Genomic DNA, 288,358 nt, shown 5'->3' with positions numbered 1-288,358 from the left:
CTGGTGCCCCCGGTGGTGACTGTTATATATACACATCTGGTGCCCCCCGGTGGTGACTGTTATATATATATACACATCTGGTGCCCCCCGGTGGTGACTGTTATATATATACACATCTGGTGCCCCCCGGTGGTGACTGTTATATATACACATCTGGTGCCCCCCGGTGGTGACTGTTATATATACACATCTGGTGCCCCCCGGTGGTGACTGTTATATATATATACACATCTGGTGCCCCCCGGTGGTGACTGTTATATATACACATCTGGTGCCCCCCGGTGGTGACTGTTATATATACACATCTGGTGCCCCCCGGTGGTGACTGTTATATATATACACATCTGGTGCCCCCCGGTGGTGACTGTTATATATAGACACATCTGGTGCCCCCCGGTGGTGACTGTTATATATACACATCTGGTGCCCCCGGTGGTGACTGTTATATATACACATCTGGTGCCCCCGGTGGTGACTGTTATATATACACATCTGGTGCCCCCCGGTGGTGACTGTTATATATATACACATCTGGTGCCCCCCGGTGGTGACTGTTATATATACACATCTGGTGCCCCCCGGTGGTGACTGTTATATATACACATCTGGTGCCCCCCGGTGGTGACTGTTATATATACACATCTGGTGCCCCCCGGTGGTGACTGTTATATATACATATCTGGTGCCCCCCGGTGGTGACTGTTATATATACACATCTGGTGCCCCCCGGTGGTGACTGTTATATATATACATCTGGTGCCCCCCGGTGGTGACTGTTATATATACACATCTGGTGCCCCCCGGTGGTGACTGTTATATAGACACATCTGGTGCCCCCCGGTGGTGACTGTTATATATACACATCTGGTGCCCCCCGGTGGTGACTGTTATATATATACACATCTGGTGCCCCCGGTGGTGACTGTTATATATAGACACATCTGGTGCCCCCCGGTGGTGACTGTTATATATACACATCTGGTGCCCCCGGTGGTGACTGTTATATATACACATCTGGTGCCCCCCGGTGGTGACTGTTATATATACACATCTGGTGCCCCCCGGTGGTGACTGTTATATATACACATCTGGTGCCCCCCGGTGGTGACTGTTATATAGACACATCTGGTGCCCCCGGTGGTGACTGTTATATATACACATCTGGTGCCCCCCGGTGGTGACTGTTATATATACACATCTGGTGCCCCCCGGTGGTGACTGTTATATAGACACATCTGGTGCCCCCCGGTGGTAACTGTTATATATAGACACATCTGGTGCCCCCCGGTGGTGACTGTTATATATACACATCTGGTGCCCCCCGGTGGTGACTGTTATATATAGACACATCTGGTGCCCCCCGGTGGTGACTGTTATATATACACATCTGGTGCCCCCCGGTGGTGACTGTTATATATATACACATCTGGTGCCCCCCGGTGGTAACTGTTATATATAGACACATCTGGTGCCCCCCGGTGGTGACTGTTATATATACACATCTGGTGCCCCCCGGTGGTGACTGTTATATATATACACATCTGGTGCCCCCCGGTGGTGACTGTTATATATACACATCTGGTGCCCCCCGGTGGTGACTGTTATATATATACACATCTGGTGCCCCGCGGTGGTGACTGTTATATATACACATCTGGTGCCCCCCGGTGGTGACTGTTATATATACACATCTGGTGCCCCCCGGTGGTGACTGTTATATATATACACATCTGGTGCCCCCCGGTGGTGACTGTTATATATACACATCTGGTGCCCCCCCGGTGGTGACTGTTATATATACACATCTGGTGCCCCCCGGTGGTGACTGTTATATATACACATCTGGTGCCCCCCGGTGGTGACTGTTATATATACACATCTGGTGCCCCCCGGTGGTGACTGTTATATATACACATCTGGTGCCCCCCGGTGGTGACTGTTATATATATACACATCTGGTGCCCCCCGGTGGTGACTGTTATATATACACATCTGGTGCCCCCCGGTGGTGACTGTTATATATATACATCTGGTGCCCCCGGTGGTGACTGTTATATATACACATCTGGTGCCCCCGGTGGTGACTGTTATATAGACACATCTGGTGCCCCCCGGTGGTGACTGTTATATATACACATCTGGTGCCCCCCGGTGGTGACTGTTATATATATACATCTGGTGCCCCCCGGTGGTGACTGTTATATATACACATCTGGTGCCCCCCGGTGGTGACTGTTATATAGACACATCTGGTGCCCCCCGGTGGTGACTGTTATATATACACATCTGGTGCCCCCCGGTGGTGACTGTTATATAGACACATCTGGTGCCCCCCGGTGGTGACTGTTATATATACACATCTGGTGCCCCCCGGTGGTGACTGTTATATATACACATCTGGTGCCCCCGGTGGTGACTGTTATATATACACATCTGGTGCCCCCCGGTGGTGACTGTTATATATACACATCTGGTGCCCCCCGGTGGTGACTGTTATATATACACATCTGGTGCCCCCGGTGGTGACTGTTATATATACACATCTGGTGCCCCCCGGTGGTGACTGTTATATATACACATCTGGTGCCCCCCGGTGGTGACTGTTATATATACACATCTGGTGCCCCCCGGTGGTGACTGTTATATATATACATCTGGTGCCCCCCGGTGGTGACTGTTATATAGACACATCTGGTGCCCCCGGTGGTGACTGTTATATATACACATCTGGTGCCCCCCGGTGGTGACTGTTATATATACACATCTGGTGCCCCCCGGTGGTGACTGTTATATAGACACATCTGGTGCCCCCCGGTGGTAACTGTTATATATAGACACATCTGGTGCCCCCCGGTGGTGACTGTTATATATACACATCTGGTGCCCCCCGGTGGTGACTGTTATATATAGACACATCTGGTGCCCCCCGGTGGTGACTGTTATATATACACATCTGGTGCCCCCCGGTGGTGACTGTTATATATATACACATCTGGTGCCCCCCGGTGGTAACTGTTATATATAGACACATCTGGTGCCCCCCGGTGGTGACTGTTATATATACACATCTGGTGCCCCCCGGTGGTGACTGTTATATATATACACATCTGGTGCCCCCCGGTGGTGACTGTTATATATACACATCTGGTGCCCCCCGGTGGTGACTGTTATATATATACACATCTGGTGCCCCGCGGTGGTGACTGTTATATATATACACATCTGGTGCCCCCCGGTGGTGACTGTTATATATACACATCTGGTGCCCCCTGGTGGTGACTGTTATATATACACATCTGGTGCCCCCCGGTGGTGACTGTTATATATACACATCTGGTGCCCCCCGGTGGTGACTGTTATATATATACACATCTGGTGCCCCCCGGTGGTGACTGTTATATATACACATCTGGTGCCCCCCGGTGGTGACTGTTATATATATACATCTGGTGCCCCCGGTGGTGACTGTTATATATACACATCTGGTGCCCCCGGTGGTGACTGTTATATAGACACATCTGGTGCCCCCCGGTGGTGACTGTTATATATACACATCTGGTGCCCCCCGGTGGTGACTGTTATATATATACATCTGGTGCCCCCCGGTGGTGACTGTTATATATACACATCTGGTGCCCCCCGGTGGTGACTGTTATATAGACACATCTGGTGCCCCCCGGTGGTGACTGTTATATATACACATCTGGTGCCCCCCGGTGGTGACTGTTATATATACACATCTGGTGCCCCCCGGTGGTGACTGTTATATATACACATCTAGTGCGCCCCGGTGGTGACTGTTATATATACACATCTGGTGCCCCCCGGTGGTGACTGTTATATATACACATCTGGTGCCCCCCGGTGGTGACTGTTATATATACACATCTGGTGCCCCCCGGTGGTGACTGTTATATATAGACACATCTGGTGCCCCCCGGTGGTGACTGTTATATATACACATCTGGTGCCCCCCGGTGGTGACTGTTATATATACACATCTGGTGCCCCCCGGTGGTGACTGTTATATATAGACACATCTGGTGCCCCCCGGTGGTGACTGTTATATAGACACATCTGGTGCCCCCCGGTGGTGACTGTTATATATACACATCTGGTGCCCCCCGGTGGTGACTGTTATATATACACATCTGGTGCCCCCCGGTGGTGACTGTTATATATACACATCTGGTGCCCCCCGGTGGTGACTGTTATATATACACATCTGGTGCCCCCCGGTGGTGACTGTTATATATACACATCTGGTGCCCCCCGGTGGTGACTGTTATATATACACATCTGGTGCCCCCCGGTGGTGACTGTTATATATACACATCTGGTGCCCCCCGGTGGTGACTGTTATATATACACATCTGGTGCCCCCCGGTGGTGACTGTTATATATACACATCTGGTGCCCCCCGGTGGCGACTGTTATATATATACATCTGGTGCCCCCCGGTGGTGACTGTTATATATACACATCTGGTGCCCCCCGGTGGTGACTGTTATATATACACATCTGGTGCCCCCCGGTGGTGACTGTTATATATACACATCTGGTGCCCCCCGGTGGTGACTGTTATATATACACATCTGGTGCCCCCCGGTGGTGACTGTTATATATACACATCTGGTGCCCCCCGGTGGTGACTGTTATATATACACATCTGGTGCCCCCCGGTGGTGACTGTTATATATACACATCTGGTGCCCCCCGGTGGTGACTGTTATATATACACATCTGGTGCCCCCCGGTGGCGACTGTTATATATATACATCTGGTGCCCCCCGGTGGTGACTGTTATATAGACACATCTGGTGCCCCCCGGTGGCGACTGTTATATATATACATCTGGTGCCCCCCGGTGGTGACTGTTATATATACACATCTGGTGCCCCCGGTGGTGACTGTTATATATACACATCTGGTGCCCCCCGGTGGTAACTGTTATATATACACATCTGGTGCCCCCCGGTGGTAACTGTTATATATAGACACATCTGGTGCCCCCCGGTGGTGACTGTTATATATACACATCTGGTGCCCCCGGTGGTGACTGTTATATATATACATCTGGTGCCCCCCGGTGGTGACTGTTATATAGACACATCTGGTGCCCCCCGGTGGTGACTGTTATATATATATACACATCTGGTGCCCCCCGGTGGTGACTGTTATATATATACACATCTGGTGCCCCCCGGTGGTGACTGTTATATAGACACATCTGGTGCCCCCCGGTGGTGACTGTTATATATATATATACATCTGGTGCCCCCCGGTGGTGACTGTTATATATACACATCTGGTGCCCCCCGGTGGTGACTGTTATATATACACATCTGGTGCCCCCCGGTGATGACTGTTATATATACACATCTGGTGCCCCCGGTGGTGACTGTTATATATATAGACACATCTGGTGCCCCCCGGTGGTGACTGTTATATATACACATCTGGTGCCCCCCGGTGGTGAGTGTTATATATACACATCTGGTGCCCCCCGGTGGTGACTGTTATATATACACATCTGGTGCCCCCCGGTGGTGACTGTTATATATACACATCTGGTGCCCCCCGGTGGTGACTGTTATATATACACATCTGGTGCCCCCCGGTGGTGACTGTTATATATATACACATCTGGTGCCCCCCGGTGGTGACTGTTATATATATACATCTGGTGCCCCCCGGTGGTGACTGTTATATATATACATCTGGTGCCCCCGGTGGTGACTGTTATATATACACATCTGGTGCCCCCCGGTGGTGACTGTTATATAGACACATCTGGTGCCCCCCGGTGGTGACTGTTATATATACACATCTGGTGCCCCCCGGTGGTGACTGTTATATATATACACATCTGGTGCCCCCCGGTGGTGACTGTTATATATACACATCTGGTGCCCCCCGGTGGTGAGTGTTATATATACACATCTGGTGCCCCCCGGTGGTGACTGTTATATATACACATCTGGTGCCCCCCGGTGGTGACTGTTATATATACACATCTGGTGCCCCCCGGTGGTGACTGTTATATATACACATCTGGTGCCCCCCGGTGGTGACTGTTATATATATACACATCTGGTGCCCCCCGGTGGTGACTGTTATATATATACATCTGGTGCCCCCCGGTGGTGACTGTTATATATATACATCTGGTGCCCCCGGTGGTGACTGTTATATATACACATCTGGTGCCCCCCGGTGGTGACTGTTATATAGACACATCTGGTGCCCCCCGGTGGTGACTGTTATATATACACATCTGGTGCCCCCCGGTGGTGACTGTTATATATATACACATCTGGTGCCCCCGGTGGTGACTGTTATATATACACATCTGGTGCCCCCCGGTGGTGACTGTTATATATATACATCTGGTGCCCCCGGTGGTGACTGTTATATATACACATCTGGTGCCCCCCGGTGGTGACTGTTATATAGACACATCTGGTGCCCCCCGGTGGTGACTGTTATATATACACATCTGGTGCCCCCCGGTGGTGACTGTTATATATATACACATCTGGTGCCCCCCGGTGGTGACTGTTATATATACACATCTGGTGCCCCGCGGTGGTGACTGTTATATAGACACATCTGGTGCCCCCCGGTGGTGACTGTTATATAGACACATCTGGTGCCCCCCGGTGGTGACTGTTATATATACACATCTGGTGCCCCCCGGTGGTGACTGTTATATATACACATCTGGTGCCCCCCGGTGGTGACTGTTATATAGACACATCTGGTGCCCCCCGGTGGTGACTGTTATATATACACATCTGGTGCCCCCCGGTGGTGACTGTTATATAGACACATCTGGTGCCCCCCGGTGGTGACTGTTATATATACACATCTGGTGCCCCCCGGTGGTGACTGTTATATATACACATCTGGTGCCCCCCGGTGGTGACTGTTATATATACACATCTGGTGCCCCCCGGTGGTGACTGTTATATATACACATCTGGTGCCCCCCGGTGGTGACTGTTATATATATACATCTGGTGCCCCCCGGTGGTGACTGTTATATAGACACATCTGGTGCCCCCCGGTGGTGACTGTTATATATACACATCTGGTGCCCCCCGGTGGTGACTGTTATATATACACATCTGGTGCCCCCCGGTGGTGACTGTTATATATATACATCTGGTGCCCCCCGGTGGTGACTGTTATATATACACATCTGGTGCCCCCCGGTGGTGACTGTTATATATACACATCTGGTGCCCCCCGGTGGTGACTGTTATATATACACATCTGGTGCCCCCCGGTGGTGACTGTTATATATATACATCTGGTGCCCCCCGGTGGTGACTGTTATATATACACATCTGGTGCCCCCCGGTGGTGACTGTTATATATACACATCTGGTGCCCCCCGGTGGTGACTGTTATATATACATCTGGTGCCCCCGGTGGTGACTGTTATATATACACATCTGGTGCCCCCCGGTGGTGACTGTTATATAGACACATCTGGTGCCCCCCGGTGGTGACTGTTATATATACACATCTGGTGCCCCCCGGTGGTGACTGTTATATATATACACATCTGGTGCCCCCCGGTGGTGACTGTTATATATACACATCTGGTGCCCCGCGGTGGTGACTGTTATATAGACACATCTGGTGCCCCCCGGTGGTGACTGTTATATATACACATCTGGTGCCCCCCGGTGGTGACTGTTATATATATACACATCTGGTGCCCCCCGGTGGTGACTGTTATATAGACACATCTGGTGCCCCCCGGTGGTGACTGTTATATATACACATCTGGTGCCCCCCGGTGGTGACTGTTATATATACACATCTGGTGCCCCCCGGTGGTGACTGTTATATAGACACATCTGGTGCCCCCCGGTGGTGACTGTTATATATACACATCTGGTGCCCCCCGGTGGTGACTGTTATATAGACACATCTGGTGCCCCCCGGTGGTGACTGTTATATATACACATCTGGTGCCCCCCGGTGGTGACTGTTATATATACACATCTGGTGCCCCCCGGTGGTGACTGTTATATATACACATCTGGTGCCCCCCGGTGGTGACTGTTATATATACACATCTGGTACCCCCCGGTGGTGACTGTTATATAGACACATCTGGTGCCCCCCGGTGGTGACTGTTATATATACACATCTGGTGCCCCCCGGTGGTGACTGTTATATATACACATCTGGTGCCCCCCCCGGTGGTGACTGTTACATATACACATCTGGTGCCCCCCGGTGGTGACTGTTATATAGACACATCTGGTGCCCCCCGGTGGTGACTGTTATATATACACATCTGGTGCCCCCCGGTGGTGACTGTTATATATACACATCTGGTGCCCCCGGTGGTGACTGTTATATATATATACACATCTGGTGCCCCCCGGTGGTGACTGTTATATATATACACATCTGGTGCCCCGCGGTGGTGACTGTTATATAGACACATCTGGTGCCCCCCGGTGGTGACTGTTATATAGACACATCTGGTGCCCCCCGGTGGTGACTGTTATATATACACATCTGGTGCCCCCCGGTGGTGACTGTTATATAGACACATCTGGTGCCCCCCGGTGGTGACTGTTATATATACACATCTGGTGCCCCCCGGTGGTGACTGTTATATATACACATCTGGTGCCCCCCGGTGGTGACTGTTATATAGACACATCTGGTGCCCCCCGGTGGCGACTGTTATATATATACATCTGGTGCCCCCCGGTGGTGACTGTTATATATACACATCTGGTGCCCCCCGGTGGTGACTGTTATATATACACATCTGGTGCCCCCCGGTGGTGACTGTTATATATACACATCTGGTGCCCCCCGGTGGTGACTGTTATATATACACATCTGGTGCCCCCCGGTGGCGACTGTTATATATATACATCTGGTGCCCCCCGGTGGTGACTGTTATATATACACATCTGGTGCCCCCCGGTGGTGACTGTTATATATACACATCTGGTGCCCCCCGGTGGTGACTGTTATATATACACATCTGGTGCCCCCCGGTGGTGACTGTTATATATACACATCTGGTGCCCCCCGGTGGTGACTGTTATATATACACATCTGGTGCCCCCGGTGGTGACTGTTATATATACACATCTGGTGCCCCCGGTGGTGACTGTTATATATACACATCTGGTGCCCCCCGGTGGTGACTGTTATATATACACATCTGGTGCCCCCCGGTGGTGACTGTTATATATAGACACATCTGGTGCCCCCCGGTGGTGACTGTTATATAGACACATCTGGTGCCCCCCGGTGGTGACTGTTATATATACACATCTGGTGCCCCCCGGTGGTGACTGTTATATATAGACACATCTGGTGCCCCCCGGTGGTGACTGTTATATATACACATCTGGTGCCCCCCGGTGGTGACTGTTATATATATACACATCTGGTGCCCCCCGGTGGTGACAGTTATATATATATATACATCTGGTGCCCCCCGGTGGTGACTGTTATATATATACACATCTGGTGCCCCCCGGTGGTGACTGTTATATATATACACATCTGGTGCCCCCCGGTGGTGACTGTTATATATATATATACATCTGGTGCCCCCCGGTGGTGACAGTTATATATACACATCTGGTGCCCCCCGGTGGTGACTGTTATATATATATACATCTGGTGCCCCCCGGTGGTGACTGTTATATATATACACATCTGGTGCCCCCCGGTGGTGACTGTTATATATACACATCTGGTGCCCCCCGGTGGTGACTGTTATATATACACATCTGGTGCCCCCCGGTGGTGACTGTTATATATACACATCTGGTGCCCCCCGGTGGTGACTGTTATATATACACATCTGGTGCCCCCCGGTGGTGACTGTTATATATACACATCTGGTGCCCCCCGGTGGTGACTGTTATATATACACATCTGGTGCCCCCCGGTGGTGACTGTTATATACACATCTGGTGCCCCCCGGTGGTGACTGTTATATATACACATCTGGTGCCCCCCGGTGGTGACTGTTATATATACACATCTGGTGCCCCCCGGTGGTGACTGTTATATATATACATCTGGTGCCCCCCGGTGGTGACTGTTATATATACACATCTGGTGCCCCCCGGTGGTGACTGTTATATATATATACACATCTGGTGCCCCCCGGTGGTGACTGTTATATATATACACATCTGGTGCCCCCCGGTGGTGACTGTTATATATACACATCTGGTGCCCCCCGGTGGTGACTGTTATATATAGACATCTGGTGCCCCCCGGTGGTGACTGTTATATATACACATCTGGTGCCCCCCGGTGGTGACTGTTATATATACACATCTGGTGCCCCCCGGTGGTGACTGTTATATAGACACATCTGGTGCCCCCCGGTGGTGACTGTTATATAGACACATCTGGTGCCCCCCGGTGGTGACTGTTATATATACACATCTGGTGCCCCCCGGTGGTGACTGTTATATAGACACATCTGGTGCCCCCCGGTGGTGACTGTTATATATATACATCTGGTGCCCCCCGGTGGTGACTGTTATATAGACACATCTGGTGCCCCCCGGTGGTGACTGTTATATAGACACATCTGGTGCCCCCCGGTGGTGACTGTTATATATACACATCTGGTGCCCCCCGGTGGTGACTGTTATATAAACACATCTGGTGCCCCCCGGTGGTGACTGTTATATATATACATCTGGTGCCCCCCGGTGGTGACTGTTATATATATACACATCTGGTGCCCCCCGGTGGTGACTGTTATATATATACACATCTGGTGCCCCCCAGTGGTGACTGTTATATAGACACATCTGGTGCCCCCCGGTGGTGACTGTTATATATACACATCTGGTGCCCCCCGGTGGTGACTGTTATATAGACACATCTGGTGCCCCCCGGTGGTGACTGTTATATATACACATCTGGTGCCCCCCGGTGGTGACTGTTATATATACACATCTGGTGCCCCCCGGTGGTGACTGTTATATATACACATCTGGTGCCCCCCGGTGGTGACTGTTATATATACACATCTGGTGCCCCCCGGTGGTGACTGTTATATATATACACATCTGGTGCCCCCCGGTGGTGACTGTTATATATACACATCTGGTGCCCCCCCCGGTGGTGACTGTTATATATATATACACATCTGGTGCCCCCGGTGGTGACTGTTATATATATACACATCTGGTGCCCCCCGGTGGTGACTGGTATATATATACATCTGGTGCCCCCCGGTGGTGACTGTTATATATATACATCTGGTGCCCCCCGGTGGTGACTGTTATATATACACATCTGGTGCCCCCCGGTGGTGACTGTTATATATATACACATCTGGTGCCCCCCGGTGGTGACTGTTATATATATATATACATCTGGTGCCCCCCGGTGGTGACTGTTATATATACACATCTGGTGCCCCCCGGTGGTGACTGTTATATATACACATCTGGTGCCCCCCGGTGGTGACTGTTATATATACACATCTGGTGCCCCCGGTGGTGACTGTTATATATATAGACACATCTGGTGCCCCCCGGTGGTAACTGTTATATATACACATCTGGTGCCCCCCGGTGGTGACTGTTATATATATACACATCTGGTGCCCCCCGGTGGTGACTGTTATATATATACACATCTGGTGCCCCCCGGTGGTGACTGTTATATATATACACATCTGGTGCCCCCCGGTGGTGACTGTTATATATACACATCTGGTGCCCCCCGGTGGTGACTGTTATATATACACATCTGGTGCCCCCCGGTGGTGACTGTTATATATACACATCTGGTGCCCCCCGGTGGTGACTGTTATATATATACACATCTGGTGCCCCCCGGTGGTGACTGTTATATATATATATACATCTGGTGCCCCCCGGTGGTGACTGTTATATATACACATCTGGTGCCCCCCGGTGGTGACTGTTATATATACACATCTGGTGCCCCCCGGTGGTGACTGTTATATATACACATCTGGTGCCCCCGGTGGTGACTGTTATATATATAGACACATCTGGTGCCCCCCGGTGGTGACTGTTATATATACACATCTGGTGCCCCCCGGTGGTGAGTGTTATATATACACATCTGGTGCCCCCCGGTGGTGACTGTTATATATACACATCTGGTGCCCCCCGGTGGTGACTGTTATATATACACATCTGGTGCCCCCCGGTGGTGACTGTTATATATACACATCTGGTGCCCCCCGGTGGTGACTGTTATATATATACACATCTGGTGCCCCCGGTGGTGACTGTTATATATACACATCTGGTGCCCCCCGGTGGTGACTGTTATATATATACATCTGGTGCCCCCGGTGGTGACTGTTATATATACACATCTGGTGCCCCCCGGTGGTGACTGTTATATAGACACATCTGGTGCCCCCCGGTGGTGACTGTTATATATACACATCTGGTGCCCCCCGGTGGTGACTGTTATATATATACACATCTGGTGCCCCCCGGTGGTGACTGTTATATATACACATCTGGTGCCCCGCGGTGGTGACTGTTATATAGACACATCTGGTGCCCCCCGGTGGTGACTGTTATATAGACACATCTGGTGCCCCCCGGTGGTGACTGTTATATATACACATCTGGTGCCCCCCGGTGGTGACTGTTATATATACACATCTGGTGCCCCCCGGTGGTGACTGTTATATATAGACACATCTGGTGCCCCCCGGTGGTGACTGTTATATAGACACATCTGGTGCCCCCCGGTGGTGACTGTTATATATACACATCTGGTGCCCCCCCCGGTGGTGACTGTTATATATACACATCTGGTGCCCCCCGGTGGTGACTGTTATATATACACATCTGGTGCCCCCCGGTGGTGACTGTTATATATACACATCTGGTGCCCCCCGGTGGTGACTGTTATATATATATATACACATCTGGTGCCCCCCGGTGGTGACTGTTATATAGACACATCTGGTGCCCCCCGGTGGTGACTGTTATATATATACACATCTGGTGCCCCCCGGTGGTGACTGTTATATAGACACATCTGGTGCCCCCCGGTGGTGACTGTTATATATACACATCTGGTGCCCCCCGGTGGTGACTGTTATATAGACACATCTGGTGCCCCCCGGTGGTGACTGTTATATATACACATCTGGTGCCCCCCGGTGGTGACTGTTATATATAGACACATCTGGTGCCCCCCGGTGGTGACTGTTATATATACACATCTGGTGCCCCCCCCGGTGGTGACTGTTATATAGACACATCTGGTGCCCCCCGGTGGTGACTGTTATATAGACACATCTGGTGCCCCCCGGTGGTGACTGTTATATATACACATCTGGTGCCCCCCGGTGGTGACTGTTATATATACACATCTGGTGCCCCCGGTGGTGACTGTTATATATATATATACACATCTGGTGCCCCCCGGTGGTGACTGTTATATATATACACATCTGGTGGCCCGCGGTGGTGACTGTTATATAGACACATCTGGTGCCCCCCGGTGGTGACTGTTATATAGACACATCTGGTGCCCCCCGGTGGTGACTGTTATATAGACACATCTGGTGCCCCCCGGTGGTGACTGTTATATATACACATCTGGTGCCCCCCGGTGGTGACTGTTATATATATACACATCTGGTGCCCCCGGTGGTGACTGTTATATATATACACATCTGGTGCCCCCCGGTGGTGACTGTTATATATACACATCTGGTGCCCCCCGGTGGTGACTGTTATATATAGACACATCTGGTGCCCCGCGGTGGTGACTGTTATATAGACACATCTGGTGCCCCCCGGTGGTGACTGTTATATAGACACATCTGGTGCCCCCCGGTGGTGACTGTTATATATACACATCTGGTGCCCCCCGGTGGTGACTGTTATATATACACATCTGGTGCCCCCCGGTGGTGACTGTTATATATACACATCTGGTGCCCCCCCGGTGGTGACTGTTATATATATACACATCTGGTGCCCCCCGGTGGTGACAGTTATATATACACATCTGGTGCCCCCCGGTGGTGACTGTTATATATATACATCTGGTGCCCCCCGGTGGTGACTGTTATATATATATATACATCTGGTGCCCCCCGGTGGTGACTGTTATATAGACACATCTGGTGCCCCCCGGTGGTGACTGTTATATATACACATCTGGTGCCCCCCGGTGGTGACTGTTATATATATACACATCTGGTGCCCCCCGGTGGTGACTGTTATATAGACACATCTGGTGCCCCCCGGTGGTGACTGTTATATATACACATCTGGTGCCCCCCGGTGGTGACTGTTATATATATACACATCTGGTGCCCCCGGTGGTGACTGTTATATATACACATCTGGTGCCCCCCGGTGGTGACTGTTATATATACACATCTGGTGCCCCCCGGTGGTGACTGTTATATAGACACATCTGGTGCCCCCCGGTGGTGACTGTTATATAGACACATCTGGTGCCCCCCGGTGGTGACTGTTATATATACACATCTGGTGCCCCCCGGTGGTGACTGTTATATAGACACATCTGGTGCCCCCCGGTGGTGACTGTTATATATACACATCTGGTGCCCCCCGGTGGTGACTGTTATATATAGACACATCTGGTGCCCCCCGGTGGTGACTGTTATATATACACATCTGGTGCCCCCCCCGGTGGTGACTGTTATATAGACACATCTGGTGCCTCCCGGTGGTGACTGTTATATATACACATCTGGTGCCCCCCGGTGGTGACTGTTATATATATACACATCTGGTGGCCCGCGGTGGTGACTGTTATATAGACACATCTGGTGCCCCCCGGTGGTGACTGTTATATAGACACATCTGGTGCCCCCCGGTGGTGACTGTTATATAGACACATCTGGTGCCCCCCGGTGGTGACTGTTATATATACACATCTGGTGCCCCCCGGTGGTGACTGTTATATATATACACATCTGGTGCCCCCGGTGGTGACTGTTATATATATACACATCTGGTGCCCCCCGGTGGTGACTGTTATATATACACATCTGGTGCCTCCCGGTGGTGACTGTTATATATACACATCTGGTGCCCCCGGTGGTGACTGTTATATATATACACATCTGGTGGCCCGCGGTGGTGACTGTTATATAGACACATCTGGTGCCCCCCGGTGGTGACTGTTATATAGACACATCTGGTGCCCCCCGGTGGTGACTGTTATATAGACACATCTGGTGCCCCCCGGTGGTGACTGTTATATATACACATCTGGTGCCCCCCGGTGGTGACTGTTATATATATACACATCTGGTGCCCCCGGTGGTGACTGTTATATATATACACATCTGGTGCCCCCCGGTGGTGACTGTTATATATACACATCTGGTGCCCCCCGGTGGTGACTGTTATATATAGACACATCTGGTGCCCCGCGGTGGTGACTGTTATATAGACACATCTGGTGCCCCCCGGTGGTGACTGTTATATAGACACATCTGGTGCCCCCCGGTGGTGACTGTTATATATACACATCTGGTGCCCCCCGGTGGTGACTGTTATATATACACATCTGGTGCCCCCCGGTGGTGACTGTTATATATACACATCTGGTGCCCCCCGGTGGTGACTGTTATATATACACATCTGGTGCCCCCCGGTGGTGACTGTTATATATACACATCTGGTGCCCCCCGGTGGTGACTGTTATATATACACATCTGGTGCCCCCGGTGGTGACTGTTATATATACACATCTGGTGCCCCCCGGTGGTGACTGTTATATATACACATCTGGTGCCCCCCGGTGGTGACTGTTATATATACACATCTGGTGCCCCCCCGGTGGTGACTGTTATATATATACACATCTGGTGCCCCCCGGTGGTGACAGTTATATATACACATCTGGTGCCCCCCGGTGGTGACTGTTATATATATATATACATCTGGTGCCCCCCGGTGGTGACAGTTATATATATACACATCTGGTGCCCCCCGGTGGTGACTGTTATATATACACATCTGGTGCCCCCCGGTGGTGACTGTTATATATACACATCTGGTGCCCCCCGGTGGTGACTGTTATATATACACATCTGGTGCCCCCCGGTGGTGACTGTTATATACACATCTGGTGCCCCCCGGTGGTGACTGTTATATATACACATCTGGTGCCCCCCGGTGGTGACTGTTATATATACACATCTGGTGCCCCCCGGTGGTGACTGTTATATATATACATCTGGTGCCCCCCGGTGGTGACTGTTATATATACACATCTGGTGCCCCCCGGTGGTGACTGTTATATATATATACACATCTGGTGCCCCCCGGTGGTGACTGTTATATATATACACATCTGGTGCCCCCCGGTGGTGACTGTTATATATACACATCTGGTGCCCCCCGGTGGTGACTGTTATATATAGACATCTGGTGCCCCCCGGTGGTGACTGTTATATATACACATCTGGTGCCCCCCGGTGGTGACTGTTATATATACACATCTGGTGCCCCCCGGTGGTGACTGTTATATATATACACATCTGGTGCCCCCCGGTGGTGACTGTTATATATACACATCTGGTGCCCCCCGGTGGTAACTGTTATATATACACATCTGGTGCCCCCCGGTGGTGACTGTTATATAGACACATCTGGTGCCCCCCAGGGGTGACTGTTATATAGACACATCTGGTGCCCCCCGGTGGTGACTGTTATATATACACATCTGGTGCCCCCCGGTGGTGACTGTTATATATACACATCTGGTGCCCCCCGGTGGTGACTGTTATATATACACATCTGGTGCCCCCCGGTGGTGACTGTTATATATACACATCTGGTGCCCCCCGGTGGTGACTGTTATATAGACACATCTGGTGCCCCCCGGTGGTGACTGTTATATAGACACATCTGGTGCCCCCCGGTGGTGACTGTTATATAGACACATCTGGTGCCCCCCGGTGGTGACTGTTATATAGACACATCTGGTGCCCCCCGGTGGTGACTGTTATATATACACATCTGGTGCCCCCCGGTGGTGACTGTTATATATACACATCTGGTGCCCCCCGGTGGTGACTGTTATATATATACATCTGGTGCCCCCCGGTGGTGACTGTTATATATATACATCTGGTGCCCCCCGGTGGTGACTGTTATATATACACATCTGGTGCCCCCGGTGGTGACTGTTATATATACACATCTGGTGCCCCCCGGTGGTGACTGTTATATATATACATCTGGTGCCCCCCGGTGGTGACTGTTATATATACACATCTGGTGCCCCCGGTGGTGACTGTTATATAGACACATCTGGTGCCCCCCGGTGGTGACTGTTATATATACACATCTGGTGCCCCCCGGTGGTGACTGTTATATATACACATCTGGTGCCCCCCGGTGGTGACTGTTATATATACACATCTGGTGCCCCCCGGTGGTGACTGTTATATATACACATCTGGTGCCCCCCGGTGGTGACTGTTATATAGACACATCTGGTGCCCCCGGTGGTGACTGTTATATAGACACATCTGGTGCCCCCCGGTGGTGACTGTTATATATACACATCTGGTGCCCCCCGGTGGTGACTGTTATATATACACATCTGGTGCCCCCCGGTGGTGACTGTTATATATACACATCTGGTGCCCCCGGTGGTGACTGTTATATAGACACATCTGGTGCCCCCCGGTGGTGACTGTTATATATACACATCTGGTGCCCCCCGGTGGTGACTGTTATATATACACATCTGGTGCCCCCCGGTGGTGACTGTTATATATACACATCTGGTGCCCCCCGGTGGTGACTGTTATATAGACACATCTGGTGCCCCCCGGTGGTGACTGTTATATAGACACATCTGGTGCCCCCCGGTGGTGACTGTTATATATACAAATCTGGTGCCCCCCGGTGGTGACTGTTATATATACACATCTGGTGCCCCCCGGTGGTGACTGTTATATATACACATCTGGTGCCCCCCGGTGGTGACTGTTATATATATACACATCTGGTGCCCCCCGGTGGTGACTGTTATATAGACACATCTGGTGCCCCCCCGGTGGTGACTGTTATATATATATACACATCTGGTGCCCCCCGGTGGTGACTGTTATATATATACACATCTGGTGGCCCGCGGTGGTGACTGTTATATATACACATCTGGTGCCCCCCGGTGGTGACTGTTATATAGACACATCTGGTGCCCCCCGGTGGTGACTGTTATATAGACACATCTGGTGCCCCCCGGTGGTGACTGTTATATAGACACATCTGGTGCCCCCCGGTGGTGACTGTTATATATACACATCTGGTGCCCCCCGGTGGTGACTGTTATATATACACATCTGGTGCCCCCCGGTGGTGACTGTTATATATACACATCTGGTGCCCCCGGTGGTGACTGTTATATATACACATCTGGTGCCCCCGGTGGTGACTGTTATATATATACACATCTGGTGCCCCCCGGTGGTGACTGTTATATATACACATCTGGTGCCCCCGGTGGTGACTGTTATATAGACACATCTGGTGCCCCCCGGTGGTGACTGTTATATATACACATCTGGTGCCCCCCGGTGGTGACTGTTATATATACACATCTGGTGCCCCCGGTGGTGACTGTTATATAGACACATCTGGTGCCCCCCGGTGGTGACTGTTATATATACACATCTGGTGCCCCCCGGTGGTGACTGTTATATATACACATCTGGTGCCCCCCGGTGGTGACTGTTATATATACACATCTGGTGCCCCCCGGTGGTGACTGTTATATATACACATCTGGTGCCCCCCGGTGGTGACTGTTATATATACACATCTGGTGCCCCCCGGTGGTGACTGTTATATATACACATCTGGTGCCCCCCGGTGGTGACTGTTATATATATAGACACATCTGGTGCCCCCCGGTGGTGACTGTTATATATATACACATCTGGTGCCCCCCGGTGGTGACTGTTATATATACACATCTGGTGCCCCCCGGTGGTGACTGTTATATATACACATCTGGTGCCCCCCGGTGGTGACTGTTATATATACACATCTGGTGCCCCCCGGTGGTGACTGTTATATATACACATCTGGTGCCCCAGTGTTGCAGCCATAAGTCCAGGTTCCTCCTTCCGTCCATTGTCGTCTTTGTGTTTTCTTCTTTTCTTTCTTACAGTGACCGGACCTTTTCCTATTTTTCCGTCCCCATTCCGTATCATTCCGGACGAGGAGCAGTTGTGCCGGACGCCGCTCTCTTTACCACATAATATATAAAAAACTCAATTATTTCTCGTTTAGACCAAATGGTGAAAAAGATCCCAATCCCCCCGACGTTCCGCTCCGGTATTTTGGGTGTTGTTTCTACAGTAATAATGAGCCTGGATTCCCCCGATCCGAGCAATCACGGAAAATCCAAATTTCTACTTATTTATTATTATTATTATTATTATTATTTTGTAATTTGTAAAAAAAAATATATATTTTGTGTCGCTATTTTCCGAGACCCAGAACTTTTTCTGTCGGTGAATCTGTGAGTTCTTGTGTTTGGTGCGTGGAGATGTAGGGCTTTTTGTATAACATTTTGATCACTTTTTATTGCACTTTTTAGTTAATTTTTCCATTTTTTTTTTTCAAGGAGGTTTACAAAATACATTTTCTACAACTTAAATGTGGTTAACATCTGAACAGGCCCCTACAGCTAACAGACCTTAAGGCCATTATTATGTCTTACATTGCCATGGTAACCATCAGGCCCAATCACAATCTCAGGGTGCCAATGGGGTTAAAGAGTGATCCCACACCATTGACCCAAATCAGGACAAGCTATCTTCTCTTTCAGGACCTCCATACCCCCACATCAAGAGAATTCATCATCTTCTCCAGGACCTCCAAATATCAGAACTATTTAACTCCTCTTCCTGGACGTCTGCAACCCCATATTAGGACAATTTAGCTCCTCCCAAAGGACCTACACTCCCCTACGTCACAATTATTTAACTCCTCCTCTAGGACCTTCACACTCTCACATCCAGACATTTTAGCTCCCCCTTTAAGACATTGCCACCCTCACATCTGGGAAATCCAGGTCCTTCTCCAGGAACTTTACACTCCATTTCCAGGAGCTCCACATCCACACATCATGACAATTTAGCTCCTCCTCCATGACCTCTGCCCCATTACCTTCACTCCCCATAGCAGGACAATCTAGCTCCTCCTCCAGGACCTCTACACATTGTGACAATCTCGACCGCTGTTCCCCCATATGAGGACAACTTAGCTCCTCTTCCAGGATGTCTGCACCACCACATCAGGGCAATTTAGATCCTCTTCCTTGACCTCTGCACTCTTATTTTGTGACAATCTAGTTCTTCTGCCAGGACCTCTGCTCCGCTAGATCAGACATATATGAGGCTGTCGAGTTTAGGTTGGGAGACCCATGGACAGTCTTGGCATTGCAATCCATGCTCAGACTAGGCTTCACAGACATCTGCATCATGAGCCTGGAGATGTAGACTAACAAACATTGTCAGTCGACACCTTTGTCTACTGCTGACAATCTCTGTCCTCATGCTTCATCTATGGTGGTCCAACCATCTCAGGGATGGAGAGCCGCTTCGTATACAAACTTATCTTCAATAATACAGAATGATTAGCCACCAATTCTTCTACAGAACCTCTTCTCTTGCCCCATCTACCAGGATGAGTGGCATTTGTTTGGACTCAATAGCTTTGTTTGTAGATAGTAGTCATTTACCACAGTCCAAAGGTCACAACGTGTCCCTCAGATTACTCCCAAGATGGCTGATGGGTCTTCCTTGAAATTTCTGTAACTTTGTGAAGCTGCGGAAGTCTGCTCCCTGCCGCAGCCTATCTACTTGGGTAATACGGGAGCTTTTGCAATCTCTAGGCCACTACTCTTCAGGACTGACCTGCCATCTACAACTATGTATGAACAAATGTCTCCACAGCTCCGAATATGGGTCCTGACTAGTGATGAGCGAGTGTACTCGTTCCTCGGGTTTTCCCGAGCACGCTCGGATGATCTCCGAGTATTTGTTAGTGCTCGGAGATTTAGTTTTTGTTGACTCAGCTGCCTGATTTACGGCTGCTAGCCAGCCTGAGTACATGAGGGGGTTGCCTGGTTGCTAGGGAATCCCCACATGTACTCAGGCTGGCTAACAGTCGTACATCATGCAGCTGCTGTGACTAAAACTAAATCTCCGAGCACTAACAAATACTCGGAGACCACCCGAGCGTGCTGGGGAAAACCCGAGCAACGAGTACACTCGCTCATGACTAGTCCTGCCTACAGATGAGTGAATATTGCAATATTAGGTTCGGATTACGATCGCCGTATTTGCAATATTCGCTGAACACAGCCGAACGACATTGGAGTCAATGGGAGTGGACATGAGCGAATATGTTTGGAACCGATCGTCAAACATAAATTTGGCACGAATATGCTACGAATATGGCAAATTCAAAAACGGTGATAGTTTTCAGAACATATTCGCTCTTCTCTGGAACACCAGGTGGTCAGGACTAAACTGTTTACGTCCATGACTTTTTTATAATGGGTCTTTATGGTGGACGGATGCCTAGACATCCATTTTGATGGTGACCATTGTTGGATGCATATGTGTGAGCGTATACTCCCAACAGCGGGCACAAACACTGTGTACCCAGCCAAAATCATAATCTAGAGCATCAGCAGTGTTGGCACTTTCCTTAATATTACTAGTGATGCAGCTCCGGGCTACCACCTCTCTTCAGAATCACAAGCCCGCCCTTGGACTTGTTCCTGTGACCTCACCATGCACTCACATTGTCTACCTGGATCCACAAGATCCTCTGCTACCATTCACCAGCTTCCTTACAACAGCCATTACAGACTCTTGTTTTCAGTCTTTGTCTAGAGATGACAGAAGAGTCTGGACAAAAAATACGAGTCTGGAAGAGACAGAATGATGACGAATCTGGAGGGTACAGAGGATTCTGGAGGGGACCAAAAGGTTTGGAGTGAGAAGGAAAGTCTGGAGGAATCATGTCACGGTTCACACTGTGCTGACAACAATAAGTCACGGGTCCCAACAATATGTCAGGGATCCCGGGAAGGCTATCTTTATCGTCCCCACTACTCACACCAATTTGTCACGGGTTGTTTGATGGCCCCTGGTTCCTTCTGAAGGGGATTTATCTATATTCCACTTCCCAGTTCCAGTTTGGAATTTGCAGCTCTCTGGCACCCCCTTGCCCTCATGTCAGGTTAGGTACTGCACCTAGGGTAATTAGTCGCCAGAAAGGCAGCCTGCTATGTACTAGCTATTAGGTATGCTACAGCGAGGGCGGTATAACTACTCCCATTCAGACGGGAACAATAAATATCAATGCCACCGGTCGCTGCAAAGAAGCCCAGTCGCACAGGACAAAGTCGCTGCCATCAGTTCCGATTTTCACAGGGATTAACGGGTCCGGAGCCAACCCAAATCAGTAGCGTGATTCACTTCAGAGGAAGCAACAGTTCATTTATAGAGCAGGAAGAGACAGCTAGTAAATTATATATTTTACTCCATAAAAAGTTAGGCAGTGTTTACAAGGTATAAAAGATATAAAGGAGGCAATTCGTATGTACATTACAGATTACAAAATAAAATAGGATTAACATTGAATAGAGGACACTTACGGGTCGTTCAGGTAATTTCATATCAGTATGGCGGCCGTGTGCTCAGGAGATACATACATGTGCATTTAGCACAGCTTTGCCGACCTGGTGTTAGCTCGCTTCCTGGACCAAGACTAATTCACAACTCAGCAGGCGTAAAGATATGCCCTCTCGTCGTGACATCACTAAGTGGGCTGAGTAATGATATGCACCCTTTCCTCAGAATTTACGTTTTTGAGTCCATCAAACAAAGGCATTCCTGAGTGAGAAGGGAGTGGGAATGAGTGGCTAGAGGGGATTGGTCATCTGCATTTTAAAAGCCACAACCTGCTCACACATTAGTATCAAGTTGCACAGTGTATCTGCCATAGGACTTTGTTTGTGGTATGTGCGAGTGCAGAGGGGGAGAGAGAAGGGGGGTCAAAGCTGCAGTGTGTGTCTGACATGGTACTTTCTAGAACTAATCTCACAATATGACATTTTACATTATCAGGACAAAACATATGAGCCTAGAGAAGACAGGAGAGTCTGGAGGGGACAAAGGAGTCTGAAGAAAAGGGTTTGAAGGAGACAGGAGAGTTTGAAAGGGATAAAGGAGTCTGCAGAAGGACAAGGGAGTGTGGAGAAGGACTGAGGAGTTTGAAGGGAACAGAAGGAAGAGTTTGAAGGGGCAAAGAAGTCTGGAAGGGATAGAGGAGTCTGGAGGTGACTAAAGTCTACAGAAGGACAAAGGAATCTGAAGGGGACAGAAGAAGTCTTTAGAGGACAATAAAAGTATGGAGGGAACAGAGCAACTGGAGGGATTCGAAGAAGTCTGGAGAGAACATGGGCTTCTGGGGAGAAAAGAGGTGTCTTGATAGTACAGAGAAGTCTGCAGAAGGACAGAGAAGTCTGGGGAGGACAAAATAAACTAGAGGCTTCTGTAGAGGACAGAAAAGACTAGACAGGATAGATACATCTGGATAGGACAGAAGTGCTTGGAGGGGATAGAGGAGTCTGGGGGAGACAGAATAGTCTAGAGGTGACAAGGGAGTCTGAAGGGGAGAGAGGAGTCTGCAGGACAAAAGAGTCTGGTGGAGGGCAGAGAAGTTTGGAGGTGACAGAAAAAGTCTTGAGGGGACAGAGCAGTATGTACAGGACAAAAGAGTTTGGAGGGGAAAGCATAGCCTAGAAGGGACAGAGAGGTTTGGACAGGAGAAAGGAGTCTGGGCAGGACAGAGCAGCCTGGAGCTGACAGAAGAGTCTGCAGGAGTACAAAGGAGTCTGGAGGGGACAGACAGGCATGGAGCATGTATAGCCAGTTCTGTAAGCATTCCTGCACCATTGCTGAAGCCTCCCAACCCAAGGTTTCTAGGTCCTGGGCCTTTGCTGTCCTGGCAGGGGACACATCCTGGTTACACAATCATCAGACATCCTCCATGAGCAGGAAATAATCATAGAGTGAAAAATCTCCTCAGGGAGGGGTAAGAGCAACATGTAATGCAGCATTAGCTCCGAGCTCTACAACTTCTCAACCGTAAACAGGTCCGTGAGCAGCATCTTCATATGGATCCACATTCAGCAGGTAAGTAGCTATATCCCTTCACATACCGGGTCACTTGCTACTTACCCAATGAGGATCATTTCCAGCAACGGTCCAGCTAAAATTAGCAGCATGACAACGATGGCTGGAGAATCTGGAAAGAATATGTACCACGCCTTGTTACTAATGATATTAACCCCGTTTACTCCATCACACGGGATCTGCCTTGTATCCCTTAGGGAGTAGACATGATTTTAACTTTGTAATATAATTTATCAGAAAAATCTTCTTTCTCTCCCTGGACTGATCATTTCCTCTCTATGTAAAATGTGCCGTCATTGCAGACAGATTTTCACCATTAGGGCTCGCTCCCACTTGCGATTAAATCGGACGAACACAATCCTATTAAAAATTGCATTCGGACCAATATTATTCTATCATTGTGCGTTCGAATCGAATCATGATTAGACTGGAAAAAGATCATAGCGTGCTGCGATTGTATGCGAAAATCGTATCGAAATCAGCAATAGAAGTCAATGGGGGTGAGAAAAAAATCCTCACAACAACGGATCATGTGAGTGCCATCTGATTTTTACACGTCGCTGTCCTTGAAAAACTGACATTTCATCTGCGGTGTACAGTAAAATCACAGCGATCCACCGACAGGATAGATGTATACACATACAATAGATATGAAGATGTCAGTGACACATATAATTAGTGCAATGCATGAGCAGCTTACTGTACATGGATTTAATTAATAAATTTGTGAAAAAAATGGCGTGGGATCCCCCAACATTTTATTAAGCAGCAGCGGGAAAGCCGACAGCTGGGGGCAGATGTGTATAGCCTGGGAAGGTGGTAATAGTAATGGGGGTGTCTTATAGACTTAATGTCAGCTGACAATACAAAGGTGACATCAACACCCCGACCATCACCCCTCTTGCCACCGCCACAGGGCAAGTGGGAAGAGTGAGGCTAAGTGACAGATTTTGTGCATCTTATGGATGCGCCATTTCTGGGGCGGCTGAGAGCTGATGTTTTCAGTCTGGAAGGCGGCCAATATCAATGGCCCCTTCATAGCTGATTAACATAAGCCCGCTGCTGCCTGCCTAACCTTTGCTGGTTATTAATTATAGGGGGACCCTACGTCATTTTTCACCAGGAAAGGCTAAGTATACATCTGTGAGCTGACACTAATAACCTGAGAAGCTCCGGGGTATTACCCCCTTCCCAGACATCTGCCCCAAGCTGTCCGCTTTCCCTCTGCTGGTTAAGAAAATTTCTGGGGATACCAAGCCATTTTTTTTTCAGAAAATAATTTATTTAGTAATAAAAAACAAGTACAGACACAACGCACTGTATATATTTCACTCACATATTTATATCTATCTAATCTATATATATATTGAAGAATATTTCCTTCATAAACTATGTATATATTACTGAGAATAACTATGTAAAAGATGATGTTAAAATCGCATTGCAATCGGATTGCATGTAAATCGGTGTCAGTCGGGTGCTAGGTGTTAAAAACCGGATTGTACTCGCATGAAAAACACATGACTCTCATCCCACTTTTCTGGAACAAAATTGGACTGATTTTAAAAACGTTAGTGTGTCTCCTGCCTTATTGAGATAGGACAGTTGGTGCTTTTAAAATTCTATGGAGGGGAAGCTAAAGGCACAGATATTCCACTGTGAGTTCTCATGAAACAGCAGTCACACTTCTCCATAGAACTTTATGAGCACCAACTGCCATCTCCTCAGATTTCTCAGGAATGGGGAAATCTGTATTCACTGAAGATATGTTTTACCTGAAGAATTTGAGAATGAATGATCAAAGAGGAGGACAGATTTCTCTAATAAAATATATTACATTTTTTTTTTTTATTCCAGTGCACTATTAATTAAAGAAAACCAAAATAGAACGACGGGTACTCTTTAAAGAGAGTTCTGCTAAAAAAAAACACAAAAAAATATGAATAGTGAAGTTATAAGTGTTTTTCAAATACTTCAAATGTCGTTAGTAAATCTGATGATTTCCCTCAGTCTTACAAGGATGTACATTTTATTGCCACTTTACCAAACGGAGCCCAAAATCTTGTGAGATGTTCTTCTCTGGCAAATGTCAAGAAACGTGAGTGACTTGGGACTTCTAGTTCTTAGAGCTAAACATGTGCCAGCCTTCTTCTGTTCTGTTAGTTATCTTCGTCTCTTCTCACCCCCCTCGCCCGTTTCTCCATAGTGCCTAGGAATTCATCTTAGATTACATCTAATGTTACATCTATATAATGTTATCCAGGGTAAGTTAAGACCGCAGCTCAGATCTCCTGTGTTTACATGGTTTTACCCCTGTGCACAGCTCTGATCAGTGACTACTTATCTACAAACAGCAACTTCAGCTAAGATAGAACTGTTGCCAACAGAGGAGGCATCTCCATCTATTACTTCAATTGTTCAGTACTTGAACATTGTCCTTAATAGAATAATTTGTCCGGGATGTGGACATTCTCCTTTACGGAATATGTTGTGTGGGAGGTGGACATTGCCCTTAATAGATTAATTCTTCCTGGATGTGGACATTCCCCTTAACAGAATGATTTGTCCTGGATGTGGACATTGTCTTCAGTGGATTGTCTTATCAGATACATCGATGACGCATTTATGGGCTATACCTTTAGTGTCTGATCTGTAGGGCTGGGGGTTTATCCTCATGTCTCCTCTCTTGGGTGGAGGGCATATTTTCGAGGACTATTGTCATATTTTATGGATATGGGCTTTCTTGCCGATGACTTGTATTATTACACCACAATAGCAAATCTGTATAAAAGACGGACAAAACCCAAGATAAAATCATAATAAGCAAATACCTTGGAGTAAATAAATAAACTGTAGTAGTGCATGAAAATAATATGGAGTGCTTAGATAACATGATTTTGATTTAAAAAATGTAAAAGTCGTCCCACAACGTCAAGGTGACCAAATTTGAGATGGTCCTAACCTCTAGTATTAAAATCTTACCATTTGTCAGGTGACGTACATGTGGATAAGGTCTGAGAAGGACTAATGGACGCCCATTCCAGTTCATTTCTTTAGTTTTTTTTTTATTTCAGTTTATTTGCAGTCTATGCAAATAAAGGTGTGACCTGCCTTTTCTTTGAACTGGACATTACATTCGTGTAGTTCCCCATGCCTGGTTGTCCATTAGCCGGGTTCAGTCCTTCTCAGCCCTTATCCACATGTACATCACCTGACAAATAGTAAGGTTTTAATACTAGAGGTTAGGACCATCCTGAGTTTGGTCACCTTGACGTGGTGGCATGGCTTTTACATTTTTTAAATCAAAATTATGTAAACTAAATACCCTATGTTATTTTCATGCTCTATTGCTTTTTATTTATTTACTGCATGGTATCTGCTTATGTTTTTATTTTGGGTTTAGTGGCCAGTGTGAACGTGCGCCTACACATTGCATGCACGCCAACTCATAATACAGGTCATCTCTTTAAGTTTTCTGTATAAAGGACAGCCGAACAGTTTCCTTATTACCAAATTACTGCTCACATGTGACTCTTGTGCCATTTTCCATTCTCACACATGTGACATTTCACACAATACAAATGGAGGTTTATAGTTACCTGGCATACCACAGCATTTCCGGAGTTAAGCATAGACAAGTGTTGTAATCGTTAAGGTTGTAGAATTTGGTAATAATCATATAATACAGTTGCTTCTCTGTTGCTTGAGAATCTGACTATAGGACAATGCATTGTTCTCTGCTGTCAGCCAGTTAAGGTCTGGAGGAGCTCACTGTAGGTTTGGAGAATACAGTCTTTTGCTCCTTGGCATCAGCAGTTTTAGGCTGGACAGATGAGGGCTTACTTAAGGACAAATACATCCTGTCTATTGTTATCTGTTATCAGCCAGTGTAGGCTGGGGAGAGGCTGATTACAATTTTACTGCTTCTTGGTATCTGCCATTTTAAAACTTGTGAAGCTGACAATTGGACAGGTAAATACAATGCATTGTCTTTTGTTGTCGGCCCGACCCAGCCCCAACCGACACATTCCCCAATTACCAACAACCACCTCTTCCAAAAGGACTTTAATTAAGTGTGGTGATCGGGGCTGGCACTAGGAATTTCAGGGCCCCATACACCAGTAAGGGTAATAATGCCCTGATGGTGACCCTGGTGGTGATGCCAACAGTCTCTCTGCTACAACACATGGCCGGGGGTCGAGTCATCATGCCTTGGCTCTTCCTCCAACTCTATCATCTCCAGCATTAATTTTTTTGCTCTCGGGCCTCTCTAGATTGTGTAAAGTCCAGAGCTCCACATCTTGCGTTTATGACCTGATGTACCTTTATGTATGTGATTCTTCATGCAGGACAACCCCGGAAGAATCATTCTACTCCTGTCCAGACGCAACCTCAATGGCAGAACGCACATTCCCTCCAGCTGTATAACCCTCGGGCGGTGGTGCCCCTAGGACTCAAGTGTCTTGTAGAGGTAGGAATCATTGAAGGCTGTAGGGTAATGGCCTCATATACAATATAATGGTGGAATATGCCCAAGAATATATCGTCATGTGATCAGTCATGGCGTGGTTTGGATTACTTTTCTCCATTAATGGTGTGGTCAATAATTCATCTGTTCCTTTACCTCTAGGTAGAAGAGGTCACCCTGCATAAAAAAGGTGAGAGGTGCAATCAAAAGGCCATTATCACTGCCCCTTGAAGGGGTTATCCACGTATTTGTTTTTATTTATTTTTTGCTATTGGCCATAGAACTTACTGGAAGGTAGTTGGTAACTTCATGCCCGTCCTGCCCGGTGCCGATCTTTTCCAGCTCAGGCGGTAATTCTTCCGCTTCTGGTGACGTCATGTTGACAGAGCAGCTCCTTCTTTTCTGGTCTGTTCTATCAATGGGGCATCACTGCCTAACTGTGGGGAGCTAGCTGTCAAATAGCATGACATTGGCAGTGATGTCCTATCAACAGAACGTAAGAGAACAGCATGAGGTCAAAGGAAGCTGGAGAAATCGCCGCCTGAGCCAGAAAAGGTCATCGCAGGACAGAACAGGCAGGAACCTTCAGGTAAGTTCTGAGACCCATAGAAAAAAATCCCCAAAGTCCCAGAAAAGCTCCTTAAAGAGAATAATTACAAATCCTCTGCCTAGACTCAGAGTTAACCCCTTAACGATCAGAAGTATTTTAGTTTTTGTTTTTTGCTCCCCTTCTTCCCAGATCCATAACTTTTTAAATTTTTTGGTCAATATGGCCATGTGAGGGCTTGTTTCTTGTCGGACGAGTTGTACATTTGAGCGACATCATTGGTTTTAACATATCGTGTACTGGAAAATGGGAAAAAAATTCCAAGTGTGGTGAAATTACAAAAAAAGTGCAATTCCACAGTTGTTTTATTTTTTTTTTTACCATGCTCACTAAATGCTAAAACTGACCTGCCATTACGATTCTCCAGGCCATTACGAGTTCTCAGACTCCAAACATGTTCTTTAGTTCTAGGTTCTTTTTTTTATTTAAGAGGTGAAAAAAAAATCAAAAATTTGATTTAAAAAAAAAAAAAAAGCGCCATTTTCCGAGACCTGTAGTGTCTCACTTTTTTGTGCTCTGAGGCTGGCTGAGGGTTTAGTTTTTGAGTGCTGAACTGACGTTTTTATTGATTCCATTTTGGTGTAGAAACGATCTTTTGATCGCCCGTTGTTGCATTTTATTGCAATGTAGCAGCAACCAAAAAAACTTAATTTTGGCACTTAGACTTTTTTCTTGTTACACCGTTTAGCAATTGGGTTAATTATTATTATTACTTATTATTGTAGCGCCATTTATTCCATGGCGCTTTACATGTGAGGAGGGGTATACATAATAAAAAACAAGTGCAATAATCTTAAACAACATAGTTCATGACTGGTACAGGAGGAGAGAGAACCCTGCCCGCGAGGGCTCACAATCTACAAGGGATGGGTGAGGATACAGTAGGTGCGGATAGAGCTGGTCATGCAGCGGTTTGGTCGATCGGTGGTTACTGCAGGTTATAGGCTTGTCGGAAGAGGTGGGTCTTCAGGTTCTTTTTGAAGGTTTCGATGGTAGGTGAGAGTCTGATGTGTTGGGGTAGAGAGTTCCAGAGTAGGGGTGATACGCGAGAGAAATCTTGTATGCGATTGTGGGAAGAGGAGATAAGATGGGAGTAGAGAAGGAGATCTTGTGAGGATTGAAGGTTGCATGGAGGTAAGTACCGGGTGACGAGGTCACAGATGTATGGAGGGCACAGGTTGTGGATGGCTTTCTATGTCATGGTTAGAGTTTTGAACTGGAGTCTTCGAGTAATGGGGAGCCAGTGAAGGAATTTACAGAGGGGGAAGGTTGGGGAGTAGCAGGGTGAATTAGGCTGGCAGCAGAGTATAGAATAGATTGGAGGGGTGCAAGAGTGTTAGAGGGGAGGCCACAGAGTTGGAGGTTGCAGTAGTCAAGAGGGGAGATGATGAGGGCATAGATTAGGGTTTTCGCAGATTCTTGGTTGAGGAATGTAGAGATCCGATAAATATTTTTGAGTTGAAGTTTGTGGAAAAGTCTTGGATATATGGTATGAAGGAGAGATCAGTGTCAAGGATTACCCCGAGGCAGCGAGCTTGTGGGACTGGGGAGAGTGATCAACCATTTACTTTAATGGATATGGCTATTGGGGGGGAGGGGGGTCGAGTGAGATAGGGGAAAGATGATGAATTCTGTTTTGCCCATATTAAGTTTTAGAAATCTAGCAGAGAAGAAGGATGAAATAGCAGACAGACATTGTGGAATTGTGGTTAGTAGGGTGGTGATATCTGGTCCAAAGATGTAGATCTGTGTGTCATCGGCATAGACATGATACTGAAAGCCATGAGATTCATACGAGCTGTCCCAGGCCAAAGGTGTAAATGGAGAAGAGCAGGGGCCCTAGGACTGAACCTTGCAGGACTCTGACAGATAGGGGGCGAGGTGAGGAGGTGGTGTGTGAGTGGGAGATGCGGAATGTCCGTTCTGTTAGGTATGATGATATCCAAGATAGGGCCAAATCTGTGATACCAAGAGATGAGAGGGTCTGTAGTAATAGGGAATGGTCCACTGTGTCAAAGGCAGCCAACAGGTCGAGGAGGAGGAGGACACAGTAGTGTCACTTGGCTTTGGCAGTTAATAGGTCATTGATGACCTTAGGACAGTTTCAGCGGAGTGATGTGTCCGGAAGTCAGATTGTAAGCGGTAAAGAGGGACCAGGAGGAGAGGTGGGAGGGCAGTTCAAGATGGACGTGTTGTTCCAGTAGTTTTGAGGCATAGGGGAGAAGTGATATGGGGAGATAGCTAGACACAGAGGATGAGTCAAGAGAGGGCTTTTTGAGGATGGGTGTGATTGAGGCATGTTTGAAGCATGAGGGGAAAACACCAGTTGTTAGTGATAGGTTGAAGAGATGGGTTAGAGTTGAGATGAAGACTGTGGTAAGGTTTGGGATGAAGTGGGATGGAATCGGGTCAAGTGCACAGATGGTGAGATGTGATCTTGAGAGTAGAGTGGAGAGTCGATCTTCTGTGATGGTGGAGAAGTTGGTTTTGGAGGAGGAGGGCTGAGCAGTTAGGAAGAGAGGTTGTGGGGGTTGTAGGCCAAAGCTTTCTCTGATGTTATCAATAGTGTTGAGCATTCCGATACTGCAAGTATCGGGTATCGGCCGATACTTGCTGTATCGGAATTTCCGATACCGAGATCCGATACTTTTGTGGTATCGGGTATCGGGTATCGCAACAACATTAATGTAATAATGTGTAAAAAAGAGAATTAAAATAAAAAATATCGCTATACTCACCTGTCCGACGCAGCCGGGACCTCAGCGAGGGAACCGGCAGCGTTGTTTGTTTAAATTTCGCGCTTTTACTTGGTTACGTGAAGTCCCGGCTTGTGATTGGTCAGGGCGGCCATGTTGCCGGGACGCGGACCAATCACAGCAAGCCGTGATGAAATTACGTCACGGCTTGCTGTGATTGGTCCGCGTCCCGGCAACATGGCCGCCATTAACCAATCACAAGCCGTGACGTCACGGGAGGCTGGACATGCGCGTATTTTGAAAAGCGCGCGTGTCCAGCCTCCAGTGACGTCCCGGCAACATGGCCGCCATTAACCAATCACAAGCCGGGACGTCACGGGAGGCTGGACATGCGCGTATTTTGAAAAGCGCGCGTGTCCAGCCTCCCGTGACGTCACGGCTTGTGATTGGTTAATGGCGGCCATGTTGCCGGGACGCGGACCAATCACAGCAAGCCGTGACGTAATTTCGTCACGGCTTGCTGTGATTGGTCCGCGTCCCGGCAACATGGCGCCGTGACCAATCATAAGCCGGGACGTCACTGGAGGCTGGACACGCGCGCTTTTCAAAATACGCGCATGTCCAGCCTCCCGTGACGTCACGGCTTGTGATTGGTTAATGGCGGCCATGTTGCCGGGACGCGGACCAATCACAGCAAGCCGTGACGTAATTTCGTCACGGCTTGCTGTGATTGGTCCGCGTCCCGGCAACATGGCCGCCCTGACCAATCACAAGCCGGGACCTCACGTAACCAAGTAAAAGCGCGAATTTTAAACAAACAACGCTGCCGGTTCCCTCGCTGAGGTCCCGGCTGCGTCGGACAAGGTGAGTATAGCAATATTTTTTATTTTAATTCTTTCTTTTACACATTAATATGGTTCCCAGGGCCTGAAGGAGAGTTTCCTCTCCTTCAGACCCTGGGAACCATCAGGAATACCGTCCGATACCTGAGTCCCATTGACTTGTATTGGTATCGGGTATCGGTATCGGATTGGATCCGATACTTTGCCGGTATCGGCCGATACTTTCCGATACCGATACTTTCAAGTATCGGACGGTATCGCTCAACACTAGTTATCAATCTTCTGCTTGAAGAATGAGGCAAAGTCTTCAGCTGAGATGAGTGGAGAGGGAAGACGTGCTGGGGGACAGAGGAGAGAATTGAAAGTGTTGAATAACTGTTTAGGGTTGTGAGACAGGGTGATTATGAGAGATGAGAAGTAGGTTTGTTTTGCTGCAGCAAGTGTTGCCTTGAAAGTAGTGAGGGACTGTTTGAATGTGATGAAGTGCTCATTGGAGTGTGATCTTTTCCATCTCCGCTCAGCAACAATGGAAGCCTGTCTTACTTTTGTCAGACTGGTGTGCCAGGGCTGTCTGTTGATTTTGCGAGCTCTGGTATGTGTAAGAGGGGCAACAGATTCCAGAGCTGCAGCTATTGTGGTTTTATATAAAGCAGCAACAGTGTCTGCATTGTGCAAGTTACTTATGTATGTGAGAGGGAGGAGGGATTCAGAGAGTGAGTGTAAATCAAGGTGTTTAAGATTTCTGCAAGAGTGTGCGAGTTTGTGAAGTGTGGATTGTGGACCTGGAGAGGAAAGGGAAGAGAATGTGAGTAGGTTGTGGTCAGAAACAGGGAGAGGTGAGTTGGAGATGTTAGATAGGGAGCAGAGGCGGGTGAAGATGAGGTCCAGTGTGTGGCCATCTTTGTGAGTGGCTGCAGAAGACCATTGAGCGAGGCTGAAGGAGGAAGTGAGAGATAGAACTTTAGTGACAGCTGAGAGGGAAGTGTCAATGGGGATGTTGAAGTTACCCATGATGATAGTGGGGATATCAGTGGAGGGGAAATGAATTAGCCAGGTGGTGAAGTGGTCAAAGAAGGTGGTGGCTGGCCCTCGGGGGCGGTAAATGACACCCAGTTGGAGGGGGAGTAGATACGCACAGAGTCCACCTCAAAGGAATGGAGGGTAACGGAGGGTGGCAGTGGGATTTGGGTGAAGGAGCAGTTATCTGACAGGAGAAAACCAACTCCTCCACCAGGCTTGCTGCTGGGGTGGGTTGTGTGGGAAAAGTGGAATACACCATACGAAAGTGCAGCTGGAGAGGCTGTGTCAGAAGAGGCGAGCCAGGTTTCGGTGATAGCGATGAAGGTAAGTTTGTTAGTAATGAAGATATCATGGATGTATGAAAGTCTGTTGTGGACAGAGAGAGCGTTCCACAGAGCTCCTGTTAGTGGGACTGGGGAAGCGGGGGCTGGGCGAATGGTTATAAGGTTAGAGAGGTTACGGAAAGTTGTGACAGAGCGTGGATGGGAGGTAGAAAAGTCTGTGGGGATGTGGTGAGGAGGACCAGGATTTGGAGAGATATCACCAGCAGTGAGGAGGAGCAAAGAAAGTGTTAGCAGGTGGGAGCAGGAGATGGCATGAGGTGGCTGTCTGTGTTTGGAGACAGGATTGTATGTTAAAGAAAAGTTCTGAGGAGGAGGTGAGATGGATGGGGAGGATGGAGGGAGAGATAATCAGTTTTTTAGTAGGTTTAGGGATTGGGGGAGGTAGCAGAAAGTGAAAGATTATAGGGGTGAGAGTGAAAACAAACAGAAACATTGTTTACAGTGACTGGCCAGTTACCTTCAGTTCCCTTCTGGTTCAATTCTGAATTAATTCATATCTCACACTTGTATGATGCATTTATGTGATGCACGCTGCAGACTGACATCTTGCAGACTTATGGTTTGCAATATCTTTGCAGATTCTTTTGCAAATTCTTTTTTTTATATTGATAGAGCGGCCGATTCTGAACACGGCGATACCAAATCTGGGTATACTTGATTTTTTATTTTTTTTTTTATTTTGGATAAAGCGAAAGGAGGGCGATTTGAACTTTTTTTTAATGTTTTTAATTTTTTTTTAAAGCTTTTTTAACATTTTTTGCATGCTTCAATAGTCTCCATGGGAGATTAGAAGCTGCAGTTGTCTGATCGCCTCTGGTACACACAGGCGATGATCAGATTGCCTGTATGCAGCAGAAATGCTCACTTGCTATGAGCGCCGACCATGGGGTGTCGCTTATAACAATCAGACAATGACAACCATAGAGGTCTGCTGTAGACCTCTGGTTGTCATGCCAACCCATCGCTGACCCACGATCATGTGACGGAGTCACCGATGGGCGGGATTTACAATGCGCTTCCAGTAAGCGCGACTTAAATGCTGATGTCAGAGATTGACAGCAGCATTTAACTAGTTACCAGCCACTGGTAGATCGCCACTCCACCCACGGCTGTTGCCGGCACATGTCAGCTGTATAGATCAGCTGTCATGTGCCCAGAAAGTTGCGGGCTCAGTGCCGGAGCCCGCACCAAGCAGGGAGTCCAACATGGCTGTACTATTATGCTCAATGTCGGAAAGGGGGTAACGTATACCTTTCATTTCAGGTGATTTTTTAATATAAATTGTCATGTGTGTACATGAGGAATAAAGCTGGTTCGTACTGATCAGTGAGTTGAGATAAAACACTAGAAAGCAGCGATCCTGTATCTTGTTGGCTCTCTCTCTGACTCTGCTGTTCTCACTCTCAATAGACTTCAATAGGCAGCTGTAATCTGATTCCTTAGGGAGGTGGCAGTACAGATTTAGCACTTTTTTTTTTTAAAGTTAATTCAGGGCACAGGGAAAGAGAAAAATTGGCTCATAAGTGGCTCTGATAATATATATTGCAAAGTTTTTTTATATTTACTTGGATTACAGATTCATGCAAAGTTTGATAAAATGAACCTGACCATTAAAAAAGTATAAGTGCATTTTTTTAAAGACATTTTGCATTGAAAATAAAGTTGTTATCCCATTTCAGAAAACTTTCTTCACTAGGCTATGATTCAACTTTGATCTGTCATCTTAGAGTGATCTAATTCTCTTGGATGGAAGAATCTTAGAACAGGTGAGGAGAAGACGGAGAATGGATTTCATCCAAGTGCAGTCCGATGACTTCCACGCACCTATTGACTTGAATGGGTGTGTGTCATTGGATTGGCGTGGCAAAACAATCGAGTGTTAGCATTGCCCCATTGAATAACTTTGGTGTCACGACTCCGTTTCTCAGGTGTTTCAGGACCAGGGACTCCTCCCCTGTCCCTGTATTAGTATTAGTAGTACCTTAGTACACCAACCAGACTAACAAGGTAACACGAACAGGGGTAACGAAGAATACCAAACATACAAATACATACACTGTTATGATCCGGTGACCTTGGAGCCGCATGAAACTTTCTCTGGAGTGGGTGGAAACTGTACTGACCGCAGATCCTGAACTAACACCGCAACTAGAAGTAGCCGTGGGGTGTGCCTAACAAACCCTAGACACCTCGACACAGCCGGAGGACTAAATACCCCTATAGATGGAAATAGGAATACTGCCTTGCTCAGAGCAGACCCCCAAAGGATAGGCAGCCCCCCACGAATATTGACTGTGAGTAGGAGAAGAAAAGACATACGCAGGCAGAAAACAAGATTTAGCAAAAGAGGCCACTCTAGCTATATAGGAAAGGATAGGACAGAATACTAGGTGGTCAGTATAAAACCCTTCACAAAAAATCCACAGCAGATAATACAAAAACTTCCACAATCTAACTAAAGACGTGGAGTGAATATCTGCAACCCCAGAGAATCCAACACAGACTGAGAAAATACTGACACAATCTAAGCTGGACAAGAAAACACAAAAGAATAGCACTGAATTATGAAGCACACAGCATGTGTGCCACAGAAACAAAACCAGACACTTATCTTTGCTGATTTGGCAGAAAGGCAGGAGGAACCAGGCAGAGGTCCAACTCCTCCCAAAAACAATTGACAACTGGCAAGGACTAATGAATCCTGCACGCCTAAATACCCCAGTCAGAACTGCAATCAGGAGATACACCTGACCAGGACAGCAACTCAGGGACAACTGCATTACCACCTACAACCACCGGAGGGAGCCCAAAAGCAGAATTCACAACAATACACAATAACAGAGGAATGCACCAGGGAGTGGAGGATGGGGTTAAACCAAAGTAGGAGAAGGAGAGGAACTAGCACACACCCAAAACCTAGCAACTGTCACAGATAAATCCACCAAACACCATCTCCAATAATAACCACCAACAAACTCCAGCCATGCAGCATGAAGCTAGCTCTGACAATGAGTCCTAGCCAGGGCCCAGATTATATAGGGAATGGGAGTGGCTAACAGTGAACAGCTGAGAGCCTTAATGCAGGAAAGCTTTGAGCAGATTAACCCCTGCACTGCTCAAAGAAACCTTCACCATTTAATATGAAGAGGAAGTGCTTCTAATCAGTGCAGGAGTAGGAGAAATTGAACACTGCAGTCTTCTGGCTCCTGTCTGTTGTGTTAAACCTGTGACATTTAGTCCGAGTGCTATTTGATATTTTATGAATATGCTTGTGTGAGCGAGCCAATGAGCTGAGTATTGTGTAACTCTGGCGTTTATGTCAAATCAACAGAGCTGCAGCTAATCTCTGAGCTCAACAGCTCTAAACGAGTGATTTGCTGCGGTGTTGTTGACATGACATCACTGCTATAGGCAGTCACACTTTGCCAGAGTCAAGAAGCTGGCAGCAATGAGCGAATTTGATAAGATTCGATTTTGTAGAGCAGCTCCAATTTGTGAAGAAAATCTGATGCACTTTAAATTTATTCACTGCAAATAAAATAAATCTCATTAATCTCAGGGGTCTCACCAGATCCCAGAGCATAGAAAAAGTAAGAAGAAAATAAATTATACTTCCCTGACCCTCACCTGTACAGCTGCTCAGCACACACTCCTCTCCAGTCTTTGCTCCCAGTACGTCCCGACATCTCCAGCTTCTCTACACAAACGTGGTGACGTCACGATGACGCACCTCATGACACTGCTGGGGGATGACATGACTTTTTGATGCCTTGTACAGGCAGATGATGCCGGGATGTGGTGATAAAAGATGCCTGATGACCGGAGCTTATAGAAGAAACGTGGCAGGATGGGAAAAGTGATTACAATTTTGTAAAGAAAATTAGTCCATATTTGGAATTGCCGTAATACGCAAAGTTTGGGAAATTCTTTTGATTTGTTTAGCATCAATTTGCTCATCTTTCTGGTGGGGACACATTTAAACCGAAAATTATCTCTATCCCAGAATGAAAAACAAAAACGATAAAGCAGTTGGCCTAGAATTCATTAGCCATGGCAGATGCCTGTTTCAGGGAGTTTACCCTTCATCAGAGTAAAGTAGAGTTTAGTCTCATAAATCCGATGTCCAGAACTCAACTTTCTGGGGATTGTTGTCTGAGTGTCAGGGAACAGCCAAGGGATCACGCACATATCCCACCACTGCCACCAATTTGTCACGAACAAGCACTCCCCTGTCCCCAATCATTATGACAATCACACAATTGACTGGTGATTGATGGATCAGGTCACGGCTGCTTACTCTACCAGGCCGGTTATTGATGACTTCCTAGTCGATGTATAGAACATGCACATCTGATTCCAAAGCATGGAATATATATGTTGTACATACTTCGGTACGGTTACGTCAAGCTCTGCAATAACCCAAGAAAAATTATCTGCCACCACCCATCATTTTTACGACCAATTGGACACCCATTTCTGGTAACATACAGCCTGACGAGGCTTCAGGGGTGCGGTTTATAGAGCAAGAGGAACAAAGCTATTACATTTTATATATTTAATCTGAAAAATAGGCAGTGTTTATGAAAATATACAAAAGTGACAAAACATTACAGTATATACAATCGCATAAAATAAAAAGGATAACAAAAGAAATGTACTAGACCTGATTTCACGGAAATGGCGCCAGACTTTAACAATGACAATAATTCAAAATCTGTTTTAACCAGATAAGAGTCACATCCATATATCTCCCCTTTGTTACCTTAGATGGGGCTGGTCAATGGGATAAGCTCAGGAAACACAAAATTATGGGATCTCCAATCTCAAGGATATCTGCCCCCTCAGAGATTCCAGGCTGGAAATATTAATGCCATATTTCACATCATGATTATAGCTTTCTATAGGTAGGAGACATGACATATACAACTTTGTCCACCTGCCCGGTATTGATTCGGGGATGATGCACAGACCGCACAGTAATGTAAGTAAATGCTTTATGTTCATCGTTTTGTCACAACGTTGAAAATACATCTCCCATTACTATAGCATTTAGGCCTGTCACAAAAACACTCAATATTCATAACTGGAATCGAGCTCCAATGAGTCTGCTTGTAGTTCTTTTGAACATAGGGAGCCTTTTCTATCCAGGATAAAATAGTCTCACCTCCCACCCTTTGGTACAGACTTTGTGCCTACTCTCCATCGGATAACCCACTTCAATGACCTGTTCACAGCAGGGGGTTGTGTCTGAACAGTGGTCAAGTACATTGTTCAGAGCGCTAGCTCTTTTTCCCTTTACAATTACAATGAAGCCATACTTCACACCTCAATATGAAGGTGACACGTCCCCTCTGAAGAGATCGCTTTATAGATTGGTCCCATTTTACCAATAAATCTATGGCATGGAGCCTTATTGGCAATGCGTCACTGGAAAAAGTACTCAAATTATCTCTTCCCTTGAATAAAATATAAGTATTAGTGATGAGCGACTATACTCGTTGCTCGGGTGATCTCTGAGTATTTGTGACTGCTTGGAGATTTAGTTTTTGTTGACACAGCTGCATGATTTACGGCTGCTACCCAGCATGAGTACATGTGGGGGTTACCTGGTTGCTAGGGAATCCCCACATGTAATCAAGCTGTCTATCAGCTTTAAATCATGCAGCTGAGGAGAAGAAAACTAAATCTCCGAGCTGTCACAAATACTCGGAGACCACCTGAGTGTGCTCGGGAAAATCCGAGCAACGAATATACTCGCTCATCACTAATAAGTATCTCACTAGTGTCACTTATTGGAGGTAACTACACAATAAGTCAATCTCTGACTCTTAATAAGTCTTGCAACATGTCTTGGATTATTAGCTAAACCAGCCACAATCTACATCCATTTGTTAGGGGCGCGGACCCTCATCATTGTAGAGTTCACTTTCACTAATTGAATCAAACTTTGCAATATATCTTATCAGTAATGGTGGTTACTCTTTAACCCATTACTTGTCAAATAACATTTTTTACAAGTACGGATTTTTCAGAAAAGGGCGTCCCAATATTCAATTAAAAATGACAATGACATGATTTCCTATTTTGAAAACATTCATTTTACAAACACAACACAAAAAATTGGACCTAATTATAAAAATTATAAAATCTTAGTTGCTAGAAGCTAAAGATTAGGCGTCCCCAAAAAAGGACATTGGTAGATAATGGGTTAACCTGTAAATCTGAGACAATATGAAGCAGTAGAAGAAGATATTGGTAAAAGGTATTTTAAAAGTTGGTTGAGAAACAAGAGGTGGGCTTTAGTTTTTGACAGAGGTGGGAGATACTTGAGAAAACTTGTTCTCTTGTTCTTCTCCCATACAACCGAACCCATCAAATGTCCATCCAGTATTGTGCCAAGCACGTGAGAAATTGCTCTTCACATTCCAAGACTTACTAAGAATACCGTTCAGCTTTCTTCACCAGATCGAAGCAAACTCTCTTCACGATACGTCGAGAGTCGGAGTGTTGTGGACCACCCTTCCATCTGATCTTGCAAGATCCTAAAAAGAGAGATGTGGTTTCATTATGTACTAACTCCGGGGAAGGATGCTGCGGAGGAGACACTCACGTAAGCTCTAAGTACACCAACCCTGATCATATTAAGTCTGGCAGATAGTCGCAACTCTGTTCCTGGAGGTGATCTGCGTAGTACTGTATACAGATACTTTATCTTGAGAAAGGTGTCTAATTTCTGAAAAAAAACATTCTCAAATCTAGTGAATAGTTGCCATGTAAAGCTTGATTTCTCAGGACGTTCTAGGAGCCAGGACCTCAGATTTCAGCTGATCACAAGGGCAAATTTGTAAAAAATATCTGTAAACAAAATCTGTCACAAGATGCAAATGTTTGAACAGAATTTCTTCTCATTCTTTAGCTGAATATCATGGTTCTCCCTTCGCACATGATTGGTTTTGTCCAAATATTAAGTTATTCTCGGAAAATGAGTGTCTCAATCCAGATACAGTTAGGAGAGCCGGCGTTCACTGCCGAGTTGTCCTTTTCCGGCTTAGAAAACACCATTGAGGTGAGACATTAAACCTGAAGGACACATGTAGCATAGAATTGTTTTCTTCAGTAAGTAGTCCTGATTCTCTCGCTTTTCTTGGTTGCATCATCCATCATGCTGTATAATTCATGTTGAGGTCCATCAAGGCCGAGACATGGGATATTGTATGGGTATTTGGTTATCTTCTCCTGAATATCCTGGTTCAGCAATTGAGTCCATATCATTTTCCCCAGATACTCAGTGTAAATGGGTCTTGCCCTGTGGCTAAAATAATCAAGGAAGGAAAAAGGAAATCCTCCGAAGTTATCTTCCAGTTCCCAATGGACATGGAGGCTACACTGAAAACTATCATTTTGTCTGCATTCCTCTACATGGTGAGTCCTAGATAAACATTTACATCCAGGTTATGTCAGACTCCCTGCCTAACGGGAAAAAAATGTACGAGACACAATATGTGATAGACTGTGCGAGAGACACAATGTGCGAGAGACAACAGAAAATGTTCATCTGACGATTGGGAGTATTGTTCTGTTTAAACTGGGAGATGCTCTTCGATATTGACTATCACTGCGTCTACCAACAACAGCAGTATATGATATCGTCAGGATGTCACTTGGGGTACAGGATAATGACGCTGACACATGGGGTACAGGATAATGACACTGACACTGGGGATACAGGATAATGACACTGACACTGGGGGTACAGGATAATGACACTGACACTGGGGATACAGGATAATGACACTGACTCTGGGGGTACAGGATAATGACACTGACACTCGGGGTACAGGATAATGACACTGACACTGGGGGTACAGGATAATGACACTGACACTGGGGGTACAGGATAATGACACTGACACTGGGGGTACAGGATAATGACACTGACACTGGGGGTACAGGATAATGACACTGACACTGGGGGTACAGGATAATGACACTGACACTGGGGATACAGGATAATGACACTGACACTGGGGGTACAGGATAATGACACTGACACTGGGGGTACAGGATAATGACACTGACACTCGGGGTACAGGATAATGACACTGACACTGGGGGTACAGGATAATGACACTGACACTGGGGGTACAGGATAATGACACTGACACTGGGGTACAGGTTAATGACACTGACACTGGGGATACAGGATAATGACACTGACACTGGGGGTACAGGATAATGACACTGACACTGGGGATACAGGATAATGACACTGACACTCGGGGTACAGGATAATGACACTGACACTGGGGGTACAGGATAATGACACTGACACTGGGGGTACAGGATAATGACACTGACACTGGGGGTACAGGATAATGACACTGACACTGGGGATACAGGATAATGACACTGACACTGGGGGTACAGGATAATGACACTGACACTGGGGGTACAGGATAATGACACTGACACTCGGGGTACAGGATAATGACACTGACACTGGGGGTACAGGATAATGACACTGACACTGGGGGTACAGGATAATGACACTGACACTGGGGTACAGGTTAATGACACTGACACTGGGGATACAGGATAATGACACTGACACTGGGGGTACAGGTTAATGACACTGACACTGGGGGTACAGGATAATGACACTGACACTCGGGGTACAGGATAATGACACTGACACTCGGGGTACAGGATAATGACACTGACACTCGGGGTACAGGATAATGACACTGACACTCGGGGTACAGGATAATGACACTGACATTTGGGGTACAGGATAATGACACTGACACTGGGGGTACAGGATAATGACACTGACACTGGGGTACAGGTTAATGACACTGACACTCGGGGTACAGGATAATGACACTGACACTGGGGTACAGGATAATGACCCTGACACTGGGGTACAGGATAATGACACTGACACTGGGGTACAGGATAATGACCCTGACACTGGGGTACAGGATAATGACACTGACACTGGGGTACAGGATAATGACACTGACACTCGGGGTACAGGATAATGACACTGACACTGAGGATACAGGATAATGACACTGACACTGGGATACAGGATAATGACGCTGACACTGGGGGTACAGGATAATGACGCTGACACTGGGATACAGGATAATGACGCTGACACTGGGGGTACAGGATAATGACACTGACACTGGGGTACAGGATAATGACACTGACACTGGGGGTACAGGATAATGACACTGACACTCGGGGTACAGGATAATGACACTGACACTCGGGGTACAGGATAATGACACTGACACTGGGGTACAGGATAATGACACTGACACTGGGGTACAGGATAATGACGCTGACACTGGGGGTACAGGATAATGACACTGACACTCGGGGTACAGGATAATGACACTGACACTGAGGATACAGGATAATGACACTGACACTGGGGGTACAGGATAATGACACTGACACTCGGGGTACAGGATAATGACGCTGACACTGGGGGTACAGGATAATGACGCTGACACTGGGATACAGGATAATGACACTGACACTGAGGATACAGGATAATGACACTGACACTCGGGGTACAGGATAATGACACTGACACTGAGGATACAGGATAATGACACTGACACTGGGGGTACAGGATAATGACACTGACACTCGGGATACAGGATAATGACACTGACACTGGGGGTACAGGATAATGACACTGACACTGGGGGTACAGGATAATGACACTGACACTCGGGATACAGGATAATGACACTGACACTCGGGGTACAGGATAATGACACTGACACTGGGGGTACAGGATAATGACACTGACACTCGGGGTACAGGATAATGACGCTGACACTGGGGGTACAGGATAATGACGCTGACACTGGGATACAGGATAATGACACTGACACTGGGGTACAGGATAATGACACTGACACTGGGGGTACAGGATAATGACACTGACACTCGGGGTACAGGATAATGACACTGACACTCGGGGTACAGGATAATGACACTGACACTGGGGTACAGGATAATGACACTGACACTGGGGTACAGGATAATGACACTGACACTCGGGGTACAGGATGATGACACTGACACTGGGGGTACAGGATAATGACACTGACACTCGGGGTGCAGGATAATGACACTGACACTGGGGTACAGGATAATGACACTGACACTGGGGGTACAGGATAATGACACTGACACTCGGGGTACAGGATAATGACACTGACACTCGGGGTACAGGATAATGACACTGACACTCGGGGTACAGGATGATGACACTGACACTGGGGGTACAGGATAATGACACTGACACTGGGGGTACAGGATAATGACACTGACACTGGGGGTACAGGATAATGACACTGACACTCGGGGTACAGGATAATGACACTGACACTCGGGGTACAGGATAATGACACTGACACTCGGGGTACAGGATAATGACACTGACACTGGGGGTACAGGATAATGACACTGACACTGGGGGTACAGGATAATGACACTGACACTGGGGGTACAGGATAATGACACTGACACTGGGGGTACAGGATAATGACACTGACACTGGGGGTACAGGATAATGACTCTGACACTGGGGGTACAGGATAATAACACTGACACTGGGGGTACAGGATAATGACACTGACACTGGGGGTACAGGATAATGACACTGACACTGGGGGTACAGGATAATGACACTGACACTGGGGGTACAGGATGATGACACTGACACTGGGGGTACAGGATAATGACACTGACACTCGGGGTACAGGATAATGACACTGACACTCGGGGTACAGGATAATGACACTGACACTCGGGGTACAGGATAATGACACTGACACTCGGGGTACAGGATAATGACACTGACACTCGGGGTACAGGATAATGACACTGACACTCGGGGTACAGGATAATGACACTGACACTGGGGTACAGGATAATGACGCTGACACTCGGGGTACAGGATAATGGCACTGACACTGGGGTACAGGATAATGACACTGACACTGGGGTACAGGATAATGACACTGACACTGGGGGTACAGGATAATGACACTGACACTGGGGGTACAGGATAATGACACTGACACTGGGGGTACAGGATAATGACTCTGACACTGGGGGTACAGGATAATAACACTGACACTGGGGGTACAGGATAATGACACTGACACTGGGGGTACAGGATAATGACACTGACACTGGGGGTACAGGATAATGACACTGACACTGGGGGTACAGGATGATGACACTGACACTCGGGGTACAGGATAATGACACTGACACTCGGGGTACAGGATAATGACACTGACACTCGGGGTACAGGATAATGACACTGACACTCGGGGTACAGGATAATGACACTGACACTGGGGGTACAGGATAATGGCACTGACACTGGGGTACAGGATAATGACGCTGACACTGGGGGTACAGGATAATGACACTGACACTGGGGGTACAGGATAATGACACTGACACTGGGGTACAGGATAATGACACTGACACTGGGGGTACAGGATAATGACACTGACACTCGGGGTACAGGATAATGACACTGACACTGGGGGTACAGGATAATGACACTGACACTCGGGGTACAGGATAATGACACTGACACTGGGGTACAGGATAATGACGCTGACACTGGGGGTACAGGATAATGACACTGACACTGGGGGTACAGGATAATGACACTGACACTGGGGGTACAGGATAATGACACTGACACTCGGGGTACAGGATAATGACACTGACACTGGGGGTACAGGATAATGACACTGACACTGGGGGTACAGGATAATGACCCTGACACTCGGGGTACAGGATAATGACACTGACACTGGGGGTACAGGATAATGACACTGACACTGGGGTACAGGATAATGACATTGACACCGGTTACTTTATGTTCTTGTTTTAATCACATCTTTTTATGTTGTATTTTTCCTAAACAGAGATACCAACTGAATAATGCGTCTGACAGCAGCTCCTCGGATTATGACAGTGGGTGGAGCGATGCAGGTGGAGTTCTCTTCTTTAGCGATGACCATGTTGGATCTTCAGATCATGGAGGCTTCGATGGAGATTGTGGCGGAGGAGGAGACTGGGGAGGTGGCGGAGGAGATTGTGGAGGTGGAGGAGGAGGAGATTGCGGTGGAGGAGGAGGAGATTGTGGTGGAGGAGGAGGGGATTGTGGTGGAGGTTGTGACTAGTTGTAGCTCTTTTTTGATCTTCATGATCACAGTCTCTTGAAGCTGTTTTTCTCATTATGATTCTCGTCCAGTCCTAATTTCACATCACCGAAGTGCGCTTCTTACACCAAGGCATTCAGAACATTTTCAGTAACTCTTGAATATGATAATATAATGTTCTTAAATTTCAGTATTAGGAGATATGTTCTTAACTAAATCAAGTCTGGCCTAAAAAAAGCTTTGTCCAGCTCAAAGGATGAAGAGAGAAAACTTTTTTGAGTTTCGTGACTTTTTTTACTTTATGGCTTTTTAGTTGGTTTATTCCATGGTTTAGCTGCAGGGAACTAGAGATGTCTATGTTTTTAGAGCTTGTGTAAATGAACGGCTCTGTTTCCTGCAATTTAACTTTGAAATAAAGTTTTTAAAAAATTCAATAAAGTTATATTGCATCAAATCCTACAAGTTGTAAAACGAACAAAATGAAAGTCACGCTGTGAGCACAAGACTCAGAGCACATAGACTCTATTGCTCTATTGCCATATTGCTCCTGCCATACCGCTCTAGTCATACTACTGTCATACTGCTCCTGTCATACTGCTGCAGCCATACTACTGTCATACAGCTCCTGCCAGGCATTTGGAGACAAGGATCTCAGCCATCATTGGTCTTATACCTATTGCTATGGGACTCTGCATTGGAACTCATTCAAAGGTCAAGGAAAAAGGTGTAGATATGGACACAAATATATACGGCCATTCCTTGTTGGCATTCTCACTTCTATAGCTGTCTCTGCCTCTATATATTCCTTTTATACTACAGCTTTGATAACCAGTGCTGCTTCTTGTTGCCTTAGTCATGTTTTTCCATGGCAAATTCTTAATGTGTCCAAGTGGCCTTCCACCATGTTACCCAAAATTTGTGAAAATACGGCAGTAGTGGATGAAACTGAAATCAGTGGAAGGCATGTGGCAATGTGGACCCCATCTGGGAGGAGTATGTCTGTGTAACGGGGCCTGGGGTGGTAGCCATGGGTGAGTGTCACGAGTCTGACACCCCCCACACGTTCCAGAATAAACGAGATTTCTGGATGTGTGTGTATGCTGGCAGTGTTGCTTTGGGTACCTTCACCTTCAGGCTTGTTCCACTCCTCACCAGGTCTATTAGACTTCAAGACAAGGACACCAGGTGCGTTCATAAAAACACGGCATTTTTACTTGGCAACACACTTAGGTACACTGGGCAGCAGGCAGTACACTTTACAACTTATTCTGTCTCATACAGAGGTGCGTTCTTTTGGGTTTTGGGTGACAGCACTTAACCTGTGGAAGGTAAACAAGAAGAACAAATCAGATAAACCTCCATATTCCTGGTACAGGGACACATGGGTCGATATGTTACGCTTTGAACCCTGCACTCAAACACCAGTCTGTGATCCGTTAATGAGGGCCTCTCCTAGAGCGGCTTGCCTCTACCGCGTCCTCAGCTGGGCAAGATCTGTCTCTACAGGGCCTCCAATGTCTGGCCAACACTGGACTCACTTCTTCCTTTAATTCTCAAAAAAGCAGATTTCGCCCAATTGCCTGCTGAACTGGATCTCAGTCACCTCTAAAGTTCCAATTTGGTCTTTTCTGCCTTGTGCCTCTCAGCTAACACTACACTAGTTCTCTTCCTATCTAGATCTCTGCAAACTTTCCTCTCCCACATCAGCCCCTCCGAACAGGAACACAGTCACCTTTTCCTGCAGGGTACCTTCTCCACTATGGGCTAGTCCCAACATTAACTCTGTCTGCCCCAGCAGTCTGTTGCTGGATAGGCTTAACCTTTCACTTACATTGTAACACACAACTTGCATTACTTTCCTACATTAACATTACATCTTATATTTTATATATCACAATAGCAATGATGTCTTGGGACCATGGCAGCTAGTCTAATGCCTCATATTTGGGCAGCATAGTGGCTCAGTGGTTAGCACTGCATCTGCAAGGAGTTTGTATGTTCTCTACATGTTTCCTCCAGGTACTCCAGATTGCTCCACCACTCCAAAGACATACTAATGGGGAATGTAGACGGTCAGTCCCAATGGAGACAAATACAGTATTGGAATTGAAAAAAAGGAATGCAAGAGACTCCCTCATGACAAAGTCAGTGCTTGTTTGTGGAGCTCCCACTAGGACGATGGGATACTCTGCACCGGGTCGGTACAGTTCTTAAAGGGGAAGTCACGGCATCAGTGACCTGGGCCTTGGGCATCAATTAAAGGGGAACTAAGTGTAGTGGCAAATAAAGTCTAATGTAGTAATGTTCGTGATGCCACGTGTGGTACTCGGCCAGGGATAGCTGACGCTGCTTAAAGGGATCCGCTGGGGCCGATGGTAATGCACCTTTGATAGTTTTGTTCCCCACAGGTGGAGCTGAGGCCCCAGGGCTACCAGGACAGTTTATGAGGTTACAGATGTTTGGGTGCAGGAAATAATTGGAAGACACAGGATTTGCAGTCTCTTTATCTTTTACTGGTGAAATTGCAGTCCAGGACACAGGTTACAGGTGATCTTGAAATCTGGGCAGCCTGGAAGCGGTTCAGAATCCCTCTAGTCAGGTGGGTTTGGAAGCCTTCCTTTCTGCGCTGAATTCTAGGTTCTTGGTGCATTAGCTTTCCTCAAGTCCCTCTGTCAATCTGTCCTTTTGGTGGAACAATACAATGGCAGGCAGCTCGAGCCTTTATACAGGTGTCCCTTTCTCGTGGTGACTCTGGGCTCTAATTTGCTGCTGTGCCTTCAGGAGTCAGTTGTGGCTAGGAGACCTGCAGTCTCCTGCCCTCCGGTTTCTGCTGTGGGGCATACAGTTCCCACATAACCTCGGACCCCGGTGTCCGGTTTCTTATGCTCAAATCTGGAGTAAGCTCAATCGCAGCTCCACTCCAGTTTCTCTCTCCTCTGCTTCCTCTCCCTTCACTGTCTCACACAGACTGAACTCTAACTCCTCCTCCATACCAGAACTTATAGGGAAGCTACCCTTAAAACAGGTCCAGAGCTCCCCGTTCTGGCCTGGAGTCAGTCACGTGTTGTATGTAAGTGTTACCTGCTAAGGGGACTCCTTCTCGCTTCCAGGCATGGCATCACCCTCCACGGGAGGCAGGCAATACCCTGTGACAACCGGATTCCTGAGGTGTCACAGTTGGTCTTAGGAGGTAGTCGACATCTGCATAACAATAGGACTTAGTGAAGGTTAAGTCTGAAAACAGGATAAAAGACTAAAAAATCCAAACTGCAAAACATGAAGTGCAAATTTCATGTTACTATTACCAAACTTGCAGTTTCTTTTCTTGAACTCTGGATTTTTAATGCATTTTTTTATAAATCAGTTTTATTCCGATGTCTGACTCAAACCATCACTATGTTACAGTGATGATGTTGTCTGTAAAGCGCTGTGGAAGTTAATGGCACTATAGAAGTGAGTAAAATAAATACTAAATAAAATAGCATGGCATAAGTGTAAGTTTAAGGTCAAATCTTCAGCAACCTCAACTTAATATTTTCACACCATAAAAACATAAACAATTGTAATTTACACGTGTATGTACTGGAAACAGTTCAGTTTACTCTTAAGGTACCTTCACACGAAACGACTTTGTAACGATATCGCTAGCGATCCGTGACGTTGCAGCGTCCTCGCTAGCGATATCATTTAGTTTGACACGCAGCAGCGATCAGGATCCTGCTGTGATGTCGCTGGTCGCTGAATAAAGTCCAGAACTTTATTTGGTCGTCCGATCGCCGTGTATCGTTGTGTTTGAAAGCAAAAGCAACGATACCAGCGATATTTTACACTGGTAACCAGGGTAAACATCGGGTTACCAAGCGCAGGGCCGCGCTTAGTAACCCGATGTTTACCCTGGTTACCAGCGTAAAAGTAAAAAAAACAAACAGTACATACTCACCTGCGTGTCCCCCAGCGTCTGCTTCCTGACACTGACTGAGCGCCGGCCCTAAAGTGAAAGTGAAAGCACAGCGGTGACGTCACCGCTGTGCTGTTAGTGCCGGAGCTCAGTCATTGTCAGGAAGCAGACGCTGGGGGACGCGCAGGTGAGTATGTAGTGTTTGTTTTTTTTACTTTTACGCTGGTAACCAGGGTAAACATCGGGTTACTAAGCGCGGCCCTGCGCTTAGCAACCCGATGTTTACCCTGGTTACCCAGGGACCTCGTCATCGTTGGTCGCTGGAGAGCGGTCTGTGTGACAGCTCTCCAGCGACCAAACAGCGACGCTGCAGCAATCGGCATCGTTGTCGCTATCGCTGCAGCGTCGCTCCATGTGAAGGTACCTTTACACTTAAAGGGTTTATCTGGAACTACTTTTTTTAGTACTGGTACTGGCCTGAGTTCTCTCCTGAAACAGAGCAGTCACAGACCACTCCTATGATTCAGCAGCTTCAACTGATGTTACATAGATAGAGGAGCAGCTTCTTTGTTTCTTTTTTTCCAGTCCACACTTGGCGAGCTTCAGATAGACAGACAAGTATACCAAACGTCTTTCCACCTCCACTCACAGACAACTGAGGCAGCTCAGCTAACTTTTTAAATGGACTGCACAGCTTAGAATGGAAATATGGGTGCAGCCAGTCCCACTCAGATCTTCTAGCTGCTCCTAAAACCTGGACCCAGATTCCGTGCCCATACAAAAAATCCTCTCAGCACTAACGGTGCTCTTCTGGGCCTCAAATCACCCAAACTAACGACCTAGGTGACACATATTCCTCATCCAGGACCTGTCCAGTTGCATCCTCACAAAGAATATATATATATATGTATATATATATATATATATATATATTGTGGTGTGACTGGTGGTCGCGTGGTTAATTGGAGGTATGTGTCACAGGGATGGATGCTCCCTGCGATGCAACCCGGAGTATTTTGTCTTTAGTGCACATAAGCACTGAAGATGTCGTTTAGTGCACCTAGGTCCGGGTTGCGGGTAGCTATGAGAGATGGGAGGGTCTGGCTACCCATATACCTCACCTCTGAGTGGGGGTGCTTAGTGTAACCCTTTTCCCTGCAGGAGTTTGAGGACCTGCAGTGATGTCATGATCACGTGACAGTTCATGTGATGTTACCTCAGCTGTAGGTGTGGTTTCAGGCTACCTAATGGAGGTGTGTTTGACACATGTGAGTGAGTGTTTTGGAGTCTGGCAGTGTGGATAGACTTCCATGTGTCCTGGCTGGACATTACAGAGTGGTCTGTGTTTTGAGAGGGAGAAGCCTTTCTGTGTCTGTGGCTCCAGATAGAGCCTGAGTGCTGGACATTGCACAGCCTGTGTACCTACAGGCCTGAGAGAGCAGAGCATCTGCTATAGACATTAATACTGTGTCGGCCTGATGTAAAGCCTGTTTACCTTTTTGTTGCTGAGTCGATGGTTTATAAAGCAAATAAACCCACATGGACGTTGAAGAGAATGTGTCTCCTGTTTCCTCCTAAGCGTTGTGAGTGAGTACAATCCCTACTATATATATATATATATATATATATAGTTGTGCTCAAAAGTTTATGATTTAAAAAGAGAAAGCACAGTAGTTTGACAATATATGGCTTCATCCAACCACTAACCATGAGTGGAGAAAAAGTTTTGGTGTTATCATTCATATTCTCTGAAAAAAGGCCAAGAAAGCAAAAATTCTGCCAGGGTATGTAAAACTTTTAAGCACAACTGTATATTGTGGTCGATTGGCTCACTAGGCTGCACACAGAGGCAGACACAGGTACATTGCGGCTTTAAGAACTTCCTATGGTTTATTGTAGGCAGCATAAACTAAGATGTGGAAAATAAAATACAGCCCTCTGGGCAAAACAGGAAAACAAAACAAAATGGTGGCAGAACAAATACAAATTCTGTGAGCGGGGTTCCTCCCGCAAATGGCTGGCAGAACACACACTCTTCAGCTTCACAAGTCCATGCAACACTTTCCTGGAGTCCTCCTTCTCCAGGCGCACACACTGATCACTTAAAGCTCTGGCCTTCAGCCATTTAAGCACAGACCACGTGACTCCTCAACCACGTGACTAATCACATGACTGTGACATCACCAAGGTCCTGTCAACACACAGTGGTGCTGGCTCTTAGGTTGAAATATGGAGGGACACTCTCCCACCCGCTCTATGACTGTCCCCCTAAAAACCAGCCCATAACATATGTTAACTTAACCCTCACAACACTTACTGTGCTGGAGGAAATAAAACTCTGGATTTTATAACACTGATGCCATTAGGTGTAGTGAAACATATCTCCCCTCTATTACACTGCCAGCGACTCGGTACTATGTATGTATATATAGCCCCCAATGCATTATATGAATTTTTCTTTAAGTTAATTTCCTTTTCAGTCTTGTGCTATTCTTATGCATTTTTTGCGCCAAATTCTGTGCAAAATAAAAAATTCTCTTTTTTTTCTGTCTTGAACTGGATTTTTTTGCAATAAAAAGTTGTAGATTTTGCAAAATGCTGCAAATATTGGGGCAAAATACTGGCAAAGCTGGAGTTGAGCTGCATCTTTAGTTAATCTTCAGTGTAAGTGCATAAGATTGCAATATATAGTTTCTAGCACACAGCTTCTAAAGTAATTCTGGTACGTTGTAGCAGCTCCACTGCCTCATGGCAACCTTCTGAGTCAGCAGCATTAGGATGGGGGCCAGGATACCACACTGACTGATGTCATTTCTTGAGATTTTAATCAATATTTCACTGAACACAAGAACAATTTCCATTCTTTTGACAATTCTGAGTTTCATAGAACATTTTTAACCCATAACTTGAAGGCAAGTTTAATAATATATCTTTCATTTCAAAATCTTCAGTGTAAAGTTTTTGTTTTGTGTTCAATGGAATAATTTTCCAGGAAAGTTTTATTTTGATATTTTATTAAACCTGTTATTGTTCTAGAAAAAAAAAATCATCAGTTTTACTCAAATTAGTTGCTGCCAAAATGAGCACACGCCACATCAAAAACTGTTAGGTTTAGTATCTATCTATATAATCGTCTAAGGCTTCTTTCACACTAGCGTCGGGCTCGACCCGTCGCCGTGCGTCGGGCCGAGGTCCCCGACGCTAGCGTTGTCCCCGCCGCACAACGGGGGCAGCGGATGCATTTTTCCTGCGCATCCGCTGCCCCATTGTGAGGTGCGGGGAAGTGCGTGGAGGTGGGGGCGGAGTTCCGGCCGCGCATGCGCGGTCGGAAAAAGCGGACCGTCGGGAGCAAAAAACGTTACATGTAATGTTTTTTGCTCCCGACGGTCCGCAACAGCACGGCGCTACCGTCGCAGGACGGTTGCGACGTGTGTCATTGCGTCGCAAATGCGTCGCTAATGTTAGTCAATGCAGAAAAAACGCATCCTGCAAGCACTTTTGCAGGATGCGTTTTTTCGGCAAAACGACGCATTTGTGACGTAATGCAGTTAACGCTAGTGTGAAAGTAGCCTAAGGGGTACTTCTGTCTGTCTGTCTGTTTGTCTGTGCATGTAGAAAAGCCGCGGAGACGCCATAACGTGTTTCTCAACGCAAGCAATGAATAGCCAGGTCTTTCACCGGGAAGGAACAACCACGGGAAGGGCAGCATCCAATAAAGGAAAACCACCTATGCCAAAGCATGATATCCATCCACAGACAGCTGTTTCGGGGTATTTGCCCCTCATCGCAGAAACACGTGATGGTGTCTCCACGGCTTCTCTACATGCATTTGCATATTTGCCTTTAGGGATGGGGGCAGTGTTCAGGATCACTGCGTTGAGAAACACGTGATGGTGTCTCCGCGATGTTGGATGTTTTGATCTCCCCGAGGTCATTCATCCTTATGTTTATAGTCCTTTCACTAGGCACTGCTCCTAATAGCCAGTTTCCTACTCCACACTGATGAGGGGCAAATACCCCGAAACAGCTGTCTGTGGATGGATACCATGTTTTGGTATAGGTGGTTTTCCTTCATTGGATGCTGCCCTTCCCGTGGTTATTCCTTCCAGGTGAAAGACCTGGCTATTCATTGCTTGCATTGAGAAACACGGTCATTCATCCTTATGTTTATTGTCTGTTTGTCTGTAACGGAAATCCTGCGTCGCTGATTGGTCGTGGCTGGCTGGCCGCGACCAATCAGCAACAGGCTTAGTCCGGCTGCTAATTGGCCCCTCCCTACTCTCCTCCAGTCAGCGTCAGTGTGTCGCCCCATCCGTGACCAACTTTTTACTATTGATGCTGCCTATGCAGCATCAATAATAAAAAGATATAATGTTAAAAATAATAAAAAAATAAAAAATCATGCTATTCTCCCCTTCTGTCGCCTCCACAGGTTTCCCGCTCCTCCCGATGCTCTTGGCATCTTCCGTTCGCAGCGATGCATTGCGAAATTACTGGCTGCTATATACTACGTGGGTAGTGGTATATACTACGTGGCCTGTGTTATATACTGCGTGGGCTGTGCTATATATTACGTGGGCTGTGCTATATTCTACGTGGCTGCTATATACTACGTGGCTGCTATATACTACGTGGCTGTGCTATATACTACGTGGCCTGTGCTATATACTACGTGGCTGCTATATACTACGTGGCTGTGCTATATACTACGTGGCTGTCTGTGTTATGTGGGCTGTGTTATATACTATGTGGCTGCTACAGTATATACTATGTGGCTGCTATGTACTATGTGGCTGTGCTATATACTATATGGCTGTGCTATATACTACGTGGCTGTGCTATATACTACGTGACTGTGCTATATGTGTTGGCCCCCTTAAAAATAGTCTGGGTGAAATGGTGGATGAGGATGAGGAAAAAGCCAATATGCTAAAAGACTTTTTTTCATCAGTATTTACACAAGAAAATCCCATGGCGACAATATGATCAGTGATAACAAAAATTCCCCATTAAGTGTCACCTGCTTTATCCAGCAGGAAGTACGGCGGTGTCTAAAAATCACTAAAATTGACAAATCTCCGGGCCCGGATGGGATCCACCCCCCGAGTACTGCAGGAATTAAGTACAGTCATTGATAGACCATTATTTTTAATCTTTAAAGACTCCATAATAACAGGGTCTGTACCACAGGACTGGCGTATAGCAAATGTGGTGCCAATATTCAAAAAAGGGACAAAAACTGAACTCGGAAATTATAGGCCAGTAAGCTTAACCTCTACTGTGGGTAAAATCCTGGAGGGCATTCTAAGGGATGCTATACTGGAGTATCTGAAGAGGAATAACCTCATGACCCAGTATCAGCACGGGTTTACTAGGGACCAATCATGTCAGACTAATCTGATCAATTTTTATGAAGCGGTAAGTTCCGGACTGAACCAAGGGAACCCAGTGGACGTAGTGTATATGGACTTTTCAAAAGCTTTTGATACGGTGCCACACAAAAGGTTGTTACATAAAATGAGAATAATGGGGATAGGGGAAAATATGTGTAAGTGGGTTGAGAGCTGGCTCAGGGATAGGAAACAAAGGGTGGTTATTAATGGAGCACACTCGGACTTGGTCGCGGTTAGCAGTGGGGTACCACAGGGGTCAGTATTGGGCCCTCTTCTTTTTAACATATTTATTAATGACCTTGTAGGGGGCATTCAGAGTAGAATTTCAATATTTGCAGATGACACTAAACTCTGCAGGGTAATCAATACAGGGGAGGACAATTTTATATTACAGGCTGATTTATGTAAACTAGAAGCTTGGGCTGATAAATGGCAAATGAGCTTTAATGGGGATAAATGTAAGGTCATGCACTTGGGTAGAAGTAATAAGATGTATAAATATGTGCTTAATTCTAAAACTCTGGGCAAAACCGTCAATGAAAAAGACCTTGGAGTATGGGTGGATGACAAACTCATATTCAGTGGCCAGTGTCAGGCAGCTGCTACAAAGGCAAATAAAATAATGGGATGTATTAAAAGAGGCATAGATGCTCATGAGAACATAATTTTACCTCTATACAAGTCACTAGTGCGACCACACTTAGAATACTGTGCACAGTTCTGGTCTCCGGTGTATAAGAAAGACATAGCTGAACTGGAGCGGGTGCAGAGAAGAGCGACCAAGGTTATTAGAGGACTGGGGGGTCTGCAATACCAAGATAGGTTATTACACTTGGGGCTATTTAGTTTGGAAAAACGAAGACTAAGGGGTGATCTTATGTTAATGTATAAATATATGAGGGGACAGTACAAAGACCTTTCTGATGATCTTTTTAATCATAGACCTGAGACAGGGACAATGGGGCATCCTCTACGTCTGGAGGAAAGAAGGTTTAAGCATAATAACAGACGCGGATTCTTTACTGTAAGAGCAGTGAGACTATGGAACTCTCTGCCGTATGATGTTGTAATGAGTGACTCATTAATTAAATTTAAGAGGGGACTGGATACCTTTCTGGAAAAGTATAATGTTACAGGGTATATACACTAGATTCCTTGTTAGGGTGTTGATCCAGGGAACTAGTCTGATTTTGTATGTGGAGTCAGGAAGGAATTTTTTCCCCAAGGTGGAGCTTACTCTTTGCTACATGTTTTTTTTTTTGCCTTTCTCTGGATTAACATGTTAGGGCATGTTAGGTTAGGCTATGGGTTGAACTAGATGGACTTAAGTCTTCCTTCAACCTTAATAACTATGTTACTATGTTACATACATATTCTAGAATACCCGATGCGTTAGAATCGGGCCACCATCTAGCTTTATATAACCTCCATCATTTTTAAGGACAACATAAGTCTTCTAGTCCTGGAATGAACATTTAGGTGACATTTGTCTTGTGGTATTACGCCAGCCACACACACGCCTTCTAAGCGTTGCCCTACTCACTGTGTGTTTCGTTGTGCTCCACCCAGTACCTGACCATCGCCCTGAATTGTTTTGTGCTGGTTGTGTGTCGTAGGGGAACATGGCCAAACTATGCATTAATTTGTGTCCACCCTGTCCTGCAGAGATTTGCTTCCCCAGCCTATAACCTGCAAGCAGGTGATATATCAGGCGACTCCACTCTCCATTCCTTACCAGACCGTTGGTTCCTAGCCTGCTAGCACCCATTTATGCATTTGGCTTGTTTACCCGTCATGTCTAACTTCACTGCTCCTGACCTCAGCTACGTGTGTTGGACCTGTGCTTCCTGCCCTGAGTCTGGATACTGGACGAAGAGCGATGACAACTTGTCTCTTCAGAACTCCCCATAGGTGTTTGGCTAGGCTCTGGTCAGGGGAAACTTTCACCCTGTCTGTCCTTGTTCAGAAGTGCAACAAATGTGTTTTGGATCATTGTCTTGTTGGAATAGTGCAAGTCTACCAAGTGAACAGAGTGATGGCGGCATTTTCTCTCTAACTTTAGAGCAGTGCATCTGTGAATTTATGATACCATTAATTGTGACGCTACTCACTAATACTCACACACTTATTGTGAGGCAGGATAACTAAGAGCTCCGGGGTCAGTACCAAGAGGGCTTGTAATAGACAAAGAGGAAAGTCAAAAGCATAGTCAGGTAACAGTCCAAGGTATCAGGAAGGTAGCGGATCAAGACAAAGGGGTAAGTCAAATGGATGGTCAAACAATAATTCTAAGGTTGTCAATGGGGATCAGGATATAACTCAGAACACAACAGACACAAGCCACTTACTAAATAGTCCTGTAATCACGCAGAATAGATGACACCTGGAGGAGATCCCACAGATCCAGCCAGATAAGTCGGCTGAGCTGTCAATCATGATAGTCACACCTCTGCCTTAGATTGGGAGGTTGAGATGTCACTCACAATCCTGACAGCTCAGCCATCCCTACATCCCATAGGGCACTATGAGTGGTAGAATGGTGACATTAATGACATGTAACCCCCATCACTCTCATGCACCCCACATAAGGACACTGCCACCACCATGTTTCACTGTTGGCATCATGCATTTAAAAAAAAATAATTTAGAAAAATGCATGGCGACTCCATGGAAACATGTTGGAGGCAATATCATTATGTGGGGCTTCATGAGTGCTGCTGGTCGGGGAGCTATATTTCACTGATGGTATCATGTCTATTTCAAGACCTGCTTGCACATAATGAAGACAGAAAATAGCGTAAGGAACCATTCTGATTATACAACACTTTGTTGCAGAGGATTTTTTGAGTAACTCAAAAAATACCATCTTTTTACTATGACTTTATTTAATCCACACTAGTCAAAATTAAAGGGAATGCCACACACCGGTGTACAGAATATAAAGGACTAAAAGCTCCATCACAAGACATCTATCAGGACATAATATTGTGCTGGGCAAGAAACTTGACTGCTGGGGAGGAAACCTGACTGCTGACCTGTTGTGTGATCAGTCCACTGCATCCTAAATTGGAGCAATCCAAAAGTCTCCATTGTTACTCACCTCTCCTGGATCCAATGCCGGGGTCTCCATGTTCATTCTTCCTCAGCTCTTCTACATGTTGTATTATCAAGGTGACACATCACACTCTTGTGACATAACAGGATCTTTCCTTATAGGTTGGCTCAGGTGGCAGGGCGCTGCCTGAGTGTTCAAGTCGTTGGAGTTCACTGCTAGTGAGGGCTTTACTCCTATTTTAGTTTAATTTGCCTAAACCGCTTTTGCTTCCATTGTGTCTTCTGATCTGCCTTGCTGCACCAGCTCCCCATGTCTATGTTGCATAAGAGCTGCTCTTCCAGACATAGAGCTTCATGGATCCATGGCTGCAATGAGATGCAACAGTCAGTTCAGAGTTTAAACCTGTACATGGTATTTATTCCACCTTATAAATCTTGCTCTGCCGTTACTCCTTCCACGATCAACAACCTCTTTTGTTTTTGGACAAAGGAACCAAAAATGTCACAGATGGCACCTAATTTTTACAGACATAAATGCCTCCATATTACACTGTGCATGCAACAAACCAATGTCACTTTCTCAAAACACCAATTATGTCATGAAAGAGCCCAAAAGGGTAAACTAGAAATGAAAAAAAAACTGCTGCAGAACCTCTTGTAATACCCACATACTGCAGCAGAACTTCTTATAATTCCCATAGAGAGAGCAGAAACATCTTCTGTTGGTGAATTAAGGAGCTTTTCGCTTTTGTCCAATTGGATGTTCTGCCTCATCTCTGTTTTGAATATCTATGGGGAGAGTCCTGAGACAGGGAGTCTTGGAGGAATTAACATCTGCCGCAGAGGCTGTGCTGCTGTATTCCTGTATTATACAATATATACACAGTGTATATATACACTGCTCAAAAAAATAAAGGGAACACTAAAATACCACATCCTAGATATCTCTGATTGAAATGTTCCAGTTGCAAATGTTTATTCATTGCATAGCGGAATGTGTTCAGAACAATAAAACATAACAATTATCAATGTAAATCAAAATGAATATCCCACGGATATCTGGATTTGGAATGATACTCAAAATCAAAGTGGAAAATCAAATTACAGGCTGATCCAACTTTAGTGGAAATGCCTCAAGACAAGGAAATGATGCTCAGTAGTGTGTGTGGCCTCCACGTGCCTGTATGACCTCCCTACAATGCCTGGGCATGCTTCTGATGAGGCGACGGTTGGTCTCCTGAGGGATCTCCTCCCAGACCTGGACTAAAGCATCCGCCAGCTCCTGGACAGTCTGTGGTGCAATGTGACATTGGTGGATGGAGCGAGACATGATGTGCCAGATGTATTCAATCAGATTCAGGTCTGGAGAACGGGCGGGCCAGTCCATAGCTTCAATGCCTTCATCTTGCAGGAACTGCTGACACACTCCAGCCACATGAGGTCCGGCATTGTCCTGCATTAGAAGGAACCCAGGGCCAACCGCACCAGCATATGGTCTCACAAGGGGTCTGAGGATCTAATCTCGGTACCTAATGGCAGTCAGGCTACCTCTAGCGAGCACATGTAGGGCTGTGCGGCCCTCCAAAGAAATGCCACCCCACACCATTACTGACCCACTGCCAAACCGGTCATGATGAAGGATGTTGCAGGCAGCAGATCGCTCTCCAAGGCATCTCCAGACTCTGTCACGTCTGTCACATGTGCTCAGTGTGAACCTGCTTTCATCTGTGAAGAGCACAGGGCGCCAGTGATGAATTTGGCAACCCTGGTGTTCTGTGGCCAAGCGTCCTGCTCTGTGTTGGGCTGTGAGCACAACCTCCCTCTGTGGACGTTGGGCCATCAGACCATCCTCATGGAGTTGGTTTCTAGCCGTTTGTGCAGACACATGCACATTTGTGGCCTGCTGGAGGTCATTTTGCAGGGCTCTGGCAGTGCTCCTCCTGTTCCTCCTTGCACAAAGGCGGAGGTAGCGGTCCTGCTGCTGGGTTGTTGCCCTCCTACGGCCCCCTCCACGTCTCCTGGTGTATTGGCCTGTCTCCTGGTAGCACCTCCAGCCTCTGGACACTACACTGACAGACACAGCAAACCTTGCCACAGCTTGCATTGATGTGCCATCATGGATGAGCTGCACTACCTGAGCCACTTGTGTGGGAGGTAGAGTTCTTCTCATGATACCACGAGTGTGAAAGCACAACCAACATTCAAAAGTGACCAAAACATCAGCCAGAAAGCATTGGTACTGAGATGTGGTCTGTGGTCCCCACCTGCAGAACCACTCCTTTATTGAGGGTGTCTTGATAATTAAAAGATACAATATGGTGGCGCAAAGTGTCAATGATGCTCTATTTCTATGCAGCGAAACCAACAATTTTCCACAAAAGAATTGTCCAAAAAATACACATAAATAAATGGTATATACCTCTGTATATACAGGTTCGCGCTAAATAGTAGCCAATGAGAATATCCTATGAAATAACCACAGTAAAAACCCTACTTGAGTCCTACTTAGAATAAATACTAGAACGCCAGTGGTTCTGAAAGATTCCTGAGTTTATATAACTTATAAGAAAAGGGGGAGTTAATAAAAGGGTTAATAGAGATAACTGACACTCTTCTTACCCCCGCTGTTTGAAGTTCTTGACAACGATAGTCCTGTCCTTGTGATGGGATGAATCCAAAAAGAAGCCTTATCTAAGCAGGTGGCTGCCACGGCCGGCAGCAGCCGCCGCAATCTAACCTCCGGGTGAGAGCGGGATCCTGCAGAGCCGGCGCCGCGTGCAGTGTTAGCGGTGATTCCGGCTGGTGCGCAGGACCTTCCATGATGCGGTGGATCACGTGCCCGCTACTATACCCAAAGCAGTGTACGGAACGTAGTAAGGACCAAACAACCAACGCGTTTCAGAGACTCCTGTCTCCTTCCTCTGGTTTTTACTGTGGTTATTTCATAGGATATTCTCATTGGATACTATTTAGCGTGAACCTGTATATACAGAGGTATATACCATTTATTTATGTGTCTTGATAATTGCCAATAATTTCCATCTGTTGTCTATTTCATTTGCACAACAGCGTGTGATATTGATTGTCAGTCAGTTTTGCTTCCTAAAGTGGACAGTTTGATTTCACAGAAGTTTGATTTACTTGGAGTTAGATTTTGTTGTTTAAGTGTTCCCTTTATTTTTTTGAGCAGTGTATATCAGTGTATTTATATATCTGTATGCAGAAAAACAAGAAGATGGCAGCATGACCATGCATGCAACCCGTGTGAAGAAGTGATAATTTCATCTATTTCGGATCCAGCAATAAACCATTTTTAAGTCATCTTGTGCAACATCATAAAAGTTACTTTGGTTTGCTGAAATGTAGAGATGAATGAATATTATTATTATTATTATTATTATTATTTATTGTTATAGCGCCATTTATTCCATGGCGCTTTACAAGTGAGGAGGGGTATACATAATAACAAGTACAATAATCTTGAACAATACAAGTCATAACTGGTATAGGAGGAGAGAGGACCCTGCCCGCGAAGGCTCACAATCTACAAGGGATGGGTGAGGATACAGTAGGTGAGGGTAGAGCTGGTCATGCAGCGGTTTGGTCGATCGGTGGTTACTGCAGGTTGTAGGCTTGTCGGAAGAGGTGGGTCTTCAGATTCTTTTTGAAGGTTTCGATGGTGGGCGAGAGTCTGATGTGTTGTGGTAGAGGGTTCCAGAGTAGGGGTGATACGCGAGAGAAATCTTGTATACGATTGTGGGAAGAGGAGATAAGAGGGGAGTAGAGAAGGAGATCTTATATGAAATTATATGAAATTAATTCTACTCGAATTTTACAAAAATATGCAGTTTTCCAACTGGCTACCATTTTTCTGACCCATAATGGCCATCAAAACTTAAAAAATCCTTCTATTCACCTCTCTAGCCCCTCCACTTCTCAGTGCTACCTGTCCGGTCTTCTGTCTCTCATACTGTTCCGGACTTACCGGTGCCAAGGCGCCCAAGAGTGTTCCATGCATGCGAGCATGGAGGTCACAGTGCAGGTCATGACATCATGACACTGTTGACCTCCCATTCACTTGTCCAGAAGTCTTTCAAAAGCCATGACATCCAAAAGTTTGGTACAGTGTGAGAGGCCTGAAAAAAGCCCAATGTGAACAGCGGGGAAACAAAAGATATGGCGAGGAGCAAACGGGTGGAGGGGCAGGAGAGGTGAACAGAAGGGGAGTATAAATTTTTTATATTTTTCTATATAATAAATGTATTATGTAAAAAAATATAAATTTTTTTTATAAGTGCAGCGCCCCAGAGACCTGGTCGTTGCAGTAACGTCGCTCTGCCGCTAAGGGGAGTGATGTTATGTCTGATTGCACTAAAGGAGTTCACCTGACCAGGTATCATAGTCACACATTACACTACACACTCCGGTCACCAGGGGGAGCAAAGGGTTCAATGTATTAGGCCACTCCTCACGCTTCGGTAAAACTGGAGGTTGGATAGGAGGTTAGAGAGAAGCTGACTGGGTTTTGCCCAGGCAACACCTAGTGAGAGAAGAGGTTGCTTGGGAAGATCCAGGGGGTCCCTGTCAGGGGTGGGATCCTGACAGAGGCCTAGCGAACAGGACAGATCGTTACGGAGCAGCGCCTGCATTTCATTGCGGCGGCATCTTAAGAAAGGACATGAAGCGAAGTATATTGTGGAGAAGTGAGAAACAAGATCACAGCACTAGGAGATAAACCAGGAGGAGTCATGCCTCAAGATCGGCAACATCCTACTGAGGCGCGTAGTCGGTGGCCGGAACGCCGAGAAAGTAACAGACTATACGCATTACTTTAAACCAATGGCAGGACAGTTAACTTTAGGTTGGCTGTCTCACCTTTTACACCTAATGAAGACAACGGAGGCAATTGTGGGAGAGGGGTGTCGCTAGGGTCCCTATAAAATAGCTCCAGGCCTACCCCGTCATATGGGTGCGTCCTATCCAAACCATCTGTGGGACGGAGAGAAAGAACAGAAACATACACGACAGTTGTGAGGACTATCCCGTGGTGCTCAGCAGGGAGGTACTACAACACACAGGCGCTAGTAGGTAGGCAACTGATTTCCACCTGCAAAGGGAACTCTGGAGGTGCCTTCGGACCGGCCGGTCTCAGCCAGCCCTGTTAGCAGTGCTCTGGATTGTGGATGCTGAAGCCTTCAGTAAAGAGGTAAAGAGACTGCAACCCTGTGTCCTCGTCATTTACTGCGATCTACACCACCACCTACACCTTTTATTGGGCGCCCCTTAGCAGGACCACGGACCGGGTCAGGCCACCGTGACATCCTCAGAACCGAGAGACCCGGTACCAAGTACCCCACTGTCCTGCGTCTGGGGGCCGCTCCATATACATTTATTAAGTTCTGGATTCCAGGGACATTTCACTTAAGTCAGTTATGCTGGTCTTGCAATCATATATCTTCCTGCTTCCTTTCCCCATCGACATCTCAAGTGATGACGTCTCTCTACTTCTGTAACCTCACTACTAGATATACAAGGGCAATGTGAGCATTGGCCTTGTCATACCTACAGGAAGTCAACTATGGAAGTTGTCTCTTCAGAGAGGAAGAAGACTAGAACTTGAGCACCACTTATTGAAAGCAGCCCTAAAGTTCTTGTCCCCTTCCTCTCTGAAGAGACAACTTGCATATACAATTTCCCAGAGGAGCATTGCATGGTTGATAAGTCTCCTCATTGTGGCATGTAAAGCTTGATATGTCAATTTCCACAAGAATAAATGTTACCTCTTAAACCACAGGAAGTCAGAAATTCTTTCTGCTGTGACTAATAACTAAAGATGAGTAGATCAGGCAGTCCTTGGATCTCCTTATTGCCACTCTGAGTATTGAAAAGATGCTCCGTTGAGGCCCAGGAGTGCACCGTGCAAGCGCAAAAGGTCACAACATCATGGCTCCAGTACGTGTGCCGTGACCTTATGCGTGCATGCACAAAACTGTCCCAGGCCTCATCAAAGTCGGAAGTGCCGGACTAGTGTCAGAGGCCTGGGAATTTCAGCGATCATGATCAGAGACTGTGACAAGCACAGGGCAAGGGACAGTGAAGAGTGGTGAGGCCAGGTGGTAAGTGGCAAGACGAGTATAAGTATTTTTTAAAAAAAATTCAATTGCCCTTTACAGTTAAGAAAAATTGCTAGATCCACGTGAAAGCAAATCAAAACAAAACAACATTTTGGTGACGAATGATTTTTATACGTTTTTAATAGAATTTCATTCCTCTCGAATATATTAGCTCATCTGTACAGATAACTCCACGCATGGTCTACCCTAAACCCAAGGAGCAAGTCTATAACTAATTCCCTCCATTGGCCATGCTACAAGCTTCTACGAGAACATACAGTATAATTCAGTAAACCAAGCTGTTTCTCCATAATTACAACCGATCCAATTACAGCTTCTAGAGATGTTTCAGAGGTTTTCTGTTCAAGATAAAATGTTGCTCTATCGACTAAAGAATATCAGTTTGTCATCAGAAGGTGCTGGTCTGAGAGATGTAGGAAGGAAATAAAAACCCAAATCCGTCGTCTGGTTACTATCACGTGCATCCTCCTCTTATAAATCAGATGTTTCAGGCATAATAGTGGCTGAGCTGGAGTGGCGCAGTGGTAGCAGGACAAGTATACACTTTTTCCGTCGGCCGGCAGACTCTTGCTGTATGGTTAATTTTGACAACGCTGAATGCGGAGAACAACACAAAATGATCATTTTATTTCCTGGAAAAGCTTCACTTCCTTTTACTTTTTGGTTACCTATGTCAATATTCTATTTTAGGGGAAAGGAGAGAACATGAACCGACCAAAAAAGTCCTGGTACAATATTATTATATATAATCATACGTAACTTTATTAAGGGTAACAGCAACAGGGGTATCAGAACAAAGATAAAAAGATGACACTAAAAACACAATTAAAAAGCAAGGACGCACACACAAGGTGTAACAGTATAGGAAGGAGAAAGTCAACACTACATATACATGATCAAATCGAAAAATCTTTACTTAAATAACACAAAAATAAATCTCATTATAGAAAAAAGGTAAAGTGCCAGTGCAATCCTCAATGTGCTGAGCGATTATATAGCGGATCCTAATTTATAACACTATGTGTATGAAACGGTAAACATAACATCGTGGACCCATATATAGTAAGTCACCTCATGGTATGGATCATATTGGAAGCAATCTAGTGAAGTTGTGGACTTACCCGCGTTTTCTTTTTCTCTTTTTATTGACTTGAAACTATCATTGATTATTTACCTTCACTGTCTGCACCATATCAATATTTTATTAATTTTTCATTTATTATTTTTATGTATTTCCCATTATATTTATCATTCTCTGTATATTCACACACTCATCTTTTTATCTTTGTTCTGATACATACCCCTGTTGCTTTTACCCTTAGTAAAGCTACTTATGATTATATATTTTAATATTGTACGGGGACTTTTTTGGTCGGTTCATGTTCTCTCCTTTCCCCCATTCAATGGTTTATTCCCGAGTCCCGACTGTCCCCTTTACCTCATATAAGTCAGATCTGTTGGGTCACAACTTTGTTATTATTGGCTATAATATATGATAGACCTATATAGACCCACCTATAGATCCCATATATCTCCTTGTGATTCTGTTTAATATTCTATTTTGGCAGTGGAACACTACAGAACTGTACTGTACCGATATTTTGAATTATCTTTATTGTTTGCTCTGTGAACCTATCCTGTCTACTCCATTTGTAAGTCTTGGCTAAGTTTGTCAGCAAAGTTTAGAAACAAATTAAACATTATCTTTGTGTCCAAGATGTATGCTTAACCCAACATGGCATCGGCAAATGACATGGTAAAGAGATAAAAAAAGCCTAATATCACAGATAAGAATTTGGTTGCCACTAGAAGCAGCAACAACAATGGCTCTTCTGGCAGCAAATGCCCCAGCAGTAGTTGTTAGGCCACCGCCGACTCCCCTGTATGTGTCCTCACCTTCCTTTCTCGAGGGATGCAAGCGTGTGAGCTTACCTATCTACCCTCCCTTGGCGTCTGTCTGCTCCCAGGGACTTTGCACATGCCCAGGTCTGCTGGGAGTGGGCTTAGGGGGCGCGCGTGTTACGAAACTGCAGCACAGAACTAGTAGAGCAGGGGGAAAGCTGACCCTGCACTAAGACTAGGCTGAAACCCTACGATGGAGTGGGCGACCCTTTCCTTGCGAATATACCCTCTGACGATCCTAGTTTAAACTCAGCGAAGACCTATAGAGAAGGGGAAGGAGGTCCCTAAAGGATCTAAGGACAGGGTATAAAAAACAGGTCACCTCCTAAATATCAAACACGGAAAGCTGTCAAAGCACCTAGCCAGAACTCTAGTGGATTAACACTGTTGTCCAGCAAGGAACGGGGGGCAGGTGCTGGGTAATAAAGGGTGATACAATAACCTGACCAAGTCAACCCAGCACCAGGGGAAAAAGACCAGCAGCCAGAAAACCACAACAAGATGGCGGATGGTCAAAACAAAACATTCTAACAGCGCGCTCTTAAAGGACCAGCACACCCTGCTAAAGATGTTCACAGCCAATGGCAGGGAGACGTCTTGTATATAAGACATTCTCCCTTATTGGGAGGTGCCTTAGCAACTTAGTCAGTCTGGTGGTTCTTACTAGTCAGTTATAAGGTCCTTGTGCCCCTTATCCAATCTGTCCAGTCTGTTCCTGTCTCGGTTCACCCTGCTATTCAAGTACCTGAGCAGCTGCCACTGCTCTGTGGGTTTGTCCTGGAGTAGCACCTCTCATACACCTGGATCCAAGTCTAACCCCACCATAAGGGGCTCTAATGAAGAGTCAGGTGCGTGCTTAGTTGCGCCCCCACAGCTCTCCCCGGACCGTGGCACAGTGGTTTCACAATTACATGCGTAACAGTAGTATTGCAAAATGCAAGTCACATTTGAGCTACTTTGCCTCCGGAAAACACATTTACAGGAAAGAAACAGAGGCCTCACTGAATTATAGGTCCCATCATTCATCTCAATCAGAGCAGCCTCTGACAGCAACACCATCAGCTAGACTCACCATTGGTCCACTTCCTCCGGCACCATTATGTTGAACATAGCAGTATTTCCATTCCGTCATTGTAACTTGTTTCTCTTCTGTCCAGTAGTCCTCTAACCCACAGCAGGAGCTAAAAAACATACTACAACATACTACAGCAAAACATCTTTCATTTGATTTAAGATAGGTTCACTTAGCGTTTCTGTGCGCAGCGTATCATCTGCATGTACAAACGCATGCAAAAGCATGCTTACGCCTGCGACAAAAACGCTGCGTGTGCATGAGTTTAAATGTGTTTTGGCGTGCGTTTGCATTTTTTATTTGCATGGTGGAGGTGGTGATATCATTTTCTGGACATGAGCAATTTAAAGTACGCATGCGTATTGAACGCATGCGTACGCATGTGATTGCGTACCAATGCATTCCCATAGACAGTAATGCATTTTCTTAATGTACTCATCCGAAATCATATGCATGTGTATGATTGCGCGATATTTGACGCCTCAAAAAATGCAACATGTTGCGTTTGCCGGACACCACTGCACATCGCGAAACAATGCATCCACATGCGAATGCATGCCAAAGCATGTCTCTGCGTACACCATGTTAAAGATATGATAGGAGGTGGAAAACACTATTTCTAGGCCAAACTGCCTTGTCTGCTCTGCGAGCTGTGGTAGTGGGAGCAATAATTAAGGACGTTGTGTCAGAAACGCATTTGCTATTCCACATTGGATTTTTATTGGATGTAGAAATGGATTTCTACATTTTTCTACATATAATACAACATAGTATACTTCTTAATATTATTGTGAAGAAGTAAGGTTGTAGGTTGTAATAATCACCTAGGCAGGTTAACAATGCAACTATGTTTTATTCCTTACATCCATGGTTTTACTACAACTCATTGTAGATGACCAATCCATAAGACCCCCTTCCAAAGACTGGTAGTCCCACTGCCCCCGTACCAGGCAATACTCACTGTCTCCTAACTTTTGGTAAGCCCTTCAAGTTTCGTATCTCTCGCCAGTAGAGTCTGTACTCACAGTCCACGCTCCTCTAGATGACAAATAACACAACTAAAGCCCATGTATCCAGAAGCAACAATCCTTAAGACAGTTCCTGAAATCTAGGCAACAGATCCCTCAACAGTAGCTCGTTTGTCCAGCCCAGCTGGCAACCGATCTCCAAACTTCGTAGTCATCCATCCATCCATGTGCACCAGGACCTCATCCTAGATCCTCTATCCTCTATGTCACTCTCCCCAATTCCCTGACTAACCGTGTGGCTTCTTTTCCTCCCTCCCCCTTAATCATTTTCTTTCCACTCAAAGAATGAAGACAATTCTGGAAGCCCATTACCTGGGACTGCATGTGAGACCCCCTGTAGTGTCGGCTCCCCTGGGTCTACTATCCCTATCCACACAATGGAACTAGAGGCTGGGAAAACAATGGAAAGATTGGGTTCCTTGATTACTAATCTTGGGTTTGGCCTTAGGGTACCGTCACACAGTGCCATTTTCATCGCTACGAAGGCACGATTCGTGACGTTGCAGCATCGTATGATTATCGCTCCAGCGTCGTAGACTGCGGTCACACGTTGCAATACACGGCGCTGGAGCGATAATTTCATGACGTATTTGCGATGTAGAAGCCGTTGGTTACTGTGCGCACATCGTATACAACCTGTGTCACACGATGCAATCATGCCGCCACAGCGGGACACTAGACGACGAAAGAAAGTTTCAAACGATCTGCTACGACATACGATTCTCAGCGGGGATCCAGATCGCAGTAGCGTGTCAGACACAACGATATCGTAACGATATCGCTAGAACGTCACGAATCGTGCCGTCATAGCGATGAAAATGGCACTGTGTGACGGTACTCTAATGTATACATAAGATCCAGCCTACATGTGCCGCAGTCGCGCGGGCCGGGGGGGGGGGGGGTACTCGGTAGCCAGGCAGTCTATCAGGGATGTCACAGTGGCGATCGCCCAGCACTGTGGCCCTGACCAAGCAAATGAAAGGGGAATATTTTCAGGGTATAATAGTTTATGGTTTTATCGTGACGACAGCTGAGGTGTCTGACCAGGGATGGCCAGCGCTGCAAGTGGGGTCCCCAGGGGATAGATGGTAATGCAGCAAGATGGATCACTCCCCTCAGCAGGAGCATGTCCCTGGAGTAATGATGAGAGTTGTAGTGAGCAGGGCAGCAGAAATAAGCAAGGAGGTGAAGGAATTCAGTCTTTACCTTTACTGATGATGGATGCAGGTTGAATCCAGGGGTACTGGTAACTAAGTTCAGGCTCCAGCCGGTCTGAAAGCAGCTGATGTCCACTCCACCAAGTGGGTATAGTAAGCCTTCCTTTCTGTGCCCGTATGTTTGGAGATTCAGCAGCTTATGAGCTGATCTGTACTGCCTGCTTGTCTATTATTATTATTATTATTATTATTATTTATTGTTATAGCGCCATTTATTCCATGGCGCTTTACAAGTGAGGAGGGGTATACATAATAACAAGTACAATAATCTTGAACAATACAAGTCATAACTGGTACAGTAGGAGAGAGGACCCTGCCCGCGAAGGCTCACAATCTACAAGGGATGGGTGAGAATACAGTAGGTGAGGGTAGGTATTCTGCAGCTGCTCCAGCCAGCATACTTTGCAAACCCTTTGGAAGCTGTACTGTTGGTTGCAGCTCTGACCTCTCTATAATGTGTTGCTCCTAGTGCTGCAGAGGTGGCCAGAGGACCTGCAGTCCATCTAGTCTCCAGATTCTGCTCCCAGGATTTGCAATCCCTGGTAGCCTAGGGCCCTGGTGCCCTGTTCTCATTGTAATCCTAGGGTGAGCTTTCCATACCTCCAACCCCTGAAAGCTCAATGTGCTCCTTCTTCCCTACCTCACACTACACTCTACTACTCTGCTCTTACTCTTCCCCCAACCAGAAAAGGCAGTCACCCTACAAACTAGGGGCTTGTGCTCCCCTTCTGGTCAGGTATCAGACTTGTGTGTGGATGTGTGGTTTACTTAGTGTAGGGAGCTCCATTTACTTCCAGACATGATACCATCACTGGGTAGGGAGGCGATACCATTGTGGTAGGCGGACAGCAGGGGCGCACACATGTCTTCCTCTGCATATGGTTACTGAATGGAAACATTGATTCCTGAGGCTGAACTGACAAGCAAGCAAATCTCTAATAAAACTTAACAATAATATCGACACAACCGGTGCTCCGTGCTGGAAAAGTCTACATCCATTAGAATCGTGGACTCTGCTCTACGTCCATCCATCCAATAGTCTTTAGTAAGTGGCCAGCTCCTCACAATTATATAAAGAGCTGGTGCCCATATTTTGGTGCAAACTCAATGACAAATGTCCCCTGATGTGTATTAACCACTACATCAATGTTTTTTAGCACCAGCTGAATTTGAAATGAACAATGTGCCAATTTATTCTGCAGATATTCACCACCCATTTCATCCTCTGCAATACAAAGGATCAAGTCAGTGGTAAAGCTGCGACATTGCGTAGTAAATGCAACAATATCTGCATGGATATTTCAACAGTTTATTTGTTGCGAGATTTACATTGTATAGAAATAATATACACTGGCGCTGCACTTAACAAAACAAAAGGGAAATTGATGTAGAGCAGGCAGCGAGGGAAAGAGAGCGAAGAGTAGTAAGCAGCTGGTGAGATGACGGGGTCTGTGCTGCACCGCGTCTGAAATGGATACTAGGGTAAAAAGAGAAAAGTCACCTGCGCTTGTGGAGTAGTAATACTAGAAGGTGTCCTGCGTAATGACTTCCACCATAGGGAAGTCCAGAAAGTTGGTAAACACAGTAATTAAATAATGAGCCTGGATCCTCAAAGAATTATGCACATATGGATACGGACAAACCCTCCCAGGATAATCCACCCGATAGTAGCCAGTAATGCAAGCGTACGTATTGGTGTGAACACATGTACTCACTGGGTGTAGAAGCAGGAGCGGTCACAGCGTGAAGAGTGCCAATCGTCCTGACTGCTTGGTAAGTGCGGGCTGCACCGTAGGGTTACGGGATAGTGCCGTGGCCGGCTAGGCTGGAGGAATCTCTGCTCACTTAGCGATGGGTGTGAGCGAGAACCGCGAACTCCTAGCGTGCCCTGGCCGGAAGCAACGCCAGAGCTGTGGCGGTGTTTGTTGGGGGCGTGGTACCTGATGTGACGTCACAGGGTAGGAGGACGGGAGCTGGACAGGGCAACCAATCTGACGCGTTTCGAAGGATACACTCCTTCTTCGTCAGGGATGGAGTTCCCTGTCTGGCCCGGCCTTATATGGTCTATTCCTTCTTTGCTCATAGCCTGCCTGAATAGCCCGCACATTGATTCACCCACGTGTTGAAACTTGTGGGCGTTTGCCTTTGCCGCACTAAATTATATTATGAACTATAGTATGGCATATATACTCTGCACTTATACCAAACTTAAATGGTGATAGATGGGACCACTTGGTTCCTCCTTAAGTGGAACTCTGGAGGCCTGTACCAGAATTTGCTGCTTAGAAGTACACAGTAGCCCCATATCACTATAGATATGTGGAAATATAGTCAAAGGAGGGTAAGGAAAGGGGGGGGGAGGGAAAGATTGAATGGAAAGGGAATTAGGAATCATATTGTTATGACAATTAAAAACTCGAAGTTTATTTATAATGAAACTAAAAATCATACATATTAAAAACCCATATATGGGTATATCTAGTATACTCATAAAATTACTCATTATAAAAGAATTGATAAAAACATAAAATTGTTAAGCATATGTATAGAATGCTATATCTCATTATTGGTCCTAGGCTGTAGGGTCACCAGAGGAGATCCCCACATAAGCATATGGCTACCTAATATTAAATTATTGGTAAAAGAGTCGTGTTGGACTAGTTGGGTAACAAACACACTTAAAGTTACCCTTAGTGTTTAAAACGCATACAGCTCTATTTCTTGATTTAGCCCTTTGGGGCCAGGGTGTCCAGTGTAAAAATCCACTTGGATTCAATCCTGGACATTATTTTGATAAAATCGCCTCCCCTAGGGTTTTGCTGAACTGTTTGAATCCCACAAAACGTGATATTAGTACATGATCGGTTGTGCTTCTCCACAAAATGGCGGGTTAAAGGGCGCCCTGTAAAACCCTTTTGAATGTTGTCCAGATGCTCTTTTATTCTCACTTTTAGTGGTCTTTTTGTGCGGCCCACATAAATTTTATTGCACGGACATGTGAGTGTATAAATGACCCCTGCTGTTTCGCAGGAAATTTTGCTCTCAATAAAGAAACTTTTTGTACCGCTTGAATCCTTAAATGTAGTCTGAATATACCTCTTACGGGATGTCCGTTTACATTACAGCATGAACACCAACCACATGACATAAATCCCAGATAACGGGGATATACTGTTTTGCTAGATAAATCTTTACTTAACATAATCGGTTTTGTGGTTGGTGCCAAAAGAAGACCCAGATTTTGCGCCTTTGTATAAACGAATCTGGGGTTCTTGGCTAAAAGGTCCCCAATACACTTATCACTTTGCAAAATCGGCCAATGCTTCCTAACTATACTTGTAAGGTTTGTGCATCGTACCCCTTGGCTTCAAATTGTTTAGTGATATGTGCCGATTCTTCAATGTAATCTTTCAAATATGTGCAATTCCTCCTAATCCGGGTAAATTGGCCTTCAGGGATGTTTGTCAGCCAGACTGGGAGGTGACAGCTTGTGATCTGTATAAAGCTATTAGAATCAACCTCCTTGTGAAAACATTTGGTCTTTAGTGTATCGTTTTCTACATAGATGGTTAGATCTAGAAAGTTAACTCTGGTGTTACTAATGGTGGGTGTAAACTCCAGACCAGACTGGTTATTATTGAGGTTGGCAATAAAGAGATTGAGTTCAGTTGTTGTGCCCTCCCAAATAAACAAAATATCGTCTATGAAACGACGCCAGAGTTTCAAACCTGTTTGGAGTGAGCCTTCCTTAAAGATGTATTGTTGCTCCCAGTTACCCACATACAGATTCGCATAACTGGGTGCAAAACATGTGCCCATCATGGTGCCCCACGTTTGCAGATAGTATTGTTCCTCATATTTGAAATAGTTGTGTTTGAGTATAAACTGTATACTTTCTAGAATAAATTGTATTTGGGATTCCTTGTATATACCTAAGGAATGTAAGAATAGGTGTGCTGACTCACAACCTTTCTCATGGTTAATTACAGTGTACAAGGATTTAATATCTAGTGTACCTAGAATGTAATGACTTTGCCAAGTGATGGATTCCAAAATTTGTATGGTATGTGTAGTGTCCTTTAGGTAAGCCGGAATCAGAGGCATGCACTTTTGTAAGTGCAGATCCACGTATTTGGAAAGATTGGCTGTCAGACAATTTATGCCCGATATAATGCGGCAGCCTGGTGGGTTTATGATATCTGTGAATTTTTGGTATGTGGTAGAAAATGGCTACTGTTGGGGTTCGGTTACTAATGAAATGGAACTCTTTTTTGTTCAGGATCCCCAGCGATTTGCCCTTTAGGGCCAGATTATTTAGCTTTTTAGTATAATTGACCATAGGATTGGATTTCAGTTTTTTATATGTTATAGTATCATTAAGGAGTCTTAATGACTCGTTATGGTATGCAGCACAATCCAACACCACAATGCCCCCGCCCTTGTCTGCTGGGCGGATGACAATATTGTGGTTGGTTTGGAGGTCAATGATTGCCTTCTTTTCACTTGTGCTAAGGTTATGTGGCACATATTTGGAACTGTTAATCCTGATCTTTTTAATATCTGTAGTTACCAGGGTCTCGAAGGACCGGAAAGTAGTAGTAAATGCAACAATATCTGCACAGTATCTGCATGGAAATTTCAACAGTTTATTTGTTGCAAGATTTACATTGTAGAAATTTTGCAGAAAATACATTCTGTGAATGTATCCACTAATTAGGGTGGTGGCCCAAGATCAGTTATGTAGAACATTGGAGTGATATCAAAAGAGCACTTTCCCTCACATCCCTCAAGCACTTTGTCATTGAAATCTCTGTGCCACCTATAATGCCATGGTTAATAGTGGAGAGATGTAAAGCGCAATAGGGTCTTGTCACAGGTATAAAAGGGTTAGTAGGTTGTGATGACAGCGCATTTATTTTTAATTATGCCAGATGTATTATTGGATAGGCTCAGGGACATGAGCTATTATTCATATCAATCTGAACCATGACTCTTATTGTAGGTTGAAATGATATTTGTTGATTTGTTGAATAGCTGCTGACTACCTACTGTATCAGTCCTTACAGCTTATTGTTCTGCTATCCTTGAGGGACAAAGGCGCAGGTTACTTGAACAATTAATGTTTGTAACATGTTGATTACCCATTGTATCAGTCCATGCAGTTTGTTGTTCTGCAAACATTACAGGACATTATATGTAGGTTAATTGAACACTCGAACAATGAGAAATGGCCTCCTCCCACCTTTCCACATTCCTGTGGAAAAATGTGTGAATAAGAGCTGTGAACTATAAAAGAGGGATAATCTTGGAGTAAAAAATGGATTAGCCAATTAAACTGCGCTGCTGATATTCCAATAAGTGATCCACAAAGCAGAAGATAATTCAATTTTTTTTTGTCAACGCGTTTCATCTGACTTCTTCCTCATGACAACTGCATATGTAGAAAGGTAGCGGTACCCATACACTTAAATACACAGAACTTTCAAATATAGGTGCCAAGGAAAAACAAAGGGGGTGGGGATCACTTGGTGTGTGGATCTGAGAACTGTTGATGTAGAGTGAGTACGGAAAGTATTCATACACCTTTAAATTTTTTTTTTTTTTTTTTTTGAGTTTTTAATTAAGGAAAACATTTCCTGTTTTTCCTCGGGGGTTATTTATTATATTAAATGCCCGTGTGGGAAGTTATATGTGGGTCGTACCAAACGCCGCCTGATGGAACGTATTAGGGAACATTTTAAAAATATACAAAAGGGCTTTTTGGGGCACCCCCTTTCTCGCCATTTTAAAGAAAGACATAATCAATCTTTGAGAAATGTCACTTTTTGCGGCATACAGATTGTCCCCCATAGCCAAAGGGGTGGTGACTATCTAATGAAAATGTCTAGGGTTGAATCCTTATGGATTTTTAATTTAAACAGTTTGGCCCCTATGGGCCTTAATTATGAATTAGAATTATATGCGTTTTAATCTGTTCTAACTGTTCTATTTTTATATAGGTTTTTCTATTTTTATATAGGTTTTTAATATGAATAAAATTAACAATATCAGTTTTTAGAAAGAGGAGTCAGGACGTGCTGTTACTATCTAGTATGTATAGATTAATCATAGGTTTATATATATATATATATATATTTATTTATTTATTTATATTTTGTATTTATTGCTTATATGTGGAATTTATATATCCTATCATTGGTAGTATATGTATGTGGTTACCTTCTAATTTTAACTATAATATAATATAAATAAAATTGTTTTTTATGTTACTGTATTTAGGTAATGCCGGTATTTCCGCACATTATATATATCCTGTATATTATATTGATTATTGCTAACCATTGTATATTACCATTGTACATCCTTATATATATATTTTTTTTTTCCAAAGGGGTTAACTTGCTGGTTTATTAATTACCAACCTATATATAGCGATCGGCAGTGAGGGGGCGGTAACCCTGACGAAGAGGGACGGAGTCCCTCGAAACGCGTTGGTTAGCCCTTTTTGTCCTGTGCTACACGCCGTAGGCTCTTGTGACGTCACACGCTGCTGGCTAGCAGCGGCGGCCATTCTTCCACACGCGCATCCAGGATCGCTACCGGCCGGAGCGCTCCTGGCTCTGCGCGTTCGTAGAGCACAGGCTATCTTGCTACTACTCCTGCCGCTAAGTGTCTAGCAATCCCAGCTACTGACACTCACCACCAGCATCGCTTCACCAGCACAGCACAGGCCTTTTTTGGTACTTCTGCCGCAAAGCGTCTAGCAGCTTCAACTATTGATACCTATCATCAGCATCGCTGCACCAGCTGCAATCTGCCTTAATCTGCCCTAAGCTACCCTTTGGGTAAGGAGCATAGCTCACCTTCCTTACATCAATTATTTATTTATATTGTTCCTGTGACTTTAAATGGTGGTAGCTCATTATACTTTATAGTATCATTGTTTTATTATTTTAGTATTAATTTATGGTATATTAGTGCATGTCTCTGTCATATTTAATAGGTTGGTTCACCCATATAGTGCTATAGCGCGATATCTTATTTTTATGACCTTTACATTTTTCACTCTTTGCCTCATTGAAGCCATTTGGTAAATTCAAAAAAGTTCATTTTTTCCCACTAATGTACACTCTGCACCCCATGTTGACTGAGAAAAATCAGAAATGTAGTAATTTTTGCAAATTTAATAAAAAATAAAAACTGAAATATCCACCAGTTGGGCCTTTATGGCAGAGTGGCCCGATGGAAGCCTCTCGTCAGTGCAAGACATATGAAAGCTCACATAGAGTTTGCTAAAAAACACATGAAGGACTCCCAGACTATGAGAAATAAGAATCTTTGGTCTGATGAGCCGAACATAGAACTTTTTGGTGATCATTCTAAGCTGTATGTGTGAAGAAAACCAGGCACTGCTCATCACCTGCCCAATACAATCCCAACAGTGAAACATGGTGGTGGCAGCATCATGCTATGGGGGGTGTTTTTCAGCTGCAGGAACAGGATGACTGGATGTCATTGAAGGAAACATGAATGCGGCTACGTACAGAGATATCCTGGATGAAAATCTCTTCCAGAGTGCTCTGGACCTCAGATTTGGCCGAAGATTCACCTTCCAACAAGACAATGACCCTAAACACACAGCTAAAATAGCAAAGGAGCGGCTTCAGAACAACTCTGTGACCATTCTTGACTGGCCCAGCCAGAGCCCTGACCTGAACCTAATTGAGCATCTCTGGAGAGACCTAAGAATGGCGTCCACCAACGTTCACCATCCAACCTGACGGAACTGGAGAGGATCTGCAAGGAAGAATGGCCGAGGACCCCCAAATCCAGGTGTGAAAAACTTGTATCATTCCCAAGAAGACTCATGGCTGTACTAACTCAAAAGGGGCTTCTACTCAATACTGAGCAAAGGGTCTGAAGACTTATGACCATGTGATATTTCAGTTTTTCTTTTTTAATAAATTTGCAAAAATTACCACATTTCTGTTTTCTGTTTTTTTTTCTTAGCTGTTTGGGAAGCTTTTTGTCACCCCTTAAGGTGTTGTGTATAATTTTGCTTTGGCCTCCCATTGAATTTTATGGTGTTTGGGTACATTCGTTGAAATGTTCGGCGAATAAGTTTGGTGAACATCTAAACGTTTCGTGAATCAAACTGAACCTTGAAAAGTTCGCTCATCTCTAGTCAGGAGTGGGTCATGAGTTATAATTGGTGCCTGATTTTTGGAAAATAATACCTGAGTTATGTAAAGTGCAATCCTGTAATAGTAGCCATTACTAATCGGAGAGAATTGTAGGGGAACTTAAAACATTTCATTTTTTTGCTTGATCAATTTGGATTTCCATTTTCTCATTTTTGAATGGTTTCCCAATGAACTCATGTTGGAAGAAGGGAATGATATCTACCACATTCACGTGCTAACTAGAGATAGAGGCTGCTCCGCGCTCAGGTAACATATGTTTACTCGATGTTTGTGTTTTGAGACGTAATTTTATCTCTATATCTTTACTCTTGCGTTTCCATGTAGTAAGTTTGTGTACATTCTTCTTTGTGGAGTTAAATTATGTATCACTGGTCGAAACATTTTTTCCTCCCTATTTAATGAATAAATAGGTCCTCATTCCAGTATGACAAACTGGTTTTTCAAGATTTCTGTGTATTTTTGGATACTGACATGTCTACATGCATGATTGGTGTTTTAATATTGATATTAAATAAAAATGACATTTTAACTGTTTAGATTCCATTCCATTTTCACTAGTGAGTTCTGCTTCTATTTTTCTGACTATAAGGCCGGGGTCACAAGTGTAGATTCTCTGAATAAGGTTCCTCCATCTTCTCCATTGTGTGAGTCAGCAGAAATCGGACTGGACTCGGATGACGTCCAAGTGCACAAGTGCAGTCTGATGTTTTCCACGTACCCATAGACTTGCATGGGTACACGTGATGCCAAATCGTCATGAAAAAAAACTCTGATCAGCACTGCCTCACAGTATAACACTGGGCCAAGTGTTTCTGATAAAACATCACATAGCACTGGTCCGATGTAAACGCTAGTGTGAGTGAGCCCTAAAACACACTTTTTCACTCTTTAGTAAGATAACCTCTTGATAAAAGTTATGTGCGTCGTATATTCTGCAGTCAGGTCCCTGGCTGCCTCCTTAAATCAGAGGGTAGAGCATGCATAAGCGCTGTGCTCCTTTAGCTATGTTCATATGTTCAGTATGTGATTTGGGCCTACCGGCCGACATCTATATCTGCACCCTAAACATCTTTTATAGGGGTCCATTTGTGTGAGTGTGCTTGTGTTGCTGCTACAGACACCTTTAGGTTCAGTTCGGCCACAATTTGTCGCACTGGACCCTTTAAACTCGCTGTGAAGAAACGAGACAAGTTTGCAAAAATAAAGTCCTTACTGTTTTCTGCTGCATAATAAAGAGGCACATTCTTATAGAACATGGACGGTGGCACAATAGTTGTGAGAATCGTTATAAATGAACAACAGGTCAAATTTGGCAACTCCATCTTCCTGGTACAGGGCCATATGAGTCAATGTGTTTCACGGTGACCACTGCACCCTAACTGAACTCTTGTGAATGGTGTGAGGGAGCTCCCGTTAGCCACCACCTTCCTGATGTGCCCCAGCCTGGCTTACCCCATATTACTTCATGACTGATCTCCAGGTCTGGCTAGCACAATCGCTTCCTTTAGCTTTTCCAGTCCTCAATTGCCCCAACTTGCCTATGAGGAACTGGGATTTGCTTTCTTTCCCTCTCTTGCCTGACCCACACACCCAGTGATGGTAACCTTCCTCTGAGGGTGTCCTTCCTTGTCTTCTCCTCTCTAACAACTTACTTTCAAACCAGGAACTGACACACTGGTCCCTAATACTCCTCCCCAGCTATGGGTCGGCTCTACAGTTATCCCTGTCACTTCTGACTAACATGAACTTCAGCCTCCAAGAAGATAAAACTGCAATATAATACATTTTGCACACATTAACCCCTTAGTGAAGGAGCCAATTTGCAGCCTAATGACCGAGCCAATTTTTACAATTCTGACCACTGTCACTTTATGTGGTTATAACTCTGGAACGCTTCAACAGATCCCACTGATTCTGAGAAAGTTTTTTTCGTGACATATTGTACTTCATGTTAGTGGTAAAGTTTCTTTGATATGACTTGCATTTATTTATGAAAAAAACCTTGAAATTTGGCAATAATTTTGAAAATGTTAATTTTCAAAATTTTAATCTTTGTGCCTTTTAATCAGAGAGTCATATAGCACAAAATAGTTAATAAATAACATTTCCCACATGTTTACTTTACATCAGCACAATTTTGGAAACACAATTTTTTTTTGTTGGGACGTTATAAGGGTTAAAAGTTGACCAGCGATTTCTCATTTTTCCAACAAAATTTACAAAACCATTTTTTTAGGGACCAACTCACATTTGAAGTGAGTTTGGGGGGTCAGTATGACAGAAAATACCCAAAAGTGACACCATTCTAAAAACGGCACCCCTCTAGGTGCACAAAACCACATTCAAGAAGTTTATTAACCCTTCAGGTGCTTCACGAGAACTAAAGCAATGTCGAAGTAAAAAATGAACATTTTACTTTTTTCACAAAAAAAATTACTTTGGAACCAAATTTTTTTATTTTGACAAGGGTATCAGCAGAAAATGGACCACAAAATTTGTTGTGCAATTTCTTCCGAGTACGCCAATACCCAGTATGTGTGGGAAAGTCACTGTTTGGGTGCATGGCAGGGTTCATAAGGGAGGGAGCACCGTTTGACTTTTTCAATACAAAATTGGCTGGAATCAATGGCAGGCGCCATGTCGCATTTGGAGACCCCCTGATATACCTAAACAGTGGAAACTCCTCAATTATAACTCCAACCCTAACACAGCCCTAACCCCAACCTTTACACAAACATACCCCTAACCCTAATCCCAACCCTAACAATAACCCTAACCACAACACACAACCCTAACCCCAACACAACCCTAACTCCAAACCTAACCCTAGCCCCAACCATAAACCAACTCTAACCCTTGCTCTAACTTCAACTCTAACCCTAGCCCCAATGCTAACCTCAACCCTAACCCTAGCTCCAACCCTAACCCTAGCCCAACCCTAACCCAACCCTAACTCTAGCCCCAACCCTAACCCTAGCCAAACCCTAAACCTAGCTCAACCCTAACTCTAACCCCAACCCTAACCCTAGCCCCAAACCTAAACGTAACCCCAACCCTAACCCTTGCCCAACCCTAGCTCTAATCCTAGCCCTAACCCTAGCCTAACTCTAACCTCAACCCTAACCCCAACCCTAACTCTAGCTTTAACCCAAACTTTAGCCCCAAACCTAACCATAACCCTAATGGAAAAATGGAAATAAAGACTTTTTTATTTTATTATTTTTAACTAAGGGGGTTATAAAGTGGGATTTGATTTACTATTTTTTTTTATTTTGATCACTGTTATAGGGTATATCACAGTGATCAAAATAACCAATAGGAGAAATCTATTGTTGCCAGGTGTCGGCTGGTAGTCCTCGACGGGCACACTGCGCATGCGCCCACCATTTTCTTCTGGAAGTATAAACCAAGGGCCGGGGGACAGAGTCAGAGGGATCGCGGGACATCGCAGGTATTGGGAGGCTCAGGGGATCCCATTTCTCTCTCCTCTGATGTGATCACATCAGAAGAGAGAGAAATAAATAGGAAATTCAAACTTAAAAGTGGGAACACCTCACTCTGGGTCCATTTACTGCTATGTTTTGGATAATTTGCCTGCTGGGTTTTTATTGTGGTTTCTATGGCTGCTATTCACAATCCTGTTATTGATTGATGTCGGAAGGATATTGTTAAGTGGAACCCCAACTGTCATAATAAATGTCTTAGTTCTGTTAGAATTTGCTCTGCAAGTCTGAAGGGTCTATTGGGGTACCTGATAGACTTCGGAGATGTGTTTTCGGAAAAAGAGGCAGATATATTACCTCCCCATCATTCTTATTATTGCTCTATTAATGTTATCCCTAATTCCAAATTGCCTAAAGCTCGCCTATATTATTTATTGGGTCCTGAATGGACCTCCATGAAACAATATGTAAACAAAAGTTTAAGAAAGGGTCATATCCATCCTTTCTCCTCATCTGTAGCTGCTGGGTTTTTCTTTGTTAAAAATAAAGATGGGGCCTATAATTTGATATGCATCTGTAAGGGCGATGAGTGGAAAATGGCATTTTTAACATCTGAGGGTTTATTTGAAAATCTTGTCATGCATTTTGGGTCAACCAATGTGCCAGCATTGATCTCAATTCGCACTATGATCATGTATGTTTTTTTTTTTTACAAAAGTTTAGGGAAAATTCTTGTTTGCTAAAATTGGACAACTGCACTTTTTCTGTTCAAGAAATGTCATTCCTGGGGTTCTTTGTATCAGCTGAAGGGTTTCAAATTAGTCCTGGGAAGGTGCATGTCATAATTTATTTTGTTCAACCTTGTGACCTTAAAGAATCGCAACTTTTTCTAGGTTTCACCAAGTACTACAGAAAGTTTATTAGGGATTACCGCAGACTGTTAAACCTCTTACTGATCTCACACGTAAGGAGGGGGAATGTTAAGATTTGGTAGTCGGATATTATTGGGGCCTTCAAAAAATTTAAAGAGTGTTTCATGTCCACTCCTGTTTTAAATCCAACCAGATCTCCAGAAAAAGTTTATTGTGGAGGTGGATGCTTCAGAGGTCGGGTAGAGGCTGTAATATCTTAAGGTTCCAAAACTGTGACCAAATCGCAGAAATGTGCATTTTTCTTTCATTTTTTGCCCAAATTTATGTGTGGTCATGAAAGACACAGAACATCAGTGAAGCACAGGACTTCTTTATATAATATCTGCAATAGGCATCCTTTCGAGAGTGGAAATTAGATATAGTACACAGGTAAGACACCAGACACATAGATGATTCCACAATAAATGGACTTGTGCGCAGTGTGACAACCAAAGTAAACTGTATTGAGGGGACCTTGTTATGTCATTGATGGGGACAGTATATAATGCCCTTTATTTTTTTGGTACAGCCCTCCTAAAATAAACTTCTGGCACTTTGGAACAAATCAGTACTTCCCTCTTCTACTCTTGAGCACCAAGAAACGAGCACAACTGTAGACTACCAACATTACCTCCTCCACATCTTTTCATCGCCAGAATAGTTTTAATATTATTTTCTTCCTTTTTTTGTTCTCCAAACCTGGGGGCATCTTTTAGTCTAAAAAATCTGTTAATTCTGCGATACCTTACAGATAACTTCTCCCTGGGCAGATACAACTGCAAAATAAATTCAGGGTTGTTAGGATCCCACTATGTTCTGCTTTTATTAAATGCACAATTGGACATGCAGGAGAAGAACACAGTCAAGATACAAGTGTTGAGAAAGCTGCTACATTACCAAAAACAGGCCACATAAAAATGATCCCCTGTAATCTGTGGGTGCCAGCTCCGTTGCAGACCTGCAAACAATAAACTATTGGAGAAAAAGGAATTGAAGACAAAACCACAGAAAATACAAAAGACTTGCTTCTTCTTTATTAGAAATCCTTTACAAAGGTATAAAAAACGTAATCACCATTGGTTACAGACTTTAATGTCAGGATCCAGCTATGTCCTGCTCTTATTAAATGCAGCATTGAACATTCGAGAGCAAAGCCAAGATGGAGGCAGTCACCACCCTACATGTACAATACATGTACAGTACAGACCAAAAGTTTGGACACACCTTCTCATTTAAAGATTTTCTGTATTTTCATGACTATGAATATTGTACATTCACACTGAAGGCATCAAAACTATGAATTAACACATGTGGAATTATATACTTAACAAAAAAGTGTAAAACAACTGAAAATATGTCTTATATTCTAGGTTCTTCAAAGTAGCCACATTTTGCTTTGATGACTGCTTTGCACACTCTTGGCATTCTCTTGATGAGCTTCCAGAGGTAGTCACAGGGAATGGTTTTCACTTCACAGGTGTGCCCTGTCAGGTTTAATAAGTGGGATTTCTTGCCTTATAAATGGGGTTGGGACCATCAGTTGTGTTGATCAGAAGTCTGGTGGATACACAGCTGATAGTCCTACTGAATAGACTGTTAGAATTTGTATCATGGCAAGAAAAAAGCAGCTAAGTAAAGAAAAACGAGTGGCCATCATTACTTTAAGAAATGAAGGTCAGTCAGTCCGAAAAATTGGGCAAACTTTGAAAGTGTCTCCAAGTGCAGTTGCAAAAACCATCAAGCGCTACACAGAAACTGGCTCACATGAGGACCGCCCCAGGAAAAGAAAACCAAGAGTCACCTCTGCTTCTGAGGATGTTTATCCGAGTCACCAGCCTCTGAAATCGCAGGGTAACAGCAGCTCAGATTAGAGACCAGGTCAATGCCACACAGAGTTCTAGCAGCAGACACATCTCTACAACAACTGTTAAGAGGAGACTTTGTGCAGCAGGCCTTCATGGTAAAATAGCTGCTAGGAAACCACTGCTAAGGACAGGCAACAAGCAGAAGAGACTTGTTTGGGCTAAAGAACACAAGGAATGGACATTAGACCAGTGGAAATCTGTGCTTTGGTCTGATGAGTCCAAATTTGAGATCTTTGGTTCCAACCACCGTGTCTTTGTCCGATGCAAAAAAAGATGAACCGATGGACTCTACATGCCTGGTTCCCACCGTGAAGCATGGAGGAGGAGGTGTGATGGTGTGGGGGTGCTTTGCTGGTGACACTTTTGGGGATTTATTCAAAATTGAAGGCATACTGAACCAGCATGGCTACCACAGCGTCTTGCAGCGGCATGCTATTCCATCCGGTTTGCATTTAGTTGGACCATCATTTATTTTTCAACAGGACAATGACCCCAAACACACCTCCAGGCTGTGTAAGGGCTATTTGACGAAGAAGGAGAGTGATGGGGTGCTACGCCAGATGACCTGGCCTCCACAGTCACCAGACCTGAACCCAATCGAGATGGTTTGGGGTGAGCTGGACCGCAGAGTGAAGGCAAAAGGGCCAACAAGTGCTAAGCATCTCTGGGAACACCTTCAAGATTGTTGGAAGACCATTCCCAGTGACTACCTCTTGAAGCTCATCAAGAGAATGCCAAGAGTGTGCAAAGCAGTCAAAGGATAAGGTGGCTACTTTGAAGAACCTAGAATATAAGACATATTTTCAGTAGTGTTGAGCGATACCGTCCGATACTTGAAAGTATCGGTATCGGAAAGTATCGGCCGATACCGGCAAAGTATCGGATCCAATCCGATACCGATACCCGATACCAATACAAGTCAATGGGACTCAAGTATCGGACGGTATTCCTGATGGTTCCCAGGGTCTGAAGGAGAGGAAACTCTCCTTCAGGCCCTGGGATCCATATAAATGTGTAAAAGAAAGAATTAAAATAAAAAATATCGCTATACTCACCTCTCCGACGCAGCCTGGACCTCAGCGAGGGAACCGGCAGCGTTGTTTGTTTAAAATTCGCGCTTTTACTTGGTTACGTGAAGTCCCGGCTTGTGATTGGTCAGGGCGGCCATGTTGCCGGGACGCGGACCAATCACAGCAAGCCGTGACGAAATTACGTCACGGCTTGCTGTGATTGGTCCGCGTCCCGGCAACATGGCCGCCATTAACCAATCACAAGCCGTGACGTCACGGGAGGCTGGACACGCGCGCTTTTTAAAATGGGCGCGTGTCCAGCCTCCCGTGACGTCCCGGCTTGTGATTGGTTGCGCCGCAATCAACCAATCACAAGCCGGGAGGCTGGACACGCGCGCATTTTAAAATTTTAAAATGGGCGCGTGTCCAGCCTCCCGTGACGTCCCGGCTTGTGATTGGTTGCGCCGCGGTCAACCAATCACAAGCCGGGAGGCTGGACACGCGCGCATTTTAAAATTTTAAAATGCGCGCGTGTCCAGCCTCCTGGCTTGTGATTGGTTGATCGCGGCGCAACCAATCACAAGCCGGGACGTCACGGGAGGCTGGACACGCGCCCATTTTAAAATGCGCGCGTGTCCAGCCTCCCGTGACGTCACGGCTTGTGATTGGTTGCGTCTCCCATGTGACTGCGACGCAACCAATCACAAAGCCGGGACGTAATTTTAAAATCCTTAAGGACCTGAAATTACGTCACGGCTTGCTGTGATTGGTTGCGTCGCCCATGTGACTGCGACGCAACCAATCACAACGCCGGAACGTAATTTTAAAATCCTGAAGGACCTGAAATTACGTCACGGCTTGCTGTGATTGGTTGCGTCCCGGTCACATGGGCGGCACGCAACCAATCACAAGCCGGGACTCACGTAAAGGAAAGAAAAGCGCGAATTTTAAACAAAGAACGCTGCCGCTTCCCTCGGTAAGGTGCAGGCTGCGTCGGAGAGGTGAGTATAGCAATATTTTTTATTTTAATTCTCTCTTTTACACATTTTTACATTAATGTTGTTTCGATACCGATACCCGACATCACAAAAATATCGGATCTCGGTATCGGAATTCCGATACAGCAAGTATCGGCCGATACCCGATACTTGCAGTATCGGAATGCTCAACACTAATTTTCAGTTGTTTCACACTTTTTTGTTAAGTATATAATTCCACATGTGTTAATTCATAGTTTTGATGCCTTCAGTGTGAATTTACAATTTTCACCTTTGTTTGGACAGGATCATGGCCCCCGGTGGCGCAATTATATTATTAAATTTGATTATAGGCCATAACAGCAGAGCCAGAACTCTTAATGGTTGGTAGGGGATCAAATACTAATTTTTCACAGCAAAATGCCAATAAATTTATATCATTTATACAATGATTTTCTGGATTTTGTTTTTGATATTCTATCTCTCAATGTTAAAATTAACCTACCCTTAAAATTAGAGACTGTTCATGTCTTTGTCAGTGGGCAAACTTACAAAATCAGCAAGGGATCAAATACTTATTTCCCCCACTCTATACTGTATACATAAATATGGATTTATGGTTCATGTTTCCAAACCCTAAAGAAATAGAAACCAATCTGGTCCAGTTTGAGCTCCGCATGGGCTATTCTGTTGTTGCCATGCCTGGTCTTTATTATTATGTAACAAGCTGGCCCTCCCATGAGGATCTGGTCTGGAAGAACTGGTCCAATGCTGACAGTCTATCAGTAATATGTTATTCTTTTTATTTTTGATAAATTTTCATTGGACCTTTCATGTAACGATATCAGTCAATGTATGTGATTCGTTCTAGTCTTCCAGGTCTTTATTTTTCAGCTTCTTGATTACCGGGTAGTGATGAGTTTTTAGACTCTGGTAGACTTTGTCTTTGTCCTCATTGCTGAAGCTTCTTATATAGTCATAAACTTTCCTCATCTGTTCTTCGGAGGTTTTTTGGCTGAGCACAGTGTTATATTGTTCATTATTCAATAGTTGTAGATCAAGTAGGTCATCTAGAAATCGGTTTGTCTCAGGGATGAGGCTGATCAGATCTGCTCGGTATTCAATCAAAAAATGGACACTTTGTGCTGGGCGAGGTATGAAGTGTCCTGTAATGAGAAATGATCTATTGTTACAATTGGCCCATGTTAACAACTGTGTTGTAACCACCTACACAGCTAAAATACTGATCAATATATTTGCACCCTCAACCGCTGACAATCTATCTCCCCATCCACCAGTCACAACTTCATACTAGCAATATCACAGAGAGAAAAAACAGCCATACTAGCAATATCACCGAGGACTCGCAAAATAATGAGGACCGGTGACGTGGGTTACGAGTTTGTGTATTTTGTCCAAATTAGTGACATATACCTCACTTATTATTTACATCTTTTTTGCATTTTTTTTGCAGGGTGCAGGCCGGGTCTTTCCAGTGGTGGTTGGGTAATGGGTGGTGTCTAGCCTGTGGGTGCACATATGTTATTGGCCGCCCGCCTCATGTAATAGGAGGGGCGCCAGTAATAGGCTGCTATACGGATAGACATAATGCTGTGAACGACACCCTATGCAGACATGTGTGCTATTGGAATACTAGGCAGCAGCCCCACGGATGTTTGGTGGGTTAGTAAGAGGCTCGCTTTCAGTATTTTTCACCTGTGCTGCCCCTGCTTTTATCTTGGGAGATTCGCTGTATCATGTTTGTGCGTTTGTGTCTGGACATGATATTGCAAGTATGGCTGGTTATTCTTTCTCAGTGATATTGTTAATTTTCTTTTCCTCTTTCAGTGAATTTTATTTTTACAACTTCATACTAGATAGTAAAAAATAACATGGTGAAACATCGGAAACCAGTTAATATATTCTAATTTTGTACGGATTACACGTTTATTACAAAAACTGTTACAAAAGCTGAGAAAGAAAACAATAATAATACAGCATTGACTAGTATCAACCAAGTACTCCAACCAAAAACGTATTCAGAATATCTAATCAGATCACTTCTTCAAGCAGAGGGAAAGTCCCTATAAATAACCATACACACTAGGCAGAAGTTGTTGGCTGATCAAAAGTTTATATATAGTGATGAGCGAACGTGTTCACCACTACTCGTTACTCGCCCGAGTATCACTGTGCTCGGGGTACTCGGCGAGCAGCGAGCATTTCCGGTATTATTCGGCGATAACTGGTGTCTCCACCCAGCAGTTTTGGCGGACTTTAGAGACCCAATCACGGTGCAGGGATTGTCTACCAGGCCATGAAACGCTGCACCCATCTTTGTTGTGGTCGTGCAGTGATTGGCTGGGCCGCACAGCATCATCCCAAGTATAAGAGACCTGGCGCCGCCCTGCTCACCGCATTCTGTTCCGGATTCAGCAAGAGTAGGGAGAGCTGCTGCTGAGATAGGGTCAGAATCGTGGTTTTAGAGTTAGTGTGGGTCTGCAACTCTTACATCCACAACTCCTGAGAATCCAACAGTCCTTTTTAGGGCTAATTCGTGGGTCCCAATATTGCAGCACTAGGTAGGCAGGGCACAGCATATCCACATCAGTGCAAGGCCTGCAGGCACTGTATGTGCATTCATTGCTGCCACTGCATCCCTCCCAAAGCTCCATAAATGCCTGCTGCTGCAGCTTATTTACTGTCTATATACCTATTTATTTATTTATTTTTCCAAAAATTCCCCCCAACCAAAAATAATATACAGTCTGTTGTGCCAGACTGAGGCCTGTTGAAAAGTAATAGTTTGTCAGGCATAATAGTTGTGTTTGCTACCCTTGTGCCCCTTTTTTTGTTTTTTTTTGGTGTTTTAAATTCACCGAAAAAGGCCTAATATATCTGCGTGCTCCAAGTTTGGTCATTGGAGGCCGGTGTACTTATTTTTTGGTTGTGTGATACTCAAATTCTATACAGCGCTATTTCGCATAAAAAAAAATTGAATGGCCATAGATTTGCCAGTGTGGTATTTCCGTTACAGCCGTCATATATCTCTATGCTCCCAGTTTGGGAATTGGAGGCCGATGTACTTATTTTTTGGATGTATGATACTCAAATTCTATACAGCACTATTTAGCATCCAAAAAACTTCCAAGGCCACAGATTTGCCAGTGTGGTATTTCCATTACAGCCTTCATATATCTCTGTGCTCCAAGTTTGGGCATTGGAGGCCGGTGTACTTATTTTTTGGCTATGTGATACTCAAATTCTATAAAGCACTATTTCACATAAATTAACTTAAAAAATATTTTTTTTTAATACAGTCTGTTAGGTCAGGCTGAGGCCTGCCTGGTGTTTGAGTTTGAAAAATCATAGATTTGCAGGCATACTGATCATATATTATTTCACTACTAATAAAGACATTTGTGTGGAGCATTTGAAATAGTGCAGTAGTCCATTTAAAATGTTCAATTCAAGGGGCAAGGGATGGGGAAGTGGACGTGATGCTGATGGTGCATCCAGAGGATGAGGCCATGGGCAAGGTGAAAGTGGGCAACAACAAAGACCCACATCTTCACGCTCAACCTTCCTGTCCCAGTTTCTAGGGGACCACAGCACACCACTATTGAAGCCAGAGCAGTGTGAAATGGTTGTTGGTTGGATAGCGGATAATGCTTTCAGTCAGTTAGCCACCACCACCACGTTGTCTTCCACACAGTCAAGTCTGAGTAGCCGTGAGTGTGGCCAGGATATTCCTCACTCTGATCCTCCTTCCTCCAACCATGCCGAGTGCCCTGAGACAACTGATCCCACACTTGGACACTCTGAAGAGCTGTTCAGTTTTCCATTTCAAGATTCAGAAATCTCTGCCGGTCAACTTGAAGTGGGGAAAGATGAGATCGCATGTAGAGATTCCCAAAACTTTGACCAGCCCCGGTCACACGAAGGCAATGGTGGGAAAGTGTCACAAGAGGTGGACGATGATGAGACACAATTGCCAGAAAATCAGGAGGAGGAGCAGGGTGCGGATGTGGAAGACGAGGTGGTGGATGACATAGTGACTGACCCAAACCTGGCAGGAGGACATGAATAGCGAGGACAGCAGCGCAAATGGGGAAGGAGGCATATCCCCCCAACAGGCAGGAAGAAGCAGTGTGGTGGCCACAGACAAAAGGCGTGCATCCGTTCCCCGTAACACCAACATGAGTGAAGCTGCCATTCCACCTGTGAGATCTTCCCGAGTCTGGCTATTTTTTAAAAACTCTGCTGATAACTCCAAACAGGCCATATGCAGCACCTGACATGCCTGCATCAGCAGGGGTAGGAAAACAACCAGCCTGACCACCACCAGCATGATCAGGCACATGCAAGCAAAGCACCCGACTTTATGGGCCGAACCCCAGGCTCCAGGACCACTGCCTGCTGGTCACACCACTGCCTCTTCCACTGTTTTGCGTAGAAGCCAATCCCCAGTACACCATGCATGTGAAGATGCCTCTAGCCCTGCACCTGTTGTGGCCCACAGTCAAGCAGCACCATCAGCATGCCCATCCACGGCCTTGTCCCAGCACAGCGTTCATTTGTCTATAACCCAGTCTTTGGAATGCAAGCGGAAATACCTGTTATGGTCTGGTGATTAAGGAGCGACATGCGACTAGCTCTGAGCAGGTGGTAACTATACCGACCGCAGTTCCTAATCTTAACACAGACACTAGCAGTAGCCGTGGGATGTTCCTGTCACTCCCTAGACATCTCGTCACAGCCGGAGATCTAGCTACCCCTAAAGGTAGAAACAGGAAAGCTATCTTGCCTCAGAGAAAATCCCCAAAGGATAGGACAGCCCCCCACAAATAATGACTGTGAGAGGAGAAGGAAATGACATACGTAGTATGAAACAAGATTTAGCAAAGGAGGCCACTACTAGCTAGACAGAATTAGTACAGAACAGAAAACTGTGCGGTCAGTAATAAAAACTAGAAAAAGTCCACCGCAGAGAAATGCAAAAATCTCCACACCTGACTAAAGGTGTGGAGGGCAAACTCTGCTGCCCAGAGCTACCAGCTTAGCTAAATAGATCCATACTGATAAGCTGGACAAATGAGCAAAACATAGAAAATGCCAAACAACAAAGTCCACAACAAGTGAACTGCAAAAAGACAAGCAAGGACTTAGCTTTGCTGAAATGGTCAGAGTGGCAGGGAAATCCTCAGAGAGCCATGACTCCAAGCTCAACAATTGGCATTGAATTAGGGATAAGGCCAGACTAATATAGCCGAGCCAGAAAGACGATCAGTGTTGTGAATTCCGTTCTCGGACTCCCTCCTGTGGTCATGAATGGTACTTTGGTTAGTTCTGCTCTTGGACTCCCTCTGGTGGCTTTGAGTGGAACTGCTGGTCACTGAGGTTGGCTTTCTCAGCTGCTCTCGTTTATTGCTATGCTGGCTTCCCTATTTAACTCCACTCAGATCGTTACTTCATGCCAGCTGTCAATGTCTCAGTATTGGTTCAGATCTCTCTTGGACTTCTCTGAGGACCTGTCTACTCCAGCAGAAGCTAAGTCCTTGCTAGTTCATTTGTTGTTACTGCTTCCTGAATATATTTCTTAGTACTGCTAAATTCAGTCCAGCTTGCTATCATGATATTTCCTTGCTAGCTGGAACCTCTGGGGGTGCGGAGTGGCACCTCCACACCGTGAGTCGGTGTGGAGGTCTTTTGCATACTCTGCGTGGTTTTTGTAGTTTTTTGTGCTGACCGCATAGTTCCCTTTTCTATCCTCTGACTATTTAGTGTAGTCTGGCCTCCTTTGCTAAAACCTGTTTCATTCCTGTGTTTGTGACTTTCCTCTTAACTCACAGTTAATATATGTGGGGGGCTGCCTATACCTTTGGGGAATTTCTCTGAGGCAAGGTAAGGCTTCTGTTTCTATCTGCTTCTGTTTCTATCTTTAGGGGTAGTTAGCTCTTAGGCTGTGAAGAGGCGTCTAGGTAGAGTTAGGTACGCTCCACGGCTATTTCTAGTGTGTGCGATAGGAGTAGGGTTTGCGGTCAGCAGAGTTCCCACTTCCCCAGAGCTAGTCCCGATTTCTAGTTTACTCATCAGGTCATTCCGGGTGCTCCTAACCACCAGGTCCATAACAGATCAGTGAGAACAGCTGCTGATGCTAAATCCAAGAAGCAGCCATACCACTCAAAACCACAGGAGGGAGCCCAAGAGCAGAATTCACAAAAATGCTACTTATAACCACCGGAGGGAGCCCAAGAGCGGAATTCACAACAAATACCCAGCCATGCCCCACAGGCCACAATCCTCAATTCTAATATTTCTCTTCTGCTTGAGCTGGAAATGCTGCCTTTTAGGCTTGTTGAGATGGAAGCTTTCCGCAACCTGATGGCGGCAGCCATCCCAAGGTACTCGGTCCCCAGTCGCCACTATTTCTCCCGGTGTGCCGTACCATCATTACACGAGAATGTGTCCCACAACATTACCTGTGCCCTCAACAATGCTGTTACCGGGAAAGTCCACCTAACCACGGAGACGTGGACAAGTGCTTGTGGGCAGGGATGGTACATCTCAATGACGGCACACTGCATTAACATAGTGGAAGCCAAGACCCAGTCGGTCCTTGGGATGGAACACATCCTTCCCATGCCGAGGATTGCTGGCCCTATATCAATCAAGGTTGCCACCACAGTGTACAGCTCCTGCACCTCCTCCTCTTCATTCTCCATCTCTGAAATCAACACATCAGTCAGAAGCTGGAAGCACTGCAGCACTGCCTCAGCTAAGCGGCAACAGGCTGTGATGAAGCTAATCTGCATAGGTCACAAACCGCACTATGCAGAAGAGTTGTGGATAGCGCTGAAAGAGCAGTCAGATGTTTGGATGACACCGCTGAACCTACAGTCAGGCATGGTCGTGTGTGACAATGGCCATAACCTGGTGGTGGCTCTGAGGCAAGGTGAGCTCACACACGTACCTTGCTTGGCCCATGTGATTAACCTCGTGGTTCAACGTTTTCTGAAAAGCTACCCGGAGCTGCCAGATCTGCTATTGAAAGTACGCCGTTTGTCTGCCCATTTTAGAAAGTCAGCTACAGCTTCAGCCGCCCTTGCCGTGCTTCAGCAGCGTTTTCAGCTTCCAGCTCACCGACTGTTGTGGGATGTCTACACTGCTTATGTTAGAAAGGATTTGTGAGCAGAAGAGGGCCATTGTTGACTACCAACATCAACAAGGCCTTCGAATTTCGGGTCAGACTCCACAAATAAGACCTCAGGAGTGGACATGTATGTCAGACATATGTAGCATCCTCCAAAACATTGAGGACTGCACCAAGATGGTGAGCGGCGATGACGCCATAATTAGCATCACCACCCCGCTTCTCAGCATTCTGAAAAACTCTCTGGTCACAATCAAAGAGAATGCATTTCAGGCGGAGCACGAGGACATGAAGCAAGGAAACAAACGGGGATTACACTCAGCCCAGCCTCATGTCTTCTCAATGTGGATTGGTAGGCAATGAGGAGGAGGAAGAACAGGAGCTACTTTTGTGCGCTATAGACGGTACTACAAACACATCTGCATTAGCTTCTGCTCAGCGGGGATGGCCTGAGGACAGGGAGGAGGAGGATGAGGAGGAGTAGGACATCATCGTCAGTCTTCTTGTTGGTGAGGACACGGAAGTCTTGCCTGTTAGCAGTCTGGCACGCATGGCTGACTCTATGTTGAGCTGCATTTCACGTGACCCTCGGATTATCAAAATTTTGGGTGACACTCATAACTGGTTGGTGACACTTCTAGACCCACGCTACAAGGAGAACTTTCAATATCTTCTGCCTGAGGCAGAGAGGTGTACTAAAATGTTGCAGTACCACAGGTCCCTTGTAGCGGAACTACTTCGAAAATTCCCATGTGAGAACGCTGGCAGCAGACATCAGTTTGTTGTACAACCAAGGACTCCAAGCGAGAGAGACAGAAGTACAATCCACCTCAGGCAGGGGAACAATGGCCAAGTTCTGGGACAGCTTTCTCAGAACCTGCAATCGTGGCAGCACAGAGGCAAGGGGTGCTGTCACAAGAAGTGCAATGTTTGGGAAGATGGTGAGGGAATACCTTGCAGATCGTACAAACGTCCTCCGTGACTCCTCTGTGCCTTTTAATTATGGGGTATCCAAACTGGACATGTGGAATGAATTGGCTCTCTATGCCTTGGAGGTCCTGGCCTGCTCTGCTGCTAGCGTTCTGTCAGAGAGTGCTTTTAGTGCCGCTGGTGGAATTATAACAGATAAGTGCATCCGCCTGTCAACTGAAAATGCTGACAGGCTGACACTTATAAAAATGAACAAGGCCTGGATTGGAAAAGACTTCTGTACACCACCAAGTGAAAACAGCGAAACATAACCTCAAATACATTCTCTCTTTTGGGGAGGTGCATTCTCATGCACCTGTTCACAACCACACATGGGTATACGCTTCCAGATTTGGTCTGTTTGTTCTTATCCTACTCCTTATCCTCATCATCCAGAACCACTATATCACCAGGGTGAACGTGGTCTGTATGGTGCATTTTGGCCAGGGGTGCTGTGATGGCACTCTTATTTTTTAAAAAAAGGATTTTACATTGCAATTGGGCATGACATTCCATTGGGCCCACTTCTTAACTCGGTCTCCTGCAATCTAAAATGTTCCTGCCACTAGATCACCAGGGTGAACGTGCTCAGTACCGTTATAGGCCGTTGAAGTTTGGGCTAGGGGCATGCGATGGCACTAGTGTATTTTTTTTAAAAAAGGTTCCCCCATTGAGGAATTGTTTGGCAGATCATGCACTGCATTACAAGTCTCAGAGACCCACACAACTACATTGGCCCTAATTCTTAATTCTGTCTCCTGCAATGTCCCTTCCTTATCTCCGACGACATGACCTGGGTGAACATGCTTTGTACTGTTATAGGCCCGTGAAGTTTGGGCAAGGGGGGCTGTGATGGCAATAGTATATTTTTAAAAAAGGTACCCCCCATTGGTGAAACCACATCCTTGATGGCAAACACTTCACATTTGTGTACCTTAAAGAGCTCACTTGAAAAGCTCCTTTTTGTGTTGCCAGGTTGCTCAAATTGGACACAATACACTTCATATAAATTTGGTAAAGCAATTCTGTTAGTGTGGCTCAGTAGTTAATTAAAAATATAGCTTTGTCCACTATATTAGTTTCTCTCCTTGAGAGCCATAACTTTGGCTGCCTCAAATGTACAAATGGTGAATATACAAATGGCGATTTGTAAACAAGATTGAAATACTGTACACCGAATGCATTCAGACAATCACATAGCTGCATGTCTTGTAAAACATTTACAGATGAGACAGACAATGCTCATAGTGACACAATCTTGATAAATGTTTGTTTACTCACTTCACAAACAGTTTGTAGCCTCTATATGTTTGCTGGTTGTCATTGTAAAACATTAAGGTTTACTGAAACTCTGTCTGTGGTGGTTTGATCTAAATCCTTGTGGCTTTTATTTTCTAGGGGTTTATGGCCCCTCCTCTGATGAGTCCATGATATCTCAGTTTCATCCAACCTTGAAAAGTGGCCACTTGAAGGTCTGGGTGAAACTAGAGTTACTACATAGTGTAGTAGTGTAATAACTATATAAGACCAGAGAAACATGACTAAGACAGATGCCAAAACTGGGGTACCTGAACATGTACAGTGTGCTGATACCTGCATAATATGGTCAGTGGGGCCCTCTCTCTCTCCTGTAGAGTGTAAGCTCTTATGGTCAGTGGGGTCCTCCTTACACTCTATAGGAGACAGAGAACCCCGATGACCATAAGAGCTTACACTCTCCAGGAAAGAGAGGACCCCGATGACCATAAGAGCTTACACTCTACAGGAGAGAGAGGACCTCACTGACCATAAGATCTTACGCTCTACAGGAGAGAGAGGACCCCACTGACCATAAGAGCTTACACTCTACAGGAGAGAGATGACCCCACTGACTATAAGAGCTTACACTCTACAGGAGAGAGAGGACCCAACTGGCCATAAGAGCTTACACTCTACAGGAGAGAGAGGATCCCACTGATTATAAGAACTTACACTCTACAGGAAAGAGAGGACCCCGCTGACCATAAGAACTTACACTCTACAGGAGAGAGAGGACCCCACTGACCATAAGAGCTTACACTCTACAGGAGAGAGAGGACCCCACTGACCATAAGAGCTTACACTCTACAGGAGAGAGAAAGTACCCTGCTGACCATAAGAGCTTACACTCTACAGGAGAGAGAGGACCCCACTGACCATAAGAGCTTACACTCTACAGGAGAGAGGACCCCACTGACCATAAGAGCTTACACTCTACAGGAGAGAGAGGACCCCACTGACCATAAGAGCTTATACTCTACCGGAGGGAGAGAGGACCACACTGACCATAAGAGCTTACACTCTACAGGAGAGAGAGGACCTCACTGACCATAAGAACTTACACTCTACAGGAGAGCGAGGATCCCACTGACCATAAGAGCTTACACTCTACAGGAGAGAGAGGATCCCACTGACCATAAGAACTTACACTCTACAGGAGAGAGAGGACCCCGCTGACCATAAGAGCTTACACTCTACAGGAAAGAGAGGACCCCACTGACCATAAGAGCTTACACTCTACAGGAGAGAGAAGACCCCACTGACCATAAGAGCTTACACTCTACAGGAGAGAGAGGACCCCACTGACCATAAGAGCTTACACTCTACAGGAGAGAGAGGATCCCACTGACCATAAGAGCTTACACTCTACAGGAGAGAGAGGATCCCACTGACCATAAGAACTTACACTCTACAGGAGAGAGAGGACCCCACTGACCATAAGAGCTTACACTCTACAGGAGAGAGAGGACCTCACTGACCATAAGAGCTTACACTCTACAGGAGAGAAAGGACCTCACTGACCATAAGAGCTTACACTCTACAGGAGAGAGAGGACCCCACTGACCATAAGAGCTTACACTCTACAGGAGAGAGAGGACCCCACTGACCATAAGAGCTTACACTCTACAGGAGAGAGAGGACCTCACTGACCATAAGAGCTTACACTCTACAGGAGAGAGAGGACCTCACTGACCATAAGAGCTTACACTCTACAGGAGAGAGAGGACCCCACTGACCATAAGAGCTTACCCTCTACAGGAGAGAGAGGATCCCACTGACCATAAGAGCTTACACTCTACAGGAGAGATAGAAGACCCCGCTGACCATAAGAGCTTACACTCTACAGGAGAGAGAGAGGACTCTGCTGACCATAAGAGCTTGCAATATGAATTAGGAAAATGAACCATACCAGAATCCCAATTTGCAGACCTGGTGTTGCCTTATAGGATTGCTACTTCCAATAGGTGGCACTAGAATTTTAGTCTTCTTATCTGAAGAGACGATTTGCATATGTACGTATATATGTATATTGCGTCCTGTAAGTTCACAACCTGTGGGCAGCTTTTTCCCTTTACCACTAGAGATGCAAAGTCCATCTATGCTTGTAGTCAAATTGTATATGGAATTAAAAATCTAAAGTACACGGCATATAAATCAGTACATACCTGACATTGCAGATGGTAAATTTAGCATTTCCCCTGGAAAAAAAACATGTGTGTCAATCTAGGCTGAAAAAGCAGTAAAATGAACAAGCATATTATAAAATATTAATATTACTGAACACTATGGAGTGACAGATTAGGATGTGATTTCTACTGCAGCTTTAAAGTTGTATCTATCATTTAAAAAAATTACAGCATTTACTAAGAATCTCACATTTTTATCTGCTCCTTAATACAGCACAAAAGTTATTTTTTCTTTATGCAATAGAAGAAATCAGATTGAACCGCACTCAGATTTAATCTTTTTTGTCCATTTTAGGAGGGTATTTTTTCCTTAAACAAAATGATGATGTTAATAGTCAAAGAGGTTGTCCACTGCTTTGACATTGAGGGTCTATTTACAATAGTCCGGCACCCCCACCGACCAGCTGTTCTCGGTGTCAGGAGTAGCTGGAACTGACCAGTTAAGGAAAACCACAGCACAGCTTCATCACTGCATGGTGGCCGTGGCCGGGTACTGCACATCTGCAACATATGCCCCGTCCACACCGAAAACAGCTGATCAGCTGGGACCAATCAGACATTGATGACCAATCCAAAGAATAGGCCATTGTGAAGACACAGCATTGTATCTTAATTAACCAGACAACTATTTTTAGCTAGCCACGAAGAATAGACTGTTATCTATATATTGATTTTTTAATTTAAGTGTTGAATTCTTGTTGGTCAAGACTTTTGTCTGTGTAAGCCTGTAATCTTGACTTGTTAGCTGACATTTGATATAACATATTGTGTGCTCTTATCCTTGATGACTAGTGATGGTTTACTAATATGATAATTATGCATTGTGTAGACCAGATAGTTTATTGACTTTGAAAACAGAGGAGGAAAACTATGCAAATAGATTAAATAATCAAGTAATGCTACTTGATCTCATCTTCATTCTTACCCTTTATGTAAATACTGAATGAAGAACACTTGGTAAGTATAAAAATAGTTTACATACCTCTGTATAGAGAGACAGAAAGAGTCAGAAAGAGGTTCTGCCAAGACATCCATACATCCAAAGGACCAGACACAGGACTGCAGCCAATACATCATAGCTTCATCACGAGAGAGACAGATTTATTATTCTACAGGTTGCCAACTTAGGGAACCTCGGTCCCGGTTGGAAGAATACAGATCTGCTCCATGGACCTTCGCTGAACTATGGATGCATTTGTAAAACCCAGGTTGGTACCATCTTGTCACCTAGAATCTATGAATACGTTTAGAGAAAGCCAGGATTGGGATCCACCGGTTGTCTGCTCCATGAAGATGTTTGGAGAAGCCAGGTTTTGACCTTGCGGTTAACTGGTCCTTGTACCTCAATGGACTGTCATCTTCCTAAGCTTGTCATTACCTCCTCTCTGTGTGATGCCACAGGTGGGGTAGTTGACCGTGGAAGATGAAGCCACGTTATGCTCCAGTAAACTGGCCTTGTGCCTGAATGGACTGTCATCTTCCTACGCTTGTTGTTACCTCCTCTCTCAGTGCGTGCCACAGGTGGAGTAATCAACTCTGGAAGATCTGAAGTATCAGCTGCTATTATCACAGCAAGTCAGCGGAAGGGTGAAGCTCTGTCATGTGCACCATCTTGGGGTATTTTGCTGGAACTGTTATACTTTTTATCTGCCTGTCTTGTGGTTCATTAAAGAATTGCCACACTGTTTTACCCTCACCTTATGTTGTCTGAGTAGCATTATGCCCACATTAAAAGGAGAGCAGGCATTCGGCGGGACGATCCCTGGTCCATGCGGTCCTGACTAGCTAACCTGGGCGCCTGCCGACCCCCCTTGTCTCCACAGCTATCAATTATAAAATAGGGTGCAACCTATTTAAAGGGATTTTACCATCAGGTTTAGATTAAATCTAATTTAGTAGCATAATGTTGAAACAGAGACCTTATTCTATCGTTGTATCACTTACTGGGCTGCTTGTTTTGATAAAATCACTGTTTCATCTGCAGAGGACTCAAGGACTTGTACATCTGATGCCAGGTAGTCCTCTAAATTAATTAATTTTGTGCAACCCAAACCCCACCACTGATTGAAAGCTTTTTGCCTATGCACAGTGTACACAGTGGGTGGGGTTATATACAAATCAGCATGCAGAGACCTGTCAACAGTAAGCAGCCTAATAAGTGACACATCTCTGGAATCAGTGTATCAAGGCAAACTATCAGGAGAAAACGCCAGGTGGCACTTCCTAGCGGTTCATGCTGCCTTGACAGTGAGAACATGGAGCCTCAGACAGCCTGTGACAGCTGTAAACACAGTGCCCGAGAGCTGGGCAATAAAACACCAAAACTGCAGAACTGGAGTGAGCAGAACGCCAGGTGGTGAGTGTTCTGACAGGACCTGCGATCATGTGACCACAGGGGGCGGGGCTTAGTGTCCTGTACCTGGAGTATGCAGAACACTACAGGGACACAGGGCAGAGGAGAACGGAAAGGAAGTAACCGGGACACCAGGGAAAGGATGGGGCAACAGAGGGAGACGCAATCCAAGACAAGGCAAGGTCAGTAAACGAGAGAGGTAACATGGTACACAAGGAGCAGGGTAATCAAGAATAGTCAGGGACGTGGCAGGAGTCAGAAAACCGGAGAAGCAGATACACAGTACAGAATCAAAAAGGCAAAATCACACCGGGAAACAGAACCGAGTCAGAACCATACAAACAAGCTAGAATACAGGCACAAGGCACAAGCACACAGGGGTCAACACTCTGAGCCAATAGCAAAAGTATAACTGACAGAAATTGGAGCTTCCCAGGGCTATAAGAAGCTCCCCCGAACCAAAGAGAGGCCAATAATAAGCCCCAGGTGTGCAGGTCAGAGCCTGCACTGTGATCAAAACATTAACCCCTGGCATCATGACACAGTGTCTCTGCCCCTACATCATGCTGATCTCATAGGAGGTAGAACAAGCCTTGTGACAGATTCCATTTAAGCTAAATATGTGCCCTAAGCACCATTTAAATGTACAAATAGCAGAAATATAGATAAATGTTCATCTCACAATTCATTTCTAGTTTTCAGAATTACATCACATCATTATTATATCACTGTCTTACTTCTGGGTTCGACCCCTTTAACCTGTGAGCCTGTGCTTTGTGGTCGGCTTCTGTGTTGATCAAGCTACAGCAATTTCACCTTTTCTCGGGCGTTTAGTTTCTGTTATCCTAGCTTCAGTCTTTTCACGGTAACAGGTGTTTTCATTTACTCATTTGTCTGCCCTATCATCTTTCGGGTGCGGCTTTATATTCTTATCGCTGCTGGTATTTCCTGCTGGTGATAGTCTCATTTGTATGTACAGCATACTGCTGTAGTTTGTCAGTCAGTGAAAGTCTAGCTCGCGTTTATCTCTTTGCTGTTTATGTTCTTTACCCTGCATGTATCTTCCATTTTTTTAGGGTGTAGTTGGCATATTCTCTAACAGTACGTAATTACGGTAATTATTATCCTCAAGATTATACTGCTGCTACCATGTACCGACCTCTGGCTATTTCCAGACTACACAACCAGCTTATCCTCCCAACGAAACTCCTGCTCTATGATCTGACTTTTGGCTATTTCCAGGCTACGCAACCAGCTTATCCTCCCAGCTACACTACTGCTCTGTGTATTGACTTTTGGCTGTGTTCTGACTATGCAACCTGCTTATCCTCCCAACTATACTGCTGCTCCTGTGTACCAACATCTGGCTATTCCTGACTACTCTACCTGCCGGTGCTGCCCCTACTGGTTGCAATATCACTACTCCAGCTCATGTCAGTCCATAACAGTTACCTATTTTCCTGAGTGAGTTGCTACACTATCATAATGAGCACATTATAATAACTAGAGATGAGTGAATAAAGTCAGGTGGAATGCAACTCTACTCAAATTTTACAAAAATTTGCATTCACCATAATGATAGGACCATTCCGATTGAGTACACATTGCCACGGTGAGATGGTCTTTACTATTTTTTGATCAAAATTGTGTTAACTAAGTGCTCTATGTTATTTACATGCACCATCACTATTTAGTTAGTTACTATAAGATTCACCAAAATGTATTATTTTTGTTATTCACTTTTGATCAGATTTAGCAAAAGGGAGACCACTGGCCACCATTTTTCTGATCAAATGAAGGCCATCAAAATGTAAAATAGAAATCTTTATACATACTTTAGTGCTCAACTGTCTGGCACCTCCATGTCACTCATTTGGTCCTAGTTGCATCTTCAGTTTGCCTCCCTCACACTGGGCTGGGACTTCCAGCTTTGACAAAGTTCAGGAGGGTTCAACGCAAGCGAGTGAATGGTCACGGCATCATAACATCGCTGTGACCTTGTGTGCGCATGTTCACAATCTACTGGCCACATCAAAGTTGGAATTTCCAGTCCAGTATGAGAGGCCCAGGTGTGTCGAATAATGGACTGGTGGCATTGAACAGATGAGTAACCAGTGAGGTGTTTGGTGAGGCGAGTATAAGGATTTTATTTTTAGTTTCAACATATTAGGTTTATTGTGCACTGCGGTCTGGAGTGGCCCAGCAGCTTAATAAGGGAAAATAATTGCAGAGAATCAAATTTCCTGGGAAAATCCACTCAACCGTCAAATTCCGATTTTGCTTGATCCACTCATCTCGGATATTAACACATTATTGTTACATACCATTTCAGTAGCACATTTGCTCTACATTACCTGCAGACACGAGAGATTTCCATATTGGATTATCTTTATCTTCCGAAAGTATAGACAAATTAATTTTAGTAGTTTCTTCACCCTCAGCAGTGATTTCGGTGAACGAGTAGACCTCTGGGGGGCAGCTCTCAAAAAGCAGAGTCTGCAACATATAGAAAAAACTTCATTTATACTCTTTGAACAGAAATTTGTGACCACAAATTTAAGAAATGTCTCAGTTTCAGGTTTGATACAGAATGAAAAATAACCTATGAAGCAAAAAATATACTAAGATGTCACTCGGGTCTAATATATTTGGCGTACATCAGAAAGCAATCCACAGTCATGAGAAAAACTAAGCACAATCTCTTAAAATCCTATGGTTTTACATATTGAACATAATAAAAAAAATGTGTTCCTCAGAACGTCTTTAAATTAGGTAAATGCAACACAATCTTTTCACCATTTCACTATACTGGTAAAATGAAAGGTGTTATTCCAAACTACAACTCTTTTTGCAAAAAAAGTAGTCTTCAAACGACGATAATAATGGCAAATTTAAAAATGTATGACTCCTGGAAGACGGGTGGGATAAAAAATGGGCAAAAAAGAAAACTTGACCTGCTAGAAAAGTGTTAAAACACTCTAAAATGATTAAGAAACTATGTATGTCAGGACACAACTTACCTCTGGGCATATGTTTGCATTCTGAGGGCCATTAATTCTGTAATTCCTCATGGAATACACAGTTTCTGTCTGAGGAGGTTTGTAAATTCTCTGGAATAAAGTATTCTTCTTATCACGCTCGACCTCCTATATGAGACAAGTTTAACACAGTCAGTAAATCCATACTAAATCCATACTAAATGATTTCTTTCATAATGTTTGTTTAGAGGAGCTCATTTTTTTCTGATAGAGGTTCACATACCATGAGTTCGTTTATGGAAAAATTCACACCACTGACATGGTGTAAACTTCATGAATTAGAGAGGTCTTTGTTGTGCCCCTCATGGTCCATGATCATCTTATTATGGCAAAGCCGGCAAGAATTAGTGTGAAAACGCCAAAAGTCAAAAAAGTTTAGCACAGCTTCCGAGTTGCACCAATAATTTGCAACATTTAAAGGTGTTTTACGCAAGAAAACCTTCATGATACAGAGTTTACTTTATGGCTATAATTAATTTCAGGTATGACTAAAACAAGCACAATTTTGTTGGCAGCTTTTCTAAAAGATAAGGAATAAAATATTGTCCAAAGACTTTTTCCATATTCAGTGTTATCCAGGTACTGGCTGTTGGTTCCTTTCACTAGGGCCATTTTCCTTTGCGCATGTCTGAGTGTCACGCTTGGACATGGGTAATTCTGGCGGACGAAACAGCATACAAATATGACAGGATGGAAAAGGGAGAGGAAGGCCCTAACGGTCGGGAGTGAGGGATGAGACACCTCCTGACAATAACCTGTGCCTGTCCCTAAGCTCCCCTAATGCCCTATGCAGGTCCTTCCCTCCATCGCCGTCACATAAAGGCATATTTATGCCAAAACGTTACTGAACTATATCTGTATCCACAAGGATCGTTTTACAGATTTTGTTTTTTGCCTCTAATTCTTATATGAATAATACAGTACATTTTCTGTTTGAGTGCCGAAGTTCTCTGCTATTTTCTTTATAGATGGTGCTATATCATTTTATAGCCCGATGAACATTAACAACTTTACTTCTGAGGTCTTCAGAAATCTTCTTTTATTGTGCAATTTTACACTTCCACAAACATTTGTTGTGAATATCAGTTTCTGATGGATCCCTTTTCCTTGAATAAAATAGGTCTCCCACTCGCACCTGATTGTCTTCCCATTGATTTTCATAGATCATGTATTTTGATTGAATTATACCATTATGATAATGCCACCTTGATAGATTTATAGAATTTCAATTTGGAGACATTACACATGGGTTGTGTGTTTTTTGTTGCTGTGAAATTCTGCATATCTGGTGGTAACATACAGCACCGGTCGAGGTTTTGTTTGTTTGTCATTGTTTTTATACGTCTCTACATGTTGGTCTTTGCTTAGACTTTTTAATGACTTATAGTTAAAGTTAAGTCTTAGATCCTTTTTTGCCGATTTTCTCTTTGTTAAAAATGTTTTAGGTAAAATTTATGAAAAAATGTTGAAAATTCGGAAGAGTTCAAACACTTTCAAGCACCACAGTAAATTGCGCGTCACTGTAATTTTGATCTGGAACTCAGAATAAAGTAAGAATGACGCTTATACTGCACGATGGACGCCATAAAAGATGAAATTAAAAAACAATTTCAGATTTATCGTTTTTTGTTCATGTCGCCTACCAAAAAATGAATTACAAAGTGATATTAAATTAATTTGTACTAAAAAAATGATACCAGTAAAAACTAAAGCTTGTTCTGCAAAAACGTTTGTACTGTAAAATAAAAAAAAAAAATGAAGAAAATAGTGACAAGATTGCTTCTATGTTGGTGCTGCTCACACTACAACTCTGCTGCAACAGTAGGTAATCTTTGCTTCACGCTAATCTCCAGTTTGTTCATCACGCCTGCCTGTGTTTATCTATTTGCTTTCTGCAAGTCCTGTACTGACTATACATCTACAGTTCACTGTATATCCGCTCTCCTTGTGCTGTGTTTTCTGGCTTGCATCCTACGTATCCTGCTGTACTGGTTCTCATTGATCCATATGCCATCCAAAAAGTCCTGCCAGCTGTGCAAATGACTTTAATCTGTGGTGTTAACCTTGACCTTTGGTTTAGAGTGTCCACCACATCAGGTTAGCCCAAATCAAAAGAGTACCTGGTCACCCATTTTATTTTAGGGTAAAGAAATTGAAGCAGATAGTCCCATATCACAGGATGAGATCACTATATCCATCAGGTGAAATACATAAATCTATTCCAAAAAAGGTGCTATTGACATGAAATTGGATCACTTCGGCTGATCAGCTGTCCGGCGCCACAGCTACATGTAGATTGGATGGGTTGTTACCAACGTGGCTCCATTAACTGGACGAAAAAGATGGAGATCGTCGTGGGGTCTCCATATGCACTGCGGCGGACTCCGCAAGCACCATAATTGGTGCATCTAATGGAAGTGCCATTTAAGGGGGGGCTGAGGGCTAATGTAAATAGTCTGGGAAGGGGCCAATATCCATGGCCCTATCCAGCCTATTAATATCAGCCACAGCTCTCTGCTTAGCCTTTACTTGTGTTAGCACCATGCTCACCGGTCCCAGAGCAGTTGCTGCCGGCGCCGCGCTAGCCGATTCCTCCTCCTCCTTCATTGCTCCCGTGCTGCTGCGGGCTTCTCTTAGGTCTGGCTCCCAGCACATGCCTGCTCGGGCGCGTCGGCATGCTTCCTCCCTGCTGCCAGCCTGTCGCTCTGTCTCTTCCCATATGCATCTTAGCGATCGAGCATGCGCACATTCCTCCCCCTTATCCAGCACTGTGACCTGACCCGGCAGTATTGCTGGGCCAATAGGGGGCTGGCTTTAGGTATTTCAGGCCACCATCCTCTTGTGGAGGTGCCTGATTTTTGAGTTTCTCTCCCATTACCAGGCCTGTCCCTCTGCTCCTTGCTTATGTCCATACTGATACTGATCTCTGTGTCTTAACCCCTTGCCTCCCTGTTTCTTCTTGCCCAGTATCTCTGTGTCTTAACCCCTTGCCTCTCAGTTACCTTTTCAGTGTCCGGCTCTGCCCTGTGTCCTCCCGGAATCTGTTACCATCTTCTCCTCAGTCTCCTCATTAGTCTGCTGACCTTCTTCTCTTTGGTCTCCCTTGCCCTGTTTCCTCTTTTTGTGGTTACTTATCCTATTCCTTATCTGCGCAGCTCTATCTCTCTTCCTGCACCCCAGTCCCATCTCTGTTGGTTCACTATCCTCGAGCCAACTCCTGGTCCTGGAATCCGTAGTACTCGAGGCCTCTGAGCTTGCTCCCAAACTATCCCTGTATAGGGGTTGGTCCAATCTGGTGTGCTCACTCGGGGGGAGGTTCGGTATCATGGTCCAGTGGGTCCACTCTTGGTATCTGCCACCTCCGGCATAGCAGTCTGCCGCCTCCGGCATAACAACTTGTTATGAAAAATAGGGGGGACCCCACATTGTTTTTTTTTGGGTCCCCCCATTTTTAATAACCAGCTCTGTGCTGATATTAAGAAGCTGGGAAGGTGCATGGATATTATCCCATTCCAAGAATAATAAGACCAGCTCACAGCTGTCTACTTTCCTTTGGCTGGTTATAAACATAGGGGGACCCCAAGTTGGTTTTTATTATTATTTATTTGTTTCACAACATCAGGCTGGGTCACATGCTGCGCCAGTCAATCACATCCATGCCTGATAGACAGAGACACAAACAGACATATAGATACAAAAACAGACAGGGACACACACACTTAGATACAAAGACAAACAGGTATACACAGACACATACAGTTGTGTGAAAAAACAATTGCTCCTTTCCTGATTTCCTGTTCTTTTGCATGTTTGTCACACTTAAATGTTTCAGATCACCAAACAAATTAAAATATTAACACACAGATAACACAAGTAAACACAAAAATCTGTTTTTAAATGAAGGTTTTTATTATTAAAGGAAAAAGAAATCCAAACCTACAAAGCCCTGTGTGAAAAAGTGATTGCCCCCTAAAGCTAATAACTGGATGGGCCAACCTTAGCAGCAACAACTGCAATCAAGTGTTTGCGATAACTGGCAATGAGTCTTTTACAACTCTCTGGAAGAATTTTGGCCCACTGATCTTTACAGGATTGTTGTTATTCAGCCACATTGGAGGGTTTCTAAGCATGAACCCCCTTTTTAAGGTCATGCCACAGCATCTCAATCAGATTAAAGTCAGGACTTTGACTAGGCCACTCCAAAGTCTTAATTTTGTTTTTCTTAAGCTATTCATAGGTGGATTTGCTGGTGTGTTGTGGATCATTGTTCTGCGGCATAACCCAAGTGCGCTTCAGCTTGAGGGCACAAACAGATAGCCGGACATTCTTCTTCAGGATTTTTTGTAGACAGAATTTATGATTCTATTTAATACAGCATGTCTTCTAGGTCCTGAAGCAGCAAAACCGCCCCAGACCATCATATTACAACTACCATATTTTACTGTTTGTATGATGATCATTATCTGAAATGCTGTGCTACTTTTACACCAGATGTAATGAGACATACACATTCTAAAAGTTCAACTTTTGTCTCGTCAGTCCACAGAGTTTTTTCTCAAAAGTTTTGGGGATCATGAAGAAGTTTTCTGGCAAAACTGAGATGAGCCATTATGTTTTTATTGCTCACCAGTGGTTTTCGTCTTGGTACTCTGCTATGCAAGTCATCTTTGCCCAGTCTCTATCATATGGTGGAGTCATGAACACTGACCTTAACTGAGGCAAATGAGGCCTGCAATTCTTTGGATTTTGCTGTGGAGGTCTTTTGTGACCTTTTAGATGAGTTGTCGCTGCATTCTTGGGGTAGTTTTGTCATGAATAGGTTCGCCACTGTTCTGTGTTTTCGCCATTTGTGAATAATGGCTCTCACTATGGTTCACTGAAGTCCCAAAGATTGAGAAATGGCTTCATAACCTTTTCCCGACTGATGGATCTCAATTACTTTGTTTCTCATTTGCTCCAGAATTTCTTTGGATCGCGATTAGTGTTGAGCATTCCGATGCTGCAAGTATCGGGTATCGGCCGATACTTGCTGTATCGGAATTCCGATACCGGGATTCCGATACTCTTGTGGTATCGGGTATCGGGTATCGGAACAACATTTTATTTTAATTCTCTCTTTTACACATTTTAACATTGTTAAAATGTGTAAAAGAGAGAATTAAAATAAAAAATATCGCTATACTCACCTGTCCGACGCAGCCGGGACCTCAGCGCAGGAACCGGCAGCGTTGTTTGTTTAAAATTCCCGCTTTTACATGGTTACGCGAACTCCCGGCTTGTGATTGGTCAGGGCGCCCATGTTGCCGGGCCGCGGACCAATCACAGCAAGCCGTGACGAAAATACGTCACGGCTTGCTGTGATTGGTCCGCGTCCCGGCAACATGGCCGCCATTAACCAATCACAAGCCGTGACGTCACGGGAGGCTGGACTTGCGCGCTTTTGAAAAAGCGCGCGTGTCCAGCCTCCAGTGACGTCCCGGCTTATGATTGGTTGCGCCGCGATCAACCAATCACAAGCCGGGAGGCTGGACACGCGCGCAATTTTAAAATGCGCGCTTGTCCTGCCTCCCGTGACGTCACGGCTTGTGATTGGTTAATGGCGGCCATGTTGCCGGGCCGCGGACCAATCACAGCAAGCCGTGACGTATTTTCGTCACGGCTTGCTGTGATTGGTCCGCGTCCCGGCAACATGGCGCCGTGACCAATCATAAGCCGGGACGTCACTGGAGGCTGGACACGCGCGCTTTTTCAAAAGCGCGCAAGTCCAGCCTCCCGTGACGTCACGGCTTGTGATTGGTTAATGGCGGCCATGTTGCCGGGACGCGGACCAATCACAGCAAGCCGTGACGTATTTTCGTCACGGCTTGCTGTGATTGGTCCGCGGCCCGGCAACATGGGCGCCCTGACCAATCACAAGCCGGGAGTTCGCGTAACCATGTAAAAGCGGGAATTTTAAACAAACAACGCTGCCGGTTCCTGCGCTGAGGTCCCGGCTGCGTCGGAGAGGTAAAGTATAGCGATATTTTTTATTTTAATTCTTTCTTTTACACATTTATATGGATCCCAGGGCCTGAAGGAGAGTTTCCTCTCCTTCAGACCCTGGGAACCATCAGGAATACCGTCCGATACTTGAGTCCCATTGACTTGTATTGGTATCGGGTATCGGTATCGGATTGGATCCGATACTTTGCCGGTATCGGCCGATACTTTCCGATACCGATACTTTCAAGTATCGGACGGTATCGCTCAACACTAATCGCGATATAATGTCTAGGTTTTGAGAATCTTTTGGTCTACTTCACTTTGTCAGGCATGTCCTATTTAAGTAATTTCTTGATTGAGAACAGGTGCGACAGTAATCAGGCCTGCATGTGGCTAGGGAATCTGAACTCAAAGATGTGATAAATCACAGTTAATTTATGTTTTAAAGGAGGAAATCACTTTTTCACACAGGGGCCCTGTAGGTTTGTATTTATTTTTCCCTTAATAATAAAGACCTTCTTTTAAAAAATGCATTTTGTGATTACTTGTGTTATCTTTGTCTAATATTTACATTGGTGATCTGAAACATTTGAGTGTGACAAACATGCAAAAGAATAGGAAATCAAGAAGGGGGCAAACACATTTTCACACAACTGTAGATACAAAGACAGACAAAGACACACAGACACATAGATACAAGACCATACAGAGACACACCAATGTCACATCATCATGGTCACATGACCGGTCACATGATTATAATGTCACCAAAGGTCCCGAAGTCCCGCAGGTCTTGATTATAATGTCACCAAAGGTCCCGAAGTCCCACAGGGTACAAGACCTGGGGTGACATCAAGGTCACAGGACTTGTCACATGATCGTGATGTCATCAAAAGTCGTGAAGCAGTTTGCACATTGGAAGGTGCAATGACAAAGCTATTATCAGTATAGCTCCTGCTGTAGATGCTGAGGCCCCCAGCTGTGGGCAATTGCCCAGTCTTTGCCCCCTTCTCGCCCAGAGCCAGCCTGTTCATAATTGAAGTCATACTTACATACATAGTATGATGAATAGAAATAAATAATTGTGAGATACCTTTTCCACTGTTCGGATCCTTGGCAGTAGATACAGATGAAGTCTATACATGTGATTTAGATCATCCTTGATAATAGTGTTGTAAAACAATAGAACCATTCCATGACATGGGATACGTTTTATTATTCCCTCTTTGAAAAGTCTCAAGGGATATAAAATAATCCCGATACAGGAGAAGGTGGGATTTTCCATCACTGCGTACATTGCTTCTATTCTAGAAGGTGTTTCGAAAGCCATGTTATCATCCTTGTAGTGGAAACATTTAACCAAAGACTTTTCTCCTTTAAAACCTACAAAAAAATTTAGAAAAATAAACAATTAAGACAAAAATAACAAAAGAAGCACTCCCATTATTGTATGTGGTAACCCTGTGTAAATACAGGGCGGGCCATTTATATGGATACACCTAAATAAAATGGGAATGGTTGGTGATATCAACATCCTGTTTGTGGCACATTAGTATATGGGAGGAGGAAAACTTTTCAAGATGGGTAGTGACCATGGCAGCCATTTTGAAGTGGGTTATTTTGGATCCAACTTTATAAATGGCCCACCCAAGTGTATCCATATAAATGGCCCACCCTGTATGTGAGTTGTGTGCTGTAAGTGCAATCAATGTACAGGTGCTTCTCCCAAAATTAGAATATCATCAAAAAGTTAATTTATTTCAGTTCTTCAATGCAAAAAGTGAAACTCATATTATATAGAGTCATTATATAGAGTCCATAATCTTACACAGGTACACACGACTCTCGATCCTAGAAAATCAGTCCAGTTATGCTAATCAGATTCTGATCAGAGTGTGATTCATTTTTCTCGGATGTAGAGAATTAAAAAGAATTCTCCATCTTCTCCATTCAGTTTGTCCATCAAAATCGGACCATACTCGGATGTCATCCAAGTGTGGTCTTACGTTTTTCAAGGACCCATAGACATGAATAGGCAAGTGCTATCTGATTTTTAAGAAAATTGGGCTTGTGCACTGCCTCATTAAATAAGATTGGTTGGAGTGCGATCCGATATTTTGATGGATCGCACTTAGACCTAAACTACGGTCGTTGTCTCTGGCCCTTAAAGTGACTTTCAGCTCACACATAAATCCATGTGTGATCCAGCCGGTCGTAATTATACTGACTCGAATGAGAAGAGGTCCAGAGCGGCTCTAGAAGCCGGTAAATATGGTGATCGGTGAGAATTTGATGGCATTTACATTACACAGCACACATACTTACACAGGTTTAGGAAAGAATACAAATACCAGGAGAGCTTCTATAGGCAAAAAGTAAGTTGATACATTATGATTAGGTACTTTTATATGCTAAATATACTGTATAGTTTGCTTATTGCTTTCATTATACATCTGCATTATGAGCGAGGTCACATTGTGCAGTTCGGTAAGTTGAAAAAAAGACATAAGTCCAGCAAGTTCCACCTTTCTCCACCAGTTCCATATTTCCTATCATGATCATTTATAACTCACAATGCCATTTATTGTGAGAAAATCATCCAGCCCGTGTATAAAAGCAGTTATAGTGTCAGTCATTACTACCTCTTGGGGTCAACAGTCTGACTGTTCTAACTGTAAGGAACCCTTTCCTAGTTAGCTGATGGAATCGCCTTTCTTACACCCATAATGAGAGCCCATGGTCCTTAGTATGGTCATTGGAAAGAATAAGTCATGTGCCGTCCTCTGTACTGACCACACATATATTTAGACGTGTAAATGAGATCTCCTCTGAAGTGAGTGTTTGCCCCTTCCTGATTTCCTATTCTTTTGCATGTCTGTCACACCCAAATGTTTCAGATTACCCTACAAATTTACATATTAGTCAAAGATAACACAAGTAAACACAAGCGTGGCCGACCACAATTACCCCAATAGTGCAGCGACGACTCATCCAGGAGGTCACAAAACACCCCACAACAACATCCAAAGAACTGCAGGCCTAACTTGCCTCAGTTAAGGTCAGTGTTCATGATTCCACCATAAGAAAGAGACTGGGCAAAAATGGCCTGCATGGCAGAGTTCCAAGACAAAAAACACTTCTGAGCAATAAGAACATAAAAACTCCCCTCAGTTTTGCCAGAAAATATATTGATAATCCCCAAGACTTTTGTGAAAATACTCTGTGGTCTGACAAAACAAAGGTTGAACGTTTAGGAACATGTATGTTCCATTACATCTGGTGTAAAAGTTATACAGACTTTCAGAAAATGAACATCATACCAACAGTAAAATATAGTGGTGGTGGTGTGAAGGTCTGAGGCTGTTTTGCTGCTTCTTGACTCAGAAGACTTACTGTGGTAAATGGAACCATGAATTCTGCTGTTACCAGGAGACTGTCCAGCCATCTGTTTGTGACCTCAAGCTGAAGCGCACTTGGGTTATGCAGCAGGACAATGACCCAAAACACACCAGCAAGTCCACCTCTGAGTGGCTTAATAAAAATAAAATTAAGACTTTGGAGTGGCCTAGTCAAAGTCCTAACCATAATCCAATTGAATTGCTGTGGCATGACTTTAAAAAGGCGGTTCATGCTTGGAAACCCTCCAATGTGGCTGAATTACAACAATCCTGTAAAGATAAGTGGCTAAAATTCCAAACGCTTGATTGCAGTTGTTGATGCTAAGAGAAACCCAACCAGTTATCAGGATTATGGGGCATTCACTTTTTCACACAGGGCTCTGTTGGTTTGGATTTCTTTTTCCCTTAATAATAAAGACCTTAATTTAAAAACTGCATTTTGTGTTTCCTTGTGTTATCTTTGTCTAATATTTAAATATGTTTGGTGATCTCTAAAATACTTAAGTGTGACAAAAATGCAAAAGAATAGGACTGGGGCAAACACTTTTTCACGCAACTATATAAAGGGGTAACAATAAGTTGGGATCGTGGGATTTTCTCTCTTTTTATACACCCTAAAATCTTGTTTGCTTTGCGGCTGCTGGCTGACATTGAGTAATACTGCTCAGCTTATTTGTAACCAGAATCCCCCGTCCTTCTCCTGTTCTGCAGTCCTGAGTATTCTCCCATCTAATGTGTATGCAGCAATAGGATTACTCCATCCTCGGTGCGGTAATCTACATTTATTAACATTAAACCTCATCTTCCAAGTGTTTGCCCATCAGATGGATTATCCAGATCTTATCTATCACATTAGATCATATTATACATTATTAATATGTTTATGTTTCTTGTAATCGTATTTGACTTTGTTAATTACCTCCCAGACATAGACAATGAGGGAGGTAGACTGCGGACACCACATTCGGTCCTACGTTGGATTTTATGTTGAATAGAGGACCTATAATCTCATATCTCCCAGGCAGATTCTGCAGGATCTCTGTGTAGTTACTCCAGGAATCCACCTCATATTCCAGAGTCACCGGTTGTGTCACACGGAACTGAATTCCAGACTCCGAGCAGCAGAACAGTCCTGAAGATCTTATTGATAGACTGAAAAACAGAAGGATAAGATGTCAGCTATGTGTAACTGGAAACCGCTGCCTTTTTCTTGTGGATCATACATTTCTCAGCCAGCATCTGACATTTGTCTACTTCTGCACAATCGATAGATGTCTCTTATGAATTCTTCCATCAAGGTCACATTTCCTACTGCCCGTTGAATATTTTATAGCTGTGTAACGCTATACTGTTGGCTGATTTATATATCGCCTCTTTTTTTAAAATATATGCTTTCTTTTTCACATCTACCTTTTAGCTGCAGATTTAAGGCTTAGTGGGTGTTCCCTGTGAAGCCGACCTTCTCTGTTCCTTGTAGTATTCAGAGATAATCGTCCATAGAATAGAGAGGTAATGCAGCTGCTTGTAGTGATGTGGATGGATGTGATAGATTACAAGATTGCTTGGAAGCTAATGGGCTGAGGCTTGGAGTTATTAGATACAGCACTATTGGCACTGGGATATAAGTAGTTACACCCAGTAACAGTGGAGAATGAAGGTGTATAATGCCAAATCGCCGAAAATGACAAATTGTCCAATCAAAATATAAAAGCAATTTGTATAAAGTGACGGCTCCTACGAAGAAGTGGGTAGAATTAGGCTATGTTTCCACTGTCAGGAAACGTTCAGGATTTGCTGCGGATTGGACGCTGCGTACAGCCGCAACATCCAATCCACAGCATCCAGATGTTACAGCATAGTGGAGGGGATTTTATGAAATACCACCTCCACTATGACTGCAGGGCCACATCCGGCAACCCTGCATAATCGCACATGTGGGGCGTCTTTCCAGACCGCAGCATGTCTATTTATATTGCGGAGACGCTCCATCTCCACAAGATTAATAACCCAGTCTCTGAATACGATGCGGTGATTCCGGATGTGTTCAATGGACACATCCGGAATCACTGCGAGTACAAAAGAGGGCGGCGCTTTGGGCGCATAAAAAGGTGTGATCAACAGCTTTAACACAGCAAAATCCATTGAATATGTCAAGTTTGGTGCTGAGGTATTTGCTGCATCATAACAGGTGTATTAGGTAAAAAAATTCTACATCTGAACATCAATAGGCTGATATTTCTCATTTTTTGTAACTCACTTTTTAGCTTTGCTGTGTAGACTGGGGCACATTAATCAGAGCATCAGGACATTTTGCTGGGTCGCTGTTCAATAGGATACAATGCAAGGATTGAATTATCTATTTTTCTAAAAAAAAATAGCCAAAGTACAAGCCTGGTAAATAGTGATGAGCGAATATACTCGTTACTAGAGAATTCTCGAGCACGCTCGGGGCTCCTCCAAGTATTTTTTTGTGCTCGGAGATTTCGTTTTTCTTGCCGCAGCTGAATGATTTACATCTGTTAGCCAGCATAAGTACATGTGGGGATTCCTTAGCAACCAGGCAACCCCCACATGTACTTATGCTGGCTAACAGATGTAAATCATTCAGCTGTGGCAGAAAAACTAAATCTCCGAGCACTAAAAAATACTCGGCGGACCCCCGAGCGTGCTCGAGAAATCTCGAGTAACGAGTATATTCGCTCATCACTACTGGTAATTAATCCAATAATGCATCAAGGAATGCAGCAACAAAGATGACACCTGTGTAAAGACACAGTAGTGCCCAAACAGTGGTATTTCCCGGCTCAGAGGCAGGAAGGCTCACATAACTGTGAAAGTAGCCAGACAGTGGAGCTTCCAAATTTAGTCGTATTCTGTCTCTCTCTGTTACATGGTCAGAGCTATTATTTCCACATTGTGATTAATTGTTTTAACTTTAATAATTACATTTATTTGAGAAAGGTTTCGCATTTTGGTCTCCTTAAACGTTTTTAAGAGATAACAGGTATTTAATATGTTTTTTTTTTTTAAAGTAAGAAGTTACACATCTGCAAAAACAGAAGTAGAAACCTTGTATATAACAGTCACCTACCGGAACGTGCTGCCAATCATAGTGGGGGCAATAACTTCTACTGACTCCTGGGACTGGTAAAATACAGAAAAAAATTATAGAACATTTTGAGCACCTGTAACAATAATAAGTAAAATTTGTCCTTCTCTATATAAAATAAAAAAGTCATTGAAGAGTTTTCCAGGAATTTTTTTATTTACGTTTCATTCAATAATGAGGAAAGGGCCATGTCACAAGATGTAATAAATACCATCTCCCTGCTCCACAGAAATGAGCGTTGCTATATATAAACATTGCAAAAATGTTTAGTACTTATATGATATTTCTTCAAATCTCTACAAGTAGTCAACATCGACCCCCAATACTTATAACCGTATTGTCATGGGTTTATCGTGACAGAGAGGAGGCAGAAGACCCTAGCATCTGAGTTCACGTACTGCTGCACTGAGCAGAAGCACTTCTCCATCTTACTGAATGGTGCTAGTTTCTTTCAGTAGTGCAGGAGTTAAATTGCTGAGCTTCGAGTCTCTGAAGCAAGACCTCAGCTTTGCAGCTTCAACCACCCCCACTTCTATATAGTCTTTGCTTTGGCTATCTAAATTGCCAGTTTTAACTCTTATACTGACTGGTGAAGGAGTGGAGGATTCAGTGTTAGGTTTAGACATTTAAGGAGAGTTGTTCTGTGACTGTTTCTTGGATTTTTGGTGGTGTGCATAGTCCCATCCTCTTCTATTTTTGTGTACCTTCCTAATTATATCACTGTATTCCTCTATTGTCTGTGAGTGCATATTTTGTGTATTTGGCATTTTCATTTGTCCCTGTACGTCCTACCTTGTTTGTCTGTTTAGTGTATTTACGAACACTATTCCTTCCCACTTAACTGGCTGGGGGAGGTGACAGATGAGGGTTGATTCCAGAGATCAGCAAGGTGTGTGGCCCCAGCATCTTTACAATCTGAAGTGATCTTGAAAACAGGGATAGATCGGGTGTCCCTAATCTTAGTGACAGGGTAGGAGCCTCTGGTCTCATGTTGTCAGACGACAGAACGTGACAATTATTATCATCTTCAGGACGCAGATACTGCCAGCAACTGAAGTGGAGCAGAGAGCCAGTGCCATCAGCTCCCTGCTCTGCTATTTGTAAATAGAGGAGACAAACTGTGGCATGCAAGAGGCCGATGCAATGCAGGAGGTATTATGTGCCATGATGATATCACTGCATTTCGCTGCTGACCTGGGGACTGCAGTGAGGAGGAACTCCTCACTGCTCAGCGTAAGAGCAGTGTGAGGTGTGTATAAACTCCTTTTTATACTGTGATAGTCACAAAGGGGAATTATAGTAATCATTGAGAGGCAAAATGGGGGGTATTATAAGAAAGAAGCATAAAGGAAGCGGCTTTATAATAAGAAGGCAAAATGGGGGCATATTATAAAAAGGGGCCCATAATGTCTTATAAAAATGCCCCCCCCCAAAACGTGTCTGCGCATAATATTCCACTGATGTACTTATAATAGAGTCAGGCTGTCATGCTGCATGTACTTGGACATGCAAATCATCAAGATCTGCTGCTGCCATCCCCCTTTACAATTGGTGACTAATGACTTCCCAGATGTGCAGACTTATAGAGTACACATGGAACGTGATTGATCAGCAATTGTAAATGGAAATGCCAGCACCAGATCATGACGATTTATCTGAATTCATTCAATGCGGCAGAATATTCCTCGGACGACCGTTAACCCCTTCTCCCACAGGCTATTTTACGAGTCACAATGCTTTAATTTTTAAAAACCTAATTCTAGAGTTTCGAGCTTTTTCTCATAAAGCCGTTTACCTATCGGATTCATTTATTTTATGTTTTGAAGATTTTACGAATGCAGCAATGCCAAATATGTGTATTTTTAATTGTTTTATTTTTAATGGGGCAAAAGGAGGGTGATTCGAACTTTTTTAAATTTTGTTATGAGTTTGTTATGATTGAGGTAGTAATTTCTTCACTGCTGTGCTGTCAATCTGTGCAATTTATTCAGTGTTTTATGGCTTTATCTCCATCTCTTTGGTTAAGCTGTGAGCTATGAAATCAATTCACTATTGTGATTCACCACAAAATGGCTATTGCATGCCTATTACTCTATATAGTATAGTATATAATAGTGCCTATTGCTCATCTGTTGCAGGTAGCGTATGGCTTCATGGGTGCGGTATACAAAGCAAGAGGAGCAGAGCTATTATGTTTTATATATTTAATCCAGAAAAATAGGCAGTGTTTATAACAAATATACAAGTATACAAGATGATAAAAAATGGGAACAAAACAATACAATATATACAATTACAGTCCTACTCATCGTTATTGGCACCTAAGAAGTTTAAGTACATAATGTGGAATATCTCCTGAAAAAAATAAATCAGGTGAAACAGTTTTTTGTATTGAGCACTTGTGTTAAATACAAAAGAGCAGATGGTAAAAAATAATTTAAAACAAAAAACAATGTAAGGGAAAAATAGAAAAACCTAAATCTTTCTGTTACACTGGTATGGCACCCTTTACATTAAATTAGTTTGGAAACATATTTTGACTCTCCTGTGGTAAATCACAAATGAGAATCATCTGTGATTAATCGTCGGTGCCTATGTGGCAAGAATTAACCAATGAATGATGACTTCAGTGTTTTAAAAAGCTACATGGTAGGCCCTGTTCCTTTGTCACAGTAGAGGAGACAAAGAATCTGTCTGAGAACCTTATAAATGCTATTATTAGCAAACACAACACTTCCAAAGGGTATATAATCATCTCCAAAGACCTTGGTATCCGAATTTCAACAGTGCGTAATATTACAAAGAAGTTTCACAAGCATGGAACTGTCAAGAACATTCCTGGAATTGGGGGAAAGAGGAAAATTGACAAGATATGTCTACAAAGGTTGGCGTGAATGGTGGCAAAAAGACCATGTCAAACATCCAAAGACCTGAAGGTCAACGTGGAACAGTCTGAAGTCATGGTTTCAACAATTACCATAGACCGCACACTAAACCAAGCAGAGGTTTATGGGTGAAGGCCAAGGAAGAAACCACTGCTGAAGAAGTGCAGTGGGGAAAAAAAGTATTTAGTCAGCCACCAATTGTGCAAGTTCTCCCACTTAAAAAGATGAGAGGCCTGTTGACATCATAGGTAGACCACAACTATGAGAGTCAAAATTGAGAAAACAATTCCAGAAAATCACTTTGTCTGATTTGGCAAGATTTATTTTGCAAATTATTATGGAAAATAAGTATTTGGTCATTAACAAAAGTTAATCTCAACATCTTGTTATACAGCTCTGGCATAAAGTAGGAGACCACTACATCAAAACCCTGTCATGAGCAGCCCAATCTCCAGACCTGAACCCCATTGGAAACCTCTGGAACATAATCAAGAGGATCAAGGATAGTCACAACCCATCAAACAAAGAAGAACTGCTTAAATGTTTATGCCAGCGGTGTGAAAGACTGGTGGAAAGCATGCCAAGATGCATGAAAGCTGTGATTAAAAATCATGGTTATTCCACAAAATATTGATTTCTGAACTCTTCCTGAGTTGAAACATTAGCATTCTTGTTTCTAAATGATTATGAACTTGTTTTCTTTGCATTATTTGAGGTCTGAAAGCACTGTTTTTTTTTTTAATTTTGACCATTTTTCTTTGTCAGAAAAGAAATACAAAATTTTTTGCTTGAAATTTCAGAGACATGTTGTCAGAAGTTTATAGACTAAAAGAAGAATTTACATTTACTCAAAAACCTATAAAGAGAAAGATCAGACAAACTGAACATTTTGCAGTGGTCTCTTAATTTTTGCCAGAGCTGTATATCCTTTCTTGGCAATGAAAGTGGTTCATCACACCAAGCTGCTTGCCTATTGCATTGTTTCTGGTGTCCTTCGACAGCTCTTTGGTCTTCACCATAGTGGAGTTTGGAGTGTGACTGTTTGAGGTTGTGGATAGATGTCTTTCATACTGATAACAAGTTCATACAGGAGCCATTACTACAGGTAATGAGTGGAGGACAGAGGAGCCTCTTAAAGAAGTTACAGGTCTGTGAGAGCTAGAAATCTTGCATGTTTTTAGATGACCAAATACTTATTTTCCACCATATTTTGCAAAATAAATCTTACCAAATCAGACAAGGTGATTTTCTGGATTTGTTTTCTCATTTTGACTCTCATAGTTGTTGTCTATCTATGATGTCAATTACAGGCATCTCTCATCTTTTTAAGTGGGAGAACTTGCACAATTGATGGCTGACTAAATACTTTTTTCTCCACTGTATAAAGAACATATAAAGGAACAACTAATCTTTGCCAGAGAGTACCTTGACAAACCACAATCCTTCTGGGAAAATGTTCTCTGGACAGATGAAACACAAATAGAGTTTTGGGGTAATGGAAAACAACAGTTTGTTTACAGAAAGCGCAATGAAGTTTATAAGGAGAAGAACACCCTACCAATAGTTAAGCATGGTGGAGGATTCATAATGCTCTGGGGTTGCTTTGCTGCATATGGTACTGGAGGCCTTGACCATATCACAGGAATCATGCAATCAGAGAATTATCAAGATATTTTGGATAAAAAATGTCTTACCAGTGTAAGAAAACTTGATTTGAGTTGAAGATCATGGGTTCCCCAGCAAAAACAATAGCCTAAAGCTCACATCCAAAAGTACACAGAAATGGTTGAAAAGTTAAAAAATGGATTGTTTAAAATGGACAGCAATGAGGCCTGACCTCAATCCCAATAAAAATCTTTGGGGTGAGCAGAAATCTGCCATTGGGAATAAGAACTCTGCAAACATTCAAGAGTTTATACAAACTGCACAGAAAGAGTGGGAGAAAATACCAACTGAGAAGTGCAAGAAGCTAATAGATGGCTATAACAAATGTTTGGAGGCTGTCATCAATGCCAAAGGGTGGGCAACCCAGTATTAATTAGGGGTGCCTTTACTGCTGGACATGCTGCTTACTCTGTTTCTTCTTTGACTTTGCAACATGTAAGTTGGAAAACCATGGTTTATTGTTGTATTACTGTGCACTAGTGTTGAGCATTCCGATACCGCAAGTATCGGGTATCGGCCGATACTTGCGGTATCGGAATTCCGATACCGAGTTCCGATACTTTTGTGATATCGGAAATCGGAATCGGATCCATATTCATGTAAAAAATAAAGAATTAAAATAAAAAATATGGATATACTCACCTCTCCGGCGGCCCCTGGACCTTACCGCTGTAACCGGCAGCCTCCGTTCCTAAGAATGAGCGCGTGAAGGGCCTTCGATGATGTCGCGGCTTCTGATTGGTCGCGTGCCGCTCATGTGACCGCTCACGCGACCAATCACAGGCCGCGACGTCATCACAGGTCCTAAACTACTCATTGAGGAGTTTAGGGCCTGCGATGACGTCGCGGCCTGTGATTGGTCGCGTGAGCGGTCACATGAGCGGCACGCGACCAATCACAAGCCACGACGTCATCGAAGGTCTTAAACTGCTCATTCTTAGGAATGGAGGCTGCCGGTTACAATCGGTAAGGTCCAGGGGCCCCCGGATGGGTGAGTATATCCATATTTTTTATTTTAATTCTTTATTTTTTACATGAATATGGATCCCAGGGCCTGAAGGAGAGTTTCCTCTCCTTCAGACCCTGGGAACCATCCAGGATACCTTCCGATACTTGAGTCCCATTGACTTGTATTGGTATCGGGTATCGGTATCGGCGATATCCGATATTTTTCGGGTATCGGCCGATACTATCCGATACCAATACTTTCAAGTATCGGAAGGTATCGCTCAACACTACTGTGGACCACTAACTAAAAAATCCTGAGGATATAATTTTGGTACATTTCTATTTATTTCTGAAGATATTGTACAGTCTGTGAAAAAATGAAGGGGTGTCAATAATGGTAAGCAGCACTGCACATAAAATAGAAAGGAATAACGAAAAAGATTTACTAAAGCTGATGTCACGGAAATGGCTCAGAGCTTAGCAGAGGGAAGCACTCCGATTGGGAAAGTGGAACATGCTCACAGCGAACTTATGACTTCCAGATTGAACAATGACCTAAAGCCAAATACTGCCTTTTATTAGCTCAAGGTTACGCCCACATACCTCCCCTAGATGAGCTCATGTGGGGTTGATTGTGGGATGTGATAGATCCATCAGAGTTTTATGAGATACTCAACTTACAGGATATCTTTTCAGATGGCAGATATTGTCGTCATCTTTCCTATTGTAATTTTACCATTTACATAGAAATCAAACATTACCTGGATAGCATCATCTATTAAACCGTTATTACTCGTAAGTTGGTGGCGTTCGAATGGTCTTACAGTGATGTGAGTGAATGTGTTATGTTTGTCCCTTCACTACGTCGTCAAAAATATATCTCCCAGAATTATTGGATCAATGCAAACCACAATATTAATATTAATAATCCAGTGAAAAAAAGGTTAAGAAGATTCTATTATGAGAGTAAGCTCCATCCTTAGAACAAAGGAAGTGTTAGGACTGGCAGAACGCACCGAGTATATATGAGAATTTATTGGTGCGTTCGCAGCCCGGGGCCACCGTGCAGGAGAGAACCTGCTACTAGTAAGTGATGGAACTATATCGCGGTATAAGCGAACTCTGTTACTTCACAGAGCCACCAAGAGGAAAGCGATGTGCCCTGACAACCACACAGGAGTTCACAGCTAACTGCTGAACTGAAGGCAGTCAGTGGTCACGCAGTTAGAGAGGCACACAAACAACTCCTCACCGGAGGTGCTGGTATTCCAGTGGCTTATTTCAGCTTTGTCCTGAATACACACAAATGTGACCACAATGGCGTAGCACAAACATAAACTGATACTACCGCATGGCCGTGTGGCCATGCAAACCTTTTATAGCTGGAGCAACTTCAGGACCTTCCTAGAGGACCAATGGGAGTTGCTACAGGACCTGAGCGTGTGATCCCTGACCTCCAATGAGAGGACTTCCTTTGGGCATGCTCAGAAGGGAGAAAGCAGGACTTAGTCCCAGAGATGTCTGCTCGCCGCTGACCAGAACTGGCCACAATGGCTGAGCCTGGAAGAGCAGCAGTAACCAAGCGTAGGGAATCAGCCTGAGTCAGACGCTGGGACCGACGTCTCTGCTGAGCAGGCTCCACTGTGGCTGGAGAAAAATGGGAGACTGCAGCGGAGACGATTCGAGGTTCCCCCTGTGCTGGGGTGGGAACTCGACACCTAACAGAAAGACCCTGCACTTCTCCACCTGATCACTCCAGGGAGGAGCTATTTCAATGGAGATGATGTGTCAGATCTGCTCCATCATTTCCCTTGTTATAATTAGTTTCTTTCTCCCTAGTTATAATTAGAACTGCATTTATGCAGGAAGAGATTGTTTACAAGTCAGGAGATCCTTCAACATTTGTCGATAAAATTGTTACCTTGTCACATAGTTTACAGCTGATGTCATTTTCTTTTATCATTTCATTCATCTGTGACATCTCAGGATTACTCATCTGTGACATCTCAGGATTACTCATCTGTGACATCTCAGGATTACTCATCCGTGACATCTCAGGATTACTCATCTGTGACATCTCAGGATTACTCATCTGTGACATCTCAGGATTACTCATCTGTGACATCTCAGGATTACTCATCCGTGACATCTCAGGATCACTCATCCGTGACATCGCAGGATCACTCATCTGTGACATCTCAGGATCACTCATCTGTGACATCTCAGGATCACTCATCTGGGACTTCTCAGGATTACTCATCTGGGACATCTCAGGATTACTCATCCGTGACATCTCAGGATTACTCATCTGGGACTTCTCAGGATTACTCATCTGGGACATCTCAGTATTATTCCCCTGTGAGGTGTGATATTCTTGACTTGATTCTGTAAATAGCAATAACGTTTTGTATCACAACAATATGTAGTAATGCTAGAGGAGGGTTCAGTGAAATTACTGTACACCTTCCAGGGTACATTCACATTTTGTTATTGACCTCTATTTGACCTATACAAAATCTTTTGACAAGGTAACAGGAGCATGTGATGTGTCCTGAGAGTAGATTTGGCCATCTATAGATTAACACAGGATCGGTTTAACATATACAGTGGGGGAAATAAGTATTTGATCCCTTGCTGATTTTGTAAGTTTGCCAACTGGCAAAGACATGAACAGTCTATAATTTTAAGGTTAGTTTAAAACATTGCAAGATAGAATATCAAAAGTTAAATCCAGAAAATCACATTGTATAAATTCTATAAATTTATTTGCATTTTGCAGTCAGAAATAAGTATTTGATCCACTACCAACCATTAAGAGTTCTGGATCCTACAGACCAGTTAGACGCTCCTAATCAACTCGTTACCTGCATTAAAGACAGCCGTCTTACATAGTCACCTTTATAAAAGACTCCTGTCCACAGGCTCAATTAATCAGTCAGACTCTAACCTCTACAACATGGGCAAGACCAAAGAGCTTTATAAGGATGTCAGGGACAAGATCATAGACTTAGAAAACCATAAGTAAGACGCTGGGTGAAAAGGAGACAACTGTTGGTGCAATAGTAAGAAAATAGAAGAAATACAAAATGACTGTCAATCAGCATCGATCTGGGGCACCGTGCAAAATCTCACCTCGTGGGGTATCCTTGATCATGAGGAAGGTGAGAGATCAGTCTAAAACTACATGGGGGAACTTGTTAATGGTCTCAAGGCAGCTGGGACCACAGTCACCAAGAAAACCATTGGTAACACATTACGCCGTAAAGGTTTAAAATCCTGCAGTGCTCGCAATGTCCCCGGCTCAAGAAGCCACATGTGCAGCCCGGCTGGAGTTTGCCAATGAACATCTGGATGATTCTGTGAGTGATTGGGAGAAGGTGCTGTGGTCAGATGATCAAAAATTGATCTCTTTGGTATTAACTCAACTCGCCGTGTTTGGAGGAAGAAAAATGCTGCCTATGACCCAAAGAACACCGTCCCCATTATCAAGCATGGAGGTGGAAACATGATGTTTTGAGGGTTTTTCTCTGCTAAGGGCACAGAACTACTTCACCGCATCAATGGGAGAATGGATGGAGCCATGTACCATAAAATCCTGAGTGACAACCTCCTTCCCTCCGCCAGGACATTAAAAATGGGTCGTGGCTGGGTCTTCCAGAAAGACAATGACCCAAAACATAGAGCAAAGGCAACAAAGGAGTGGCTCAAAAAGAAGCACATTAAGGTCATGGAGTGGCCTAGCCAGTGTCCAGACCTTCATCCCATAGAAAACTTATGGAAGGAGTTGAAACTCCGAGTTGCCAAGCGACAGCCTCAAATTCTTAATGATTTAGAGATGATCTGCAAAGAGGAGTGGACCAAAATTCTTCCTGACATGTGCGCAAACCTCATCATCAACTACAAAAAACTTCTGACTGCTGTGCTTGCCAACAAGAGTTTTGCCACCAAGTATTAAGTCTTGTTTGCCAGAGGGATCAAATACTTATTTCTCACTGCAAAATGCAAATAAATTTATATAATTGATATGTGATTTTCTGGATTTAATTTTTTATATTCCATCTCTTGATATTAAAAATTAACCTACCCTTAAAATTATAGACTGTTCATGACTTTATCATTGGGCAAACTTACAAAATCAGCAAGGGATCAAATATTTATTTCCCCCACTGTACGTTCCATAACATGTCAGTTAATCATTGGTATCATAATTTATTGGTGACCAATGTCTCTGTTACTAACAGACTATAATGGCATGGATGTAGTCATACAGTGGGCTCCATAAATGTTATATTTAATAGACCCAATGAGAAGGAGTAGCTTAAATTACTACAATGTTCCACTCCTTTTTTTCTGTATATTGATCTATAGTGGATTGTAAAAATTGAAGCCAAAAAGAACACTTTTTTATCTTAAGTTTGACAACCGAACTGGATAGGCATACTGTTTACATGGACACATTTTTTCTCCTTTTTAAAATTCTTAATGTTATTACATGTACAGATGCTTCTCACAAAATTAGAATATCATCAAAAAGTTATTTCAGTTCTTCAATACAAAAAGTGAAACTCATATATTATATAGAGTCATTACAAACAGAGTGATCTATTTCACGTGTTTATTTCTGTTAATGTTGATGATTATGGCTTACAGCCAATGAAAACCCAAAGTCATCATCTCAGTAAAGTAGAATACTTCATAACAAGAACTTGAAATATGATTTTAAAATCTTAAATGTTGTCCTACTGAAATGTATGTTCAGTAAATGCACTCAATATTTGGTCGGGGCTCCTTTTGCATCAATTACTGCATCAATGCGACATGGCATGGAGGTCTGGTGTCTCATCTTCCTTTTGACAATATCCCATAAATTCTCTATGGGTTTAAGGTCAGGCGAGTTTGCTGCCAATCAAGCACAGTGATACTGTTGTTTGTAAACCAGGTATTGGTACTTTTGGCAGTGTGGACAGGAGCCAAGTCTTGCTGGAGAATGAAAATTTCCATCTCCAAAAAGCTCGTCGGGAAGCATGAAGTGCTCTAAAATGTCCTGGTAGATGGCTGTGCTGACTTTGATCTTGATAAAACACAGTGGACCTACACCAGCAGATGACATGGCTCCCAAACCATCACTGATTGTGGAGACTTCACACTAGACCTCCAGCAGCTTGGATTGTGGCCTCTTCACTCTTCCACCAGACTCTGGGACCTTGATTTCCAAATGAAATGCAAAATTTACATTCATCTGGAAACAGCACCTTGGACCACAGACAACATTCCAGTTTGTCTTCTCCTTGGCCCAGGTAAGAGGCTTCTGGTGCTGTCTATTGGTCATGAGTGGCTTGACACAAGGCATGCGACACTTGTAGCCCATGTCCTGGACATGTCTGTGTGTGGTGGCTCTTGAAGCAATGACTCCAGCAGAAGTCCACTCCTTGTGAATCTCCCCCAAATCTTTGAATGGAATTTTCTTAATCCTTTCAAGGCTGCGGTTATCCCGGTTGCTTGTGCACCTTTTTCTACCACACTTTTTTCCTTCCACTCAACTTTCCATTAATATGCTTGGATACAGCACTCTGTGAACAGCCGGCTTCTTTAGCAATTACCATTTGTGGCTTCCCCTCCTTGTGGAGAGTATCAGTGACTGCCTTCTGGACATCTGTCAGTCAGTAGTCTTCCCCATGATTGTGGAGCTACTGAAACAGACTAAGGGACCTTTATAAATGCTTAGGAAGCCTTTGCAGGTGTTTTTGTTAATTATTCGAATTTACTGAGATAATGACTTTTGGGTTTTCATTGGCTGTAAGCCATAATCATCAACATTAACAGAAATAAACATGTGAAATAGATCACTCTGTCTGTAATGACTCTATATAATATATGAGTTTCACTTTTTGTATTGAAGAACTGAAATAAATTAACTTTTTGATGATATTCTAATTTTGTGAGAAGCACCTGTAGATGTACGGTATTTACCTCCTGCATTACACTCCTATTTCCCATTAAAGAGGACCTTTCACCAATTTTTTGTACGTTGAACTGGACACATGATGTGATAGTGGCTGGTGAATGAAATAAAAAGGTTTTTTTTATTTCACTTCTCTGTTGTGGAGATGTTAGCAATCAAAGTATTTGACGCCTAATGAGAATTTTTTAAAAGTTTGAGTTGATGATATCGGATAGTTTTCACTGGAAGAATGTACTTCTTATCGTGAAATACTGACAAATAAGCAGGAAGTAGCACTAACAGGAAAGAAGTACATGCCCACACAGCTTTCAGCAAATATCTCAGCGTGTGAGATGTAATGATACAGACATGAACTCCTGTTCTAACCATATGCATGAGTCAGTGTGGGTGAGGGGCAGTACAGCAGAGTTTAGCTCTGTCACATTGCAAACAATTCTAACAGTTCTTCTGATTGCAGTAATCACACTCATGTCTTCTGTACTTAAGCAAATTGTACTTGTTCTGCAGTGAGCTCAGGCCGGTCACTACATCTCGCCAGCCTGTACTGAACTACTCCAGTGTAAGATGTAATGAGACTCTGCTCTCATCTCACTGCAGAGTGATTACAAATTGAGTACAAAAGATTCAAGTGTGATCACTGACATCTCCGAACTGGCCGTGTGTTGTAGAGGCAGTACAGCAAAAGCTGACAGTGGTATGAGAGGAGGAGACCTGATAGAAAAATGTGTAAAGTGACACAGCTAAACTCTGCTGCGCTGCTCCTCTTCTCCTCTTTTCTCAGGGACCAGGGGATCTGGGCTGTACACAATGACAAATGTACTCTATGCCTCCAGTAAAAACTGCCTGATAACACCGACTTTAACTTAAAAAAATTAACTCATTATTGAATAATACTTTGATTGCGATTGCTAATTATGCTGCAAAGGAGAGGCGTAATTTTTTCAAAAAAGCACAAAAACAAAAACATTGTATCCTACTACAGCATGTGTCCAGTTCACCGTGAAAAATTTGGTTAAAGGTCATTTTTAAGTCTATTCTTTAGGACATTTCTTATGGAATCACTGTGAATTGTACGTATATTGCAGGATTATTTATCAAATATAGTAATAATATTGTTGTAAGAAGGACGAAGAGATAAAATCCTTACCATCATCTGAAGTTTTATGACTTTGTCTGCAAAAAAAAAAAGTTATTTCATTTACTGCTGTTTTTCTTAAACACGTTCAGTTTATTCCTATGAGCCTAACTGCCTATATAAAGCAAAGAACGGTCACTCAACAACTAGCTTGGTCCGTTCAGTAATATGCACACCAGTGATTACAATTCTTATCTCTTTTACCTCCAAGGATGAATCCCACACTAGATAATAGACAGATCTGTGATCTAGGTCTTGTTTTAAAGCAAAGACTATAAGTTATGGAGGACAATCTGTGATGTGATCCCTCTCCTTTCATTGTAGAAGGCCTCGTTCTCTCATGCTGTATACTGTGGGGCAGCGAAGGGAGTAGTGCTGGACGGAGGATATATTTCTCCCAGCAGGATAAAATTTGGCCGGGACTTTCCCTAAGGTTGAGGACCTGCAGTGATCAGGTCACGATCACGTGATCAGCCCATGTGATAGGTACCTCACCTGTGAGTGTGGTTATGTGCTGTGTAATGGAGATTGTTGTTTGGCACATGGTCTGTGTGCAAGATGTGAGGAGCTAGGCTGGAGTGAACCTGAATTTGTTTTGTCGGTTTACATATGCTGCAAAGGTTGGCGACAAGACTGATAGCAATCATGGCAATGGCACCCGATGGACGCCACTGACCAGGCCGCCGCATAGTTAAGCCCGTCCCATGCAAGGGTGAGCCTGAGACCAGTGGTTCACCAAGCTGAAGTACGTTTGCGTTTTTTTAATTACTTTCTGCCACCTACTGTTTAAAGTGTTAATAAACCACTGAAGTTTGGACTCTAAACCTGTGTGTTGCCTCATCACTGTGGCCCTGCCACTGAAAACCAGAGCAAATCCCCACTTATTGGTGGCTTGAATGCGGGCAGATGCAGTGAGGCCGTGGTGTTTTTGCTTATTTTTGCTCTGGACTCCAGCTTATGTCCTGGGTGAAAGGAGTAACACAGACCCAGTCGGGGAACTCTGCAGAAATGGAGGCCATCATAAAAGTGCTTATGGAGGTCATGCGACAGCAGCAGCAGGCTATGCAGCAGCAGCAAGAGATATGCAGCAGCAGATATTTAATCAACAGCAGCAGGAAACCAACCAGCTGTTGAATCAGCACATCACGGCATCGCAGACAAGAGGAACTTAATGGGGAAGCCATGTTGTCAGAAAGCGGTGCATACTGCGATCCCCAAAATGGAAAAATCTGATGATGTCGAGACATACCTGGAGATGTTCGAGGGGGTGGCTGAGAAGGAGAGACTACTCAGGGACCATTGGGCAGAAGTCGTCCCTCCATTTCTGGCCCCAGGACCTATGAAAGCCTGAGATACTGGCACGTCTTGGGGTAAATGTGTTAGTCCGGGCCCAGCAGGTACACCAATGGGAGTTTAACCCCTCTAAGCCAGCTCAGTCACAGTATTATGACCTGTTGCACTTATTACAAAAGTGGTTGCAGCCTGAGATACTGTCTCCCATGGTGACTGATAAATTTTGGAGGGCTATGCCCCACTCCCTCCAATCATGGGTCGGGCAGGCATCCCCTACTCCAGATGATAGACCTGATAGAACGATATGGGGCTAACAAAGAGCTCCAGGAAGGGACTCCCCAGAAGGTGACAGGAAGGTCCCCTAAGTCTCTACCCTTCGCTCAGCGAGCAGAGCCCAGGAAGGTCACTCAAGACTGGTCTGGGGAAGAAAGGGGCCCCATAGTCTGCTGGCGGTGCCAGGAGCCAGGCCATATGAGAGCTGATTGCCCCCACCTGGCTGAGCCCATGGACACAATCTTTGGGTACCGTCAATCCCATTATGCTGAACTGATTTGAGCAACGGTCACATCGTAGGGTTCCAAAATGGGACATTTGTGTAAAGTTGATGTGGAGGGCACCCCGGCTGTGGCCCAACTGGACTCAGGGAGCCTCATGACCCTGGTATGAGCCAGCCTGGAACAAACCAGTGAGTATACTGGTCAGAAAATTGGGGTGTTGTGTATACATGGGGACTTAAAAGACTATCCTACTGCACTAGTGGTGATAAATATGCCAGCGGGGAGGCGGTGCCACAAGATGGGGGTTGTGATTAATTGACATTATGAATTGATACTTGGAAGTGACTTTCCTTTATTTTCTGCACTGTGGCCAACGGTTGTCCCACCCAGTGAACAACTGCCGGCACTGGTGGCAACCAGGTTACATTCTCCAGAAGTGGGGCATGAACCTGGTGGCCCAGAGGAAGAAGTGCTGGCGGTAGGGGTAACCTCCCCTTCGGTGGAGGAGGGTGAAAATTCTCCCATAGAAGTGTTGGCCGGGGATGTGGAAGACTTGCTGCCGGGTCCTGAATTGTCAGACTTAAATTTAAATGGCGATAATTCCAAGACCCTACTTTGTCTTGAGCCAGGGGAAATGTACTGTTTATTAATGGGGGACCCCAACAACCTGGGGCAGCCACAGTGTTGTCATGCTTTAAGCTGAACCGAGACCTGTTGTATCGAGTTGAGAAAATACGTGTGAAAATGATAGAGCAGTTACTGGTACCTTAGGCAAATCGTAGGCTCGTAATGGTCCTAGCACATGCACTCGGTGGGCATTTGGGCCAAAAGAAAACTAGACTGAATTTTGCAGCGGTTTTACTGGCTATGTGTCCATGAAGAAGTTAAATGGTATTGTAATTCCTGTCCAGTGTGCCAGGTAACCAGTCCCCATCCACACTTTCAGAGTCCTTTGGTGCCTCTACCAATTATAGAGGTACCTTTCGAAAGAGTGGCAATGGATCTGGTTGGTCCTGTCAATAAGCCAGCAAGGGGGCACCAACACATCCTAGTAGTTGTAGATTATGTCACCTGGTATGCTGAAGTCGTTCCGCTGCGCCACACATCAGTTAAGCTCATAGCAAAAGAACTCATGGGTATGTGTTCTCAGGTGGGGATTCCGAAAGAGATTTCAACAGACCAGGGAACCCCCTTTATGTAAAAAATTATGAAAGAACTCTGCTGCTTGTTAAATGTTAAAACAGTTGCGCACATCAATCTATCATCCCTAAACAGATGGTTTGGTAGAAAGGCTCAATAAGATGCTAAAGAGCATGCTAAAAAAAGCAGTCTCCAAAGAAGAGAAGGATTGGGATCTCTTACTGCCATATTTATTGTTTGCACTGCGGGAGGTGCCCCAGGCATCTACGGGATTCTCGCCCTTTGAACTATTGTATGGCAGACATCCCCAGGGCTTACTCAATATAGCCAATGAGGCTTTGGAGAACCAACCAACCTCCCACAAGAGTGTGATAGAACATGTTGCAAAAATGCAGGAAAGAATGAAGACAGTCCTATCATTAGTCTGGGAACATATGGAGGCAGCACAACGGTTTCAAAGTCGGGTCTATAATTGGGAGGCTCGGGGATCGGATGTTGGTACTTGTGCCTACAGTAGATAGCAAATTTCTGGCAAAGTGGCAGGGGCCCTACGAGATTATGGAGAAGGTGGTAGACTACAAGGTACATCAACCCGGATGGAGGAATCCAGAGCAGGTTTACCATATTAATTTGCTTAAACCATGGAAAGATAGAGACCATCTTGGTGGGGATAGTCAGCTGCCTGCAATTGCTTTTAGGAAAGCTCTATTACCTCTGGGTGTGTCAGGAAAAACCTTCTCCGTAGTTAAAATAGCAGATACTTTGTCTCCTAAACAGGTTCAGAAGGTATGGGAGTTTGTTAGCCAAAATACAGATGTTTTCTCAGAGCTCCCTTGACGTACCTCCCTAATACAACATGACATTGTCATGGAGCAAGAGGCCAAAATTCGACTAAAGCCGTATCGGGTGCTTGAGGCCCGGCGACAAGCCATCTTGGAGGAGGTGAAAACTATGCTACAGTTAGGGGTGACTGAAGAGTCCCAAAGTGAGTGGGCCAGCCCAATAGTCATAATACCTAAACCTGATGGTATGCTAAGGTTTTGTAATGACTTCAGAAAACTTAATGAAGTTCTGAAATTTGATGCTCACTCCATGTTCCGGATGGATGAATTGATAGAGCGGTTTGGGCAGGCACAGTATTTTTCAACCCTTGACATCACAAAAGGATACTGTCAGGTGCCCCTAACAGAGACAGCTAAGGAAAAAAATGCCTTTGTAACGCGTGAAGGGCTGTTCCAGTATAAAGTATTACCCTTTGGTTTGGATGGTGCGCCAGCGACATTCCAGCAGTAAAAGGATATTGTTCTCCGTCCCCATCGCCGTTATGTCTCAGCCTATCTGGATGATATTGTTGTGTACAGTGCAGACTGGAAAAGTCACATACCAAAAGGTACAGGGGTTGATAGATTCTCTGCGACAAGCAGGGTTAACCCAAATAAGTGTTCCATAGGGTTGGAGGAAGCTCGGTACTAGGGTTATGTCATTTAGGAGAGGAGCCATCAAACCCCAAGAAAACAAAGTGGAGGCAATTCAGAACTGTCCCTGTCCCATCATAATAAAGCAGGTAAAAGCTTTTTTAGGCATAGTGGGATATTACAGGTGATTTATTCCCAACTTTGCAACCCTGACTGCACCTTTAACAGGCTGCTTGAAAGGGAGGAAGTCTGTGATGGTCCACTGGAATGATCAGTTAGAGAAGGCCTTTTGTAAAGTTAAAATCTGTACTGTGTGGTACACCAGTTCTGGTTAAACCTGATTTCAAAAGAGAGTTCATTGTACAGACCGATGCCTCTGAGATAGGTCTTGGTGCCGTTCTGTCTCAAGAGGTTAACGGGGAAGAGCATCTCGTTAGTTTCCTGAGGCCGGAAGCTTACCCCAGCCGAAACCAGGTACAGTATTGTGGAGAGAGTGCCTGGCCATTAAGTGGGCACTTGAGTCTCTTTGCTATTATTTGCTGGGGAGAACGTTTCGTTTGGAGACAGATCATGCCCCTCTCACGTGGATGAGTCAAGCTAAGGAGAGGAATGCAAGCAGACTACAGGGAAACACAGATGCCTTGTCCAGAGTTCACTGAATGTCATGTGTCCACCCCCCTAGGGTTGAAGAAAAGGGGAGGTATGTGGTGCAGCAAAGGATGTAGTGTCAATTGTTTATTAGTTTAAATAAGGGCTCGACAAGCGTAAAATTATATTTCAGTTATTTGTTAAAATTGTTTCTAATTTCCTGAAATTTTAAAAGCTCCAAATCTTTTAATTTGAAATTATTTGAATCCTTAGTGACAGAGCCAAATTTGACCTTCAGGACCAGGGCAATTTTTTTCAATCTGAACAGTGTCCCTTCATGAGGTAATAACTCTAGATCCCACTGATTTTGAGACTATTTTTTCATGACGTATTGTACTTCATGATAGCTGTAAATTTTTTTCGATATGACTTGCCTTTATTTGTAAAAATATTGGAAATTTGGAGAAAATTTTCAAAATTTTGCAATTTTCAAGCTTTTAATTCGTACGCCCTTAAATCAGAGAGTCATGTCACACAAAATACTTAATAAATAATATTTCCCACATATCTAATTTACATCTGCATCATTTTTGAAACGTATTGTAAAATTGTAGCGGCCCCATACATTGTGTCCCCATACAGTGTAGAGCCCCTATATATTGTAGTGCCCTCATACATTGCACCCAGCTTGTGCTTCTGCCGATACACACCCATAAAAGTACTCTCCACTACAATAATGCCAAACATGTGGCCGCTTACTGTGGTTTAGGCACAGTGGGGCTCAGGAGGGGGGCATTTAGATTGCATAGCACAGAATCACACTGGATTTTAGGGGGCAGGAGCCATGTCGCTTTTCCAGAGACTTTGTTCTACCAGTAACGTGGGAACCTCCTATAGTTCCAGTGACCTGAGTGGGGGTTAGTTTTGAGTGGGAAAAATTAGAGATTTGGTAACATTTTGAGGTACATTATATTTTTTGATTGCTTCCAGAATAAGGCTAGAATCAGAATCTTGTGTTCTATGCTGAGCACTTACATCGGGGTTTCTGTGTAAAACCCACAAAAAATGCGATTCAGACGAAACCCCTGAGGGAGCCACCCACTATGAAGCAGATGTAGACTCTTTGTAGTCCGTTTAGTGTCTGCTCCTGTGGCACCCATCATTTTAGGCATGAACAGATCTGTAGTCGCCCACACTGGTGCGCTAAAATGATGCCAAAAATGATGGGATACTACCGGAACACAGATCAGTCCAAAGTGGCTCCATCTGCCTTATAAGTGAATGGTTCCATCCTGGGTTTTATCTGAATTTTGGGGAATTTACACTGAAACCCCGACATAAGCGCTCAACGTAGAGCGCAGGATAAATGTGAGATGAGCCTTATTCTGATTTTTGGGAGGTAGAATGAACATATAAACAGCAGTACAAGAATAGTTCTTATTTTTATTTTTGTGCTTTTCACCATGTGGTATAAGTGATAAGACAGATTTATTCTTCTTCTGAGTGAGATTACAGCGATACCAGATTTATATAGTTTTTTTTAGGTTTTACTGCTATTACACTGTAAAAATGTATTTTTTTTAATAAAAAGTACACTGTAAAAATGTATTTTTTAATAAAAAGTAGCTTTTCGTCATCATATTCTGAGAGCTGTAACTTTTTTATTTTTTGTCGAATAGAGCAGTATGAGGACTTATTTTTTGGGGGACGAGTTGCAGATTTTTTTGGTACCATTTTGTGGTGCATAATATTTTTTAATCGCTTTTTATTCATATTTTTCAGACACAGAATAAACATAAACCAGATATTCAGTTATTGTTTTTATTTTTATATTCGTGATTGACAGTGGTATTAAAGGGGTTAATAGGCCCCGATCGGTCGCAAATCTGTCCGATACTGATAATGCAGGGTGTCGGCTATTTCAGGCGGCGCTATTCCCTTATTCCCCATCACAGTTTTACAGTTTAATGGCAATGAGGGAATAAGGCCCCTTAACGAGCGCCGTTTAAATGCGTTTTGGCGGTCAATAAGGGGTTAAATAATTTGAGAAGGAATTGGTATTTGATCTATATAAATATCTTCAAGACTTTTGATTCCTTTTTTTTCCAAGAGTTTAAACTCTTGTGAACCAGGCAAGAGACATATCTTTCCACTGACATCCTGTGAGTCTCGCTTTTTATGGAACAAGTTGTACTTTTGAATAACATTATCCATTTTATCATGTGATATAGTAGAAAGCAGGCAAAAAAGTGAGGGCAAATAGCAAAAAAAAGTGCAATTCCACAATATTTTTCATCTTTTTTATTTACAGTTTACGCTTTACTTAAGTGGTGACATTTTTTTCCAAAATTTGTAAAAAAAAAAAAAATTGCTTGTGAGTGGCGACATTTTCATCTATCAGGATATGGAGCTGGGTGAGGGCTTGTTTTTTGTGCCCAGAACCGTTGTTTTTATTGATGCCATTTTTGACGTAGATGTTTTTGTTGCCTCTTAATTCTGACAGTTTGATTTTTTTTCTCATTAAGCCGTTTTCCGATGAGAATAATTTATTTTATATTTTGACAAATTGGGCTTTTTTTTTTTACTAACACAGTGATATAAAATATGTATTTTTCTATTATTTCTTAATATTTCACAGGGAACATGTTGGGGGGATTTGAACTTTTATATTGATTTTATTTTTTTTTTTTTTCATATTTTTAAAAACATTTTTTTTTAACTTTTTGCTATATTTGTTAGTCCCCTAAAGGGACTTGAACCTGCGATTATCTAATCACTTATATTATACACAGCAATACCCTAGTATTGCAATGTATAGCAAAGATCATGGTTTCTTATGCATGTATGCACGGGCTAGCTTTCATGGGAGTGCCATCATGGAAGGCACAGTGGTCTTCAGCAGATACCTTGTCATCATGGCAACCCATTGGCACCCTGCAATCACATCATGGGTATGCAGATGAATGCAAAGAAAAGTGCTACCCCCTGCCGACGCACTATACATGCCGCTGTCACAGATCGAAAGTGGCATTTGACAGGTTAACAACCGCGGTTAGAGCTCCGCTCCACCTGCAACTGTTCCTGAATGTTACAGCCATCATCTGTCAGAAAAGATGTGGACTCGCAAGCCTAGCCCACATCAAAGTCAGAGAGATGACATATGGCGTACCCTGTACATCATATCTCATTAAGGGTTTAATAATAAAAAAGGAAAAGTTAATTAAAAAATTCGAGACGAGGATATTTTTTATTTTACCGACATCTTTAATGTTTTTTTATATTTAAGGCATGCATTTTTTTAAAATTTTATTTTAGTAGCCTCCATAGTTAGAGATGTAGATAGTTTTAGTGAGGGATCCAATAAATGAGTTACTAGCAATGATTTAATCGGAAGGTTGTTACTCAGATATAATTCCAGATTCACCAGCTTGTGCGATTTTCACCTGACCAATCTTGACTTTGCTTTAAAACGTTGACTTGGTAAAATCCCGAAATATTGGGTAAACCAATTCCACCTTAATGTTTATGGTTTTGTAATGTTGATTTGTTAATTCTGTTTCCTTTTTCTTATTTAACGTAGTGTATAAAATTTCTTCCTGCAGTTGATTGATCCATTTTGTTGGCAGAAGGATTGGAATTGTTCGAGAAATAAATAATTAAGGGCAGAAAATGGACAACTGTCCTGGTTCCGTTGGAGACCCCAAATTGTTCAGGAAACTATGGGTGACATTAAATGTGGAAGAAGTTCTGAAATCATTCTTCTTGGTATGATTTTAACAGGGCTGTGTAGACTCTTTTATATACACTGTATGCGCCTCTGTGTACCACAAATGTGCAACCTAAATTTTTGTGCCACCATCCTTTCAGACTGAAGTAAAGCAAGGTCTGGTTCTACAACTACTGCTCTTCTCCTTACTTTCTATCTTGGGTTGCACTACTACCCATCCAGTCTTGAGTAGAACAGTAATGCCCGGCGTCACCCATGCACATGTATAACTGAGTGCCCTCAACCACTTCATCATCATTGGACATGGCCACCATCAATGACAAACTGGATCTCCGCCATGTCCGATGTGCTGGTTTCCTATGTACTGCTCATTTACATTTGAAGACCGTTAAAGATCAAGTGACAGGCGATGCCAACCTGAAGGAGTCATGAGGAATCGTATGGCCAAAATGTGTATTGTTGGAGAAGTAGTATGGTATGATGTGTAGTTAGTGACCAGAAGGCCTAAGAATTTTTTCAGATTATGGTGTGAAATTACTGGGGAATCTCTGAATGAAAATCAGCTGGAAGCTTGTTGAGGCCGGTGTGAACAAAGCCCCTCTGCGTTAGAGAGAACTTATTGGCTTCATAATACCATTCATCCTAAAAGTTGATGACCTTGGGAAGTTATTCACCCATTCGTCATGGAGACGTGAAAGATAGGTCCAAACAAGATATAGGTGAGGCGGAGGTGATTCCAATATTCGGGGAACATAAAAAAGAATGCAATTAATTCTAAACTGTCCCACCACATGTCTTAGTGTTGTGCACATTTTTTCTACTTACCCTTTTGTGCCGGAGTATCTTATGGGCATAGGTATCTTAAAATCAGTTATTTTAGAACCAAACCGGCGGTTACCAGTCAGATCAAGTTTCTTCATGAAAGGACTGTTCTTTAATACAGATGTCAACTCATTGCAGGAAGTATTTGGTAAATTATTGTTACCTAAACTGCAACAATAAGACGAGATGTGAGTGATGGATCCACGGAGCATTAGTATCATTATATATTCTCCTGGCAACCCATTCAAACAAGTCTTTTTTCAATTGTACTCTCATGAACTTGAACATTTAACACATTAACTGAGGTCTTTAGACTCTGAGCAGTTACTCTTCAGTTTTTTGCAATTACTCTGACTATTGAACAGTCTAACCTTGGGGTGACATTGGGATGTCTGCAATATTTTCCACTTGTGAATAATCTTTCTCATTGTGTGTAGAGCTGTGTACTCCAAATTGTTGAGAAATGGCTTAAAAACCCTTCACAGAGTGATAGACAGCCACATTTGCATCTCTAAGATCATTGCTGATGTTTTTCCTTATTGGCATTGTGGTAACACACGCCTGAATGCTCCAGACAACCAAACTGGCGAAACTTCTGCTTTTTTATAGGTGGTCACATTTGTTGAGGCACAATTAATCTAGGACATTTGTGGCTGCTACTTACTCTTTTCTTTTAGGGTGTAGCGTGTGCAGTGATTTTTCACAATTGGTGGTTACATGTCACTCTGCTCTATGTGTTGGCCCCAAACATGAAGGATATAATGCAAATGGAGAAACTATTCATCGAGAATTAGAAAAGTCAACACAAATTTGCTTAGACTTTCGTCTCTTGGCTGAAATTTTTAATTTGGAATTTTGGATTTGGATTTTGAATTTCCAGATAAAACAGAGATGGGTTTATCTTGCCACGGGATGTTTAATATCATTGTATTGGGATTCCTTTCTTCTTCAGGTCAGCCCTAATAAGTCTGAGACCCATTTTTGGGTTTATTCTCACGCTTGTTTTTTGAAATTTAATTTATTTTTAAAATGTTTTCTATGATTTATTGCATTCTATATGGTTCAATTGTTTCAGCGGCTTGCTCACGTTATTATGCTTGTATCATTCTTTGTAAGAGAAGGTTGATTATGTGACAAAGAGAAGTGCTGTCTGGAGAAGGGAAGTCCATCATTATTAGAGATATCACATATCAAGGTGCAGTAAACAAATTATCTCAAGGACATAGGCTATGTGCACACGTTCAGGAATTCTTGCAGAAAATTCCTGAGGAAAACCTGAAATTTTCTGCAAGAAATCTGCTAGAAAACCGCATGCGTTTTTTGCGCGTTTTTACCGCGTTTTTGACGCGTTTTTGACACGTTTTTTTCCGGACATTTCCCAATGCATTTTAAATGGGAAATCCGCAAAAAAACGCAAAATTAATGAACATGCTGCGTTTTTTACCGCGGTGCGTTTTTACCGCGGAAAAAAACGCATCATGTGTACAAAAAGTGCAGAATTCATTAAAAATGATAGGATGCATAATATAAGCAGATTATTTGCAGTTTTATAGCGTTTTTATAGGGAAAAAAGGCGAAAAAAACGCGAATAATCTGCAACGTGTGAACACAGCCATAATAAAAGTGCTGGGCATAACATAGAAAATAAATTTATAACTTATGCCTCCATACGGTATGTCTCACTCCTGTACATATTTCCTATACTCACAGTAATTCTTCTATCCTGCAGTCTGGACTGGACAAAACCTCCATCAAGTCACTGAAGTGAGGACCATACAAACAGTTACCAGACAGGTCAAGTTTCTTCAGGGACTGGTTATTCCTTATTACAGATGCCAATGAGATGCAGGAAGTGTCTGGTAGATAATTCCTTGCCAATCTGTAAGAATAAAGAGATGAGTCATGTGTGACGTGACCAAAGACCATGTAAAATCTGTCGTTGGTAAATGTGGAAACAAAATAACAATCGACTCCTAGCAAAATCATTAAACTCACTATCAGTCACCTCTTGTGTGTGTTGGATGTCAGGATTGCCAGCAGCTATATGATATCATGGAATCCTAGAATGTTAAAGTTGGAAAGGACCTCCGGGGTCATTGTGTCCAACCCTTGCTCAATGCAGGATTCACTAAACAGTCTGAGAGAGATGTTTAAGTCTGTTTAAAGACTTCCATTGAAGGAGAACTGTTATGATCTGGTGGCCTAAGAGCAGCATGAGACATACTCTGGAGAAGGTGGTACCTGTACTGACTGCAGACCCTGAACTTAACACCGCAACTAGAAGTAGCCGTGGAATGTACCTAGCGCTCCCTAGACATCTCGACACAGCCGGAGGACTAATTACCCCTAGAGATAGAAAAGGGAAAACTATCTTGCCTTAGAGAAAATTCCCAAAGGATAGACAGCCCCCCACAAATATTGACTGTGAGAGGAGAGGGAAAAAACATACACAGACTGAAATGAGAATTTAGCAAAGGAGGCCACTTCTAGCTAAATAGAAAGGATAGGTGTTGTGAATTTGGATTCTGGGCTCCCCCGGTGGCCGCTTGTGGAATTGGACTTGTCATCCTCTTTCCTGTTTCACCTGGTTCCATCAGTAGTGGGTGTCGCTATTTAAGCTCATTTCTCTGGTGGTTTCTTGCCGGTCAACAATGTTATCTGATGCCTCTCAGTGCTTGTTCCTGCTTCTAGACTACTACTAGATAAGTTGGACTTTTGTCCTTGTTTTGTTTTGCCTATTTGTTCCAGTTCACAGCTGAAGTTTTGTTACTGTGTCTGGAAAGCTCTCGTTGATCAGGGATTGCTACTCTGGCGTTATGAGTTAATGCCAGAGTTTAAGGTAATCTCTGGATGGTGTTTTGTTAGTGTTTTTCTGCTGACCATGAAAGTATACTATCTGTCTTCTGCTATCTAGTAAGCGGACCTCAAATTTGCTAAGACTATTTTCCTGCTGCGTTTGTTGTTTCATCTGAACTCACCGTCATTATATGTGGGGGGCTACTGTCTTCTTTGGAAATATTTCTCTAGAGGTGAGCCAGGTCTTATATTTCCCTCTGCTAGCTATTTAGGTCTTAGGCCAGAGCTGGGCATCTAGCGATAAATAGGAAATGCTACCTGGCTATTTCTAGTTGCGCGGCAGGCTTAGTTCATGGTCAGTATAGTTCCATCTTCCGAGAGCTTGTCCCTCTATAGGCTTGCTATGATCTCTGCCTGCAGAGATCATGACAGTTTGACCGGCCAATAAAGTGTTAAAGACCCAGGTTTAGAAAGGAGAGTTATAAGAAGTCTGCTGGAATTTTTTTTTTTTTTTTTTTCCTCCAGTCTGCCTTGCTGCAGTCTTTTTTCTCTCTCTCCTCCTAATCTCTGTATGCTCTGTGTGCACCTGACAATAATGGATCTCCAGAGTGTAACTGCGGGTTTGAATAATCTCATCACGAAAGTACAAAATTTACAAGATTTTGTGGTACATGCTCCGGTATCTGAGCCGAGAATTCCTTTGCCGGAGTTCTTCACAGGGAATAGAGCTAGCTTCCAGAATTTCCGAAATAATTGTAAGCTTTATTTGTCCCTGAAGTCTCGTTCAGCTGGAGACCCTGCTCAGCAGGTTAGGATTGTGATTTCCTTGCTCAGGGGAGACCCTCAAGATTGGGCCTTCTCATTGCCAGCAGGGGATCCTGCGTTACGCGATGTGGATGCGTTTTTTCTGGCCTTGGGCTTGCTTTATGAGGAACCTCATTTGGAACTTCAGGCAGAAAAAACTTTGATGGCACTATCTCAGGGGCAAGACGAAGCTGAAGTTTTCTGCCAAAAATTCCGTAAATGGTCTGTGCTTACTCAGTGGAATGAGTGCGCCTTGGCGGCAACTTTCAGAGAAGGTCTCTCTGATGCCATTAAGGATGTTATGGTGGGGTTCCCTTTGCCTGCAGGTCTGAATGAGTCCATGACAATGGCTATTCAGATTGATAGGCGTCTGCGGGAGCGCAAACCGGTGCACCATCTGGCGGTGTCTATGGAAAAGACGCCAGAAAGTATGCAGTGTGATAGAATTCTGTCCAGGAGCGAGCGACAGAATTTTAGACGGAAGAATGGATTGTGTTTCTATTGTGGGGATTCTACTCATGTTATATCGGCATGCTCTAGGCGTACAAAGAAGCTTGATAAGTCTGTTTCCATTGGCACCATTCAGTCTAAGTTTATTTTGTCTGTAACCCTGATTTGCTCTTTGTCATCCATTGCCACGGACGCCTATGTTGACTCTGGCGCCGCTCTGAGTCTTATGGATTGGTCCTTTGCCAATCGTTGTGGTTTTGATTTAGAGCCTTTGGAGACTCTTATTCCTCTGAAGGGGATTGACTCCACCCCATTGGCTAATAATAAACCACAATACTGGACACAAGTAACCATGCGTATCAATCCGGATCACCAGGAGATTATTCGTTTCCTGGTGCTGTATAATTTACATGACGATTTGGTACTGGGATTGCCATGGTTGCAGTCTCACAACCCAGTCTTGGACTGGAGAGCAATGTCTGTGTTGAGCTGGGGATGTAAGGGTATTCATGGGGACGTACCTTTGGTTTCTATTTCGTCGTCCATTCCCTCTGAAGTCCCTGAGTTCCTCTCTGATTATCAAGACGTCTTTGACGAACCCAAGCTTGGGTCGTTACCTCCGCACCGTGAGTGCGATTGTGCCATAGATTTGATACCGGGTTGTAAATATCCAAAGGGTCGTTTGTTTAATTTGTCTGTGCCGGAACATGCTGCTATGCGGGAATATATAAAGGAGTCTTTGGAAAAGGGACATATTCGTCCATCTTCTTCTCCCTTGGGAGCTGGGTTTTTCTTTGTCTCAAAAAAAGACGGCTCTTTGAGACCATGTATTGATTATCGGCTTCTGAATAAGATCACTGTTAAGTATCAATACCCATTGCCATTGCTTACTGATTTGTTTGCTCGTATAGAGGGTGCTAAGTGGTTCTCTAAAATTGATCTTCGTGGGGCGTATAATTTGGTGCGGATCAGGCAGGGGGATGAGTGGAAGACCGCATTTAATACGCCCGAGGGCCACTTTGAGTATTTGGTCATGCCTTTTGGTCTTTCTAATGCCCCTTCAGTTTTCCAGTCTTTTATGCATGATATTTTCCGCGATTTTCTGGATAAATTTATGATAATATATCTGGATGATATTCTGATTTTTTCTGATGACTGGGACTCTCATGTCCAGCAGGTCAGGAGAGTTTTTCAGGTTCTGCGGTCTAATTCTTTATGTGTGAAGGGGTCTAAGTGCGTTTTTGGGGTCCAGAAAATTTCCTTTTTGGGGTATATTTTTTCTCCCTCTTCCATTGAGATGGATCCCGTCAAGGTGCAAGCTATTTGTGACTGGACTCAGCCCTCCTCTCTTAAGGGTCTTCAGAGATTTTTGGGCTTTGCCAACTTTTACCGCCGATTTATTGCTGGTTTTTCGGATGTCGTTAAACCACTGACTGATTTGACCAGACAAGGCGCTGATGTTGCTAATTGGTCCCCTCATGCTGTAGAGGCCTTTCAGGAGCTTAAGCGCCGTTTTGCCTCTGCCCCTGTGTTGCGTCAGCCTGATGTGAATCTGCCTTTTCAGGTTGAGGTTGACGCTTCGGAGATCGGAGCTGGGGCAGTGTTGTCGCAGAAAGGTTCCGACTGCTCCGTCATTAGGCCTTGTGCCTTCTTTTCTCGCAAATTTTCGCCCGCAGAGCGGAATTATGATGTTGGGAATCGGGAGCTTTTGGCCATGAAGTGGGCGTTTGAGGAGTGGCGCCATTGGCTCGAGGGGGCTAGGCATCAGGTGGTGGTATTGACTGACCACAAAAATTTGATTTATCTTGAGACTGCCAGACGCCTGAATCCTAGACAGGCGCGCTGGTCTTTATTTTTTTCTCGCTTTAATTTTGTGGTGTCATACCTACCGGGTTCTAAGAATGTTAAGGCAGATGCCCTTTCTAGGAGTTTTGACCCGGACTCTCCTGGTAATTCTGAACCCACAGGTATCCTTAGGGAGGGAGTAATTTTGTCGGCCGTTTCTCCTGATCTGCGGCGGTCCTTGCAAGAGTTTCAGGCGGATAGACCGGATCGTTGTCCGCCTGATAGACTGTTTGTTCCGGATGATTGGACCAGCAGAGTCATCTCTGAGGTACATTCTTCTGCATTGGCAGGTCATCCCGGAATTTTTGGTACCAGGGATTTGGTGGCAAGATCCTTCTGGTGGCCTTCCCTGTCACGAGATGTGCGAGTCTTTGTGCAGTCATGTGACGTTTGTGCTCGGGCCAAGTCTTGTAGTTCTCGGGCTAGCGGACTGCTGTTGCCCTTGCCTATTCCTAAGAGGCCTTGGACACACATCTCGATGGATTTTATTTCAGATCTGCCTGTTTCCCAGAAGATGTCTGTCATCTGGGTGGTCTGTGACCGTTTCTCTAAAATGGTCCATTTGGTTCCTCTGCCCAAGTTGCCTTCTTCTTCTGAGTTGGTTCCTCTGTTTTTTCAGAATGTTGTCCGATTGCACGGTATTCCTGAGAATATTGTTTCTGACAGAGGTACCCAATTTGTGTCTAGATTTTGGCGGGCATTCTGTGCTAGGATGGGCATAGATTTGTCTTTTTCATCTGCTTTTCACCCTCAGACTAATGGCCAGACCGAGCGGACTAATCAGACCCTTGAGACATATCTGAGGTGTTTTGTCTCTGCTGACCAGGATGATTGGGTTGCTTTTTTGCCATTGGCAGAGTTCGCCCTCAATAATCGGGCCAGTTCTTCCACCTTGGTGTCCCCGTTTTTCTGTAATTCGGGGTTTCACCCTCGATTTTCCTCCGGTCAGGTGGAATCCTCGGATTGTCCTGGAGTGGATGCGGTGGTGGAGAGATTGCATCACATCTGGGGGCAGGTTATGGACAATTTGAAGTTGTCCCAGGAGAAGACTCAGCGTTTTGCCAACCGTCATCGTCGTGTTGGTTCTCGGCTTTGTGTTGGAGATTTAGTGTGGTTGTCTTCTCGTTTTGTCCCTATGAGGGTCTCTTCTCCTAAGTTTAAACCTCGGTTCATCGGCCCTTATAGAATATTGGAGATTCTTAATCCTGTTTCTTTCCGTTTGGACCTCCCTGCGTCCTTTTCCATTCATAACGTTTTTCATCGGTCGTTATTGCGCAGGTATGAGGTACCTGTTGTACCTTCAGTTGAGCCTCCTGCTCCGGTGTTGGTTGAGGGTGAGTTGGAGTACGTTGTGGAGAAAATTTTGGACTCTCGTGTTTCCAGACGGAAACTCCAGTATCTGGTTAACTGGAAGGGTTACGGCCAGGAGGATAATTCTTGGGTCAATGCATCTGATGTTCATGCTTCTGATCTTGTTCGTGCCTTCCATAGGGCTCATCCTGGTCGCCCTGGTGGATCTGGTGAGGGTTCGGTGCCCCCTCCTTGAGGGGGGGGTACTGTTGTGAATTTGGATTCTGGGCTCCCCCGGTGGCCGCTTGTGGAATTGGACTTGTCATCCTCTTTCCTGTTTCACCTGGTTCCATCAGTAGTGGGTGTCGCTATTTAAGCTCATTTCTCTGGTGGTTTCTTGCCGGTCAACAATGTTATCTGATGCCTCTCAGTGCTTGTTCCTGCTTCTAGACTACTACTAGATAAGTTGGACTTTTGTCCTTGTTTTGTTTTGCCTATTTGTTCCAGTTCACAGCTGAAGTTTTGTTACTGTGTCTGGAAAGCTCTCGTTGATCAGGGATTGCTACTCTGGCGTTATGAGTTAATGCCAGAGTTTAAGGTAATCTCTGGATGGTGTTTTGTTAGTGTTTTTCTGCTGACCATGAAAGTATACTATCTGTCTTCTGCTATCTAGTAAGCGGACCTCAAATTTGCTAAGACTATTTTCCTGCTGCGTTTGTTGTTTCATCTGAACTCACCGTCATTATATGTGGGGGGCTACTGTCTTCTTTGGAAATATTTCTCTAGAGGTGAGCCAGGTCTTATATTTCCCTCTGCTAGCTATTTAGGTCTTAGGCCAGAGCTGGGCATCTAGCGATAAATAGGAAATGCTACCTGGCTATTTCTAGTTGCGCGGCAGGCTTAGTTCATGGTCAGTATAGTTCCATCTTCCGAGAGCTTGTCCCTCTATAGGCTTGCTATGATCTCTGCCTGCAGAGATCATGACAGATAGGACAGAGTACTATGCGGTCAGTATTAAAACACTAGAAAATATCCACCACAGAAAATACAAAATCTCCACAGCTAACTAAAGATATGGAGGGTATATCTGCATCTCCAGAGATACCAGCTTGGCTAAACAAATCCTTACACAGACCAAGCTGGACAAGACAAAAACACGGAAAAGAACCGAACAATAAGGCCACAGCATGTGGACAGCAAAAATCAAGGCCAGAACCTATCTTTGTTGAAATGAACTGCAAAGCAGAAGAGACAAAGCAGGGATGTGAATCCTCCAGGAACAATGGACAACTGGCACTGACTAAAGGGTGAAGCAAGACTAAATAGCCCAGTCAAAATTGCAAAAAGTGAACACACCTGATAAATGCTGCGATTCAGAGACAGCAGCGCTACCACTTACAACCACCGGAGGGAGCCCAAGAGCAGAATTCACAACAGTACCCCCCCCTTGAGGAGGGGTCACCGAACCCTCACCAGAGCCCCCAGGCCGATCCGGATGAGCCAAATGAAAGGCACGAACCAAATCATCAGCATGAACATCAGAGGCAACAACCCAAGAATTATCCTCCTGGCCATAACCCTTCCATTTGACAAGATACTGAAGCTTCCGCCTCGAAAAACGAGAATCCAAAATCTTCTCAACCACATACTCCAACTCCCCATCAATCAACACCGGGGCAGGAGGATCAACAGAGGGAACAACGGGCACCACATATTTCCGCAACAAAGATCTATGAAAAACATTATGGATGGAAAAAGAGGCTGGAAGGCCAAACGAAAAGACACTGGATTGATAATCTCAGAAATCCTATAAGGGCCAATAAACCGAGGCTTAAACTTAGGGGAAGAAACCTTCATAGGGACATTACGGGAAGACAACCAGACCAAAACCCCAACCCGAAGCCGGGAACCAACACACCGACGACGGTTAGCAAAACGCTGAGCCCCCTCCTGAGACAACACCAAATTGTCAACAACATGAGCCCAAATTTGCTGCAACCTGTCAACCACAGAGTCCACCCCAGGACAATCAGAAGGCTCAACCTGCCCCAAAGAAAAACGAGGATGAAAACCAGAGTTACAAAAGAAGAGTGAAACCAAGGTAGCAGAACTAGCCCGATTATTAAGGGCAAACTCGGCCAATGGCAAGAAAGCCACCCAATCATCCTGATCAGCAGACACAAAGCATCTCAAATAAGTTTCCAAAGTCTGATTAGTTCGCTCGGTTTGGCCATTTGTCTGAGGATAAAATGCGGAAGAAAAAGACAAATCAATGCCCAGCCTAGCACAAAAGGCCTGCCAAAACCTACAAACAAACTGGGAACCTCTATCGGACACAATATTCTCCGGAATGCCATGCAAACGAACCACATGCTGAAAAAACAACGGAACCAAATCAGAAGAGGAAGGCAACTTAGGCAAAGGTACCAAATGAACCATCTTAGAAAACCGGTCACAAACCACCCAGATAACTGACATCCTCTGGGAAACCGGAAGATCCGAAATAAAATCCATAGAAATATGCGTCCAAGGCCTCTCAGGGACCGGCAAAGGCAAAAGCAACCCACTAGCGCGGGAACAGCAAGGCTTGGACCGCGCACAAGTCCCACAGGACTGCACAAAAGAACGCACATCCTGTGACAAAGAAGGCCACCAAAAGGGCCTACCAACCAAATCTCTGGTACCAAAAATCCCAGGATGACCAGCTAACACAGAACAATGAACCTCCGAAATCACTTTACTAGTCCATCTGTCAGGAACAAACAATTTCTCCACTGGACAGCGGTCTGGTTTATCAGCCTGAAATTCCTGAAGAACCCGTCGTAAATCAGGGGAGATGGCAGAAAGAATCACCCCTTCCTTCAGAATACCGACCGGCTCAAGGACCCCAGGAGAATCAGGCAAAAAGCTCCTAGAGAGGGCATCAGCCTTAACATTCTTAGAACCCGGAAGATACGAGACCACAAAATCAAAACGGGAGAAAAACAGGGACCATCGGGCCTGTCTAGGATTCAGCCGTTTGGCAGACTCGAGATAAATCAGATTCTTATGATCGGTCAAGACCACAATACGGTGCTTGGCCCCCTCAAGCCAATGTCACCACTCCTCAAATGTCCACTTCATAGCCAACAACTCACGATTGCCGACATCATAATTGTGTTCCGCAGGCGAAAACTTTCGAGAAAAGAAGGCACACGGTTTCATCAAGGAACCATCAGAATTCCTCTGAGACAAAACGGCCCCTGCCCCAATCTCAGAAGCGTCAACCTCAACCTGAAAAGGAAGAGAAACATCCGGCTGACGCAACACAGGGGCAGAAGTAAATCGGCGTTTAAGCTCCTGAAAGGCAGAAACAGCCGCAGAGGACCAATTCGTCACATCAGCGCCTTTCTTCGTCAAATCGGTCAGGGGTTTAACCACATTGGAGAAGTTGGCAATGAAACGGCGAAAAAATTAGCAAAGCCCAAAAATTTCTGAAGGCTCTTAATGGATGTGGGCTGGATCCAATCATGAATGGCCTGAACCTTAACCGGATCCATTTCTATAAATGAGGGAGAAAAAATGAAGCCCAAAAAAGAAATCTTCTGTACTCCAAAGAGGCACTTAGACCCCTTCACAAACAAGGCATTATCACGAAGGATCTGAAATACCATCCTGACCTGTTTCACATGAGACTCCCAATCATCTGAAAAAAATCAAAATATCATCCAAATATACAATCATGAATTTATCAAGATAATTCCGAAATATATCATGCATGAAGGACTGAAACACAGATGGAGCATTAGAGAGTCCGAATGGCATCACAAGGTATTCAAAATGGCCTTCGGGCGTATTAAACGCAGTTTTCTATTCGTCACCCTGCTTAATACGAACAAGATTATATGCCCCTCGAAGGTCAATCTTAGTAAACCAACTAGCCCCCTTAATCCTAGCAAACAGATCAGAAAGCAAAGGCAAAGGGTATTGGAATTTGACCGTGATCTTATTAAAGAGGCGATAATCAATATAGGGTCTCAAGGAGCCATCTTTTTTGGCAACAAAAAAAAACCTGCTCTCAATGGTGAAGAAGATGGCCGAATATGCCCCTTCTCCAAGGACTCCTTAACATAGCTCCGCATGGCGGTATGTTCTGGCACAGACAGGTTGAAAAGTCGGCCCTTAGGGAACTTACAGCCTGGAATCAAGTCAATAGCACAATCACAGTCCCTATGCGGTGGAAGGGAACTGGACTTGGGCTCATTGAATACATCCTGGAAATCTGACAAAAACTCAGGAATTTGAGAAGAGGGGGCAATTGACATCAAAGGAACGTCACCATGAACCCCCTGACAACCCCAACTAGTCACAGACATAGATTTCCAATCTAATACCGGATTATGCACCTGTAACCATGGGAAACCCAGCACAATAGCATCATGCAAATTATGCAACACCAGAAAATAACAATCTTCCTGATGGGCTGGCGCCATGCACATGGTCAGCTGTGTCCAAAACTGAGGTTTATTTTCAGCCAACGGTGTAGCATCAATGCCCCTCAAAGGAATAGGACTCTGCAAAGGCTGCAAGGGGAAACCACAACGTCTGGCAAATTCTAAGTCCATTAAGTTTAGAGCGGCGCCTGAATCCACAAATGCCATGACAGAAAATGACGATAATGAGCAGATCAGGGTCACAGATAACAGAAATTTAGGTTGTACAGTACTGATGGTAACAGAACTAGCGATTCTCTTGGTACGCTTAGGGCAATCAGAAATAACATGAGCAGAATCGCCGCAGTAAAAACACAACCTATTCTGACGTCTGAATCCTTGTCATTCAGCTCTAGACACAATCCTATCACACTGCATAGGCTCAGGACTCCGCTCGGAAGACAATGCCATAGTGTGCACAACTCTGCGCTCGCGCAAGCGCCGATCAATCTGAATGGCCAGAGACATAGAATCACTCAGACCAGCAGGCGTGGGGAACCCCACCATAACATCTTTAACGGATTCAGAAAGACCCTTTCTGAAGATCGCCGCCAAGGCATCCTCCTTCCATTTAGTCAGTACAGACCATTTTCTAAACTTCTGGCAATATGATTCTGCCGCTTCTTGACCCTGAGACAGGGCCAACAAGGTCTTCTCAGCATGATCCACTGAATTAGGTTCGTCATACAATAACCCAAGCGCCTGAAAAAAGGTGTCTACATTAAGCAACGCCGGATTCCCAGGTTCCAGGGCAAATGCCCAATCCTGGGGGTCACCACACAGCAGAGATATAACAATTTTAACCTGCTGGATGGGAACACCATAGGAACGGGGTTTCAGAGCAAAAAACAGTTTACAGTTATTTTTAAAGCTCAGAAATTTGGACTTATCCCCAAAAAACAAATCAGGAGTTGGAATTCTAGGCTCTAAAACCGGAGTCTGAACGATATAATCGGAAATACCCTGTACTCTAGCAGCAAGTTGATCCACACGAGAAGCCAATCCCTGAACATCCATACCAGCGCCGAACTCCTGAGCCACCCAGAGGTAAAGAGGGAAGAAAAAAAAAACACAACAGACTACAGAAAAAAAATGGCTCAGCACTTTCCTTCCCTTCTTCTGAGATGCGGTTAACTCATAGTTGGCCAGTTGTACTGTTATGATCTGGTGGCCTAAGAGCAGCACGAGACGTACTCTGGAGAAGGTGGTACCTGTACTGACTGCAGACCCTGAACTTAACACCGCAACTAGAAGTAGCCGTGGAATGTACCTAGCGCTCCCTAGACATCATAGACACAGCCGGAGGACTAATTACCCCTAGAGATAGAAAAGGGAAAACTATCTTGCCTCAGAGAAAATTCCCAAAGGATAGACAGCCCCCCACAAATATTGACTGTGAGAGGAGAGGGAAAAAAGATACATAGACTGAAATGAGAATTTAGCAAAGGAGGCCACTTCTAGCTAAATAGAAAGGATAGGACAGAGTACTATGCGGTCAGTATTAAAACACTAGAAAATATCCACCACAGAAAATCCAAAATCTCCACAGCTAACTAAAGATATGGAGGGTATATCTGCATCTCCAGAGATACCAGCTTGGCTAAACAAATCCTTACACAGACCAAGCTGGACAAGACAAAAACACGGAAAAGAACCGAACAATAAGGCCACAGCATGTGGACAGCAAAAATCAAGGCCAGAACCTATCTTTGTTGAAATGAACTGCAAAGCAGAAGAGACCAGGCAGGGATGTGAATCCTCCAGGAACAATGGACAACTGGCACTGACTAAAGGGTGAAGCAAGACTAAATAGCCCAGTCAAAATTGCAAAAAGTGAACACACCTGATAAATGCTGCGATTCAGAGACAGCAGCGCTACCACTTACAACCACCGGAGGGAGCCCAAGAGCAGAATTCACAACAAAGAACTCACCACCTCTCATGGCTGCCTGCTCCACTCATTGATCACCCTCACTGTCAAAACGTATTTTTCAAATATCTAATCTGTATCTTCTCCCTTTCAGTTTCATTCCATTGCTTCTGGTGTTTCCATGTGCAGACGAGAATGATGATCCCTCTACACAGTGACATCCCTTCATATATTTGTAGACAGCTATTAAATCTCCTCATAGCCTTCTTTTTTACAAGCTAAACATTCCCAGATTCTTTTACCATTCCTCGTAGAAAATATGTCACAGAGATAACATGACAGAGAGTGGACAGAAGATCAAACAACACAAATTCCTACACTGATTTAGATCTGCTTCAGCTTCATATTAGCAGTGTAGGTTTTCCTTGCTCTGTTATGGAAAAGTTTAGTCAAGTTCTGTTTATCTCCTGGAGCTCTCTGTCCTGATTTGTCTTAGCTGTTTTGTGTTGGCCACTCTCCTCTGATATATGCTCACCACCTGAACTTGGGAATTGCCAGTGTTTGTTCACACTTCCTGGTTTGGAGTTGAAAGAGAGTGGAACATTAGTAGCAGTTTGTTGGTGTTGTTTTCAGGAGATTTCTGCATGTATTCGGTTTGTGTGTTTATCCTAATCCTCTTACCATATGGTTCCTCATTCCTACTGTTTCCTTAATTTCCACTCAGTTGTGAGTGTATTTGTATGATTGTGGTTTTCTTTTATCCCTGTTTGTTTTTCCTGTCTGTCAGGTTTGTATTATTCTATACACTTCAGTCTCATACCTCCCTGGATGGGGAAGGAAACAGTTAAGGGTGCATATAGGTTCATAGCGAGGTATGAGACCGCAGCATCCCCGCCATTAGGGGTAATCCTGTGAACAAGGATAGCCTAGGGTCCTCCTAGCTTGAGGGACAGGGAAGGAGCCAATTGCACCAGGATACCCTTCTTCAGTATTGTGGAATTTTCAATGGTCCATACCATTCTGGATCAACTATGGATACTGTGCCTGGGCAGTTCCAAACACTTAGCCTAGATGTGGCAGACTTGCATGCAGCTGCCTTGCAGTACCCATCTTACATCTCATCTAGGATTACGGTCAGCTGTTCCTGGACAACCCATGTTGGAACTCAAGATAACCTTGCTAGATAGGTTCACTGGGCAGACGGATAAGTTTGTAGTTTTTAGGAAGGCCTGCAAACTATATTTTATGTTATGTCCCTATTCCTCAGGTAATGAGGAACAGCGGGTGGGAATTATAATCTCTCTCTCTAGGGTGAACCCCAAGCTTGGGCATTTTCTACCCCATCTGATCCCCAATCACTTCAGACATTCAACCGATATTTTAATGCTCAGGGTTTAATTTATGATGACCTGAGTCTAAGTTACGTTGGCTTCAGTATGGAGACTGGCAAGCAGAGCACTATTGTTCCGAGTTCCATAGGTGGTCTACGGATACTAGGTGGAGTGATCCCACGCTCCAAAGCCAGTTTTGTCAGGGGCAGTTTGAGAAGTTGAAATATGCCTTTGTTCTATTGAAGACCACTTTCTCCCTGGAGGCTGCCTTGGGCCTTGAATCCAAGCAGACTGCCGTCTATGAGGGAGACAAAAAGAGACACCTCAATTTTCGTGGGGTCAGGTATCAATAGAATCTTGGCTGAGTTAACTGAGGAACCTTTGCAGTTGGGTGGGACCACTTATTGCAATGGTCCTCCTGCAGTTTGACGCAAAGAAGTAATGTGTTTTTGTGGCAACAAGGATCATTTTGTGTCCACTAGGGATGAACAATAAAACATTAAAAATCGAAGAGAACTTAGAGTTTATAGGAAAAAAATGTTAAGAAACATTTTTTTCCTGCATAATGACTTGTGTATAAGGTAAAATTTTAAGGATTTAAAAAAAATAATTAAAGTAAACCAAAATTGAATTTTTTATAAAAATAAATTGGAAATTTCAGTGTCAATTATGAAGGAACCAAGAAGTGCGAAAAATTAGGGACTCAGATACACCCTGTATTAGACATAAAGACTGGCCTATCACCTCAACATACTGTACTTTTCTAAATATCCCTATTTTGCTCATACAAAATTTTCTTCAAAACCAGGATCCTCAAATCATCTGTTCACATACCCATGCACTTAATAGTCTTCTGTTTCTGAACTGTACACATACTGGTTGGGAACTGGTTCATGCAGCATTACGTGAACACCCTATTTATTACAGTGAGTACGGAAAGTATTCAGACCCCTTTAAATTTTTCACTCTTTGTTCCATTGCAGCCATTTGGTAAATTCAAAAAAGTATTTTTTTTTTTCTCATTAATGTACACTGCACCCCATCTTGACTGAAAAAAACAGAAATGTAGACATTTTTGCAAATTTATTAAAAAAGAAAAACTGAAATATCACATGGTCATAAGTATCCATATGCTTTGCTCAGTATTGAGGAGACGCACCTTTTGAGCTAGTACAGTCATAAGCCTTCTTGGGAATGATGCAACAAGTTTTTCACACCTGGATTTGGGGATCCTCGGCCATTCTTCCTTGCAGATCCTCTCCAGGTCCGTCAGGTTGGATGATTAACGTTGGTGGACGGCCATTTTCAGGTCTCTCCAGAGATGCTCAATTGGGTTTAGGTCAGTGCTCTGGCTGGGCCAGTCAAGAATGGTCACAGGGTTGTTCTGAAGCCGCTCCTTTGTTATTTTAGCTGTGTGCTTAGGGTTATTGTCTTGCTGGAAGGTGAACCTTCGGCCAAGTCTGAGGTCCAGAGCACTCTGAAAAGGGTTTCCATCCAGGATATCTCTGTACTTGGCTACATCCATGTTTTCTTCAAAGGCAACCAGTCTTTCTGTCACTGCAGCTGAAAACCTACCCCATAACATGATGCTACCACCACCATGTTTCACTGTTGGGATTGTATTGGACAGGTGATGAGCAGTGCCTGGTTTTCTCCACACATACTGCTTAGAATTATCACCAACAAGGTCTGTCTTCATCTTATCAGACCAGAGAATCTTATTTCTCATAGTCTGGGAGTCCTTCATGTGTTTTTTAGCAAACTCTATGCGGGCTTTCATATGTCTTGCACTGAGGAGAGGCTTCCGTTGGGCCACTCTGCCATAAAAGCCCGACTGGTGGAGGGCTGCAGTGATAGTTGACTTTGTGGAACTTTGTCCCATCTCCCTACTGCATCTCTGGAGCTCAGCAACAGTGATCTTGGGGTTCTTCTTTACCTTTCTCACCAAGGCTCCTCTCCCACGATTGCTCAGTTTGGCTGGACGGCCAGGTCTAGGAAGACTTCTGGTGGTCCCAAACTTCTTCCATTTAAGGATTATGGAGGCCACTGTGATCTTAGGAACCTTGAGTACTGCAGAAATTCTTTTGTAACCTTGGCCAGATCTATGCCTTGCCACAATGCTGTCTCTGAGCTCCTTGGCTAGTTCATTTGACCTCATAATTCTCATTTGGTCTGACATGCACCGTGAGCTGTGAGGTCTTATATAGACAGGTGTGCGCCTTTCCAAATCAAGTCCTGTCAGTTTAATTAAACCCAGCTGGACTCCAATGAAGGAGTAGAACCATCACAAGGAGGATCACAAGGAAATGCACAGCATGTGACTTAAATATGAGTGTCTGAGCAAAGGGTCTGAATACTTATGACCATGTGATATTTCAGTTTTTCTTTTTTATTAAATTAGCAAAAATTTCTATCTGACACCCCAGAGTCCTGGTTGTTACAGTGGCATTGCTTTCCTCATGGGGAGAGTGATGTCACACTTGGAAGCAAGCGAAGATCTTCTTTATCAGGTAACCACAAACATACATGTTCACACTCCAGGCCAGAAGGGGGAGCTCTGATCCAGCTTGTGGGTGGCTCCACTATATAAATATTCTGGTCTGGAGGGAAAGTCAGTCAGTGAGTTCCAGAAAGGAACTTGTCATGGAACATCAGCTTAGGAGGAGCTGGTAAGAAAGGAGTGTAGCTGAGGAGATGTGGGAGTCCGCAGCTTCTGGCAGAAAGAGAAGAGAGGAGTCAGAGGGACTGGAGGGGCTGTGAAGCCACGAGGGTGCTGCAGTTCCTGGACAGAGAGAACATAGAAGGAAGAACACATTTTAGAGAGCGTGCAGGAGAGCGAAGCACAGAAGAGTGACAACTGGGGTGAATAACTCCGACTGGGCTGCCTCCCTACCAAGCACAGATTCCGGTAGCCAGAAGACCAAGGTTGTGTCGGACTCTAGGAGGCACAGCAGAAACCGGCAGGACAGCTGGACTAAACTTAACCTGTCCGCCCTAATACCCAGGAGACACAGTGGCATATAGAGCCCAGGTCATGATAGAGACCCTGTAAAAAGGCTTGAGTCACCTGTCATACGGGTTAGTGTCCCACCTTTATGGAGGACAGCGAGTACTGTCAGAACCTTGACAGAAGCCACAGGCAAGGGACTACACCACTGCGCTAGTAGGAAGGCTTTCAACTCCACCTGGTAAAGGGGACTCTGAACTCTGTTCCAAGCCGGCCGGACCCTGCCTGCCCTGTGATCTGGTGCCCTGGACTGCAGTTGCCTGAAGCCTTCAGTAAACCAGGTAAAGAGACTGCAAACCTGTGTCCTCCGTTTCTTATGGCACCACCCACCATCTTCATCTAAACACTGGGAGCCTTGGAGACCCAACTTCACGTGTGGGAAGTTATACCATCTTAGCTGCCATAAGATCACCCCAGAGGACCCCTTTAAGCAGCGTTGGTCATCACTGACAGAGAACCACAAGTGGCGTCATGAACACAAACTTTATTCAAACCCCTTTAAAGACATTCCCTTTTACTTGTGCGCCCAGGGCCACGGACCAGGTTGCCGCCACCGTGACATCCCCTTTAAGTAACGGACCCGCAACTGAGTAACCCACGGCCCTGGCGGGTGTTCCATCTACATTTCTACTTTTTTTTCAGTCAAGATGGGGAGCAGAGTGTACATTAATGAGAAAAAAAATGAACTTTTTACTTTTTTGAATTTACCAAGTGGCTGCAATGAAACAAAGAGTGAGAAATTTAAAGGGGTCTGAATACTTTCCATCAGGGAATTCAGGAGGAGGGTGCGTGAGCACTTGGGGGACATTCGTAACAAAAGAGAAATACCGCTGGCGAGACACGTCAATAGTATGCACGGTGGAGACATGAAAAGAGGGGAGGAGACTTTGACAGGATTATTCTACAAAGAGAAGCAATACATTTGCCTCCCTTCCTCCTTCCTACTCAACCATAATTGATACAGGTATATATAGTGATCTGTGTCTAGGAGTCCTGTCTCCGTTAAGTTTAGCCTTAAAAAACAGTCCACTTAAGGGAGTCTATTAGGACTCAGTGTATATCTTTACAAATGGTAGCCACAGCTGCATTGGGTGTATTTTCACCTTCTCCTTCACTATCTATCCCTCTACGTTACTGGCCAATGGCTTGGCTGTAGCAGTTAGGTGATCATAATCCTGGATATTTCTATATTGTTCATTCAGACTGTCTATTCGCTCTAGCAACTCCCCCTCCCCGGGCACATCACTTCAGGCGGACCTGCGTTACACTGTGCGTCCAATTACCGGAAGTGACAGCAGATGCCGGCTAATATGAGGGTGAGTAAGAGAGCACACATAAAGGGCATACTAGCAATGGATTTTTTGTACCAGGCTTTATTCTGACAGGTTCTGACACAACTAGTTGGACCTGACATGTGGGTTACCTGCTAATGCAGGAACTTTTAGTTCCCCACATACTATATACTCCCCTGATGAATCCCCCAAAAGAGGGAGGAAACGCGATGGGAGACCTTACACATTCTGGTGGGTACATCTTAGTAGCCTTACTTGGGGACTGTCCTTTTAAGGGCAGGAGCAATACAGGGGCACGACAGGGGATGTCAGAAATGTCCCCCCTCTATTATATATTCATTTTCTATGCTCCTGCCTACCTGCAACCTGTAGAGAACAAGTTCAACAGTGGTGAGATCAAACCATTTTTTGCTGAGCACTGGTAACTTTTGCGCTAGCACTTTATCACTTTGTGTTGTTTGTATGATTTATCCAGTTGTAGTCAATACATTAAAAGTTATGTTTGAGTTTATGGAATCTCTGACTAGTGGGTTATACTGACCGCACTATTGCTGATTCTGATATAGGCACAGAAGTGTGATTGTTGTGCTGACTATAAAATACAACCAGCGATTGTCTGTCTCTCACATCATGTCCTCCCTCTATCGAAAACTAAATATATCAAAAACTGAACTTCCCATGTTTCCTGCCTTTATTAACCTTCCTAATGGCAACATGCCCGTTGTCTTGGGGTCATACTTGATTCAGATCTTTCCTTCACTCCCTACGTCCCATCACTTGCTCATGTCACCTAACCCCATGACCACTTTTAAACAAACTGGAGCCCTAGGCAAAAAGTTTAAACTGAGGCCCAAAATGCTTTTTTTGCATTTGCATACACTGAGTTCAGACAATTAAATGAGCATGATCAACAATAATGAAGTCATTCGGTACTCGTTTCCCGGTCTCTTTACGCTGACCGACAAAGAATGATGCTTGAACAAAGTTTTTCCAAGGAAAAAAAATCACTGCATGCCCAAGTTTTATCCAATATTTGAATAACACTCTGCCATGCCAGTCAATGAGTCCATGGAAATCATCCGACCATACTTGGATGAAATCTGAGATGGAGAAACAAATTGTATCACGCTATGACCACAGTCTGATCAAGCTCTGATGAAAGGTTGACCAGTGGGTCATTTGCGTAATTGACCATATTCTCTTGGATGAGAGAATCTACGGTTGCCTACACGTTCCTCTAAACTCACCGCAATTCCTCTATCCTGCAGTAAGCACGAGACAGAGCCTCCATCAAGCCATTGAAGTGAGGACCATACAGATTGTTATCGGAGAGGTCAAGTATCTTCAGAGACCGGTTATTCCTTATTCCAGATTCCAACCAGATGCAGGATCTATCTTTTAGATTATTAAAGCCCAAACTGTAAGAAAAAGGACGAGATATTAGAGACACATCCATAGAACATTAGCATCTTTAGATTAAGAATATGGAGAAAAATTATCCTCCTATGTTAATAAAATCTATCAGTGTCATCTAGAAGCCGTCTATTGTGTGTGGTGGATCTCAGCCGAGATGAGCGGATCAGTCAAAATTATAATTTGCCTGATTGCAAATTTTCCAAGGAATTTAATGTCCCTTATTATTCCTTAGGGTGTCTCCAGACCCTGAAGCATGATAAACATAAGATGTAAAAAATAGGAAAAAAATCTCTTATACTTATTGTATGACTCACATCTTCGGCCTCTCTGATCCTCATCAACATCACCCATCTGGTCCTCACTAGTGATGAGTGAATGCTCGGGTGCTCGTTGCTCGGGTGCAGCAGATTGGAATACTCGGGTACTCGGCCAGAACAACGAGCCCAATGTAAGTCTATGGGAGACCGTAGTATTTTTACCGTGATCACCCAGGGGTCCTTTTAAGGTCTAGAAACATCTGAAAATGATGGAAACACTACTCAAATGACACAGGGACCTCATGGGGATCGCTCCTGGAAGGATTTCTGACTCTTAGTTCACAGCTGTAAACAATTTTTTCAGAGATTCATGCCATTTTTCCCAGTGCAACAAAAAACACATTAAAACAAAACCAAAACGGGTTTTGCTTGGAAATATGTCAAGGTACATCCTTTGCAGGTTAATGACTTGCCTGTAGCATAATTGGGTTTCTAAAGTCCGCCAAAAATGCTGGGTGGAGATACCAGTTACTGCCGCATAATCCCGGAAATGCTCGATGCTCCCCGAGTACACCGAGCATAGTGATACTCGGGGTGTAACGAGCAGTGGCGAGAACATTCGCTCATCACCGTCCTCACCACATCTTCTGATCACTGTGAGCAGTGAAATCGTCAGGCCAATTTTAACATTGAGAGATAGAATATCAAAAATAAAATCCAGAAAATCACATTGTATAAATTATATAAATTTATTTGCATTTTGCAGTGAGAAATAAGAATTTGATCCCTTAACTGGGTTGCTGTGACCTGTGGGGTACTGCAGGGGTCGGTGTTGGGACCTATTCTCTTCAACATATTTATTATCGATCTAGTAGAAGGTTTAGGCCCCTTTCAAATATCAGCTTTTTGCTATCAGTCGCAATCCGTTGAATTTTGAAAAAAAACAAATCCGGCGACTGATGCCGCCGGATCCGTTTTTTCTCATAGACTTAATGTGGCTTCCAGGTACACATGAATTGGCCAATTTGTGCTCTAAGCATTCTTAATTTGTCACAATTCTAGTGCAATAAAGCACTAGAGTGCTGCCTTGTTTGTTTCATTGTATATGAGTTAGCAACTCTATGTAGGCTCCTGTTCACACCTAGGTTATGTTTGGATGTGACGGTCAGTTTTTTAATTTGTTTGCACCTTTATAAAAGACTACTGTCCACAGACTCATTCAGTCAGACTCTAACCTCTACAACATAGGCAAGAACAAAAAGCTTTATAAGGATGTCAGGGACAAGATCATAGACCTGCACAAAGCTGGAATGGGCTACAAAACCATAAGTAAGATGCTTGGTGAGAAGGAGACAACTGTTGGTGCAACAGTAAGAACATTTTAGAAATACAAACGACTGTCAATGAACATCAATCTGGGGCACTATGCAAACTCTCACCTCGCGGGGTATCCTTGATTAGGAGGAAGGTGAGAGATCAGCCTTAAACTACACGGGAGAACTTGTTAATGTTCTCAAGGTAGCTGGGACCACAGTCACCAATAAAACCATTGGTAGCACATTATGCCGTAATGGTTTAAAATCCTACAATGCCTGCAAGGTCCCCCTGCTCAAGAAGGCACATGTGCAGGCCCATATGAAGTTTGCCAATGAACACCTGGATGATTTTGTGAGTGATTGGGAGAAGGTGCTGTGGCCAGATGAGACAAAAATTGAGGTCTTTGGCACTAACTCAACTCGGCATGTTTAGCGGAAGAGAAATGCTGCCTATGACCCAAAGAACACCCTCCCTACAGTCAAGCATGGAGGTGGAAACATTATGTTTGGAGGTGTTTCTCTGCTATGGGCACAGGACTACTTCACTGCATCATTGGGAGAATGGATGGAGCCATGTACCGTAAAATCCTGAGTGACAACCTCCTTCACTCCGCCAGGACATTAAAAATGGATTGTGGCTGGCTATTTCACCAAGACAATGACCCTAAACATACAACCAAGGCAAGAAAGGAGTGGCTCAAAAAGAAGCACATTAAGGTCATGGAGTGGCCTAGCCAGTCTCCAGACCTTAATCCCATAGAAAATTTATGGAGGGAGTTGAAGCTCCGAGTTGCCAAGCGACTGCCTCAAAATTTTAAAAATTTAGAGATGATCTGCAAAGAGGAGTGGACCAAAATTCCTCCTGACATGTGCGCAAACCTCATCATCAACTGCAAACAATGTCTGACTGCTGTGATTGCCAACAAGGGTTTTGCCACCAAGTATTAAGTCTTGTTTTCCAGAGGGATCAAATACTTATTTCTCAATGAAAAATGCAAATAAATTTATGTAATTTATACAATGTGATTTTCTGGATTTTAGATTTTATTTTTGATATTCTATCTCTTAATGTTAAAACTAACCTTCCCTTAACCCCTTTCTGCCATCGGACCGAATAGTACTTCTGATGGCAGAACCCCTGCTTTGATGCGGGCTCCGGCATAAAAATATAACTCAAATGATCATGGAAAATGTAACTCACAAGCGTCTGAAACACATCTGGAGCATTACAGAGCCCAAAGGGCATAACACAATACTCATAATGACCCTTGGGGTTATTGAAGGCCATTTTCCACTCATCCCCCTCCTTAATTGGAACAAAATTGTAAGCTTCCCCTGAGATCCAGCTTGATAAATGAACTTGCCCCACCAGTTTGTTAAAGAGGTCAAGGATGAGTGGGAGAGGGTCTTGTTGATGTACAGTTATATAATTGGGCTTATGATAGTCAATACACTGTCTAAAGCCTCCATCTTTTTTAGCCACAAAAATGAACCTTGCTGCAGCCGGATTTACAAGGGCGGATAAACCCATTTTTTAAAATTTTCCAGAATATTTTCCCTCATGGCTTGCCTCTCGGGTTTTGACAGGTTAAAAATTCAGCCCTTATGCAAAATTGCCCTCTCAATGAGCTGGATGGAACAGTCCAGTCATACGTTTTATGTGGAGGCAATTTCTGAGAGACTGAGAGTTGGAACCTACTGCCTTATGAAGCCTGATGATACAAAGGGATTGATAGTTGGAGGACCATTTAACAATATCTCTCCTTTCCCAGTCAATAATAGTGTTATGGGTGCAAAGCTAAGGGAGACCTACCACCACCACAGCTGTAGGAAGATCCTGTAAAATAACAAAAGCATGCCTGTCCCTTTTGCAGACAACTTGTGGTGATAGACACTGGTTCGGTGGTGCGATACTCAATACTCTGGAAAAAGGGAGAATTATCAAGAGAAGAATCTTATAGATCTTATAGGGAATCTTATCCCCTGTGGCGCCATCGCCAGATCATGCAAATCCGCTCATGTCGGCAGAGTTGCTGCATCTCTAAAGCTGGGTGCGCAAGATTTGCATAAGCAGCGATGATGCCGCTCGTCCAAATTATGTTATCTCTCACATGTGCGTGATAACATGGAAAGAGAGTTGACTCATCTGGGGAACTAGCATAGGTTATATATACTTTTATTAAAGCATTTATTTAACCAAATTATCTTATACATGGCTGGTTAGGGAGGCATTTTAATTACACATAGCTGAATGTAGATGGATTGGAGGGTATGGGGCAAATCCCCGAGAAATCCCCTTTAAGGTTGGATTCAGCTGAGGCCACCCGGACCAGTTTACCATAAATCTGCCCCATAGCCTTAAAAAATGAATCCACTGATGAGAGTTTGGATGAACCCAAGGGTAATGAAAATGCCCAGGACTGGGGATCCCCTCTATGAAGGGAAATAACTAGACCGATCGGAGTACCTTAATTCCAGAAGTTGGAAGTACAGTATAAGTTGCACCCTTCCTTGAAATTATTAAATTGCTTACGATCTCACCCCCAAAAAATCAGAAATGGGTACCTTATGTTCTACAGGAATGACTCCCGCTGCAGGACTAGGCTTAGAACTTGCCAGTGTTGGGGGAACCCCTGAGCCAGGGTCTGGCTGTGCTGATTCATGGTGCCTGCCAAATCTTGGAACATTCCCTGAAGGCCCTGCATCTGGTCAGAAAGCTGCTCGATCGGATCCATTTTATTTATTTATTTTTTAATATATGGCTGTTTATTCTGTTATGCGTAATCGCAGGGAGACCTAGTAAAATTTGCACCAAACCAGCAAAGCCACACACGCACTTGGCGCAAGCTGCCTTAGCTAAGCGAGCCGTAAAGGGCTGAAATAGTAGCTGCCTTCAGGGTCAATGGCGGCACTTTCAAATGGAGTAGTGTATGATCGGGCCCAAAGCATTCCCAGGTGGAAGCACGGAACCACAATTCCTAATAAAATGAGGCTGAAGAGCTATTTGTAGGTCTGAAGTCTCTGTCACTCCAACTCTATTCCCTGCCCAGTGACAGCCTTTACGCTTTGTGACTTCTGGTAAAGGAGCCATAAGTCAAGCAGGAGATGGTGCTGGGTGGGGGAAGAGCTGAAATAACAGAGTAACTTTCATCTCTTCCTACAGGGGTTCTGGCCCATACCATTACATACTTTTACTCACCGTAATTCCTCTATCCTGCAGTCTGGACTAGATATGGCATCCATTAAGTCAGCAAAGTAAGGACCAGACAGAAAGTTTAAAGTCAGGTCAAGTTTCTTCAGGGACGGGTTATTCCTAATTACAGATGCTAATTGAAAGCATGACATGTCAGGTAGACTATTACTTGCCAATCTGTAAGAATAAGAAGATGAGATGTCAGTGACACATACTGTACACAGAAACTTAGTATAAAATATGTAGATTGTGAATGTGGAGAGAAAACTTCCATGCGTGTTAGTAAAATCCAAAAATGTCATCACCAGAAGTCTCCTACTTTATGTGGTGGAAGTCAGGAATGCTGCCAGATCTAAAATATGTCTACTGATAACAAATCCAAGTTCTGGAAATATGGAATCCCTCACTTTTTCACGTCATAAATCAGTAATTATTGCAGCCAGGGCCTCCATCAGGGCATTACTGACCTTTCTAGTGTGTGGGGCCCAATGAACAAAAGCAAAGTGGGGGGCCCCAGAACTAGTCCAGGCCCCCCACTTTTGCATCTGCTCACAGGCCCCAGGGTATAATAATGTATTGTGTGCTGGTGCTCCGCATGTACGCATGTATCGAGGTGGGGGATGGGAGAGTAAATGATGATCATAGAATCATAGAATGTTAGAGTTGGAAGGGACCTCCTGGGTCATTGTGTCCAACCCCCTGCTCAATGCAGGATTCTGAAGGCCATGTGCGATAACTATGCGAACCTGGTGGGACCTATGTTGGGCAACCTCACACAAGTGCTTTACATGGCGTCCTCAACCTGATGGTACAGCAATTTCTGTGCCACTATCTCAGCCTGGATGAATAAAAAGTTCAATTTTGCTTTACTTAAAGTATAATTTTCTTTAAATCCTTTTTATATACAAGTCATTATACAGGAAAGAATGTTTCTTTACATTTTTTCCTGTAATCTCCAATTTCTCGTTTATAGTTAATATTTTATTGTCAGTCCTTTAAAGTGGAGTCAGACACGCTTCCATTGGTCTTCCTCTTGCTGTTTTTTTTCCATTCAGCACTTTTTACATCCATTTCAACATTTTCACTTTCCCCCAATTTCCTTGAAGGGTCGGCCAGAAAAATGCTCAAATTTCCCATTGACTCCCACTGTACTCATTACTCGAAATAAAAATAAAATACAAATTGCTCGGTCGAGTAACAGGCATCAAAGCATTTTAGTGCTTGCTCATCACTAGGTTCTATCCATCCTAAACATCAATCTCAGATACTCACAGCAATTCTTCTATCCTGCAGTCTGGATGAGACAAAGCTTCCGTCAAGTCACCGAATTCACGACCATACAGACGGTTACCAGACAGGTCAAGAGTCTTCAGGGACCGGTTATTCCTTATTACAGATGCCAACTGGGTGCAGGAAGAGTCTGAGAGATTATTCCTTGCCAAGCTGTAAGAATAAGATGAGATGTGATTTATCAACAGCACTAGTATAAAATCTGTAGATTGTGAATGTGGAGAGAAAATGTTATTAATAACATCCATAAATATCATCACTAGAAGTCACTTCTTGTGGTGGATGCCCGGAATGATGTCCATTGAGACCAATTGTTCTAGAAATAGAGCATCCATTAATAAAGTTTCTTTATGGCATGTCATAAATCAGCGTTTAAAGGGACTATCCAGTGAAAACAATTTAGCACCTACCAACATGACATGTGATAACAAGCTGATTGGTAGTTGTCCAACCATGGGGGAAAACAACATTCAGCAAAACAGGGAACTTTAATCCACATGACAAAATGGAGCAGTAGGTCTGATGTCCAGCCATAGCTCCCATCATTCTTCATGGGGCCTCCCGGAAACAGCTGACGGCAACATTTGGCAACCCAATCGTTTCAGCTTGATAAGGGTTCTGTTATGGGACCAAAATGTTGCTACATAGCAAATAAAATGTCCTTTAATTTATTGCATTTTGGATTGGAATGCTGCTTACTTTTCTACATATACCCTATTGGAAAGGAGGATGAGTGTCTAAAAAGTGTTTGTTCCACGTTGTAGTATTTTGCCACCGCTTCATTATATATATATTACATATATACATTATATACTGTATATATAGTGTATATACACACACCAATACCTATAAAAGCAAAAATAATGCACACCACTTAATAGCAAATTCCATGCAAAAAATAATGGTGTCTTTATCGGCCCATGTGAACTGGTGGCAACATTTCAGCTCAAGAGCAAGTGAGATTTTGTCAAGGTCTTAATAAACCCCTATTAAAATGCCGGGTTTTTGTAATGTAAAAAAAATCATACCGAGAAGAATCATTTAAAAAATGTTTCTACCTTCAATGTTACCTATAATCTGTAAAAATCCATTGAGAAATGAACTGAAAACATTTAAAGGATTAAAACAACAATAGAAAAAAAATGTACTTGCATAATTGTGAACATCTTTTATAATGGGCGATGTATTTGTGGTCAGAATTAGATAATGACATTTAGGGCTCATTTACACTTTTGATGTCCTCAGACGAGTGCTATCCATGATTTTCATTGATAGCATGGGTAGCACTCATGCTTGTCATAGTTTATTTATGGTCTATGTTTGTGATTTTTGAGGGACTGAGTGGTCCATGGAGAATCGTGGAGACCTGTCTGATTTTGATCCAATCATTGCAAACAGCTAGACAAGCTCTCATATAATGAACTTCTGAGGCCTATTTCAGGCTCCCAAGACTCACAACTGGGTCTTAGTATTGCTCTAAGGCTTTTAGTATCTCTCTTAGTTTGTTGTGCAGTTCCTGTCCAGGACGCTTGTCTACAGTTTCTAATCCTTGAGTTACTTGTGTGCGCTTTCCAGCAACCTTTTCCCCTGTCAATGGAGGACTTGACCTGCTTGTCTGTGGTTTTCAGAACCCTGATACCTGCCAGTAGTTTTCAGTACTTCACCTGCCTGCATGCGGTTTCCAGTAACCTTGCTATCTGTCATGGAGGACCTTAAAGTTTGCTTGTAGTTTCCCGCTTTGTTACCGATTTGCCTTTCTTTTCTAGTATCAACCTGCCTGCGGTTTCCAGAATATCTTCTTTGCTGTCTACGGTTTCCAATTCCAGTTACCCACGTGGCTGAAATTTCCAGTATCGCTACACACTTGCCTGCGATTTCCAGTATCAACCTGCCTGAGGTTTCCAGGATGTCTTCTTAGATGTCTGCGTCTTCCAAGGTATTAGCTTTTCTTGTCATTTCATAGTTTTGTCCACTATCTGTCACCGATCTTCTTCTACATGCCTGACTGAACTTTTTAGAAAATCTTCTTGGCTATGTGTGACTTGCATGGTATTAAACTTTCTTGTCACTCTGGAGTTTTGTCTGCTTCCTGTCAGCATCTCCATGACACCTCTTATTTGCCTACGTTCTTTAGCAACTCTGCTATCTGCCTGTGGTTTCCAGGACTTTAATAAACTTCTAGTTTTCATTCTATGTGTCCATGCTCCGTGTGCACCATCTGGCGCCATCTGCACTGATGCCCGTGGCCTGTGTGCCCACCCGGATCTTGGGCTTAGAGGTTCCATCTCACCATGTGAGCCCATATACGTAATAAGTAGTCACTACACAACTGCAATCATTTACTGTGATTCTGATTTACCCCATAGAAAGTTTAACTGTTCTACTAGAAATTTCCTGATTTTTTTTTAGCTGCACGCTACAGCAAAAGCCATGATCGAGCATAGCAAAGGGATCTCATTGTTCATAGAATCATAGACTATTAGAGTTGAAAGAGACTTACAGGGTCATCGTGTCCAACCCCCTGCTCAATGCAGGATTCACGAAACCATCTCAGACAGATGTCTGTCCAGCCTCTGTCTGAAGACTTCCATTGAAGGAGAACTCCCCACCTCTCATGACAGCCTGTTCCACTCATTGATCACCTTCACTGTCAAAAAGTTTTTTCTAGTATCTAATCTGCATGTTCTCCCTATTGGACATATCTTAGGATAAATTCGGGAAAACTTTTTCTAAAGTTAGCTTTAAAGATGCGAATTTCAGCCGTAAAAACAGACTTGGATTGCAGCTAAAAAGTTTTTTTATAATATCTAATCTGTGTGTTCTCCCTTTCAGTTTAATTCCATTGCTTCTCTTGTTTCCATGTGCAAATTAAATAAGGATGATCCCCCTACACTGTGACATTCCTTCAGATATTTGTAGACAGGTATTAAATCTCCTCTTTGCCTTCTTTTTTGGAAGCTAAAAATTTCCAAGTCCTTTAACCGTTCCTCGTAGGACATATTTTGCAGTCCGCTCACCATCCTGTTAGCTCTTCTCTGAACTTGCCCCAGTTTATTAATGTATTTTTTGCAATGTGGTGCCCAGATGTGGACAAAGTATTCCAGTTGAGGCCTGGCTAAGGAGGAATAGAGGGGGATAATGACTTCACATGATCTAGACTCTATGCTTCTCTTAATACATCCTAGAACTGTGTTTGCCTTTTTTGCTGCTGCATCACACTGTTGACTTATGTTGTCTCATGTGCAGTCTATGATCTATTAGTATACCCAAGTCTTTTTCACATGTTCTGTTGCTTAGTTCTATTCCTCCCATCCTGTAGATGTAATTTTTATTTTTCTTAACCAGATGTAGAATCTTCATTTCTCCCTGTTAAATACAATTCTATTAGTCGCTGCCCATCGCTCAAGGTTATCTAGATCCTTCTGAATCTTTTCTCTGTCTTCTCTAGTGTTAGCTATCCCTCCTAGCTTTGCATTATCTGCAAATGTGATTGGTTTACCTTCACTTCCCTTATCTAGATAATTTATAAAAATGTTGAACAATACTACGGCCAGGACAGAGCCTTGTGGTACCCTACTTGAAACACTCTTCCAATTGGATGTGCAACCATCTTCAACAGAGAGTTGCCAGAAGACTGCAGTGTCTCATTTCTACTACTCCTGTCCTGATTAGAAGTACTTTACCTTCATATTAAATGGCTTAAGTTTCTTTTAGCATTGCCAGGGTTAATCTGCTCAGCTGAGAGCTTCTGGGAGCTTTCCTGCTTGAAGGCTCTCAGCTGTGCACTGTTAACCATTCCCATCTCCTGTATAATCTGTGTCCTGGCTAGCACTCATTGTCAGAGTTAGCTTATGCTGCATGGCTGGAGGTTGTTGATAGTTATTAGTGGAGAAGTTTGGTGGATTTATCTGTTGCAAGGTTTTGAGTATGTAATAATTCCCTTTCTTCTCCCACTTTGGTTTAACCCCATACAGTCCCCTGTGCATTCCTCTCTTATCTGTGTGTGTATATTTGTATGTTTGGTAATTTCCGTTACCCCTATTTGTATTAACTTGTTAGTATAGTTGGTGTATTACGGTAAGGTACTACTCCCGTCTTCCCTGGGTGGAGGAAGGGTACAGACTGAGGGCAGATTCAGGAGCTAAGGCAAGGTAAGTGACCTGGGGACCTTACCATCAGAAGTAATCTGGGGAAAATGGTGAGCTAGGGCACCCCCATTGTTAGGAACAGGGAAGGAGCCCCTTTCCTTGGACACCCAACAACAGAGTTGTGACAGATAGCATGAAATGGTTTATCAAATGATTTACTGAAGTTGAGAAATACTATATCTACCGCATTTCCCTGATGCACCGAGTCAGTGATTCCATTATAGAAGGAAACTAGATTAGTCTGACATGACTTGTTCTCTACAAACCCATGCTGACTCTGGTCAATTACTGTATTCTTATCCAAGTACTTACATACATGCTGTTTAATATTTGTTCAAATATCTTTCTTGGTATAGAAGTAAGGCTTACTGGCCTGTAATTTCCTGGCTCCAACTTCTTTCTTTTTTAGAAAGTAGGGGCAACATTTGTCCTTCAATCTTCGGGGACTTCTCCTGTTCTCCAGGATTTTTCAAACATTCTGGCTAGTGGTTCTGCAATTTCCTCTGCTAACTATTTCAGTACCTTAGGACATAATTCACCTGGACCAGGAGATTTAAAATTAATTCAAATTAGTGTTCCCTCACCATCTCTCTTTTTATGGATAGTGTGGATTATTTTATTCCTTCGATGTCACTGTGAGCATGAGGTAAGTTGATGTTACAACTGCTTCCTTAGAGAACACAGCAGCAAAGTTGGAATTTTAAAGTTACTTCTTCTCAACATCATTTTTGACCATTTCACCCTTTTCATCCTGTAAAAACCCTATAGCATGTTTTACTTTTCTTTTGCTTTTAAGATACCCCCATACTGCTTTTGGTTTCAGTTGCAAGCCTCACTTCATTACTGGCTTTAGCACTTCGAATGCTTGCCCTGCATTCCCTGAAAACTGCATTATATTCTTCTTTAGACATACCCCCGCTTTTTATGTAATATAGATTTATTTTTTCCTTTTTAACAAGTGATTAAGTTCTGAGTTCATCCATTCTGATTTCTTTGAATGGTTCCAACTCTTCCTTCTTTTCCTGATTGCTACCCATTGTAACAGAGAGAATTACATTTAACAAAATTTCCCATCATTCTTGGACATTTCTGTCCTTAAGAATATCCAGCAGTAGGATCTTTCCTATCCTCTTTCGTAGTCCATTAAAATCTGCCTTTCTTAAGTCCAGCCTTAAACTCTGAGTCCTTGCTGGTCTTCCTCCACTTGTAATACAAAATTCGAGGATTGCATGATCGCTGCCTCCTAAATTTCCAGCCACCTTTACTTGCGCAACCATTTCCTCCCTGTGAGTAACAATTAGGCCCAAGATTGCAGATTATATTGCTCTCTCTTCTACCTTTTGAAAGATAAAGTTGTCAGCAAGATAAATTAAGAATTTACTGGACCCCTTACTTTTGCCTGACAGATTCTCAACAAATAACAGGATAGTTAAAATCTCCCATGATCACTATGTCATACTATTTTGAGACCAGATACATCTGATGTAAAATTAGTTCATCCCTATGTCAAGTCAGGTGGCCTATAGTAAACACCTACAATAGTATCCCTTCGGTTCTTCTCTTCTTGTTTTTTGCCCAAGCAGTTTCTACAGAGCTACCAGTCTCTGAAGCCTGGATCTCTGTGGAGAAATACATTTTCCTAATATACAATGCAACACCTCCTCCCCTCTTGTTAATCCTTTTTTTTAATAAATAAGTTGTAGCCTTCAAGGGTTGTATTCCAATTATGTGTATCATCCTGTGTATCATCCTACCAAATTTTAGTGATACCTATGACATCATATCTCTCTTCCTGTGATAGCAGCTCCAATTCTTCTTGTTTGTTTCCCATGCGCTGTGCATTTGTGTAGACTCATTATAGTTTGTATTCGGTTTCTTTTGCTCATCTATTTTCCTCCAGAATTTTTTGCTTTTGTTCTTTATTGCCACTTCTAATAGCAGGGCTCTCACAAGATTCATTAGCTGCATATTTTTTTCCTGGCCATATAGTTCCCATCCCATATTGCTCTAGTTTAAAGCTCCCCTGATGAGTGTAGTTAGGCATCTAGCAAATATGTGTTTTTCTGTTTTTGTAAGATGCAACCCATCTGTAGCAAGGAGTCTATCATACAGGTAATTCACTACATGGTCAAGAAACCCAAAACATTAATCACGGCACCATAGACATAGCCAGTTGTTCACCAGTAGAATCCTGTTCAGTCTTCTAGTTGAAAGTTATCAGCCAGGCAAGGTTACAAAAAAAAAAAAAATCCAAAGCATTAGATGTGCCATTGAACACTGTGAAGATGTCACCAAGAAGTGGCTTACATTTAGTTCCACAGTGACATTACTTTGGACTGGACATCTTTCAAAACTGATGAAAAGACAAAAAGAAAATTGGTCAAGGATGCTTCCAAGAGGACTACAACAATATTAAAGCAGATGCATATGACAACAATCTCCCATATTCTTCAAATATCTGGCCTGTTGGATGGGGTGGCAAAATAGATTCCAAACCCAGATATGTTTTTGCCAAAACCTACATCAAGTGTGGCGAAAGTATGCAGGATAATGCTCTGATAAGGCCAAGGTTGAATTCTAAAAAGTATGTTTGGGGCAAAGTTAACACTGTGCATCATCAAAAGAACACCGTAGGGAAGTATGGTAGAGACAACATTCTGCTTTGGGTCTGTTTTTGACATCTGGGACTGGGGCTTTAGCTAAGGTGGAGATTAAAGTTTTGAAATGGCCCAGCGACAGCACTTGATCTAGATCCAACTTACCATATATCTGTAGTGACCTGATGAGCACAGAGCACAGGAGATGCCCTCGTAATCTAACAGATTTGTAGCACTACTGCATGGAAGAGTCGGCAAAGATTGCTAATTGTAGGTGTGCCATGCTGATAGGCTCATACTCAAAATTACTGAATGCCATCATAAATTCAAACAAAAGTTCAACAAATTGTTAGTTTAAGGAAGTGCTCAGTGATTGGTTGAAGTGGTCATGTGCATTGCAGTGTGAACTTCACAGCTGTAGTCAGTCAACAGTGACTATAGCAGTGGAGAGTTAGCTTGTTGAATGAGTAAAGGAGTTAACTGTTGATTTTATAATTAAAAAAGGTGTTTTTTAAATAAATGTTGCCTCTCCATTGCAGAGAGGGCAGAAGCAGCGCATCTAAGTATAGCTGTGCAACATTACAAACCCTTCTATCAGTTCTCCTGATTGCTGAGTGAGTCAGTAATCACACTTATGAGTGTAATTACAAGTTGAGCACATCAAATATAAGTGTAATGCTCACACTCTGAGCTCTCATCTCTGAACAGGCAGTTTGAAAATGTTCAGTACAGCAGAGGTGACAGTGCTATAAGCAGAAGAGATGTGATAGAATAGTGTGGTGAACTATGTGTGTGTACATATATATATATATATATATATATACACATGTGCAGTGGACTATGTATAGATTTATTATGTCAGTGGCAGATGTAACATCTGTCTTGAAAGCTACAAGTCGCACCTAGGTGTTAATATGTACTTCCCTGAGACAAGTAGACCTCTGTCTCCAAATCTCACCAGGGGGTCCTGCTGGATGCCGAGAAGAAAGGGAACATTTGACACCTCCTAGCTCTTGGAGGGGAGATGTTATTGCGGCCTGATGGTATCTATCAATGAGAACCTTTACACAGGGTGTCTCAAGAGAAAAATAGTATATTCATTAGTAATGCGGCCGTGGCCCAATCAAAAAGCCAGCAATTATGATATTAACTTCAGGGGGCGGTCTAGAAACCTGACCTCCAGACCAAGCTATAAATTAAGGCTGTATACAGAGAAATGTGTTCACATAATGGGGGCAGCCTGAGAAGCTGGTGTGATCCAATCTGCATTCGTCCTACCCTCAGGGAGCAGAAAGCAACTACCAGTTAGGTAATTTCTGTAAGTTTCTTCTGTTTATTTTTATACTGTTTTGCATAAGTTGTATGTCTTTTTATTATCATATTTTTATACCTTTTCTTATTGTAAGCACTGAACCTTTTTCGTATTAAAATATAAAACTTTAACAAGTTGAACCTTGAATGTTCTAAAAGAATCCATAGCTTAAGGTGTGTGAGCCTTATGAGTGATGGACATTATTAGTATTAATAGTCCGGGGCTCATCGCCCGTGTATTCGGTGAGTGGTGGCAGTGTGTATGAGCGGGTGTGTGGCCTGGGTCGGTGTGTGATTTATGCTCACATTACAGCATAGGACAGAGGTTGAATGCTGGACTGAGAGTGGGGAGATAGAAAACCCTTGCAGGCACAACCCCAAGTCACGTGTGAGAGCAGACACGTGACAAATTAGTGACACCACGGAGTAGGGATCCATGACAAATAGTTTGTAAAGTGACACAGCTAAACTCAGCTGTAGAGACCCTTATTCAACAGGGTCATTATCATAAAGGTGTTAGTCATGTGCTTTTTCATCATGCAACAGGAGATCAGGGCTATCTGTCATACATCTCACACATTGAAAAAACCTGCTTTAAGCTAATGTGTGGCCATGTTCTTATTTGGGTATTGCTGCCTGCTTAAGATTGGTATACATCAGAGATGGAGAAGAAGTTCATGCCACCAGTAAAAACTTTTGATAACGCCCACTTGCACTTCAAAAAAGGGAACTTATTAGATGCAAAATATTTAATTGCAAAAATCTCAACTACAGAGAAGTGAAATGAAAAAAAAAATTATTGGTATCATCTGTCAGAGGCTAGATGGTCAAAAAGGCTACCTAGCTCAGACTTGGCGCTAAGTATTTCTTCTAGAAGATTCCAATGGAACCCTTGCCTTCATCCTTTAACATCTTGTATAGAGATTTGGTATTACAACAGGTTCCACTTGATTGCTTCCACAGAAGGACTATTGGCCAGAGGAGCAAACCAGATGCAATAGAAGGCTAGGATGATGAATCATAACCAGGAGGACAAAACCAGCAAAGAATGGTCAGGAAACAGGTTGCGGTTGGACAACAGGAATTTAACAAGCAACACAGGAGCACATAGCACTGGACAGAGCCAGAGAATTGTATCACATAATCAGTAAGGAAATGCTGCACAAAAAAGTAGGTGAAGTAAAGCCATGTCAGATGCCGTAACGTCAGGTGATATTATTACATGACTATTATGGTGATGCGGTAGCGCATCAATCTCTCTGATGCTGCCACCAGGTAACCCAAACCACATGCCCTTTATTGAACATGTGCTAGTCACATCATCAATCATGTGACCATGCAGTGGTCAACCAATGAATGCAGGACATGTGACCATGCGGCGGACCCCCTATGAACGCAGGATTTTTCTGAGTGCAGGGTTTCTGAGGACAGCATCTGACGTCACTAACGCCTGTCATGGCGGTACTTCACCTACGTTTTTGTGCATCATGTCCTTACTGATTATTTTAATTTATCTGTGCCGTTGCTCCTTCCCACATCAAATTTGGCCCACAGCAATTTCACAAGAAAGAGCCCATTTGTGGGTGGAGCTTATGCTAATTCTGACTTTTTTTCATAATGGATGACCACAAATTTACTTGGATTGTTTCCAAAATACAGCACAGGCGTAATTGGGACAGTAGACGTGGATGAGATAGTGGTTATGCTTTTGACTTGAACTAGCATTTTATTTTCAGCACTGTACACCTCGGCTTATAAGCAATTTACTATTGTTTATTTCACTTGCTCATTATTGGGCTCATAAACAACCCTTTTACATACATGTCTACTATACTCACAGTAGTTCCTCTATCCTGCAAGCTGGCCTGGACAGAGCTTCTATCAATGCACTGAAGTGATGACCAGACAAGCTGTTATGAGACAGGTCAAGTATCTTCAGGAACTTGTTACTCCTTATTACAGATGCCAAATGGATGCAGGAAGTGTCTGGAAGATTATTCTTTGCCAAGCTGTAATAATAAGTGAGATGTTGGTATCAGATCCACAGAGCAATAGTATAAAACGTATAGATTGTAAATATGTAAAATCAATGGAATGAAAGTCAATAGGAGGACAGCTGTGGGCAAATCAACAATGAAGTCACTCGACAAGGTCTTCAATAGAGGAATATTTCACTGGGTCGTATATAGTTTGGGCTTTTCTGTGGTAACATATGGATGCGAAACCTGGAAAATGAAGAAATAAAACAGAAGACAGAAGAAGAATTGATGCCTTCAAAATGTGGTGCTGGAGAAGAAGGTTATCCATACCATGGATGGTAAGAAGAACAAATAAATCAATTTAGGAACAAATCAAGCCAGACATGACACTCGAAGCAAGGATCACCAAGCTACGACTTGCCAACTTCGGACACATCATATGTATATAAGACAATGAGTACTGAAGAAGGACCTCATGGTCAGGAGAATAGAACAAGGTGAAGAGGAAGACCAGCAACACCAATGGCTTGACACAATCAAGATAGCGGTGGTGAAGACCTCGGCGGACTTATCTATCCTTGCACAATATCAATCCTCCTACAGAGCGTTCATCCATCAAATTGCCATGGCTCGTGATCGAGCTGTATGGTCATTAAACAAAAATATGGAAAAAATGCTCCAGGTTGTATCAACATCTAGTTGTGCTGGAAACTGTAAGTTTCATTAAATCCATGTTTTAGAAATACAGAATCCATGAAAAATGTCTTTACTTTATGGCTGGTCATAAATCAGTGATTAATTATTGTAGCTTATGCACTTGTCGGATGTCATCAAACATCAGTTGGTGAGAACTTACCTTCCTCCATTATTTATAGCAGCTCTCCCTTTGTGACTCATGTGACCACCATTCACCTCTTTTCTCTACATAATTACATTTTACATAAGGCGCAGCCACAAAAATTGATGTGTAGTGATTTCTTTTTATTGATGACAGAAATATTTATTTTCTTTTTAACTAAATGCTTATCCTAAACTCCTCAAAGGGGAATTTTGATTACTAAAAAATCCCATGTGTAGCTGTAACACCCAGTACCGGGCGCTACATAAGACACAGAGCTAGGCTGTTTCTACCAGAAAGTCAGTGAAATGTAAATTCAGCTAAGCTTGGCCAGAGAATAAAAAATAAGAGACCCTACTTCCTAAAATTAAACAATTTATTTGTTTAAAAATATTAAAGGGGCTGTCTTGCCAAAAGCGATGTCTGCAGTCATTGTTGTGTGACTTTGGTGGCTTGGTATGAGTAAGTAAGAGGACTAAACATCCTGTCCCTATAGCCTGTTGGCCTCCTCGTAGCCCCTCTCTTTGCATTGGCTGAAGGAGAAGGGGCAACTTTAAAACAAGACCTTGAAGGTAACTAGCCATGATCCAGGCTGAGATCAAGCTGGAAGCAGGAGCCCCAGACACATATGTAGGTCTCACTTCCAACAGAGATATCTCAGGCTGGATTGTGACTAGAGCTGCAATCCAAGTCTGGTTTTACGGCTGAAAAATTATGGCCAGTAGGGAGAAGATACAGATTAGATATTAGAAAAACGTTTTGACAGTGAGGGTGATCAATGAGTGGGACAGGCGGCCACGAGAGGTGGTGACTTCTCCTTTAATGGAAGTCTTCAGAGGCTGGAAAGATATCTGTCTGAGATGGTTTAGTCAGTCCTCCATTGAGCTGGGGGTTGGACACGATGACCCTGGAGATCCCGCCCAACTCTAACACTCAATGATTCCATGAATCGTAATCAGAGCTTCAGTCATCTGTGCTTGGTTGATATTTCTTTCTACATTGATGTTTGTGATACAATCTTCGCAGGGAAAAGGTTAAACAGGGTAAGGATCTGGATGCCTTTGTATAACAACATATTTTATGTTATGGTTTGTTTGTAGAGTTCTAATGAAGGAACTTTGATCCAGGAATTTGGAATATGGGACAATGTTCACTTAATTTATTCTGGATCAAGATAATAGAATTATAAACTACATTTGATGGAGTCGTGCATTTTTTCAACTTTAACAACTTTGAAACTCCATGTCCATATGTTCTTTTAACCAAAACCACATTAAAGTGCATTATTAATGGTTGGGTGGAGTTGGGGATCGAGCATTTATTTTCTCAAATCGCTATATATTCTAAGTATGATGGCTTATTTTGAAGTTTTTTCTAAAGCATTCTTTATTGGATAGAAAAAATGCAAAGATGGGAAAGTGATGCTCGTCCTCCATTATTATCTTCAAGAGTGGATCAGCAATAACAATGTTGGGAGATATTATTTCTTGTAACATCCATTACATGACATAAGGAGAATTGAGGACAGCAGAAAGTCAGACATTATCAAAGACGTCACATATCGGCAGTAAATCTCACGTACCTGACAATTGAGTGGAACATACAATAAAATCCATGTACAAGTTGAGCCCCACATTATGTGTATTATATCTATACTCACCATAACTTCTCTATACTGCTATCTGCAATGGCCTCCATCAAGTCACTGAAGTAAGGACCATACAGACGGTTATTGGACACGTCAAGAGTCTTCAGGGATTGGTTATTCCGTATTACAGATGACAAATGAATGCAGGAAGTGTCTGGTAGATCATTACAACTCAAACTGTAAAAATAAGATGAGATTTGTGTGAAGCATCAAAAGTTTGAATGTATAAAATCTGTCGATTATGAAGATGGAGAGAAAATGTTCTCCAAGTGTAAAATCAGTAATTGACAACAGTAGAAGCCGCTAACTGAGTCCAGTGGATGTCAGGCATGGTGGCAGCTATATGATGTGATATATTCAAGCTTTGGTCATTGATGTTGGCCATGCCGATGCCCTCACCGGTTGTTACCGATTCTTGTTAAGTAGTTACATTTATTAGACTTTTTCTTGGACTCTTATTATCCCTGACATTGTTGCTGTCTCCACATCAGATTTATAAAAAAAATATTGGAAGGAAAAAAGTGAAAATATCGACACTTTATGGTAAGGTTGCTTCTTTTATTTTCATTTGGGTTTCTAAGCAATGAAAGCCTGAATCTGACTGGTTCAACATTCAGTACTCGTTCATTGACAGAGGTTATAAAAGTCATCTACGTTGTATAAAAATGTGCAGAAGATAGGAAAAAAATCTTGGAAAAAAATCATACCAAGAAGAATAATTTTAGAACTTTTTCCCCCTTTTAATTTCACCCATAATCTGTACAATTCATCATGTCATATTTAGAATTGGTGATATTTGCCCTCTCCAAGTCTGTCCGATTGAAAAGGAATCCCCTGTGTATAACGATGTATAACGGCCTCTTCGGGTCACTCCCTGATTTTCAATTGGATTCAGGTTTGGGCTCTGCCTGGGCCATTTCAAAGCTTTGATCTACTTCTGATTTGGAGGTATCCTTAGGATCAGTGTCATGCTAAAAGTTGATACAGGAAAGATGTTTAGTTTTGTACCGTGTTAGCCATTAGATAGAAAAATATTAAGATTTGAGAGTCCTTAGTGGTTGATACCAAATTGCAAGCTTTCAAGACTACTCAGTTTTTGAGTAGTCTTGAAAGCTTGCAATTTTTTACTATCTTTTCAGTTAGCCATTAAAAAGTATCAACCACTGAGGACTCTTAAATATTAATATAACGCTAAAAGTTGACATTCTTCAAGACTTTGTTACAAAATTGATATTTGGAACTCTAGATAATTCTCTCCACCTTGACTAAAGCCTCTGTTCCAGCTGCCGAAAAAGTCCAAAAGTATAATTCTGCTTCCACCATGATTCACAGTGAGTATGATGTTTTTAGATTATGTGCAGTGTTGGCTTTGTACTTTTTGGAATTATGGATAAAAAGTTAACCTTGGTCTCATCTGACCATAACAAGACTTCCTACATTCTTTTGGCACACTTGATATAGGTTTTGGAAAACATAGATGTGCTTGGATATACAGGTGCTTCTCAAAAAAATAGAATATCATCAAAAAGTTTATTTATTTCAGCTCAATACAAAAAGTGAAACTCATATATTATATAGAGTCATTACAAACAGTGATCTATTTTAATTGTTTATTTCTGTTAATGTTGATGACTATGGCTTACAACCAACGAAAACCCAAATGTCATTATCTCAGTAAATTAGAATAATTACAAAAACACCTGCAAAGGCTTCCGAAGCATTTAAAAAGTCCCTTAGTCTTTTTCAGTAGGCTCCGTAATCATGGGGAAGACTGCTGACTTGACAGATGTCCAGAAGACAGTCATTGACACACTTCACAAGGAGGATAAGCCACAAAAGGTCATTGCTAAAGAAGCCGGCTGTTCACAGAGTGATGCATCCGAGGATATTAATGGAAAGTTGTGTGGATGGAAAAAGTGTGGTAGAAAAAGGTGCACAAGCAACCGGGATAACAGCAGCCTTGAAAGGATTGTTAAGAAAAGGCCATTCAAAAATTTGGAGGAGATTCAAAAAGGAGTGGGCTGCTGCTGGAGTCATTGTTTCAAGATTCACCATACACAGACGTATCTAGGACATGGGCTACAAGTGTCGCATTCCTTGTGTCAAGCCACTCATGACCAATAGACAACGCCAGAAGCGTGTTACCTGGGCCAAGGAGAAAAAGAACTGGACTGTTGCTGTCATACACAATGTAGGACAGATTAGGTACAACACAAAGGTGTAAGGAAAGGGGAACCAAACACTAGTGAAGGGAAAGTGGAGACCCCTAGACTAATCTAACATCACCACATCTGTCCTACCGTCCCTATTTAGGGCTCGCACCTATCGCCGAGCAGGATACCTTTGTGACCCTGGTGATAAACCCTGCATCGGGAAGGACAGGATGAACGCTAGTCAATGCCACTAACTCTAAAGACAGTAAGGATAAATGAAACCAGGGGGACACTTAGCTTCAGTAGACGCAGAAGAAAATGCTGATGCCCTCCAAACTCCAGGAGGACGCTAGCAGACTGATACAGCTCCAAGCTTCAACAGAGAAGTGCAAATAGGAACATCCAGGTCCAGGTGTGGTCATTAGCACCAGGGGAGGGGGCCACTAGTCTGCAAAGCAAACAACTGAGACCTTTTGCAGACAGATGCAGTGCAACAGTCTGCAGCCTCTGACACATCTGTGACAGTTGCTCAGTGGTCCAAGGTGTTGTTTTCAGATTAAAGTAAATTTTGCAATTTATTTTGGAAATGTTGTGAATTTGCTTTTTGCTCCCTCTAGTGGTTACTAGTTTTTTGACTCTGGTTTTTCTGTCATTCCTTTTATCCGCACCTGGGTCGTTAGTTAGGGGTGTTGCTATATAAGCTCCCTGGACCTTCAGTTCTATGCCTGGCAACGTAGTTATCAGAGCTAGTCTGCTGTGCTCTTGTCTACTGATCCTGGTTCCAGTTATATCAGCTAAGTCTGCCTTTTGCTTTTTGCTATTTGTTTTGGTTTTGTATTTTTGTCCAGCTTGTTCCAAATCTATATCCTGACCTTTGCTGGAAGCTCTAGGGGGCTGGTGTTCTCCCCCCGGACCGTTAGACGGTTCGGGGGTTCTTGAATTTCCAGTGTGGATTTTGATAGGGTTTTTGTTGACCATATAAGTTACCTTTCTTTATTCTGCTATCAGTAAGCGGGCCTCTCTGTGCTAAACCTGGTTCATTTCTGTGTTTGTCATTTCCTCTTACCTCACCGTCATTATTTGTGGGGGGCTTCTATCCAGCTTTGGGGTCCCCTTCTCTGGAGGCAAGAAAGGTCTTTGTTTTCCTCTACTAGGGGTAGCTAGATTCTCCGGCTGGCGCATGTCATCTAGAATCAACGTAGGAATGATCCCCGGCTACTTCTAGTGTTGGCGTTAGGAGTAGATATATGGTCAACCCAGTTACCACTGCCCTATGAGCTGGATTTTTGTATTCTGCAGACTTCCACGTTCCTCTGAGACCCTCGCCATTGGGGTCATAACAGGAAATCAAGGTCCCAGAGTCTGGAGGAAGAGTGGAGAGGCCACAATCCAAGCTGCTTGAGGTCTATTGTGAAGTTTCCACAATTAGTGAGGGTTTGGGGAGCCGTGTCATCTGCTGGTGAAGGTCCACTGTGTTTTATCAAGACCAAAGTCAGCAAACCATCTACCAGGAAATTTTAGAGCACTTCATGCTTCCCTCCACCGACAAGCTTTTTGGAGATGGAAATGTCATTCTCCAGCAGGACTTGGCAACTGTCCACACTGCCAAAAGTACCAATACCTGGTTTACAAAGAACAGTATCACTGTGCTTGATTGGCAGCAAACTCACCTGACCTTAACCCCATGGAGAATCTATGGGATATTGTCAAAAGGAAGATGAGATACCAGATCCAACAATGCAGACAAGCTGAAGGCTGCTATCAAAGCAACCTGGGCTTCCATAACCCCTCAGCAGTGCCACAGGCTGATCGCCTCCATGCCACGCCGCATTGATGCAAAAGGAGCCCTGACCAAGTACTGAGGGCATTTACTGAACATAGATTTCAGTAGGACAACATTCTGGATTTTAAAATAATTTTCAAGCTGGTGTTATAAAGTATTCTAATTTACTGGGATAATGACTTTTGGGTTTTCATTGGCTGTAAGCCATAATCATCAACATTAACAGAAATAAACACGCGAAATAGATTGCTCTGTTTGTAATGACTCTATACTGTATAACAGGTGAGTTTCACTTTTTGTATGGAAGAAGTGAAATAAATTAACTTTTTGATGATTGTATTTCTTTGTAAGGAAAGGTTTTAGTCTTGCCACCCTATTCAAAGGACTAGATACTGTACATGAAGGATATGGGACTGTTGTCACATGCTGTAAACAACCAGAACTTGCCAGAAATTCATTCAACTCCTTTTACATTGCTGTAGACCTTTTGGCAGCCTCCTGGGGAAATTTTTCTACTTGTCATTTTAGCACTTTCTGAAGAACATCCATTTCTGGGTAATGTCACTGTTAGGCCAAATGTAAGCTACTTCTTGATGACATTTTCACAGTTCTCCTTGGCTTGTCCACTGCCTGAAAATTTTTTTGTACTCTTGTCCTGACTGATAACTCACAATGAAATCCCTTTGTTGTGTTGTCAGCTGTTTATGGATTATGACATTTGCTTTAAAATTCAACTAAGAAAATGTCTGGTAGAAATCCTAAACCTTCAGTGGGGTGTATCAGAATCACTGTACATGATGACTGCTGTGTACTGACTACTATGTAACATGAGTTTAATGTTATTAATTCTGAACACAATCACATCCCACTTTATCAGGACAGCCCATTGTTCCTACACTTATTTTTATGGTTTAACCTCTTTCTAACATGGTTATTTTTCCTTTTTTTACGTTTGTTTTTTTCTTTCGAAATATGAGGACTTGAAATTCCAACTACGGAAAATGGAAAAAAACGAAAACGCAATTCCACAATTATACTGTAAAAATAACTTGGCAATATGATTCTCCTTGTGAGAACATTTACGGATATACCAAAAAGGTATAATTTTTTTTTTAAATTAAGTGGTGAAAAAAAATGCGGAAGTTTGCAAGAAAAGAAAACCAATAAATTTAAAAAAAAATTATTATATCCCACTTATCTGAGACCCATAACATTTTCAAGTTTTGGTCGATGGAGCTAGATGTATTTTTGTAGTTTTGTGGTGGTCAAATAAAAACAAGAATTCTACTGGTTACATTTTTTTTATTAATATGTCATTTACAAGTTGGATTAATTGATTTTATATTTTGATCAGACTTTTATGGCAGTACCAATACCACATATGTTTATTTTTTTTCAAATGGGGGTGACTTGAACTTTTCCTTTTTTTATATATTTTTTTCCACTTTTCACTATATATGTTAGTCCCCTAAGGGGACTATAACCTGTGATCATTCGATCACGTGTACTATACCTCACAATGCCATTGTACTGCTGTATATAGCAAAATTAGCCATAAACTGATGCTCACAGTAGTACTATGACAGGCACGGGGGTCTTCTGCAGACCACCAATTGTCATGGCAAGCCATCTGCGCACTGCAATCACGTCTTGTGGGTGCTGATCAGTGCTTAGAATGTTGAATCCCCCTCTGCTGGCGCAGTGTAAAGCTCTTTGACAGAGAAAGACAGCCAAATTAAACAGGTTAATAGCTGCAGACAGAGCTCTGCTTCATTCATGACTGTTGGAAGCACATGATGGCTAAAATTTACAGACATAAGGTAGGAAGGTAATGCCAGCTCACTGTTGAAGTAAGTAGAGACCCAGCATGCATGGAACCATGAGCCGACCATTCGTTTTGGCAGTGTAGAAAAAAAGAGGAAGCGTTCCATCTTCTGGTAAAATGTAAAATATAATCTTTATTCCATCGAAGTTAGTTTAAAAAAAATTGTGGACAGGATGGTCAGCAAGCAACGTGTTTCGAACACGGTTGTTCTTTGTCAAGCTTCACTTTAACAACAGTGTTCAAAACGCATTGCTTTCTGACCATCCTGTCCACAATTTTTTTAAAACTAACTTCGATGCAATAAAGATTATATTTCACATTTCACGAGAAGCTGGAACTCTTAGTCTTTAAAAAAAATATATACAGACATCATCTGCTGGCAAGGATGGTGGCTCAGTCCTTGACCCACATCAAAGTCACTAACTGGAATGATTTTCAACAGAATCACATAAAAATCTAATATATAAAGCTGAATGTGTGTATGTATGTATGTGTGTGTGTATGTCCGGGATTGGCATCTGAACCGTCGCAGCTACAGCCACAAAATTTTGCACAGTCACACGTCTGGACCCCGAGAGCGTCATAGGCTATGTTGTGAGGTGAAATTTTAACCCCGCGCTTTCCAATTCACCAAACAATTTTGCCCCTATCTACATAATGGGGAAAAAGTGAAAGGAAAAGAGTTGGAGGCAAATTAACAGCTGCAAGATGTGAACAAGGGGGACTTAAAGAATGAGAGCGATGGCGCCAAAGAGTATATACTGTACAGTTGCTAAGGTGGGGCCCCGACATGGGATAATCACCACACCACCACGGGGATATGAACACACACACAAAATGCGCCACACACTACCATGTGCTCGAACACATATACCACCCTCAGCGCACATTTCACCACACATACACCAACCTCGCCACATAAACGTTGAAACACAAAAGTCGCCGCTCCAAACTCGCCACGCGCAAAACTCTCCACATGCAAAACTCGCCACACGTGCAAAACTCACCTCATCGAAAACTCGCCACACGCAAAACTTGCACACGCGGAAAAATTGCCACATGCACAAAAGTTGCAACACATGCAAAAGTTGCCTCACACAAAACTTGCACATACTCAAAAGGCACCACACATAAAACTCGCCACGAGCAAAACTCGCCATGCGCAAAACTTGCTGCACACAACTTGTTACACTAACCTGTCACATGCAACTCGACACACAAAAAGTTGCTACACGCATGTCGCCACACAAAACTCATCTCACAAAAGTCGATACATGCATGTCGCCACATGCAACTCAACACACACAACTTGACACACAAAACTCGCCCTAAAACACACACAAGTCTGGTATTATCCTTCAAAAATAAAAATCTGATTAATAAGCAGACAAACTACAAGAGCAACAAATGTACCATATAGGAATCCGGCAGCTGTCAGTCACATGACCAGTCTATTATGTGTATGTGTGAGCTAATATATACTGCCAGGGGGTGGGCTTACTGTTGGCTGGAGATTTATCAGGCTGCCAATTTAGCTTTCAAATACTGAGGTAAAAATACTGACCAAATAACATGTGAACGAGGTCTAATACAGGAGGAGATGACATACAGATATATACTATATACAGGAGGAGATGACACACAGTTATATACTATTTACAGGGGAGATGACACACAGGTATATACTATATACAGGAGGAGATGACACACAGATATATACTATATACAGGAGAGATGACACACAGGTATATACTATATAGAGGAGGAGATGACATACAGGTACATACTACATACAGCAGGAGATGACATACAGGTATATACTATATACAGGAGGAGATGACACACAGGTATATACTATATACAGGAGCAGATTACCTACAGGTATATAGTATATACAGTAGGAGATGACATACAGGTATATGCTATGTATAGGAGGAGATGACATACAGGTATATACAGGTCCTTCTCAAAAAATTAGCATATAGTGTTAAATTTCATTATTTACCATAATGTAATGATTACAATTAAACTTTCATATATTATAGATTCATTATCCACCAACTGAAATTTGTCAGGTCTTTTATTGTTTTAATACTGATGATTTTGGCCTACAACTCCTGATAACCCAAAAAACCTGTCTCAATAAATTAGCATATTTCACCCGTCCAATCAAATAAAAGTGTTTTTTAATAACAAACAAAAAAACCATCAAATAATAATGTTCAGTTATGCACTCAATACTTTTTCGGGAATCCTTTGGCAGAAATGACTGCTTCAATGCGGCGTGGCATGGAGGCAATCAGCCTGTGACACTGCTGAGATGTTATGGAGGCCCAGGATGCTTCAATAGCGGCCTTAAGCTCATCCAGAGTGTTGGGTCTTGCGTCTCTCAACTTTCTCTTCACAATATCCCACAGATTCTCTATGGGGTTCAGGTCAGGAGAGTTGGCAGGCCAATTGAGCACAGTAATACCATGGTCAGTAAACCATTTACCAGTGGTTTTGGCACTGTGAGCAGGTGCCAGGTCGTGCTGAAAAATGAAATCTTCATCTCCATAAAGCATTTCAGCCGATGGAAGCATGAAGTGCTCCAAAATCTCCTGATAGCTAGCTGCATTGACCCTGCCCTTGATGAAACACAGTGGACCAACACCAGCAGCTGACATGGCACCCCACACCATCACTGACTGTGGGTACTTGACACTGGACTTCAGGCATTTTGGCATTTCCTTCTCCCCAGTCTTCCTCCAGACTCTGGCACCTTGATTTCCGAATGACATGCAAAATTTGCTTTCATCAGAAAAAAGTACTTGGGACCACTTAGCAACAGTCCAGTGCTGCTTCTCTGTAGCACAGGTCCGGCGCTTCTGCCGCTGTTTATGGTTCAAAAGTGGCTTTACCTGGGGAATGTGGCACCTGTAGCCCATTTCCTGCACACGCCTTTCCACACCAGACTCAGTCCACTGCTTCCTCAGGTTCCCCAAGGTCTGGAATCGGTCCTTCTCCACAATCTTCCTCAGGGTCCGGTCACCTCTTCTCGTTGTACAGCGTTTTCTGCCACATTGTTTCCTTCCAACAGACTTACCATTGAGGTGCCTTGATACAGCACTCTGGGAACAGCCTATTTGTTGAGAAATTTCTTTCTGGGTCTTACCCTCTTGCTTAAGGGTGTCAATGATGGCCTTCTTGACATCTGTCAGGTCGCTAGGTTTACCCATGATGGGGGTTTTGAGTAATGAACCAGGCAGGGAGTTTTTAAAAGCCTCAGGTATCTTTTGCATGTGTTTAGAGTTAATTAGTTGATTCAGAAGATTAGGGTAATAGGTCATTTAGAGAACCTTTTCTTGATATGCTAATTTATTGAGACAGGTTTTTTTGGGTTATCAGGAGTTGTATGCCAAAATCATCAGTATTAAAACAATAAAAGACCTGACAAATTTCAGTTGGTGGATAATGAATCTATAATATATGAAAGTTTAATTGTAATCATTACATTATGGTAAATAATGAAATTTGTGATATAAGAAAATACACCAGCGCTACCTGACTGGAATCACTGTGCTGCAGGAGCCAAGACAGAGGAGCTGGTACTGTCAAGAGGGAAATGCAAACGAATAAAAGAAAATGGATCTGCGCTACAGTGATGTGGAAATGACCAAGGATGTAGATTAGTATATATAGGAATACCCAAGCGGTATTACGCCGTATAGATGCACAGTGTGTCAGCGGGAGGTCCCCCACCACAGCCTATAAACCACCATAAACCAACCTAGATGGATGTAAAATTAAATCGAATCTGAAACAGGGTTATACTCCATCCAAAGAAATACAATGCGGACTCACCGTGATGTAATGAGGACTCGGCGTGCAGAAAAGAATGTGGTCCGGGCTGGGTGGCAGGATTGGGCCGGTGGGTGTGCAGGTAGGCAGGCGGGCGAGCAGGGAAAAGCAGCCGCCAGGTGGCGTGTGTTGTGTGGGCTGCGTAGAGCCAGGGACGGCTCCGGCCGTTAGCGTCCCTGGATACGAGCGGGAGAGAACAGGGGGCGGAGCTCGCTGGCACAGGGCTCAGCGTGTGACGTCACTGAGCTGGAGAAAGGTACGGGGAGACAGAGGGACCAAAAAACCGACGCGTTTCGAAGGGACAACGTCCTTCTTCATCAGGGTTACCTGTCCCTTGTGATGCCCCGATATTTAAACCCCCCACCTGTCAATCACAACACACAACCCGCCCAAATAGCCTGCTAGTGGAAAAATGCTGCAGAAGGAGGACCGACACATTAGAGTCACTAAAATGATGGATGTGACCCATAAAGAAGCTGCGTATATGAAAAGAAAATGTATCTCATAGATGTGCAAGCATATTGGAGACTGTATGGCCAAAAGCTGGCTGAGTGTGGTATACTGGTGTGGTTACCGCAGTACATTCAATTGCCATAATGAACCGACTAGGGAATCTAAAAATAAAAAATATATAAAATTAATCTTTAATAAATAATTAGATAAAATAGAAATAAGATATGCATATGACAAGAGGCAAACAAAAAAAAAAAAAAAAAAAATATAAAAATGAATATAAAATTTGTAAAAGAAGAAGCAGGTGTTAATCCTGCCCTTCTGGGTAAGAATTGGATAAAACCAATAGGAAACCCAAAAAGCAAATGAGGGTATGGTGAGCTATCCCAATATACCTGGAGGAATGGCTTGGGGGGGGGGGGGGATGGGAAGGAAAGGGGAATGGGCTGGAAAAAGGGAGGATTAAAAGGCAAATATTTCGAGCCCATGATTAAGACCCTTAGGGGCCAGACTATTCAAGGAGAAGATCCACTGGGATTCAGCTCTTGACATGGCTTTTATAAGGTTGCCCCCTCTTAAGTTCGGTTTCACCTTTTGGATACCCCAAAATACAATGCCCTTGGTGGATTTGTTATGTTTCTCACAGAAGTGACGAGATAGTGGATGGCCCAGGAACCCCTTCTGAATATTTGTAAAGTGCTCTTTCACCCGGACCATCATAGGCCTCTTTGTGCGACCAACATAGAGTTTTTTACATGGGCACTCAATGGCATATATGACCCTGGAGGTAGAGCATGTAATACTGTCCCTGATGGGATATTCGTTCTTACCGTCCAGATCAAAAAAAGTGGAACGGCATGTTTTTGAAAAAGATGTATGTCGGCACCCATAGCAGAATCCGCAGGGAGTAAAACCTATCCTACTATTAGCAGTGGCCCCTGTTGTTGGTTTGTGTTTGAGTGCCGGTTTCGTGGTGGGGGCTATCATGCTGCCCAAAGATTTTGCCTTTTTGAAGATGAATCTTGGTGCGGGTGGCAAAAGTTCGCCTATTACTTTATCCCCTTGGAGAACAGACCAGTGTTTATGGATAATGGACCTAAATTTGGTATGCCCAGAATGGAATTGGGTAATGAATGGTAGTTGACGGATTTGGTCCTGGATGTTCATTGGTTGGTTAGTGGGTTTCACTCTGTGTAATAGAGCGTCCCTAGGTGTCTCCATGATATCTTTCTTGGCCTGGTCCAATAATACGCTGGGGTACCCCTTGTCGAGAAATTGCTGAGTAAGGAAAGCGGAGTCTTTGTTATAGTCCTCCAAGGTAGTACAATTCTGCCTGATTCTTGTGTATTGTCCCTTGGGGATGTTCGCAAGCCAGACAGGGAGATGGCAGCTGGTCATTCCAATAAAACTGTTGGAGTCTACCTCTTTGCGAAAACATTTAGTAAAAATCTGGTCATTCTTTATGTAGATATTAAGATCCAGAAAATTGATGCTTGTATTGCTGATCGTGGGTGTGAACTCCAAACCAAAGGTGTTATTGTTAAGATTTGATATGAAGAAGTCCAGTTCGATCATGGGGCCATTCCAGATAAAGAGCACGTCGTCGATGAAGCGACGCCAGAAAACCAGGCCGGTGCGGAGATTGCCAGAAGGAAAGATGTGTGACTCCTCCCACTTGGCTACAAACAGGTTAGCGTACGAGGGGGCAAACCGTGTGCCCATGGCCGTGCCACAGATTTGCAGGAAGAAGTCGTTTTCATACCAAAAATAGTTATGCTGAAGAATGAACCGGATGCACTCCTCGATGAAGGTGACCTGGGTGTTTGGGTATACATCCAGGGCTTGTAGATATTGTCCTGCAATTTTGCATCCCATATTCTGATCGGTTACCGTGTATAGTGATTTAATGTCCAGGGTGCATAGGACATAATTAGGTTCCCATTTGACTGTCTCCAGGATGCGGAGAATATGACTCGTATCCTTAAGGTATGCTGGTATAAGTTGCATGCACTTCTGTAGGTGCATGTCCACATACCGGGACAGGTTAGATGTTAGGCTGTTGATCCCTGAAATAATAGGCCTGCCCGGGGGACATGTTGTGCTTTTATGCATTTTCGGAATATGATAGAAAATAGCCAGGCTAGGGTCCTTATTGAGTACAAAACTGAATTCCTTTTTGTTCAATATACCTAAGGATTGACCTTTAAGGCACAGGGATTTGAGTTTGTGGCTAAATTGTAATGTGGGGTCACTGATAAGTTTCTTGTAGGTGGTCGTATCACTAAGCAAACGAATTGATTCCTCATGGTATGTGACTCGATCCAGAATAACGATGCCTCCTCCCTTGTCCGCAGGACGAATGATGATGTTATTATTATTCTGTAAGTCTTTAATTGCTTTCTTTTCGGCATTGGTTAGGTTACCAGGGTTGAATCTGGACCTAGCCCTTTTTAGTTTTCTGATGTCGTTTGTGACTAGTCTGTCAAAGGTTAGGAATGCCTCCGATTGTTCGTGTATGGGGTTGAATGAGGATGGATTGGCCAATGTGGTATGGATGTAGGTATCCGGATTAGGGTTGCTGTCTGCTATGACTGATTTGTCTTTTTTCAGAAAGAATTTCTTAAGCGTAAGATTCCGTAAAAATTATTTCATACTTATGTATAGAAGAAATGGTTTTCCCATGGAAGTGGGTGCATACTTCAACCCTTTCTGTAGGAGGGATATTTCATGGTTAGTTAGTTTGTAAGAGCTTAGATTAAATATTTTTTGTGGGTTCTCAATCCTTGGATTCATTTTAGTTTTGGCGAGTTTCCTCCCCCTCCTGCCCCTCTTAGTTTTGTAGATCTTACCCGGAAAAAATCCTGGTTCAGTGGTGGACGGGCTTTAGTTTTGATGGGGTGCTTTGATGCTATACTGGTGTTCTTACTTGTGTTAGTTTTGGGTATGGTGGGCCTGTATTTATTCCTGGTAATGGTGTTGTCATTAGGTCCCAGAGATGGATTGATGGGTGTACTCCCACTAGATATTGCGGACGGGCCCCCAGATTGTTTCACCTTTGATCTAAATTGTGTAGATGTGACTCGGTGGGTAGCCTGTTGGGAGGTGCATGGGTAGCAGTTGTTTTGCAAAGTACCAGGATTAATGTCTGCTTCACTTGATAGTAATGGAGAAAATCTGTTAGAAGTATGTAGGGGGATAATAGACCGTGGTTGAATCGCTTCATGCACACTAGAATCCTCGTGGATAGGTGTGCTGGGGTATATTGAAACCTCCAGGGTGTTGTCCGGAATATGAATCATGGCCTCTGATGCCTCCGAGGTGAGCTTATGTCTAGTTGACACTGGTGTGTATTGTGTTGAATTGGAATCCGCATATGTGGAAAATACCAATGAGATGTCTTCCAAATTTTGCTCAGTAGTTAAATTGTATTCATCTATGACTACAAGTTCATCAATTTTTTGTGTGTCATTATTGAAACTGTCAGTGAGACATGGCCCAGAATGGTGGTGCATGTACAGTTCCTCCGGAACACCATCCCTTTGGAATTTCCTGATTTTCTTATCAATGATCTCTCTTTCCTTTTCCTTAAGTCTGTATAAAATGTTGTCGGCTAGGACATGTGTGTCCTCGGTAAGGGTGCAGGTGTTTAGTTGCTCAAACGTTCGTTCAATAAGTCGGCTGGTCTTATCTATATTAGATAGCCGTTTATCTATCACAAACTGAAGAATTTTTAGAGAGAAGGAGTTTAGCATATTGTCCCATTCACCCAATGTAGTGGGATCACCAAAGTCCCCTGCCAGTGTTTTCTGAATGGCAAGGCCTTTGGGGACTATGTGGGCCTGAGCATACTTCTCAAGGGAGGCCACCTCCCACATGTCCCGCATCTCAGAAAATAGAAGTTTCTCCATGGATTTCAATAGGTCCCTAGTCCTAAGGGAATCCGTGCCTGGAGGACCCTTAAGTGAAAATTTCTCCTTAATAAATAGTATCCTGTGATCCCTATCTGCACGTAGGGCATGGACAGCCATGAAGGAGCTGCTGAAGTGTATGAGCCCCTAAAGTAGACAAAATGTGATATAAGAAAATACACCAGCGCTACCTGACTGGAATCACTGTGCTGCAGGAGCCAAGACAGAGGAGCTGGTACTGTCAAGAGGGAAATGCAAACGAATAAAAGAAAATGGATCTGCGCTACAGTGATGTGGAAATGACCAAGGATGTAGATTAGTATATATAGGAATACCCAAGCGGTATTACGCCGTATAGATGCACAGTGTGTCAGCGGGAGGTCCCCCACCACAGCCTATAAACCACCATAAACCAACCTAGATGGATGTAAAATTAAATCGAATCTGAAACAGGGTTATACTCCATCCAAAGAAATACAATGCGGACTCACCGTGATGTAATGAGGACTCGGCGTGCAGAAAAGAATGTGGTCCGGGCTGGGTGGCAGGATTGGGCCGGTGGGTGTGCAGGTAGGCAGGCGGGCGAGCAGGGAAAAGCAGCCGCCAGGTGGCGTGTGTTGTGTGGGCTGCGTAGAGCCAGGGACGGCTCCGGCCGGTAGCGTCCCTGGATACGAGCGGGAGAGAACAGGGGGCGGAGCTCGCTGGCACAGGGCTCAGCGTGTGACGTCACTGAGCTGGAGAAAGGTACGGGGAGACAGAGGGACCAAAAAACCGACGCGTTTCGAAGGGACAACGTCCTTCTTCATCAGGGTTATCTGTCCCTTGTGATGCCCCGATATTTAAACCCCCCACCTGTCAATCACAACACACAACCCGCCCAAATAGCCTGCTAGTGGAAAAATGCTGCAGAAGGAGGACCGACACATTAGAGTCACTAAAATGATGGATGTGACCCATAAAGAAGCTGCGTATATGAAAAGAAAATGTATCTCATAGATGTGCAAGCATATTGGAGACTGTATGGCCAAAAGCTGGCTGAGTGTGGTATACTGGTGTGGTTACCGCAGTACATTCAATTGCCATAATGAACCGACTAGGGAATCTAAAAATAAAAAATATATAAAATTAATCTTTAATAAATAATTAGATAAAATAGAAATAAGATATGCATATGACAAGAGGCAAACACAAAAAAAAAAAAAAAATATAAAAATGAATATAAAATTTGTAAAAGAAGAAGCAGGTGTTAATCCTGCCCTTCTGGGTAAGAATTGGATAAAACCAATAGGAAACCCAAAAAGCAAATGAGGGTATGGTGAGCTATCCCAATATACCTGGAGGAATGGCTTAGGGGGGGGGGGGGATGGGAAGGAAAGGGGAATGGGCTGGAAAAAGGGAGGATTAAAAGGCAAATATTTCGAGCCCATGATTAAGACCCTTAGGGGCCAGACTATTCAAGGAGAAGATCCACTGGGATTCAGCTCTTGACATGGCTTTTATAAGGTTGCCCCCTCTTAAGTTCGGTTTCACCTTTTGGATACCCCAAAATACAATGCCCTTGGTGGATTTGTTATGTTTCTCACAGAAGTGACGAGATAGTGGATGGCCCAGGAACCCCTTCTGAATATACGCTAACCTGTTTGTAGCCAAGTGGGAGGAGTCACACATCTTTCCTTCTGGCAATCTCCGCACCGGCCTGGTTTTCTGGCGTCGCTTCATCGACGACGTGCTCTTTATCTGGAATGGCCCCATGATCGAACTGGACTTCTTCATATCAAATCTTAACAATAACACCTTTGGTTTGGAGTTCACACCCACGATCAGCAATACAAGCATCAATTTTCTGGATCTTAATATCTACATAAAGAATGACCAGATTTTTACTAAATGTTTTCGCAAAGAGGTAGACTCCAACAGTTTTATTGGAATGACCAGCTGCCATCTCCCTGTCTGGCTTGCGAACATCCCCAAGGGACAATACACAAGAATCAGGCAGAATTGTACTACCTTGGAGGACTATAACAAAGACTCCGCTTTCCTTACTCAGCAATTTCTCGACAAGGGGTACCCCAGCGTATTATTGGACCAGGCCAAGAAAGATATCATGGAGACACCTAGGGACGCTCTATTACACAGAGTGAAACCCACTAACCAACCAATGAACATCCAGGACCAAATCCATCAACTACCATTCATTACCCAATTCCATTCTGGGCATACCAAATTTAGGTCCATTATCCATAAACACTGGTCTGTTCTCCAAGGGGATAAAGTAATAGGCGAACTTTTGCCACCCGCACCAAGATTCATCTTCAAAAAGGCAAAATCTTTGGGCAGCATGATAGCCCCCACCACGAAACCGGCACTCAAACACAAACCAACAACAGGGGCCACTGCTAATAGTAGGATAGGTTTTACTCCCTGCGGATTCTGCTATGGGTGCCGACATACATCTTTTTCAAAAACATGCCGTTCCACTTTTTTTGATCTGGACGGTAAGAACGAATATCCCATCAGGGACAGTATTACATGCTCTACCTCCAGGGTCATATATGCCATTGAGTGCCCATGTAAAAAACTCTATGTTGGTCGCACAAAGAGGCCTATGATGGTCCGGGTGAAAGAGCACTTTACAAATATTCAGAAGGGGTTCCTGGGCCATCCACTATCTCGTCACTTCTGTGAGAAACATAACAAATCCACCAAGGGCATTGTATTTTGGGGTATCCAAAAGGTGAAACCGAACTTAAGAGGGGGCAACCTTATAAAAGCCATGTCAAGAGCTGAATCCCAGTGGATCTTCTCCTTGAATAGTCTGGCCCCTAAGGGTCTTAATCATGGGCTCGAAATATTTGCCTTTTAATCCTCCCTTTTTCCAGCCCATTCCCCTTTCCTTCGCATCCCCCCCCCCCCCCTAAGCCATTCCTCCAGGTATATTGGGATAGCTCACCATACCCTCATTTGCTTTTTGGGTTTCCTATTGGTTTTATCCAATTCTTACCCAGAAGGGCAGGATTAACACCTGCTTCTTCTTTTACAAATTTTATATTCATTTTTATATATATATATATATATATATATATTTTTTTTTTTTTTTGTGTTTGCCTCTTGTCATATGCATATCTTATTTCTATTTTATCTAATTATTTATTAAAGATTAATTTTATATATTTTTTATTTTTAGATTCCCTAGTCGGTTCATTATGGCAATTGAATGTACTGCGGTAACCACACCAGTATACCACACTCAGCCAGCTTTTGGCCATACAGTCTCCAATATGCTTGCACATCTATGAGATACATTTTCTTTTCATATACGCAGCTTCTTTATGGGTCACATCCATCATTTTAGTGACTCTAATGTGTCGGTCCTCCTTCTGCAGCATTTTTCCACTAGCAGGCTATTTGGGCGGGTTGTGTGTTGTGATTGACAGGTGGGGGGTTTAAATATCGGGGCATCACAAGGGACAGGTAACCCTGATGAAGAAGGACGTTGTCCCTTCGAAACGCGTCGGTTTTTTGGTCCCTCTGTCTCCCCGTACCTTTCTCCAGCTCAGTGACGTCACACGCTGAGCCCTGTGCCAGCGAGCTCCGCCCCCTGTTCTCTCCCGCTCGTATCCAGGGACACTACCGGCCGGAGCCGTCCCTAGCTCTACGCAGCCCACACAACACACGCCACCTGGCGGCTGCTTTTCCCTGCTCGCCCGCCTGCCTACCTGCACACCCACCGGCCCAATCCTGCCACCCAGCCCGGACCACATTCTTTTCTGCACGCCGAGTCCTCATTACATCACGGTGAGTCCGCATTGTATTTCTTTGGATGGAGTATAACCCTGTTTCAGATTCGATTTAATTTTACATCCATCTAGGTTGGTTTATGGTGGTTTATAGGCTGTGGTGGGGGACCTCCCGCTGACACACTGTGCATCTATACGGCGTAATACCGCTTGGGTATTCCTATATATACTAATCTACATCCTTGGTCATTTCCACATCACTGTAGCGCGGATCCATTTTCAAATAATGAAATTTAACACTATATGCTAATTTTTTGAGAAGGACCTGTACTATATACAGGAGGAGATGACACACAGATATATACTATATATAGGTGAGATGACACACAGGTATATACTATATACAGGAGGAGATTACATACAGGTATATACTATATATAGGAGGAGATGACATACAGGTATATACTATATACAGGGGACATGACACACAGCAGGTATATACTATATACAGGGGAGATGACATACAGGTATATACTATATACAGGAGATGACATACAGGTGTATACTATATATAAGGGAGATGACAAACATGTATATACTGAGGTGAAAATGAGAGGTGCGAGTGCAAAATAAGAGGAGTGAGGGAAAATAGTGGAGTGATCGGAAAATGACAGATGTGAGGTCGAAATGACAAGTGTTAGGGGGGAATGACAGGAGTGAGGGGGAAAATAAGAGGAGTGAGGGGGAAAATGAGAGGTGTGAGGGAGAAAATGAGAGATGTGAGGGGGAAATGAAAGATGTGATGGGGAAAATGAGAGGCGTGATGGGAAAATAAGAGAAGTGAGGTGCTATAACTAACCACAGATATTTACTATGCCCAGGCAACGCCGGGCTCTTCAGCTAGTAAATAGATATAATCAGTATTTACCTCAGCTTCTGAAGGTTATGTAGGGCTGGTGCAAATCTTGCAAATCCTTCAGCATCTAAGGAACATCTGAAGAAATCAAGTTCTTCTATGTTTTTGCAGGCTTTTAAAATAAATGCTAACACTGTGCAGTCTTCAGATGACATGTCAACATCAGAAAGGTCTAATCTTCTTTGAAACTTTAGTAATTCTAGAACTACATCTGCATTCCTGGCTTCATATACATAGTAGAATATCCTGAGAAGACGTCTCTTGTTCTTACTTTCTATCAGATTCTCGACTTCTGGAATGAGGTTCTTCAGCCAAGTGATAACATCTTTGGAGGCCTGAGCTGCTTTTTCATCCAGGTACCCAGTTAGGATTGATCTGGTGGAGCTGTCCGATAGACCACACAGGAAACGGAGGAATATTTCACCACGTCCATCAGAGTAGGACTTGGCTTCTTCCAGTGATCTCTTTAACTTCTCAGCAGAATAATCATTATAATGCACCAAGGCGGAGAAGAATTCCTGAACTATGGGATGAATAAAGGAATAGGTCTCAGGTTCCTCAGATTTTATCAGAAAACTAGACAAAAGCTCTGATTTACTGTCCACATGGAAAGAGTCGAGATCTCTGTCATCAAAAGTAGTTCTGAGATTCATTACTCCATGTTCTGCCATCCATCCGATGGACTGCAGGATCTTCTGAGCATCATCTTTGTGCAGGCTGTGATTGGACACAGTGATGGTGACATATATTGTAAATACTTGTGTGACAGTTTTGGGTAATAATGGCTCCGGCTGATCACTACTTGTGGGTTGGAAGCTCTTCGATAATACTGTACAGATGATCCAGAGGTAGAAGGAGAGATAACCCAATGTGTACAATGCCTCATTCTGCTTCACATAATTGAAAGCCTTTTCTGCCAGTTCATGGATGGGGAAGATTTCTTCAAAGTACTTCCATCGTTCTTCTGGAAAAAATCCAACAATTTCTACTATTCTTTGAAAAACATTACAATCAAAATATGCCAGTCTGGTTGGGCGACTTGTCATTAGAATAGAACAACCATTAAGAAGAGACTTTCTCAACAAACTCAGGACAATCTGACCAGAATTTCCAGACTGTTTAGGATTAAAGTAAAAGTCACATGATGAAAAGTCCATTTTATGTGTGCTTTCATCTAAACCATCAAATATAAAGAGGATTTTCTTTGGATCTTGTAAGATGTTCTCAAGCTGCTCTTCCAGATATGGATACTGATGAAGGATCAGGGTCTCCAGACTAACGTCATCCAGTCTATTGAGTTCCCGGAATTTGAAGAAAAATACAAAAGAGAATTTTTGATAGAGGTCACCCTTCACCCAGTCATAGACAATCTTCTCCATCAGCATGGTCTTCCCTACACCTGGCACTCCACTCACCATCACCATGTGTGGCACCAGTCTAGAATGGTGGCACCAATGAAAAATCCTGTTGAATTTAATGTGTTTTAATATTTTATGGGTTTTCTTCAAATATTGCTCATGTTTTACTCCAACCTCTATAAATTCATTTTCAGACCAATTCTTAAAGTGATTAGCGGAGACAAGGATGAGGTTTGTATAACATGTGCAAAAGGAAAAATTTTCATCTCCTTGGGTATAACTTAGAGGAATCTTCTCTAGAAGTTTCTTAGCCTTTTCAAGTAAATGATCCTTGTGAATGACCTGTATCTCTATAAGAAAATAAAGGTCTAGATAAGAACTATGAACTGTTTTCTGCAGCCTCGATAAGAGTAAATATATGTTTAACTTTTTAGGAACTAATCATCATTGATGTGAAGAAAAGAATGCATTCATCAAGACTATCATAAAATGTGTAAAGTTATAGTACTGAAAAAAGGGGCCAAATTATGGCAATCAAAGAGATTTGGGGCATTTACATTTATCCCTCTCACACACAAAGCTCACAACACTATATCTCCTCCCTCATCTCGGTCTACCAAGTTGGCGATCCCTTAGACATTTCTGTCCTCTTTGCAAATTTTCCAAATTTAATGGTGGCCCATATGAAAATAAATTTCTAGCATTTTTTTGGGCTGCAACCCCACAACTATATGCTAATTGGACATTTGCAGTGGGGATTATGATCTTTTGGGTCTTTGCACATCATTTAGGGATAGATAAGAAGTCAGAAATTCATCAATATTGGAATGTGGATATTCCATATGAGAAGAAGAGAATACGCAAAACAAGGCAATAAAATTCCAAGTCTTTATTCCATTAGATTAAACATATAGCCATCCATAGCGCATAGGAAAACCATGTTTTTTTCACAGTCTACGACCAAGAGTTTCGGCCACAGATGTCAGAAAAGGACATGGTTTTACTATGCACTATGGATGTCCATATTTTTAACCTAACGAAACAAAGATTTGGAATCTTACTTCCTTCTTTTGCAGATCCTCTTCTTCTCACATGTATTACTGATGGTCAACAGTCAATGGATCAACGCATATTCCGTAAGAGCAGCCAATTCATTCATCACACGGTGAGGCTTTCTCTCCATTTTTTTTCCGAATATTCCATTCTACAGCAGAATTTTCTGCATGCTTATGACCCGGTTTCGCTTTGTAGAATTTCTAAAGTTTTTGAATTATAATCAAAATGCTCAATGTCCACCTAAGATAATCAGTCATTTGACCGTTGTACCAGGGTAACACGTCCCCAATAAAATTCCACAAAATGCAAAGTAAGGAGGGTCCATATTAAGTCACAGTCTGTTTATTAGTCTGACACCGACCCTAACAAACCCAACCCTTGCTTATTGAGTACGGCACATTGAATAATTGTTAATTTAATTTTCCTTACTTCCCCTATATGTCATTATACCCCTAGAATAATAATTTAAAGAGTTTTAGCTGCCAAAATTGGGTCACCAATTAGGAATTTTTACTTGTGTTTCAATTACTTATTAAATGCAACATGGCACCCTAAAACCAAACCAGCAAGATCTGTGCTCCAGTCAGATGAACCCTGCAATGTTCCTAGAGAGCAGGTCTAATTATATGGCATAACTGTGTCTAGAAGAACCTGTTTACCAGTCAGTAATGTTGTGGCCCAATCTGATCTCGACATTGAACACTAAAATGACAAATCTGAGGAAATATTTCTATGTTCACACATTGTACCATCCAGGGCTCAGTACGTTCTGCAAAGGATCAATGGGCTCAGAATGGTCCATACACCCCCTACATAAATTCTGTCAGTAGTGTAATCTATAAAACATGGTGGCTTTTGTGGGGTCATGGCAGTTTTGACACCTACGGTGTCTACAAATGTGACATGGCAGCATTCTAGAGTAAGTGCTCGTTACTCGAGTTTGCCGAGGGTGCATGAATATACACTGAGTATTGCAGGTGTTCGAGTGAGATGTTCGCATACCCGCCGCCGCATGTTTCGTGGCTGTTTGACAGCCACAAAACGTGTGGGATTGATAGTGTTTGCCAGGCAATCCCCACATGTTTTGTGGCTGTCAAACAGCCACAAAACATGGGGTTGTGGGGCGCGAACATCTCACTCGAGCACCCGCGATACTCAGTGTCTGCCCAAGCGCCCTAGGCAAACTCTAGTACCGAGCACTTGCACTCATCACTAGTTCTAAGTCCAGGAGACGTATAGTGTTGGGATCTGGGTACATGATATTTGTATACAAGTACGTATTACTGGATACAAGTCCTTAGTACCTAAGGAAGGAATGAAAAAGAACCTTCAGGGATGAGTGAAGGACCATGTGTATATCACTTGTAACAGACTAAGTCAGATATAATTGACACAAAAGAAACAACCGAAAAATGGAATAAAGGGACTAATCACTGAAACACAACGAAACAGCAATCTCTCCTCTTCAGGCCGTGCGTCATTCTGTGAAAGTGTTGATGAAACGCCTGTTGGTCGGTGAGGTGGAGGATACACAGCTCCAGTCTTTGATATAAATACTTTGGGTCTGTATTCCATGTCCAATGTCCGCCTACGTTACTGTTTTTTGCATTTTGGCTGTTTTGATTTATCTTAGTAATGACTGTGAGCATTTTTACTATAATAATGTTATATAATGTAGACTTACCTGTGAGTTCTGGGGAAAGTTGATGCCCACGTTCATCCAGGAGCATTTGTTCAACCAGAATGTGACCTAATAACAAATGACAAGTTTTAACAAGATTGCAGACATAAAATTACAGAAAAACCTATCCAGAAGAAGACACTCTTAAGAAGACCAGACTTTCTGTGGCAGGTTTTCAGTTGTAGTATATATTGTACACTTTCTTCTTTACGAGATACTCCCTAAAATACACCACTTTTGGTGGTTATACTGTACGATGTTAATCAGACAATATGCAATAGGTTGTGCAATGTCCTTAAGGCATCAGGCAGTCCAAACATACTTTAATAATTGATGTCCAATGATTCAGCTATTGCTGCAGTCGTAGTTATAGTTACACAGTTACATAGATGAATAAAGACATAGGTCCATCAAGGTCAACCTTTCACCGCCATTTATACATTTTCTATCAAGATTAACTCACAATGACATATTTTGGAGTAAAAACTCTGGCCCTTGAATATAAGCTGTGATAGTGTCGGCCATTGCTACCCCTTGTGGTCGGCATTCTTCAGTCTGATTGATCTAGCTATAAACTGTCTGGGTCTCAGAGGGGCTCATGCTGCGCTGTCTGATAGGTGAGATGTCCAACCCCCTGATTGATGCCATTCGAGACAGAGCTGTTGAGGAAGGTTAGCACTGTCTGTAATCCCTCATATCATGGCTCCCTGCTTCTGCTGTTGTGGTGTCAGGATGCCGGTGGTCCACAAGGTGTTCCCACCCACCACTGCATCTCTGCCCTACTTCCCATACTCCTGTAAATGCTGGTCGCTCAGATGTGCACCGAGTAGAAATTTTAGCCTTTCTCACTCCCCCCCACATGTAGGGATTCTGTCACGATCAGCTGCAGCCGCTGATGCGGCTCAGCCCATAAACCCCGCAAGCCGACCGACCTCAGCAGGTGTGGGGCACGCAATATGGACCCTTTATACTGCAGAGGGGGACGCAGGCCTACCCTAACTAGGGGAGGGCAGAGACCGGGGTTCTGTGACAGCTGAGCATGTGGACAAGGAAAGAGACACGTAGGACTTGATTACATCGCACAACTTCAGGTATAGAGAAAGTAAAGTTTACTAAAGTAAAGTCACACAGTACATAAACAAAACAATGATGTCAGGCTCCCGATTCCACACCTCCCAGAAGGGTACCACACAGTGGACCCCAAGGCACCAACGGATCACCGAGGCACACATAGCCGGGACATAAGAACACAGGAAGGACATCAGGGTACATGAGGTCATCAGGACGCAGACAAGACATCAGGGTACAGACAGGACATCAGGAAGGACATCTGGACACAGGAAGGACATCAGGACATCTGGGCATCAGGGAACACTAGGTCATCAGGATGCAGGCAGGACATCAGGGTACAGACAGCACATCAGGACATCTGGACCCAGGGTCACCGGCAGACATCAGACAGGAGTCATTTGGTTCCAGACATCCGACACGACCTACAGGCACCACCACAGTCATCAGGCTCCAAGCTCCAGACAGCGGTCATTAGGTTCCAGACTGTAGCCGTCAGGCTCCGGGCATCGGACCTAGGAAGGAACTCAAGTGGGATGGTGCTAGAACCGCAGGATTGCTGGGCCTGCCAGGAGCTAGTAGATGCTCAGCATAAACACCAGTTACAAGAGACTCAAAGTCACTGGGTGCGATGCTCCAGACACAGAGGGATTCCAGGAATATAACACAGCAGACACAGTTCAGACAGGGTCAGGTACAGGACCAAGGATTCGGGCCTGGATATACCGCCTCCAGGACAGGCACCAAAACAGGACAAAACAGGAATCAAGGCAAGGACTTTGGTACCAAAACATAGACAGTAGAGGTGCAGGAACACAAACACACATAGCAAAGTTCCAGAGCTTTGTGAGTAGCTCAGGGCCCGCCCATAGAGCAGGGGAACTTTATATAGGAGCTGCCCCTCAGCAATTGGCTAGGGACAGCATTTTAAGTATACATACTAACCCTGATAAAAGCAGGGGAGGTGTGGCCACGCACGCCCTAAGCACAAACAGAAACCATTACAGGACAATCAGTGCAGGAACTGAGGCTTAGGGCACCAGGCTGTGACTGCATGCCCAGACACACGTGGAAAATCATGAACCAGCTGCAAATGACCTGGCAACCCACGGACAGCTTCCACAGTGGCAACCAGGGACAGCACAAGCAGATGGGCATGCAGCAGAGCAAAGACCTAAACACCCATGTATGGCTATGCAGCAAAGCAGGGAACTGAGAAGGCTCCATACAGGTAACATCCAACAGTATCACAGCTCATTTAGGGGGGAAAGGAGCAACGGGTTAAAGCAAAGACATGCATTGTCATGCCGAAAACCAGATACAGACAGAATGGCGTGACAGATTCTTTCTGGAGTGTGGCGCCATGACACTGCAACTGCTGACTCAGGTGCTTATTAACCCAACGAATGCCAGAGGAAGTAGTTCTGTTTCTGTAGAAGACGCACAAAGCACAAAGATCCTACAGAAGGTGTCATAGATCACGGTTCACAAGATGGCACTCTCCTTCGCCACTGGAGTCTTCCAGCGCATTGGCGAGTCTTGAGGATTTCCACCTGCCAGTTACTGAACGTCTGCACATACCCTTAAAGTTTTATATTTTTGTCTTCTCCTTTTGGTTTCCCTGGAGGTGATAGGTACCGTAATTCTTTAAAATGAGATATGTGAAATACATTTGTTATTCTGAAAGTGAACGGAAGTGCTATGTGAAAGGTTGCAGCGTTGATTATCTCAATGATCTTATAAGGTTTTAACTTGGATAAAGGCACATTGGATTTGAAGTTTTTTATGGAATCCACACCTTGTCATCCACTTTGAAGTTGGCATCAACCATTTGTCATTTATTAGCAGATAAATGTTGTCTTACCCTGAGTTTCTACAAGGTTCTCTTTGTCCCCAAACCAGGTAAGTTTAAAACAATCTACAGATTAATTCTTTCAGGTGTGTCAATAAAAGAACTAAAAAAGAGCCAAAACAAGGATGATTTCCATGATTATAGTAAAACAGTGAAGTCTTAATAGATTCTGTTACACAACTGTACCGAGCTTTGCTCCCTTCTCTTAGGTTCACTGGCATGAATCCATTACATCAATTCCCTAGACCTGTTTAAGGCCCATTGACACACAAACCTGTATCTTGGAGTTGAGTTTGTAGACCTCAGTGTTTGGTGTGCACCACCTTCTGCCCATACTGAGTTTAATTGCTTCTGTCCTTGTTGAGTTACACTTCATCCACTCTGCGGCCCCTGAGATTCCAAAGTGTGCCAAGTCCTTGCAGCCCACGTGCCTTCAAGCTTGCTGCTCCAACACCTAGGGTCCCTGTGACCACATGAACCTGAGGCTTAGTGGATCCACCTCCCAAGTGAGCCTTGACAGAATCCCAAGACCATGGATTCTAAAAGCGCAACAATAAGGCCATTGCTGTGGTTATGGATGATCTGCCTGGACTGATGATGCAACTTGCCATAAGTCAACAGCAGCTTGTCCAGGTTGTACGAGTTCTCATAGTCCATTAGGACTCAATGTGCCAGATCCCTGCAGTTTCTCTTCCTGCTCCTCAACACCTGCAGCAGAATAAAACTCACCTGCAATACTCTGCCAGGGAGAAATCTCCATATTTGCTCACCCCTGAACATGTTCATGGAGACTTTAAGGCCTGCGGAGGCTTTGTGAACCAATGCACTTTACATTTTGAGTTATGTCCCAGCAGTTTTTTTTTTCGGTCCAAAATGGGAATTTCTTTTGGTTGCTATCTGGTGATGGTTTAGTGTGGGATGAGCCATTGTGGAAGTGGGATTACCCTATGGTGTATTCCCTTCCATCATTCCTGTCTCCTTTCCTTAAAGGTCTTGACCAACCAGGTCATGTCCACTCCACCACTGATTCCAAATTGTGCTCAGACAAGAGAACAGCTCTGTGGGACATTATTGGATCTTAGACTCTTATCATATGTTTCATGAGCTCCACCTTCTTTTTACTCAGCCCTTGCGTTAATCTCCGATGACCTCTACTTTATTCGCCCTGCTGCTGCTGCTGAGGTTCCTGTGTTGCCAAGTCCTCACAGCCCATGTGCCTTCGTTCTTGCTGCTTCATCGACTTAACAAATCCACCTCACCTGGTGAGTCTTGCAGATAGCTCAAAATGGGTCTAGAGACTCGAGACATAAAACTGTCTAAGATGCAGCTAGTAGAAACATGACTTCAGTAATGTATGGTAAACAATATAAACTTGGGAGAACTAGTTCACATTTTCTGTGGCTTACGATACTTCTCTAAAAAGCTGGTATTGGCTAGATTTTATAGCTCATGCACAACAATAGATGTGCTTGACCTACAAAGAGGTATGTGCCCTAAGAATTAGGCGCGTCCCACCCCAGCGGACATTGAATTAAGAACAATGTAAAAAATTGGCTATCTTAATAAATTCCTTCTCTCTGTATTGTTCAAAAAGTTTACGGCATTTTTTTACAATTTATCCTCTGCATAAATATTTTCAGGAATTTGCAGCAAGCAGAGATGAGCAAATTTCCCTCCACTCATGTTCCGCAAAAATAGCTTGAAGCTTAATAATGGATAGATTGTAACTGCTCAAAAAATACACAAGTCATGCGAGAGACAGGACCCCGCTGACCATAAGAGCTTACACTCTACAGAAGAGAGAGGACCCCACTGACCATAAGAGCTTACACTCTACAGGAGAAATAGAGAGGACTCCACTGACCATAAGAGTTTACACTCTACAGGAGAAATAGAGAGGACCCCACTGACCATAAAAGCTTACACTCTACAGGAGAGAGAGGACCCCACTGACCATAAGAGCTTACACTCTACAGGAGCGAGAGAAGACCCCACTGACCATAAGAGCTTACACTCTACAGGAGAGAGAGGACCCCACTGACCATAAGGGCTTACACTCTACAGGAGCAAGAGAAGACCCCACTGACCATAAGAGCTTACACTCTACAGGAGACAGAGGACCCCACTGACCATAAGAGCATACACTCTACAGGAGAGAGAAGACCCCACTGACCATAAGAGCTTACACTCTACAGAAGAGAGAGGACCCCGCTGACCATAAGAACTTACACTCTACAGGAGAGAGAGAGGACCCCACTGACCATAAGAGCTTACATTCTACAGGAGAGAGAGGACCCCGCTGACCATAAGAGCTTACACTCTACAGGAGCGAGAGGACCCCACTGACCATAAGAGCTTACACTCTACAGGAGAGAGAGGACCCACTGACCATAAGAACTTACACTCTACAGGAGAGAGAGAGGACCCCACTGACCATAAGAGCTTACACTCTAAAGGAGAGAGGACCCCACTGATCATAAGAGCTTACACTCTACAGGAGAGAGAGGACCCCACTGACCATAAGAGCTGACACTCTACAGGAGAGAGGACCCCACTGATCATAAGAGCTTACACTCTACAGGAGAGAGAGGATCCCACTGACCATAAGAGCTTACACTCTACAGGAGAGAGAGGACCCCACTGACCATAAGAGCTTACACTCTACAGGAGAGAGGACCCCACTGATCATAAGAGCTTACACTCTACAGGAGAGAGAGGACCCCACTGACCATAAGAGCTTATACTCTACAGGAGAGAGAGGACCCCACTGACCATAAGAACTTACACTCTACAGGAGAGAGAGAAGACCCCACTGATCATAAGAGCTTACACTCTACAGGAGACAGAGGACCCCACTGACCATAAGAGCTTACACTCTACAGGAGAGAGAGAAGACCCCACTGATCATAAGAGCTTACACTCTACAGGAGAGAGAGAGGACCCCACTGACCATAAGAGCTTACACTCTACAGGAGAGAGAGGACCTCACTGATCATAAGAGCTAACACTCTACAGGAGAGAGAGGACCCCACTGACCATAAGAGCTTACACTCTACAGGAGAGAAAGGACCCCACTGACCATAAGAGCTTACACTATACAGGAGAGAGAGGACCCCACTGACCATAATAGCTTACACTCTACAGGAGAGAGAGGACCCCACTGACCATAAGAGCTTACACTCTACAGGAGAGAGAGGACCCCACTGACCATAAGAGCTTACACTCTACAGGAGAGAAAGGACCCCACTGACCATAAGAGCTTACACTATACAGGAGAGAGAGGACCCCACTGACCATAATAGCTTACACTCTACAGGAGAGAGAGGACCCCACTGACCATAAGAGCTTACACTCTACAGGAGAGAGAGGACCCCACTGACCATAAGAGCTTACACTCTACAGGAGAGAGAGGACCCCACTGATCATAAGAGCTTACACTCTACAGGAGACAGAGGACCCCGCTGACCATAAGAGCTTACACTCTACAGGAGAGAGAGGACTGCACTGACCATAAGAGCTTACACTCTCCAGGAGAGAGAGGACCCCACTGACCATAAGAGCTTACACTCTACAGGAGAGAGAGGACCCCACTGACCATAAGAGCTTACACTCTCAAAGAGAGAGAGGACCCCACTGACCATAAGAGCTTACACTCTACAGGAGAGAGAGGACCCCTGCTGACCATAAGAGGTTACACTCTACAGGAGAGAGAGGACCCCACTGACCATAAGAGCTTACACTCTACAGGAGAGAGAGGACCCCACTGACCATAAGAGCTTACACTCCACAGGAGAGAGAGGACCCCACTGACCATAAGAGCTTACACTCCACAGGAGAGAGAGGACCCCACTGACCATAAGAGCTTATACCCTACAGGAGAGAGGGAGGACCTCACTGACCATAAGAGCTTACACTCAACAGGAGAGAGAGGACCCCACTGACCATAAGAGCTTACAGTCTACAGGAGAGAGAGGACTCCACTGACCATAAGAGTCTGCACTCTACAGGAGAGAGAGGACCCCACTGACCATAAGAGCTTATACTCTACAGGAGAGAGGGAGGACCCCACTGACCATAAGAGCTTACAGTCTACAGGAGAGAGAGGACCCCACTAACCATAAGAGCTTACACTCCACAGGAGAGAGAGGACCCCACTGACCATAAGAGTCTACACTCTACAGGAGAGAGAGGACCCCACTGATCATAAGAGCTTACACTCTACAGGAGAGAGAGGACCCCACTGACCATAAGAGCTTACACTCTACAGGAGAGAGAGAGGACCTCACTGACCATAAGAGCTTACACTCTACAGGAGAGAGGATCCCACTGACCATAAGAGCTAACACTCAACAGGAGAGAGAGGACCCTGCTGACCATAAGAGCTTATACTCTACAGGAGAGAGAGGACCCCACTGACCATAAGAGCTTACACTCTACAGGAGAGAGGACCCCACTGACCATAAGAGCTTACACTCTACAGGAGAGAGAGGACCCTGCTGACCATAAGAGCTTATACTCTACAGGAGAGAGAGGACCCCACTGACCATAAGAGCTTACACTCTGCAGGAGAGAGAGGACCCCACTGACCATAAGAGCTTACACTCTACAGGAGAGAGAGGACCCTGCTGACCATAAGAGCTTACACTCTACAGGAGAGAGAGAGGACCCCGCTGACCATAAGAGCTTACACTCTACAGGAGAGAGGATCCCACTGACCATAAGAGCTTACACTCTACAGGAGAGAGTACCCCACTGACCATAAGAGCTTACACTCTACAGGAGAGAGAGGACCCCACTGCCCATAAGAGCTTACACTGTACAGGAGAGAGAAGACCCCACTGACCATAACAGGTTACACTCTACAGGAGAGAGAGGACCCCACTGACCATAAGAGGTTACACTCTACAGGAGAGAGAGAGGACCCCACTGACCATAAGAGCTTACACTCTACAGGAGAGAGAGGACCCCACTGACCATAAGAGCTTACACTCTACAGCAGAGAGAGAGGAACTCACTGACCATAAGAGCTTACACTCTACAGGAGAGAGAGAACCCCACTGATCATAAGAGCTAACACTCTACAGGAGAGAGAGAGGACCCCACTGACCATAAGAGCTTACACTCTACAGGAGAGAGAGGACCCCACTGACCATAAGAGCTTACACTCTACAGGAGAGAGAGGACCCCACTGATCATAACAGCTTACACTCTACAGGAGAGATGACCCCACTGACAATTAGAGCTTACACTCTACAGGAGAGAGAGGAACCCACTGACCATAAGAGCTTACACTCTACAGGAGAGAGAGAGGACCCCACTGACCATAAGAGCTTATACTCTACAGGAGAGAGAGGACCCTGCTGACCATAAGAGCTTACACTCTACAGGAGAGAGAGGACCCCACTGACCATAAGAGCTTACACTCTGCAGGAGAGAGAGAGGACCCCACTGACCATAAGAGCTTACACTCTACAGGAGAGAGAGGACCCCACTGATCATAAGGGCTTACACTCTACAGGAGAGAGAGGACCCCACTGACCATAAGAGCTTACACTCTACAGGAGAGAGAGAGGACCCCACTGACCATAAGAGCTTATACTCTACAGGAGAGAGAGGACCCGAATGACCATAAGAGCTTACACTCTACAGGAGAGAGAGGACCCCACTGACCATAAGAGCTTACACTCTACAGGAGAGAGAGGACCCGACAGACCATAAGAGCTTACACTCTACAAGAGAGAGAGGACCCCACTGACCATAAGAGCTTACACTCTACAGGAGAGAGAGGACCCCACTGACCATAAGAGCTTACACTCTACAGGAGAGAGAGAGGACCCCACTGACCATAAGAGCTTACACTCCACAGGAGAGAGAGGACCCCACTGACCATAAGAGCTTACACTCTACAGGAGAGAGAGGACCCCACTGACCATAAGAGCTTACACTCTACAGGAGAGAGAGAGGACCCCACTGACCATAAGAGCTTACACTCCACAGGAGAGAGAGGACCCCACTGACCATAAGAGCTTACACTCTACAGGAGAGAGAGGACCCCACTGACCATAAGAGCTTACACTCTACAGGAAAGAGAGAGGACCCCACTGACCATATGAGCTTACTCTCTACAGGAGAGAGAGGACCCCACTGACCATAAGAGCTTACACTCTACAGGAGAGAGAGAGGACCCCACTGACCATAAGAGCTAACACTCTACAGGAGAGAGAGAGGACCCCACTGACGATAAGAGCTTATACTCTACAGGAGAGAGAGGGAGGACCCCACTGACCATAAGAGCTTACACTCTACAGGAGAGAGAGGACCCTGCTGACCATAAGAGCTTATACTCTACAGGAGAGAGAGGGAGGACCCCACTGACCATAAGAGCTTACACTCTACAGGAGAGAGAGGACCCTGCTGACCATAAGAGCTTACACTGTACAGGAGAGAGAGGACCCCACTGACCATAAGAGCTTAAACTCTACAGGAGAGGGAGGACCCCACTGACCATAAGATCTTACACTCTACAGGAGAGAGAGGACCCCACTGACCATAAGAGCTTACACTGTACAGGAGAGAGAGGACCCCACTGACCATAAGAGCTTACACTCTACAGGAGAGAGAGGACCCCACTGACCATAAGAGCTTACACTCTACAGGAGAGAGAGAGGACCCCACAGACCATAAGAGATTACACTCCACAGGAGAGAGAGGACCCTACTTACCATAAGAGCTTACACTCTACAGGAGAGAGAGAGGACCCCACAGACCATAAGAGATTACACTCCACAGGAGAGAGAGGACCCTACTTACCATAAGAGCTTACACTCTACAGGAGAGTGAGGACCCCACTGACCATAAGAGCTTACACTCTACAGGAGAGAGAGGACCCCACTGACCATAAGGGCTTACACTCTACAGGAGAGAGAGGACCCCACTGACCATAAGAGCTTACACTCTACAGGAGAGAGAGGACCCCGCTGACCATAAGAGCTTACACTCTACAGGAGAGAGAGGACCCTGCTGACCATAAGAGCTTACACTGTACAGGAGAGAGAGGACCCCACTGACCATAAGAGCTTACACTCTACAGGAGAGAGAGGACCCCACTGACCATAAGAGCTTACACTTTACAGGAGAGAGAGGACCCCACTGACCATAAGAGCTTACACTCTACAGGAGAGGGAGGACCCCACTGACCATAAGATCTTACACTCTACAGGAGAGAGAGGACCCCACTGACCATAAGAGCTTACACTGTACAGGAGAGAGAGGACCCCACTGACCATAAGAGCTTACACTCTACAGGAGAGAGAGGACCCCACTGACCATAAGAGCTTACACTCTACAGGAGAGAGAGAGGACCCCACAGACCATAAGAGATTACACTCCACAGGAGAGAGAGGACCCTACTTACCATAAGAGCTTACACTCTACAGGAGAGAGAGAGGACCCCACAGACCATAAGAGATTACACTCCACAGGAGAGAGAGGACCCTACTTACCATAAGAGCTTACACTCTACAGGAGAGTGAGGACCCCACTGACCATAAGAGCTTACACTCTACAGGAGAGAGAGGACCCCACTGACCATAAGAGCTTACACTCTACAGGAGAGAGAGGACCCCGCTGACCATAAGAGCTTACACTCTACAGGAGAGAGAGGACCCTGCTGACCATAAGAGCTTACACTGTACAGGAGAGAGAGGACCCCACTGACCATAAGAGCTTACACTCTACAGGAGAGAGAGGACCCCACTGATCATAAGAGCTTACACTCTACAGGAGAGAGAGGACCCCACTGACCATAAGAGCTTACACTCTACAGGAGAGAGAGGACCCCACTGACCATAAGAGCTTACACTCTACAGGAGAGAGAGGACCTCACTGACCATAAGAGCTTACACTCTACAGGAGAGAGAGAGGACCCCACTGACCATAAGAGCTTACACTCTACAGGAGAGAGAGGACCCCACTGACCATAAGAGCTTACACTGTACAGGAGAGAGAGGACCCCACTGATCATAAGACCTTACACTCTACAGGAGAGAGAGGACCCCACTGACCATAAGAGCTTACACTCTACAGGAGAGAGATTACCCCACTGACCATAAGAGCTTACACTCCACAGGAGAGAGAGGACCCCACTGACCATAAGAGTCTACACTCTACAGGAGAGAGAGGAACCCACTGACCATAAGAGCTTACACTGTACAGGAGAGAGAGGACCCCACTGACCATAAGAGCTTACACTCTACAGGAGAGAGAGGACCCCACTGACCATAAGAGCTTACACTCTACAGGAGAGAGAGGACCTCACTGACCATAAGAGCTTACACTCTACAGGAGAGAGAGGACCCCACTGACCATAAGAGCTAACACTCTACAGGAGAGAGAGAGGACCCCACTGACCATAAGAGCTTACACTCTACAGGAGAGAGAGGACCCCACTAACCATAAGAGCTAACACTCTACAGGAGAGAGAGAGGACCCCACTGACCATAAGAGCTTACACTCTACAGGAGAGAGAGGACCCCACTGACCATAAGAGCTTACACTCCACAGGAGAGAGAGGACCCTGCTGACCATAAGAGCTTACACTGTACAGGAGAGAGAGGACCCCACTGACCATAAGAGCTTACACTCTACAGGAGAGAGAGGACCCCACTGACCATAAGAGCTTACACTCTACAGGAGAGAGAGAGGACCCCACTGACCAAAAGAGCTTATACTCTACAGGAGAGAGAGGACCCCACTGACCATAAGAGCTTATACTCTACAGGAGAGAGAGGACCCCACTGACCATAAGAGCTTATACTCTACAGGAGAGAGAGGACCCCACTGACCATAAGAGTCTACACTCTACAGGAGAGAGAGGACCCCACTGACCATAAGAGCTTATACTATACAGGAGAGAGGGAGGACCCCACTGACCATAAGAGCTTACACTCTACAGGATAGAGAGGACCCCACTGACCATAAGAGCTTACACTCCACAGGAGAGAGAGAGGACCCCACTGACCATAAGAGCTTACACTCTACAGGAGAGAGAGGACCCCACTGACCATAAGAGCTTACTCTCTACAGGAGAGAGAGGACCTCACTGACCATAAGAGCTTACACTCTACAGGAGAGAGAGAGGACCCCACTGATCATAAGAGCTTACACTCTACAGGAGAGAGAGGACCCCACTGACCAAAAGAGCTTACACTGTACAGGAGAGAGAGGACCCCACTGACCATAAGAGCTAACACTCTACAGCAGAGAGAGAGGACCCCACTGATCATAAGAGCTTACACTCTACAGGAGAGAGAGGACCCCACTGACCATAAGAGCTTACACTCTACAGGAGAGAGAGAGAGGACCCCACTGACCATAAGAGCTTACACTCTACAGGAGAGAGAGGACCCCACTGACCATAAGAGCTTACACTCTACAGGAGAGAGAGGACCCCACTGACCATAAGAGCTTACACTCTACAGGAGAGAGAGAGGACCCCACTGACCATAAGAGCTTACACTCTACAGGAGAGAGAGGACCCCACTGACCATAAGAGCTAACACTCTACAGGAGAGAGAGAGGACCCCGCTGACCATAAGAGCTTACACTCTACAGGAGAGAGAGGACCCTGCTGACCATAAGAGCTTATACTCTACAGGAGAGAGAGGACCCCACTGACCATAAGAGCTTACACTCTACAGGAGAGAGAGGACCCCACTGACCATAAGAGCTTATAATCTACAGGAGAGAGAGGACCCCACTGACCATAAGAGGTTACACTCTACAGGAGAGAGAGGACCCCACTGACCATAAGAGCTTACACTCTACAGGAGAGAGAGGACCCCACTGACCATAAGAGCTTATACTCTACAGGAGAGAGAGGACCCCGCTGACCATAAGAGGTTACACTCTACAGGAGAGAGAGGACCCCACTGACCATAAGGGCTTACACTCTACAGGAGAGAGAGGACCCCACTGACCATAAGAGCTTACACTCTACAGCAGAGAGAGAGGAACTCACTGACCATAAGAGCTTATACTCTACAGGAGAGAGAGGACCCTGCTGACCATAAGAGCTTACACTCTACAGCAGAGAGAGAGGAACTCAATGACCATAAGAGCTAACACTCTACAGGAGAGAAAGAGGACCCCACTGACCATAAGAGCTTACACTCTACAGGAGAGAGAGGACCCTGCTGACCATAAGAGCTTACACTGTACAGGAGAGAGAGGACCCCACTGACCATAAGAGCTTATACTCTACAGGAGAGAGAGGACCCCACTGACCATAAGAGCTTACACTCTACAGGAGAGAGAGGACCCCACTGACCATAAGAGCTTACACTGTACAGGAGAGAGAGGACCCCACTGACCATAAGAGCTTACACTCTACAGGAGAGAGAGGACCCTGCTGACAATAAGAGCTTACACTCTACAGGAGAGAGAGGACCCCACTGACCATAAGAGCTTACACTCTACAGGATAGAGAGGACCCCACTGATCATAAGAGCTTACACTCTACAGGAGAGAGAGGACCCCACTGACCATAAGAGCTTACAGTCTACAGGAGAGAGAGGACTCCACTGACCATAAGAGTCTGCACTCTACAGGAGAGAGAGGACCCCACTGACCATAAGAGCTTATACTCTACAGGAGAGAGGGAGGACCCCACTGACCATAAGAGCTTACACTCTACAGGAGAGAGAGGACCCCACTGACCATAAGAGCTTACACTCCACAGGAGAGAGAGGACCCCACTGACCATAAGAGTCTACACTCTACAGGAGAGAGAGGACCCCACTGATCATAAGAGCTTACACTCTACAGGAGAGAGAGGACCCCACTGACCATAAGAGCTTACACTCTACAGGAGAGAGAGGACCCCACTGACCATAAGAGCTTATACTCTACAGGAGAGAGAGGACCCCACTGACCATAAGAGCTTACACTCTGCAGGAGAGAGAGGACCCCACTGACCATAAGAGCTTACACTCTACAGGAGAGAGAGGACCCTGCTGACCATAAGAGCTTACACTCTACAGGAGAGAGAGAGGACCTCACTGACCATAAGAGCTTACACTCTACAGGAGAGAGAGGACCCCACTGACCATAAGAGCTTACACTCTACAGGAGAGAGTATCCCACTGACCATAAGAGCTAACACTCTACAGGAGAGAGAGGACCCTGCTGACCATAAGAGCTTATACTCTACAGGAGAGAGAGGACCCCACTGACCATAAGAGCTTACACTCTACAGGAGAGAGGACCCCACTGACCATAAGAGCTTACACTCTACAGGAGAGAGAGGACCCTGCTGACCATAAGAGCTTATACTCTACAGGAGAGAGAGGACCCCACTGACCATAAGAGCTTACACTCTACAGGAGAGAGAGGACCCCACTGACCATAAGAGCTTACACTCTACAGGAGAGAAAGGACCCTGCTGACCATAAGAGCTTACACTCTACAGGAGAGAGAGGACCCTGCTGACCATAAGAGCTTACACTCTACAGGAGAGAGAGAGGACCCCGCTGACCATAAGAGCTTACACTCTACAGGAGAGAGAGGACCCCACTGACCATAAGAGCTTACACTGTACAGGAGAGAGTACCCCACTGACCATAAGAGCTTACACTCTACAGGAGAGAGAGGACCCCACTGCCCATAAGAGCTTACACTGTACAGGAGAGAGAGGACCCCACTGACCATAACAGTTTACACTCTACAGGAGAGAGAGGACCCCGCTGACCATAAGAGCTTATACTCTACAGGAGAGAGAGGACCCCGCTGACCATAAGAGGTTACACTCTACAGGAGAGAGAGAGGACCCCACTGACCATAAGAGCTTACACTCTACAGGAGAGAGAGGACCCCACTGACCATAAGAGCTTACACTCTACAGCAGAGAGAGAGGAACTCACTGACCATAAGAGCTTACACACTACAGGAGAGAGAGGACCCCACTGACCGTAAGAGCTTACACTCTACAGGAGAGAGAGGACCCCGCTGACCATAAGAGCTTATACTCTACAGGAGAGAGAGGACCCCACTGACCATAAGAGCTTACACTCTACAGGAGAGAGAGAACCCCACTGATCATAAGAGCTTACACTCTACAGGAGAGAGAGGACCCAACTGACCATAAGAGCTTACACTCTACAGGAGAGAGAGAGGACCCCACTGACCATAAGAGCTAACACTCTACAGGAGAGAGAGAGAGGACCCCACTGACCATAAGAGCTTACACTCTACAGGAGAGAGAGGACCCCACTGACCATAAGAGCTTACACTCTACAGGAGAGAGAGGACCCCACTGACCATAAGAGCTTACACTCTACAGGAGAGAGAGAGGACCCCACAGACCATAAGAGATTACACTCCACAGGAGAGAGAGGACCCTACTTACCATAAGAGCTTACACTCTACAGGAGAGTGAGGACCCCACTGACCATAAGAGCTTACACTCTACAGGAGAGAGAGGACCCCACTGACCATAAGGGCTTACACTCTACAGGAGAGAGAGGACCCCACTGACCATAAGAGCTTACACTCTACAGGAGAGAGAGAGGACCCCACAGACCATAAGAGATTACACTCCACAGGAGAGAGAGGACCCTACTTACCATAAGAGCTTACACTCTACAGGAGAGTGAGGACCCCACTGACCATAAGAGCTTACGCTCTACAGGAGAGAGAGGACCCCACTGACCATAAGAGCTTACACTCTACAGGAGAGAGAGGACCCTGCTGACCATAAGAGCTTACACTGTACAGGAGAGAGAGGACCCCACTGACCATAAGAGCTTACACTCTACAGGAGAGAGAGGACCCCACTGACCATAAGAGCTTACACTCTACAGGAGAGAGAGGACCCCACTGACCATAAGAGCTTACACTCTACAGGAGAGAGAGGACCTCACTGACCATAAGAGCTTATACTCTACAGGAGAGAGAGAGGACCCCACTGACCATAAGAGCTTACACTCTACAGGAGAGAGAGGACCCCACTGATCATAAGAGCTTACACTCTACAGGAGAGAGAGGACCCCACTGACCATAAGAGCTTACACTCTACAGGAGAGAGAGGACCCCACTGACCATAAGAGCTTACACTCCACAGGAGAGAGAGGACCCCACTGACCATAAGAGTCTACACTCTACAGGAGAGAGAGAGGACCCCACTGACCATAAGAGCTTACACTCTACAGGAGAGAGAGGACCCCACTGACCATAAGAGCTGACACTCTACAGGAGAGAGAGAGGACCCCACTGACCATAAGAGCTTACACTCTACAGGAGAGAGAGAGGACCCCACTGACCATAAGAGCTTACACTCTACAGGAGAGAGAGGACCCCACTGACCATAAGAGCTTACACTCTACAGGAGAGAGAGGACCCCACTGACCATAAGAGCTTACACTCCACAGGAGAGAGAGGACCCCACTGACCATAAGAGTCTACACTCTACAGGAGAGAGAGAGGACCCCACTGACCTTAAGAGCTTACACTGTACAGGAGAGAGAGGATCCCACTGACCATAAGAGCTAACACTCTACAGGAGAGAGAGAGGACCCCACTGACCATAAGAGCTTACACTCTACAGGAGAGAGAGGACCCCACTGACCATAAGAGCTTACACTCTACAGGAGAGAGAGGACCCCACTGACCATAAGAGCTTACACTCCACAGGAGAGAGAGGACCCCACTGACCATAAGAGTCTACACTCTACAGGAGAGAGAGAGGACCCCACTGACCTTAAGAGCTTACACTCTACAGGAGAGAGAAGACCCCACTGACCATAAGAGCTTACACTGTACAGGAGAGAGAGGACCCCACTGACCATAAGAGCTTATACTCTACAGGAGAGAGAGGACCCCACTGACCATAAGAGCTTATACTCTACAGGAGAGAGAGGACCCCACTGACCATAAGAGCTTACAGTCTACAGGAGAGAGAGGACTCCACTGACCATAACAGTCTACACTCTACAGGAGAGAGAGGACCTCACTGACCATAAGAGCTTATACTCTACAGGAGAGAGGGAGGACCCCACTGACCATAAGAGCTTACACTCTACAGGATAGAGAGGACCCCACTGACCATAAGAGCTTACACTCCACAGGAGAGAGAGAGGACCCCACTGACCATAAGAGCTTACACTCTACAGGAGAGAGAGGACCCCACTGACCATAAGAGCTTACACTCTACAGGAGAGAGAGGACCTCACTGACCATAAGAGCTTACACTCTACAGGAGAGAGAGAGGACCCCACTGATCATAAGAGCTTACACTCTACAGGAGAGAGAGGACCCCACTGACCAAAAGAGCTTACACTGTACAGGAGAGAGAGGACCCCACTGACCATAAGAGCTAACACTCTTCAGCAGAGAGAGAGGACCCCACTGATCATAAGAGCTTACACTCTACAGGAGAGAGAGGACCCCACTGACCATAAGAGCTTACACTCTACAGGAGAGAGAGGACCCCACTGACCATAAGAGCTTACACTCTACAGGAGAGAGAGAGGACCCCACTGACCATAAGAGCTTACACTCTACAGGAGAGAGAGGACCCCACTGACCATAAGAGCTTACACTCTACAGGAGAGAGAGAGAGGACACCGCTGACCATAAGAGCTTACACTCTACAGGAGAGAGAGGACCCTGCTGACCATAAGAGCTTATACTCTACAGGAGAGAGAGGACCCCACTGACCATAAGAGCTTACACTCTACAGGAGAGAGAGGACCCCACTGACCATAAGAGCTTATAATCTACAGGAGAGAGAGGACCCCACTGACCATAAGAGGTTACACTCTACAGGAGAGAGAGGACCCCACTGACCATAAGAGCTTACACTCTACAGGAGAGAGAGGACCCCACTGACCATAAGAGCTTATACTCTACAGGAGAGAGAGGACCCCGCTGACCATAAGAGGTTACACTCTACAGGAGAGAGAGAGGACCCCACTGACCATAAGGGCTTACACTCTACAGGAGAGAGAGGACCCCACTGACCATAAGAGCTTACACTCTACAGCAGAGAGAGAGGAACTCACTGACCATAAGAGCTTACACTCTACAGGAGAGAGAGAACCCCACTGATCATAAGAGCTTACACTCTACAGGAGAGAGAGGACCCCACTGACCATAAGAGCTTACACTCTACAGGAGAGAGAGGACCCCACTGATCATAAGAGCTTACACTCTACAGGAGAGAGAGGACCCCACTGATCATAAGAGCTTACACTCTACAGGAGAGAGAGGACCCCACTGACCATAAGAGCTTACACTCTACAGGAGAGAGAGGACCCCACTGACCATAAGAGTCTACACTCTACAGGAGAGAGAGGACCCCACTGATCATAAGAGCTTACACTCTACAGGAGAGAGAGGACCCCACTGATCATAAGAGCTTACACTCTACAGGAGAGAGAGGACCCCACTGACCATAAGAGCTTACACTCTACAGGAGAGAGAGGACCCCACTGATCATAAGAGCTTACACTCTACAGGAGAGAGAGGACCCCACTGACCATAAGAGCTTACACTCTACAGGAGAGAGAGGACCCCACTGACCATAAGAGTCTACACTCTACAGGAGAGAGAGGACCCCACTGATCATAAGAGCTTACACTCTACAGGAGAGAGAGGACCCCACTGATCATAAGAGCTTACACTCTACAGGAGAGAGAGGACCCCACTGACCATAAGAGCTTACACTCTACAGGAGAGAGAGGACCCCACTGACCATAAGAGTCTACACTCTACAGGAGAGAGAGGACCCCACTGACCATAAGAGCTTACACTCCACAGGAGAGAGAGGACCCCACTGACCATAAGAGTCTACACTCTACAGGAGAGAGAGAGGACCCCACTGACCTTAAGAGCTTACACTGTACAGGAGAGAGAGGACCCCACTGACCATAAGAGCTTACACTGTACAGGAGAGAGAGGACCCCACTGACCATAAGAGCTTATACTCTACAGGAGAGAGAGGACCCCACTGACCATAAGAGCTTATACTCTACAGGAGAGAGAGGACCCCACTGACCATAAGAGCTTACAGTCTACAGGAGAGAGAGGACTCCACTGACCATAACAGTCTACACTCTACAGGAGAGAGAGGACCTCACTGACCATAAGAGCTTATACTCTACAGGAGAGAGGGAGGACCCCACTGACCATAAGAGCTTACACTCTACAGGATAGAGAGGACCCCACTGACCATAAGAGCTTACACTCCACAGGAGAGAGAGAGGACCCCACTGACCATAAGAGCTTACACTCTACAGGAGAGAGAGGACCCCACTGACCATAAGAGCTTACACTCTACAGGAGAGAGAGGACCTCACTGACCATAAGAGCTTACACTCTACAGGAGAGAGAGAGGACCCCACTGATCATAAGAGCTTACACTCTACAGGAGAGAGAGGACCCCACTGACCAAAAGAGCTTACACTGTACAGGAGAGAGAGGACCCCACTGACCATAAGAGCTAACACTCTTCAGCAGAGAGAGAGGACCCCACTGACCATAAGAGCTTACACTCTACAGGAGAGAGAGGACCCCACTGACCATAAGAGCTTACACTCTACAGGAGAGAGAGGACCCCACTGACCATAAGAGCTTACACTCTACAGGAGAGAGAGAGGACCCCACTGACCATAAGAGCTTACACTCTACAGGAGAGAGAGGACCCCACTGACCATAAGAGCTTACACTCTACAGGAGAGAGAGAGAGGACCCCGCTGACCATAAGAGCTTACACTCTACAGGAGAGAGAGGACCCTGCTGACCATAAGAGCTTATACTCTACAGGAGAGAGAGGACCCCACTGACCATAAGAGCTTACACTCTACAGGAGAGAGAGGACCCCACTGACCATAAGAGCTTATAATCTACAGGAGAGAGAGGACCCCACTGACCATAAGAGGTTACACTCTACAGGAGAGAGAGGACCCCACTGACCATAAGAGCTTACACTCTACAGGAGAGAGAGGACCCCACTGACCATAAGAGCTTATACTCTACAGGAGAGAGAGGACCCCGCTGACCATAAGAGGTTACACTCTACAGGAGAGAGAGAGGACCCCACTGACCATAAGGGCTTACACTCTACAGGAGAGAGAGGACCCCACTGACCATAAGAGCTTACACTCTACAGCAGAGAGAGAGGAACTCACTGACCATAAGAGCTTACACTCTACAGGAGAGAGAGAACCCCACTGATCATAAGAGCTTACACTCTACAGGAGAGAGAGGACCCCACTGACCATAAGAGCTTACACTCTACAGGAGAGAGAGGACCCCACTGACCATAAGAGCTTACACTCTACAGGAGAGAGAGGACCCCACTGATCATAAGAGCTTACACTCTACAGGAGAGAGAGGACCCCACTGACCATAAGAGCTTATACTCTACAGGAGAGAAAGGACCCCACTGACCATAAGAGCTTACACTCTACAGGAGAGAGAGGACCCCACTGATCATAAGAGCTTACACTCTACAGGAGAGAGAGGACCCGACTGACCATAAGAGCTTACACAATCCAGGAGAGAGAAGACCCCACTGACCATAAGAGCTTACACTGTACAGGAGAGAGAGGACCCCACTGACCATAAGAGCTTACACTCTACAGGAGAGAGAGGACCCGACTGACCATAAGAGCTTACACTCTACAGGAGAGAGAGGGCCCCACTGATCATAAGAGCTTATACTCTACAGGAGAGAGAGGACCCCACTGGCCATAAGAGCTTACACTCTACAGGAGAGAGAGGATCCCACTGAGGGAGAAAGAAAGAATGAGAAGACCCTGAGTGTGTCCAGTATACTGGTGTATATCATTGATTTCTGTAATCATTGTATGTCATGGCTGTGACCTCCCCCCCACGATACCTCTTTTACGCAGCTCCTCCAGGACAGCATTGAGGGCACTGTAATAATGATTATTCTGTATGTTATATAGACCGTTCCACAATCCCAACATAGTTTCTCTTCCTCCATCAAAAATATCCTGTATCAGTGACCGGGCCCATGCTTTTTCGTTATATTTTAGATTCCAGTATTTCTAGAATGCAAAAAACAAAGAAGACAGATCACGGTTGTTATACATGCATACATTATAGCAAAGAATTGGGGGCCCAGATTTGGGCATGAGTGGGGCCCGCAGCTCTGCCACACACTTGCTGCCACAGTCAGCCTCCTGAAGCAGCAACCCTGCCTCCTGTGCCCTTGTTCCACCACCGCAGACCCCATGGTAAGCTATTGTAAAATGAGACTATAAGATGCAGCACCATTTTTTTCCAAATTTTTTTTTCCTATTTTCCTCCCCAAAATTTGGTGTTGTCTTATAGTCCGCAAAATACGGTGATTTTCGCCCTCTCAGAGAAATCAGCATGGGGACATATTGTAGACTAATCTGTGACTACAATGCAAGTAACACAAGTGGCTGTTCACGTCTCTCACATTAACATTTGGGATATTCTGGGAATGCAGCTCCATCAGAAGTAAATCCAGCTTCAGGTTCTCCACAATGTAGAGCAGATCATACCAGAAATATTCATATATCAGCCTCAGTGTATGGTCGTCATACTGACTAAGCTGCTGCTGGAATTGCCAGGCATCATCATCTAGGAAATGAGGGAGACACAAGAGTTAATTCTTCTAGAACAAGTAGCAGACCGGCGGCATTTTATGTGTGAGGTTCTTGTCTAAAATCGTTTACACGGTCCAAGAAGTAGAAAATTCACAACGATCAGTAACTTACTGCACAATTTTGTATGGGCAAAAGAGTAATAATTAGATGAGTGTGGTGGCAGGGTAAGTAAGTCTAAAGAAATGTGTTTTTAGGTCACACTTAATACTGTGGCTATTATGGACTAATAGAATTGTCCTGAGTTAATCATTCCAAAGAATGGGAGCAGCATGCGAGAAGTCTTGGAGATGGGATTGGGAGGTTCGGATTATTGAGGATGTTAATATTAGGTCATTTTCAAAACGGAGGACACGGGTAGGGTGGTAGACTCAAACAAGGGAGGAGATGTAGGGTGCTCAACTGTGGAGCGCATTGTGGATGAGAGTGGTAAATTGGTATTGAACTCAGTAGTAGATGGGTAACCAGTGCAGTGACTGGCACAGGATAGAGACATTGGTTTAGAGGTTGGCAAGATATTTGATCGTGGCTCCTGGATTTAGGATGGATTGGAGAAGAGAGAGTTTAGTGAGAGGGAGACCTATCAGTAGAGAGTTGCAATAGTCCAGATTAAATCAAATAAGAGCTAATTTAAGAGTTTTTGCAGAGACAAATGTGAGAAAAGGTAAAATTCTAGAAATGTTTTTGAGGTGTAGGTGACACATCAAGACTGCGGAATATGTTGCCGCTATATAAATAAAGATTATTATTATACTTACCTGTCCAGCAACGCGTCCTCCAGTTTCGGCCACATCTGCTTCCAGGGCCGCTCATTACCTTCTGGCGGTATTCACTGCACTCGGCAGTCTTCGACTTTTTCTGGCAGTGTTCCTGCGGTGACGTCACTGCACGAACACTGCCGGAAAAAGCCAAAGACTGCCGAGTGCAGTGAATACCAACGGAAGGTAATGAGCGGCCCTGGAAGCAGATGCAGCCGGGAGACAGCGGGACCGGCGTATGGATCGCTGGACAAGTATAATTCTAATGTTTATTATTAATTTTATTCTTTGTTTTACAGCCCCCCCTTGCCCCATCCTATATCTGTAAAGTCAAAGTTTGATGTTCTGACACAAGTTTCGCATCATCTCCAGCCTCGAACTTGAACCTTACAAAATAACTTGGGCGAACCCGCCGATCCCGATCATCGGGGGGGTTCACCCATCACTACTCGGTAACTCCACCAAGCACATGAGCGCACATTACACATTAGTACAGAGCAACTTTCCAGTGCACATGAACGCTCAGTAACTTCACCAAGCACATGAGTTCTCAGCAACTGCCCCATAACACGATCGCTCAGGAGCTCTCCAATGCAAATGAGCGCTCAGTAACTCCCCAATACAGATGAGCGCTCAGTAACTAACCCATATACACGAGCGCTCAGTAACTCCACCATACACATGAGCGCTCAGTAACTCCACCATACAGATGAGTGCTCAGTAACTTACCCATACACACGAACGCTCAGTTACTACTCCATACACACAAGCGCTCAGTAACTAACCCATACACGTGAGCTCTCAGTAACTCCACCACATACACGAGCTCTCAGTAACTCCACCATACAAACGAGCGCTCAATAACTAACCCATACACACGAGCGCTCAGTAACTCCACCATAGAGATGAGCGCTCAGTAACTAACCCATACACACGAGAGCTCAGTAACTCCACCATACATACGAGCGCTCAATAACTAACCCATACACAAGAGCACTCAGTAACTCCACCATACAGATGAGTGCTCAGTAACTAACCCATACACACGAACGCTCAGTTACTACTTCATACACACTAGCGCTCAATAACTAACCCATACACACGAGCGCTCAGTAACTCCACCATACAGATGAGTGCTCAGTAACTTACCCAAACACGAGCGCTCAGTAAGTCCACCATACACACAAGTGCACAGTAACTCCACCATACATATGAGCGCTTAGTAACTCCACCATACAGATGAGTGCTCACTGCTCAGTAACTAACCCATACACACGAGCGCTCAGTAACTGCATTATACATTAGCTCTCAGTAACTGACTCATACACTCGAGTGCTCAGTAACTAACCCATACATGTGAGCTCTCAGCAACTCCACCATACAGATGAGTGCTCAGTAACTAACCCATACACACGAGCACTCAGTAACCCCCCTGTACAAACGAATGCTCAGTAGCTAACCCATACAAACGAGTGCTAATGTAACTCCACCATACAGATGAGTGATCAGTAACTAACCCATACAGATGAGTGCTCAATAATTATCCCATAAACACGAGCGCTCAGTAACTCCCCCATACCCAAGTGCTCAGTAACGAACCCATACACACGAGCGCTCAGTAACTGCACCATACAGACGAGCGCTCAATAACTAACCCATACACACGAGCACTCGGTAGCTCTCCAATACAGATGAGTGCTCAGTAACTCCACCATACACACGAGCGCTCAGTAACTCCACCATACAGATGAGCGCTCAGTAACTCCACCATACAGATGAGTGCTCAGTAACTAACCCATACACACGAGCACTCAGTAACCCCCCTGTACAAACGAATGCTCAGTAGCTAACCCATACAAACGAGTGCTAATGTAACTCCACCATACAGATGAGTGATCAGTAACTAACCCATACAGATGAGTGCTCAATAATTATCCCATAAACACGAGCGCTCAGTAACTCCCCCATACCCAAGTGCTCAGTAACGAACCCATACACACGAGCGCTCAGTAACTGCACCATACAGACGAGCGCTCAATAACTAACCCATACACACGAGCACTCGGTAGCTCTCCAATACAGATGAGTGCTCAGTAACTCCACCATACACACGAGCGCTCAGTAACTCCACCATACAGATGAGCGCTCAGTAACTCCACCATACAGATGAGTGTTCAGTAACTTACCCATACACACGAGCGCACAGTAGGTCCACTATATAGATGAGTGCTCAGTAACTAACCCATACACACGAGCGCTCAGTAACTCCACCATAAAGATGAGGGCTCAGTACCTCCACCGTACACACGAATGCTCAGTAACTCCACCATACAGATGAGTGCTCAGTAACTAACCCATACACATGAGCGCTCAGTATCTCCACCATACAGATGAGCGCTCAGTAACTAACCCATACACACGAGCGCTCAGTAACTCCACTATACAAATGAGTGCTCAGTAACTAACCCATACATACGAGCGCTCAGTAACTCCACCATAAAGATGAGTGCTCAGTACCTCCACCATACACACGAATGCTCAGTAACTCCACCATACAGATGAGTGCTCAGTAACTAACCCGTACACATGAGTGCTCAGTATCTCCACCATACATATGAGCGCTCAGTAACTCCACCATACAGATGAGTGCTCAGTAACTAACCCGTACACATGAGTGCTCAGTATCTCCACCATACATATGAGCGCTCAGTAACTCCACCATACAGATGAGTGCTCAGTAACTAACCCATACACATGAGCGCTCAGTATCTCCACCATACAGATGAGCGCTCAGTAACTAGCCCATACACACGAGCACTCAGTAACTCCACTATACAAATGAGTGCTCAGTAACTAGCCCGTAAACACGAGCGCTCAGTAACTCCACCATACAGATGCTTTACCTGTCTTCCTGCATTTGTTTTAGGGCTTTACCTGTCTTCCTGCGTTTTGCAGCCATCACAGCATTTATAAATTCTCAATTGTCAAAATCCAGGACGAAGGATGGAATTGTCATTTCCTGCAACAAAATCAGATGATATTAAACCCTGATGATTCCAACAATGAAATAATAACGGCAGAGCCCCTTATAGATGTCGTTGGTCGGTAGAAGTGCATTCATGAAATGAGAGAAAACTGCACGGTTTTATAACAAATCAACAACATAAAGTCACATATTCCACAGCGCTGCACAGAGATCGTCACCATTCACACAGACAATAGGAAGGATGGGAAAAATGGAGAAAAACTGAGAACTCAGAGAGAAGGAACAAGTAACAAGCACAGGTTGTTCCAGCTGAAAAGCAATGATTTTAGCAATTATTTACAGATATTAGTGTGAAGATAGAATGATCCTGACTTATAGTATAGACACACATAACAGCGGTCAAACATCACACGGAAGTCACACATCCACATTATTTTACACCATTTTTAAGGATTTGAACTTCTAGACTATGTGCAGGAACTGGCAAAAATTAGAAGGAACATGGTCTCCAATACACCCTGCATAACACAGGAAGGAGGGCTTCATACACTAACTGTAAAAATTATGACGGATGGCATAATACACACCAAGCAAAAATTAACAGCGAGGGCTGCCTAATGACCCTTTAAAGATTTTGAGTGAGGGCTGCCTGATGACCCTGTTGAAATAATGGAGGGAGAGGTGGAGGAGGAGGGCAGGAAAAAATGAACCATATACCCTTTTTTTGGGTGGGAAGGGGTGCTTAAGAGTACACCTGAAAGAAAAAGGAATTGGCTTTATCTTTTGCTTCTGTTATCTGGTGGTTTACAGAAGTCTATGCCAATCCAGGCCTTGTTCATTTTGATAGGAGTCATCTTGTCAGCATTTTCAGTTGACAGGCGGATGCACCTATCAGTTATTATGCAACCAGCCGCACTAAAAACTCGCTCTGACAAAACGCTAGCAGCAGGGCAGGCCAGGACCTCCAAGGTGTAGAGAGACCGTTCATGCCACGTGTTCAGCTTGGATACTCAATAGTTGTATGGCATAGAAAAATCACAAAGGATGCTTATATAGTCAATTTTTTGTACTAATTGTTCATCTAGGGCCTTCTGGTATTGCTCCATTTTACTAGCCATCTCTGCCAAAAGAAGAAGAGATGGAAAGTCCTGCTTGTTCTCCCTTTGGTCATCCCATATTAGTACACTCTAAGGAACTCTTTACATTTCCATTTATTGATTCCGGGCTCTCTCCCTGCACGTTTCAAGAGGGACAGGAAGAGCTCATGTGTAGTGATGCCCAAATATTTGAGCAGCCACAGTCAGAAGCAGACAATGGTGGGGAGCGGCAATTAGTGGTAATTGATGATGAAACACAGTTGCCACCAAATGATGTTGTTATGTTTACAAGTCAAGAGGACCAGAGTACGGAAGTGGAAGATGAGGTGGTGGATGATTAAGTCACTGACCAACCTGGGAAAGTGCCAAGCAGAGCAAAGAGAGCAGAACAAAAGGGGAGGGATCTGCCATACCGCAACAGGCAGGAAGATGCAGTGGGATCACTTTTCTCCTTAGACTAGCCATGTTGGTAAGAAGGAGAATCAGGGTAAGGATTATGTGGTCCAGACTCTTGACTAGTGAGAGTGGACCGTGTGGAAGACAGGGTGGTGCTGTGAAACATTGTGGAGGTATTATCTGCCATCCAAATGACCACCTATTCCTACTGTCCTGGCTTAAAGAGTAGTGTCCTACGCACCCATGCAAATTGGGACAGGAAGCAAGGTCTCATAGATGAGCCTGTTTGTTTTGTTCCTGCAGCAGGCACAGTGTCACCTCACCCACGGCCTCGGCTTCTGTGAAAACCATCAGCAGCTCGTTCACTTCCTCATCTCTTACCACACGCCTTGCGTATTTTAAATTACGTGTATAAATTAAAGCAGCAGTAGACAAGTACGGCGATAGCAATATTAAACCCTGCCTATATCTCTGTAATACAAAACTAACCCTCCACTGAATGCAGGCAACATCGGTTTTACTAGAAAAAGGATAAAATTTAGCCCTGAAGAGGACTTTTCTTTTAATGGTGCTGCAGCGGTATACAGCTACTGCAATAGCAATATTAAACTCTGTCTATGACCTGCTCTAAAATAAGCTCTACTTCCTATAAGAACTCTCCCTGAACTGCTCCCAGAGGAGAGTGTGCCGATCATCGCGTCCCCAAGTCTTATATAAGACCTTATGACGCGATCGATGCGCCTTGACGATCACAGTAATCCCAGTAGCCAATGTGGCTACACAATTACCATATTTGGCGGCCAATTTTTATTGGCTGTCTAACAGGTTGCAAACATGCAGGGCGAGGACTTGAGCATGACGCTCGAGCACTCGCGATACTCAATCGCGTAGCTAGAGTACCCAAGTAGCCGATGCTCATTCGAATATTGAGCAGTGGGGAGCACGCTTGCTCATCACTAATCTATTCATTTTTCACCACTTGCTACAGCACAAAATTCTCTGCACAAAACCCCATCTCAGGCTAATATTTATCACACTCGTTTCTTTTTCAAGCTCACCTCACTGCATTTCACCTGAGTCCTGAAGATTTTTTTCCTTTATAATTTTGCACCACCTCCACAGATTGCTTTTCTGGTAAATGTTTTCTCTCTGGCTCCTATTCAATGGCTCATCCTGATTTCAAATCCCATTTCTCCTGCACTCCGATCATTTCACTCCGTTTTCTTCAATACTTTATCATTTTGCATCTATTTATATTATGGTATTTATATGTATAGTTTTACTTTATTTAATTTTTTGCTGCCTTTAGCTAATCTCTCTAGGTGGCAATTGTTTTTTAATGCTCTATGTCTGGCCTCTATTCATAAGCTCATCCTGGGTTCTAATCGCATTTCTCCTACACTCATCATTTCACTAATTTCTTTACAACACTTCGTCCTTCATTCATCTATTTATATTTTAACATTTATTGTATAGTTCCATTTTCTGTATCAACTTTCATTCATCTGCCTAGTAGGGCCAGCATTAGGGCAGGGCAAACTAGTCATTTGCCTAGGGCCCTCACTCCACCAGGGGCCCTCAGCCAGTGGCTTGCCTTTAATAGTGACAGATCATGCAATGGCTATGGGGCCCGTGAGTCAGTGACCGGGTGCCAGCATCGGCCCTGGCCCCCTCACACTTAGCATCACACATTCAACTGTATCAGCATAGCTAGATGCTGATATAGTTGAAAGCAATGATAGAGACGCTCCCTCTCCCATCATGCCCCCTCTGCGCCTAACCATATTGGGGGCTGCATTATGCAATATGAATGCTGCATTATACTATATGGGGACTGCATTATATTGCATTGGGCTGCATTATACTATATGGGGAATGCATTATAGCATATGGGTGCTGCATTATATTTTATGGGTGCTGCATTATACAATATGGGGCTGCATTATATTTTATGAGGGTACATTATGCAATATGGGGCTGCATTATACTGTATTGGATGGGGATGAATAATAGTATATGGAGACTGGATTATAATGCATTAGGCTGCATTATACTATAAGGGAACTGCATTATACTATGTGGGGATGCATTATACTATATGGGGCTTAATTATAGCATATTGGCGTTGTATTACACTTTATTGGGCTGAATTATAGCATATGAGGCTGCATTATACTATATAGGGCTGCATTTTAGCATATGGGCATATGGGGGCTGCATTATGCTATATGGGGCTGCTTTATAGCATATGTGGGCTGCATTATACTATATGTGGCTGCATTATAGCATATGGGGCTGCAATATACTATATAATTCTGCATTATAGCATAGGGTGGCTGCATTATACAATATGTGGCTGCATTATACTATATAATGCTGCATTATAGCATATGGGGGCTGCATTATACTATATGGGGCTACATTATAGCATATGGGGCTGCATTGTACTATATAATGCTGCATTATAGCATATGGGGGCTGCATTATACTATAAAATGCTGCATTATAGCATATGGGGCTGCATTATACTATATGGGTTTGCATTATAGTATATGGGGCTGCATTATACTATATGAGGCTGCATTATAGCATATGGGGCTGCATTATACTATATGGGGCTGCATTATAGCATATGGGGGCTGCATTATACTATATAATGCTGAATTATAGCAAATGGGGGCTGCATTATACTATATGGCGCTACATTATAGCAAATGGGGCTCCATTATGCTATATGGGGCTGCATTATAGCATATGGGGGCTGCATTTTACTCTACAGTATAAGGCTGCATTATAGCATATGGGGGCTGCATTATGCTATATGAGGCCGCATTACAGCATATGGGGCTGCATTATACTATATAAGGCTGCATTATAGCATATGGGGCTGCATTATGCTATATGGGGCTGCATTCTAGCATATGGGGGCTGCATTATACTATATAAGGCTGCATTATAGCATATGGGGGCTGCATTATATTATATGGAGCTGCATTATAGCATACAGGGCTGCATTATACTATATGGGACTGCATTATAGCATATGGGGGCTGCATTATACAATATAAGGCTGCATTATAGCATATGGGGGCTGCATTATACTACATGGAGCTGTATTATAGCATAGGGGGCTGCATTAAACTATATGGGGCTGCATTATTGCATATGGGGGCTGCATTATACTATATAATGCTGCATTGAAGCATTTGGGGGCTGCATTATACTGTATGGGGCTGCATTATAGCATAAGGGGGTTGCATTTTACCATATGGTATATACCAAATTTCCTTAACTTTAATCACTTTGTTTGAAATTGCCAGTTGTATCCTCCCCTTCCCTATTTCCCTATTGTTTTTTTCTGTAAGTGTTCCCTATGTAATTGGCGTCCATTTTGGGCCATTAAAAACTCATCTGTTGTCATGTTTTGCACATTTTTTATTTAACTTGATAAACACACTGGTATGGCATTGAAACATGTTGTGAATAAAAATCCTTTTCCTCATTATCATTTCTGAAGAATTGATTCACTCCAGCAGCACAGACCACCCATGTGTTCATCCAACTGCATCCAATATCTCCATGAGGATTTATCTGCCAATTACGAGGCAACTGTACCTATTTTTCATCCTGCCTACATAGGAGTTATGTCTATCACAACTTCACCAGATGAGCGTAACCAGCACCTTCCTACTCTCCCTCTATACGGCATCACCCTGTAGTGCGCTCCTTTCTCACTTATAGATTTATTCAACATATTCCGCAGCACTTTACAATTAAGATGGGATATGTACAAAAAGTAAAGACATAACACAGAAACTTGGTTCAACAGTCACAGGAGTAGTGAGGGTCTGGCTCACAAGCTTACAATCAGGAAATAGGTGGGACACAATGGTTAAAAAGTGCTTGTATAGTTCAGCTATTATCATAAATAGGGCATTGTAAATAACCTGGATGATCCATTGTCAGGCAGCGTCTGTTCAAGTACAGTTACCAAGTGCTATTGAGTGCATGGAGCATGTGGAGACAGACGAAGAGGCGGACCTAGATTCTGAGAAAAATTTAGAAAGAGGAAACTGAGAAGAGTTTGATTAGTGAGATGACGTGAAAGATTTGACTAAAGAGATGTGTTTTTAAAGTACACTTAAAAACGTGGGAGCTAGGTATTGGTCGTTTCATTCTTGGTAGTGCATTCCAAAAACTGGTGGAGCATGAGAGAAGTCTTCGAAACAGAGGTGCCACGTTTGATTACAGAGGATGTTAGTCTTGGATCAGTTGCAGAATGTAGAGCATGAGTAGGGTGATAGAGAGGGGATGTAAAGTGATGCAGAAGTATGGAATACCTTGAGGGCGAGAGATAAGTTTATATTGTATTCTTTAGCAGATGGACAACCAGTGTAATGACTGATACGAAGTGGAGGCATTGATGTAGTTGCAGCGCCCCAGGGTCCTGGTCATTGCAGTAATGTCATTCTCCGCTCTCGGGGAGAGTGGTGTTACGTTTGGAGGCAAAGAAGGACAACTGCATCCAGGTATCACAAACATGCAACACATTTCACACTCCAGGCCACCAGGGAGAGCTCTTGCTCCTATTTATTAGGTCACTCCCCACACTTTGGTAAAACTGGTAGCCTGTAGGGAAAGTTAGTCAGTTGCTGGCTGAGCTCTGCTCAGTTAGTTGGTCCCTGGCAGGGGTGGGATCCTGTCAGAAAACAAAGGAGAAGGATACAGAGCTGTGCATGCCCTCAGAGCTGCAGCTCCTAGAAAAAGACATCAAAGGCAGAACTGTATTGCAGCAAGCGTGCAAGGAAGTCATAGCAAAGGAGTGGATATCAGAAGGGGACCAGCCCTACACAGGTTGCCTCCTTCTGATGCGCAGAAGCCCGGTTGCATGGAACACCAAGGGAGTAAAGACCTTTATGCCTTGCTCCAGAGACTGGCAGGACAGTTAATTTCACGTTACCTGTCCGCCCTACACCCAGGAGGCACGTTGGCATCCCTTAGAGGCTGGGGCATGATAGAGTCCCTATAAACCGCCTCAAGCCACCAGTCATACGGGCTTGTCCTATCCTATCTGGGGGACAGAGAGAGAGACATAACATCTACAAAAGTTGTGAGGACCTTATGAGAAGCTTAGCAGTAAGGGACTACAACACTGCAGCGCAAAGGAAGGCTATTGATTTCCACCTGGACAAAGGGGACTCAGGACTTGCCTCCAATCCGGCTTGACTCTGACTGCTCTGTGATCTGGTGCCCTGGACTGTGGATGCTGAAGTCTTCAGTAAAGGTAAAGAGACTGCAACCTTGTGTCCTCTTTCTTCTCTGCGCCTCTCACCATCTACCATCTACACACCGGGAAGCCCTGGGGATACACTTCACCTGTGGGAAAGTATACCATCTAGCTGCCATAACATCACTCCAGCGGACCCCTTAAAGCAGCGTCGGTCACCCTGATCGAATACCACAGGTGGCGTCACGATTCCATTTCCTCTTTAAAGACCTTTCCCTTTTACACGGACATCCCAGGGCCACGGACCGGGTCAGCCACCGTGACATCCCCCCTGTGAACTGAAGGACCCGAGTACCCCACGGCCCCATGGGGGCGCTCCATAGTTGCTGGACAGAAGTGCGAGCCTGACTGCTGCATTCAGGATGGATTGGAGAGGAGAAATTTTGGTTAGAGACTGATCAGTAGAGAGTTGCAGTAGTCCAGACGGGAATTAATAAAAGTGACATTAAGAGTTTTTGCAGTTTCAAAGGTGAGAAATGGTTGAAATCTGGAGATGTTTTTAATATGCATGTGACATGAGTGAGTGAGCAATTGGATATAAGAAATAAAAAAAAGTTATGTGTCACATATGACCTCAAGACAGTGAGCTTCTTGGGAGTTATGGTTGAACTACACAAGGCAATTGATATATTGGGTGTAGGTAGGTTAGTAGAGGGAGGAAACACAAGGAGTTCAGTTTTGGAGAGGTTCAGTTTCAGATAGAGGGAGGACATGATGTAAGAGACAGCGTAAAGACAATCATTGGTATTTTGTATTGGGGTGGGGGTGATGTCAGGGGAAGTGGTGTATAATAAGGTGTCATCAGCATAGAGATGGTACTGAAAACTGATCCTACTGAAGGTTTGTCCAATAGGGGCTGTGTATAGAGAGAAGAAGAGGAGGGGGCTAGGACTGAGCCTTGAGGAACCCAGACAGCAAAGGGAAGATTAGATGAATAAAGCTGGTAAAAGATACCGTGAAAGAGTGGTCAAAGAAAGCAGTAAAAAAGTTAAAAGCGGAGCATAGTGAGGAGGATATGGTGATCCACAGTGTCAAATGCTGCAGAAAGATCCGGGAGAATCAGCAGGGAGCAGTGACCATTAGGTTTAGCTGTTAGTAGATCATTAGAGACTTTAGTAAAGTGTAAAGAGCGGAAACCAAATTGTAAAGTGTCAAGAAAAGCGTTATCTGAGAGAAAGCGGATTAGATGGGAGTGGACCAAGTGTTCCAGGGGTTTAGAGATGAAGGGAAGATTAGACACAGTTCTATAGTTAGCAGTGCAGTTCTAGTTAAAGGATTTTTTTTTAAGTAAAGGGATTATGACGGTGTGTTTGAATGAAGAGGGAAAAATATTGGAAGAAAGAGGGCAGTTAAACATTTTAGTTAGGTAGGTTGTGATGGCCAAGGAAAGGGACTAAAGGAGATGTGAGGAACAAACGTCATTGGTGCAGGTTGTAGGAATTGAGGAGTCTTCTTCTTCCATAAAAGGTCGAAAGTGAGCTTGAGAGGCAGTATCAAAAGGGATCCAGGGTCTGAGGAGATTGTGTGAAAATGTCCTGATGGATATGTTTGATTTTTTTCTAGGAAATAAGTTGCCAAACCTTCATCCCTGAAGTTGATAATAGGGGATATAGGAGGAAATTGAAAGTTTTGAAGAGCCATTTTGGATTGTTAACTAGTGATGTAATAAGTAAGGTGAAGAAGACTTATTTGAGCATACAGGTATAGTGGATGCAGTTAGGGGTTCGTACTGGACACCTAGTGTCCGGTACCAAACTTCAAACACAGACTTTTTCCTGGAAGTCCATCTTACTGTTCAGGTACGGTGCCGAACAAAGTTTTTTGAAAGATTGCGATGCAGCCAATCAACAAGCTTTTAGGCTGTGGGCACTTCCAGAGCCATCAATGCAATGCCAAGTATTGGCATGGCTGGGATTGGCCAGCACAACATGTTACCTGGCCTGTATAAATGCAGTAACTGACAACATCACCTGTGAGACATGACCACAAGTAACCTATGCAGTCTCAATAATGAGGCTCCATAGGTCACTCCTGGTCATGTCTCACGGGCGATGATGTTGCTGAAATCATTGCTCATGAGACATGACCATGAGTAACCTATGATGCAGCATTCTCAGAACAACACTCCATAGGTTGCAAAAGAGAATCGCAGGATGTCTTGGGAACCAGACTGGATTACGTCGGAGCTGTGAAGATCATTTTTTAATAATCAACAGGTGAACCAGGGAATGTGTAGGGGAGTCTTTATTCAAATACACTTTTTTTTCCCTGTGTGTGTGTTTTAGTTTTAAATACGGGGCTAGTAATGGGGGTGTCTAATGTTCGGGACACCTTGAGCATCGCTGGAGAAAATGTGTTTTCTGCGTGTGCCAGGGTTGCCATTGTCTGTGTCAAGTGGTTCTGTGTTTAGCAGGTGTGCTTTATCCAGGGTGCTCTGTAATGTCTTATTGTGAGGTGACAATGCTGAATCTGGACAGGAGAAGAAGGCGATTGGGGCTAAAGATGCTGTGTATTGATGGCACATACATTTCTGTATCTGTGGTAAGTGCGGGTGTCCGGAGCAGGGCGACAGGTCTTTACACAATAGGAAAGAAGATTGTGGCCAGAGAGCGAGAGAGGAGTTAGTAAATTACAAGGAGTAGAGCCGGGAATATTCTCATGTGTAGGTTTAGTAAACTGTGTAAACTTTATGCTACTTGTTATCGGCAGTGTATAATGTAACACATTTGTGTCACAGTCACAATATGTAGCAGATGAGAATGTGTGCGCACACTAACACTGCAGAGGCCGAGTCCGCACACACAGTGTTGCATGTAGGTCTTGTATCTATTTTTTTTCAAGGAAACAGCAACAAACAACACGTAGTCAATATAATCTATGCCCACATGCAGAGGAAAAGCAAGGGGGTTCCAACATCCGCTAATTTATGTAGAGATAAAACATGATTTTTAATGGGAAAAAAATAAAATTATAAGAACAAAAACTTGTCATACAAAACTGGGGGAGAAGGGGAGGTAGACACGGGAGGGGCGGGGGAAGATCTAAAATGACACGAGTCTTCGCGTTTCAAGCTGTAAAGCTTTTAATCCATCAGTACGTAACGTTATACGTCTGTGTTTAATATTGTAAGGATTGGAAGAGCTCCGTAATTTACTTATTTATCCGTCCGTAAGAAATACTGATGAGAAAACACTCTCTTATGACAACCTTATCCAAAACATTGATGACACCGGTACCCTTTTTCACGGACTTGTAGATGAGGCGCATTGTCATCTCCCTCTCCTGTTGACATTAGCCATCCGCTGCCCTGTCATAATGAGTCCACCCCTGCAAACACTGACACTGCGCGCTCTCTGCTCCTGCATAATCAGTGTGTCCACGACCGAGGAGTCAGATCGGACAGCGCTTCAAAGTGAATGTTGTCAATCTATATGAAGGGAGGCGTGGAGGATGGTAATGGAGGCTCCCTGAGCTTATACATGTGTAATGAAGCTGTGTCTGTAAAACACAATAAATACAATATATAGTACAGGTATAATATTTTTTATAGGGACCAAGTCCGTTGTGTGTATCAATTGTGTAATTTGAGTTTTGGGGGGTGACAGACCCTTCTTAGCAACAGCCTCCATACATACACTAGTAGCACATGCATGGAGATGGCTGATATACTTATATACTTTATTTTCAAAACACCAATTAAAAATTAGTTGCTTTAGGGAAGAAGTGGGATGCACTGACGACAGTCACTTAGTGCTAGAAAAACTGGATATGTCCTGAAATGGCCATCGTCCGTTTGCCCGCTTCTTCCCAAAAGCACTGAATTTTGAATGGTCCCTATAAACTCCCTATGTGCAGCATGATCCCCACATAGTCTCCTATATACAGTAAGAGCCCACACACATCCCCTATATACATTATGAACCTGTACATAGCTCCCTATATACATTAAAGTATGAGCCATCACAGCCTCATTTATATACATAGTATGAGCTCACACATAGCTTACGCTTTGGAAAAAAAGAGCATGAACCCCACCTCCAAAAATCGCAAGTTGATCTAAAGCCACTAGTCAAAAATTTATATAACTGAACATGAGGTTTTCAGTTTAACATTCTGATCAGACTGTATGAAGCCCACTGCCACATCACAGCAAACCCCGTAGTGGGTCCTACTGCCCTAACCAGCAGGGTGGACGGCCTGTTGCCCCACAGCACCCATGCTGCGAGACTGAGCCTCCATGACTCCAGACCGTGCCGTGCCAGCACAAAGCCACAGCAACAATGTCCGCCACACAGCACCAGCACCAAAAAGTGCTCCTTTCATTTTGGTGCTGGTGCTGTGTGGCAGCCATTGTTGCCGTGGCTTTGTGCTGGTGGGACGGCACGGTCTGGAGTCATGGGGGCTCAGTCTTGCACCATGGATGCTGTGGAGTAACAGGCCATCCGCCCTGCTGGTGCATTGCCGCTGTGGTGGTGGTTGGCGCATGGCTCTGCTCTGCTATGGCGGTAGGACCCACTACGAGGTTTGCCGTGAAGTGGCAGTGGGCTTCATACAGTCTGATCAGAATGTTAAACGGAAAACCTCATATTCAGTTATATACATTTTTGCCTAGCGGCTTTAGATCAACGTATAATTTTTGGAGGTGCGGTTCATGCTCTTTTTTTTTCTTTTTGTACATCACACATAGCTTATATACAGTATGAACTGCACATAGACTCCTACATACATTATGAGCCCCAAAAAGCCCCCTATATATAATATGAGCCCTCCAATAGGCTACAACATACAGTAAGAACTCTCACATAGGTTCCTATATACAGTATGAGCCACACATAACTCCCTGTATACAGTATGACCCCCATAACCTCCTATATACAGTATGATCCCACACACAGCCCATATATACATTATGAACCCGCATATTGCTCCCTATATACAGTATGAGCAATCACACCCTCATTTATATATATAGTATGAGCTCACACATAGCATACAGCATGAGCCCCCACATAGCCTACTGTATACAGTATGAGCTCCCGCATAACTCCTTATATACAGTATGAACCCCCCACATAGCAACATACAGTGGGTGCGGAAAGTATTCAGACCCCTTTACATTTTTCACTGTTTGTTTCATTGCAGCCATTTCGTAAATTCAAAAAAGTTAATTTATTTTTCTCATTAATGTACACTCTGCACTCCATCTTGACTGAAAAAAAAACAGAAATGTAGAAATTTTTGCAAATTTATTAAAAAAGAAAAACTGAAATATCACATGATCAGAAGTATTCAGACCCTTTGCTCAGACACTCATATTTAAGTCACATGTTGTCCATTTCCTTGTGATCGCCCTTGAGATGGTTCTACTCCTTCATTGGAGGCCAGCTGTGTTTGATTAAACTGTTAGGGCTTCATTTGGAAAGGCGCACACCTGTCCATATAAGACCTCACAGCTCACAGTACATGTCAGACCAAAGGAGAATCATGAGGTCAAAGGAACTGGCCAAGGAACTCAGAGACAGAATTGTGGCAAGGCACAGATCTGGCCAAGGTTACAAAAGAATTTCTGCACTATTAAAGGTTCCTAAGAGCACAGTGGCCTCAATAATCTTTAAATAGAAGAAGTTTGGTACCACCTGAAGGCTTCCTAGACCTGGCTGTCCTGCCAAACTGAGCAATCGTTAGAGAAGAGCCTTGGTGAGAGTTGTAAAGAAGAACCACTAGATCACTGTCGCTGAGCTCCAGAGATGCAGTAGGGAGACTGGAGAAAGTTCCGCAAAGTCAACTATCACTGCAGCCTTACATCAGTCAGACCTTTATGGCAGAGTGGCCCTACGGAAGCCTCTCCTCAGTGCAAGACATATGAAAGCCCACATAGAGTTATGCTATAAAATACATGAAGGACTCCCAGACTATGAGAAATAAGATTCTCTGGTCTGATGAGATGAAGATAGACCTTTTTGGTGATAATTCTAAGCAGTATGTGTGGGGAAAACCAGGCACTGCTCATCACCTGCCCAATACAATCCCAACAGTGAAACATGGCGGTGGCAGCATCATGCAATGGGGGTGTTGTTCAGCTGGATGAAAACCTCTTCCAGAGTGCTCTGGACCTCAGACTTGGCTGAAGGTTCACATTCCAACAAGACAATGACCCTAAGGACTCAGCTAAAATAACAAAGGAGTGGCTTCAGAAGAACTCTGTGACTATTCCTGACTGACCCAGCCAGAGCCCTGACCTAAACCCAATTGAGCATCTCTGTACTAGCTCAAAAGTGTGCTTCTACTTAATACTGAGCAAAGGGTCTGAATACTAATGACCGTGTGATATTTCAGTTTTTCTTTTTTATTAAATTTGCAAAAATTTCTACATTTCTGTTTTTTCAGACAAGATGGCATGCAGAGTGTACATTAATGAGAAAAAAATAAACTTTTTGAATTTACCAAATGGCTGCAATGAAGCAAAGAGTGAAAAATGTGAAGGGGGTCTGAATACTTTCCGTACCCACTGTATATACAATATGAGTCTTCACATAGCCTCCTATATACACTATGAGCCCCACATAGCACCCTATGTACGGTATAAGTCCCACATAACCCCCTAAATACAGTATTTGCCCCACATAGCATCTTATACACAGTATGAGCCCTCACATAGGCTCCTATATACATTATGAGTCCCTATATACAGTATGAATCCTCACATGGACTACATACCGTATAAGCTCTTACATAACTCCCTATATATATATAGTATGAACCCCAAACATAGCCTCCCATGTACAGTACGAGCCGACACATAGCCAACATATATAAGCACACATCCTATACACATATATCAATAAAAAAACACTCCAAATACATAGGTTAAGAAGAATACCATCAAGATAATGGTGGAGAAGAACCTGGCGGACCTACCTAGCTTTGCGCAAGATCGATTTTCCTACAAAGCGTCCATCCATCAAGTCGCCATGACTCGAGATCTGTGCTCATGTCATCACATAGTCACTAGAAGTAAGTAGAGAAAGAAGTTCTGGGATCCAGATACCATTGGTTATGCAGAGTTAAAATATGGTCTGAAAGCAATAAACAATAAAATGTGCTAGATATAAACTAGAGAACAACGGGCAGAAACAGCAGAATCCGAGGAAGACCGAAAACACAAAGTATATACAGCACTCACAGCTCCACAGACACCGGTAACTGAAATCAATAGGTGCAACAATGTAGTAACCCGTCAGGTTAATTCGAGAGGAAGTCTGGTGAAATGAAAGCGAAAGGAAGTTGTGTGAGACGTCCCACACATAAGTAATGCAAGCTCCGAGCTGTGAGGCCAAGGGAGGGAAAGAGCAGAGTCATACATTCCACAGAATGGACACTTCTCTTCCTTGAGGACAGTGGGGCCCTGTAGGAAAGCAGATCCAAGTCTCTACGTTCTCTTCTTGAATACTTATTATTTTACCTTTTTTATTCATTTGCTAACATGAGTTTTGACATACTGTTTGTGATACGTACCATTGCACTGAATTTTGTATATTCTTGAATGTTGTTTATAATTTATTATGCCCAAATCTGACTATTTGTTTTATTCCTTTTTATTAAGTCTCAACTTAACTCTTAAAAATTAATACATTTTTTAAATATGCCACCCAAACTCATTCCTCAATTCTCAAAGCAACACGTGGATCAAAAAAGATTCTGCTAAATCAAATTTAAAGCTTTTGAAAATGTAAAAATTACTATATTGTTCCTCAAAGCATAATAGATTTATAACAACATTATAAAATCCAGTGATAAGAAATGATCTCTAGGTGCTAAATAATTATATAGAAAGAGTTATAATCCAAAAGAAAAGACCAAGAGAAATGCAAATAATAGCAGCGCACACCGGTGGGTATCATACAAAATACAATTATTTTATAGTTTCAATACACAACACAAAGAAACAACACAAATTTTTAAACAAAAAGTTTTAATAAAGTGCAATTGTGCTATATGCAAAAATCAAACTGCCCCAGCATGATAATTGGCCAGAAATATCCCCAACCTCCTTTAAACAAAGGTTCCTAGATTGTGCAAATTATAAAAGTGCCACACAGAATAAATAGCCATTATATAGTGTAGCAAAATCTATGCACATATTTAGACTGATTCACCAATACTGGGGAAATTTGTGCAGAAAAGTGTCTGTTAGTGTAAGGCCGGGGTCAAACATGTGAGTGCAATGTGAGAAACTCGCACGAGTCTCTCGCATTAGTACCTGGCACTGCTGCTGGCACTCAAGAACGGAGCGTTCAACTGCATAGAAATACATGCAGCCGTACGCTCTGGTCTCGAGTACCGGCGGCAGTGCCGTGTATTGATGTGAGAGACTCGTGCAAGTTTCTCACATTGCACTCGCAAGTGTGACCTCGGCATTAGAGATAAAATACCACAGAAGACAACAGAGAGCAAGAGCACCCCTGTGGAATCCATATCTGACATGGTGATACTTATGGGGACATACAGTATAGACTCCTTACTTCCTGGAGAGAAATAGGGGACCCCTGGGCAGGGTTGTCACCAGGAATTTCAGGTCACCTGTGAGACTCCGGCCAGAATCCACCCCAGCTCTGCCTCCTCCCCTTGAACCCTCCACAGTTCCACTGCCCACTCTTGAAAAAACTCAACTTCTATACCACGTCCTCACCAATCACTCATTAACCCCTTCACCCCCGGAGCTTTTTCCGTTTTTCCGTTTTTGTTTTTCGCTCCCCTCCTTCCCAGAGCCATAACTTTTTTATTTTTCTGTCAATTTGGCCATGTGAGGGCTTATTTTTTGCGGGACGAGTTGTACTTTTGAACGACATCATTGGTTTTACCATGTCGTGTACTAGAAAACGGGAAAAAAATTCCAAGTGCAGTGAAATTGCAAAAAAAGTGCAATCCCACACTTGTTTTTTGCTTGCCTATTTTGCTAGGTTCACTAAATGCTAAAACTGACCTGCCATTATGATTCTCCAGGACAGTACGAGTTCATAGACACCTAACATGACTAGGTTCTTTTTTACCTAAGTGGTGAAAAAAAATTCCAAACTTTGCAAAAAAATAAATAAATAAAATTGCGCCATTTTCCGATACCCGTAGAGTCTCCATTTTTCGTGATCTGGGGTCGGGTGAGGGCTTATTTTTTGCGTGCCGAGCTGGCATTTTTAATGATAGCATTTTGGTGCAGATACGTTCTTTTGATCGCCCGTTATTGCATTTTAATGCAATGTCGTGGCGACCAAAAAAACGTAAATCTGGCGTTTCGATTTTTTTTCTCATTACGCCATTTAGCGATCAGGTTAATGCTTTTTTTTTATTGATAGATCGGGCGATTCTGAACGCGGCGATACCAAATATGTGTAGGTTGGGTTTTTTTTTTATTGATTTATTTTGATTGGGGCAAAAGGGGGGTGATTTAAACTTTTATATTTTTTTTATTTTTTTCACATTTTTTTTAACTTTTTTTTTTAACTTTTACCATGCTTCTATAGCCTCCATGGGAGGCTAGAAGCAGGCACAGCCCGATCGGCTCTGCTACATAACAGCGATCATCAGATCGCTGTTATGTAGCTAAAATGCAGGTGTGCTGTGAGCGCCGACCACAGGGGGGGCGCTCACAGCCACCGGCGATCAGTAACCATAGAGGTCTCCAGGACCTCTATGGTTACAATGTACAAGCATCGCCGACCTCCGATCATGTGACGGGGGTCGGCGAAGCGCTCATATCCGGCCGCACGGCCGGATGCGGTAGTTAAATGCCGCTGTCTGAGTTTGACAGCGGCATTTAACTAGTTAATAGCGGCGGGTGATCGCGATTTCACCCGCCGCTATTGCGCGCACATGTCAGCTGTAAAAAACAGCTGACATGTCGCGACTTTGATGTGCGCTCACCGCCGGAGCGCACATCAAAGCGGGGGTCCCGACATGTGACGTACTATTCCGTCACATGTCGGGAAGGGGTTAACAGTTCCCATCAAACACCAGATCAAATACATAGCCAGCAGCTTTTTCTTCAGCCTGCCATCATGACAAGGTAGACTCTTTTGGCCGGGCCCTACTCTACTCTAACCTATTAAACATTTCTTAAAATTTCCAATACTCTTTTTTGGTATAATTTTATTTATTTTTCTTTAAGGGAATGTGTCACTTACATTTTTTAAAATGACCAATAACATCACATACAAGGGACAAATACCGTCACACCATGACAAGACCACATATTACCAACACATAGTGACCGAATAATACCACATACAAGCAACAAATACTGTCACACCATGACAAGACCACATATTACCACCACATAGTGACCAAATAATGCCACAAACAATTAACAAATACCGCTAGATCTTAATCAAACCATATTTTACCACCACATAGAGACCGAATAATACCACATACAAGGGACAAATACCATCATTTTCTCCCCCCACCCTCAATTCATCATCATTTTTTGTCCCCCAGTCTCAATGCATCATCATTTACTCCCCCACCCTCAAGTTAACCTTATTTGCTCTCCCCTTCACCCACCCTCAATTCATTCTAATTTGCTTCCCCCTATCAGGAATGGTAGCCCTGTACCTGAGTGGGTGCCTCATGCTCCTGGACCTGCTACAGCCCTCCGGCAGGTCACCCTTCACTGGCCATGAGGGTCAGTGTGTCATCACCACGGTACAGAGCTTGCTGGGGTACGTGCTCAGTCTGGTAATCACATTTTAGGAGATGCACTCCTTGCATCCAGCCTCCCACCTCCCAGCAATTAAGCTATGCGGGTCCCCTGCTGTTACTTGTTGCCAGCGGGTGCGAAATTCCGTACTTGGTGGGGCAGTCAGATGGTGGGAGGCTCCCTCCAGTCTTCTATCCCCTGCTCTGGGGTCTCTGTTGTCAGGAGTTGGAGATTGTGCATTGCCCCACCAGGTTCAGGAGACTGCTGCAGGCAGATATAAACTTGCCACTTTCTCCTTTGTTCCTGATTATTCTTAGTTCTGGTGGGTGGTTATGGTCAGCATCCTGTGCTTCTTAGGAGGTTCATGCTTTGGTACCTGTGCTTGGTTTTTAATTGTTCACCTTAGTTTATGCAGTGGCTCTGCGGTTTCTTGGTTCCGGTGAGTTTGACTTGTCTGCTGTTTGTGTGTCTGGTCACCAATTGCCATGCTGCTCGTCACCTGGGAAGGGCTCTGCTACAGTTCGTAGTGCTCACTGACCTAAAAATGTAATCTATTTGGCAAAAACCAAGAGGCTTAAAATTCCAGACAGGCCAGTTAGGCCTAGTTTTAATCACAATTTCTTTTTTCCATTACCTACATTACTGGGTCTACAAACACCCTTGCTGATGCTCTCTCCTGGAGTTTATGCCCTATTCAGCAGGAGGAGGTTTCCCCCCACCTATGTTTTCCCCTGGTATGGTGGTCGTCACTATACATATACAGTGGGTAGTGTTGAGCATTCCGATGCTGCAAGTATCGGGTATCGGCCGATACTTGCTGTATCGGAATTCCGATACCGGGATTCCGATACTCTTGTGGTATCGGGTATCGGGTATCGCAACAACATTAATGTTAAAATGTGTAAAAGAGAAAATTAAAATAAAAAATATCGCTATACTCACCTGTCCGACGCAGCCGGGACTTCAGCGAGGGAACCGGCAGCGTTGTTTGTTTAAAATTCGCGCTATTACTTGGTTACGTGAATTCCCGGCTTGTGATTGGTCAGGTCGGCCACGTTGCCGGGACGCGGACCAATCACAGCAAGCCGTGACGAAATTACGTCACGGCTTGCTGTGATTGGTCCGCGTCCCGGCAATATGGCCGCCCTGACCAATCACAAGCCGTGACGTCACGGGAGGCTGGACACGCGCCCATTTTAAAATGAGCGCGTCCAGCCTCCCGGCTTGTGATTGGTTGACCGCGGCGCAACCAATCACAAGCCGTGACGTCACGGGAGGCTGGACACGCGCCCATTTTAAAATGAGCGCGTCCAGCCTCCCGGCTTGTGATTGGTTGACCGCGGCGCAACCAATCACAAGCCGTGACGTCACGGGAGGCTGGACACGCGCCCATTTTAAAATGAGCGCGTCCAGCCTCCCGGCTTGTGATTGGTTGACCGCGGCGCAACCAATCACAAGCCGTGACGTCACGGGAGGCTGGACACGCGCCCATTTTAAAATGAGCGCGTGTCCAGCCTCCCGTGACGTCACGGCTTGTGATTGGTCAGGGCGGCCATATTGCCGGGACGCGGACCAATCACAGCAAGCCGTGACGTAATTTCGTCACGGCTTGCTGTGATTGGTCCGCGTCCCGGCAACATGGCCGACCTGACCAATCACAAGCCGGGAATTCACGTAACCAAGTAATAGCGCGAATTTTAAACAAACAACGCTGCCGGTTCCCTCGCTGAAGTCCCGGCTGCGTCGGACAGGTGAGTATAGCGATATTTTTTATTTTAATTCTTTCTTTTACACATTTATATGGTTCCCAGGGCCTGAAGGAGAGTTTCCTCTCCTTCAGACCCTGGGAACCATCAGGAATACCGTCCGATACATGAGTCCCATTGACTTGTATTGGTATCGGGTATCGGTATCGGATTGGATCCGATATTTTGCCGGTATCGGCCGATACTTTCCGATACCGATACTTTCAAGTATCGGACGGTATCGCTCAACACTAACAGTGGGGCAAAAAAGTATTTAGTCAGTCAGCAATAGTGCAAGTTCCACCACTTAAAAAGATGAGAGGCGTCTGTAATTTACATCATAGGTAGACCTCAACTATGGGAGACAAACTGAGAAAAAAAAATCCAGAAAATCACATTGTCTGTTTTTTTATCATTTTTTTTGCATATTATGGTGGAAAATAAGTATTTGGTCAGAAACAAACAATCAAGATTTCTGGCTCTCACAGACCTGTAACTTCTTCTTTAAGAGTCTCCTCTTTCCTCCACTCATTACCTGTAGTAATGGCACCTGTTTAAACTTGTTATCAGTATAAAAAGACACCTGTGCACACCCTCAAACAGTCTGACTCCAAACTCCACTATGGTGAAGACCAAAGAGCTGTCAAAGGACACCAGAAACAAAATTGTAGCCCTGCACCAGGCTGGGAAGACTGAATCTGCAATAGCCAACCAGCTTGGAGTGAAGAAATCAACAGTGGGAGCAATAATTAGAAAATGGAAGACATACAAGACCACTGATAATCTCCCTCGATCTGGGGCTCCACGCAAAATCCCACCCCGTGGGGTCAGAATGATCACAAGAACGGTGAGCAAAAATCCCAGAACCACGCGGGGGGATCTAGTGAATGAACTGCAGAGAGCTGGGACCAATGTAACAAGGCCTACCATAAGTAACACACTACGCCACCATGGACTCAGATCCTGCAGTGCCAGATGTGTCCCACTGCTTAAGCCAGTACATGTCCGGGCCCGTCTGAAGTTTGCTAGAGAGCATTTGGATGATCCAGAGGAGTTTGGGGAGAATGTCCTATGGTCTGATGAAACCAAACTGGAACTGTTTGGTAGAAACACAACTTGTCCTGTTTGGAGGAAAAAGAATACTGAGTTGCATCCATCAAACACCATACCTACTGTAAAGCATGGTGGTGGAAACATCATGCTTTGGGGCTGTTTCTCTGCAAAGGGGCCAGAACGACTGATCCGGGTACATGAAAGAATGAATGGGGCCATGTATCGTGAGATTTTGAGTGCAAACCTCCTTCCATCAGCAAGGGCATTGAAGATGAAACGTGGCTGGGTCTTTCAACATGACAATGATCCAAAGCACACCGCCAGGGCAACGAAGGAGTGGCTTCGTAAGAAGCATTTCAAGGTCCTGGAGTGGCCTAGCCAGTCTCCAGATCTCAACCCTATAGAAAACCTTTGGAGGGAGTTGAAAGTCAGTGTTGCCAAGCAAAAAGCCAAAAACATCACTGCTCTAGAGGAGATCTGCATGGAGGAATGGGCCAACATACCAACTACAGTGTGTGGCAACCTTGTGAAGACTTACAGAAAACGTTTGACCTCTGTCATTGCCAACAAAGGATATATTACAAAGTATTGAGATGAAATTTTGTTTCTGACCAAATACTTATTTTCCACCATAATATGCAAATAAAATGTAAAAAAAACAGACAATGTGATTTTCTGGATTTTTTTTCTCAGTTTGTCTCCCATAGTTGAGGTCTACCTATGATGTAAATTACAGACGCCTCTCATCTTTTTAAGTGGTGGAACTTGCACTATTGCTGACTGACTAAATACTTTTTGGCCCCACTGTACATGTAGAATGGGAATAAATTGCTATTCATCCATCATGGCATTCTACATCTTTATCATCAGCTTCCTGGTCCAACCAAGTAGGAGAGATGAGGGTGAGACACCAGGTATAGGAGAAGCAGGGGTACACTGTCAAAGGCCTGGGCCAATTTCATGACACCCTCCCAGCAAACATGCCCTTATGGCCGGGTATTTTTGAGGGAAAAGTTTTAAAAGCTGGTCAAGCAATACCTGGATGGCCAATTCATCGTACTCGCTAATTCCTTCAGCGACCTTCAGCTATTGGGTTTCAAAGCTGGACACCTGGCATGAGCTGTCCCTCTATAACTTGGAGGTGTTGGGCTGCCCTGCTGTTTTTTTTATATTTTTAGGGCCAAAATGGGGTCATAACAGACAGACGCTTAAGGGTACCGTCACACAGTGCCATTTTCATCGCTACGACGGCGCAGGGCCGCGCTTAGTAACCCGATATTTACCCTGGTTACCAGCGTAAACGTAAAAAAAAACCAAACAGTACATACTTACATTCCGGTGTCTGTCCTCCGGCGTTTCAGCTTCTCTGCACTGTGAGCGCCTGCCGGCCGGAAAGCGAGCACAGCGGTGACGTCACCGCTCTGCTTTCCGGCTGTGGTGCTTACACAGTGCAGAGAAGCAGAACGCCGGGGGACAGACACCGGAATGTAAGTATGTACTGTTTTTTTTTTTTTTACGTTTACGCTGGTAACCAGGGTAAACATCGGGTTACTAAGTGCGGCCCTGCGCTTAGTTACCCGATGTTTTCCCTGGTTACCCGGGGACTTCGGCATCGCTCCAGCGCCGTGATTGCAAAGTGTGACCGCAGTCTACGACGCTGGAGCGATAATCATACGACACTGCGACGTCACGGATCGTGCCGTCGTAGCGATGAAAATGGCACTGTGTGACGGTACCCTTAGTCTGTCAACAGATAGTGCTGAAAAGCTAACTCTGATAGCAATGAACAATGCCTGGCTTGGATCCGACTTTTACACACCACCAGCGGCACATAAAGTGTTTTTAATGTTCTATACTTGAATGAGTAAATCCTACAAAAAGATTTGGAGTATAATGCCCTGAAATTATGTAAATGAAAATTGAAATCAATTTATATAAAAATTAAAAAAAGTTTACTTATCATACAAAAAAACATGAAAAACAAGAACAAAACATAACAGATGGGTAAATGGTGAAGAAAAGGGATAAGCGGCACCATGTGAAGATGTTTAGAATCACCATACTGGTTAGCTTGAGGCTCAACAAATTTCAACTAGTTGCGTGTCTTGTTTTACAAACCAGAGATTGCATTGCGGGGCCCTAGGAGTGGGGCAACATGTATACACATAGAAAAGTGTGTTAACAAAGGTTTTTTTTATACTTGAATGAGGCCTGCCAGTTGTGGTATTCTAGGGTCTATGGATGACCCTGCTTTGTTTCCTGACTTTGCACTTTGTGTAAAGCCTTTATGAGTGCAGTAGTACCGCAACTACACTTTGTTCACAATATTTGAATGAGGCAATGCAGTTGGTGCCTTCAAGGTGTATGGATGACCCTGCTTGTAATGTTTGGCAGGATATGCACTTTGCATAGCCTTTATGATTCCAAGAGTACCATAAGATGACAATTTAAACAGAGTGTGTATGAGGCCCTCATTTATGTCTAACTCATGACGTATCTGTGTCCCTCTGAGTCCCTAATTTTTGGTAGTTCTTGCTTCCTTCATAAATGAAACAGAAATTTTCTATTTTTAATAAAGAAAACAACTTTGGTTAAGGTAAATTACATATTATTTAAAATCCTTTTTAAATTTAGCTTTTATATACAAGTCATTGTGCTGTATATGGTACTTAACATTTTTTTCCTGTAAAATGCAATTTGTCAGCTTGGAATGTTTTATTGTCAGTCCTTAAAGTGGAGTAAAAGTGTGACCCCTTTGTTCTCAGCAGTGATCTGGGGGTCAGAGATGCTTCCAGGGGTCTTCCTCATGCTATTCTCCTTCCATTCATCACTTTCCCCAAACATTTGAACATTTTCACTGCCCCTAGACCTCTTTGTAGGATCTGTCAGAAAAATAGCTTGGATTTCCCATTGACTCCCATTATAAACGTTACTCGAAATGAGCATGCTGCCATTAGGAATTACTCGGTTCGAGTAACAAGCGCCCGAGCATTATAGTGCTCACTTATATCTATCAGAAAACAAATGGATAGCTGCTGACAGCAGTTATGAAGCGGCAAACTTGTTTGATGAGATAATCCATTCTGAGGCAACAGATCTGTAGTGTGAACAAGTCCAAAGTTGAGTTATGTTTATAGAGCTATATTCTACTGTAATACATTCAGGTATCAGTGAATTGTCCTGGATTGTACATTGTTATCACTATATACACACAGAGTAGTCTTCCTTATTTCTCTTACCTTTATTTTAGTCTGATCTCCTCATCTACAGTATGTGTGGGACATTGCCTTTCCACTCTGTGATAATCACTCCCTCCCCGCCTTTGCTATATGCTGTGTGTGAATCATTGTTGTACTGAACTGACTCGGCTACTGGATAGGTTTCCCTCACTAAGTTGATGTTTGTTTATTCGAGATTGATATTTTCAACCAATACTCCATTAATATATGATTGTATTTTGTTTTCTAAAAGTTTGCTGAAGTGTATTTATCCAAAACATTTTTTTTTTTTTTTTACACTCGCTGTGGAGTAATTCATGGATATTAGATATTCTGAATATATCGCAAGAAAGTATCTCTACAAGCCTTATGGTATGTAATTCCTTCCTCCTATGTACTATGGATCTACAGGAGCTCGATGGCTGGCTCCAAAGGAATTAACCCCCCTCTATACAGTAATTCATACTGTCTTTTAAGGGTGCTCCATTCAATGCATAGGAAAACAGTATGGGAGACCCACTTTCTTATAATGGGAACATTTTTTCAGGAGCCCTCCTGTACATCTCGTGAAAGGGGTATTGGGGTGCATCCTTATTTTTGCCAGCCCAGCCACTCACTGCATAGGCTATAGCAGTATAGGAAACCCACTGTTTAATAATGGCCCTTTGAGAATATTAATGCTGCCTGATGCTCCTCTAAAAGTAGGTTGTGACTTTAAGAGTCCCTCCTTCATTGAAACAAAATGTGTCTGCTTATTTGTCACACACCACATAGCCAGCTAGGGGTGTTAAATGTTACAATGACATTCCCCAGTGAATGCATTTGTAGTGGTTGAAAGCAATCTGTCACGCTCACGCCCTGACTGGTGGGCGTGAGCCCAGGGGTTGTGACCCCACTGTGCCACAAACCAGACTACCCTGGAAGGGGCGTGACTAGGACAGCTGCCTTGGTCTTCACTGGAGCCTCTGATAGTGAGGTCAGGCTTGTGCGGCAGGCAGCTGCCAGGTGCCACTCCAGGGTGGTGTCTGGCTGTGGCTGCTGATCCCACTTGGGGAGACAGCACACTAGGACAGATACGAGTAGCAGAGGAGCTGGTGAGCATGGCTAGTTCTCTGGCAGGTGGTCACGGCAGAGACACGGGCAGGCAGGCACGGCTGAGACACAGGGCAGGCAGGCACAGCAGAGACATGGGGCAGGCAGGCATGACAGAGACACGGGCAGGCATGGCAGAGACACAGGGCAGGCAGGCACAGCAGAGACACGAGGCAGGCAGGCACGGCAGAGATTCGGGGCAGGCAGGCACGGCAGAGACACGGGGCAGGCAAGGCAGAGATACGGGGCAGGCAGGCATGGCAGAGACACGGGGCAGGCAGGCACGGCTGAGACACGGGGCAGGCATGACAGAGACATGGGGCAGGCAGGCACGGCAGAGAAACGGGGCAGGCAGGCAAGGCAGAGACACTGGGCAGGCACGGCAGAGACATGGGGCAGGCAGGCACAGCAGAGACACGGGGCAGGCAAGGAAGAGACACGGGGCAGGCAGGCACGGCTGAAACACGGGGCAGGCAGGCACGGCTGAGACACGGGGCAGGCAGGCAAGGCTGATACCTGGGAAGGCAGGCACAGCAGAGACACGAGGCAGGCAGGCACGGCAGAGATTCGGGGCAGGCAGGCACGGCAGAGACACGAGGCAGGCAGGCACGGCAGAGATTCCGGGCAGGCAGGCAAGGAAGAGACACGGGGCAGGCAAGGAAGAGACACGGGGCAGGCAGGCACGGCTGAAACACGGGGCAGGCAGGCACGGCTGAGACACAGGGCAGGCAGGCAAGGCAGAGACATGGGGCAGGCAGGCACAGCAGAGACACGAGGCAGGCAGGCACGGCAGAGACACGGGGCAGGCAAGGCAGAGATATGGGGCAGGCAGGCATGGCAGAGACACGGGGCAGGCAGGCACGGCTGAGACACGGGGCAGGCACGACAGAGACATGGGTCAGGCAGGCACGGCAGAGAAACGGGGCAGGCAGGCAAGGCAGAGACACTGGGCAGGCACGGCAGAGACACGGGGCAGGCAGGCACAGCAGAGACACGGGGCAGGCAAGGAAGAGACACGGGGCAGGCAAGGAAGAGACACGGGGCAGGCAGGCACAGCTGAAACACGGGGCAGGCAGGCACAGCTGAGACACGGGGCAGGCAGGCACGGCTGATACACGGGGAAGGCAGGTATGGCTGAGACACGGGGCAGGCAGGTATGGCTGACACACGGGGAAGGCAGGTATGGCTGAGACACAGGGCTGGCAGGTACTGGTACTGATAGGAAGGAATTGTGTATGGAGAAACAGGTAGAGACCTGTTCACACAGATGGAGAACCACAAGGCTGCAGATAAGAGATGTAGAGAAGCAAGAGGTTCTGCAGCAGCAGAACCAGAACGAAGCAGAACCGCAGGAGTATGGAGCCCAGGCAGAGTCACAAGAGTACTGAGCAGGCAGAGCTGCAAGAGTGTAGAGCATAAGTGGAGCGCTCCCAAACGCAGGGCCGTGGGGTACTCGGTCCTGGGGTTGTCACGGTGGCTAGACCCGGTTTGTGACCTTGCTAAGGGGCATCCAATGAAAGATGATGGTGTGTGGTGCGAGGCGCAATGAATAACGAGGACACAGGGTTGCAGTCGCTTTACCTCTTTACTGTAGGCTTCGGGATCCACAATCCAGAGTACTGCTAACAGGGCTGGCTGAGACCGGCCGGTCTGAAGGCACATCCAGAGTTTCCTTTGCAGGTGGAAATCAGTGCCTACCTTCTAGCGCCTGTGTGTTGTAGTACCTCCCTGCTGAGCACCACGGGATAGTCCTCACAACTGTTGTGTCTGTTTCTGATGTTCTTTCTCACAACTCGTATCTGTTCTGATGTTCTTCTCCATCCCCAAGATGATATGGCTAGGACGCACCCATATGACGGGTAGGCCTGGAGTTCTTCCGGGACCCTAGCATCGCCCCTCTCCCACAATTGCCCCCTATGTCTGCTTAGGTGTTTTAGGTGAGACACCCAACCTATAATCAACTGTCCTGCCGCTATTTGAAGTACTGCTTGGAGCCCAATACTTCCTCGGCTTTCCGGCCACCGGCTACGCGCCTCAGTAGGATGTTGCCGATCTCGGGGCACGACTCCTACTGGCTTTATCTCCTTTTTGCTGCGATCTCGTTTCTCACTTCTCCACAATATATCTCGCTTCGTATCCTCTCTTAAGATGCCGCCGCATTCGAGTGCAGGCGCGGCTCCGTAACGATCTGTCCTGTTCGCTAGGTCACTGCCAGGGTCCCACCCCTGACAGAGACCCCCCTGAATCTTCTCCCACAACACCCTCTGCCACAGGATGTTGCCTGGATCGAACCCAGTCAGCTTCTGTCTAACTTCCTATCCAGCCCCCAGTTTTACCAGAGTGTGAGGAGTGGCCTAATACATAGAACCATTTGCTCCCCCTGGTGGCTGAAGTGTGAAATGTAGTGTGTGACTGTGATACCTGGTCAGGTGAACTCCTTTTGTGCAATCAGACGTAACATCACTCCCCATAGTGGCAGAGCAACATTACTGCAAAGACCAGATCTCTGGGGCGCTGCATAAGCAAAGTTGATAGAGTGCGGAGCACAGGTAAAGTCACAAGAGTACTGAGCAGGCAGAGCAGCAAGAATGTGGAACACAAGCAGAACTGCAAGAGTGCAGAGCACAGGCAAACAGAGAGGACACAAAGAAAAAACACAGCAGGGAAAGAAGCCACAGACAAGGAGACAGAGATAGGAGAGAGTAAAGACAAGGTAATGGTATGAGACAAGGTACAGGAACAAAGACACAGGGGCCAGGATATTCTGCCTCCTGGAGGGCGGACAGACAAGAATAAGGCAAAGCTAGGAGAGAAGCCTCCAGAAAAGGCGAGACACAGAGCAAGACCTGGCAGCTCAGTAGTAAGACACTGAGTTAACAATTGTAAAAGCAAGTTCCACAGGATGGAGCTGCCCTAAATACTAGAGGCCTCTTGGTAATTAGTCAGGGACACATTAGACAGGTGCACCCTGATTCCATAAGAACCAGAGAGTTCTGGCACCGCTCCCCTATGCACACAGCCAGGAAGCATGCAGAGAGCAGGCAGAAAGCAAGAGACACAGAACATGGATCCGGCAGCAGAAAGAAATCACAAGATGACCTGGAGCAGTGAGTAAGATGGTGTGTGAGGGATGGGAGGCCATGCAGTGATGCAGGCATGGTTGTTACACAATGCTGTAGTTGAAAAACATGTCAACATAGCCCAAGTGGTGGAGGTACTTTTTTTGGGGTTGTGTCTTTATTTTGCTTTATATACAAATTATTACCCTTGCTGTTTCTTAACATATTTCCCAGAAAAATCCATTTTGGTTTCATTTCCGTGTTTTAGTGTGCTCCTGTAAGAGTGGCGTGAAACTCTGACAACATTGGTCACAGCTGTGACCTAGTAGTCAGGAATGCTTCCAGGGTTGATCCCCATGATGTTCCTGTGTCATTTCAGCAGTGTTCCCATCGATTTCAGATGTTTTTAGACTCTAAAAGGACCCCCGGAGGATCGCAGCAAAAATGCTCAGGTTTGTCATTGATTTATATTGGGCTCGTTGTTCTGGCCGAGTACCAGAGTATTCTAATCTGCTTGATCCGAGCAACGAGCACCCGAGCGTTTTAGTGCTCACTCATCACTACATTTCTGGCCTCCATTCCACTGTATTTACTGTCCGTTACCTCGTTCTATACAGTATTTTGGGGCCACATATTGAGCATTGTTGTATCTCTGTCAGATGCCTGATATATCAGTGTGCTACAAATCTGTGCATCATACAAAGGATTTTTGTGGATATTGTCCGCGCTGCTGAGCAAATGGAAATCCGGAAAAAGAATGGTGATTTTATTCTATGCGTTTCGAAGTCTGTATATGACTTCTTCCTCACGAAATACCACACACACAAATGGAAAAAACAGTGATGGTTTGCTGTATAAGTAGGTTCAAAATTCAAAATCTGGCACCAAAGGAACCACCTGACAACAGGGTCAGAGATCATGACATAGACACATGGCATAACACTTGACATGATAACGAATTGATGAAAACTCGCTAAAATTATGAATATAAATTCATTAAATTATAACCATTTCAATTACATTACAGGTTCATTTATGGAACAAATAAAAAGAAAATTGTTAAAAAAAGGAGAAATATGAATATATGAAGAAAACGAGAGAAGAACCTACGAAAGATATATTGAAGCAGTTTGTCCTTAACTGCCCTGACTAACCATTTTTCCCTTTCGTCATGAATCCCGATGGAGAAGACATGACATCTATTAGTGTTTTACATTTTTTTTATAAAAAATCCACTATCGCTAAAATCTATATATATTTATTTATTAAAAACAATTTTTTTTATTAAAAACACATCTGTTAAAAAATTAATTCTATACGAAATAAAATTTGCTCCTTCTGTGTTGAATGAAATCTGAATAAAATATATTGTTTTCATTAAATGAATATAACATGCGGCCGAATCTATGTGAAGAGGAATCCTCACACTAATTATTTCCTGCCAAACGCAAGGCAAGGCCTGATGGAACACACATAGTTAACTGCTGCCAAACACAAGGCAAGACCTGAAGAATCACATATCCCTCCCACCTGCCCGACATTCTGGTGGAGATATAGCAATGAAAACTGGCACTGAGAGAACAAAGGAAGAGAACACATAGAACCGCGATCAACTACCGGCACGACGAGAGCCGCATCCAAACTCCAGCAAGACGACCACCGCTAAACCAAGGTATAGAGAGCGCCGTGTGTAGATAGGATTGCCGCATGATATTTACAGGTTTCAGGTGTAGATTCCGATTATCCATGAGCCAGAAATGTACAACAAGCCGCAATCAGATCCCCATAAGGTACAGAACAAACTCATCAAGGATGAAGTCATCACTATATACAGAGCGCAGAAGAGCAAAAACCTTACACTAGAAACACCGCAAAACCCCCCAGTGACACTATCCACCATAGGAGGGACATTGGCCGGATGAATGCACAAAGTGTAACTACTGATTAAAGAAGGGTCTCTATGAATCAATACCAATGAATGCACAAAGTGTAGCTGATAAATACATAAATAAACGGGTATATGAATTAATTCAATAAATAAATAAATGTGTGTATCAATTATATTAAATCAATGAATAGCAACAAATAATTGCACGAAGTGTAGCTAATAATTAAATGTGTATGAATTAATACCAATTAGTGCACATATGCAAAGAGCGTAGCTAATAAGCAATTAATTGCGTGTGTTAATCACTACCAGTTATTACAATATTGTAATTAATTAATAAATATATTACCTTATAATAATACTTCAATGATTTCATTACGACCATACGGCTTTCAAGTCTGTATATCCAATAGTTTTCTTTCCTATTAAGTATTTGTTCCCTACTAGGAATACGCTCAATAGGACTCATTTTTAATTTATGAAAGTTCTTGTTATGTATAATGGCACAATGTCTCGATAATCCGTGTAAGAGGAAACCGTTACTGACGTTACGCCTGTGAGGGTTCACTCTCCGATGGAGGGCTGAGCCGTTCTCCCCACACATGGACGCTCTATCAGATAAATAATGAGCTCAGGATTACAATTTAGATGTTGATTGATTGTAACGTTTTCTTTAGTAGAGAATGATATTATACTGTCGGATTTATGATTAATATTGAGGCAACATAGGCAATTCTCTGATCCACATTTGGAGATCCCATTGGATTTGATAACTACAGAAACGGATACATTTATGTGGGGTTTTAACCTGCTCTGGGCGATAATGTTTCTCAAGGTGGGAGCTCTGCGAAAAAGTGACATTAGGATTTCTCGGGAGAATCTTACTGAGGATTGGATCATTCTATAAAATATGCCAAATTTTTTTTGCAGCATTTCACGCATCTCCTTATGTGCTGAGCTGAACTGTGTAATAAAATTAATCAAATATTTGTTTTCATTGGGACTGCAGTTTTATTCGTTATTAATAATTCCTGATTTAGATGGATAGAACCATTAAACGCTCGTTTAACAAGATTCTGAGGATATTTTTGAGCAATAAATCCTTTATCCAATAAGGCAACTTACTCTTTAAAGTCTGCATCCAAGGTGCAATTTTTTCTAATCCTTCGAAATTGGCTGTGGGGAATATTTTCTCAATATTCTTTTTATTTGGTGGGATTTTTCAACAATTTAGGGGAAGGGGATTATACCTATAGACATGAAGGTGAGTAATAAAACAAAACAGTGATGTAAAACTTGTTCTATTAAACAAGTAGATATATTCAAAGAAGAATCAACAGCAGGAAAAAAATGTTAATGCAAGAGGAAAAGAATGTGGAAGGAAAAGTTAGGAAAGGCAGAGGGGAAGGGGAAGGAAAGAAAAGGGCATAGGAGAAGGTTGGATCAGATAAACGTGGATAGTAGGGACACGGGAAAAGATGTGGGGAATATTTTCAAGCCGTTAGGAGTAATGTCCCCTGCTGAAATGAATGTAGCTATTTGTATCCACATTTTTTAAATATGTTTTAGTACAAATCTTATTATCTTTCAGAAAGATGAGTGTTATATAATGATGAAAAAGATAAACCCCAATTGTTGTTATTAATTTGTTGAATAAAAAGATCAATATTATTAGTATTATCCCAGATAAAAAATAAATCATCAATGAATCTTTTATAAAGAAAAATATGATTTTTCCACAAGTCATTTGATTTGTACAGTTCTTGAAACACCCCATAAAAAGATTAGCGTAAGTTGGCGCCACTTTCGAGCCCATCACAGTCCCTTTCAATTGTTGATATAAAACCCTTCAAATGTAAAATAATTGCTATGTAAAATAAACTCCAGCTCTTTCAATAAAAAGTTTTGTCGATAAAATTTTTTTTGGAACCGTAGAAAGCCTGATATCTGTTGAGAAGAAATAATTAAAACACAATAAACCAATATCATATATTAGAATATAAGGATGTATAAGGATGACACATCCATCGTTAGAACGAGATCCCGGGGTTTCCAAGGGATTTCTCGTTAAAATTGAATTAAATGTGTAGAGTCACGGAGATGGCTCGTGAGAGGGTTCTGAGAATCTTTATGGATTTTTTGCAAATGATTAAAGAATGGAATAGAAGGATTTTTTACAGAAATAAATTTATTTTCTTTGATATTAAAGATATTTTGTGCCACACCCTCTGAGATTAATTCATTATATTTATGTGTTATGTTGGAAAGTACATTCATAGAGCTTTTCGTGTAGTAATCTGCACCAGAGAGGATTCTAAAGGCTTCCTTACAATAATCATTGCGGTTTTGAATTACAACACCGCCTGCCTTATCGGCTGACCCAATCACAATGTTAGTATTCAGAGCTAGAGACTTCATAGCCTGATTTCCCCCTGCACTTAAATTCATCTTTTTTCTCTTTGTGTGTCGTCCTTCAACTACAGGATTAGTGTTAGAACTAAGCTCTTTAAACTGTTCTAAAGGCTTCCTTACAACAAACATTGCTCTTTTGAATTACAACACCGCCCCTCTTATCAGCTGACTTAATCATAAGTGTAATAAAAGGATCCCATGTAACAGCTTCCTCTAATATTTTCAATTTATCAAACTATGAATTAACAGATAATGGAAAATCATTGTTATCTAAAAGACTATCATTTTGTCTTAATAATAGATCTAAAGATTTTGATCTTTTTCTGGACCTCCAAACCTTTAACACTAAAAAAGCACTTTTTTAATTAAAGAGATCACTTCAACTTCCAGCCCTATTAATATAATACCAGAAAATGATTGTGAAACAAATATAGAATCTGACGAATTATTCCATCTTGATGTTCCTACCAAATCTAATTTTTATCCACTTGAAAAAAAAGGGCATCATATTAATGTATTCAATGATAGGTCAGCCGATAAGGCGGGGGGTGTTGTAATTCAAAACCGCAATGACTATTGTAAGGAAGCCTTTAGAATCCTCTCTGGTGCAGATTACTACACGAAAAGCTCTATGAATGTACTTTCCAACATAACACATAAATATAATGAATTAATCTCAGAGGGTGTGGCACAAGATATCTTTCACATCAAAGAAAATACATTTATTTCTGTAAAAAATCCTTCTATTTCATTCTTTTATCATTTGCCAAAAAATCCATAAAGATTCTCAAAAGCTTCCCGAATATTTCAGGTATAAATTCTCTCACTAGTATCCTTTATCAATATACAGATAGAATTATGCTAGTACATGTTTTCAATCTCAGGAGCCATCTCCGTGACGCTACACATAAAATTAAATTTTTACGAGAAATCCCTTGGAAACCCCAGGATCTCTTTCTAACCATGGATGTGTCATCCTTACATTCTAATATTGCGCATCTTCTCAGCAGATATTAGGCTTTCTGCGGCTCAAAAAAACTTTTTATTGAAAGAGCTGGAGTTTATTTTAAATAACAATTATTTTACATTTGAAGAGTTTTATATCAATAATTGAAAGGGACTGCGATGGGCTCCAAAGTGGCGCCAACTTACGCTAATCTTTTTATGGGTTTTTTTAAAGAACTGTACATATCAAATGACTTGTGGAAAAACCAGATTTTTTTTATAAAAGATTAATTGATGATTTATTTTTTATCTGGGATAATACAAATAATGATATTGCTCTTTTTATTCAACAAGTTAACAACAAAAAAATTGCACCTTGAATGCAGACTTTAAAGAACAAGCTGCCCTACTGGAGAAAAGGTTTATTGCTCAAAAATATCCTCAAAATCTTCTTAAATGAGCGTTTAATGGTTCTATCCATCTAAATCAGGAATTATTAATAATGAATAAAACTGCAGTCCCAATGAAAACAAATATTTGATTAATTTTATTACACAATTCAGCTCAGCACATAAGGAGATACGTGAAATTCTGCAAAAAAAAAATTGGCATATTTTACAGAATGATCCAATCCTCAGTAAGATTCTCCCGAGAAATCCTAATGTCACTTTTTCGCAGAGCTCCCACCTTGAGAAACATTATCGCCCAGAGCAGGTTAAAACCCCATATAAATGTATCCGTTTCTGTAGTTATCAAATCCAATGGGATCTCCAAATGTGGATCAGAGAATTGCCTATGTTGCCTCAATATTAATCATAAATCCGCCAGTATAATATCATTCTCTACTAAAGAAAACATTACAATCAATCAACATCTAAATTGTAATCCTGAGCTCATTATTTATCTGATAGAGCGTCCATGTGTGGGGAGAACGGCTCAGCCCTCCATCGGAGAGTGAACCCTCACAGGCGTAACGTCAGTAAAGGTTTCCTCTTACACGGATTATCGAGACATTGTGCCATTATACATAGCAAGAACTTTCATAAATTAAAAATGAGTCCTATTGAGCGTATTTCTAGTAGGGAACAAATACTTAATAGGAAAGAAATCTATTGGATATACAGACTTGAAAGCCGCTTGGTCGTAATGAAATCATTGAAGTATTATTATAAGATAATTAATTTATTAATTGATTACCATATTGAAATAACTGGTAATGATTAACACAAAACAATTAATTGCTTATTAGCTACGCTCTTTGCATATGTGCACTAATTGGTATTAATTCATACACACATTTAATTATTAGCTACACTTCGTGCAATTATTTGCTATTCATTGATTTAATATAATTTATACACACATTTATTTATTGAATTAATTCATATACCCGTTTATTTATGTATTTATCAGCTACACTTTGTGCATTCATTGGTATTGATTCATAGAGACCCTTCTTTAATCAGTAGTTACACTTTGTGCATTCATCCGGCCAATGTCCCTCCTATGGTGGATAGTGTCACTGGGGGGTTTTGCGGTGTTTCTAGTGTAAGGTTTTTGCTCTTCTGCGCTTTGTATATAGTGATGACTTTGTCCTTGATGAGTTTGTTCTGTACCTTATGGGGATCTGATTGCAGCTTGTTGTACATTTCTGGCTAATGGATAATCGGAATCTACACCTGAAACCTGTAAATATCATGCGGCAATCCTATCTACACACAGACTCTCTATACCTTGGTTTAGCGGTGGTCGTTTTGCTGGAGTTTGGATGCGGCTCTCGTCGTGCCGGTAGTTGATCGCGGTTCTGTGTGTTCTCTTCCTTTGTTCTCTCTGTTCTGCTGGTTTTCATTGCTACACCTCCATCTGCTTTGACGGGCAGGTGGGAGGGATATGTGTTTCCTCAGGTCTTGCCTTGTGTTTGGCAGGAGTTAACTATGTGTGCTCCATCAGGCCTTGCCTTAGCAGGAATTAATTAGTGTGAGGATTCTTCTAGATATTGATTGGGCCGCATGTTATATTTATTTCATAAAAACAATATATTTTATTCAACACAGAAGGAGCAATTTTTATTTCATATAGAATTCACTTTAAACAGAAATGTTTTTAATAAATAAATAGAGATTTTAGCAATAGTGGAATTATAAAAATTAAAAACCCTAATCGTTCTCATGTCTTCTCCATCGGGATTCATGACGTATATGATTAGTCAGGGCAGTTAGGGACAAACTGCTTCAATGTGTCTTTTGTAGGTTCTTCTCTCGTTTTCTTCGTATATACATATTTCTCCTTTTTTTAACAATTTTCTTTTTATTTGATTTTAATAAATAAATAAATAGAGATTTTAGCGATAGTGGAATTATAAAAAAAAATGTAAAAACACTAATCGTTCTCATGTCTCCTCCATCAGGATCCATGGTGTATATGCAGGGACAGTTTTAGACAAGGTGGGGCCCTAGGAAATGTTTAAAATGAGGCCCCCAATGCTCACATATTGCCCCATGATGCTCAAACATTTCGGTTGTATTTACATGCGTTGAGTTCAGTCCGTTCAATGAGTGATCGACAATATTGAAGTCGTTTGGCTCTTGTTTCTCGGCGTCTTTACACCGGCTAATGAAGACTGATGGGGACAGAACACTAGTAGATCACTCTGTCCCCATATAGTATCATGTTATAAGCAGCAGGGCTGGCGAGTCGGAGTCAGTGTCCAATATGGTGGAGTTGGTATCAAATGGGCAGACTGACTCCTTAAATCCATTATATAATACATTTGGTGCAGGATGTGCTGTCATTTTTTGATAGTAATTTGGGAAAGTTATGAAATGTCCTATAATTGTCTGTTCTGTTCCTGATCTCAGGATCTCGTCTGCTAGTGGAGATGAATCTGTGCTGCACTTTGTGGATATGCTCAGTAGTGACTGATGCTGTGGGGTCAGGGAAGTTGAGGAGTCGAAGTTGGAGGTTTGGCTTACACACAGTAATAGTAATGCTGGGTGCAAGTGCCCTAGAAAACAGTGCCCACATTTTGCCCCTAGAAAAGAATAATGCCCTGTGCGTCCCTTTGATAGTCACAGTAACCTGAGTTCCCCTATAAAAATAAATGCCCACTTTACATTTAATAATGTCCTGAGTCTCCTCCCTGTACAGCTCCTCTATACACAAAATGATGCTCTAATATACACAGTATAATGCCCTTAATATCCCCTAAACTGTTTAATGGCACCAATGCTGTATGATGGCCCCCCTAGAAAGCCTCCATATAGCATAATACACCATATAGTCCTCAATATAGTATAATGCACTCCCCTTAGGGTTCCACATGGTATAATGCACTCCCCATAGGTCTCCATATTGTATAATGCACTACCCATAGGTCCACCGTCTCCATTAGGGTTGAGCGAAACGGATCGGTCAATTTCATAAGTCGCCGACTTTCGGCAAAGTCGGGTTTCATGAAACTCGAGCCGATCCCAGTGTGGGATCGGCCATGCGGTCGGCGATCTTCGCGCCAAAGTCGCGTTTCGTATGACGCTTGAACCGTCATGAAGGAGTGTGGGCAGAGTGATGACATAGGTCTCGTCTTGCTTTCTGCGGTGTCACAGGGGGTGGGGGTATAAACGCCATATTACCGTTTTGGATGTAGCGATTTACACAGTCCGAGGAATGTAGCGATTTACACTGTCCGAGGAGAGAGAGAGAGAGAGAGAGAGAGAGAGAGACAGAGAGAAAAAAATCCCCATTGACTTGCATTGGGTTTCGTGTTTCGGTCGGCCCCCCGACTTCTCACGCTAATCGGCCGATTTCACACGATCCGACTTTTGAGAAAGTCTGGTTTCACGACACCCGACTCGATCCTAAAAAAGTAAAAGTCGCTCAACCCTAGTCTCCATATAGCATAATGCACTCCCCATAGGTCCACCGTCTCCATATAGCATAATGCACTCCCCATAGGTCCACCGTCTCCATATAGCATAATGCACTACCCATAGGTCCACCGTCTCCATATTGCATAATGCACTCCCCATAGGTTCACCGTCTCCATATAGTATAATGCACTTCCCATAGGCTGTCTGCAGTGTGATTCCTAGAAGTGTGTCCTAAAAGTGTGAAGATTACAGTAGAATTAAAACCTGAAAGATGTACACAGACTGTGCTCTGCTACCTGCCACCATCGCACTCTAACAAGCATCTCTATTCTTCCGACAGGTATGTTCATTCACCCAGCTCTCCTGCTCTCCTGCTGTCTGTCTATGAAGTGCACATAGTATATCACGCAGCTTTGCACACAGACTTCTCTCTGCTCCTAGCATTCTCATGGTATGTTCATCCACCCAGCTCTCCTGCTCTCCTGCTGTCTATGAAGTGCACATAGTATATCACGCAGCTTTGCACACAGACTTCCCTATGCTCCTAGCATTCTCATGGTATGTTCATCCACCCAGCTCTCCTGCTGTTTGTCTATGAAGTGCACATAGTACATCACCCAGCTTTGCACACAGACTTCCCTCTGCTCCTAGCATTCTCATGGTATGCCTTTCAGCTAACCCCAGCCTACCCCAGTGTTATTTATGACCTTGTTTACTCAATCCTTGATTGTATGCATCTGGTCCGCTCTTAATTCTCTGACCAAGATGAGCAGAGACCACTCCTCTCTGCTTCACACCTGAACGCACTTAGTTTTACATATATTGCATAGCTAAAGTCTGCATGACTTTAGTCTGCAGTGTGATTCTTAGAAGTGTGTCCTAAAAGTGTAAAGATTACAGTAGAATTAAAACCTGAATTGAACCTGAAGGGAACTAAAGGTAAATGGCCAGTCACTGTAAACAATGTTTCTGTTTGTTTTCACTTTCACCCCTATAATTCTTCACTTTCTGCAAACTCCCCTAATCCCTACTCCTAGTAAAGAACTGTTCATCTCCTCTTCAATCCTCCCCATCCATCTCACCTCCTCTGCAGAACTGTTCCTTAACATACAATCCTCTGTCTCCAAGCACAGACAGCCACCTCATGCCCTCTCCTGCTCCCACCTGCTAACACTTTCTCTGCTCCTCCTCACTGCTGGTGATATCTCTCCAAATCCTGGTCCTCCTCACCACATTCCCACAGTCATTTCTATCTCCCATCCATGCTCTATCACAAACTTCCATAACCTCTCTAACCTTATACCCATTCACCCAGCCCCCACTTCCCCAGTCCCACTAACAGGAGCTCTGTGGAACGCTCGCTCTGTCTGCAACAAGCTTTCCTACATCCATGATCTTTTTGTTACTACCAAACTTTCATTCCTCACCATCACCGAAACCTGGCTCACCCCTTCTGACACAGCCTCCCCTGCTGCACTTTCTTACGGTGGCTTCCACCTTTCTCACACACCCCGCCCCAGCAGCAAACATGGTGGAGGAGTTGGTTTTCTCCTGTCAGATAACTGCTCCTTCACCCGAATACCACTGCCACCCTCTGTTACCCTCCCTTCCTTTGAGGTGCACTCTGTGCGCATCTACTCCCCCTCCAACATCCAACTGGCTGTCATTTAACGCCCCCCAGGGCCAGCCACCACCTTCTTTGACCACTTCACCACCTGGCAACTTCATTTTCTTTCCGCAGACATCCCCACTATCATCATGGGCGACTTCAACATCCCCATTGACATTTCCCTCTCAGCTGCCACTAAACTTCTATCTCTCACTTCCTCCTTCGGGCTCACTCAATGGTCTTCTGCAGCCACTCACAAAGATGGTCACACACTGGACCTCATCTTCACCCGCCTCTGCTCCCTATCTAACCTCTCTAACTCATCTCTTCCTCTCCCTGACCACAACCTTCTCACATTCTCTTCCCCCTCCACTCCATGTCTACAATCCCCACCCCACAAACTTTCACACCCTCGCAGAAATCTTAAACATCTTGACCTACATTCATTCTCTGAATCCCTCTTCCCTCCCACAGACATAAGTTCCACAATGCGGATGACGCTGCCGCTCTATATAACACCACAATAGCTGTAGCTTTGGAATCTGCTGCCCCACTTACACATACCAAAGCTCGCAAAATCAACAGACAGCCCTGGCACACCAGCCTGACCAAAGAACTGAGGCGAGCTTCCAGGGCTGCTGAGCGCAGATGGAAAAGATCCCACTCCAACGAGCACTTCATCGCATTTAAACAGTCCCTCACTACTTTCAAGACCACACTCGCCACAGCTAAACAAACCTACTTCTCATCTCTCATATCCTCCCTGTCTCACAACCCTAAACAGTTATTCAACACCTTCAATGCTCTCCTCCGTCCCCCAGCAGCTCCTGCCTCCCCACTTATCTCAGCTGAAGACTTTGCCTCATTTTTCAAGCAGAAGATTGATAACATCAGAGAAATTTTTGGTCAACAACCCCCAGAGCCCTTCCTTCCGACTTCCCAGCCCTCCACCTCCAAAACCAACTTCTCCACCATTACAGAAGATCAACTCTCCACTCTACTCTCAAGATTGCATCTCACCACCTGTGCACTTGACCCGCTCCCATCCCACTTCATCCCAAACCTCACCATAGTCTTCATCCCAACCCTAACCCATCTCTTCAACCTATCACTAGCAACTGGTGTTTTCCCCTCAAGCTTTAAACATGCCTCCATCACACCTATCCTCAAAAAGCCCTCTCTTGACCCATCCTCTGTATCTAGCTATTGCGCTATATCACTTCTCCCTTATGCCTCCAAACTACTGGAACAACACGTCTACCTTGAACTGTCCTCCCATCTCTCTTCTTGCTCCCTCTTTGACCACTTACAATCTGGCTTCCGGTCACACCATTCCACTGAAACTGCCCTAACTAAGGTCACCAATGACCTCTTAACCGCCAAGAGCAAGCGACACTACTCTGTCCTCCTCCTCCTCGACCTGTCAGCTGCCTTTGACACAGTGGACCATTCCCTATTATTACAGACCCTCTCATCCCTTGGCATCACAGACTTGGCCCTATCCTGGATCTCATCATACCTAACAGACCGGATATTCAGCGTCTCCCACTCAAACACCACCTCCTCACCTTGCCCCCTATTTGTCGGAGTCCCACAAGGTTCAGTCCTTGGGCCCCTGCTCTTCTCCGTTTACACCTTTGGCCTGGGACAGCTCATAGAATCTCATGGCTTTCAGTATCACCTCTATGCTGATGACACACAGATCTACATCTCTGGACCAGATATCACCTCCCTACTAACCAGAATCCCTCAATGTCTGTCCACTATTTCATCCTCCTAGATTTCTGAAACTTAACATGGACAAAACAGAATTCATCATCTTTCCCCCATCTCACGTGACCCCCCCAATGAACCTATCCATTACAGTACATGGCTGCCCACTCTCCCCAGTCCCACAAGCACGCTACCTAGGGGTAATCCTTGATTCTGATCTCTCCTTCAAACCACACATCCAAGCCCTTTCCACTTCCTGCCAACTTCAACTCAAAAATATTTCATGAATCCGTACATTCCTCAACCAAGAATCTGCAAAAACCCTAGTCCATGCCCTCACCATCTCTCGCCTTGACTACTGCAACCTCCTGCTCTGTGGCCTCCCCTCTAACACTCTCGCACCCCTCCAATCTATTCTAAACTCTGCTGCCCGACTAATCCACCTGTCCCTCCGCTATTCCCTGGCCTCTCCCCTCTGTCAATCCCTTTACTGGCTCCCCATTGCCCAGAGACTCCACTACAAAACCCTAACCATGATGTACAAAGCCATCCACAACCTGTCTCCGCCATACATCTGTGACCTCGTCTTCTGGTACTTACCTACATGCAACCTCCGATCCTCACAAGATCTCCTTCTCTACTCCCCTCTTATCTCCTCTTCCCACAATCGTATACAAGATTTCTCTCGCGTATCACCCCCTACTCTGGAACCCTCTACCACAACACATCAGACTCTCGCCTACCATTGAAACCTTCAAAAAGAGCCTGAAGACCCACCTCTTCTGACAAGCCTACAACCTGCAGTAACCACCGATCAACCAAACTGCTGCATGACCAGCTCTATCCTCACCTACTGTACTCTCACCCATCCCTTGTAGATTGTGAGCCTTCGCGGGCAGGGTCCTCTCTCCTCCTGTACCAGTTATGACTTGTATTGTTTAAGATTATTGTACTTGTTTTTATTATGTATATCCCTCCTCACATGTAAAGCACCATGGAATAAATGGCGCTATAACAATAAATAATAATAATAATAGGCAGACTCTATATAGTATAATGCACTCCCCATAGGTCTCCATATTGTATAATGCACTCCCCATAGGTTCACCATCTCCATATAGTATAATGCACTCCCCATAGGTCCACCATCTCCGTGTTGTATAATGCACTCCCCATAGGCAGACTCTATATAGTATAATGCACTCCCCATAGACAGACTCTATATAGTATAATGCACCCCCATAGGCACCCTCCATAGTGTAATGCACCCCCATAGACACCCTCTGTAGTATAATGCACCCCCATAGTTACCCTCTGTAGTATAATGAACCCCCATCGCAACCCTCTGTAGTATAATGCACCCCCATAGGCACCCTCTGTAGTATAATGCACCCCCATAGCCACCCTCTGTAGTATAATGCACCCCCATAGCCACCCTCTGTAGTATAATGTAGCCCCATAAACTAAATACTTACCTCTCTTCCTCCTGGTTCCTGCGCAGCTCCCTGCTCCCACTCATCTCCGACTGCAGGCGCCGAGTACTGACGTCATCGCACTCGCTGTCAGTGTCGGTGACGTCAGATGCTGACAGGGGGATGATGGGAGAGTAAAGCTCCCTCTCTCATCACTGTGGTCAACTGTATCGGCATCGGGCGGGGAGGCCACTGCTGACACAGGGCCCCCCTGCCTGTTCAGGGGCCCCATAGCGGCCAGGCGGCAGTGCAGGGAGATTGATTCTCCTTGCTCTGCCACAGAATGTAACTGTATCGCGCCGATGCAGGTACAGTAGCGTAGCTCCAGGTGGGCCCCCTCAGAGAGCGGGGCCCTAGGCGACCACCCCATCTGCCCCGGGTAGCTACGCTACTGCTACAAACTATTTGAATGTGAAATTTCCCCTACTGTATGATACCAGGAACAGAAGAATTTTTTTGTGGCCTCCTGTATCAGGCCTCTATAACACACCAGATGCTACAACTATTTGAAAGTCAGGACTTCTACTGTATCACACTAGGAACAGAAGGATTTTTGTGAGGCCTCTGTATCTGGTCTCTATAAGGGTATGTGCACACGTTGCAGATTTGCCTGTGGAATATTCTATGCAGATTCTTGCTCTCTTGGCAGAAAAAACAGGTGCGGATTTGAGGCGTTTTGATGAGTTTTTTTATGCGTTTTTGATGCAGATTTTCATATGTTTTTGTAAGCTAAACAAAGATCTATTATTGAACAAAAAAAAGAATTGTGATGTCATTTTTTGTCAAACCTCTTCATTTACATACTCCATTGAAGAATAATAGATAGATAGATAGATCTATTAATCAGAAAGGAAACCAATTGTATGTATAAATTACTTGTTATGCAACAATTAACAATAAATCCTCCAAAAGAAAAAGTGCAAAAGTTGACAGTATTTAAAAAAAATATTTTATTTTATTGAAAATAATACAGAATATTGTAAAATTAATATATTATAAAAATATAGCTGATAATAGGAGCACATATAATAATATAGTAGGGAAACCCCAAAAATCTATAATAAAACCTTGCTACAATGTATTCAAATTTGTGATTACACCTCGAATAAATAATAAATAAACATTATATTTATTATTTGTTTGAGGTGTAATCACAAATTTGAACACATTGTAGCAAGGTTTTATTATATATTTTTGGGGATTTCCCTACTATATTATTATATGTGCTCCTATTCATCGGCTATATTTTTATAACATATTAATTTTACAATAGATAGATAGATCTAAAGATAGCTCTATAGATAGATAGATCTGTAGATTGATAGATAGATCTATAGATACAGTGTCGGACTGGGTTGCCAAGGCCCACCAGTAACATTGACTTTGGGGGCCCACTTGCATACAAATATTACACTATCCTCGTTCACAAATTTACCTAATATATAATTGCCTAGAATACTACTTCCTGCAATTTGCGCCAACTTCCGTGGCTTTGTCCGGAGCTAATGTCCGGAGATAATGTCCGGAGCTAATGTCCGGAGCTAATGTCCGGAGCTAATGTCCGGAGATAAGTGACGTCACCAGTGTCCTACACCCAGGCAGAGCACAGGGGCCCCAGGCAGCCTATGGGGCCCCAGGCAGAGCACAGTGGACCCAGGCAGAGCACAGGGGCCCCAGGCAGCATATGGGGCCCCAGGCAGAGCACAGGGGCCCCAGGCAGCATATGGGGCCCCAGGCAGAGCACAGTGGCCCCAGGCAGAGCACAGGGGCCCCAGGCAGCATATGGGGCCCCAGGCAGAGCACAGTGGCCCCAGGCAGAGCACAGGGGCCCCAGGCAGAACATGGGGCCCCAGGCAGAGCACAGGGGCCCCAGGCAGAGCACAGGGGCCCCAGGCAGCATATGGGGCCCCAGGCAGCATATGGGGCCCCAGGCAGCATATGGGGCCCCAGGCAGAGCACAGTGGCCCCAGGCAGAGCACAGGGGCCCCAGGCAGCATATGGGGCCCCAGGCAGAGCACAGTGGTCCCAGGCAGAGCACAGGGGCCCCAGGCAGCTTATGGGGCCCCAGGCAGAGCACAGTGGCCCCAGGCAGAACATGGGGCCCCAGGCAGAGCACAGTGGCCCCAGGCAGAGCACAGGGGCCCCAGGCAGAACATGGGGCCCCAGGCAGAGCACAGGGGCCCCAGGCAGAACATGGGGCCCCAGGCAGAGCACAGGGGCCCCAGGCAGAGCACAGGGGCCCCAGGCAGCATATGGGGCCCCAGGCAGCATATGGGGCCCCAGGCAGAGCACAGTAGCCCCAGGCAGCATATGGGGCCCCAGGCAGAGCACAGTGGCCCCAGGCAGAGCACAGGGGCCCCAGGCAGCATATGGGGCCCCAGGCAGAGCACAGTGGTCCCAGGCAGAGCACAGGGGCCCCAGGCAGCTTATGGGGCCCCAGGCAGAGCACAGTGGCCCCAGGCAGAACATGGGGCCCCAGGCAGAGCATAGTGGCCCCAGGCAGAGCACAGGGGCCCCAGGCAGAACATGGGGCCCCAGGCAGAGCACAGGGGCCCCAGGCAGAGCACAGGGGCCCCAGGCAGCATATGGGGCCCCAGGCAGAGCACAGGGGCCCCAGGCAGCATATGGGGCCCCAGGCAGAGCACAGGGGCCCCAGGCAGCATATGGGGCCCCAGGCAGAGCACAGTGGCCCCAGGCAGAGCACACCAAATCGGAGGCCGAGGGTCCCCGCCCACCAAATCGGAGGCCGAGGGTCCCCGCCCACCAAATCGGAGGCCGAGGGGCCCCGCCCACCAAATCGGAGGCCGAGGGGCCCCGCCCACCAAATCGGAGGCCGAGGGTCCCCGCCCACCAAATCGGAGGCCGAGGGTCCCCGCCCACCAAATCGGAGGCCGAGGGTCCCCGCCCACCAAATCGGAGGCCGAGGGGCCCCGCCCACCAAATCGGAGGCCGAGGGTCCCCGCCCACCAAATCGGAGGCCGAGGGGCCCCGCCCACCAAATCGGAGGCCGAGGGGCCCCGCCCACCAAATCGGAGGCCGAGGGTCCCTGCCCACCAAATCGGAGGCCGAGGGTCCCCGCCCACCAAATCGGAGGCCGAGGGTCCCTGACCACCAAATCGGAGGCCGAGGGGCCCCGCCAACCAAATCGGAGGCCGAGGGGCCCCGCCCACCAAATCGGAGGATAAGGGGTCCCGCCAACCAAATCGGAGGCCGAGGGGCCCCGCCAACCAAATCGGAGGCCGAGGAGCCCCGCACAACAAATCGAAGGCCGAGTGGCCCCGCCCACCAAAGCGGAGGCCGAGGGGCCCGGCCCCTCCCACCAAAGCGGAGGCCGAGGGGCCCCGACCACCACATCGGAGGCCGAGGGGCCCCGCCCACCAAATCGGAGGCCGAGGGGCCCCGCCCACCGAATCGGAGGCCGAGGGTCCCCGCCCACCAAATCGGAGGCCGAGGGTCCCCGCCCACCAAATTGGAGGCCGAGGATCCCCGCCCACCAAATCGGAGGCCGAGGGGCCCCGCCTACCAAATCGGAGGCCGATGGGCCCCGCCCACCAAATCGGAGGCCGAGGGTCCCCGCCCACCACATCGGAGGCCGATGGGCCCCGCCCACCAAATCGGAGGCCGAGGGGCCCCGCCCACCACATCGGAGGCCGATGGGCCCCGCCCACCAAATCGGAGGCCGAGGGTCCCCGCCCACCACATCGGAGGCCGATGGGCCCCGCCCACCAAATCGGAGGCCGAGGGTCCCCGCCCACCAAATCGGAGGCCGAGGGTCCCCGCCCACCACATCGGAGGCCGAGGGGCCCCGCCCACCACATCGGAGGCCGATGGGCCCCGCCCACCAAATCGGAGGCCGAGGGTCCCCGCCCACCAAATCGGAGGCCGAGGGTCCCCGCCCACCAAATCGGAGGCCGAGGGTCCCCGCCCACCAAATCGGAGGCCGAGGGTCCCCACCCACCAAATCGGAGGCCGAGGGTCCCCGCCCACCAAATCGGAGGCCGAGGGGCCCCGCCCACCAAATCGGAGGCCGATGGGCCCCGCCCACCAAATCGGAGGCCGAGGGTCCCCGCCCACCAAATCGGAGGCCGAGGGGCCCCGCCCACCAAATCGGAGGCCGAGGGTCCCCACCCACCAAATCGGAGGCCGAGGGTCCCCGCCCACCAAATCGGAGGCCGAGGGTCCACACCAACCAAATCGGAGGCCGAGGGGCCCTGCCCACCAAATCGAAGGCCGAGGGTCCCCGCCCACCAAAGCGGAGGCCGAGGGTCCCCGCACACCAAATCGGAGGCAGAGGGACCCCGCCCACCAAATCGGAGGCCGAGGGGCCCCGCCCACCAAAGCGGAGGCCGAGGGTCCCCGACCACCAAATCGGAGGCCGAGGGTTCCTGCCCACCAAATCGGAGGCCGAGGGGCCCCGCCAACCAAATCGGAGGCCGAGGGGCCCCGCCCACCAAATCGGAGGCCGAGGGGCCCCGCCCACCAAATCGGAGGCCGTGGGTCCCCACCCACCAAATCGGAGGATAAGGGGCCCCGCCTACCAAATCGGAGGCCGAGGGGCCCCACCAACCAAATCGGAGGCCGAGGAGCCCCGCCCACCAAATCGAAGGCCGAGCGGCCCCGCCCACCAAAGTGGAGGCAGAGGGACCCCGCCCACCAAATCGGAGGCCGTGGGGCCCCGCCAACCAAATCGGAGGCCGAGGGTCCCCGCCCACCAAATTATTCTTACATTTGAATAAATAAAGTATATATGGATTCTAGACTCCCGATTCTTTAGAATCGGGCTGCCATCTAGTATCTATATAAAATAATATACTGGGTAGTTTGATTAATGAATGATGAGATTTTTGCCTTTTCTATACAGAATCAATTGAATTATGCCAAGTAATTCTTATACAGTGGGGTTGGGGCACAGATCTGCACTGGGGCCCACCGGGGGATTCCCCTGTTACCCTATGGGCCAGTACGAGCCTGTATAGATAGATAGATCTAGAGATAGATCGATCTAGAGATACACTGCTCAAAAAATAAAGGGAACACTTAAACAACAGAATATAACTCCAAATAAATCAAACTTCTGTGAAATCAAACTGTCCACTTAGGAACCAACACTGTTTGACAATCAATTTCACATGCTGTTGTGCAAATGGAATAGACAACAGATGGAAATTATTGGCAATTATCAGGATACACTTAATAAAGGAGTGGTTCTGCAGGTGGGGACAACAGACCACATCTCAATACCAAAGCTTTCTGGCTGATGTTTTGGTCACTTTTGAATGTTGGTTGTGCTTTCACACTCGTGGTAGCATGAGATGGACTCTACAACCCACACAAATGGCTCAGGTAGTGCAGCTCATCCAGGATGGCACATCAATGCAAGCTGTGGCAAGAAGGTTTGCTGTGCCTGTCAGCGTAGTGTCCAAAACCTGGAGGTTCTACCAGAAGATAGGCCAGTACACCAGAAGACGTGGAGGGGACCATAGGAGGGCAACAACCCAGCAGCAGGACCTCTACCGCCGCCTTTCTGCAAGGAGGAACAGAAGGAGCACTGCCAGATCTCGGCAAAATTACCTCCAGCAGGCCATAAATGTGCATGTGTCTGCACAAATGGTTAGAAACAGACTCCATGAGGATGGTCAGAGTGCCAGACGTCCACAGATGAGGGTTGTGCTCACAGCCCAACACCAAGCAGGACGCTTGTGGCATTTGCCACAGAACACCAGGATTGGCAAATTCACCACTGGCATCCTGTGATCTTCACAGATGAAAGCAGGTTCACACTGAGCACATGTGACAGATGTGACAGAGTCTGGAGACGCCGTGGAGAGTGATCTGCTGCCTGCAACATCCTTCAGCATGACCGGTTTGGCAGTGGGTCAGTAATGGTGTGGGGTGGCATTTCTTTGGCCCTCCATGTGCTCACCAGAGGTAGCCTGACTGCCATTAGGCACCGAGATCCTCAGACCCCTTGTGAGATCATATGCTGGTGCGGTTGGCCCTGGGTTCCTCCTAATGCAGGACAATGCCAGACCTCTTGTGGCTGGAGTGTGTCAGCAGTTCCTGCAGGGTGAAGGCATTGAAGCTCTGGAGTGGCTCACCCGTTCCCCAGACCTGAATCCTATTGAGCACATCTAGGACATCATGTCTCACACCATCCACCAACATCACGTTGCACTGCAGACTGTCAAGGAGTTGGCGGATGCTTTAGTCCAGGTCTGGGGGAGATCCCTCAGGAGACCATCCACCGCGTCATCAGGAACATTCCCAGGCATTGTAGGGAGGTCATACAGGCACGTGGAGGCCACACACACTACTGAGCATCATTTTCTTGGCTTGAGGCATTTCCACTGAAGTTGGATCAGTCTGTAATTTGATTTTCCACTTTGCTTTTGAGCATCACTCCAACTCCAGACCTCCATGGGATAGTAGTTGTGATTTACATTGATCATTTTTAGGTTTTATTGTTCTCAATACATTCCACTATGTAATGAATAAAGATTTACAACTGGAATATTTCATTCAGTGATATCTAGGATGTGGGATTTTAGTGTTCCCTTTATTTTTTTGAGCAGTGTAGATCGATCTATCTATCTATAGATAGATATAGAAGTCGAAAAAATTAGAGGCAGCACACCATTACAGATTGAGTTTTGAAGGTGTTCAAATTTTAATAGCCATCATGGCGACGTTTCAGCTCATAGAGAGCCTTTCTCAAGCAAAGTGACAGTGCAGAGGCATGGTATTTATCATACAAACAATTTGAGCATACTTAATATCATTTGTGCTAAAAAGGTTATAATAACTCATAAGAGATAATATATATAAAGTGCATATAGTAACTGGTGTAAGTGCGAATTTAATAAAGTGCAGTGCAATGACGAATAAACATAGAATATCATACAATAGTCAATCCAATATTAATTAATAATTTACACAGAGCTGTCTTTTATAAATCATTTCATGGCTCACCCTATTCAGCAATCAAATGTGCACGCCGTGTTTGGCGTCTTGCTGTGTAGAATGCGCATGTCCAAAAGAAAAAAACACACAAGGTGCATAACAGGGAACTCGGGTCTTCCCGCGCATGCGCAGTAGACAGTTTACAAAGCCAGCGCCATTTTGGATGCTGGAAAACTTATACCGAGATTCCACACAACATCAAACAAAATGGCAATCCACTCAGGGAGCATCAGTTATGACAGCATCATATTTGGAGCAATATAACCAAAGGACCAAGGGGGTGTAAACACTATAAAGGAGCATATACTCTCTCAATACAATACAATTCATCTACTCCCATTGGATATCGCTCATGGAATTGGTTCATAACTCAGCATTATGGAGATGGTCATAGTTAACCCATAATGGTTGACGTACACCCCCCATTTGCTCGGGCTGGTTACCCACCACAAAAGGATCCAAGGGAGATCAATACCCTGTGACAGTCAAGATCGCAACCTTGGTGACCACAGGGAAACATCAACCAGAGCTCCAACACTCGTGAGAAAAAAGAACCTCCATTGATGGCGTATAGCAAATGTGGTGCCAATATTCAAAAAGGGGACAAAAACTGAACTCGGTAATTATAGGCCAATAAGCTTAACCTCTACTGTGGGTAAAATCCTAGAGGGCATTCTAAGGGATGCTATACTGGAGTATCTGAAGAGGAATAACTTCATGACCCAGTATCAGCACGGGTTTACTAGGGACCGTTCATGTCAGACTAATTTGATCAGCTTCTATGAAGAGGTAAGTTCTGGACTGGACCAAGGGAACCCAGTAGATGTAGTGTATATGGACTTTTCAAAAGCTTTTGAAACGGTGCCACACAAAAGGTTGTTACATAAAATGAGAATAATGGGGATAGGGGAAAATATGTGTAAGTGGATTGAGAGCTGGCTCAGGGATAGGAAACAAAGGGTGGTTATTAATGGAGCACACTCGAACTGGGTCGCAGTTAGCAGTGGGGTACCACAGGGGTCAGTATTGGGCCCTCTTCTTTTTAACATATTTATTAATGACCTTGTAGGGGGCATTCAGAGTAGAATTTCAATATTTGCAGATGACACTAAACTCTGCAGGGTAATCAATACAGGGGAGGACAATTTTATATTACAGGATGATTTATGTAAACAAGAAGCTTGGGCTGATAAATGGCAAATGAGCTTTAATGGGGATAAATGTAAGGTCATGTACTTGGGTAGAAGTAATAAGATGTATAACTATGTGCTTAAGGCCGGAGACACACTGGTGCGAGATACGGCCGAGTCTCGCTGGTTAAAAGCAAGCTGTGGCACCGGCACTCCGGAGCGGAGCGTGCAGCTCCATATATTGCTATGCAGCTGCACGCTCCGCTCCGGAGTGCAGGTGCCACAGCTTGCTTTTAACCAGTGAGACTCGGCCGTATCTTGCACCAGTGTGTCTCCGGCCTAATTCTAAAACTCTGGGCAAAACCGTCAATGAAAAAGACCTGGGTGTATGGGTGGATGACAAACTCATATTTAGTGGCCAGTGTCAGGCAGCTGCTACAAAGGCAAATAAAATAATGGGATGCATTAAAAGAGGCATAGATGCTCATGAGGAGAACATCATTTTACCTCTGTACAAGTCACTAGTTCGACCACACTTAGAATACTGTGCACAGTTCTGGTCTCCGGTGTATAGGAAAGACATAGCTGAACTAGAGCGGGTGCAGAGAAGAGCGACCAAGGTTATTAGAGGACTGGGGGGTCTGCAATACCAAGATAGGTTATTACACTTGGGGCTATTTAGTTTGGAAAAACGAAGGCTAAGGGGTGATCTTATGTTAATGTATAAATATATGAGGGGACAGTACAAAGACCTTTCTGATGATCTTTTTAATCATAGACCTGAGACAGGGACAAGGGGGCATCCTCTACGTCTGGAGGAAAGAAGGTTTAAGCATAATAACAGGCGCGGATTCCTTACTGTAAGAGCAGTGAGACTATGGAACTCTCTGCCGTATGATGTGGTAATGAGTGAGTCATTACTTAAATTTAAGAGGGGACTGGATGCCTTTCTGGAAAAGTATAATGTTACAGGGTATATATATTAGATTCCTTGACAGGGCGTTGATCCAGGGAACTAGTCTGATTGCCGTATGTGGGGTCGGGAAGGAATTTTTTTCCCAATGTGGAGCTTACTCTTTGCCACATGGGTTTTTTTTTGCCTTCTCCTGGATCAACATGTTAGGGCATGTTAGGTTAGGCTATGGGTTGAACTAGATGGACTTAAAGTCTTCCTTAAACCTTAATAACTATGTAACTATGTCCATACGGATTCCATTTTAATAGAATACAAAATCAAGTATGAAAGAAAAAGATTAAAAAATAAAAATAAAAAATAATAATTTAATGGAAGAGAAGCATTCCAATAATTGACTTCATAAATAGGGTAAGTCATGAATCATGATCTCCAAGAATTTTTTTCATTTCATACTTTTCAATAAATCTAAAAAGCAAAAGAAGAAAAAGTTTGTAATTAGTACCATGATATTGCTATACCAAATAAGAGAGGCAAGATCACAAGTTTGAACAAAATGGAATATACACTGCAAATTATCATAGTGTTACTTGCAACTTAAAATCCACATTCAAACCATGTGGTTTTAACGTATTTAGTCTTCAAATCCACTTAAGCTCTCTGATCTTTAAAAGTTTAACCCTATCACCCCCCGTCTCAATGGGGGTATATGATCAATAATCCTAAGCTTCAAATTTTTCTCTGCATGTCCACATTCTGTAAAATGTTTAGAGACTGGTAAATCCATTTTTTTCTTTCATATGGTATATCTGTGATGAGTAATACGGGTTTTAAAACCCCACGTAGTTTCACCCACATACCATGCTAATTTAGTTATGGCTGCCATGGAGGAGGACCTCGTCTATGTGTCCCACCACTTCCACAATGTTGTGGAGTGGTGGAGATACGTAGACGATATCTTCCTCCTGTGGAAAGGGATGATTGTAGAATTGGAGGAGTTTAAAATATTTCTTAATGGCTTAAATAAAGATATTAAATTCACATTAATAAATTCTGAAACAGAAATACAATTTTTAGATGTACTGCTTAAATGTGAGGAAATGAGACTGTCTACTGAGGTCTATATAAAAGCTACAGATAAAAATAGTCTACTCAAATATGAAAGTCACCATCCCCGTAGATTAATAGAAGCATTGCCGTATAGACAATATTCATGGGTGAAGAGGATAGTAAGTGATGATGGGAATTTAGCTAGCTCCTTGGGAGTGATGACTAAAAAGTTTAAACAAAGGGGGCACCCTAATAAAATTCTAAAAAAGTGGGAGAACACAGTAAAGGAGATGGATAGGGATACCCTCTTTTGTAGGGTTAGAGAAGAAAAGAATGTGAAAAGAATCCCATTAGTAACAACTTATTGTGACGAAAGTAATGCGGTGGTACGCATTGTTAAAAAGCATTGGCCATTGATAGGTTGTTGTCTTCCTGAGATTGTTGAATTTAAGAATCCACCATTAATATCATAAAAAAGGTCTAGGAATATAAAAGATAGTCTTGTTCGCTCAGATATGGGCCCCAGAAGATCCTCATTTCAACCTTCCCTCACTGGAAAAAAACAAGTAGGTTGCTATCCTTGTCTTGGTTGCATTAACTGTAACAATATGCTAAAGGGTGAGCATTTTTTTCATCCAGTCACCAATGAGAAATTTTGTATTAATTATTTTTTGACATGCTCTAGTGAATATGTAATCTATCTCTTGGAGTGCCCGTGTAAGCTATGGTACGTGGGTGAAAACCCGTATTAATCATCACAGATATACAATACGAAAGAAAAAAAATGGATTTACCAGTCTCTAAACATTTTACAGAATGTGGACATGCAGAGAAAAATTTGAAGCTTAGGATTATTGATCACATACCCCCATTGAGACGGGGGGGGTTAAACTTTTAAAGATCAGAGAGCTTAAGTGGATTCGAAGACTAAATACGTTAAAACCACATGGTTTGCATGTGGATTTTAAGTTGCAAGTAGCACTATAATAATTTGCAGTGTATATTCCCTTCTGTTCAAACTTGTGATCTTGCCTCTCTTATTTGGTATAGCAATATCATGGTACTAATTACAAACTTTTTCTTCTTTTGCTTTTTAGATTTATTGAAAAGTATGAAATGAAAAAATTTCTTGGAGATCATGACTTACCCTATTCATGAAGTCAATTATTGGAATGCTTTTCTTCCATTAAATTATTATTTTTTTATTTTGTTATTTTTTGTCTTTTTCTTTCATGCCTGAGGGGCTTTGCACCCTAAATCTGTTTTTTTCTGTGCTGCTCTTACTTTTTGCAGTTGTTTATAGATAGATATATCTATAGATAGATAGATAATACCAAGCCTGATGTTTAGTAATAAACATAATGAAATGGTACATAAAGAGTTAAATAAAGACACACACAGTTTGCGTTATTAAATGCAATATCTGTTTAATAAAAAAATGAAAAAAAAAATGATGTGGGTTCCCATCAATTTTCTGCGCCAGAGATGTAAAGCTGATAATACCCATGGATATTCCTAGGCTAGGAATATCAGCGTGCAGCTATATATTTATAGCCAGAAAGGCTATGCAGACAGCTGCGAGCTGATATTCATAGCCTAGAGAGGGGCCATGGATATTGGCAACCCCCTTGTTACAAATACCAGCAATTCTGGCACTTAGCCTCTCTCTTCCCACTGCCCTGTAGTGGTGGCATATGGAGTAATAAGGGGCTAATGTCACCTTTGTATTGTAAGATGGTATCAAGCCTGGTTAGTCATGGAGAGGTGTTAATAAGACACGTATCCAATTACTAATCCTATAGTAGTGAAAAGGTAAAAAAAGACAGTCAGAAAAAAGTATTTTAATATACTTAATTTCACCACACTTACAACCATGCCTTATTCCCCAAAGCCATCGATCACCTACAAAAAATATAAAATAATAAACCAACTGTATACTCCCTGGTCCGATGCAGTCCAATTAATAACAAGTGTCCCATGACGATCTCCCCAATAGAACAGTGACATCGGGTGATGTCACTGCTCTATAGGGCCTCCAGTGACACACTGACAGGAGACAATGACTCCTGCAGTGCATCACTGAAGAGGTTACCTTAGTTCATTCTCTCGCTTTACGGCAATGCTGCATGGGAATTTTCTCACATAGCATTGCCGGCAAGAGAATGAACTTAAGTGACCTCTGTCCCGGCAGTGGTGAAGGGATATACATCGTGGAGGATTACCCCCACTGTCAGTTAATAGCGGGGTCCCTGTAGAGTGCTGACATCACCCAATGTCACTGTTCTACACGGGAGATCGTCGTGGGACACTCGTTATTAACTGGACTGAGGTGGAAAGGTACATACAGTATAGGTTGGTTTATTATGTTATTTTTATTATAGGAGAATGGAGGGCTTAGGGGATTAGGTGTTTTTGGTAAGTATGTACTCTATGTTATGCGTTGTATGTTATGTTTATGTACTGTATGTTATATGTTGTATGTTCTGTATGTTTTTTTACTACAGAACACAGCCATTGTCTCATGAGACTTTATTTCCCATCATCAGCAATGCTGTCACTGTGAGCATTCAAAATATCCAAAAAAGAAAAGGGCCTTGGAGCAATTTAAGAATTAATAGATAATTACTTTATTGTACATATTACATAGACAGTGGTAGTTAAAATACATACAATTAACAGGGATAGTGACACCTAAGTGCTAAGTGATGAGGCCGCTATGTGATGCAGATAGCAATAGCAAAGGTCAATCAACACCAAAACCCGAGTGTAGCCTCCAAGAAGCCATTTACTAAAGATATTGGAGAGAGAAATATCCTAACAAAACAATTTCAATGAAGAGAATGCAAGTAAAAGAGCTGCATACAGACTCACGAGTGCAAGTGCACAAAGCTAGAATATAAGCAAATGGTTTAAACCCCAATAAGCACATTCAGACAATAAAACTTGCACCAAGTTGTAGCCAAGTTGCTCAATGCCTATGGTGAATCCATTGTTATAAAGCAGCATCCTTTGCAAGAGAGGCATAATATAAAAGGAGGGCGATAGACCAAAGGACAGTATACCAAGTGTGAAAATACCAACCTACAACCCGGGCGTGAAAGAGGGACCCTTGTAGAGTGCTGACATCGCCCAATGTCACTGTTCTACATGGGAGAGCGTCGTTATTAACTGGACTACGGCGGAAAGTACATACAGTATAGGTTGGTTTATCATGTTATTTTTATTATAGGAGAATCGAGGGCTTCGGGGATTAGGTGTTCGGTAAGTATGTTCTCTATGTTATGTGTTGTATGTTATGTGTGTGTACTGTATGTTATATGTTGTATGTTCTGTATGTTTTTTGTTTTTTTTTACAACTACTGAGCGCAGCCATTGTCTGATGGGACTACTTTCCCATCATCGGCAATGCTGTCACTGTGAGCACTAATTGCCGGATGGGAGCAGTGGTCCTATCAGACAGTGGAAACCTACACAGACAGACACTCACACAGGGACACACAGGCACAGAACCACGCGCACACACACACACACACACACACGCAGTCCCCCCACACACACTATACGCGCACATAGTCACCGCCCACACTTCGCCCACACACTCCCTCCTCCCGATCTGCAGCATTTCTTCCAGCAAAACTGCAGATCTTTTTTAAACCTGCGGTTTTGCTGCAGTTTGGCCTAACTCAATGGAAGTCAATGGGTGCAGAAACGCTGCAGATCCGCCAAAAGAATTGACATGCTGCAGAAAAAAAGCCGCGATTCCACATGCTTTTTTCCACAGCATGTGCACATCAAATGTCAATTTCACAAAGACTAACATTGGCTGTGTGGATTTGATGCGAATCCGTGTGACCAAAAATGCCTCTGAAACACATCAAAATTCGCAAGGTGTGCACATAGCCTTACACACGAGATGCTGCAAACTATTTTAAAGTCTGGTCCCCTACGCTAGGGGCAGAAGGATTTTTGGGTGGCCTATGTATCAGGCCTCTATAATAATAACAATAATCTTTATTTATATAGCGCCAACATATTCCGCAGCTCTTTACAGTTAAGCAGTTTCAAACACATCAGTCATAAATAACGGCGTTAACAATAATATAATGATTAAAGCAAGATAAAACAACCCTGCTCGTGAGAGCTTACCATCTACAATGAGGTGGGGAGATACAAAGTACAGGTGTGTATTTACAATGGTGTATGTACAATGATGGTCCAGCCATCTTCAGGGGGTGGGGGATAGATGGAGATAGTGAATGGGCTACACACACACACACACACACACACACACACACACACATAAAATGAGTTTGATTAAGGAATGTCGTAGGCAGTTCTGAACAAATGTGTTTTGAGCGAGCACCTCAAACTGTTGTGACTGGTCCTAATATCTTGGGGTAGAGCATTCCAGAGGATTGGCGCAGCACGGGAGAAGTCTTGGAGTCGGGAGTGGGAGGTACAGATTAGTGCAGAGGTTAGTCAAAAGTCGTTTGCAGAGCGCAGCGGTTGGCTAGGCCGTTAGACAGAAATGAGGGAGGAGATGTAAGGGGGTGCCGCACTGTGGAGAGCTTTGTGGGTGAGAGCAAGTGCTTTGAATTGTATCCTGTAATGAATGAGCAGCCAGTGTAATGACTGGCGAAGAGCAGACACGTCTGAGTAACGATTAGCTAGATGGACAACCCTGGCTGCCGCATTAAGGATAGACTGGAGAGGGGAAAGTCGAGTAAGGGGGAGGCCAATTAATAGAGTGTTGCAGTAGTCCAGGCGGGAGTGGATCAGGGCGACAGTGAGAGTTTTTGTTGTTTCTGGAGCGCCCCCACTATCCCAGCGCCGAGGGGTACCCGGTACCGGGCCTCTCTGTCTCAGTTCTGGGATTGTCACGGTGGCTAGACCCGGTCCGTGACCCTGCTAAGGGGCGTCCAATGAAAGTGGTGATGGTGCAGGTCGCAATAAATAACGAAGACACAGGGTTGCAGTCTCTTTACCTCTTTACTGAAGGCTTCGAGATACTCAATCCAGAGCACTGTTAACAGGGCTGGCTGAGACCGGCCGGTCTGAAGGCACATCCGGAGTTCCCTTAGTAGGTGGGAATCAGTGTCTACCTTCCTGCGCCTGTGTGTTGTAGTACCTCCCTGCTAAGCATCCCGGGATTGTCCTCACAACTGTTGTGTCTGTCTCTGATGTTCGTTCTCTCCGTCCCCCAGATGATATGGCTAGGACGCACCCGTATGACGGGGTAGGCCTGGAGTTCTTCCGGGACCCTAGAGTCGCCCCTCTCCCGCAGCTGCCTCCATTGTCTACTTAGGTGTTTAAGTGAGACAGCCAACCTATAATTGGCTGTCCTGCCGTGGTTTGAAGTAATGCTTAGAGTCTCTTACTTTCTCGGCGTTCCGGCCACCAACTTTCCGCCTCAGAAGGATGTTGCCTCGATTTTACAGCACAACTCCTTCTGGTCCTATCACCTCTTTGCTGTGTTCTCGTTTCTGACTCCTTCACAATACCCCTTGCTTCTTGTCCTTTCTTAGGAGACTGCCGCTGTAAGCACAGGCACGGCTCCGTAACGTTCTTTCCTGTTCACTAGGGCTCTGCCAGGATCCCACCCCTGACAGGTCCTCTCTCGAGCTCTTCCCAGCTCCTTTCTTCCCACTTCCTGTCCAACCCCCCAGTTTTACACAAGTCTGAGGAGTGGTCTAATAGATAGAACCACCCCCCTGGTGGCCGGAGTGTGAAGTGTATTGTGGGTGTGTGTTACCTGGTCAGGTGAACTCCTTTAGTGCAATCAGACATACCAACACTCCCCTTAGTGGCAGAGCAACAGTACTGCAACGACCAGGACTCTGGGGCGCTGCACTCCCCCCTGGTTAAATCCAGTACTCCCGGACTGGGAAAAGAAAAACAACATTACATGTTAGCAGGAAAAACACAAAACTTTGAAACACTATAAACAAGTAAATGCTATGAACCAGTAACTATATAACAATGCTTCCCTTTATGGGAGGTGAGGACACTTGAACATTACGCAAATCTTGGGTCATGCACAGTTTATGACTCCCAGTCCAGTGGTTGAAACAGCGGGGGCCCCGGATAAACAAAGGGGTCCCCTTTTGGAAGTTTTTGGAGCAATTCACTGTCCATTACTCCGTTGTCCATTTTTTAAACCTGTAACAAAAGATATGCACACAAACATTTTCAACTAAATAGCAGCCCTCATTAATACCTCCAAGTTTTCTAGTGGAGTGGAGTTTGATTCCTGGTGCTGCGTGTCGATCTCCGCAGTGCAGGGGTTGCTATTGGCCTAACAGGGCCTGCTATGCTTGCTACCGCTGGTGTAGTGCACTGTCTTCTAGCTACGCTTCTAGTGAGTCTGGGTAGCACTGGCATGCTGGGGCTCTCAGGGCTGCTGCTACCAACAGTGGGTACGGCAGATTCGCCGATAGCAGAGGGAGGACTTGCCGGTTCAACGGTTGGCATGGCATCTTCAGGTAGGATCTGCTGAGATTGCGGGCCTGGATGATCTGGCACCACAATTAGTTCTGGTGGGTTCGGTTGATGAAACGTTAGGACCGGTACCACGATGGCCTGATTTATCTGAGTCCAGGACTGGGGAAAATCACCAAGAACAGTGTGTATCATCTTCTCCTCTTCCACAGGTGGGGAGGTTCCTGGAGCCGGTTCCCTCTCTCTCAACTTATCAGGGAAGACTTTAAGGTGGTCCCTGGATATCGCCGTCGAGGTCTCCCCTCCATCCTTGCTGATAAAACAGACCTTCGTGTTGTCGAAATCGGATGGCAGGATGGTATACGGTTCCGCTTCCCATTGGTCATCGAGTTTGTGTAGTCTCCTCTTTCGTTTGAGTACTTGCTCACCAGGTGACAAGGGAATCGCAGGAGCATGCTGGTTGTAGTCTCTTTCTTGTTTCTGTCTGGCCTGAGCGATACTTCTTTCCACGCATTCCTGTACTTGGCAGTACCTTTGCTGCCTCTCTGCATCCCAATCTGTATCCTGCTAGGTATCTTCGGGGGTTAGGACCCCCATGTCCAGATCAACGGGTAACTTGCTAGATCTTCCTCGCATCAGGTACGCTGGAGTGCAGTTTGATGGAATTCAGTGGAATGTGATTGTACATGTCCACCAAGTCAGGCAACTTGGTTGGCCACAAGTTCCGTTCCTCTACAGGTAAGGTCTTCAGTAAGTCGATCACCACTTGGTTCATCTTTTCACACATCCCGTTGGTTTGGGGATGATACGGTGTGGTTCTGATTTTCTTACACCCGTACAGATTGCAGAACTCCTGGAACACCTCTGCTTCGAATGCTGGTCCCTGATCGGTCAGTACCTTCTCCGGGTACCCATGGGGCCTACAAAAGTACTGCTGGAAGGCTTTGGCGGCCGTCCTGGCTGTTAGGTCCTTGACAGGTACAACCACCAAAAACCTGGAGTAGTGATCCACGATGGTAAGAGCATAGATACTGTATAGCCTGACCGGCTAGGCGTTAGCTTCATATGATCCAGCGCGACCAGTTCGAGCGGCCGTTTGGTGATTATGGGCTGCAAGGGAGCCCGCTGGCTGTCACGGTCCTTCTGGCATAGGCTACATGGACCACACTCCCGACACCACTTCTCGATGGCTCTCTTCATGCCAATCCAATAGAACCTTCCTCTGAGTAGCTTCTCCAGCTTCCTCCATCCGAAGTGTCCGGCTCCATCGTGGTAGGCTCCCAGAACCATGGGCGCATCTCGCCTTGGCACCACTATCCGCCATACCAATTCATGAGTACGTGGGTCGATGTTTCTCCGGCACAGCTTACCATCGTGAATAAACAGTTTGCTTCTCCCCTTCCACAGCTGTTGCATTTCCTGTTGATCACCCAGGCCGGGATGCAAACCTGCCTGCGTCAGGAGCTCTTTTACCCGATGGACCACGGGGTCACCATCCTGGGTCTCTGCCCATCCGTGATGGGGCAGGGGATTCAGCGTTGCATCCTGTTGGTTCTTGTGCCTGTTCTTCACTGAGCGGCTCTGGGGCGATGGAATGCGGGCAGCTCTACCTCTTCAAGTGCCTCTGGGTCCTCTCCCGTCTCCGGCAAATTGGGCATCCGGGACAAGGCATCGGCGTTCGCATTCTTGCGTCCTGCCCGGTACTTGACGGTGAAGTCGTAGTTGGACAGCCGGGCCATCCACCGCTGTTCCAAGGCCCCGAGTTTGGCTGTATCCAAGTGCGTTAGCGGATTGTTATCCGTGAAGACGGTGAATTTCGCCGAGGCCAGGTAGTGTTTGAACCTCTCTGTCACTGCCCAGACGATGGCAAGGAATTCCAGCTTAAAGGAACTGTAGTTGTCAGGGTTCCTTTCCGTGGGACGAAGCTTCCGGCTGGCGTAAGCGATTACCCTCTCCCTGCCTTTCTGGACCTGGGACAGCACGGCCCCCAATCCTACATTGCTGGTGTCCGTGTACAGCACAAACGGTTGGTCACATTCAGGGTAGGCCAGTACCTCTTCTCCCGTCAGTGCCGACTTCAAGCAAGTGAAGGATCCTTCCAGCCCCTCGTTCCAATCAAATGGGGTGTTCCTCCCCTTGGTCTTCTTTGATTGGCCCACCAACAGGTCTTGCAATGGCGCAGCCTTCTTGGTGAAGTCCTTAATGAACCTCCGGTAATAGCCTACCAGCCCGAGGAACTGCCGGACTTCGTGGAGGTTGCTGGGCTTCGGCCAGTCCTGGATCACCGTAACCTTGTCGGGGTCTGGGGCCACTCCTTTAGTGCTCACCACATGGCCCAGGTACTGCACTTTTGGGTTTCAGCAGATGGCATTTGGACGGTTTCACCTTTAAGCCAAAGTTGGACAGGGCTTCAAACACCTCAGCCAGGTGCTTCAGATGGTCTTCGTAGGTCTTAGAGAAGACAATGACATCATCCAGATACAGCAGTACGGTTTCAAAGTTCTTGTGCCCTAGACCGCACTCCATCATCCTCTGGAACGTCCCTGGGGCATTGCACAATCCGAAGGGCATGTAGTTGAATTCGCAGAGACCCATCGGTGTCGTGAAGGCCGTCTTCTCTTTGTCCGCCTCCGCCACGGGAACCTGCCAGTACCCACTGGTGAGATCTAAGGTAGAGAAGAAGTTAGCAGATTTTAAGGCAGCCAGAGACTCCTCTATCCTGGGCAGTGGGTATGCATCCTTATGTGTAATGCGATTCAACTGCCTGTAATCAACACACATCCTCATTGTGCCATCTTTCTTTTTAACAAGGACTAATGGAGCTGCCCAGGGGCTACAACTGTCTCTCACCACCCCAGCCTCCTTCATTTCTCGCAACATGTCCTTGGCACACTGGTAATGAGCTGGGGGTACAGGGCGGTGTCATGATTCTCAATGGCGAGAGAACATAGCCCAGCATATATGAGAACTAGCTCTTGGAAGATGGAAACTATACTGACCATGAACTAAACCTGCCGCACAACTAGAAGTGGCCGGGTAGCATGCCTACGTTTTTTTATCCCTAGATGCCCAGCGCCAGCCGGAGAACTACCTAATCCTAGCAGAGGAAAAGACAGTCCTGGCTCACCTCTAGAGAAATTTTCCCAAAAGGCAGACAGAGGCCCCCACATATATTGGCGGTGATTTTAGATGAAATGACAAACGTAGTATGAAAATAGGTTTAGCAAAAATCGAGGTCCGCTTACTAGATAGAAAGAAGACAGAAAGGGCACTTTCATGGTCAGCAGAAAACCCTATCAAAACACCATCCAGAAATTACTTTAAGACTCTAGCATTAACTCATAACACCAGAGTGGCAATTTCCGCTCACAAGAGCTTTCCAGACACAGTAACGAAACAGCAGCTGTGAACAGGAACAAAATGCAAAAACACACAAGGACAAAAGTCCAACTTAGCTGGGAGTTGTCTAGTAGCAGGAACATGCACAGAAAGGCTTCTGATTACATTGTTGACCGGCATGAAACTGACAGAGGAGCAAGGTTATATAGCGACTCCCACATCCTGATAGGAGCAGGTGAACAGAGGGGATGATGCACACAAGTACAATTCCACAAGTGGCCACCGGGGGAGACCAGAATCCAATTTCACAACAGTACCCCCCCCTCAAGGAGGGGGCACCGAACCCTCACCAGAACCACCAGGGCGATCAGGATGAGCCCTATGAAAGGCACGGACAAGATCGGAGGCATGAACATCAGAGGCAGTGACCCAAGAATTATCCTCCTGACCGTATCCCTTCCATTTGACCAGATACTGGAGTTTCCGTCTGGAAACACGAGAGTCCAAGATCTTTTCCACAACGTACTCCAACTCACCCTCAACCAACACCGGAGCAGGAGGCTCAACGGAAGGCACAGCCGGTACCTCATACCTGCGCAACAATGACCGATGAAAAACATTATGAATCGAAAAGGATGCAGGGAGGTCCAAACGGAAGGACACAGGGTTAAGAATCTCCAATATCTTGTACGGGCCGATGAACCGAGGCTTAAACTTAGGAGAAGAAACCCTCATAGGGACAAAACGAGAAGACAACCACACCAAGTCCCCAACACAAAGCCGAGGACCAACACGACGACGGCGGTTGGCAAAAAGCTGAGTCTTCTCCTGGGACAACTTCAAATTGTCCACCACCTGCCCCCAAATCTGATGCAACCTCTCCACCACAGCATCCACTCCAGGACAATCCGAAGATTCCACTTGACCGGAGGAAAATCGAGGATGAAACCCCGAATTACAGAAAAACGGGGACACCAAGGTGGCAGAGCTGGCCCGATTATTGAGGGCGAACTCCGCCAAAGGCAAAAAAGCAACCCAATCATCCTGATCCGCAGACACAAAACACCTCAAATATGTCTCCAAGGTCTGATTAGTCCGCTCGGTCTGGCCATTAGTCTGAGGATGGAAAGCAGACGAAAAAGACAAATCTATGCCCATCCTAGCACAGAATGCCCGCCAAAATCTAGACACGAATTGGGTCCCTCTGTCAGAAACGATATTCTCCGGAATACCATGCAAACGAACAACATTTTGAAAAAACAGAGGAACCAACTCGGAAGAAGAAGGCAACTTAGGCAAGGGAACCAGATGGACCATCTTAGAGAAACGGTCACACAGCACCCAGATGACAGACATCTTATGAGAAACAGGCAGATCCGAAATAAAATCCATCGAGATGTGCGTCCAAGGCCTCTTCGGGATAGGCAAGGGCAACAACAATCCACTAGCCCGAGAACAACAAGGCTTGGCCCGAGCACAAACGTCACAAGACTGCACAAAGCCTCGCACATCTCGTGACAGGGAAGGCCACCAGAAGGACCTTGCCACCAAATCCCTGGTACCAAAGATTCCAGGATGACCTGCCAACGCAGAAGAATGAACCTCAGAGATGACTCTACTGGTCCAATCATCAGGAACAAACAGTCTACCAGGTGGGCAACGATCAGGTCTATCCGCCTGAAACTCCTG

The 288,358-nt window shown here is 44.5% G+C and overlaps 2 protein-coding genes across 2 annotated transcripts; one reads left to right on the top strand and one right to left on the bottom strand.

Annotated features, from left to right (window-relative positions):
* The first annotated feature begins 24,098 nt into the window (after window positions 1-24,098).
* LOC143774212 (phospholipid scramblase 3-like) lies at window positions 24,099-46,883 on the top strand. The gene is made up of 7 exons (XM_077261592.1): window positions 24,099-24,253; window positions 28,603-28,724; window positions 28,884-28,911; window positions 40,683-40,840; window positions 41,147-41,296; window positions 41,512-41,652; window positions 46,209-46,883. The coding sequence occupies exons 1-7, from the start codon at window positions 24,235-24,237 to the stop codon at window positions 46,464-46,466; spliced, it is 876 nt and encodes a 291-aa protein (XP_077117707.1). The 5' UTR covers window positions 24,099-24,234; the 3' UTR covers window positions 46,467-46,883.
* Window positions 46,884-86,845: 39,962 nt separating this feature from the next.
* Window positions 86,846-239,374, bottom strand: LOC143773356 (uncharacterized). Its single transcript, XM_077260832.1, has 29 exons — window positions 239,258-239,374; window positions 238,993-239,082; window positions 225,243-225,327; window positions 221,364-221,527; window positions 220,794-220,965; window positions 199,981-200,046; window positions 195,895-197,590; window positions 192,866-193,009; window positions 192,292-192,331; window positions 190,171-191,376; window positions 188,375-189,940; window positions 186,572-186,618; window positions 182,774-182,914; window positions 177,280-177,444; window positions 174,641-174,811; window positions 164,729-164,899; window positions 163,463-163,633; window positions 158,522-158,692; window positions 139,826-139,996; window positions 138,121-138,285; window positions 128,648-128,673; window positions 123,460-123,923; window positions 116,023-116,075; window positions 113,851-114,083; window positions 110,627-110,916; window positions 103,534-103,659; window positions 102,868-103,009; window positions 98,140-98,172; window positions 86,846-87,719 (listed from the first exon to the last, which is right to left on the bottom strand). The coding sequence occupies exons 3-29, from the start codon at window positions 225,265-225,267 to the stop codon at window positions 87,421-87,423; spliced, it is 8,118 nt and encodes a 2,705-aa protein (XP_077116947.1). The 5' UTR covers window positions 225,268-225,327; window positions 238,993-239,082; window positions 239,258-239,374; the 3' UTR covers window positions 86,846-87,420.
* Between the last annotated feature and the right edge of the window lie 48,984 nt (window positions 239,375-288,358).

This window comes from Ranitomeya variabilis, chromosome 5 (genome assembly GCF_051348905.1).
Source record: "Ranitomeya variabilis isolate aRanVar5 chromosome 5, aRanVar5.hap1, whole genome shotgun sequence".
Taxonomy (NCBI): Eukaryota; Metazoa; Chordata; class Amphibia; order Anura; family Dendrobatidae; genus Ranitomeya; species Ranitomeya variabilis.
The sequence above is the reverse complement of the archived record's forward strand: the minus strand, read 5'-3'. Positions and strand labels throughout refer to the sequence as shown.

Coding starts and splice junctions, on each gene's coding strand:
- LOC143773356 (XM_077260832.1), bottom strand. CDS start 225,267: ATGGCTGCAAAACGCAGGAAGACAG. Junction 191,377..192,291: donor TGGCAATTGAATGTACTGCG/GTAACCACACCA, acceptor TGTCTACTTTAG/GGGCTCATACACTTCAGCAG. Junction 103,660..110,626: donor GGATCCGAACAGTGGAAAAG/GTATCTCACAAT, acceptor TGTCTCATATAG/GAGGTCGAGCGTGATAAGAA.
- LOC143774212 (XM_077261592.1), top strand. Junction 40,841..41,146: donor GCTGCGGAGGAGACACTCAC/GTAAGCTCTAAG, acceptor CTCATTCTTTAG/CTGAATATCATGGTTCTCCC. Junction 41,297..41,511: donor GCTTAGAAAACACCATTGAG/GTGAGACATTAA, acceptor CATTTTCCCCAG/ATACTCAGTGTAAATGGGTC.